General features: G+C 40.8%; 4 protein-coding genes and 2 long non-coding RNA genes across 11 annotated transcripts; 4 read left to right on the forward strand and 2 right to left on the reverse strand.

Annotated features, from left to right (window-relative positions):
• Window positions 1-9,996: 9,996 nt before the first annotated feature.
• On the reverse strand, window positions 9,997-25,263 carry LOC139595410 (uncharacterized). Its single transcript, XR_011681025.1, has 3 exons — window positions 23,884-25,263; window positions 14,404-14,463; window positions 9,997-11,306 (listed from the first exon to the last, which is right to left on the reverse strand). It is a non-coding gene; the product is annotated as an uncharacterized lncRNA (long non-coding RNA).
• A 165-nt stretch (window positions 25,264-25,428) lies between these two features.
• CDK19 (cyclin dependent kinase 19) lies at window positions 25,429-148,229 on the forward strand. The gene is made up of 13 exons (XM_071438513.1): window positions 25,429-25,702; window positions 44,499-44,574; window positions 72,248-72,358; window positions 82,519-82,659; window positions 111,218-111,275; window positions 112,491-112,622; window positions 128,964-129,107; window positions 129,367-129,436; window positions 130,620-130,692; window positions 134,324-134,421; window positions 135,867-135,945; window positions 140,925-141,191; window positions 143,997-148,229. The coding sequence occupies exons 1-13, from the start codon at window positions 25,575-25,577 to the stop codon at window positions 144,126-144,128; spliced, it is 1,509 nt and encodes a 502-aa protein (XP_071294614.1). The 5' UTR covers window positions 25,429-25,574; the 3' UTR covers window positions 144,129-148,229.
• A 29,700-nt stretch (window positions 148,230-177,929) lies between these two features.
• On the forward strand, window positions 177,930-213,552 carry SLC22A16 (solute carrier family 22 member 16). Its single transcript, XM_071438528.1, has 8 exons — window positions 177,930-178,065; window positions 195,314-195,790; window positions 198,317-198,434; window positions 200,381-200,930; window positions 202,814-202,941; window positions 203,335-203,444; window positions 203,948-204,047; window positions 209,055-213,552. Exons 1-8 carry the CDS (start codon window positions 178,016-178,018, stop codon window positions 209,265-209,267), a joined length of 1,746 nt encoding a protein of 581 aa, XP_071294629.1. The 5' UTR covers window positions 177,930-178,015; the 3' UTR covers window positions 209,268-213,552.
• Window positions 213,553-216,569: 3,017 nt separating this feature from the next.
• On the forward strand, window positions 216,570-226,993 carry DDO (D-aspartate oxidase). 5 transcript variants are annotated; one of them, XM_071438558.1, is made up of 6 exons: window positions 216,642-216,780; window positions 219,155-219,261; window positions 221,097-221,302; window positions 221,486-221,594; window positions 222,399-222,575; window positions 225,083-226,993. In XM_071438558.1, the coding sequence occupies exons 3-6, from the start codon at window positions 221,131-221,133 to the stop codon at window positions 225,648-225,650; spliced, it is 1,026 nt and encodes a 341-aa protein (XP_071294659.1). In that variant the 5' UTR covers window positions 216,642-216,780; window positions 219,155-219,261; window positions 221,097-221,130; the 3' UTR covers window positions 225,651-226,993. The 5 variants fall into 5 exon arrangements, with proteins under 5 accessions (XP_071294642.1, XP_071294677.1, XP_071294650.1 ...); XM_071438541.1 differs by lacking the exons at window positions 219,155-219,261; window positions 221,097-221,302 and adding an exon at window positions 221,853-221,917 and having other exon boundaries at window positions 216,570-216,780; XM_071438568.1 differs by lacking the exon at window positions 219,155-219,261 and having other exon boundaries at window positions 216,646-216,780.
• Window positions 226,994-227,438: 445 nt separating this feature from the next.
• LOC139595446 (uncharacterized) lies at window positions 227,439-238,440 on the reverse strand. Of its 2 annotated transcripts, XR_011681032.1 has the most exons (4): window positions 238,044-238,440; window positions 237,833-237,957; window positions 234,441-234,633; window positions 227,936-228,061 (listed from the first exon to the last, which is right to left on the reverse strand). It is a non-coding gene; the product is annotated as an uncharacterized lncRNA (long non-coding RNA). The 2 variants fall into 2 exon arrangements; XR_011681034.1 differs by lacking the exon at window positions 234,441-234,633 and having other exon boundaries at window positions 227,439-228,061; window positions 238,044-238,431.
• A 3,964-nt stretch (window positions 238,441-242,404) lies between these two features.
• METTL24 (methyltransferase like 24) lies at window positions 242,405-288,143 on the forward strand. Its single transcript, XM_071438671.1, has 5 exons — window positions 242,405-242,927; window positions 262,723-262,821; window positions 266,594-266,733; window positions 272,198-272,426; window positions 286,685-288,143. Exons 1-5 carry the CDS (start codon window positions 242,616-242,618, stop codon window positions 286,997-286,999), a joined length of 1,095 nt encoding a protein of 364 aa, XP_071294772.1. The 5' UTR covers window positions 242,405-242,615; the 3' UTR covers window positions 287,000-288,143.
• The last annotated feature ends 215 nt before the right edge of the window (window positions 288,144-288,358 follow it).

Consider the following 288,358-nt stretch of genomic DNA (forward strand, 5'->3'; position numbering starts at 1 on the left):
GTGGTTATTTATTCAACTCTCCTCAGTAAAACTTTTTCTGCTTTCTTGAGACAAAGTCCACATACTTTAATCCTTTTCAATTCAAATAATTGTATTATCCTCAATATTTGAATTCCTCAGTCCCTGACTTCACAAATAAGTTCTCTGGTTTCTCAAAGCTTGTCTTTGTGAAACTGAGAATATTGTTTGCTTTTGGATCTTCTGCCAAATCAATTTTTACCTTACCAAATTGTTGTATATCTGTCAAAGCCCCCTTCTGTCATTGGTCAATGGCAATGCAATTACTATCATGCCTATATAGGTTTTCATATGCATTTGATTAATGAATGTAATACACTGAATGCAATTGTGAATTTAATTCACAAATAAATATTTTAATTCACAACATAAATGTTTTATCTTTATCTATGAAGTTTGCTTAGGAATACCTTTAGATCAGTTGTAGCTACATTCAATTTTTATTTGTACCTAATTTACTAAAGATACTACATTATTCAAACAAAATCTAAACCAGTTACAGCTGATCTTCAAAGTGGGACTGAAGAAAGAGAATTGGGTAATCCTGTTTTTTTCTTATTGGTATTAGTTTTTCAGTGTTCTAAAAACTTGTGTCAGCCCTTACTTTTAGGCAATTAAAAAGAATATGGAAACTGTTGCTTGAGATGTCTTGTAGTTGTGTTCCTGAAAATGGAAAGGCTCACTTAAACTTCCCTGAGAAGATTGTGTTACTGAAAAAGAGAATTCACACATATGAGCAAAACTCACACTTTCTCCCCTTCCCCAGTCTCCAAAAGCCCCATGTCATACCAGTCATTTTAGTCCAGTCTAAAGGAAGTCAGTACACAAACTCAGGCCTTGCTCCTGCAAACATTTACACATTTACCTTTTAAACTAAAGTGGAGGTCAACAAAAGTACACAAATCTAAGAAGCAATTAATGCACAGAAGTATTAGCAGGCATGACAGAATGAGAGAGCCAGGCTTCTCTTAGCTCCTCTGGAAGGAAGGAATGGTAATTCACAATATTATCTACTGTTTTCTGTTACCAGGGTACAGAATAATCAGAACTGACCTTCAGAGAAGGGGTTCCAGGGAGGAAAATGAACTGTGCCCTTTCTCCTCATCTTTGATCTTGTCAAACCAGATTTTTTTTTTCTGCTTATTTTTGCAATAGGAATTATGCCTGCCATGTGCTTTACCTTCTTCCCTCCATCTGCCCATGGTGAGAGACCAGCAGAAACATCACAAAGAATAAGATGTATAAGTTTAATTAATTAATTGTGTTGGCACAATTAATACTAATTAATTAATACTAATTAATACTAATACAACCAATACTAATACTGTAGTTTAATACTGAATGAACATATAAGAGATCTTTATTAAAAGTTTATGTGTCTCGTTTCCTTGATGTAGATTGTTAACAGTTCATATCCAAGACCTTTTCATTATCTCCTGATAAGCGGCTCAACTGACAAAGGTGCAGTAGGCAAAGAGAAAACAAATAATCTGTTTAAAAAAACCCCAACTCCCAAAAGGTTATTATACTTTAAAGAAGAGATAAAGCTCCAGCCTTTCAAATACCCAACCTCGGCTGTATAGAAAACTTTGTTTGAAGGAACCAATCTGGGAAGGATGTGATGTAAACCACATGGAGGAGTTTTGCTTACACAGAGCTACAAAGATGCATCTCTTTTTTCATGATCCCATATACAAGGCCTATGGTTGAAGCTGAAAGAATTCTTCTTGTGGACACAACACTGAAATGCATGTTTCTCCCAAGAGGACCTAGGTGTATCTAAAGTTCAGTTTAAAGTTATGTTCCTTTTATGTTCCGTTCCTTTTGTTTTCGCTTGTTCTGTCTTTGAGGTAAAGCAAGTTCATTTCTTTTAGATTTGATTGAGGAAAGCCAGGCTGACTCCTCTTTATGCTGGTTGCTTCTGCAGAGATTGATTGTGAGTGATTTATAATCAGCCTTCCATAGGGAAAATTTAATATATTTATCAGAAAATTAATGAAAACATATTTATATAGCTTGTAATTGCTTACATTGTTTCTAATTGCTCATTTATATAAAGAAGGGATTTACATTGGTTTTATTATCATCAATTTTAATAAGCCTAAGCATAAAACATCAGCAGTTAGGTCTTAAACTAATGAGATTTATTCAAAAATAATGAGATTTCAGACATTAATAAATTGGGATTTGACCTCTGGGATATTTTTCAATGTGTACATTGAAAATTTCAAAACTCTAAAAATGAAGTGAAAAGAAAATTTGAGGCTATCACATGACTAGAAATACAAATCTTAAATTGAGACACTGAGTGATACTGATAGGATAAAAACAAAATGGCTCTTTATATGGCTTTGGGCACACCATTTAATCCAGAGCAAGAAAAAAGCTTTCTTATATAAAAGAGAAGTAGGTACCAGATTGAATATATAATTAGCTGATTTACAATTGAAATAATTTATTCTCCTCTGTGTGACAGCATCATTTAAGCATCTCTGTAGTAGCATTCTCTGTAGACAATGCTAGAGCTAAGCTGCTGTCAGCACTTCAAAAATAAAACCTTTAAAACAAAGGTTGTGACTAAGATTTCTCTAAGATAAATTGTTGCAGAGAGCATTTTACTGGATGATATAAAAGGTGATCTGGCTGTTTTGGAGACTGGCAGGCAAAGCTATTACACAGTGTTGTGCATAACTGGAGCTGATCATAAAGCTCAACAAGTGCTGTCCAAAAATATCAGTTTTCATAACTGCAGCCTTTTTTTTTCCTTTTTTTTCCCCCTGTGGATCAGTAGTTCCTAATTAAACAGGAATCTACTTTGTGTCCTTCCTTTTCATAAATATTTCTTCAGAGTTTAATACTGCCCCTCCCTCTGTGTTTTCAAAATACTAGCTAAGGTCTAACTTGCACAACTGCCTTTGATTGTAGCTTTGAATTTGTGCACCAGCTATGCCAACTGTGGTGGAAGACATACACTGAACTTTTATACTTACTGCTAACTGCAGGTGCAGGAGCCTTTTTGTCATTTGGTCAACAGGTTATCTCTCACCAGTGATTTCAGTCTCTGTGTGCAATTATATTATGGCATTTATGCTGCCTGGTTATGAAAAGACATACCTTTAGCAATACCATCAGTTTAATTATAAGAATTTGATTTTTTTTTAACTTAGCATTTGGAGCTTATAACACAGAATCATAGAATCATAGCATAGTTTGGGTTGGAAGGGATCTTAAAGATGATCTAGTTCCAATGCCCTGTCAGTGGCAGGGACACTTTCCACTAGAGCTGGTTACTCAAAGCCCCATCCACCCTTTGTTGCATGAGGCATCCACAACTTCTCTGGACAACCTGTTCCAGTGCCTAACCACTCTCACAATAAAGAATTTCTTCCTAATAACTAATCTAAACCCACCCTCTTTCAGTTTGAAGCCATTCCCCCTTGTCCTGTCACTACAGGCCCTTGTAAAAAGTGCCTCTCCAGCTCTCTTGCAGACTCCTTTAGGTACTGGAAGGTGCTGTGTCCTTGGAAACTTCTCTTTTCCAGGCTGAACAACCCCAAATCTCCCAGCCTTCCTTCTCCTTCTCCTTCTCCTTCTCCTTCTCCTTCTCCTTCTCCTTCTCCTTCTCCTTCTCCTTCTCCTTCTCCTTCTCCTTCTCCTTCTCCTTCTCCTTCTCCTTCTCCTTCTCTTTCATCTCCTTCTCTTCTTCATTTTCTTCTCCTCCTCCTTGTGGCCTCCTCTGGACTCCTGAAGGTGCACATCCCTCTCATATTGGGGGCCCCAGAAGTGGATGCAGTGTTCAAGGTGGGTCTTTGGAGAGCAGAGCAGAAGGACAGAATGACCTCTCTTTACTGGCCACACTGCTTTGGATGAGCCCAGGACAGAGCTGGCTCTCTGGGCTCTGAGCACACATTGCTGGGTCACGCTGAGCTTCTCATCCACCAACACCCCAAGTCCTTCTCCTCAGGGCTGCTCTCACCATTCTCCACCCAGCCTGTATTTGTTTTTGGGATCACCCCAATCCAGGTGCAGGACCTTGCACTTGGTCTTGTTAAATTTAATGAGGTTTGCACAGTCCCACCTCTCGAGCCTGCCAAGGTCCCTCTGGATGACATCCCTTCCCTCCAGTGTGTCCACTGCACCACACAGCCTGGTGTCATTGGCAAACTGCTGAGGGTGCCCTTGATCCCAATGTCTGTCACTGACAAGGACGTTGAACAAAGCGCTGCCCAATACTGAGCCCTGAGGACACCACTGTCACTGGTCTCCCCTTGGACATGGAGCCATCGACTGCAGCTCTGAGTGTGGCCATCCAGCCAATTCCTTATCCACCCAGTGGTCTGTCTGTCAAATCCATGTCTCTCCAGTTCAGAGACAAGGATATCATGTGGGACAGTGTCAAAACATAACCTGATTGTACGTATTAAAAAACTTTTTTTTTTTCTTCTCCTACCTACCATCTCTTTGGTCTCTTCAATTCATGGGCCAACAAAGGCATCAAGGCTTTTCATCTGAAGAACTGTGCTGATTTAGATACTCTATAAACAAATTGTGGTCCACATAAACAATGGTAGGATATTGTACCAATTTTCTTAACTCATAGTTACCTGACATTGCTGGGGTGCAAGAGGTTGATAACTTCAAATTAGTTCTTCAAATTGTAAACATCATATATGTAAATATATATACTTCAGATTTCTGTGATCTAAAACAAAGCCTTAATTCAGACATACTCTTCAATGTCTAGTTTTATAAGGAAAATGGCAATATTTAGACAGATAATTTAAAATTTATTTCTCTTTCTTGGTATCTATGTCTGTTTTTGTCAGGAAAATAATGTAATTCAGCATGCTAACACTGTTCATTTGACAGGATAACTGAAGTGATGAACTTTTTCTGTTTCTCAGTTTAATTTTCTAGCATAGTTGGGATACTAAACTTTCCATATAGGGCTTTACTTGGGAAACTATAAAGTATTATTTATATGGAACATCAGTAAGTTCTGCCCAGGTTCTCTCTGTTTCCTCTGCCTCAGTTCATTTGATCCAGATTTCTGCTTGTTTGCCTGTTGGTGTGTTCTTCTCATCTGTGTTTGAGTGCATTTATTTTGTGGACAGTTTTAAGACATTGATCGCACTGTGGCAAAAAGATTTGTGGAAAGGCTGATCAGTGTTTTCCTTTGGTCAAATGACTTTCAAGTGCTTTCTTGGCTTTCAGAACAAAACATGTATTTGAGCTCTTTGAAAAATGACAGTTTTGCTAGGAACTGTCTGAAGCAATTGCAGATACCACCAGAAAAATGAATCTCATTTAACTTCTACATATGCAATGCAGATGTTTATAACCAAGATGAGTCAGCCAGGGCTTCCCTTGGTGGTCAGTGTAGCAGAACAGGTAGGCTTAGGGCATGAATCACCCAACATATTTTAGACAAGGATTCATTAAATTTTCTAGGTACACCAAAGGATCTACTTGTTCTACTGGAAAAGTAAGTGGAAGTGTGGCAGTGAAACTATATGTCCAGTCTGGGAAGAGCGAGCAGAGAAATGAACCATCTGTGCAGGCATAGCAACAGTTTTATTACTTATTTTCAGGAACCCTATAAACTATGTTATAATAAATCATAGTCTATGGAATAATTTATTTTATTAATATGATTTATTTACACTGCTAAGAATTTTGCACATAGACTGGATGAAAAACTGTCTGCATAAAAGTCATGACTTGCTGTTTCAGGGATTGAAAGACTGATGCATCTTTACTGGAGAGAAAATATAAAAAAGTTTCTTAGAAAAAATTTTTTAAATGGTAAGAAAGACCCCTGCTGAACACTGACCTGAGACTATTGGTCTTCCATCTTTACAGCACCAGCACTGGAATTTGCATTATCTAAGTTAGGATGTCTGCAGTTCTGATGTCTGCATCTGACTTGGAGTCAAAGCGGAGGTGGTAACTGACAAGCCCAGGGTTTATAGATGTGGCTCCATGAAAAACTGCTGTCAGCCTGCAACAGCTGACACTGCAACACCAGAGTACACTCATTCTCAGCCTGACACAACCCAGCCTCACCAAGTGTGATTGTACAGGGTGGAGTCACACCAAAAGGTGATGTCACCCTGTGCTAACTTGCACTGCACTGCTCTGTGCAGAATTTTTCCATTAGAGGTATTAGGATCAGTTTCACACATTTCTCTGTTGCACAGTTTTTATTTTCTCTTTCTATTTAACAAAAATCCGTACTTTTCAACTTGCTGTCATCAGCACAAGATCTGTAAAAGGTAATGTACCTTGCATTTCTCATCTGCATATCTTTCATATACATGGAACTTAACCAAGTCCTTCTAAAATAATGACTCATGATAGGAAAAGAATGATTTAATTTTGAGGAGCTGGAAATAATAACACTATGGAATAATGTTTCTGGGCTTAAAAACCACTGCACCAGGAGGTGAAACTGTTTTGCAGGTCTTGTGTGACTAGCACTGGATGAAGAAATTCAGAGTGAAGAAAGCCACATAAATGAAATTGCATGCTGAAGAGGTGCTGGCCCTGGCCTTCTTCAAAGAGACACCAAAGTGAGAGCCACTCTGATGACAGATAAGCAAATAGCATTCATGCTCTAGAAGTTAGCAAGCCAGACAGTAGGCCATCAATTGGGCTGGAAAATCCACAGTGAACACAGTTGTTGTGCAGGTCTGCAAGATTATCAAGCATCTCCTACTTTCTTGAGATTATGAATCAGGGTGGTGCCTGGGGAACAGAGGAATCTGAAGCGGGGGATGATGAAGTTGTGGTAGGGAAATAGGTTGGGCGCATCCTGAGTCTGCATCCTCTGAATACAAATGGGCATATTTGTCCATGATGTAAACCTTGGCTGATCAAGGAAGATCTACAACACTCACAGGAAACATTTTTCTTTGACTGTTTTTTTATTGAAGGGTGGATAGTAAAACTTGGCCTTTTCTTCCCAAACACAGAAACCAAAAAGAAGAGATCCAACTTTTGGTTTAGCAAATGCAATATGAATGTCATTGATTTTCTTAAAATTCAGAAGCCACACACTCTATTAATCCTGGTCTGAGTGAAATAAGCATGCCATTGTGACTGCTGTGTACTTTTAGTTCAGGTTTTGTGAGGCCTGCTTTAAGCAATAGGAAAAGCATGGTAGTAGATTGGTAAATTGAGTAGGCAAACATCTGGTCAGTTTCTATGGCATTGTTTGGTTAAGGGAAACACAGGATCCCTTCAGAATTGTGTTCTCAGGAGGGTTATTTGCTGATAGTCAGTTTTCCCATTATTGACCTTGGAAACAATAATTGGTTTCAAATTAACTACATTCATTACTGAATTCTCCTTGGTTTGAGGTCAGAGTCCAGAGGCTAGAGAAGGGTTTGGAAATATCCAGGAGTACAGAACACACTTTGGAAGCAAAAAGAACATGCAGCACCGATGCAGGGTACTTCTGGGGAATGCTCCTTTTGCTGCCACCTACACGATCTCAGTGTACACATCTAGGAAGGGATCTGCAGAACAAAAGACCTTCCAAACCAAAATACGAATGTGTATCCACTCGCTGCTCGGCCAGAACACTCTCTCTGAACTCCCTCCCCCTCTCTTCCAGCCCTTAGAAATTCATCACTCCGGGCCTTGCTCTTTTCGAGCCGCCAGGGAGCTCGGCGCCTTTGCCAGGGAGCGCAGTGCCAGAGGAGGAGCGGCAGGAACCCCCCTGCCTGCGCTCAGCCAGGGAGGACGAGCTTGGGCTCGATCATCTCAGAGGCCTTTTCCAATCGAATTGATGCTTTGTGTCATTCCGTGACAAGTAAAGGACAAGGCAGACGGGGCTGCCCGGAGTTAGAGAGGGAGCACATGGCTGGTAAGGGCAGCTAGGATTGAGGAGGGGACTGCGAACTGAGGACCAGGTGTGTGACGTGTGGTCAAGCTCGTGTTGTACAAGGACGTGTGGCCAAGCTTTAAATGAAAGTGTTTGTACAGAAAGGTCTGTTTTTCAGTCCGCATTGTCATTACACAGCAAAGCTATTCTTATGCTAAACGAAACGGCCGGGGTTTGGTTGCTGCTAACATTAGCGTATGGGCACTCTGCACACCGGTAATGCACTCCGCAGTTTTCCATGCTCAGGGAGAAAAGCTGAACTGGTATGGTAGAACAACTTCAGAGGAAGTTCATTTTGCAATTTAAATATCCTCATTGAAAGCAGGCAAATAAAGAAGCAATGAGCGAGTATGTATGTGCTCGAGAATTCCTCAACGCTTTTTGGCTTGATAGATGAATGGGCCAAACCTGCCTTTTCCCAGGGAGGTTTGTGTGCAGGTACTCAGAGTTTCGCTGGTTTCCCTGGCTGCGTAACCAGGCTGGTAAGGAACGTGGCGAGAGCTGCTGTTCTCAGGGCAGACGGGGAATTACAGCTCTGCAGCCATGGACATTTGAGAAATTCCAAGGAGGAATTTGAGCCTGAGGGAAAGCTTGTTTCTTTTGCTCCACGACTCCTCAACTTGTCTAAAGAGCTGATTGATAACAGATGCACCTATCTGCCTTTCTGGTTTTATTGAAGCATGTTGTTTTTCTGCACCAGGATTTTCTCCTGTGATCTCCCCAGGATATTTCTCCCTTTACTGTGTATACTCATGGTCAGCATTCTTTGTGGAATAAAGAGGCTCTGGAAGTCTATTATCTCTTGTTTAACCCGTTTTCTCCCTTAATCTGCATCCATCCTTCAGCAATTATGGAGAATGCAGTTTTCTAGGAGCTTCCATCAAAGGAGAGATTGTTAGATTTTCTTAGTAACAGGAAAGAGAAGGAATTTGGAAATTCCTGAAACTTCTTTCCCTGCAGGAATTCCCTTTGCAAACAGCTTGCTGGGGTAAAGGCATTGCTGCAGGGAAGCTAAATTGCTGGGGATTGCCTGTGAGTCCTATGAAAGGGGGAACTGATGTAGTGGATCTTAAAGCAGGAGGACTGGAACAGCATAGTCAGTGTCAAACTCAGGACAGGAAGCAGTGGTTATGTCCCCAGGTTTGTAATGTCCCCAGCAGTGACAAAGGCCCAGGTACACACAGCTGCAGGTTCCCAACCATATGCACCAGGATGACCCAAGGGCATATCCTCATGGAGTGAAAAAAGCTTAGGAACCTAAGGAAATTATGTGGAGGGATTAAAAACGATCCAGAAGGATGAAAGGGCCATTTTTCTATAGGTAGAATATATATTCTGAGGAAATCAGATTTTTTCCCCTTGTCTGCAAGCTGAAAAAAAATCCAGCTACCACTAAAAGCCTTCCTTTCTTATGCTAAGAGACAGAAGAAAAGAAAAGGCTGTTCCTTTCAAGTGAAAAAAAAGTCAAGTTCAAGCATCCCCACAAAGGAAAAATCATACATTTTAAAGTAATATGCAGTAGGACATCCTTGAGCTCCTATCCCCTTTCCTTGATGTACTTGACTCTTTGTAAAGCTGTCTCTAATCCCACCCTGTTTCAAAAAAACCCATGTCTCTCCACACTGAAGCCTGCTCTGCCTTAACCCTCTGCACTCTGCTTGCTCTTCAGAGCTGGGAGTTTTGATCCATTTCAAATGTGAGCTGTTTGGGGGGATTACATCATTCAGGCAACACAAAAGCTGAATTTCCACATCAGTTTTGTGGTGGAAATATGGATGGAGATGACAAAAGTTAACACTTTGATTGCTATAGAGGATGTATTCATTATAGGTTCAAGACTGTAAATAAAAAGCCACTCAGAACTATGGAATCACTATGGAGGTTCACCAGCAGAGCTTACTCTCTGCAGTGTCCTCTCATAACCTTGTCATGATGATACACCAATCAAAAGCAAATAGATTAAGGATCAGTAATCAATCTATAGGTCATAGAAAAGTAAATTATAAACCCTTCTGAGAGGCCTTGTTGTACCAGAGAAACTAGATACAAAGAGCTTTGGTTTCTTAGAATTACATTCAACTTTAATAGAAACTGCAGTTATTAATGGGCTGTCACATAATTGTACAGAATGACTTGAGCAGGACACTACCAAAAGCTCTGGGTGAGCCCAGTTCAGTCAGGTGTTAAATATGATTAACTGCAGTGGCTTTGGGTGGCTTAACATTTTATTTCCAACACTCAGTTTCTTACAGTGCCATAATACACGAGGCAATCTGAAGATAACATGGCTATAGATTTTTTTAAATGACACAAGAGCATTTAATGGAAAACATTAGTATTAAAAATAAAGCAAGAGTAGGTGTAATTATTAACAATATATAAGATAATGTAATAAGCATAATACAAAAGTAGCATTCTTAGTATGAGAGTAGGGTGGTTAATTTTGCCAGATGATAATATGGGGACTATGCAAAGGTGGAAAACATTCTGAATACATGCCACACACAGCTCAGGAGCTACATTGGTTCAAAAAACTATAGAGACAACAAACTCCTTATTCTCTGTATTGTGTGGTAAATTTCTCAGTCACAACGGGATTTGAGAGAAACCTGAAGTCCGTCAGTGAAACTCCAGAGTGCCTTCCTGTCAAACCCTACCTCCAATGCAACTTCTTTCAAGCCACAAACTTGGCTTCTGAGCACTGGGTTTGTTCAGCTCTTCCGGGGCTCGTGCTCCCTCCTGTACTGATTGTCTCACGGTATGTGAGACTTTATGCAAATGACTTCAAGGTATTTGTGTCTGTGCGGGACACACCTAGGACTGGTTGCTGAGTATTTCTGCATTTTCTGCATAAATGCAGTAGCAGTAGCAGACAGGCATCTCACTGAGGTAGTGTGAAGGCAGGGTCTGCAGTCCCTGTACAGCACTGCCACACATTTATCTGCTTGAACTCAGGGCAGTGAGTTCATATGAACAGAACATGTGAAATGCTCTGGATCAGGAGTTGACATGGTGTGTTTTGGGAAAAAAAAAAAAAAAAGGGATATACCATTCCCCTATTTTTTATCAACAAGGGTGATGGTGCAAGGTGGCCTCTACCAAACAAGAGAGGGCAAGGATAAGGGTTAGGGTTAGGGTTAGGGTTAGGCTTCAGCCTTTCTGCCCACAGTACCAAATGGTCCCATTGTTTTGAGCTGCTGAGCAGCTGGGAGTCATGTTTTGTCACATATTTTCTGAGACAGGGTGTACTTCAAGTTTGCTTTGTGTCTTGACTTTCAGTAGGAAGTGCTGGCTTTTTGCTTCAGGGATAGTTTGTCTTCACGGTTCTTCTCAGAGGTTTCTTATTCCTGAGCTGGGAAACACACATCTTCCATCAAACTCTCTCTTACACAAGGTTATTCTAAAGGAAAAGAAGGGAAGGGTAGCCACAATCCCATTAACTCCAGCCAGATTGCATAATTATTATGGCCGTCAATGGCTGTCCCAGAATTTGCCTCTACTCTGGGATACACTTATACAATTCATTACTGGGAGATCAGCTCCTGCCACTTTTTGGTACTTGCCTATCCAAATGTTTTTATTCCAGTAATTGGAATCTTGGCTAGAAATAGTAGGTGGATTGAGGTCTTAATGTGCAATCTTAAGTCTCATCTCAAGTTTTTTAATGCTGCATCTAAGTTATTTAAATAAAGAAATTAAATGTCTCACTTTCATATGCTGGTACTGCTATTTTTATATTAGCAGGCTATTTCTTTATATATATATACCTACACACACACACACACACACACACACATATATATATATATTTTAATTACAGTGGAGCTTTCAGAACGACTTCAGCTTCAAATCCTATGACTAAAAAAGATATCTGAATTTGCTATTCTCATGCAGAAATTGGTCCTGGTCCCACAGGATCAAATTATGTGATTTGGATTTGTTATAAGATTACAAAGAAGAAACCTCCTGCCAGGATCAGAGTGCTGCAAAATATTTGCATTCCTAAGACATTGTGGATTGCCTAGGTGGAGCTTCTAGCAAGTATTAAGCCACTTCTGAACTCTCTAACTCTGATGCTGCCTTTGGGGAGACTGTCATTCAATTCTTAACTCTGTTAGAAATTCGGGTGGCTGACAGGCACAGCGTGAGATTGCTTGCCCACCATGGGCACTGGCAAGTGCTCAAATATGCATTATTGCCTGCAGGTTTTGGTTCTCCAGATCTACTGTGCTTGTCCACAGCTTCATAACTCAGCAGGACAGTAAGTTCTGAGGACTGTGTAATTCAGGCAAAGGAGAGAGCAGACCTTTACAGTGGCATGTAAATATGCAGAAGGCATGGTACTAAACTGCACCTGAAGGTTACACCCACAAACTGAATGCACTGATAGAAGCATCCAAGCAGGTAAGCAGCCTTGTTACCCATGTTAATGTAATCTCATTATTAGAAAAAGGTAATAATTTTATGTGTTATGTATTGATGCATTCTATATATATTTGCATATAGCAATGAATTCTGGCTAGGTTTCTTAAGGAAGATACTTTTTAAATAAGGCATATAATTTTGAAACATATTGTGTAATAAATAAAATGTTGTGATTGAAGGAAGTTAATATCAGAAACTATCAATTTATTCTGCTGTTTTACTTGGTTTCAAGTTGTATCCTTTCAAATTGCCACCAAAGGGCATTCAGGAGACCTGGCTACAGCTGGGGGCTATAAGCACCCTTCAGTGTGGCACATTCCATGTCACACAGCATGGGAACAACAAAATAACTTACAGCCCAACCCTCCCAGCTATCCTGCAGCTTCACTTGGCCCTGCTCAGTAGTTTTTGTTTTCCTTTTGTTTTATTTGGCTAATAAAGACATCCTAAAACTACTTAAAAATTGTACTATTTTACATTGCAGTGCAATTAGATAATATTAAATTAAAATGGCCTTATGAGATGATAGATAAAGATGCTAATTTTGTATGTTTATATATTTGGCCAGGATGCAACACTACTTCATGCTGTAGATTATGATAAAATTGTTCTTTGTATTAGAGAGAAATTTATAGGAATATCCCATCGGTGAAAAAACCGCTTTAGAATGCTATAAATATGCTTGCACAGGGGGGTTACCTGCTTAGCATTATTGATTTTTCCAATCAATAGAGCAAGTATATTACACAAGGCTGTGTGCAGTCAAGGCTTTAGCATGGTTTAGATCTGTTTACACTGGTTTAGCTGTCAGCAGGGCTGCAGATGGATGTTTCCTTCCCAACACAGCTGGAACTGATGAAGATCCAGCACCTGGCTGCTTGTCGCCATCCTGCAGCAGGTTACTGCACCCACACCTGTTGTGTAGGTGCTCCTTGGCTCATCCCCTTGGATACTTCACTGGAGGTTGCCTGCCAGCCTTGCTGGCAGCAGGGACTTGTTTGGGGTCAGTCTGGCAGAACTGTGGTGGTAAGTGGCCTTTTGCAAATGGTCAGTGATAAAGGGCTGGGGAGAAATAATGACTGTGAATGGAGCAAGTGTTTGCAAACTTAATTTGTGCTTCTGGTGTAAATGTATAGTCATAAAGCAAACGGATAAAAATAGCTCTAAGTCGATGTGAGAGAAACCACACACAAAAACTGAACTTGTTTGGTTAATAGTGCATGAAATAAGTCCATGTAGCTTCTGTATGTAGGAAAGAGGTCCTGAAAGGATTTTACGTGACTTGCCTGCTGAAAGCTCTGCAGTGGTCAGGGCACAACAGCACTTAGATCTGCATTTTACACATGACCAGTTTGAGCTGGGAAATCAAATTTCCCATATTCTGAGGCTTTCTTCCATATTTTATCTTTATTTCCAGTATTGTTTCTCATATATGTGTCCAGAACTTCTCTATTAGCCCCTTTCTCTATGAAAGTGTATGTATATGCTCTGCTGCCTGAACAACAGGAGCTACAGTCACTGTATATTATTTCCTCATCAGTAATTTACCAAATTTACTCCTCTATTTTCAGTTTACCCATAATTTGTATGACCATCAGAATGCTTTCAGACATTAAGTTCTTCTGAAACATATTTTTGACACTAGATGGATTTTTCTACTATTTCAGGGACCTGACACATTTTCAATGCAATCCAAATTATTGCCAGTCATAAAAAAATTCATTAGGAATGCCACTGAGTTCAGCACATGTCTTTGTCTTTCTTCCATCTAGGTCATGTCAAGGTGAATTTGCATCTGGCTTTTTTTTTCTTTCCCCCCCTCAGTTTTAGTGTGTTTTGGAAGGGATAAGCATGACATGTGGAATCAATATTCAAATAATATCAAGGAAAAGAGATTATACAGAAAAGAAAGCATGCAATTTTATCAGGTTTTAGAACAGGTATCATGTTACTTGCACTGTGCCAAAACCAGTTCTTTTTGCATCTGAATTCAGATCAGGTACAGCCTAGGATGCTCAAAATGTGAAAAAAATAATGCACTTAATAAAAGCAGAAAGTATAGTTATACATACACTGCCAATGATTCTCGTCTGTGGATGTTCAAGTAGAAGATCTTTTGTACGCAGAAAGTCCTAAAGTAAGTGAAAATCTTTCATTCAGTAGAATTGTATAGTATGGACCTATGAATACTTTTTTTCTTTTTCCTTTTTACTTTATATATAAACCTGTCTAGAATTAAATATAATTCTGACAATAAACTGCAATTATATTTGTTTGGTAAATGATGCCTAACTGCTAGAGCAGAGACATTTAACAAGGACACGTATTCTGACTCCTGAAACGTGCTCCCAGTGTCTACTAATTTCTGTATGAATCCAAATAAATTAAACCCACTGTGCTTTTTCTGCTTAATGGCTTTGGAGATTTCCCTTGAATACTGTAAATGGTATGGAAACTCCTGAGATCAATATTTTGCATATTGCCCATACCTTCTGTCATTAAACCTTATTTATAAACTTCTGGGAACTGTATCTATTACATTGGCAAAGGATACTTCTCTGGGAGTGTAAGCCTCAGGAAACAGGGCTTAGGTAACATGTTATTTGCCTACCCATCTTGTCAGACCCTCTCTAATAACTAGAATCTGTAAGTTCATTTCAGTTACATTTGGCTCAGAAACAGAAAACTTCAGGCCATGAAGTTCCTCCAAGTTTTAAGAAACATAACAGCTCAGTAAAGGAAAGACTACTTCCTTCGTATTACTGCTGTGACTGAAAGGCTGCTGCCTGAGCTCAAAGGTTATTTATTATGTTGGGTTTGCTGGCAGCCAGCACATGCTCAGCTCAAAAGCAGCCCCTTGGTTCTCACCCAGCTGGTAGCTGGGAGGAAGGAGGAAGGAGCTGTGGGCACTGGGGGAAGGGAAGATTGATGATGGGCAGTGAACCTGAGGTGTGGACATGGGGAAAGCATAAGGAATGGGGCACAGATCCAAAGAAGCCAGGGCTTTCCATTTCTTAAGAGCGGAACTTGATCTCTACTTGGGAGTGACTAGAGTCAAAAGCAACACATCAAAATTAAGCAGACTGAAGTGAGCTTGGCACCAAAATGGATTTTTAGTGTAACCAGCACAACAGCCACCATTTCAACAATTTTTCTTTATCCTAGTTTATCTTCTTTCCCTTAAGCATCCAATTCATTACATACAAAGGTCAGGATTTCACTACTGAGAACAGCTCGGTAATCTGATGTCAGTCTACTGTTATTGTTTCTGTTGCCATTGATAGCACAAATATTTCTATTTCAAGCATGCTTACTTCTACAACAAGCATGATAAAATTACAGCTCCCAGTGTTTTGTCTTATGCCAGAGAATCCATTGCAAGTGATGGATTCAATGGGTTATGTGAAGAAAACTTTGTTTGCACTAGCAGCTATAATTTTGCGATAATAAAGTACTACTAATAAAGGAATGGTTAGTACTCAGAGTGCCCACAGTTACCATTTAGATTTGAGACAGCCCTATTAAGGATGTCTAAAGATGATTGTTCCTGCTTTATGGCCAGAAGAACTGAAACACATGTGATGCATTTTTTCCACTTTCCTAACAAAGTGGTTTGAAACAGACTCTGAGTTAAACATGTCTCTGTTAACTTACTATTGAAGCTCTATTTAAAGAGTGTACTAAATGCATTTCCTAAAATTTGAGTCTCCTTACTCTGAGATGACAAACAAACAAAAAAATCCCTTTCCATGTTTTATTTTTTTGCTTTCCAACAGTCCTGAAAAGCTCATGCATGTGTAGCATTCAAATTCCTGCAATTCCTCAGAAGTCTCAGGGTTACTGGAGGAGCTTGTTTTACCACAGGTTTACCCATCAATAGAAAAACTTCAGTCATGAGAAAACGTTGGTTTGGACTGGGTCTGTGCAGAATCAAACACAACAGTTTCAGATGATGGAAGATAAGAGATGAAAGCTCAAGTTCATGTGACACCCTATCACACTAAGGAGAGGTGAAACTTTAGAATGACATTATAGGCTGTTGGTAAGGACTCTGCTGGAGAGTAGAGCTGTGCCCAAGGTGGCAGGGTAATTTTGGCTTTACTGACCTCAATTTGTTTGCTTTTTCTGACAGCTGGACATACAGAAGGTGCAGGAACTTCCACAGCTGCACTGCCTGCTATCTGTCTGTCATTTGGTGTAGCTCTCACAGAAGCCACATATGAGCTATAGGTTGCCTATGCCTGCATTAAAGGTTGGAAGAAGTAGCACTTTTTTTTTGATTACTGGTTTGTTAATCCCTTTGAGATCCATAGTGCCTTCTTACTGGCACCAGCAGATGGGAAAGAGAAAATGAACTGTAACTTCTTCTACCAAGTCCCTAACAATAAGAATTTGGTTATTTCCACCTACAGCATTGAAGAAGAGAGCCATGGCAAAGCAATTAGTCCAGTAAGATGCATCCCATTTCCTCCTCATTTTTTTCTCAGAGTTTTTCTGTGGGTGGTGGGTTGAGCCTGGCCAGCCACTAAACACCCACCCAGCTTCTCCCTTACTCCCCCTGAGGTGGGATGCGGGAGACAATTGGGGCAAAAGCAAGAAAAAGGCATGGGTCAAGATAAAGAGAGTTTCATAAGGCAATGAAAGAAAAAAAGTACGAAGAAAAAGAAGTAAGTGATGGAAAGGCACACACCACCTCCCACGAGCAGACTGATACCCAGCCAGTCTGCAAGCAATGGGAACTTTGCAAAACCTCCCCCCCAGTTGCAGAAGTGGGCATGGTGTTACACAGTGTGCAGGACCTCTTTGGTCAGCTCGTGTCAGCCTACGTGCTGTGGGGGCAGAGTGAGAAACAGAGAAGGCCTTGATGCTGTGAGAGCACGGCTCAGCAGTAGCTTAAACACGGGGGTGTTATCAACACTGCTTTGGCCACAAATCTAAAACACAACACCACACAGGCTGCTGTGAGGAAAATTAACCCCCTCCCAACCAGACACAATATACTACCAGAGGCTACAGGAAAGCAAGGGCACTTTCTCCTTCAAGGAAATATTAACGTGCAAGTTAAACGTATTTCAGCTTGGGTGCATTGATTTAACACTTTTGATTCTTCTAATTTTACTGACTGGAAAATTGGAGAGAAGGTAAGACAGATAAGAAGTTAGCAGCAAGGGCATTTATGTTCTGTAGTAAGACTGATTGTGAATGCATCATCTCCATGCTTCCAGTCTTGTTTCTGCATCTTCTGTGAGGCCACAGTCACCTTCTCCTTGATACTTCATCCAGCCAAAAGCACTGTAGGGGTTTGACAGCAAAATTTTTGAGGTCTGGTAGCAAGGGCTTAAAAAATATTTTTTCTTCAGCAGTCAGAGCTTAAGTCTTTTCTATATATGGCATTAACAATAGGAATTTGACTCAGGAAATTTTTTTTCCTGATTTGTATTGGCAATTATGTAGCCTGAAGTATAAAAAGATTTTGGTCAGTTCTTTTTTTAGGGTGGCTGAAATTTGACTAAGTGCAAATTTTTTACTGGTTGATGGACAGAGCTAGTAAAGCTAAGTGATATTTTAGTAATACTTTAATATATAAGTTCTCCTAAAGATGGGGAAATATTTTACCTTGCATTACAGGTAGAAAACCTGCTTCCTGAAGAAATATAACCATGCAGGACAATGGAACTCCTGGTTTCTACTCTCATTAGACCATCTGGCTTTCTTTTAAAATTCAGAGTTGCTCAACTTCTTCAGCATTGTGAGCCAGCAGCCAATGCTGTCATTTCCTATTTGGCTGTAAATACAGTTCTGGAATCTAGATAATTTAGGATTTTGCCACTGAGGCACAGATGGAGTTAGGAAATAATAAAATTAGGGTGGAAATAAGAAAACCAGAACTTCAGCAACATATTGAGGCTCTCAACATAGAAGTTCTTAGGTTTGTCTAAATCTAATTCCACCATAGTTACACAAAATCATTCACAGGCAGGAGGGATTTAGCTCTTGGATCACTTGTTTCTTTTGTTAGCATAGCTCCTCATATTCTAACAAACTGTGTTCCAGTGAATTCCTGGGCTGGAAGTTTCCCCTGGACCATAGTACACAATAGTTGTAAATGACACAATATTAATCAAATATGCCTTTTGTCTCAATTTAATTTTACCATTTATCACCTCCCCTCCCCCAAATCCTCCCAGCTAATAAATCCAAATGTATTTAGCCTCTCCCCACAAGATCATAAGAATGGCTGTAGTAGACAAAACCAGAGGCCAATGAGCACATGATTAAAAAAGTATCTGAAAAGGACAATAATCCCTTCTGTATGCCTTCACATCTTCCAGTAATCTAAGTACTGCAGACTTGCTAAGACAGTGCCAGTATTTTGTATTTAAAAGCTATAAATGTATTTTTATTTTGCCATTTTGATTTTCTGGGTTTTGGTTGTTCAATCCTAAATGTTACTGTAATCCTTACTACATGGACTTTGAGATGGGGTAACTAGATCTGAAAGCAACATGCAAGTAGTGCACTGCACGATAAATGTGTTTTACATTATGTTTTCTTATCATTTTCCTAAAGAAGTTCATCTTTCTCATGTTATTAATCACTTCTGAGCACTGAACTTTGTTCAGAGAACTACTCACAGTGACTGCAAGGCCTTTCCTGGTTGACAATATCTTTTAGAATTTGTCATGTCTGTATCTTTTCATCCCCTTGTGCATTATGCTGCTTTATGCTCTGGAATACTGCTTTTCAACTACTACTGCTCACACTGTTGTGGAAGCCTCTCCCAGTACCTTTCAATCAGCTTTAGATCTGAATTACTAAATATGTTCTTCAAATGTAGTCACGTCATCATTAGTGCCTTTTCCCAGGTCATTGATGAACTGTGAACAGCTCAGTGTTAGGTATGAATCCTTGTGGGATAACCTTTCTGTCACGAAAACTCCCAGTTTACTTTTGTCTTTTAACTGGTTAGTCCATGAATTGAGGGTCCTTCTTATGCCATACAGAATAACAAAGACATGGGAAAATAGGTCTGGAAAGAAAAACAAGAAATCTCATTTATCATCATGTTAATGCTACCTTACCTACAAAATTTCTGACAGAGGTTTATCTGATCTTTTCTTAAAAAATCTAATGATTTAAATTTTATTCTAATGATTACACAGTATCTTCAGATAATTGATTATGTAATTGTCTTTATTCACTCAAAGGTTTTCCCATCTATACATCTCACTTGATACAACTGGTGTTTGTTATTCCTTGTCCTATATCTCCTACCCTAAGATGATTTATTGATGCCCTTATGAACATTTGCTGTTGAAAACATTTGTAATAGGGCATCAGAATCTGATCAGCTAGGAGCAACACTAAAGAATAATATATCTTCTCTCTATATAAACGATGTACATTGTATAGACCCGTCATCAAATGTTTTTTTATGTAGCTGTAGCTTGCATTTAGGATGGATTCTGCCAAAACTTATTATATCCAAAGAAAAAGTTGAAAACCTAAGACTACAACTCAAGGTGGTTCAGGTTATCCTTTTAGCACAATTCTATTTCTTCTGTGGGAATGAATTTAACAGCAGAAAGCCATCAGAGCAGTTTAGCTGTATTCTCCTTTATATGCTTCAAGAGTGAGCAAAGAAACATCTTTCCTTTTTCATCACATGGTACTGTCTTTTCCAGAGGATTCTAATGCAAAGTTCAGAATTACTTAACTTCCAAAAACTTTAATGACTGGCAAGGAAATACAGTGGATGGAATATGTTAGTGCTAGAATGAGAATGCCAACAATGCAGGAAGACTGAAACTATGTATACCAATGAAGACAAGGAAATTCAGTTACACTGACTGTGCAGCTCCAAAGGATAAAAATTTAGGCTGCTATATTTGGAATTAGATTTTATGCTTTCTCCATAATTATGGGCAACTTCTACATTTTTGGAATTCAAGGCTTTCTCTAAATCTCTGCTTTGGAGGTATTGGCTTGCCTTCTAAACCAGCTGTTGTACTGATTCTCAAATGTGAACACAAAGGCATTAGTTAGTTAGTAGTATCCTCTGGCTTTTTTGTTTTTTGGTTTTTTTTTTTTTTTTTTTTCTGTCAAACTGAAGCCAGCTCACAATACTGCATGCTGCTCCCCAAATGAAATAAGCTTGTGCATCTTGTTTCACAACTCACAGGGAGTAAGTGGATATCCTAAGAAAGATATACATGTGGTTACACTGCTTGAGCAATAAGGTTGAGGTGAAGAGGCATAATGATGAACTCTAGCACAGTGAGCAATGCAGAATTATTTCATTTTAATTCATTCACTTTAACCACTTTATTTCACATAGAAAACTATTTTACTTTTCTGTCTCCCACTGTTTTTTGCTGAATTCTGAATTATTTTGATTTTGTCAAGTAAGTGTTCATACTTGCTAGTCTGTAAAGAGAAGTTAGGGAATAGCTTTTGCAAGCGTTCTCTTAACATGGAGTAAAGCACTACAGACTATTCTGGGACCAGGTTCTTGGATTATGCTCAAGAAAAGCAGCACAAGGTTTCTCATTTAGTACTATTTGGATTATGGTACTATAAAAATGAATTAGAAAACCCCCAACAAAACAGAGCTAGCCAAATAGTTATATCATGAGTGCAGAAGTCAGTGCTCCCTTCTTTCATTCCTAGCATGCTCTCTAGATTTAATGTAAAATCATGATAGAGCCCCTTTGTTATCTACTTTGTTTTTTTTTAAACCAATATAATAAGGTTAATACTTTTACTATAGGGGTTTAGAAGTTAATTGACATAAAAGATTCCAAAATTCATAGTTTTACTGGGAATCATAACATATGAACTTGAATTGATATGAATCAATTTGAGACTTTCTAATCTATCCCTATTAGAAATCTTCTGGTATTCTGTCCCACTTTCATTAGGCTCTTCACACTGACACTAATATGTTCAAAAATCCCAAGTACATCTCTACACATTCTGAAACAGGTCTGTTAGTTTTTCTCTGCTTATGAAGAGATGGTAATACAGTACATATGAGACTTCTATTCATCCTAAGGTTTCTCTGCTTGCATCCCTTGGAATTCTGAGAGTCATCCTTCCACTCTGAAGTGAAGCAACATTGGCTTTAAATGTGACAGACAGAAGTCAACACTGAGTGCATGTGTTTATTAATATCTCGCTCAAGATCTACTGGAAAAAATGCTATCTTGATCCCTAAGAATCAAAAATTTCCTATTAGATTAACAAGTAAAAGCTTACAAAGAGAGTGAGTTAAGAAAAGGTGCTGCTACTTCCAAATTTGGCCAAGAAAAATAAAAAAATCCCACCACCTATCTTTTGGTCTCACTTACAAATGAAGAGAGAATTCTAAGAGATTGCCCAAGGAATGAAACATGCTGGAAAGGAAATAGGAGTGTATCTTAAGTGCAAGGCAATCTACAAAGAAGAACAAAGTTCTGCATGTATCACTTTCTTGACATTGAAGTGTTAAAAACCAAATTTTTAATTTTTACATAAGAAATTCGTGTCTTATCTGTGTTGAAAAATTGTTTAGAGATCTGGTGAGGATAGTTAATTACTCAGCTTTCAGTCTTGCTTGATATATCTTTCACCTCTAGTGAAATTTAACCACAGTGACTTGAGATTTGGAAGAAATGTTGATTCTAATGAGTGACAATGTGGCATCTTCATTCAGGCTGGCAGGCAGAAAAAAGTCCTGCCTGCAATCTGCAACTCCATAATTTTCTGTTTTCTTTGCTAGGGCTACTCAAACTTTCTGCATCAGCACAATTAACAAACGATACGGCACTGCATATTAAAAATGTTACAGTCATTTCTCTTCTGACCAGATGAGTACAACCAGTAAACCACTTTAAAAGAAAATGTGAATGCTATTAAATATGTGTCACTGGTATCACAACTGTTCCACTAACTTGGAAGAGCAATGGAAATGTCACAGTATTTTTCTGTCTCTTTCTCTCAAACAATTTACTGTCACTGCTCTGTAAATGGCTGCTTGCTGCTGCTTCTCCTCTGGGAACCATTTGGAGAGGAGATTCCAGGGAGCTGTTTTCCAGCAGGTCTGACAGCCTGTGCCCACACAAACAGTTTTTTCCACCTTTATGAATTTGAAACGGAATCCTGCTGTAATACTCCAATCTCAAAAAGAAACAAAAGTGCCCATTTCCATCTTTCAACCATAATAAAACTTCTGCTCAAATGAGACAGCAACCTCATTCTTACCAGCCTCCAAGCTGGCCTGTGCTTGAAGCTGTTCAATTGGTTCTACACTTTTAGTGGCTTTTGTGTGGCCAACATAGGGATTCAGAAAGTAGAAGTAGGGCTGAGTCAGGAGAGAAGGAATCAGGGCACAGATCACATTCTGTGCTTTTCACTACCTGATTTGTACCAGCCCAGCCTTCACTGGCAGGGCTCATGAGGGGAATGAGAAGAGCATGGCTTGATTAATCCAGCAAAATCAAGGCTGTGTGGGGATGAGACTGCTGTCTATAAATACTTTTGGCAGGGGCACACACAGGAGAGCGGGAAAGGCTACTCCAGGACAGTATTTGCACAGGAAGAAAAGATGGACATGGTACTGGTCACAAGGAAAAGCAGGTTTGACACTTTTAAAAGGCTTCCAGCTGTTAGAGAGGTTTCTCACGGACAGCCTCCCAGTAGCAGCAGTGAGGGCCAAAAAATTTACTGGCAAAGCACAATTAATTTACGGAAGAAAGGATAAAATGGCTGGTTGCAACACTAGAGAGCTGTGTACAGTATAGGGTGGAGGGGAAATTATGCTGCCTTGGCTTACAAGTGCCAGGTTACCATAATGAGGGTGCTCTTAGCCCTCTCCCATCAGCACTGTGGACTTAAAACAAATTATAATAAAAGACAGTCTTGTCAGTACACTGTAAAATTGAAAGAGTAAAAACAAACGCCTTAGTGGTGGAAAGGGGCAATAATGGCTATTTTCCTTGGTCAAAGAGGACAATGGGAACTACTTGAAGGGTTTATTATTACCAACAGCAAGGTAGTCTGTATTTCTATTGATGTTAAAACTGCCGGAATAAATTTGGGTGAAATAACCTTCTACAGATAAGTTTTCTTTTTTATGTCTGTGTCCCTTTCTTCTCAGTGTTGGTTTTGATTACTAGGTGACCAAAGATGTGAACACTTTGCAAAATTTAAATAGTTAGCTCTAATTTTAGTAAATGTCTTTAATGTTGACACTGAAGGATCGATGGTGTTCTTTCTCCTGTTCAGGAAAATTGCCAGCTCACGATCAGGCCTTGCTCAGAAGGATCCACATCTGCAACTGCAAAGCACTTGCAGTTCTCTGGAAAATATTACTTTGGTATAGGAGTGATGAAGTTTCCTGAGAATTTCAGTTGCTAGCTACCTGTCCCAAGGGAAATTCTGAATCATCTACTGCCTTCTGGAAGAAATAATCACCTCAAAATGGTTACACTCCTGCCTTTCCTTGAGAAACAAACTTCTGGCTATGACCTCATGACTTAGCTACGCACTAGTAATCATATATAGCACCTTACCTTATCGTGCAGTTGACACCTCCCTGTGCTTTGTCAGCAACGACAGCTTCTCATCAGCTCCTCTACCCCTCCCAGCCAGCATGTGGAAAAACTTTCCATTGTGGTAAGTAATGCTGGCAGAGCAGGTGATGAACTGAGATAGTTTCTGTGTAAGGAGAGATGCCGTTTTTACTCTCCCCTCCTCTAATTTAATTCTGCTTCATTCACTTGCTGCTGGCAGGAGTAATCTCAGGTTCAACACACAAGGTGGGGATTGTCCTTTGCTTCTAGAGGGGGATGTAACCTGCAGGCCAGGTCAAGGTTGGCCTTACACTCCTTAGAACTCGCTGAAAGGAAGCTGTAGGTGCGGGCCAGCCTCTTCTCCCAGAAAACAGGTGAGAGGATGAGAGATCATCTCAAGCTGCTCCACCAGAGGTTTATGTTGGACATTAGGAAGAATTTCTTTACAGACAGTCATTAGACATTGGAATGGGCTGCCTGGAGAGGTGGTGGAATCACAATTTCTAGATATCTAGGGAAAGAACGGACATGGCACTTAATGCCATGGTCTGTAGTTGACATGGTGGTGTTTGGTCATATACTGGATTTGACCTCAGAGGCCTTTTCCAGCCCGACTGATTCTGTGATTCTGTGTGACTCTTCATACAGTTACCTCTGCCTGGCACTTCCATAACACAAGGAACCTTGCAGAGTAACGCTTCTCACAAACAGAATCTTCGAGAGACCGAGACATAGCATGAAAAGGCCAGAATGTTTCTGTGATCTCAAAGTACTTTGATGAAATCTGAACCCCAAAGCAGCGCCGCGTTTGTCTAAAAATCTCTCTGCTCGGGGCTGAAGGGGCACAGCCTTGCTACAGCATCGGATCCTAAAGACGCAGCAATCCGCCTGGTTTGTATGTGAGCGCAAACACAGCATGTGCCCCCGTGTTTCTGTAAGCGATCGGTTTATTTAGCAGCACCCGACTGCACGAATCCTAACATACCTCCCGCTTCCAACATGGACCCGCAGCGCCACAGCGCCAAGGCCGGCCTGGCCCCGCCCTGCCCCGCCCGACCAATCACGGGGCAGCATCCCGCAGGGGGGCGGGGCCGGACCGTGAATGGCAGCTGGTGAGATAAACAAGTCGCTGCACTGTTCGCCGCCCCGCAGCATGGGGTGCGTGTCCCCCGTTTATTCCTCTGGTCCTCCCTCCCTCGCTCCCTGCCAGCCAGAGGCGCCGCGTCCGGCCGCGCTCGCCGCTCCCGCCTGTGCGCGCAATGTGAAGAGTCAGCAAGTTCCCAGCGGCCGCTGAAACGCTCCGGTGTCTCCGGAGAGGGCAGTGCGCCGACGCCGCCCGGCCGGGGCGACCCGGGGCATGCCGGGAGTTGTAGTTCTGCCGCTACGGCGTCCCGCCTGCGGTGGCGGGGCCGGCTCCCGCAGCCGCACTACGACTCCCGGCACCTCGCGCGCCGCGCCGCGAGGAGCCCAGTTGAAGCGGGTGGCGGCGGCGGAGCGCGCCCCCTCCCCCCCACCGAAAAGCCCCAAACCAAAACAAAAACAAACCGCCCCCCCCGCCCCGTTCCCCTCGCCCGCCGCCCCCGCCGAGCCCCGGACATGGCGGCGCCGGGAGGGGGCTCCGCTAGCTGCGGGTGCTGATCCGGCCGCCGCGTCCCCCTGCCCGCCCGTCCCTCCCCGCCCATGGGCGAGACATGGACTACGAGTTCAAGTCGAAGCTGGCGGCCGAGCGCGAGCGGGTGGAGGACCTGTTCGAGTACGAGGGATGCAAGGTGGGCAGAGGCACCTACGGGCACGTCTACAAGGCCCGCCGCAAGGACGGGTAAGGGCCGCGCCGAGAACCCCCTTCCAACCCCCCCCACCCCCCGCACCAGCGCCCTCCCCTCCTTCCCTCCCCTCCTTCCTTCCCCTCCCTCCTCGGAAAGTTTCTGGCAGCGCGGGGGCCGGAGCGCGGAGCCCGCCCGGGGATCCCCCCGCCCTGCGCCGGGAGCGGGCCCCGGTGCCCCGGCCCCACGCATCGGTGCCCGGCTGCTCGGAGCGACGGAATCAGTTAGGGTGGAAAAAACCTCTGAGATCATCGAGTCCACCCTGTGACCGAACATCACCGTGTTCAACTAGACCGTGGCGCTAAGTGCCACATCCAGTCTTTCCTTAAACACCTCCAGGGACGGGGACTCCACCACCTCCCTGAGCAGCCCTTTCCAATGTCTAATCGCCCTTTATGCAAGCAGTCCTACCTAATGTTCAGCCTAAAGCTCGTCCCGCTCTGCCCCGCTCCCCCCCCCCGCCATCCCTAGTGGTGCGGTGTCAGCAGGCTGTGCCCTGGGGTCGCTTTTGCTTTGCACGCCGTGTTCCAGGTCGTCGCTTTCGTCTTTTGTGTGACCGCGTTCGTAATTTGACATTCTGTTCCGATTACTTGCAGGGGACTGAGAAGGGAGGAGCGCCTGGCTCCCGACGGCCCCTCCCCAGCTGCTCCCTCCCGAGCAGCTCCCGGGGTGTGTGGGGGTCTCTGGTGTGTCCCCAGCCTGGGGCACCCCGCTGATGCCAGTGCCGGGCACGCTTGGCTTGATGGCCTGTCCGGGATACTCCTTGTAGGCAGAGCTGGTGGTTTCTGTCAGTACCTATGCACAGGTGTGTCTCCATCAGTTTCCCGTGAGAGAGCAGGATACAAGTCCCTGTCCCCAAACACTTGGCTGGCGGCTTGATCCAGAGAGGTCCTTCAGGCATTAAGCTCATGTATGTCGGCTAAGCAAGGTTTCTTCTCTTCTCTGGCGAAATCCAGTACCATGGGATAGGTATTCCGTGGACGCCATTTTCACAGTATTGTGGTTAAGAGAGCAGTGGGGAGCTAGGATTGCAGTTTGGGATTGTTTGGCTGGCATGCAGTTGTTGAAGGGGAGCAGTCCTGAGGCCTGAGCAAGGCTCTCGTGCAGGTGGGGTTCCAAATAGAATCCTTTGCTTTCAGAAGGGCCATATTGAGCACTTTTTCACTGTGGTGTGTGCCTGGTGCACAAACACAGGCTGTGTTTGCAGAGTGTTCTAAACATACTGTAAGGCTGGCTAAAATATGCCTGCAAATTGGAGGTGATTCCTTTCTATCAGAATGCTAAAGGGAATAGCCTTCCATTATAGCCAGCTGAAACTTTGGAAAAGAAGAGACTGAATGTGGAAAAAGGACAACTCTTAAATAAATTGTTGGAAGTGGTTAATGACATGCTGCTGCTTTAGATTAGTAGAGAAGTCTAGGGATTTTTCTGTAGGAATAAATGGCATTCATGTGTGTCTTGAAAACTTAAACTCTGAATTAGGAGGCTGTAGTATAAAAGTGATTAATAACTGAAAAGTAGACACTAATTCCAGTGAAGGATTAAATACCGGGAAATGAGCTCTGATTCTGACTACACTCTGCAGCCTTAGGAATACTAGAGCATAGCTAACATGAAATATCAAAGCTTTTCCAAGTATTACAGCTGCCCCTGAGCTCTTCCAATATTTTTGAGTTAAGTTTTCATGGTTGCTTCTTTTATTATTAATAAGTATTAATTTTTTTATATATATAGTAAAACATACATGGGATAGGAAGAAAGCAGTAATAAGGAAAGGAAGTGGTAATAAAACCATCAAAATGCTAGTTAAATGTTTGTTGCTGTTCTTTGATACAGTAAACCTAAAATTGCTGATTGTAAGCATAAAAAAGGCAAAGCTTTGGATTTACTGTTTTACAGAAGAAAGAAAGAAATTTGATGTAAGTTAAAACCAGACATTTTTCATTTCCATCATCTGCAAAGGAAAGCCATCACAGGAATTACATTGCTGCTACAAAGCACCATAAAGAACATGTCTTCAAGATCCCTACAATAATATGACAAATGCAAATGGGTAGTAAAGCAAAAGTAAATATGATAAAAAGATAGTTAATGTGTCAGAGCTGGGAATAATCAAAGGGAGACCTTGAGCCGTAAGACAAGTAACTGGTAAAAGGAAGTGCAAAGTTTCAGTGCTCTCAGATAGATTGACATGTAATATAACATGGCACAAATTCAACTGTACTATATACTCAGAGACTTTACTTCATGAAGCTTAGAAAGTGGCCTATTTTTTTTCTTTTTTCTTGGTCTGCATTTTATGGCATTGGTGAGTTCACTCTTGGTTGCTTTTGTGTAACTTTAGATCCTTGGGTGAAAGGAAGATGTGAACAATTTAGGAAAAAAATAGAAAGCAACTAAAACCATTAATATGAGATTATTTCCTTATGTAAGCACCTAGCTAAAGTGTATCTGCAGGTTGGAGGATATTTAGCATTAGTTATGAACTTTAAGGGGTCCCTAATAAAAGAAATTAGCAAAAGAAATCTAGAAGTGGTGCATATTTATTGTGTGCTGATCACTGGGGGCTTTTGAGCCTTGTGTAAAGGAATTCTTCTTTAGCTGATTGCAGAGACTGTTTCAGTATTTTGCAAGGCATTCCTGTGTAAAAGAGAAAGTTTCTGGCTTCTTGCTTCATATAGTTAATTTACAGTCTCAGGAGGCTGAGGGCAATAAGAACCTTGTAGCTCTCCAGAAATTCCACTGAGAACTTGTCACTTCATGTTTCAAAAAGTTGGCATATGAATTTTATGAAATAGTAAAATGTGTTTATATGGAGCTTGGCAAGCTGTTCGATAAAATGCTTGTAGAAAAAGTGGTTTTGTTGCTTAGATCTCTGTCAATGGCTTGTGCCTAAAAGCAGTTTCTTGACAAAGTAACAGCTTAGTTTGGCTTTTTCAGCCTAGAGTAGAAGATCATTTGGGCATGTTTCTAGTGAGCTGACTGGTTTCTATGAAAGTTAAAAGAATATTTTCTTTTTTAAACAGTCAGATTTGAACAATGTTGGTGTTACATTTGAATGCACTGCATCATTATGTTTTTAGAGATTTTGAGCAGCTGCACCTTCTATTTAGTTCAGTAGTGTTTGTTTGGTCTGATGAGGTCTGGAGGTACTCCTTGTGTTATACATTTAGCTAAATTAGGCACCTGGGTTTACAGAACTTTCATTAATACCTCTGTAGTCCAGAAGGTGTAGAAAACAAGTGTTTATATAAGCTGTCCAGTCCTTTATTTCATGTACAGTAAAACTGGACCAGTGACTTTGATGGAGGAAACCATGATATAAGCATCATGATTGCAATTCAGTCATCAATATTAGGTTTTTAGCTCTTTATGTAGCTGGAAAATCTGTTACAGGTTTCAAAGCATCATGTTGACTTTTTCTAAGTGGTTTTTTTTGGGACACATTCACATCTGTCTAGTAAAGTAAAGAATGCAATTTTTCTAGTCATGGTTAGGAAAATATAGTTTTGTTTCATGCCTTACCTCTCCTCATTACATTCCTTACGTTCTCTTTGATGGTATTTTAAGCTACGATGTTGTGCTTAGTTGTTTCACTTCTTGTGTCTCCTCCTCATATGAGAGGCAAGTTTTAGGATGAGTGAGGTTTGGAAATTCTGTTTGTTGTGTATGCCTGAGTTATTTTCCTTTACTTTTTCAAAATAATCTTTGAATCCAGGCCACTACAGAGTATTTCTTCACCAGGATGTCAGTCCACCTGCAGGTGGAGGTTTGCATGAGTCAGCAAGCTGAAAAGGCACCACTGCTGGTTAGTCAGGAGCGCAAGGAATAGTGGGATACTTGAGTCAAGTAGAAAATAGGCCACTCTGTTCTTCACTCTGTAGCAGCAACAGCAGATGCAACACTTGCAAAAGCTATATCTTCATGTAAATACAACCTTTCTATTTATTGCTGCTTCTGCTTACCTGTAAACAAACAATCGAGGTGGCTGCTTTTTCTCAAACTGGGGCTATTTTATTTTTCATTTGACTCACTCTCTGCATTTGGGAAACAAAGGTTCTTATTTTTTCTTTCAAAGTAGCTATATAGGTAATATTTATAAGTTTGTAATTTTAGTTTAATCTGTATGTTTTAGAACACCTTTCAAAAAGCAAGTATGCGCTTTTTAATCTTGTTACTGAAGGAATGGCAGAAATACGACGTGATCAGCTTTCAAATGGATGTCAGTGAAGGGCCAGGATTTGTACCCTGGGCAGCTCCCAGGCTCACTGCCAGCTCGGGAGCTGGCGCTGCCCTGGCGGACCCTCCTGCCATAAAAGGTTTGGCTCTGCCCTGTACTTACAGTGTAGCAGCTAAACCAAGGATATAGATTTATATGCTGCTGAAGTAGTGTACTTTTGTAGCTTGTCAGATTACTATATTGTTACTGTACCTGTACCTTTTCAAAAGAGAGTTGGTATAAACCAGGTTTCATCTTAGTTGCCAAATACGGAATTCCCTTTTGAAAACTGGACAACAGTGATGCAAGTCCAGAAACATCATTGTGGAACACAGGCATAGGAAGGGGAAGACAAATGAAATATTCTTTCCTTCTTCTTACCCCTATTTTTCAGTACTGTAAGTTTGTAACTGAAGAGGAGTCTGTTTTCCTCCTTGGACTGACGCTGGTGTGCAGAATCATTAATGTAAGGTTCTCAACTCACAGCTTCCAAGTCCACATAAGAGTTGAGTGCCTCCTTCCTGGCAGTGTTCAAGGCCAGGTTGGATGGTGCTCTGAGCAGCCTGCTCTAATGAAAGGTGTCCCTGCACGGGGCAGGAGGGTGGAAATAGATATTTAAAATTCCTTCCAACCCAGACCATTGTATAGTTCTATGAAAAGTAGGATATGGGGAGAGAAAGAAGGATGAAGTATCTAGCCAAGGCAAGTATATAACCTTAACATAGGAATGCTGCTTGTGATTGTGGCCATGTCAGCTTGCCTTTGTTTTAGTTTTTTTATTTGATGAATATTTTTTGTGTGAAGCAGAAGTAGCAAAATTCTGATTAAGAGAGAGAAAAAAATAATGTGCTACAAAGCATGGCTCCATTGGAAAAACAAAATTTCTGCTGGAGCAACTTAGTGTATTTGGTATTTCTGCTAATATTACATTTTCAGAGGTTGCATCTGGTCAAGGTGGTGGCTCAGGTCACTCTGGTAGTAGAAAACTGAAAGTGTAGAAGAGGTAAAGGTAGTCTGCATGATCTCTTAAATGCATATTTGTATAGCAATTAATTAGTGTATTGTTCTCCCCATATTCTTATTTTGTAAAACATAAATTAAGTTATATAGCAGGAGTTTGTCAGGAGAGGAAACTTGCACTCAAGTTTGCTAAATGCTGCAGATGAGCAGCATTGGTGGCAAAATGTCTGGGGAATGAGTAAATGTGTACTGCAGTTGCATTTACTCTTAAAAGGGAGGCAACTCACTGATGTGGCAAGGATTATACTCTCTTGAATGTGAAACTGGAATATTATTTACCAATGCAAGTTGATACTTGTAAGACATTTGAGAGTCTATAATAATTTATATATTTACATTTTCTTACTTCCTCTATTTGATATTGCCTTGAACATAAGTAATTTGGGTGTTGTGCTGTAGTTGCTTTTTACTAATATAAACCCGTGACAGGCTAAATCACAAAATTATTGACTGAAGTCAGAATGCAATGTATTAAATCTTAAACAATTACTTCTCTCTGCAGGAAAATCTCTTTTCAGTATCTGAAAACCTGTGGTTTGCTTTCTATTATCATAGTTTTTCCTTTCCTGATGAAACTTCTTATCTTGAGGAAGGTAGAATAGTTGAAGGTGTTTATGCCTTTTTAAAATCTCTCAAAAGAAAACCTTAACACTAGATTTACCTGCAAATCCTGAAAATACCACTTAACCACTGAATGCTCTCAATATGTGTGAGAAGGAGCAGCAGAACTAAACCAAACCTGTCTAACTAGTTGCCTGCCATGCATTCTAGCAGAAAAGTCCCCATCTAGGAAGAGATAATGAGTACTTCATATCTGTGCCTTAATGAGAGCTGCTGTTGCAACGATACCATGGCTTTGCTTCCTGCTCAAGAGGATAGTGCAAGTGGTGATGAGTAATTTTTAGCGCTTCCCACAGACTCTTACATATGGTTTCTCTCATGGCTATTTTGTCCTTTCTTCTGTTACTCTCCCTGAAACTAGGTACAGAAATGAGCTGTAAAGTGCATCATCACCTTTCAGTGGTGTGGTGGTGGTAGGAGCTTGAGGAAGAAAGGGGGTCAGTAAGATGTAGAAGGGGTTGTGCTTGAGAGAAACAGATGAGTTTTTTCCAAGCTTGTAAAGAAAGAAATGTACATAAATTAGCCCATAAGATGTGAAGGAGAAGCTTTCAAAGTTTAGTGGTAGTTTTTGTGTTTGGTTTTTTTTTTTTTTTTTAAAGAAGTGAAGAGGGCAAGAAGGTTCCTGTTTCTGAGTGAGGGGGTTTAGAGTTTTCCAGCAGAGCTGCAGGAAAAGGAAGTGAGAGGTTCAAGGGGAAGAAGAGTTTCATTTCTGCCCACCATCTGGTAATAGGATGCAAAGCAAGACAGACCGTGGACTAGGTCAGAAACTAAATGCTTCTTTGTGTGAACTACTTGATGTAACAGTTTAATATGTTTTATTTCTGGGTCGTCCAATCTAACACGTTATATTGTGAGTAGATGTGTAGATGTGTTTTTCGTAAATTTATTTTCAACATGAGTATTTTCACATCATGTATGCTTTGAAAAGAAACCAAAAAATCAGCAAAAACCCCAAAGCCCCAGAAATTGCTGTGGTTCATAATGCTGCAGATGTGTTTGTACAAGTAACCGAAGTTTCTGTGGAATGTCCTAACCAAATTGCACTAGATTTACCAGTAACATTAAATTTTCACCTGTGTTTTGAAAATACCTTCTGAAATGCTGTTTGCCTCTTCTGCAGCCCTAATCAGGTCATGGTTTGCATAGACTTGGGTCAGAAGGTGCTTTTGTCCTGTGGTTGTAGCAGCAGAGTTCTGTGTTGAGAAGTGACTCTGTTTGCATGTGCTTGCTGCTGCTCTATGTTGGGTCCAGGAGGAGCTGAGGTCTACGTGTGTCATTGGGAAGGGATTGTTAACAGCAGGGATAGGCAGCTCTTACATTCTGCTTCCAAAGATGTGTCATTCTTTGAGCTCCTTTGCTGGTATTTGAGAACTGACATACACTGCAGTTTTATTTTATTTATTTTTTTTTTACTGCAACAAAGTGTTAGAACTTAAAAAGATTTATTTGTTGCAATAACAGCGCATTTGCTTGAAGGAATGCTGAAACTGGTCCAGGACAACTGAATTTAGAATAAATTGGCTAACTTAGTATGCAACTTCAGGAAATGAAGAACAGTTTCTACTTGTGTAGCAAACACAAGAAGTTTATTGTTTTAACTTGACTTGAGTTTCATGTTTTCTAAATAATATAGGTTTGAAAAGACCTCCCAGCTCTGGGAGCTTGATTTACATGGTTTGACAATGAGTTAGATGACTGACAGATAACAATGCTACTTGTGAGCATATTAGAAATCATTACACTTCTTGTGAAGTTCATTATCTCAACAGATTCAAGAAGAAAAAAGTGCAGAAATATTTTAAACTAAAATTTGTTGTTGATAAAGTCCAGGGAAAGTCTTTAACTCAACTGAAACTTAACTTTTATATCTGAATTTTTTATTAACATTTTTTAGACTTTTCTGTGTGAGTACAAGCCTTTCATTTATTGGTGGGAGTTTGTTTCAGAGAGTTTATGGAATATTAGTGTGTCTAATAAGACCGGAGGGAAGCACTATTGTGGAGATAGTGTCAACTGACCTTTACAAAATGGTTATCTGTGTGGGTTGGGTTTTTTGGTTGGTGTGTTGTGATTGGGTTTTTTTTATCCTTTATTATTTAATTATTTTATTTTACCTCATTGGAAAGCACAACTGATTTTTCTGGTTGTGAGAAAGATTGAAGAAGCTGAGATTACTGAAAGAGTGGATCCCTGAAGGGCATTATTCATGTCCATGTTTGCTTCTGTCTTTTCTGGGCTTAGCAATCTTTAAAACAATATTTTCAAATGAGGCCACTGTATAACTGCTAGTTTCTCCTCAGTTGTCTTCTCTTTTCTACAAAATTCAGGATCCTGAAATATTTTGCAGTTGTGTATTTTGTAGGTGAAACCACACTGAAGATAGGCTTTCCAGTAGGCAGAGCAATGGCCATAGCTTTTGTGTGTGCTGGGAATGTCAGGTTGCTCAGTTAAGTATCAGGATTCTGGGCTAAATAAAAGCACAGATACAACATAGGGGCAGGCTGGGACAGTGTGACTATAAACATGTGTTCCCATAAAGTGAGCCTTGTGTGCAGTATGATTATTTTTTTTTGTTCACTCTGTGCTGACTTAAGTAGAAAATGCTATTGATTTCTTTTTGCAGTCAAGTGCAAATAAGAGTTATAGGCAATTGACTTAGAGGCAGAAGCTAAATCTGCTGGAATGGAAACTGCATCTGGAGGTATGCTTCACTATTTTGAAGCAGTGTATCTGCTTTCCTCATGCATTAGTTGAAGGCAGAATCAATCCTTTTTGTGCGGCCAGAAGGTTTTCTTCTTTTTTTGTCCCTCCTTTGTTTTGCTGTCTTTATTAGAGCACTTGGAAGCATTCAGACAGGGTATGCTGGGATTCAGCTCTGCCTCTGATTGTCCTTGACTTTCCCACCCCATTGGTGATGTTGTGGGGCCACTCAGGTGTGACATTTCTAGCAGCATGTTTGGCTCTGAAGCTGGTTGTTTTGAGAGAGATACTTCTTATAAATAATGAATTCTGCAAATTCAGGGGTGTTTAGAGGAAATTCTCACCTGTGTTAATAATGAATTACCATGGATTCATGCTAAGATTTAACACCTTGCACATTCAAAAATGCTGTGTTTGTTGCTTGCGTTAATTATCATCAGTGCAGCTGAGAGTGGGTGTCAGCTCATGTCTTTGAATGTGTCTATTCCTAAAACAGACTTTCTGTATCAGTTGTTGCCTTGTTCTCAAGGGTGTTGTAGATTTCAAAGTTAGCTTATGTTCATATCTTTTGATTAAAACCAGCTATTGTACTGGATAACCATTTGTTCCTTTGCCCAGTTCTGTCATGCTTCAAATGAGAAACAGAGGTAGACAAATTGCCAAATTTGACTTGACCTTCGGAACAACCAAAAGACTTGTTATGAGTAGAAGGTAATTTATTCTACTTCTAGTGTCACTTCAGTGATGGGGAAAAACCAGCATAAAACTTCATCAAGTGATGTTCTTAAACCTCAGATTGTGACAGAAGCCTGTTCTGACTAAGGGACATGGAGTTCTAAAATTCAGAGGAAGCAGAATGCTCCTCCCTTTCCCCAGGAACAGATATGATAGCTGACTAAAGACTTTGTTTGTTTTTGAGATGTAGCAAAGTTGTCTTAGTGGCTGGAATTAAGACCTCTATCTTTGAGAAATCCTCATGTCCTGACACTGAAGTGAGGAAAAAAAGATTTTTTACGTTTCAGACTGAATTAAATTAGACCTTGGGGTGACTTTACAGAGTTTCATTCCAGTCCTACTTTATTGTGAGGGAGTTGTTTCAACTTTGCAACTTTTCAGCTGTAATAAATGTGCTCTGTCTCACTCTGCCCTACTCTGCCCATATGGAATTTGGGCTTCTTATTCATGATCTGGGTGCAGCTTTAGTACCTGAAGGCTAATTTACCACCCAAGAATTACACCCACATTGTGTTAGCAAGCTTTTGTGTAGGTCTGGCTTGGAGAATTGATAATTTCACTGTAGATGGTTTGAGTTAGGGAGTCTGAAGGAAAAGAACAGAAAATTTATGATAGATCTCTGATAAATCTAGGCTTTCATGTGCTTTAGGGGAAGCATTTTATTATGACATGAGTCAGAAAAGAAAAACTGAGTAACTGCAGTTTTTAGGCCATTGCCTTCCCCCTTTTACATTGAGTCAATAATTCTGCTTATTTTGCTATAGGCAAACCTAATGCATTATAGGGATTTAGAAAAAAAATCTGCACCTGGTATTTGAAACATGTTCTTGCTAAAAAAGACCCCAAAGTACAGGCTTCCTACTATTTGGTGATTTGATAGTAATTTCCCACCTATCAAAGTTGCAGTATTTAGCCAGATTTAGCACTACATAGGAAGAATTTCTTCTACATAGGAAGAACTGTGATGCACGTTAAGCTGGACAGTGTAGTTACAGTATGGCTTTAGGACTTAAAAAATTCCAAAACCAGACAGCTCATTTCTTTACATTTATAGTTAGTTGCAAGCATTTTTCTTAAGTGAGTTTATGAAGGAAATGGCAGATTCTTTTTTTTGGCATAGTCTTAGGACTGACTCTGTTTCTATGATCTTGGTACGTAATTTGCTGACAAATAAAAATTTCTTTCCTCTTTATTTCAGAGTTATTTTTCTCCTTGCTGCTGCTGTTCCTTGTTTTAAGGTAGTAAATCCTCACATGTGTGTCTTTTCAGGCAGGGAGATATTTCCTAAATCTATTCATTCTCTGTAATCAAGCCTGTCTGTAAAGAAATAAAATCAGGTGCAGCTCTCTCTTCTGCTTAAATATAGCAAATTCTGGAAGGAGCTACCTGGAGCAGCAGAATAATTTTACAGCTTTCAGGGTTTAATGCGAACACTTTAGTTTTTACCCTTACAAACAGGCTGTCAAGTCTGCTTACACCAATCTGCTACGAATGTACTTGTATGAAATTCACAGTTCTCAGTCACTCCAGATACTTAGGAATCAGTCTAATTTTAGCAATGGCAACAACACTGTAGCTGGTTGAGGTCTCTGAATTTTCATGAGTAAATTTGGAGTGAGGGTGGCAATGACTGAAGTTGTGCTCTCTTTCCTTGCAAATACAAAATTTTATTATTAGAGCGTAAAGGATAAATTTTAATAGATTAGGTTAGTAAGATTTCCAGTGGTCTAGTATTACACAGATCTTAGACTGACTATGATGTGAATTAATCTTAAATTGTTGTTAACAATTAGAAGCTATCTATGCTACAAAGATTTGCTTTTAAATTTCTGAATTAGAAACTACTGGAAGAAAGAGAAGAGCATATGGTTAAGCTATGTGTAAAGGTGCTAGTGGATTACTTTTTGTCCTCGTATTGATACTGAGAGACCTCTACTCCCCACTCCAAGTCTAGTGAAATCACAGCTGGGAAAAGGCATTTTTTTTTTAATGACAGAAAACCTTATCAGTGCTCAGATTTACTTTTTATCCTTTTAATCAGCTGTCTCCTCATGCATGAAGAATGCATAATTTACGTTTGGTGAAGTTTGTGGGGGATTTATAGGTATTCAGCATCTTTTGTGAGGCTCTGTGGAAGCAGGCAATGTCAAGGGCATCGTGTTTAATGACAAGTAGTGTAGTATCACTTTAAGAACTTTGTTCTTTAACATGCACATTTCCCCCTGAGTTCATAAACTGGTTTACAGAGGAGTAAAGAAGGGGAAGGATAGCCATATCACTAGTGTGATTTAGAGATACATTTGGGGCTGTTCTACAGATTATAAAGCAAAATCTGGTTCAATTTCTCAGGGGGTGCTGTGATAACACAGAGTGTCTATTAATAATATGATGCAGTTTGTACTTTTAATATGAGCTCTTTTAGTCTGACTGGAGCATGGCAGATTTTCCAGCAGGTGAAGCTGCATGTAATGGTTCTTCTGCCTATTTCTTGTAGTGTATGTGATGAAAGTCAGGTATCTTTTAAAAAAGCCTAATTGTAGTAATCACTTGCTCCGTATTTGAATGTCTCTGCCAATTCATAGTAGACTTAAGCTTAGAATGCTAATTTCAACAAAAAAAAATTCTATTTTCTTGAAAGGTTTTTTTAACCAACCAACCAAGAAAAAAACCTAATTATTTAAAAAGTTCACAGACTGCATTATGATTCCCGAGTTAGCCTTCTTTTGGCATGCATTTATGCCTGACATTGGCAAGTCAATGACATTGGCAATTATTGAAAAATGGAGTAGTAAACCATACAGCATTCAGGAATTTGGTATTGCATTTTGAGAAGAGTAACATTTAAAACAACACACAGACTTCTGCCTTTTGGATATGTTCTTAGGTTGTTCTAAAGGGTTTAAGGTTTAAGGTACACTTTAGGTCTGGGAGGTAGCAGAAGGTAGAGAAAAGTGCTGCTGCTTGTGTCATTCTGTGTATATACTGAGCTATCTGGTGTCATCTGATGTTTGGAGTGAGGCCTAGAGGAGTTCAGTAGGGAGCATCAGGCAGTGACACCAGTGAAGCTGAGAAGCATTTAAGCCCCTTTTTGAAAATGCAGATTGTAAGGACTTGAGACAAAAAAAACCAAACCAAAACCCAGAAATGCACTATTTACTGTAGCATACTGTCTCCATTCCAAAAACCTTTTTCCTTTTGTTTACCTGGATCAGCCTTGGACATTCTATTTTCACTCTAGTTCTTTTTAATATTGTGTAGTAGAGACTGTCCTGTTTGATGTGAGTTTGTTGCATTGTTCCCACTCCTCAAGTTTACTTGTAGATGTTTCAGATAAGATACAAGCTCAGCTTTTAAAGAGAATGTTTACTGCCTGATGGGGAGGTTGGTTTACCACACTGCTGTTGTCCACAAGAATTGGTTTTTGTAACCTAGTGGGCAACAAGCCAACAAATACACACTTGAGAGAGACATTGTTTTTGTTTTTTTTTCACCAGAGTTCAGCAAGTCTGGGTGCCCAGTGGAATTCCACAAATCAAGCACAATAATTATCAAAACCTTTTTGCTATTTATACATGTCAGAAAACGAAGGAATTAGTGTTCATTGGCTACATAATACATAATCCTTGCATTAAGTAGTGTTCTATCTTCTATTGGTTAATGATTCTCTCTCTTCTCATGCTAATCAGTCCCATGATGTTTCTCTTCTCTTGGGCTGATGGGTTTTTGGGTCAATGATCTGTGAGTGGTGGTTGGGATCTCCCCCTGCAGAATTCCCTTTTACCCAGTCACAGCTGGTTCAGCACAGTTGCTGGGTAAGGTTTATTTGTTTCTTCCTTATCTTGGGGGTTCTGCCCAATGTCCTTGTGGCCCATAAATTCTGCATTCTTTGTGTCTGCTGTCAGTGGTACATCCTTCTCCCCAGCTTTGTTAACCTCCCTCTGGGTGTGAGATCACTGAAACCTGCCAGGCCCTAAAGCTTAGCAAGACAATTCTACCAACCAGTAATTTGTCTTTCTAACTCCTGCACATCACTTAGAGCTTGTGGGCTGCTCTCTGTTTCACAGACTAAATCTCCCATCTTGTTGATTAGGCTTGAAAGTATACAAAAATCAAACATTAAAGAGCATCCTGTCTTAAGAAAATTTTACATATTCCATATTTTGCAACATTGCCACTGAGAGGAAAGCCCAGGCCCAGGTGACATACATGTCTGCTCTTTCTGTATGAGAAGTCCTTTCTGGTGACTGACACATGTGATGTTCTGTTTGCAACACCAGGAAAGTTCCCATCAAACCTCTGGGGGATGCATCAGCACAGAGGCCAGCTATGCAGTCCACAGACATTACTGGAACTCTTCACAGCAGCAGGATGAGGTACACACCTGCTGGTTTCATCTATTCTTTTCATGGCCAAAACCAGCCAGTTGTAGTTCAGGTCGTAGTGAACTTGTCTGGGTCTGGGTTGTAGGAGCAGCATGTAGCTGCTATGAAGCGAAGGTGAAGAAAGACAAACCTTTTAAAGGGCTTTTCAAATTTCTGCTTACCATCCTTACCGTTTCACATTTCGAGTTTGTTATGTAGATCTCAAAATGAACTAATGGAAGTGCATTGAAATACAGTGTATACTGCTGGCCAGAAATAAATGAAGATCAGTCTGTAGATTCACAGCCTCTGTCATTTGTGACTGGTTGTCACATGAATGAAAATGAGCTGGCTGAGCGGCTGACCAGGCTTGATAGGTTTGGAGGATAGTAGTAAAAGAAAATTACTTTCCTAGTCTGGTGTAGAACATGCACCTTAGAGACACCATGTGTAGATTTTTTGATCTAGTAATTCTTTTGGCTTAGTGACTGCTTCTATATCCATAAAAACACTAAAGCACGAGAACTCACTACATTTTGGAAAGGATTATGTCCCTTTTTCCAGTCAGTCATAGACTTCTTTTCTGGTACTGTTATCTTTGTAAAGGGCTAGGGCCATGTGCTAAGTACAGAATTAAATCCATGAGAAACTTGCCTAGGGTAACCAGTGCTGAGCATGATCTATTTAGTGGCTTGGCTGCCGTGTTGCAGATGGGTTTTCAGTTAGCTTCTAGTTGCACTTCAGTGTCATGGTTTGCCTTTTCTCAGGGGGAAAAAGGTTTGCAACTCTTTGTGATCTCCTGCTGAGTGATTAACTTACTGCTGTCTGGCAGCAATTAAACAAAGTGATCAGAATGTAACCAGACACCCCTATGGACATTGTGTTCCCGGCTGTACTGTGAAGGACACTGAGCTCCATAGTGTTCCCTGGCTTTGTCCTACAAAGTGTCAAATACTTAAATTCCATTAGTGGTGTTACAGGGGTGAATTGTTGTTCTTTTCTATTGCCTTTTTTTCTAGCTAAGTCTTGAAATGGATTTATGGTACACTTTTTTTTCCCTTAAGAAAATGTGCACTTTAATTATTATTTATTTATGGTATTGTGCACTTAATTTAAGGCAGCTATTATTAGTATATACAGTAAGGATAATATCTGTATTAACTGATGTGATCACAGTTCTAGCTTCAGAGTTATTGCGGTCTTTCAAGCCAGTTCCTTGATGTGGATAATTAATTCTTAAGTTGGGATGTATGTTAAATTATCTGTGAATTCAAGAGAGACCCTCATTGAAAGCCTTCACATTTGAATAATTGGGATAAAACAATTGTTTGAACCATGCACTATTTTCAAATCGTCCTGGTTTTTTAATGGTCTTGGGCAAGTTGTTTCTAGTTTTCCATTCAAGTTGTTTCTAGTTTTCCATTCACTTGTTTGTAAAGTAGTTTCTCATATGATGGGAGGTCTCTGAAGTACAGTTGCAATAGTTAAGAGAGTTTAGCTCCTTTGAAATCTTGTAATTATTCTAAATCTTCTGAGCTACATTTTTTAAAAAGTGAATTTGGTACTTTGTTCTTTCCAAAGCATTTAGAAAATGGAAACTGAAAGTGTTACCCAGAAGAAGTAATCGCATTTTTGTCTTCTGTATTAAGTACTACAGCTGGACATCAACCACTGAGTACAATTTTTAGGGGCAAGAGGACAGAGTGTTCCTTTACATAGTGCCAATTAAAATATTGACAGTAACCTCAAGGATTGCAGAATGGGATATTTATTGTGAGGGAGAAAAACTTGAAGACCAGGTTTCTATAGCGGAGGAATGTTCTCAATACATGCTGGTATGCAAGTACTGATAACATGGGGACCTCTGGGTTTGAGTGCTGCCTATGGCAGTCTGAAATACCACTTGGAAAGTTTTCAGGAGGGCAGTATCTCATATTGGCAGTGTCATTTTGGTAAAAATTAATCCCTCTTAGAATAGCATAAATTGTAATACTTCTGAAACCAGAAGCAATGCTGATTTTAATCTTTAACCCCTAGTTTTGGATAAGGGAGCTTGAAGCATAGAGAAGCCTTGTAAGGTGTGTGATGTGGCACTTATTTTATCAGGCAAATTCTTCTGCATCAATTTTGAAAAGCATGAATAAAAATTGTTAACTCACACCTTCCTAAAGTATGGTTTCCCTTTGAGTTCTGCTTTGCTATGTCTTTTGCTCAGATTAGTGACCACACCACCACCATCAGCCTGGGGTGTCTGTTTGATACAACCTGCTTGATTAAACCTTGATCTGTGCCATTTGCTTCCTGCCCTCACACAAACTCCCTTACAGTTGCAGGTTAAGCCCTTCAAGTTAGTTGATCTGTTCCTGGGACAGTGTTTCTGCAGACCAGATAAAAATGGTTGTGGGCAGAGACCCTGCTTTCTGCTTGGCTATCCCTGGCATGGGTGTCTTTTGCCTCATAGCAGAGCTGTGTGGTTTGTGGTTGTTGTTTGGATTTGGTGTTAACCATGCTTGCTTCGCTCTAGTAAAAAATGTGCTGATGTAGGAACTGTCAGAAAAGGATTTATAAAACCTTTCCTGCTGTGTAATTCCATACAATTTACTGAAATCTGTTTAGAGTTCAGTAGAGTTTTTCTGAGATGAAATATAAGTACTTCCCCGTCTCAAGTGTTTTGTGAGAGCGTTGGTCCTTAGGGAGTTGTGCAGTGTACTCACCTATCACACACAACATTTGATATTATTTATTGAATTCTTACAAGTGGGGAAATAGCTAATAAAGTACCTATGTGTTCTTTTCTTTGGATACTTCACTGAATAACCAGAATTGTTTGTTTCATCAGATTGCACTGGCTGACTTGCTTTTGAAGTTTTGAATATACTTCTTTCTCTTTCAAATTATTTTGAAGGGAAAATATTATTAGCTAAAATACCACTTGGTGGACGTCTTTGAAAAGTGCTTTAATTAGCTATTGTATTTCCATAATAAGGACAGCTAACTTTGGAAAAGTATTTGTATAGACTTGCATTTCTGCCAAAGCAAGTAAATAGTATCTAAAGGAGGCTGTGTTTATAATTCCAAAGCTGTTGGTAAAAAAAAAAAAAAAATCAAAAAAATTGTCACGTCAAGAATACAATCTCTTTGGAGTTCTTTATCTTGCCACCCATTTATTATAAATAAGCATTTCATTATTCCTATTTTTGCTCATTTTTTACAAAACCTAGTGTTTTAGAACTATCTGAGTTGCAGCTCAGTAAGACTGCCTCCTTTTCCCACATGCTGTGGTACCTTAGGTTGTTGGATTGGTTGGTTTTTTTTTTTTAAACACCTTTCATAATTTCCCATTTGTGTCCTGAAGTCCTGCATGCAGTGTCTGACAAGTGCTGAGAGCCCCGCCGTGGCAGTGGCGCTCAGCAGTGCTGCTGGAGGCAGCGGGTGCCCAGTGTCACGCCTGGTCTCTGCAGTGACCTCCACTCTGTGACGGTCTGAGTAACTGCATGCAATGCTCTGCATGTAGAACTAGTTCAAGGACAGCCATATCAGTGTGGTCCTGTGCCTGGTTCAGTAGATGTGCCAAAAGAAGGATGTGATGCAGTGCTGTAGTGACTACATTGCTTTGGCATTCCAGCTGATAGTTGTGCACAGGATTGTTTGTGCTGCATAGTTTAAACATCACCATAGTTTGAATGCCTTGATCAATTTTGTATGTCCAGAGCTGGTTTTGGTTCTGCAGGCAATATAATTTTGTCTTCACAGTCTCTGTAAACAACCTGAGTTGATGGAGTTGATACTTTGCAGTGTATGGAAATGCTCTGCATAGATAGCAGAACCATGTATAAGAGGGGATGGGCATTTATTATTTACTGTGTAAAATTTGGACTAATTAATGAAATCAGAAACAATTCCTGAGAGATAAGGTGTGATCTTATTACCTGTGGCATTACACATTTTCATGTGTAGTTGAAAAGCATCTGGAATTTTTCTTGTTAAAATTTTATTTCAGAAAGTGTAGCTCAGTGTTAATTATAGACATGCATTGAGGGTTTAGCTGCTACTGAAAATTACTGAGAATAATACTTGCCTGTGTTAGTTATAATATGTGTAGAAAGCTATTATTCAAGTTATCTTGTTCCCACATTTTTCCACTCAATCACTTCTTATCCCATGAATTTTGGAGGGAGAGGGTCTGGTGGAAGGTGGGAAACAGGCTGAAGCTGGCAGGGCAGAGACTTGGAGTTCAAAGCCAGAGAGACTGAATCAAGTACACACAGAATCTTTCTGTGTGGCAAAACAAAATGGTTTGGGACTGGAAGAAGGGCTAACTGAGGTCTACCAGAAATGCCACAGGGAATTTGGATAGGGGTTTGTGGGTTGTTGAATTGTGACTGGTGAGTCTGTAAAGGGGCATCAACACTGTGGGCATTGGTGCCTACCAACAACTGTCACTGACAGCTGAATCCTGCAAGCCCATGTTGTAGGCTGCTTCTGTTATATCATGAAAGCTTCAAGATTCTACCTCTTGTTCTTTTGGTGGTCCCTCTAAATCACTTCAAGCTGTGATTATTTAAAAGGTTTGGGCTGAACTTTTTTTCATAATCTGGCTTTGTACATCAGAGCACAACATTTCATGTGTTTTTTAGGGATCTGTCTGTAGCCAGTGCTTATTATATAAATAGTTTAAAATAGTAGTATTTCAGAAATAAAAGTGGATTGGAAGTAGCCAATAAAATCAAGGAAAAAGCTTGCCATTCCCAGATATTTCTAGGAGAATTTTCCAGGCATGTGATATGACTGCAGTGCTTTCACAGTAGTAGACAGTATCTTGGAATTTCAGAGAAAGTGTCCTCTAAAATTCTGTGTTTGCACTTATCTACAGATATTATGTCTGTTTTCAGAGAGAAATGGATATTAACCAAGTTTTTTTATAAAGAAGTTTTTGTTTGGAAACTGTAAGGTTTTTGTTAAAAGAAAACTTGCTTTTTATATCAAAGTGTAATTTATGCATAAAAGCAGATTGGCTTTTCAGCTTCTTGATCCAGACCAAATTAAAGTGTTTCATCATTATACTGATATGGATGATAATGTAAGTCAGAGCTAAATATATTTTTCTTTCTCTCTTTTTTTTTTTTGTGTGTACAGAAAAGATGAAAAGGAGTATGCACTGAAGCAAATTGAAGGTACAGGGATATCCATGTCGGCCTGTAGAGAGATTGCAGTAAGTGTACATAAATGAAAGTAATTTTACTGACATTATTACTCAACAGGTATTTTATTTCCCTAGAATTAAGTAACGTGGAGATTATCCAAATGTTTTCTTTAAAGTATGCAAGCATGGAAGTTTATTCAAATCTGAGCCTTTTAAAGAAGCTTTTAAAATAATAATTTTCTTTTAGTTCTTTTCAGGTAATAGCAATGCCTCTTTCTGATAGAATTTTGTTTCATCTTCTTTTATGTGTTGAGAGGGAAATAAATACGAACTTCTAAATGAAGACTTACTTTAAAAAGGAATGTTTTTAAAATGACTTGAAAGAAAAAGGTTCTGAAGGATTACAACTACCATCTGAAGTCCACTTACTAATAATGTATTTTATTTTAGACTAATGGTGACTTGTTCTTTAGTATCTGAGAACAGTTTGTTCTCCTCATTTTTAATTTGTTTTGCCAAGTACAGGGAAGTTTCATAACAAAATGAAAAGCAGCTCTAATTATATTTTTTTACATGTGTCTTTTATTACATACCTATTATTCCTTCAAATTGGGTAAAAATTAAGTGTTAGTAAATAAAGGTAGAATTTGATCTTTAAATGTTTTTTATGTCTGAAAATGTGCATTACTGACAAAATGCTGGATACTGAGTAGAATTTTGTAATGCAAGTATTTCTTGCATTGCAAAAGGAGTGCACTTGCTTGATTAAATATTTACCTTGTCCTACTGCTGTCACTATGCAGTCAGCTATTGAATGTATCTTAGGATTGTGCCTAAAGCTTTTTAGGCACAATTAGAATTAGAATTTGTAATCTGGTAGTGTTGCATTGAAATACAGCATTCAGATGTGCAATGCAATGTGGGGCATTAAAAACTCATGGTGTCCATGAACTGAACAAACCACTGGGTTGTGTTTAGTGTAGTGTCCATGGTGATTCTGTATGAAGAGACTTAACAGATGAAACTGCTGTCCTTGTAAAGTGCTTATCACTATAAGGTCAAGGTCACTCATGGCTTTGAGAGGTGGCTGCATTGCTGTCAGTCACTTTACACAGGATTTACCCAGTGACCTTTTTTTGCTAGTATTTCTGCCTTTGGAGGAAATAGGAAATCCTTTTAACATCAGTACTAGGTTATATTCTTGGTACTACAAAGTGATTTTTGACAATATTGAGGGGTTTTTGTTTCTTGGATTCTTGTTCTTTGTTTTAAATTCTACTGCTGTGGAGATGTGTGGATTAGTCTGAAGGAGACTTTCTTGTGGGCATGATAGCACTGTGATATGGAGCTGGTTCTGTCTACCTGGACAAAACAATGTAAGGAAGGAGAGAGTGTCAAATTATGTTTTAACTCCCATGATACATCACTTTTTTTAATTAATAAAGCTTTATACAAAGGTCTGTACAGCTTATGAATTTTGGCATCTACTGTGTAAGTTACTTGGCTGCTTTCAGTGGTTCTTCTGGTAATTCTTCCATGAGTTAATTTCATTTTTCTTCTTCAAACCTTATTGTAAAACTCTGTAACCTGTGCTAATGCAGCACATCAGCATTTGCCTCAGTGAAATTTCAGGGGAAATATTAGAATTGTGAAATAGTTGAAAAAAATTACTAAGTTTTTGTCATATGGCCAGAATCAAGTGCATTTTCCATAAAAAGAACCAGACTTTAAATAATGCATCAATAGCTTATCTTGTATTTAAAGGCTTAGATAGGTGACAAGGAGGGTAATGTTTACTGATTAAATAAAGATTATCAGCCTGGACAGAGGCCATTTAAAAAATGTCATGAGTAGTTCTTTTGGCACTTAACCCTTCCCCTTTTTGCTCCAGCAGCAAAACAAACCCAAATCACGCTTTGGAAGATGAGAAAATGACAGGGACACCAGTGTACCTGATTCTATGTGTGTATGTTCAGAATATTTTAATAGTTCTGTAAACTTTAAGACACTTGACATTGTACTCAAGATTGAGTAATCTTATTTACAAATAATTACAAATATAGTTACAAATCTTACAAATATATTGCTGAACTGAAAGACATTCAGTTTTAGAGTCCAAGACCATTTTGTGTGTCTTATTGCATAGATACCTATAATAGGATCTGCTGGCTAGCTTTCCCTAAAGGAAAAGGCAGATGACTTCTCTTCTGACATTACAAATCAAGTTGGTCTGTCTTTGCTTAGGACTTCAAAACCCATAAAGTTTCTCTTACTGCTATTCAATTGTAGGAGCTTTTTCTGGAAGAAAGTTTATATCAGTAGAAACATCATATAGGCAGTGGTTCCTGTGGCAAGTGATTGTTGCTTTATTTTAGCTGTAGGGTGATCCCTGCTTAAAGAATCCTTATTTCAGCCAATTCTGCTGTATTGAGTACCAAAATATTAGAAAGGACTCTTTATACCTCAAAGAATTCTGTGAGCATATAAAAACCGAATTAGTTTCCTGTAACTCAAGTGTGGTCTGAAGATAACTGAAATGCTAACTATTTCTGTGTTCTTGTTATGAGGCAGATTATTGCTTGGCTTAAGCAACAGCATTTTCTGAAGAGCAGAGCTGTAAAATGTGAAGAGGAGTAATGAAATAGAGTGTTTCTATTTTTAGATGATTATTTAGTTAATGAATGTGACTCTTTCAGCTCCAGGCTTGCAGCTTATTTTGGAACCTGAGGTGGGTTGAAAGGAAAACTTTAATTTGCTGCTTTTGTGTTTTACATTTTTCCTTACCTTATCTAAGTAGGTTCTTTAAAACAAGAAGTGGCGACACAAGAAACAGACCAGAGGAGTATTATTTGTTAAGGCTGTGTTTTCCTGTTGAATGTTTTGGCCGTCATCTGTTAAGAACCACAAGCTAAGACTTTTAAAATCTGCAAACAGGTAGCAGTAATGGAATTTGGTGTTCCTGTATCAAAAAGCATGAGGGTAATACAGCTTTATCTCAGACTTCTTGTCCCAAAGGCTGCACTTCCTGTGAGAATACATTCAAGTTAATTCAAGGACTTCGTTTTTCACAGTAGAGACTATAAACTTCTAATTGTCAATTTTGGGAAAGCTTAATTCAGAAAAAAAGAATAGTAATAAGCCTTTTCTTAGTCAGTGCCACTCACCAATAATGTAAATTGTGAATATATGGATATGTATCCTGTCCCTGAGCATGGAAGAACTTCAGTGCAATTGTTATTGGCTTATTTAGCTGATATGATGAGGTTGAAGATGAATTGACTAAGTGAAAGGAGTATGTCAAAAAGCAGGATCATGACCCTGGAATTTAGGAGAGCAGACTTGAACCTCTTCAGGTATCTGCTTGGAAGTATTCTGTGAGTTACAGCCCTGGAGAGAAGAGGGGTTCAGAAAAACTTGTTGGTATTCAAGGATCAGCCCGTCCAAACTTAACAAAGTTCCACCCCAGCAAGGGGGAAAGCAAACAAGGGCAACAGGAGGCCTGTGTGGATGAGAAAGGAGCTCCTTATTGAACCTGGACATGAAATGGAATTATATATGAATTGGAAGCAAGGATAGGCAGAACAAGAGAAGTATAGAGTTGCTGTTTGATCTTGCAAGAATAGGGGTTAGAAAAGCCAAGGCTGACATGGAGTTGGGTCTTGCAAGGGACCGGAAGGGCAGCAAGAAAGGATTCTACAAGTACATAAATATCAAAAAGAAGACCAAAGGAAATATGAGCCTGCAGCTGTATGGGAATAAATGGCATGGAAAAGGCCAAGGTACTCAATATTTTCTTTGTCTCAGTGTTTAACAGTCAGTCCAGCTTTCAGGAGTCTCATGCTCTTGAGACCAGAGAGGAAGTTGAGGAAGGAAGCCTTACCTTGGTGGAGGTCCCCGTTAGGGAGCACTTAAACTGGACATACTCAAGTCTGTGGTACCTGATGGGTTGCACCCACGAGTGCTGGGAGCTGCTTGGATTTCATTATGAGACTACTCTCAGTTATCTTAGAATGATAATGGTGGATTATTTTTATTTCTTATTATGGAATAATTATTATGAATTATCTCCTCTTATGGAAGAGAACAAGTGTCACTCCTGTTTCCAAGAAGGATCAGGGGAGCTTCAAGTTGGTTAGCTCCACTTTAGTCTCTGGGAGGGTGATGAAGGAAATCCTCATGGAAACCATTTCCAAACACATGCAGGACAAGATGGTGATTGGAAGTAGTCAGCATGGATTTTCAAAGGGAAAATAATCCTTAACCAAACTGTTTGTTCTGTATGATAAGATGTCTGGCTTGGTGAATGGGGTGAACGCTGTAAATTCTGTTTATCTTGATTTTAGTAAGGTTTTTAATGGTATCTTCCATAATATTCTCACAGAGCAGCTAACAGTCTACAGACAAAAATGACTTTAGTAAAGGTTTCACATGAACCAGAGACTTGAGTCAAGACTTAGATGTTCTTTGTTCAACTTCTGGTCCTTTCTAGCTTTTTTTGCACCCTCACCAATAAGAACTTCCCTTCTTCCGAGGATAAAATATGAACTCTAGCCTTCGTCTCTGGAAATAGTGACCTTAATTCTAAACTTAATTCAATTTTTCTATATCAGGGTGGTTTTATAGCTCATTCTTTTTTTTCCTGTAGGGGAAAAAGAGACCAGGCTGTTGCAGATGATTTAAATGGGAGAAGCAGAGCTGCAAATCAGCATTGCTAGCTTAGTGTTTTTTGAGTGCCCTAAATTGGTGCTGCTTTGCCCTGTGTGAATGTTGGGTCTGGGTCCTGTAACCATTTTAGTTGCCACATCCTGTGCCTGTGTGTGCTGATTTTTAGGGGAGGCTACTCCTTCTGGGAGGCCTTGAAATGGTGCCAGTATGCCGTGGCACACTAGTGGGAGCATCAGTTGGCCTTTGTTGTTCAAACTTGCATTTATGGGTACAGGCTAAAATAAATTCAGACTATAATGTTAAATGAGTTACTGAAAGCTCAGTTGAACAATTTAGCATGCAAAAACCATTCTCAGTCCTTTCACCTACTTATGCAGTATATGTTCCAAAGTAGTACAGCACACAAATATTTTGGTTCCTGAGGGTGGGCAAAGTTTTAGAAGCCTTACAGGTTTAATAATATATCTTTGTAACCTTTTTGTGTTTGTCAGCTCTCTTGAAGGTGGCACTTTCTCACTATATTTACGTTCTTTTCTGCCTCCTTGCTGTCCATAGCCTTCCTTTCTGTGTGGGCAGTTCTTCTGGGGTTGTGTCCCCCTCTTCTTGGGTTTGGCTATGCTGTGATGTTGTGCTGCTGAAGCTGAGCCAAGGAAATCAGCCAGACTTACCATCTCCATGTTGAAGCACTTTGTGCCTTTGCCACACGTTTCCTCTGCTGCCCCTGGCAGCGTGGCACAGGACTCAGGGGGACATTTTATGCTTTGCTGGTAGAGCTGGTAAAACTTACTTGCTTTTACCTCTGTCAGATGCTGCACATCATTTACAAGCTGCTCTCACCTCCCTGGTTGGAAACTGCTTAGTCAAATGAGTTAAACATGAAGTTACTTAATTTGAGACTGTGGACCAGGCTGGCCTTAAACATCTTTGACCTGTCTCTGCATCTCTTAGTAACATGGAAAAGGTCAGCTGTACAGAAATAATGGTAACTTTCCAGTATTTATAAAACACTTAGAAGATAGTTGCATAACATTTAATAATAAGTACAAATTCTGTGCTTCAGCTCTATCGACCTTTTCTTTGTCCACGACAATCACAGCGGGTTGCAGTATTTATTTGCTGCTGTGTAGACTTATGTAGACTTTGGTCCCTGGCTTTGTTGGAGGCAAGGCTGAGTAAAAAAAGGCTTAAAAAAAGTCTGTGTACCTGAGTACTTTTGCTGTTGGAGATTCCTTTTGAATGTCAGGACTTCTTTTCCCATGCCAAGACAGAATAAATGAGTAGAAGGTTTGGCAATGTAAAATCTCCCCACAAAGTCTCTACTACCTAATTAGAAAAGATTGTTTGTGGAAACTTTGAAACTCCACTCCCTCTTTCAATAGCTGGAGGTAGTGAAATAAGTGAAAAAAACTTTTTTTGAAGGGATTTTTATTAGAGAGCTAAGGCATGTGTTGGCTAGAAGTGTCTATGCATTGTGAATCAGCTGGAAAATGCTGGAAAAAGGTTTTTTGGTTCAGCTACATGACAACTCGTGTTTTGCATGCCATAGGAAGAATAAGAGCTCTCTGTATTACATGGTCTAATCTTGTATAATCTGTGTAATTTAAATGCTTTTTTTGTAAGGGAGTACTTAAATTCCTGCTTTGGTTATTCTTCAAAAGGGTTCTTTTTTTGGACATTTTTTGTCTTCTTTATTTTATTGCATCTGAAAGAACAATTAACTTCATTAAATAAAAAAAGTATACAAGGAGTAAGTATGTGGAACAAAGCTATTTTTGTTTAATCAATTAAGCTGATGTTTCTATTAGCCCATAAATACACTGTAGTGTTTATGAAAATAAAGTTTCACAGCTTGAAGTACAATTTTAAATCAAGAGATTGGACAAAAGTAGAGCATCATCTGAAGCAGCTAGTCAGCTCCATTGTCTTAACTACAGATATGTCCTTCAGCAATTTAATAACAAAAAAGAGTATGCAGAGGAGAAAGGAAAAGGAAGATGCTGCTTTTAGATTTCTAAATGCAAAATTTGCAACTTCTTTTTATGCAGAGGTTCCTTTTCTTTTCTTGAAGTTGTGTTTCTGCTCAAAGCAGGAGAGCAATATCAGTATATCTATGGCAAGTATGTTAAAAAGAAGAAAAAGAAAGCTTTTACCCCATTCTAACATGAGCCGAGGAAACGTCTTTATGAGTTTGAAACTTGACATCAGTTAGGCTATAATCCAAATTCCCAGTGCAGCTGACTAGGGAGAATGACTGTTCAGTGCTATTTAGGCTCAGTTATTTTCACTTTGTATTTGCTGTTTTGTTCAGATTCTGAATATTCTCAGAACACACAAATGCAAAACCAACTGATGGTGCCTTCAGCAGAAATGAACAAAAACCCAAAGCCAAACAGCTTCAATGCACTGAAAGCAAATTACTACTTTATCACTCAGATAAAGAAAACCAGAGTTGCTGATAAAGCAAAGAAGAGATTTTTAAATACTTACTTGCCAAACTTAGATATCCCTGCAAGACTGTGTGTGTATGCACAAGTGAACATATATTCTTACACAACATATATACTTACACATTTTAAAGCTTCAGCTGGAATGTTTTGTAAATCATGTTCTTTTCTGAATTTGCCATAAACTTTGTTTCCTGTTTCTCATTCTTTCTTTTGCATTGCGTTCCTTATGTTCCTCCATTTGTGCTTTCCCAGTAAAGTAAAATTAGTTTTTACCTGTTTTCAGTTTATTCTGCGTTGAGTTGTAAAATTGTTTGAATTAATATATTGACTTTGCATAACTAGAATGTCTCTAATTTAACATTACATGTAGCTACTTTTATGCCTCAGGCTGAGAGGCGATGGCATGGGTTATCAGATTGTGAATCATATTTAAGTTGGAACTCCTATTATTGAATTCTCCACTTCATTTAGAACCAAGCTCACATTTTCCTATTCAGCCTTTCATAATCAATGTAGTAGCAGAAGCTCTTGTTGCACTTGATGTCCCTTGTAAGTGTCAAATCAAGGTGAACTTCAGCTCTCCTGACACCATCCCTACCTGCCTGGGCAAGGTCTGTAAACTCCTCCCATGTAGCCTGTCCCTGTTTGCACCTCTCTGTACACTGGCATTTGAGCTCTGACAGTCTGCTAAGCCAGACAGGTCTGCTTGTATTTCTTAACAGACCTGCCAGTTTGCCTGAGCAATTTTGCTGTTCAGAACTGCTTCCTGTGCCTACCTACTAGTTTCTTCAGTAAGCTGTAGTATGCTGTTCTGAAGCTCCAGGTCTGTGCTCTGCCTTCTTCACTCAGGGTCTTAGAATCATAAGATAATGGAATGGCTTGGGTTGGAGGGGGCCTTAAAGATCACCTAGTTCCATCCTTCCTGCCTTGGGCCAGGGGTGCCACCACTAGATCATTTTGTTCATGGCCCCATCCAACCTGACCATGAACACTGGGAGAGATGGGGCATCCACAGCTTCTCTGGGCAACCTGTTCTCGTTCCTCACCGCCCTCTGAGTAAAGAATTTCTTCCTAACTTCTAAAAAAATCTTTCCTCTCTTTTTTAATTTAAAATTCTTCTCCCTTGTCCTATCACTGTCTGTCCATGTAAAAAGTCCCTCTCCTTTTTATAATCCCCCTTGTACTAAGTATTAGAAAGATACAGATGATGTCCCTGCAGCCTTCTCTTCTCTGTGCTGAATAACCTCAGGTGTAGTTGATAGTTGCAACAGCCAAAGCTACCTTGTCAAATCTCCAACCAGTTCTTCCTTGTTGGAGAACAACTGTGTGCCTTTATTGGCCCTTCCAGTATGTGTATCAAGAAGCTGTTCCTGATAGCCTCCCAAATTTAACTGAGTTAATTCCAGCAGATGTCAAGGAGGTAAATACCTTCTCATAAGAATGATGGCTTGTGGATCAGAGACTTCTCTGAGTTTAGAGGAGACTTCACCCTATACCCCATCCTTATCAGATGGTTCTGTAATGTACTCCCAACACAATGTCCTCCTTACTGGTCTCTCTGGTGTCCCAGATCCATAAACTGCCTGAGACTTGTTGCTTCCCATGGAGTCTGTGAGGCAGAAATGAAATACTATTGGTAGTGCTTAAACTGGATAAATTTAATACAGAACCAAGATGGCTGGATTGCAAATGGATCATCAGTGGAAGAAAAAAAAAAATCTAGGAATTTGATCAAATGTTGCTTTTCCCCCCATTTTTACCTGGCATTGTCTTAGCCCTCTGTGTGGCTAAGTGGATAGTGGTTTTAGTTCGCAGTCGTGTTTTACTCTGCAAGTTTTTGTGTGCAAATTGTAGTCAGCTTTCTTATTGAAACCAAAATGTCACCTTCTACTAAAACTTTATTGACTTAATTGAATTCCATTATGTGAACAGTTTCAGTGTGGTGTTTGTTTTCTTGTGTACCTCTGTGTCTATTTCTGTGGTAAACTGAACAGTAGCTCTTTTTAAATACAGCTTCTACTGTATCCTACTGAGAATTTCTTGTCTTTATGATGACTTGAGATGTAAATGTAGGGGGCTTTTAAGATACAGGAAGCCTTTCCTGTCTTGACACTTTAGTTAAGAGTACAGCACAAAGTGGATAACCTGGTGTCTTTAGTTCTGTGATGCATTTTACAGTGTTTGCATTTTGATAAATGCAATTTGATAAAGACTATGTGAGCATCATAGTCTTGCTCTCTGCTTCATTTGGCCATCAAATTGGCAAAATGCTTCTGGCTTGTAGAAAGAGCATCACACTCATGCTTCCTCTGTCACTGCAGTGTCAGGATGCTTCCTGGAGCCTGCCTGTTGCCTGCACATTGTGGATGTACCAAGCTGTGGGTATGTGAATATGCCACAAGTGTACTTGGCCTTGAGCTTTTTCATATGCCAGCACTTGAGCATACTGAAGTTAATGTAGTCCAGGCAGGCTATACTTCTGGAAAAAATTATTAGTTTTTTGAATATGTGGAATATTGAAAAAAACTATCAGTAGAATGATTTTGATTGGTGGCAGTTATGAAATGGGAGACCTACTGCCAGTTCTTGAAGACATTGAGTCCCTGCCTTTTCTTTCTGTGCTAATGAACTTACTCCATCCCATGGCCCCTGCAAAGTTTATTTCTCAACTGTCATTGTCTTTCCATATTTTCACTTCCTTATTAGATTACTTCAGTTTCATTTTTACCTCAGTTGCCTTTTGTACTATTTCCCTCGCTTTCCTTTATCTCCAGATGTCTTTAATATTTACAGGCAATATAGTGGTTTTCTGTCTGCTAGTTCTATATTGGATCCATTTTGGTTTGATTTCTCTAAGCTCCTACTCTAAAAAAGCTTCTTATTACTGTGATTAATGATCTCTCTCTCTGACCAAACACCAAGGTTTGTTCAGTATCCTCATTTGCCTTAATATCTTTGCACTTCAGACTTATAATTGTTTCTTCTTTTTTGACATGTTATATTTGTTATGTATTAGTGATTTTCTGCTTGCCTAGGTTTCACTTAGTCTGTTTAATTTTTCTCAGGATGGGTGATCCTTGTAGCTTTACATTCTGTCTCTAAATATTATACTTGTGGCCTAAAAAATACTTTACTGTTGCAAAATTGTCTTTTGTACTGTTTTACGTTTGAAATTCTCTGAACTTTGCTCAAAGCTATCAAAATAAGGAATTCTACTGTGATTTTATGTTTGATAATTTTCAGCTATCTCCATTGCTCAGATTTTCAGTCTAAGGCCAGATGGATGATTTAATTTTTGCTTCTTCTGGTCATCTCAAATCCAGACCATTTTCAAGCTTTTATTTTTTGTCCTCAGTACTTTTAGAGCTCACGTGGGTTGTGTTTTGGTTTTTTTTCTTTGGTGGGTTGTTTTTTTTTTTTGTTTTTTTTTTTGGTTTGTTTGTTTTTTTCCCCAACTGAGGTGAGCCTGGAAAATGGATCTATAGTGCTTTCTCACGGGGATTATTTTCATAAAATTATAGAATGGTTTGGGTTGGGAGGGACCTTAAGGATCATCTAGTTCCAATGCCCCTGCCATGGACTGGGGCACCTTCCACTAGATCAGGTTGCTTCACGTCCCATCCAGCCTGGCCTTGAACACTGCCAGGGATGGGGCATCCACAGATTCTCTGGGCAGCTTGTGCCAGGGTCTCACCTCCCTCACAATGGAGAATATCTTCCTAATATCTAATCTAACCCCAGCCTTTTTCAGTATAAAGCCATTGACCCTTGTCCTGTCACTACATGCTCTTGTGAAAAGCCCCTCTCTGACCTTAATAATTCTACAATTTCAATTTCTGTGTTTGTTGGTCTTCCATCACATGCAGATGGGAAAAAATAAATCCATCCATCTTGCTAAAGCATGCAAAGGAATTTGGTCATCCAGTGCACTTCATTGTTGTTGTTAACATTTTATCAATATTTGTAGAATTGTGGTGAGTTTAAGGCAACAAAAGGCATCTTCAAAGTTTAGTCTGCTGCTTCTCTCCTGAATTTGGCTAGAGGACGCTAGTGAGTACCTGTGAGGGATGACTCCCTTTAGTGCTAGAGTAGCTCCAGTAACCCAGAGGGATAGCAGTGAAAGTGACTGTTTCTACACCACAATCGGGGGACTGAGCTGACAGTTCTAGATTTGATAAGACTTGCTCTCAGACTACTCATAAGCTGCAGCATTTGCAGCTTGACAGCTTGGCAGTCATGATGGTGGAAACTGGCTGAATACAGAGCCTCAAAGTGACTGTTGCTTGGCCAAAGGACAGTGACACAGCTGTTGCTTTTAGCGCGTGTGAAAGTGGGCTTGAGTGTATGCAGTCTAATAAATATGGGCTTAATGTTAAAAAGTCACAGCATTTGGCTGCATTAGTGGTGATGAGGGAGCAGTGGGGAGAGCGAGTGTGCAGAGTGACTTAGGCTGATATTGCCCTTTTACAGTGCATGATGCTCAGAAGGATTCTGTTGTCTAGGTAACAGGGTCTGTACTTCATTTCTTAAGAAAGATGGAACAGATGTTCCTACAAGAAGCAACCAATTATCACCAGTGAGAGCACTGGCAGTATTTAAACTAATTGCTTTGTTGTTACATACAGTTCAATTCATAGGCTGTGAATAGTGAAGAAAATTTAAAGGAAAGAGTCTTCCTTGCATGGATTTTCCTGAATGAGGGTTTTAAAAAATTTTTGCAGTTTATAAAATTGCACTCATCCATGTGCCTTTTGAGACTTCGATTTATCACTCCCTTTTTCTCTATATCATCCAGTCTTTTCTATTTGATATTTATAGTGTCTCTCATGATCCACTGAATCCCATTGCTCCATCACATCTGTGTCAGATCACATTAATTTATTTTGTTTATTTAGAATACCTAAAAATCTGAAGGCAGTGGGGTAAAAGGATGCTTGCAGTGGAGTTAGAGATGGAAGGGCTTTTCTAAGAGATGTGTTTTCTTAGATTTAAGTTTGGTTTTTTTTTTTTTTTTGGTGGCAAAATCCAAGCACAGCAAGTCAGCTAGGGACTGTGCTATTAAAAGCTGGGGCAAAAGGAAGCCATAGAGAATGGTGTATATATGAAACCCCACCATGGGCTCCTTAAATGGGGACACAGATTGTGTGTGCTGAGATGAGCAGGTGGTGACAGTGGCAAGAAAGAGAAGACCTGAAGGTGACAGTGAGGAGCAAAGAGTGCCCAAGCTCTTTCACTTCAGCAGTTCCCAGCAGTGTGGCTTGTTTGTGTGAAAAGTTGCGCTAAAGAAACTTCTTGTATGGATTCAAGTGTTTGTTTTCTTTATGGATATGGCTTTTGTAGTCCTCACAGCATAAGATATGCTCCTGTCTTTTATAAGAGATTTAGGGTGAGGTATGTGTGTAAATCTACTTTTATACCTTTGGGATAAAAATCTGATGTTGGTTATTAAAAAAGGAGAAGAGGGCATTGGGACCAGATTCTCAGGGCACTGTTTGTGAGTCCTTAGCAAAGCTAAGCTGTAATGTTATGCATTTTAGACAAAAGATCTGGCCCATTGCCTGAACTTTTCCATGCTTCTTGCCAAATAAAAGGGCAAATATTCTATTTTTTAGGTAGGGCATTGCAAAAACATGTTTTTTGTCTTGGCAATAATAGGATAAAGGAAGAATCCTTGTCTTGCTCTCACTTTTTTTTTTTCCTCTGATAAAGGACTTGCTGTTTTGATTTTTATCTAACGGTGGAAAATGTCATAATGGGTGGAAACAAAGTGCATGTTGCTCTTCTTAGATTATTTGGCTGAGTTATCCCATTGTATAGTAGTGACATGTTGGTTGGGACAAAATGTCTTACTACATTCAGTTATTTCAATAACCATTGTAAAATATTTGCAGTCTGAGTAGGAAAAAATATTAATTCTAGGGTTTTTTAATCCTTTTTACCAGACTCCTTGCATGTAACTTGTAATCTTTTACTTGTCCTTCCTCCAACTCTGGCTCCTGGCTTTTCAAATGTTATCTCTAATTTCTATTCCAAGCCTTTTCTTTATTGTACGGTTTATTCTTTCTATAGTATCCTTCATAGTCTGTTGCTTAGACCTCTTTATGCTATCTGGTGTGTAAGTATTCACAGCTTCTCATTTGAGACTTCATTCCTGCTTGCTTTTCTTCTGTTGATACAGTTTTTGATTCTCTTTGCATTTCCTTATTGTTATATTCCTATCCTGCTGACAGGACTGTCAGCAGCAATATTTACTACTTTTGCTGCTTCTTTTGTATTCTAGACTACTTATAATAAAATCTTAATCACCTTCTCCATATTTTTCACCTGCTTTTATGAGAATTTCCTCCATTTTTGCAGCTTAATTATATCACATATTGCCAGCGCCAGGTTCTTCTCATCACCCTTGACATAAACTTTGAGCCCTTCTCTTCTTCTGCCACCCCTTTCCATACAAATTATTTCAACTGGTTTTATTCCTGAAGGTCGTGCTCAAAGAATAAAAGAATTTGACAAGGACTATTTATTTTTCCATTTTCTGTCCTTGGAAATAGAAGTTTCTTCCTTATGCTCCTTCTTTTCTCAGCACTGGTTCATTTCCCTTATGCCTCATTTTTTGTTTTTTCTGACCTTCTGCTCACAGCACAGCCTGCCATCATAAGTAACCTCACTGTCATGGGATCTAATGCTTAAAAGAGGAGAGCAAGAGGACAGTTTTGCCAGAGGACTGGTGTGTCTCTGGACTTTGTGCTGGGGTTAGGAGGAGCATTTGCTATGTTGGACACATTTCTGTGCATCTCTCCTCCCTTGATATTTTTGTATTTGCCCTTTGCTTTCCCCTCCACTACTCTTTCTCTATATTCCTCCCACACAGTTCATTCCTTTTTACACTTCCATATCCCACTCCTCACCTCACTAACATAATTTTTTCTGTCTTCAGCTTTGCTAGTGTCCCCTGCTTTTTTTCTCTCCTCCCCGCCTTCCCTTCTGTTTCCACAGCCAGTTGGATTCCTCGTCACTGATATACCATTGTAGTCCATGAATCCTTTTCACATGGTCTAGCATCTTTCTCCAAGGTCTTGCAGTGAGGATAACTCACTGAGGATAACTCACTCTCATTCCAGCTCTGCCATTTCTCCTGCTCAGTGTTGCTGAGCAGAGCAGCTGGTAAGATGCACCTGTGTTCCTCTCCTCCTTTGGCTGCCATGCTGATTTCCTTCTCCCTGGGATGGTTCTCCTGACAAGCTTTTCCTTCACCTTCTTCCTACCTCTCTTTCTGGAGTGAGTTTCATGTCCATTGCCCCATAAGAAGTCAGCCTTCTTCTCAGGGACTGAATTAAGCAGGGAAAAAATGAGGGATGCTTTCTCCTTTGCTTTAGTGCCAGAGCTGTCTCTGACCTGCATCATTTAATAGCTCTAAAGGTTTTTCTACAGAGTGTGCTCAAATAGCTTTTTTTTCCCCAAGGGAAAAAGAAGCACCAGGTGGCAGTTTGACGATCAAAATTTGCTTAGCCTGATTTTATTTCTTTGCTAACCTGTGCAGAAGTGGAAAAGATCTCATAATACTGTGCAGCTTGTGTAATAAAATTACATTTATGTCTGTCATCTTTGAATTTTAATGTAGTGGAAATGGGAGAGAAACTATCCTATCTATTTACAGAGAGCAGTGGCTTCTTGAATGACCATTACTTCAGTGCAAGTTGAGGGTAGGGGGAGAATCTTTGTCACTCATCTTCTGTAAAGAGCTCCAAGATAAGGAGCAGTCAAAAAAGCAAATTCAAAGTCACTAAAATGATTTTCTAGTGAGTTTCTTAAGTCAAGACCTGAGAGCAAATCACACTTGGTCAGCTCCATAAATCCCTATGTTCAGAGGATGAGTGTCTTTGTGCTATCTTGGTCTCTTTCAGCTTTAGAAAGGATACAGTAGCCCTAGTAAAGGTAGAGAAAGGGAATCAAAAAAGTTGGTGATAGAAAACTGTGGGGAGGGGGGAGATAGAATGTGAGAAAATAAACATAGCACAGAAGGGAATCTCACCCCTGAGGAGTTGCAGCTGTGCTAATTACCAGAGATTAGGAGCAGGCCTGCCCTTAACAGGCCACAGCTGTGTCCAGTGAGGATGATTGCTATAAAGGAGGGGGTGAGCTGGATGAGGAGGGAGTTGGAGTTTTTTGGCTGTGCTGTGAAGAAGAAGGAGGAGTCAGTGCTGTGAGGAGCTGCCCATGAGAAATCACCAAGAAGGTATGGAACTTTTGCAATAAGATGATAACAGAAAACTACTTCTGTATGAGCAGAAACAAAGCAGACTGGGAGGCTGTGGGGTAGAAGGGAGGGAAGCTGAAGGAAGATGTGGGAAGTCTAAATTCACAGACTTAGATGGGAAAGTTAATTATGGGATTGTTATTCAATGTTTATCAGAACGGAAGAACTAAGGCAACTGAAGGAAGATAGCAGTCTCTGGTTCTTAAATCCCTGATCTGGTGGGTTGCTGGAAGCTGACTACTCATATCATAAAAGGCTTGTACTGTCTGTGTACTGCTCAACCTGTTCTTTTCCTTGGTGTTTGCCTCAGCTATGTTGGGGTAGGATAGTAAGCAGACTTAGTAAATGAGTCTTGAGTCTGAATCACATACAGCAGCTCTTACTTCTTTGACTAGGGACACACGTATTTTGTGTTTTTATTGCAGCAGTGTTCTTATAAAATGGCTAAATGGTTTATGTGAATAATCAGGTGTTCACTAGTGTCCAGACTAGAAAATTAGAAGCAATAAACATGCAGGAGGCTTGCTGTATTCTTAGTGGGTCATGGTGTCATTGTGTAAGAAATTTACTTAACTTCTGAAAGATGAAGTTCTTTTTCTTCAAGCAGTCCAAAGTTGTTGTTTCAGAAGGAAGATGCACATAAATGAGTGCTGTAGTTTTTGCAGGGATAAGGAAAACGTTATTTGCTGCCACTAATTGCATGCTTAATGAGATACTGGAAGAGTTCTGTTGGAGGTCTTGAGAGACTTCAAATTAGTCCTTCCTTCATAACATCTGGGGCAGTGTCTGCAGTCAGTTCTCGGGAAGAAAGTCTAATGTGAGTGTTTGTAGTAGGTTGTTTTCAGAGCCACATGGCTTTTGCTGCCTTGGGCAAAACGTCAGCTCACTACCCATTTGCTTCGAGTCAAAGTCTGTTTAGAGAAGGATTATATTCATTGGAAGATAAATGCATAGTGCCACATGCTTAACTTCTTATGTTGGTAAATATTAACGAGTTACTAATTTCTTCATCTGATAACAACCTAATGTTGTTTCCAAAGCTTTCTTACAAAATTCATCTGATTTCTTATGGGTTGCTGTAAGAGCATATTTACCATACCTTGTTTATATTTCTATCCCTCTTACCAAATTCTGTATCTTGCTTTAAGTCACCCTTTTGAGCCTTTCTGACCTGTATTGGTCCTTATTGAGGGAAATGTGATTTTGCTGCATTCGTTGTCTCATTAAAGGATTTTTCATATTTAATAGAAGAATGAGGAAATAGCAGGCTATAGATTACAGAACTGAATTTTTTATCCAGTTGCAGTCTGATCCTGAGAGTATGAGAAGAATCTTGTAGTAGGCGTTTAATGACTTGGGAGACTGCCAGTGAACATCTTGTTTTAGCTTGCTTCACACATTAGATTTATCTAATGTGTGGCTGAAGATTGCAGAAGATTTGGGTAAAAAGTAGAAACCTATGAGCAAAAGCAGAACAAATTTAACGGGTAATTGTGTTAATGAACTCTAAGAATGTTCTAGTGTTGTGCTTCCAGAGTGAAATGCTGAATTTATTGTAAACAGCTGTCAACAGAGTAACTATAGAAAGAGTTCTTGAGTAAAAACTCTGAAAGAGTAATATTTCTAAATTAATCTTATTTGGAAACAATATATAAGAAACCTGATCTATGTGCACAACTTTTACCATTTTAAACAAACCCAAGTTAATAAAAGGAAGTTAAAACCCCTAAATAATACATTATCTCTTGCTGTCTGCAGGCATGTTTCTCATTTGGAGTGTGGTATTAGACTCAATTTACACTTGCAACTGCAGGCTTGCGTATTAGCTTGTTTAAGTAGAGGTAAGACATCTAAGACATTAAAGCACGTAGTTGTATACATCAAAGTTTAATGGATGCTGTCATTCAGAACTAAAGCAGTTTTAACTTGATTCCCATAAGGAGCAGAGATTTATGCTTAATATGTTTTGAATTCATACCTCTGTTTGATTTAATTTTCTTTTTAAAGAGGACCAAGAAGACCTTAAGTATAAATTATGTATCTAAAAGCCTGTATCCCAGTCTTGAGTAAGTAGAATGAAGCATATGAAGGATATGAGCATAACCATTAGGGTTGTGTTTAGTTGGTTACTTGCCTGGGTTTTTTCCCTGTTTTTTCTTTTTTCTTTTCCCACATTAATTATAAAAAAGTACTATTTTCTTTTAAACTCTAAATGCTAAAATACATACAAGTTATCACATAAGTGTAATGGAAAACTTAATGGGATTTACAAGACTGTGTTATTCCTCCATGAAAAATCTTTCTGTGATTCAACATCATGGAAATGGTATATAATAGAATTGTATCCCAGCTGGAGGCTGCTGTTTTGTTGGTGGATCAACCTTCTTTGGTCCAGATTAGGGCATAGGCACTTAATTGAGTTTCTTCTGGGTATCTCAGAGCATGGGCTTTATGCTGGCTTTAGGCAGACAGGTGTCCTCATTCTGGCTGTGACGGGGTTGATTTTTGCACAAGAACCACCTCATGCCATTTTCCAGGAATGGGGGAAGGGCTCCCTTTTGGGTCTGTGTTATCAGATCCCCTATGATGTGGTGGTGAGCATTTGCATATGAATAATTCACCTCTCTTGCACACGCTCTTGTTATTAATATTGTTGGTGTTTTCAGTAAATTGTTCTTGTCTCAAGCCTGAATTTTGCCTTTTGTGCCATCAATTCTCTCCAGCCCTCCAGAGGGGTTGGGCAAGAGGGCGGAATGAGCAACTGCCACGTGGTTTGAAGTGGTTTTGGTGGGAACACTAAATTGGAGAATACCATTCCTAAACCATGACACAAGATAGCTGATACCTGATCTGGCAAACAGCCCCTGGATACAAAATTAAGCTAAGTTAGTTATTTTTTTCCAAACAGTTTTTGAATTACAAAAGAGTGTTTTGTTAGTACTTTGTATTATCAGAAGAGTGCCTTCTTAAAATGCTATTGGACATAATGATAAATTATTTTTAGATTGTTGTCTCATTATAACTGTTGATTTATATTCCTGTAGATTTCTGTATTGGAGAAATAATTGTCTGCAAGTTGAGAACATGGATGTGAGAGTACTGAGTAGCAGCACACCTGACCTTGAATAATACACCAAGTCCTTTTACAAAGCAGGGGTAGATTTAAATTCTAAAGTTGGATTTGTAACTTGCAGCTTGCACACTTGAGAAGCTGCATTTTTTGGCCCTTTCCTGGGAAGGGGCTGGGCTGCCTTCCTTCAGGTTGTAGGGAGTCACCTCTTTTTACCTGGAATACTGTCTTGAGGTGCTCAAGCTGTGTCTCTCCAGGTGCTGAGCCCCTTGTGTTCAGCGGGGCAGAGCAGTGGAGAGGACTGAAGCCATGTTTGCTACTTGGTGGGAGTGCTCTGGTTCTTGAGAGGGGAGATGCTGGCAGTCTCACAACCAATTTATTATGGAGCCAAATCTGTTATGCATCATCTGAGAAAGCCCCTCCCATTGAATTTTACAGGTGGTTTTGGCAGAAACTTTGGATCTTGGGTATAGGTGTTGGATCAACTCAGCATTGTCACACTTGATGCACTCTGGTTCTAGCAAATGTGGGCAATTTTCATACCATAGGATAGAGAACTTCAGGATAAGAAGTAGAGGCTCAGAATTGCACTTTTCTCTGAGCCAAACAAACACATTCACTAAGTTGGGAGGCTGGTTATTGTAACTGTTCAGATGGAAGAAGTTGTTAGGTGGAAGTGGAGCTATGATATTTTCTGAAAAATCCATTTGCTAGGATTTTTCTCCTGAGAAGCCTCAGAGGAGAAGAAAAACAATAATCATCTGCTGCTGTGGAATGCAACAGGTGCATCTTTGATTGGTCCATGTTGGTTGTTTCTAATTAATGGCCAATCACAGTCAGCTGGCTCGGACTCTCTGAGAGTCACGAGCTTTTGTTATCATTCCACTTCTTTCAAGCCTTCTGATGAAATCCTTTTTTTTTATTATTTTAGTGTAGTTTTAATATATATATATATCTCATAAAATAATAAATCAGCCTTCTGAAACATAGAGTCAAGATTGTCATCTCTTCCCTCATCCTAGGATCCCTGTGAACACCACCACATGGAAGTTTTTTCAAGATCTGTGGTTTTTGGTTTTTTTTATTGGTAATTTCAAATAACTTGTTTCACAATTTGTGTTTATACTGTATAAAATGTGGAAAATGGCAAATAATCACAATAATGAAAAAATTGCTTTAATAATGGAAGCAGTCAATCAAGTCAATTAATCAAAGAGTCAGTTAAGTAGAGGAGATAAGTAAACTTTGGGGGAAAAATAGACTGTAAAAATATTATCTTTGCAGGATAGTATTGCAATCCCTGCCCAATATTTTGTATAAATTAGAAATTTATTACCTTTTGAGAGATGCGTCACTATGGTGCCATAGTTAATTGAGGTTGGAAAAACATGCTTTTTGGCTGTTCTTTGCTAAAGAATTGTTTGTCTTGCTCTGGTTCATATACCATTTATCTTTCTGAAATCAGCTTGAGTGGAAAATCTTTGAAAAATGGACTATCAGCATTGATGTCTACTCATCCTATTTGCCCTTCTGCAAGAGTTTTAGAGCACCTCAGTTGCCATCACTGTTTATTCACTATGAGATACAGTGCTAGAGCAAGATGATAACTGGGTTGTCAGGAATTCAGAAGTGTGGAAATGTTAGAATAGGACCTGCAAGAGAAAACTGGTTACAGTTTAAAACTCCGGAGTGAATGTGTGGGTTTGGGAATGATGTGATGCTACTTGTGATGTGTTGTATTCCCTCTCTCCCATTTTAATATAGCTTTAGGTTTAAGAGTCTTTGTTAGTTTGATGGGAAACTCCTTTATCCTTTCAGTAACAGAAGAAATTTCTAGTCAGCCTAAAAGCAAATTCAGGGTGTCTTAAAATCTTCAGAAAGGACAAACATTCACTGTTACTTTTTCAGCAAGTTACTTTCAGTTTAGTTGTTGGTGTTATCTGAGTGGTTGGATGTTCTTTTATTGTAGGCCAAATAAGGAGAAAAATCTCTGTAGAGAGAGATAGAGCTTTAACTTATCTATACCTTTCAGTTGGGAGGAAAATGGTTATTGCTAAATCTGAGCCAGACTGACCCAAATGAAATACACAGCTACCTTTTAAAAGAAGAGAGTGTAGAATTCAATTGTCCTAAAGGAAATGAAGTTTCCTTTACAAAGATGTGCAAATTCAATAATAATTCAGATTTATTTTGTTGAAAAATATGAAAATAAATTATATATCTAATATGTGCATTGGAGCAAATTGTGTGTTCTTAATGTCAGCATTTCCTTATATAGTTGTATGAAAAATTGAGAAATTTCTTGCATTGGAAGTAATTTTACAGTTGTCCTTTATCTCTATTATTAAGAAATCTGTGCTCTGGTCTATGATATTGGTAAGAAATGGAAAGGATTTTTATACTTGTAGTTCTGCTTGTGTGCTTCAAGATAAATGCCAAAGTTTTTTTTTGGTTTTTTTTTCTTTTTTTTTTTTTTTCTGGAGACCTTAAGAATTAAAAATGCAGCTATCCTAGTTTCTCTTCCTTTAGCTGAGTTAAAATGTAATACTTCCAAGATGTCTTTTGCCAAGCTTTTGTTTCAGAATAATAATGTTATTTAGCAATGCCAGATCATTTTCAGCTCCTGAAATGAAAATATTTATAGAATAAATACTTTCTTAATCCTTCTCATAGGAGGAGGGTGGGGCACATTTTTGCCTTCTTCCTGTCCTAACATTTGGCAGTTTACTGGTTTCTATTTTTTTTTTTTTTAAACATACTTGATCTTTCTCTTCTGGTAGTCTGAAGCCCTCACAGCCTGGGGACTGTATGCTTTGAAGAGATGCAAGTGTGAAAAAAGGTTGAAGAATGTCTAAGGCATGTTTGAAGGGATCTTTTAATTTGAAGGACTGCTCGGGATCAAACTGGTCAAAATCAGATACATGTATAGGAAGAATTAGAGGGAAGAAGAGAACCTGCATGGGCTCTGCTTAGAGTCTGTTTTGAATTACTTTAACTTGTTAATTTTAATTTGCAGTGTTCCTTGGAGTAAACTCAGGCAGCCCTCCTAGCAGTTTGTGTAAGAATGGCAGTTGTTAATTTTTTGGCATTTTACTCTACCTCCCCTACTTGGTTTTGCATGCCAAAGGCGGACCAAGGACTTACCAGACCAAAGTATGAAGAATATATCCTTTCTAAAGTAGAGCTTAAGCTAATGCTTAAACTTTTACCTTTCTTTTTAGATTCTTTGGATGTATCTTTTTTAGTGTTTTTTGGGGGTTTTTTTGTGGGTTTTTTTTTTGTATGGCGTTTTTTTGTTTGGTTGGTTGGTTTTTTGTGTGTGTATGTCTCTATATTTCTCCATGTCTGTTTTTATGTTGCCTGCATCTTCCTGAGACCTCTTATATAAGGGTCAGCCATGGAGAACTTAAAGCTGGAAGCAAACCCTCTATACCTGTTCAGTTTGAAGGTATTAATACAAAGTCTTTTGGTACTTCAGTTGTGCAGTAACTCTGTAATTTCTCCAAGTAGAAATGGGAGTCCAAACTGGAAAATCCCTAACTTTAGAATCAACTGCACTGCTAGAAAAAGCTGAATTTTGAGTAGTTTTCTAATGTGGTACCCTGTTTGAATTTGAATTCCCTTCTCTTTTCTTGATAACTTCAAGATCTGTAGCACAGTTAGCAAAGGATTGTTCTTACATGTTAGATAAAATAAATAGCTGCCTATTTATTTTTGTGGGTTTTTTTGTTTGTTCTGTTTTGTTTTGGGGGTTTTTTTGGGTTTTTTTTTTTTTTTTTTTTTTTTTTTGAGAGAGAGAGGCCCATATATATTCCTCCCTGAGGGAGAAGCTGCAGCATGAGCTTGATATGATAATAGGCAGTAGAGGGTCTATAGAAAGGATAATGTTAACAACACTGAGGGAGAGGATCTAGTATTGATCAATAGCCTCAAAACCAGGTGGAATTTTAAAAGAAGTAAAATTATGATCTTTATGTTCCTTCAAAAAGCCCAGCTTCAATTAAAAAAACCTTCAGTGACCCTAGGGCCTTCAAATAGATTCATCACAGAGGAGGCAGCTTTAAAATTCTGTAATGCGCAACTGCTTTTATGAGCAATCAGCCTCATGCTTTGGCCTTTCTTGTGATTTCTTATGATCCACATTTCTGCCTCTTGGAGGTTTTTGTTCTAACCTTGAAAATGGTTCAGTGTAGTACAGTGTGCATTTCCATCACAGAAACTACCAGTGCTGTTCCAGATCAGTTGAAGTACGTAGATCAAAAGACTGAAGTAAACTATGTGAAAGGTGGGTACACCTCTTAGATGAGACTGCCCCCTGAATAATTTTTTTTAAGGTGGTTATGGGTTTTGTCATCACTGACACAGAAATACATGTGTGCTGCAAGATTTACTAGTGTCAGTCGTGACAGCACTGGTTTGTCTTTGTGTTTTCTCTAATTTTTCTTGGGTTTCCTTCACAGCAAAATGGAAGTGTCTGTCCTCACCCTGCTTTTTTCAAATGGTAGCTAGAAAGCATTATTCATCCAGTGGCATAAAAGTATTTCTGGGCAAGATTTATTTCCTTGAGGAATATACTTTTTGACTTGTGTTTAAATGTGCTAAGTGCTCTCAAAATTGATCACGTTGTTTATATTGGAAATACTGCAACTCTTCTCCCATTCACAGAAGTTGTCTCTCTCTTTGGGAGAAAAAAGGGAGAATTTTACCTAGCTCAAAAGATCAAGAGACTTCCTAGTTGCTTGTCTGCTTCTTGTAAAAGGAACTTGCATTTTATGGTGCTAGATGATTTTCAGGCACAGTTCAAGTGTTTAAACGAAATTGCTGTAGGGCTTGCTGTCAATCATCTTTTCCATGTGCTGGAGATGAGTAAAAGCTCACTAAACCCATTTTTCATGAAGGCTTCTACAAGAGCACACACTGTCTAGGGAATCTTAGTGGTGAGTTATATCAAATTCATCAACTAAATTTGTTGTCCAATGTTGCTAAAGAAGTAAATGAAATATGGTTTTCCCTACTATTGAGAAGCTATTCCTGAACCTTCCTGTTCATGAGATGCTAACTTGCAGGGTGATTTTAGCTCTTATTAGCTGTCTTTCTGTTCTTCAGCCATGTTTATTATCTAGTGTAATGATTTCTTTCACCATTGATGCTCATATCTTTGTGTTTTAGTGGGTATCCATCCTATTTCTTTCAATATTTGATCAGTTACAGTAGTTGAGAAGTTACAGTAATTGAGAATTCCCCATTGAGAGATGGATTGTGTTGCTCCTTTGGTCACCCTTTACCTCTTTCTGGGAGAGTTCATCTTTTGTGTGGGTGTGGAGGGGGAGGTGTTTGAGCAGAGAAAACCACATAGAGTATTTAAAAAAAAATCACGGAAGCCTTTTATGTATTGTTATAAATACATTCCATTTTCTCCTGTAAGGACCTCAACTAGGATATCTAATATCAGATTTACCATCTCAATTTTCTTCATTGTTTTATGGCAATCCAGTTCTATGATTTGTCACTTGCACCTGATGACTTTTCAGTCTATAGTAGAAATTCTTGGCTTTTAAGTGTGTGAATTCAGATTATGTGCTTTTGATTTAATCTTGTTTCTGTTACTCTTTGTTTACTCAGTCACAGAATAAAGTGGCATAAAAGATGATGCGTTATCACATTCCTTTTCTTCCTTGGAAATGCTGCCTTTATTCATATAATTTCATTCACACACATGATGTTGATACTGAGATGGGTTTTATTAATAAACCACTTGTTCTTTGGTAACTCTTCAAATAGTTAATACATAGAGCTACTTTACCTTGAAATGTGTCCCATTGTCAGCTGCCCCTTTAGGGTATTTTTTTTCTCACCTTGGATGTATTCCAGTTGTCATTTTTCCCATCTGATGAAGTACTTGAAACTATTATAAGGTTGAAATTTGAACTCGGATCTTCTGCTTGAGTAGAAAATCAATTATCAGAGAAGAAAGGATAGTTCATTTTCCACACATTTTTGTTTATGTTCATTGTTTCAAAATTGTTTTTTTGGCATGCTTTGGATTCACAAGTCTCCAAATGTCTCCTTTGTGCCCCTTTTTTGGATGTGTGTGATCTATTTGCTAATCATCTGATACCACCTCTGAGTTTTGCTTGTAAATGACTTGTGCTAGTTTTTACTTTCTTAAGGGTGAGGCATTTCTTTTATCAGTGTGTTCATTCCATGGTCAGTTATCGTAACTATTACTGAAAACTGAGGTAAAAATAACAGATTTTTTTTCTTTGTTTTATGATATCCCACTTTGACTTGCTTAATCTTGTATACTCTCTTGTGCTCCTCCTCTGACTAGACAACCTTTACTCTTTACTTGGATTTTTTATGCAAAGTCTACCTCAGCATGACTACTGACATTTTACATTTCCAAGGCTTCAAGCTTCTATACCAATACTGTTGCCAACTTAACTTTTTTTCAGGCATCAGAGATTTTCACATTATCACCTTCTGCTGCTATAAGAGACATTGACTTGTGAGGGAAATTCTCACAGTGTGCATTGTGGAGAACTTATTATTCATCGGACAGTTGAAGAAATTACTAGCAATTCTGTATATAGCAGATACCATTTGGAAATCCTAGAGCTGTTCCATGCTATTTGGGCTATCCAAAAGCATAATTTTAAACTTTAGGCTGTGGCATCAGCTAAGAATGGTGATAAACAAAGATGCTTGTACAATTCTCTTGTTAATACTTTTAATAATAATCATTATAATCTGTTTTGATGAAAGCCATTGTACAGGTCAGTCAAAGTTGCACAGATATTCATAATTCACTATGAAGTCCTTCCCAGTGTCTTTCTGTCTAAACTGCATTGTGTGGTGTTACAAGAAGGGAATGTATCGTAACTGAGACACAGATTTTTAGTAGCATTTTACCTCAAATTAGGTACGATGGATTTTAAATTTTAGAGGAACATTAGGTTAAAGTACTATTCAAATATGATGCTGTGTTCATTTACTAATAAATTGTAGTAGTTGCAGACCCTTTTTATGTTCCAGCTGCTATCTTGTAATAGAAGATGTCAAGTACACTGGAGTCTTTCAATTACTAGGACAATATAGTAATTTCTTCCTTCTAAATTCAAACTTAAGTCAGCCAAATCTTCAAACTGATTTACTTCTGCAGAAGACCTAAAAAAGTAATATTGGTATTATGTTTCATTTACCTGTTCTGTTTAAAGTTTATAAAGCAGGAAAACCATAGACAGTGATTTACCACATCCCTGGGGCTGTCCATGTAGTTCTAGGTAGGGCTGAAATGCACATTTGTCAAAGGTGTTTATGGTGATGCATGGACATAACAATCATATCACATAAAGGTGCATCACTAATAGACGTTGTTAGGGTAGGTGGTAGATTCAATCATGATGCAAATAAGTAGCTTCACTGTGTCACCCAAATTTTCACATTGTTGGCTTCCACCTGTCTGCTGTAATGAAAATACAGTTTCTCAAGTTCCTCGTTTCTTTTTGTCTCAGGCTTAGATTGATGCTTGTCTTTGCAACACTTGTCTCAAACTTGCTGTCTTTTGATTTCCACAGCTGTGGATTTGGTTCTGCCCAATATTCCTTTCTGATTACATCTTTCCAGTGCTTTTAGAATGACTTCCCTTAGCTCCACTCTTTATGTCCATAAGAGTTACATCTCTTCAGTCCTTGTGGTCACCCTCTCTCCTGCAGTAGCATGTTTCTAGATGAGATGGTTTTTAACATAAATCTGACCAAGAGTTTGTGTTTGTGGCTCCTGCTTATCCCTTGTACCTTATATTATCATTTTTGACCTCCTGTAGTTGTAGTGGAGCACCACTGCAAGTCTAGCATAGCTAGAAGAGAGCTCTCATTCTTGATGTGGTGTGTTGGACTCCTAGAGCCAACATTTCCTTGGTCTCTCTCGTGCTGCTGAAGCACTGGCTGCTGTGGCATGCAGCCTTGACAGCCAGAATGTAACAAAGAGCAAGTCTCACAAGGAGCTGCTGAGGGAACTGGGCTTGTTTGGCATGCAGAAAAGGAGGGTCAGGGTTAGGGAAAGAAAGAAAAATAAGAAAACACTTCCTGCATGATAAAAAAAAAAGCATCTAAATTATTTCATTTGCTGGAAAAGTGGAATACATTTAAGCGCTATGATATTCTTTAGATTTCTTGTCTTGACAGATATCTGTATAGTCAAAAGATAATATAATTTTTAATCAGTATTTTATTTCCCCTAAAACATTGATTTTAGGGAAAATAAAATCATCTTGAGAATCATCTTGAGACTTTTTCTGTAGGGTGAAATAATAGAAGACTCATTTCTCCCAAATGTGCCTTGGAATGTACTCTATTTGCAATTTACCATTAGAAATTGATTCTTGGCAATGTATATACTAGTGCTGCAGATGTAAGCAATTTCCAGATAAAACAGAAATCATTCTGGTGACTACAGTGGGGGGGCGGGGGGGAAGTGATTCCATAGAAATTATGTTTTTGGGAGTACTGCTTCGCAACTCCTCCTGAACCTGGTTTAATCTGGCAGAAGGATGACTTCAGCAGCAGTGCCTGCTTTAATATGTTAATTAGTGATGAGACCTAGTTTTCTTTCAATAAGAAAACTATTAATAATTTCTTTCAAGCAATAACTATCAATAAGTTCAATAACTATCAATAATGTCTTTCAAGCAATTGATAAATATGGGATTATTTTCAGATTACAGAATAATAGTTGAAACAACCAGTAGTAAACCCATTTTGGCAAACTTTTCTTTGAAAATGCCCTGTTTTCTGAGAACAACAACCTGTGAACTTTAGGGCAAGTGAGGTAGGGATCCAAAGCAAAAGAAAACTATTGATAATAAAATAACTATGTGGTGATCAAGAACTGTGTTGTCCAGACAAAGAACTGGACCAAGCTTCATTCTGGCATCCTCAAATCCTGATGTTCACCTTTGATAAGAAAACAGTTATACTTGTGTGTAATTACTTTTTTTAAGAAACATACTGATGGCAAGCAGGATGAATAGGTGGGATGGGCAGCTCTGTGCTGAGTGTGGGACAGAGAAGGGTAGGTAGTGATGGGCAGCTGTGCTGTTAGAACAGCAGCCTGTGCCACAGAGGCTGTGTGTATCCTGATGTTGATGCTTGGAAGATAATGTGGTGAATCTGTGGTGTCTTTTCTTCTAGGGCCTGTTTTAGGATTACTTGTTTGCTATTTGACCTGTTTGGTGGTTTTGTTGCTGTGTTTGCTTTTCTTAACCAGCACAGAAGTAACAAGAGCTTCTCTGTTTCTCTCCAGCTTTTACGAGAGTTGAAGCACCCAAATGTGATTGCATTGCAGAAGGTTTTCCTTTCTCACAGTGACAGAAAGGTTTGGCTGCTGTTTGATTATGCTGAGCATGATTTGTGGGTAAGTACAGATTTCCCTGAGTATTTGAGATTGTGCAATAAGAATTTGTTCAAACTGATGTGTGTGTGATGTGCCTTCATATAGGCAGAGATGCATTAATTTCTTACTCTGTAATTAAGGGTCTAACTGATAATCCTGTTACTTTTACACTTTAAAGCCTGCCAAAGACTACATAGATTTTTTTTTTTGGAGTCAGATTGGGTTTTGAAGTGAAAAGGATTCTTCTGCAAGCTTTAATTGGAGTTAAAGAAAGCATTCCTAAATTGAGATCTTCTAAAACTGTGTTTGGAAATGTATTTAATACTTTTTTCCCTGACATTTTGCACATACACACGCAAGAAACAAAGGAGAGTGACTGCTTTGATGAGTCCTCTCACTGAGAGTGACTGCAAGGGACTGACATTCAATCATCTATATTTTAAACAGACAATTTGTGACAGTATGAGTGGAAATAAAATAACAAGTAAGCCAATTGGGCCTATTGATGGACACTCATTATATGGAAGAGGAGTAGAGACTTAGATGTTTGTTTTTAAGTTTCTAGCAAAATATGATAGGATTTGGTTTAGTCTGTTGTAGAGGTGGACATCAATGACATTGGGACTTGAACTGGAAAATATTCAAGCTCCACATCTGTTGATAAGATGTGAGTTACTTGAACCTGGATTTGTATTTAAATCTGAAAAATATCAAACACCAAGTGTAACCAATATGTTTATGATTCCTTTGAAATACTGGCAAGGAGAGGAAGTGGTAATATGAATTCCAGTATTACTTTTGAAGGCTTCAGTAATACAGGTGTTGCTATTACAAATGTTAGTGAGACATTGCTCAATTTCTTCATTCTTCACTCTTGAGCTTGTAAATGACCCAAGATTTTAATTGGACAGAAAGTAAACTTAGGCCATTCAAAAAGACACTTCTGTCTCAGAGAATGTAAAATCATGGTAATTTGTTCCCCTTCAAATGTTTGAACTATTTAATTTATTTCTCTTATGGGCTAGCAGGTTTGTATTTTGCAAGTTTTGTTCATCAAAGTTCAGTGGACATTGTGAGTTTGTGTATTTCACATAACTGGTGGTAGTGATGATGAAGAGAAGTGCATCAGCTAAATCTCTGTATGACAGACTTTATTTCTGCATTAAATGAGTTTACTCATTTTATGGAACAGTTATAGCAAACACATTTTACTGCTGCATTTATTGCCACCTTTTTTCCTAACCTTTTCCTTTTGATTTTACTTTGGGCGTGTGGTTTTTGCACTACCTAGTAATTTTTCACATCATTTAACAGCTTTAGAAGAAGAATCATTGCAGTTTGATGTTCTTGCCACCCCTCCCATATGGCTGGGTATTGGATATAATCTCAGTGAAGTTAATTATTTTCTATTATTGAAGACTGAAATGTTTGTTACAATGAGGTACTTGATATGAACTGGTCTCCCACTTCCTAACTCGTTTGTTTTTATTTTTCTTCTATGGGACATGCTACACAAGTCATTTCTCCTTTCCTGTATAATTGCCCATGTTTCCTTGCTTCTTAAGCCTTTGCCAGGAATTTTTTCCTCCCTTGCATAAAGTTTGCCATGTTCAAGGCACTCTTGGTTCTGGCTTAACCTTGGTCCTCATTTCCTTTACTGTCAGCACTTCCCAAGCATCGCTCTTAATTCCCCTTTTGTCTGTTTTGCTCACTCCCAACTTTGTGTCTTTTTCCACGCTGCCTCCTACACATGGAACAGCCTCCCAATTAACGTACGTAAAGATCCTTCACTATCCTCCTTCAAAAACCTCCTGAAAATCCACTTATTTTGTAACGCATTTCAGTAATACCAACCACTTGTCATTCTGTCTGTGTTGTGTTGTGTTTTGCATTTCCTGTGCTTTACAGCTTGTGCCCTTTCAACTCTCTGGGGTAGAAATTTTAGTAGGGATTTAGCACTGTTTTTTAAAATTGCTTAGCACCATGTGCTTTGCCAGCACTACATAAAGACAAAATAAGTCTATTTATCACAGATATATCAGTTTATGAAGATTTAAGTTTTGGAATGGAAGGTGTGCTGTCACTAGAGACATGTAGTTTTCCAGAGACAAATGTTTTCAAATGTAGGTAGCTTAGAGTTACTTAACAAAATAAGTATGGAAACTGTTTCTGTTCAAAGCTGTCCAGCTTTTAGTAACACCTATTGGCTTCAGTGAGAAGAATAAATGCTCATCACATTCAATCACTAGATTAATTAAAATCATTATATTTTTCAGCTTCTGTACTGGAAACATTTGGCAAGAGATGAATCAACTATATCAGATGCTATGCTATTCTGTTAATTTTCTAGTACTGAAAAAAAATGTCCTGTTCTAAAGGGTTGGTGCTAATTAAACTTATTAAAAAGTTCTTCCATGGTGAGCAAGAACTTTTTTTTTTACTTCTCATTTAATTCCCAAGGATGAAACTGCTCAGATATGAAATTTTATATTAATAATGGTCTGTAACTTCTACTGATACCATTACCAAGGAATGTAGAAACTTTGCTAGTTTGAACTGCTTTAGGCAAGTATTGGGGAACACTGATTATGCTGTTCTTAACTATAAAGATAGTAATCAGTTTTAATAACTAATCCTATCAAAGATACTTTCTCTTCTTATCTCTCAAGTTACATTATACAAAACAGCACAAAACCATGAGATTACCATGCAGACTATCTAAGACTATAGGAATTCTTTTGACAAATTGATTTATAACTAGTTTCCTTTGATTACCAGAATTCTTAGTGTAATACACAACGCTATGATTTTTCTTCGCTATTTGTCTCTGCCAAAGAAAACTGGTAAAGTTCTCAGGCTGTAGGATGTTAACTTTTTATTTTTAAAGGTCAGAATTTGTTTTCAATGCCAGAATTCCTGTTGTCTTATCAGCAAAAGAATAACTTCTTTTTTTATTGAACTTTGATGAATATTCTTTATCACTCTAGTCTTATACTTCTAGACAGTATACCGCTGTCCAGAACTTCCTGCATAAAGCTAGTGCATTTAAAGACATTATTCAAATTTATATCAAATGTTTTAAATGCATGATGATTACTAAAATGGGCTTCAGGAAAAGTTTGATACAAATGTCCTGGAGATGAAGTTTTTTTGTCAACCTAGTTACTTTTAGCCACTGTAGAGGTTACAATATTTAGAACTTTTTTTTTGGTTCCCTTTAAAAGCAGATTTCTAATATTGAAAGTATTTGCTAAAGCACATGTTTTTAGTAGCACAGATGAACACACATTTGATGACTTCAATTTCATAGTCTCTATACTTTAAGCAGGATTTTTTTATTCTAACCAACATTTTTATTATAATTAAAAAAAACTTTTTGCATTGACAGGTTATCTATATACCTTTTCCTAGTTATGGTACCGAGTTAATTCCCAGACTCGTTTAGTATGTCTATATAAAGTCAAATTTTTACAATCCCCTTTTCTGGAAATATATGTTGTAATTTAAATAAGAAGCTTCTGGATGGGTTTGATCTCATTCTGAAAAAGGGTGACATTTTTATCATAGTAAAAATGTGTTAAATGTGTTTTATAGCAACAAAAACCACTTCTGGTTCTTAATAAGTAAGTACATAAATAATTAACTATGATTTGGTAATATTGAATGTGATGATACATTCAGTATCCCAGACCAGTTAAACCATGATCTGTGCATTTTTTATGTTTGGTTGAATGTTTCTCTCTTACTATTATGTTCCAGTGATCTCTAACAACTAAATCCTTGCCAACAAATGCTACTGAGAAATGGAGTAAAATTAATCTTGGAATTATTGTTGATAATAATAAAAATATATGGGCAAGACTTGCTTTGTTTTATACGAATTACTTGTTATGTACATGTTCTGCTTTTAAAAAATGTAGGGTAGAGATTTTTAGCCCAGTCATGAGTACCTAAAAATAATCATCAAATAATGGAAAGGAGAAACTCTTCTTCCTACATGTGAATTTCATAGCACTACTTGATGCTCTGTCTACCAATAAATGTACTTTATTTCAGCTAACAACATTTTGAATAATCTTTTATGATAAATTGGGAGAGTGTTGCATACTGATGTGTACAATAAACCTGTACATTTGTTCAATTCCATGAACGTTGTCTAACAGCTGAGTTTTAACATATTCCTTAAATATGGTATAATCAGTTAGAATTCTTTCTTCAACAGGCTTCAGTTTAGCTCTAAATCATACACATAATTCAGATGCTAGTTGATGACAAATATCTTTATATACATAAAAATACTTTTCTCAATGTAACGTGTTTTTTAATATTTTGATTTTCTAAGCCATGTATACACTTCTGGTGTAATTCAGGTGATTTTGCCAGGTGGTTTTTCATGCAGTTTTTCCTGCAGTCTTCTCTCTTATATACATATGTATGAGTATAGGCTGGAAGAAGAATATAAGGTTTGTGGAGACACAAGGGAATGGGCTGGCATAGGTCTTTATGTCATGATTGATTCCTTCCAAGTGAAATGGATGGGGTTTTTTGACCATCAAAGTCATGGTTGAATTTCTTGCAGAGCAGTGCCATTCCTTGACCATAGCTCTTTGTCATATTCTCAAAACATACACTTGCTTTTTCTGCAAGTGTATGTTTTGAGAATATGACAAAGACTTTTATGAATTTGAGGGTAGTTTATATGGACTCATTTTCTGCACCACAAAGCATGAGAAGTGGAGGAAACAACAGGTAGGAGCAGGCCTCAAAACAAAGGCAAGGTTCAAAAGCATAAGTGTGTGAAAAACTCAAGTGAACAGAGTGGTGTATTTCACTTTTATGTGTACTGAAAGGGTAGCTGAATTCTGATGATTTTTCTTAACATTGTATGAAGTTATTTTGCAATATTTAGGGCTGAAAGATACTATAAGACGTAGAAAGATGCAGGCAAAACTTAGAAAAATTATATGGGATCTATTTGTTGGGATGTGTTTGATCTGTGTCTCAAAACTTAGATATTTAAAGCAAGCTGGCATAGGCAAAAGTTGATGTATTAAAGTTCCTTTCCTTGTTACTAAAAACGTTCACCCCTTGTCACTTGCAATAGGGCCTTTCATTAGGCAGTTTGGTTAATGTCATTTTAAAGAAGATACTGATGATAGCCATGCACTGGCAGCATTTAGAGGGAACAAGCATGCTTTTTTCCCCTTCTCTTTTGAAGGACAGTTAATGTTAATTGCTGTGATGTTTCCAAAATTGGAAACTAAAGTGGTTGCTCTAGAGGTACTTCTATCCACTTCTGTTTTGATTTTATTTTACTTGTGATAAGTACATTGACAGAATTTTGTTACTTTCTAAAAAACTCTGATGTCTGAAATGAATCGTAAGTGTAGGCATATCAAACTATGCTTTATTTTTGAAACATTGGGTGTTTTGCTCTCTCTTTTTGAAAATCATGGAAAAAATGCATGGTTAGTTTTTACGCCACCTTAAGATTTTGATTTGTTCTTTCATACCCTTTTTGAATGCTTTACATTTAAAGTAAATGTAGTATTTTGAGGTGGTTTTGTGTTAAAAATGAGACTGGAAGTCGTATAAAATAAATCCTCTTGGCCTTAGTACAGATTTTACATGTATCCATGCTTCCCTGTCCTCAATATTAAAACGTAACTTTACTTTTGATTGGCACATTGACATAATTCTGTTTTGTTCTCAAAGGCTGGATTAGGGATTGGATAGAATGCAGAGTTTTTGCTGAAGCGTGGGAGCACAAGCAGTTTGCTTCAGCAGGGAGAGGCATCTGCATTGGCACGGTTGCATTTCAGTTTGAAGGAGATGCATGTAATTTTCAGCAAGCTTTGCCTTAAGCAGTAGAACTCAAGTAGTCAGGTTTCCTAGAGGCTTGTATCTATGGATTATCTCATGTATGTTGAGGTGGGAATTCACTGTAACTTCATTTAGTCAGACATGCATGACATCCCTCTGTTAGCTGGCTTCCTAGTTTTGTGAAGAGTTTCTAGGTCCAACTTGTTTGTTTGCTTGTTTTAACCTCTGTCACACTGAACAGCAGTTCTTGGAATTGGGAATGGGATGACACAAACATAGACAGACTTGGAAGCAGACTAAAATTAGGATCTTATTGAATGCTCACTTAACTGCTAGGTAAATCCTAGGGATTTGAATTTGCTCTGTGTTGTTATGCATTATGTTTGCCTTGTTTGTGGTGGAGAATTTAGAAAATGCACATAGTTCTTCACCAGCCAGCTTTCAAAGCAATTTCAATGCACTAGGTAACATAGAAGGCAGTCAAACTCCTAGATTGAATATTGTTTATTTCCAAATGTCTAGCTCTGTTTCTCCTCTTCATTTTTTATCATTTATATGGTCTTGCCTTTGCAAGAGCTAAAATCATCTTACTGAAATAATGTGGTTTGTCCAGTTTTTGTTGCAATTTTATTACATTTTTTAAAGTTGAAAATTGGGAATAGCAGTTAGTAAGTAAAACCAATAGTCCCAGATATTGCAAGCAGCAAATTAAACCTTCCTTGCTTTCTTAGGCTTCTGTTGAATGTGTACTTTAATGTTGGTCAGTGAAGTATTGATTTAATTTAGAATAAGGACTTAAAATCATTTCTACAAAGTTGCTGTCTTGTTTAAATTAAAACCAAAATTTGTACAAGCAATAGAAAAATTTTTACATTATATTTAATAGTGAATACCTAATTGGCTCACACCATTTTTGGACTCCAGTCAGTGGAAGCATGTTTTTAAGATTTAGGAATCAGAAATATGGATGCACAGAAAGGGAAAATGGCTGCTTCTGCTGAATAGATTTCAATATTGCTTGGAGTTACATTTACCTCTTATGTCATATGTTTTTCTTTTGTTTTGAAAGATTTTAAGTATATTAGAAGAGAGCTTGCAGTGTTCTAATGAAGTAATTAAAATGAATTTATGTCTGCATAACATTGTGGATGGGTTTCTGTTCTGTAGCATGCAACATGGTATAGTGTGGATTGACAATAACTTTCCTCATTAATTTTGCCCAATGTTGCTGGGTGCTTTCCAGCCTTTTTGGCCAAGTGATCTGTCAGGATATGTGAGTTATCTTTAAGGAGGTGCACTGAAAAAAAGACATGGGGAATACTGAAGCTTTTTGAAGCTCTGCTTATTGTTTTGTTACAAACATGTCTCTGACTTGCCTGGATTGTGGAAGTCCTCATGTTTTGTCCTTAATGGCTATTCATTAGTGGTAAGATTCAGCAGAGAACTTGAGTATACCTAAAGGTTACAAGCTGCAGTGTCCAAGTGCACTGCATGCTTCCTAGAGAGAGAGAGAGAGGCACAACATGCTTCATACCTGTCATGGTTCAGATTTATACTTAACTCACAGGACAGTCTTAATTTTGTGCTATTCAGCAAAAAGGTATATTGAATGAGAGAAGTGTAGTTTTGAAGTCTAGTAGTTAATTCAGTTTTCTGGGAAATGGGAAATGCAGGCTGTAGTTCCTGTAAATTATTCCATGCCTTTATTAGGTCTCAGGTTCTGGCTGTTATGTGCTGTAATTGAAGCAGGGTCTGTTTGCTCTTCTATTTCTTAGATGGATGCTGCCATTAAAATTGGTGTTTAGTGTTCGTTGGGTGCATTGTTCTTTCTTCATATGGCTAGTTGCTTACAAGAAACTGGATGAACTATTTTTTAGGCATTTTTTCAGTGTAGGGCTTGGTCACAAACACTGTAGACTCATTCCAATGTCATGGGGCAGATCTAGCTTTTCAGTTCCCTACACTACTTGGCCCTGCAGTATATTTTTAGCTTTTGTTCAGTTCTAAACTGTGATGATTGTGATCTTTTGGATATAAACTTCCATAGAGTAAGCTGGCAACAACAGGTTTTATTTGCTTTTGCAGGAAATTGGATTTTACCTAGTGGTGATATTGCTTGCTTCTAGCAAAACTATCCATTTTTATTCACTTCTGCAATTCAATAACCCTTTCAAGAAAGGACCTTGTTTCCTTAACCTTTCTAACTGGGAGCCACATGGGGGGGGCAGGGACAGAAATCCAATGGCATCAACCTGGTGCTGTCTCACTCCCCACTTCCAGAGGTACCAGAGCAGCTGAGGCAGAGCCAGAGGCAGATGTGTTGTTCCTCTGCAACACATCTGGGGTTAATTGTGTCCTCTTCTGTCTCATGAGACTCCTTCATTTTCTCTGTGCCTAAGGACTAATGTTTTGTGTGGGTAGTAGATGATTTTTAGATGGGTGTAGCAATCCCTTCTAGTGATTATGTGCACCTTGAAATAGGGCAGGACTGGATTTATAGGCCTCTGAGTATGACCTTTGCCTGTTGGTTCCTCTGTATTTTTCCTTTGTCATTTTCTGCATTAATAAATATACTAATTTGTGAGTTTATGGTATCATTCCTGCTTTATAAATCATATTGTAATTACACATGAAGGTTGCTATCTGGTGAGCATTGTGTAGTACTAGGGACTCCTAGTTGAGGTAGAGACTGAATCTTCTTGTGACATCACAAGAAAAAATTTTCTAAGGAAATAAAGAAAGCATTAAAGCATTTCAATATAGTTTCCAGAGTGATTGCACAACTAAGGATCAGGTACTAAGAGCTTGTCTTGTTTATTGATCCTCATGAATATATTAAAAACTGACAATCCTGTAAATTTCTACTGCTTTTTAGTACACAGCCATGAATACTTTACATTTACTGGTGGAAGGCTCTGTGGGAACATTGTTGGTAGGGAGTAAGCAGGCTATTTGGATTAATTTGGTGTTTTCTGCCTTTCTTACTTCTCTTTAAACACTACTGTTTACACTTTTGCTAAGTACAGTTTGACAGTGGCTAAAATACTGGTGACAGCCAGAGGTAGCATTTACCATGAGTAAACATTAACTCATTACCATTGTCATTGGGAGCAGTAGTGACAAACTGGGTGGGGAGTGGGATTGGTGGAGGAGAGAGCAGTGGTCTAATTAAAACACAGCCTTTGGTTACCTCTTTAACTTGGGAAGGGAGAAGATCTTCAGCTAGACAAATCCTATTTTAAAAATTGGGTAATTAATAGTCCTGCTCTTGCATTTTGTATTGTTTTCAGTAAAAATGCAAACTGCCTTTATCATTTCCACCTTTCAAAAGACACATAATTGAAAACTATTTTGTTATTTGAGGTGTTTCATTGAATTGCCTTCAAAAAGGAGATTTCCCCCCCCCCATCTGAATGAACATATTTAGTCATTTGCTGAATGACCATATATTAAGATTGGATTTGTGCCCTGCATAGCCCCATCTTTCTGAGGATTGAAAAGGTAGAATGGCCTGACTCTAGTTTATTTCTTGTACTTTGTAGCAAAACCAGACCTAACCCATCATCTCCACATTGATCTTAGAATTAATTAGTTTGTGACTATTTAATGATCTCTAAGCAATCTTTCAATTTTTTTTTTTTTTATTCCTTCAACTAATACTGGGGTTCTTTACTGCATTCTCTGTTTTCAAGTGGTGTTTGTCCTCTAGTGGGCAGACTGACTTCTGTAATCAAAGAGCCACCAGCTTGTTATCATCAGTGAAGTATGCAGCCATAAATTGGGAGCAAGAAGATAACCATTTTTAGATGTTTGAACATGATCTCACTCAAATGCTGTGGTGTGGGGTTTTAGGAGTTATACTTTCCCCCTTCAAATATTTATTAAAATATTTATTTAATCTGTCTACTGGGATCCTGATTTTGGGAGGAATAGTAGTTGCAACTATGCTAGCCTGGGTGTTTTTGAAGAGGAGGAGGGAAAGTCTCTATGAAAGCAAAGAGTGTGGTCCTCCTACTGGTAGATACTCCTGGTTTGAAAGGTTCTGGTCTAGCTGCCAAGGGTAAGAGGATGCCATATAGGGAGAAGGGAGGAAGGAGAATGTCTAAGACCCTTTACTGGAGGTAAGTAGCCAGTATTTAGATATTCACAAAAACTTCAAGGCTGTTCTTTGAAGCAATTCAGAGAATAAAAACAATTTTAAGCGAATTGTGAGTGCATCACTATTACTTTAATTCCAAAGTTCAACTTTGTATCTCATTCCATTATTTAGTGTTAGTAGTTAAAATATCCCAAAACACCCAACCTTCTCACCTATCTATCACCTAACTTTCTTCGTGTTCTACTTGTTTTATTTCTAGCATATTATCAAGTTTCACCGTGCCTCAAAAGCAAATAAAAAGCCCATGCAGTTGCCAAGATCTATGGTTAAATCCCTCCTCTACCAGATCCTCGATGGAATCCATTACCTCCATGCAAACTGGGTGCTTCACAGAGACCTGGTAAGTGTGGCATGTGATACCTGCCCCAGAGCGTTGCACGTGCGTGTTCTTGGGGAGGACAAGAAAAGCCCCTGTTTGTAATCTGGCGTATCGATCCCTACAGCTCTTCCTGTTATTGTTGCAGGAGCCCAGTTGTGACTTTAAACATGAAAACAAACTATGCTTTCACATTGTTTTTATCTGAGTCATCTGAGCTCGGACAATGATGCCAGATCCGGTAAAGGGATTGCAGATATCAATATCCAGAAACAGTACGTGAGACAGCTGATACATGTTGGGTGAACATTCTTACAACTTTTCACATGACTTTGAAAAGGCATCTAAATAGAGTGATTGATACCCTTTTACATTGTTTGGCTTACGTGCAACTTAGCATAAAAGCTAGTGAAAGAGTAGTTTTTTCATGGAGTATTTCTTTTCCATGTGGTATTTTTTCTGACCGTGGGAAGAGAACTATAAAAGAGTTATCATCTTGAAATTTCTCATGACCTGGAGTAGCTCTTGAAGTTGATTACAGATTACAAGGGCAGCCAGTTGCCTTGTTTTAGTTCTCTTTTAAAGTTTTCCATCGCTCCTCATAATTACTTGAAGTGCTACTGTGGTTTATGAAAAGAATTCTAATACAGGTGTTCTTCCTCTTGCATTCTAACTAGAATGTTTGGCATGAAGCAATGCGATGGTTAATATGCCAAACAATGCTCTTAGGTATGGTAATCTGTGTATAAAGTCACTGCTTTTATTTTGGTTATTTTTGGTTTTTCATAATTGCCCCAGCATGTCAAAATAGGGCTGTCTGTCCAGAAACTTAATCACTAATTGTTCTTGAGTTTTTAATAGTAAGTAGGGACCTTGATTAATCTTCGGTTGTGGACCAAATTTTTTTTTTTAATAATAAGTAAAAAGTAAGGCAGGCCTGCAATACAAGTCACAAACATTTTCTGAACTGAATTTTATTTAAATTTTTTGTAATAACTAACAACAGTGGCCAGAGCGGGTTTCAGTTTTCATTATGGAACTTTTTTTTTTTTTAAACTCTGTTCCTTGGTTGTTTATCATTGTTTTTTCTGTGAAATTCCAGATGTTAGTATATTTGGGGAGGGATAGGGGGTGTGGTTTGCCTTTGGAATAGTAGCCAGGACCAAAAACAGGAAGCATGTACAACTCTGATTTTCATGTTACAATTACTACTTTCCTAAAGAGTCAGGTGCTGCTTTGGCAGAGTGCTCAGCTGTGATTAGGTCCAGCTTGAGAAGTAACACCTGGAAAGTCTATATCCAGCTCTAAGGGAGACACACCTCTTCATGGAACTGTTAAGTACATAGACACTTAAATGCCATCCATACACTCATTATTTTGATAGGAAATACGAGATGGTATCTAAGATAATAACAACAAATAGCCTTGAGAACTTTCTTGCTGGTGTTGTTGTTTTCAGCCTGCAGCACCAGGTGTTTTGCGTGACTGGTGCTGCTGCTTTGCAGTTCTTACCTGTTGCTGATGACTTGCAGCAAAGCTGTTGTCTAATGTCTTTGTCTTTTCTTTTGGAATGTTGGGAGATGATGGTTTCTATTGTGAAAAAGACTGTATTATTTGGTTCTGAAATGATAGTGCTTGAATCATGTTAGCATTATTGAGAAGGGAGAAGAATAGTAATTTGTGAAGTCTTAGTGTGTTCTTGGTCTGCAGATAAATGTAAACTGATGGGTTCTAGGATGCCTCAGTAAGACAAAGGAAACCATTTCAAAAATTGCTTTGACACGCTAATGATTTAAAAGTATAATCAGAATCCTTTGCCTTTAAATTTTTTTCCTGGATTTCTGAAGAATTCAGGTATGTCAAATAGTTATATCTTGACCATGGTAAGAAAAAGAATGTTATTCTGGATGTGTCTTTGTGTCTGTACTTGAAATTAGAGGTTAATATAACTAGCAACCAGTTTAAATCCTGGATTAACCAAGATTTTTATTTATCTGTAATTTTTATTTGTATGCTCGTGCTTGTAATTTTTTGCTACTAAGAATGATACTCAGATACAGTTTCACTGGCATCAGTTTCTTGCATAATACACAAATACCAGCTCCTCAGTGTCTTCTTAAGATGTGGAACAGTTTTTCTGGTGGTTTTGTCTTAACTGTTTGAATTTACAGCTGCTGGAAAAAATATTTTTCTATTTTTTTGTAAACCAAGTTTTGCATCAAAACACCTTGTACTTTCTTGGTTTAATATAACTCTGTTCTTACTATTTTTAACCTGTATTTGGATGAAGACCAAAAATGGTGACATCCATAAAAGTCATGTTATGTTTATTTCATTGCTCAATAAAATTAGATTCTCTGAGAATATTTATCATAATATTAGTCAAATTCTCCTGACCCATGGAGATGACCTCTGTAATTTATTTAACAAATGTTGTTGTGAAAAACCAGAAACCTGGGAGGTTAAGTATTTCCTTAGAGGTATTTGAAGAATATTGTTTAAATCTTAATTTACTACTGCCTTAAATCAAAGAGGTTTTTAAAGAAGCTGGAATACCAAATTCATTGCTTAAAAACCTTAGAATTACTAAGATACTTTTAGTTAAATAATTTTTAAGGTCAGCTGTAGTCAGCAAGTGCATGACAAGGTGATAAAAGTGGTGAACAATGTGAACCTGCCATGTCCTTTCCTTGGGCTGAGTTCATGGATGGCTGTTACCACAAGGACGCAATCTCCTTTCCCTCTTCACTGCCTGGCAGGGGACACTCACCTGGCTCCTGGTGAGCTCATTCAGGGAATTAAACCCACACCAAGTGTCACAGAAAGCTTTTCACCTGCAGAGCTTGTTTTCTGCTGGGTTAGGTCCCAGAGGGACCTCACTGGCGGCTTAGCTGGGTGTGCAGGAGCTGGCGCAGAGGCAGCGTGAGGCAGGAGGTGGTGGCAGAAAGCTCAACAGAGGCCATTCAGCATCACCTGCCATTAGATCTGGTTATTTTATTGTTAAAATGCACTATTTTGATTCTTAGGAGGGAATGCAAGTGTTCTTATAAGATTAAATTGGTGAGACTTTGTAATGCAAGACTTAGAGCAGTTTAAGATGGCCAATGCAAGTTCAGTTTAAGGAAAGTGCTCAAATTGAGGCAAACATCAAATAGACTTGTCCTCATGCTTCAAGAAATTGGAAACTAATTTAGTGTTGTGTATCTTTCAATTGTTTGTAGTATTTGGGTTATTTTGAGTCTGGCTTTTGTATTCTGAGAGTATCTGTAAGGTGCTAAATTACTTTCTAGGTATTTTTTTAAGCTAAGCTCTTAATTTCTCTCAGTTAAAAACCATTCAGCCTTTATGGCAAGATTCAAACAAGTATAGACTATGGGACAGAAACACTGGGTTACTGATTTCTTTCAATAGCCTTGTGTCGGTTTATACACCTTGGAGTTGACTTAAGTCTGTGAAAATCCATACATTGGTTTTCCTGTGAGCCCCTTTTGAGTGGGATTTTGCTGTTGAATTGCATGCCATTGGGCAATGATAATTTTACCTTTTCAGCATAGCAACGCTCCTGAAAGCTGTGTATGAGAGGAGGGAGGATTTGCTGGCTTTGCTAGCTGCTGGAGTGTTTCATTATGAACAAGAGGTTAATAGAGATAGATATTGGAGAAAAAAACCTTTGAGTACTACACTTTTGGCTTTTTAAAATACTCTATATACACTGTGGGCTGTCTGCTTAAACGGGGTCTAACCAGTGCTCCATACCTTGAGGTAAGAGCAAGCACTTGAAGTACACTATTTCAGGTGTTCTGAGGTCTTTGTCCCCTCCTTTCCTAGAAGGGAAATATTTAGATTATACAGGATTTTCAGCAAAGGTCTTAGCTTGCCAAGATGTCAAAAAATGGAGATCTTCCATATAGTGTTTGCAATGTCTGTTCATGTTAGCAACCGAAAGGATTTGAGCACTTTGTTGTTCTAACAATCCTTCTGTGGATTAGTTGCTTAAGGTCAAAAGCAGGTAGAGAACATATCCTCTATGACCTGATAAAAGCAATTTCTATATGTAACAGCATGTACTTTCCTGAAGGGAGGTGTTATCTATGGGATGTTTGAAGTGCACAGAATCCATATGGAGAAATTAAAGATTCCACTTATGTGCCTTGGGCATTTCTTTAGAATACTGCTTAATATTAAAATGACTGGTTGAAAAATGAGTGCTGGAAATCAAACTCACCACAGAAATGCAGATTTCTTCTTCCCCTCCCCAGGGAGTTTAATGGTTCAGAATCTAAGGATTCTGAAATAGAAAACTTGCTTGTGATGGTCATATAAAGTAACTTTGTAAAATGAGCAAAGTTGCTTAAGTGTTTTTATTATATAAACATTAATCTGGAAACATCTGTGTCCATGTGGGGTTTTCTCAGTGTACCATGTTCTCTCCAAATTAACTTTTCACTCTAATTTCACTAATTCACTAAGGAGAGGGAGGAGGAATCCAGTTGTGGTAAAGACTTTGGTACTGGTTCCCTATATTCAGTTTTTTTATTACCATCTCCTTGTCTCTTAAAGAAGGATAAAATAATATCTGTATTCTGTAGTTTGTTTCACTATGTCATCTGTATTGGGAGAAGCTATTTTCATTATGTACTTAAGCTAAGCAGTTTGTTTCTTTGTGGAGTGGATTAGGGAGGATCTCTGTGCTTCTCCCGCCTTCAGAATTTATGGAGAGCTAATCTGGGCATTTTTGGTGAAAGGACATAGCAGACAACTGAGGCTGAGATAATTTTGACTCCGCATGTCTGCCTGTTTAGTAAATATCTATATGCAGCCTTTAGGGTGATCAGATACGCTCTTCAATTCTGTCATCTTAACAAGTACCCTGGATACCCAGCTGGTGTAGGAACAGGAAGCCAAGGGTATTTTTCCAAGGGTGAATTTTGAGCAGAGCCAAGAGATGCTGGTGTGGTGTGTGGCTCCAGCTGGCTGTGATTGCACTCAGGGCAGGCTGTCTTCTCCAGTGGTCCTGCTCCACATCTCTTGTGGAACTGTGCAGAGTGGACAGTGCAGTATTGCTGTCTCTCTGGCTTTTCTGGAAACTGCAGCCATCTGGAACCTGGGTTTTCTCTGTCAGAAGTAAAGCACAAAGGTAAAGCCCAAACTGAAGTGGTCAAACAAATAATTTTCTGTGGGAATCTGCAACTTCTGTCTCCATACAAGCACAGACTATTCAGAAATGCTTGAGCTAAATGGGTTTTCATAATCTAACTCTGATAATTTATGGGGTTTTAAAAAAAATTTTTTGTTTATTCAAAATAAGTATTTTAAATGACCCATCACAATGTTACTATAGAATAGCAACATTTTAGTACATTTTCAGTAATTCAATTATATTAAGTTCAATAAAGCTCTAACACTTTTCAGGTTTTTAGTTGATTGACTTTTAGTTTAAGAAAAAACCCATGTCATTTTCTCATAGTAATCCTTTTCTAGCCAGTATGTACATATGGAGTCTCTTACCATGAACCTATACCTGGACTCTGCTCTAAAACTTTGCTCCCACATTACACAACTCACTTAACCTGTCTTTGCCTCTGTTTCCCAATCTGTTACCTATTTATGGGTCTATTTCGTAGCTCACTGCTTAATGTGTTATGAAATTGGTTTAGTATGGTATGGCTTATATAGGTGACTTTTTTTGCTGTTTGATGCTCTTCTTCTAAAAATAATTGCATGTTGTTTGAAGACACCATAAGACTTAAAACTATGTTATATAGATATTCACTTTTTGCTTCTGCTTTTATGCTTTCATTTCAAAGTCTTTGATAAATAAATGTTTTTTATTACTAGTTTATATCCCTTAAATACTTCCCCCACTTCCTCCCTGTGCCCTCCCAAGATTTTCCAGTAAATGATTAGAAAAGTTATGCAAAAGCAGCACTGAAGTGGCTTTTAAATTTCTCACTTGCATTTTGCTATGCAAGCAAGCTGTGGGTTTGAAAAATAAAATGTAAATAGATGAGTGTGGGAAACTCCCCTTTTACTAGCAATTCTAAAATGGGATTTTTATGTGCTGATATTAAAAGTAAATTTAGGTGCAGGTTCATGCATCCCTCTCTTGACAGGCAGCTGCTGTGTAGGAATGTAGAACTGTTGGGTCCTGACTTCTGCCAGTAACTTTGTACTGGCTTGAAAAGCTTCTTGGCCCTGTTGCACCCATTTGAGCATGCACGTGACTCCTATAAATAAATATCGAGTCAACCTGTCTACCAGTTTGTTTCAACTTTTAAAACCCACTGTAATTGTAATCCCACCATTCTGTGTCATCATGTGTGTGCATGCAGGGGAAGGGTGCAGGAATATGTCCGGACGTGCACTCCTGACTCGTATTCTTCTCGAGCTGTGTATGGGTTCAGGACTCCTAATCATTTATTTTCCCATCTGCATTATCTCTTTGGGATGGAGGACACTTTCCACAGTGTCAGAGAACCATATGAATGATCATACTCAGCTTGCAGATTTCCCAAAAGAAAGAAAATGCAGGTTAAACCCACATATTTCAAGAAATAAGATTCCACTGATGACTTTAGAAAGTGACTTGAATTTACTAACTGAAAGGTCAACACATTTTTCTTCTTTTATAGATGGTTAGAGAGAAGATAAATTCTTTTATTTATTAGTGAGGAAGGGCAGTATGTAGGTGCCTATACATGTATCTCTACATGCTTCTAGATAGGTAAATCAACCAGAAATTTTAAATGCTGATTAACAAACTGAGTTTTATCAGCATATACTTTTATCTGTTTTTTAATCTTAAGCGTATATTGAGGGCACCTCTTAAAAATGGTGCATTTCTCATTACTTGGAACTTTGCTTTTGTCCTTCAGTCATAAAAACTAATCTTTACATGATTTAAAAAATATGTGAAGATGTGCAGATCGTTACCTGTGTTGTGTACATGGAAACAGCAATTTTTCCATGGCTGACTAATGCATACCTTTTGGTTTGTGGCAAGAGTATTAAGATGTTTGTAGATTAATTTTTACTAATAAAAATAATTATGGTTGAAGAGAAATGCTTTACCTCAGGTTCTGAAACAAGCTTATGCTCATAAAACTCTGACTGGATATAAATTCAGATGAGTCAGAAGAAACAAAGGGACTGATTTAATGTTCTTTTTGCTGCGTTTTGCTGTTAAGTTCACAGGCCATATGTCATCTGTTGACTTTATCTCTTTTCCTGAGATGGAAAAAGGGTGACAAGGAAGTGAAAGTATTAAAATAATTTTAGAATTTATTTGGTTTTCTTTTCCTGATACAGAACAAACAGATTGCAAACATCATCTTTTCTAATAGTCCCAGTTTAGCTTACCATCTGCCATAAGGCGGTTTCTAGTAAATACGTGATATATGTTAGCTTACTGTTGCAGCAGACTGTTTAGAGTGAGCAAACTGAGTTTTGCCTTCTAAATAAAAATGCAAGTGTTAGAAGCTGCTTTTAGAAGTTTTTCTTTTATAAAAGTATTACTAGTTTTGGTTTTTTTTCTCTGTTGGAGAAAGTACCCTTGGGATAATGGAATTGGCTGCAAGTGCATTTATGGAATTAATTCTGTTTGGACTCATTATCTCTTCTGAATAAGGCTACAGAGGTTGGCATCGTGTTGTTTTATGGTAATAGAAATCAGTGACGCTTAAGAAAAGTATGTTGCAATCAGTGAATACAACTTATGTAACAACTTATAATCAAGAAAAAAAAGAAAAAAGGCATTTTGTTCTCCATGTTGCTTGCCATCTTGTGCTTTCTCATGTGCATTACTCTTCATTTGCAAATATGCTGTAGTTATTGCTACTCTACTAAGCAGTTGCAGTAACATTGCAGATTGTCTTGCATTTAAATTAAGCATCTTTGTTTAGTGATCCAGGAAGCTGCAGTGACTAGTAAAGGATGTTAGTTTATTTCTTATATTACTACGTGTGAACTTTGTCAAAGAAGCTGGCTCTGCTGCAGAAAATGACTGATCAGCTGGTGTTTCCCAGATGGCTTCTCTCAGGACCTCTGTCTTCTCCAACCTCCATGCTGCCTGGAAATGTTTCAGAAACCACTGGCCTTATGGTAGCTCTTAAGGCCAGTTAACCGCAGTTATGTCACTTAAAACAAAGGAAATTCTTTGCATAATCTATCAAGTGACCCTACTGTGTGAACAGGTCCTCTCAGAAACTGGGCATTAGGTCTTCAGATTCATCTTTAGGGCAGATTCTGAATTTCACGTAAAACCATCTCAGAATTAAAATTTCAAGACATTTTATTTAATACAGGAACAGTTCCTTCAAGATATCTGGACCACTGGTAAACTACTTATATTATTCTGTCACTTCTTTTAACAGCGAAGCAGCAAAGCTTTCAAGACAAAAAAGGCTTCTCATAGTGCAAGTAGTCAAACACACACAATTTTCTGAATACCAAACCTCAGTACTAACAGAATTTTTTAAACTGCTGATCTCTGTTGCTTTTCTTCCCTCTGGAAGCTGAAGCCCATGTGAATATGACAGTTGTTTTGACAGACCCCATTCCACTTTGTTCAGCACCTCAGTAGTGTTAGAGCACAGTTCACCTTCTGGTTTCCTCTGAGTGCTTGTAGAAACACTTCCAAGCAGTTCAGTAACCTTTCTGTGCTACTATGTAAAGTAGTTGAAAACCGTGTGGAAATTATTTTATTCTATATAAGTTAGCTGGTGGCATCTGAAAAATGTTCTTTATAATGGACTTAATTGTGTTTTCCTGCAACCCCTACCTCCCACCCCTAAGCTAGCCCTCCATCTGTGACATTTGGGCTCCTACTGCTGTAATAATCTCTGAACATAAGTTGAGGTTATTTTTCTATTAGTTTATTTCTACTTGACCAATTCTGGTGCGTTGGGGATATTGTTTGTGGGGTTTTTTTGGTTGAAGTATTTTACCTAACAAAAAAAAAAATAGTCATAAAAATGAAGTCAGATTGTACTAGGATTTTATACCTGCTTGTTTTGCTATTTTAAATATTGAGCCCAAATCTCAAAATTTAGCATGGTAATGTTCTGTGTAGCTGGTGTTCTCAAACATAACTAATGAAAAATAAAATTCCATAGCCAATATTTTGTATTCCTGAAAATCCTCTTGGAATGGGGGATTTCAGCTACTCAAGCCATTTTGTCTTATACTGTAGTTGTTGCCAAAGAGAAGATTTTTCAGAAGTGTGTTTTCTGTTCTGCATTCTTCTCTAATCCATGAAGTGCACTTGTACATTTTTACTTTGATTTGCCTTTCAAGTAGTTACTTTTGATGTAACAGTTGTGGATGATGACTGTTAGAATTATTAAATAAATGCGAACTCCAGTAGGACACATTTTAATGAACTGATGCTGATTTTTAATGCTATAAAAATGTTTTTTTTGGCTGTTTAACTGTGAGTTAATGATCAGCTATTTGCCAGCTCAGATGAAATACAATTTCTTAAATAAGATGTTTAAAGTTTGGTTTGTTTCTTGACATTGAGCGTGAATCCTAGTCTCAGCCCTAAAACTGTTTATCAAGTAAATATTAATTTGAATTCTTGATAGCTAAACCAAATAGAATTGCAGACCCGTTTAGGTTTTGGGTAAGGCATGTGCTTGAAATTCTGGTTATAGCTGGATAATATAACACATTTTCAGTAGCTTCTTAGTAATTTTGCTGTCAGCAAATATATTTGCTGGCTGGCTGCTGCTCTTTTCTAGGATGCAGGATTTACTTGAAGTTTCTCTGTGCACATCTCCTTGCTCTGGTGGAGAGCTCTTCTTTGGTGTCAGTTTCCATAGTGCATTGGGAAGAGCTTGCAGTCACAGTAAACCTTTTAGGGGACCTAAAAGTAATCTTTTCTATCTACCAGAAGAGTGCCTAAGTGCATATTGCAAGGGGTTTGATATGTTTGAAAAAATGTGAGGTCAAGCTGTTTTCTTGTTTATCTCATTTCAAGATCTTTTTTTCCTTCTGCAATGTGAAGTTTTGATTCTTATTTTTCCCCTCTCTATAGGGATATGCATTCCTATTCCTTTACACTACTTTTTATATTCCTTTTTAACTTGTAGCTTACTGAAGTGCTGTTCCCCACAGTCCCACAGTTCTGCTCACTTCAGGACTTTTCTTTTTGTTTCATTGGAAAAATACTAGATGCTAATCTCACTTCTTCACTCTCATGGGTGGTATACATGGGGACACTCAAGAAAGTCTGCATAAAGTCTTGAACTAGATTAGCTAAACTGCATTAAACTTGTCCTCTAAACTGCATTAAACTTGTGCTCTAAATTGCATTAAACTTGTCCTGTGGCTCTTCTGAGGGGTGTGAAAAGTACCTGTTTGCCTGTTCTGAAAGGGGTCTGTGCCCAGTCCAGCTGTACCCGCGCATGGCAGCGGTGTCCCTGCCCATCCCTCTGTGGCACTGGGGGCAATGCTAGGTGCTTGGTGATGTGAGGGTGCTTCTCCACTGTGTCTGACCCAGCCCATGGTCCCAGTGCTGCCTTTGAGGTACCAAAAGTGGACTGGAGTGCTGCAACAGAGGAGCTCATCCACTCCAGCCATCTGCTGCCTGAGTGATTATTTCCAGCAAGACAGCATGGGCTGTTAGAGGCAGCAACATTTTAAACTATACAGCTGTTTTTCTTGGTGCACTTGATGTGGAACCCTTTTTTAGTCTTTTTTGTAGTTTTAATGTTGTTGAAAACCTTAAACTAATGCAGAGGGTATGATTACATGAACAAGTTACAGCAAGGTGTAGTCTAGGGTGTGGATTTACTCTGCATTAGGTACTCTGTAGTGTCTGCTCACCTGCATGTTTTTATTCTGCAGAAAGCTCATAGTTCTTTGGTATTTCACTCCTTAATAGGGTGAGATAGAATTGTCCTATTTACTATCATTAAAACTGGACAGCTATTTCCTGAATTTCCAAGTGCTTTACATTGTTTCTGAGAGTGATTTTATTAAAATGCAAGTGACTAAAATGTCAGTGTAGCAATAATGACAATATGGGATTGGGTTTTTCTGACTGGTACCCATATGCTGAGCTTGTAGAACAATGCAGCCTTTTGTGTACAGTTCTTCTACAGTGTATGTCTAGTTTAGGCTTCAATGTGCAAGAAGCACTTCAGTCTTAGAAAAAAATTTGTTCAGAATTGAAGGTGTGTCTCTTTTCATCTTATTAATGTTAGATTTCAAGTTGTTAAATGTATTGATAGCTTTGGGATTTTTAATAGTAGGAACATTGCAGCCATTAAATCTTTATCAAAATTATTATTGCCTCCAATAAAGCTTCCCTAAACTTTAATCATGGTCCTAAGTTTGTGACTATTCTCAGAATTGATGTTGCAATTTATAGAGAAGAATTTCAGTTGATGAACATAGACAATATGAAACATGGGACAGAGTAACAGGAAGTATGAAGTGCTCTGATGATGTGTTCTGAAAGCCAGGGATTTTCTCAAAGGCATTTTGTTACACAGTAAACTTTTCGAAAGTCATAATCTGGCTTTGAGTAACAGGACTTGAGTGTCTAGCCTGCTTATGCAGTTTGAAAAAAGAAAATAATTTCCACAGGGAGCTTGTTTGCATTTTAAGCACTTGATTTTTGTGAGAATACCTAAAGACTTATTTGCAACATCAACAGTGAGGTAAATCTTAAGACTTGAGCACTGAAAACATAGATATTTTATCTAGTAAGGTGAGGCAGATTTGCTGTAGCAAGTACAGTTGTGTCTTACTTTTAAAGTGTGCTATGTGTTTGGAGTTGTTTTATTTTAAAAAAATTAAAATTAAAAAAATTAGGGCAGCTTGACCTGCCACTCTTTAACATGCTCGTGTTTTTGACATGAATCACAATGTTTCTCAGAAATCTCACAGCCATTGCATGTTTATGCAGGTTGTTTTTCATTTTTTAAAAGAGCATAATTATTGAATGGAAAAATATTATAATTAGTTCTGAACTACTTCAGGTTTTTTTTTGGCACGTAGAACCTTCTTCACAACTATTCTTCTGGTTTTTTTTTTCTTGACACAAATCTTTCATTTGCTTCCAACTTCCTTCTCCTCTGCCCACGTTCCATATCTGTTGATCTGCCTTTTGCCACTTCTTTAACATTACTCATATAACCTTGACTCAGCTTTGACTTTCCTGAAATACTCCTCTATCTCATCTTCACAATCTTAATTATCGCTCCTCCCTTTGGCCTCTGTAACTTTGAGTCCTGTGGCTGGTACAGGTAGAATGCTGTGTTTCATAACTTGACCCCCATGCAGGAAAAGCTCACACATTCCAGGTGGAGTGACTCTCCTTTGTTTTAGGTTCTCATTAAAAGTACCATGCTCATACAAAAACTTTACCCACTCATTAAAACTTAGTCTCTAGATTCTGAATTCAGTGACACTCCTTACTGTGGTGGTTCTGCCTCAGAAAAGATGTTGAGACTGACTTTTCTTAGGCTTTTGTTTTCCAAAACAGCTTTCTGTGTTTCCCTGCTCAAAATTGTATGTACTAAATATTCTTTCCCTATCTCTTCTAACTTTTAGCTTCCATTAGTAGCTTTATGTGCTGAAATGGTCATGTATGTTTAAACTGCTACAATCTATAGTTCTGATATGTCTTAGTTTTTATGCAATTCTTCTAAAACATTTGGAGATCATTGGGAAAATAGTTTATAAAATAAAAGGGGTTTTATCCATTTTGGGCTTGGCAGACTTTTTTTTTTTTTTAAACAGCAAATAACTTTTTTGTCAGTACACTTAAAAAAAAATAGAACCTCCCAGAAGCATTTGTGATATTAATATTATCAAAAGTATATGTATTACTGACTGCAGGGTTTTTGCATGAAAGTTGAGGATCTTCAACCACAGACTTCAGTCTAGAATCAGCCTTGATTGACAATTGATTGAAAAAACTTTTAGTAGTTGGTGCAGTAAACTTGTCTGCAGGCATTCCAAGCCAATAATTAATCAGCCATTCCACGTGGTATTAGATACAGCACAGCTACTTCAGTGTGTAAGAGGCGTCTTGTAAAACTGCTGCAAATAACTCCAGAGACATTAACAAGGCTTTATTTAAATGCTAATGTGTTAGGTTAAATTTTTCTGAGGTGACTTAATGATTTCTTTGTTTTGTGCTATATATGTCATTTGGAAAGAGCCTAATCTTCAAAAGTAGTTAACAGACTCTCACATCTTATCCTAAGCTGGTTCATCTAAAATATTTAAGCATCGTGCATTAATATCCTGCCAAGAAATGCTTTTTGGTTTGCATTAATGAGGACAAGTAATACTAATACCTGATGTATTTGTTCATGAAAGCATCTCTTAACATAATTGTCTTCTGATGCATTTTTTAATTAGGTAGTAAAATAAAAAATGAAGATTCTGGCAATGTACTACAGAAACAAAATTTTAAGAATCTAAAATGCCATGTTGTAGCATTTATATGTTACACTATATAAATATATTTATTGTACTTTCTTTCCGCCAAAAAAGCTCTTCTACACTTCTGAAGAAAGGAAATAAAGAAACAAGTTGCTTCTTGTGTAAATTATTCCAGCCTAGTTGCCATCACTGCTTCCTCAAATATGTTTTTTTCTTCTGTTTACATTCATAAATCAAGATGTTTTTAGGACAGAAGATTAGCATTTTGCTTTAGATACTGTGCAGCTTTTAATAAACTGTAGTAATTTCCATTAACACTTCAAGTCACTGTATCAAGTCTGTTCAATACAAACACTCTTTATCTACCTAGGTTATTTTAAATTTAAGGGCTGAAAAGCTTCCATATGTATTATGGAAGCCTAACTGGAATACTCATGCATCTGATAGTGTCATCACCTCAATCTTGTGTTGACTTTGTAAACACAGTAAGATACTGGGTCAGGTGGCTAAACTCCTTATTCATCCAGAGAGATTTCACCTCAGTTTTCATTTCAGCTATCAGTGTAGTCTCTAACCTGAGGAACCTCTTGCTCTGAGACTTGCAGGTCAGAGTATAAGCATGTTTTCTTGAAGGAGATGTTATTGTGTGAGATGGGAAATATGAACTCAAAGCCCTTCAGCTGCTCTACTTGCCTGTGAGCACACTTTTTTACCAATGGTCTTGTGTGGTAAACACAAGATATGTTTATGCCTCCATGAAAAGGAGTAGGTTGCTTGGTGCTTACTGCAAGATAGCACATGATAAGAGCATGCCCATGGCAGTTACCTGCATATTGGTGGAGGTGCTGACAGCTCCTGCTTTAATTAGCCTGATTTGTTCATCCAGCTGCGTGGATATATAAGGCTACTCCAAATGTGTTACTCTGCATGTGAAAATGCCCATTACAAATATGAAGAATGTAACACAACTGTTAAATGTATTGTATTTATATGTTTAATAAATGTGTTTAGGAACAATTTTTAAGTGGGATCTCACTCATTTATGCTATGGAGAAGTTTGCCATTGAAAACCTACTGCTTTTCGTTATTCACGCAAATATATGAGGGGTCCTGGCAGCTTTCCACTAGCACAGAAGTGTAGTGTGAGCTCTTTGTGGCCAGAGTTTTTAGGTTTAAAAAATAGGTTGTCTAAGCTCTTGTGAAGTTTTTTGGCCCTCAAACACAATCTCATTGCTAGTAAGAGATGCATAGACTGAAAGGAGGGAGCAGTGATACCAGCTCTGAAGTGATGGTGGTGTGGAGTTAGGAACCTTCCTTGCATGTGTCCACCATACTTTGCTTCAGCATCTGCAGCATCTTTATTTTGAAATTTTGGAGGTGCTGGTTTGAAATGAATGGCTTCAAGTATTTGTGGAGAGACTCTTCTGAATAAGTGATGTTTTTCTGTGTGAAAACCTGGAAACTGGATTAACAGGCAAAAATACTCATGCCCAAGGTGGCAGGGTACATAACTACTTAAAGCCTACTTCTAGCTTGTCTTAGGCTGTGACTGTTTACTTGATACTAAAATACAAATTACAAATGTCATTCTTTAAAGTGAAATGGTTTGATTTTCAATAATAGTTTTTAAAATAAAAATATTTATCAAGCTGTGTAAATAATATGGTATCTGGGAAAGGAATATATTTTTCTTTTCCAAGGCAAGAAAACTTAGCCATCTTGGAGTACACCTACAGTAGCTGAGTAACTGGGATAAGTGCTCAAGAGTCTTAAAAGATAATTTGCGGTCTCCATAATTTTTTAATTGGCATATTAAATCTTAACTTTAAATAGTTTTTCTTTTCTTCAACCAATATCTGGTTTTCTCTGTATTCAGAGCCTTTTTTTCCCTCTTGTTCTTACACATCTTTCACAGCCTTCACCAGCTATGCCCGTGACTGGAGAAGCCTTCCTTGGTCTCTGTCCCTTGCTCCTCTCAGTTTCAGTGTTTTATGTGTCAGTCTTTGCTTGAAAGAACCTCTCTGGTTACTGTTCTCCAAGTTCTGTCCCTCCCTGAAGCCAAAGCCCTGAGCTGTGCAGGTGCAGTGGCTGTGTCTTCCTTACACAGCGTGCGCTGCTCTCTGTTTGCTCCCATGTTTTGTTGCTGTACTGGCCTTTCCCAGCCTTGAGCTTTCCAAAGCAGGAGCTGTTTTTCAGTACTTTAGATATTGTGCCCTTTGTGCAAGAAAGGCTCCATAAACAAACAATAAAATACTTGAATTGGGTTCTTGTGTAGGCAGTGTTCACTCATGTTTGGAATAGCAGTATTCCAGATCTATGCCTCTCAGTTTGTTTATGGTAATTTTGGGAAGTACATTCTGTATTGAAAGGGTTCGTGCTTGTTCCTGCCTGGCCTGTTAGAAAATTATTTTAATCGGTGGAAAACCTTCTTAAATACAGATGACCTTTAATTTATGTAAATAATTGTTGTGATGAGATGCTTTTAAATTGTTTTGAGATGCTGATAGTTCTGAATTACTCCTGATTTAAGGGTTAGGTCTTCAGTTCTTCACATCTAGACCATCTAGACCTTTATTGTTACACTGGATTTATAATGATTGAAGTTTATGCTACAAAAGGAACACCATAAAAATTTGAATCCCAGCTGAACATTAAGCTCCTTTCCCTAGCATTTCCTGATAAAATGAGAAAAAAGGGAATGCAGTATTATAGAGTGCATTTATATTGAGAAACATTACCAAGATATCGTGAATGTAAACATATGCAGATGTGCTACTTAGTATCTCTTGATCTCGTCTGTGTGTGGGAGTAATGGCTGGTAATGAATCCATCTCAGACTTCAGAAAACAAGTAGAAATACTAGAACTTATGAATCTATCTGCAAACATAGCTTCTGTTACCTCTTTCTGACTTTTTCTTCTACAAGGAAAGAACCTAAAAAGATTTCAGAGAATCATCCTATCTTGTTGGTTCTTTACTAACTTTGTAATATTGAAGTCTAATACTGAATGCTGCCAAAGCAGTCTCTCTAGAGATGTTTTCCTGTGTCTCCTATAAGGTTCAGTGCCTCATAAAATCTCATCAGTGCCGTTTCATCCAAGGGAATTGTTGCAGCCCCATCCATGACAGAGCACCTTGAGCAGGTTGTTGGCTCAGGGGTGAGCACTGCAGCTACCCAGGCACCCTGCTTTAAGGAGTACAGTAATGGAGATGTGGGTGTTCTGCAGAGACAGAACAACTCTTGAGATGGTGTGGGGGTTCTGCTCTCCTGTAATCTGGTTAATGTTGTGAAACAAGTGCTCTTCTGAAGAACAGTGGAAATGAGTATCTGTGACCTTGTTTTAGCACGCCATTGGCTGGCTGCATTTGCTGGTTACTTAAAAGACTTCATAGCTGCTTGTTCATGTGGAGACACTTTTGGAAAACCTCCAAGAGAAAGCTAGGAGCACAAGGCTTCTCTAACTTAATGTTACAAGACTGGGTCTGAAATATAACTTATGCTGAAGAAGCTGGCCATTGATGCTTGTTTTCTTAAAAATCAGGGTCTTCATGAGCCTGAAGATCTCCCAGAAGTCAGGAAGCTGAGAACTGGCTGAGAGATAAAGAGAGATTTAATCTGAGTCCTGAGGTGACCAGGCTGATGGTGATAAACTAGGAAAAAAAGTTTCTGTTAGGATGGGTTTCAAAGGTTGTGTTTTATTTAGCTTTCTTTGTAATGTATGTATCAGCTGAACAGTGGTACTATCTGCTTGCTTTGGGGTCTGCATTTGCTTTTATTCCACTGCAAGACACCTGAGGCTGTGGTGTCTCAAGTGATACATGACTTAATTGCCTAAACATGGTAACTGGATGGTGAGTTTGAGACCTTAAGGTCCAGAGGGCTGTTAAGTCCCAGTCAGTATTGCTGGAGGCACAAGGCTTGTATTAAGGTGATAAAATTCCTTCTTGAAACCTGAAAACTGATCTGCTGGACAAATCATGAGAAAAAAGGGACACTTAACCTAGCCCTGCAAATAGTAGAATGTGGGAGTTTGCTTTAAGAAGATGCTCCAAGAAAGACTATGTATAAGGATTTAGCTTAAATTATAAATCACTGATCTGGATTGTTTCCACACAGAGAAAAAGGTTGATGCTATAGTATAACAGGCATTTGAATTGCTCATATAAGTAAGGGTTAGTTTTAGTCTTTAGACTCAACATCAAGGAAGAAGGGGAGAAGAGATGGGATTTCACTTTTTTTATTCTTGAGATAACGAGCATAGAAAAACAACACATGTGAAAATGGATTAAAAAAGTAGCTTGATGCTACAAAATTTTATATGTAATAAACTGATGATAGCTAATAAAAATATATTAAATATTATTAGACATAAACCTTTGATTGTTAAAGTCCTGTAAAATGTTTTTATTGCTTTTCTAAATCTTGCCACATTTACACTCCAATAACAAAAAAAAATGCATTCCGTGGTTCTGAGTCCCTTCAGCTAAATTCCCATGTCCATATGCAGACAAAAGGGGGCTTGTTAAGACCTACTCACCATGGAAGTAACCACTTCAGGTAATCATGCTACCCTATTCTTTTCCTACTTTGAAATTTCCATTAAAGGGCTTTTAATATTTCAACCTAATTCAGTCAATCTAAGCTATCCAAGCGGAAGCTTGTTTGTAATGAAAATGGGTTACATTTATATCTATTCATTTGGTACTATATTATTTTTTGCAGTCAGAAAGGCTTTGTTAATTATTTGACTCTACCAGACTCTTCGGAGAATGGAGGTATTGGAGTTTTACTGCCAAAAATACTTTGTGAAAGGCAATTAAGAAAATGTTTTATGATGGTGTCACCAGTCTCACTTTCAGTCATTTATTGTTTGATTGGATAGAGGCTTCGTGCTCCTGTCTTAATAACCTTACTAAATTAAGAGGAGTTGTCAGAATATAAAACAAATACGAGATTTTGGCTGTGGTAGAATTTAGTGCTGCAACTGAAAGAATTAGCAGGTATGGTATCTAATTTTCATGCTACTGTAACAGAAACAAAGTAATGCAAGGAACAGGTGAGAATTGCATCATATCATTTCCCCCGTCTCTTAAATTCTAGTCCTAAACTCAATACAGGCATAGGCTTTCTTATGTTAGTGTTCTGTCAGACTTACTGTCTCCTGGTTTTTGCCTTTAAAAAGGTGAAGAAAATAGTAGTGTTGGTAATGTTTCACGTGTGCACGTATCTTCTCAGTTCATTTGCCTTTGGGTTATTATTCTGAGTAAAGATTATGTGTGAAGAATGTGTAATGAGAACTTGATAGCAGAGATGCAGAGACTTGGCTTGACCACAGTATCTTGGGGCATTTAGGATGTATTTTAAAGGCCCAGCAGAGGAAGAGTTTGACTGTGCTTTTATAGAATAAAATTTATCCCCTCTGGGTTTTGGGGTTTTTTTGTTGTTGTTGTTGTTTTGGGTTTTTTTTTTTTTTTTTGGTAATACATTAAAAGCAGAACATTCTTCCAAAGTATTCCTGAAGTGAGTCTTCTGAGGCTGGAAGACTGAGAACATCTGCACGTCTCACTGTTCAGAAATGGGGTAGCAGAGGTTGGACAATCTGCCTTGTCCTGTGCTATGCTGGTGCTCCCAAAGAGCCCAGGCAAGGTCTAAAAACAAGGCCCTAGATGGTTGCTGGGTATCTTCATGGGAATTTTGCTGGAGTGTGTACTGCAATGTGCTGAAAATCCCAGGGACAATGTGAATTCAGCATATTATTTGAACATTTGCTTTATGACCTTTTATTTTTCATTGAAAATTTATGATCATATTTGTCTCTTTGTTTCTGACTTCCCCCTTCTTTGTCCTTCTCAAGGTTGCATGTAACATTTTAAGTTCAAGTATGCTATTGCAGCACTGGTAACAGCAGAATGCTTTGGATAATGTTGCATAGCAACATAAAATTTAATTTGTGTCAAATGTTTTGGCATTCTCCAAATGTGACTTTTTTCATCCTTTTCTTTTTCACTTAAACTGCATTGCCATCGATTGGGGTGAAACTTGGTATACTGGAACATTGTGAAGATTGTTTTAATCAAAGCAATGCCCAGCATCCAAAATTGTCTGGAGTTTTCATTTTTGTCTCGCATTAGTTTAACGCCCTGTCAGCCATAAGAAACCTGAAATGGTGTGTGAAAGGAAGATTGTTTCATTTCTGAACTTTTATGCAGCCCAAAATTATATTCTCTTCTTGTGATTACTCTTATTTCATATTCCCCTTGTGTGTACAGTCAATTTTCCAATGACATAAGTGCAACTATATTATCCATTGGTTAACCAGGGAATAGAGTTGGTGAATAGTCTTTTCCTGCTTCAGCAAAGCACGTTGAGTTTAAAAATCAAACATTTTTTCTAGAAATTGCCTAAGAAACCATTGTTCCAAATGGATTTTGAACCAGAGTATTCTTATAAGGAGCATGGACATTTTGGCCATTTCTGGGGAAGGCCTAGATAGAAGTGAGGGGAGTGAATTTAAAGAATTAATGTCTCTTGAGGTATATGCTTAATTATACTCAAGAGAACATCTGACCCATGAAAAATTAAGTCAAACAGAGACATGAATATTCTACCTGACCACTGATTTAATTGTATATATATGAGGGTAACTGAAGAAGCAGCAACTTAATTAGAATGTATATCTGTGTGTGATATGTGTGATTTGGTTAAAGGCAGAGTGGAAAAGTCTGTCTTTCCCTTTGGTGAAGTACTTTAGTAGTGAGTGTGTTCTAGAGACTGGACTTCCAGGCTGACACTCTCATCTCAGATATGTTTTTCTATGGCTAAACATGTGGTTCTGGAACTGTTCAGCCAAAGGTGCAATAGGCTTGGTTACAGCAGGGTGACAGAGATGGCTCTCTGAGCCTCAGCTGTCCTACCATGCAGCTCAGCAGCATGAGTGGTTTGAGGGGGCTTGAGCTGCGAGGTCTGTAGAAATGGTGAAGCTCTCTTAAGGGGAATGCAGAAGGAGGAGGGGGAACAGATCCATGTTTTAACAAGAGACATTTTGATTAGGTGATAGGAAAGAATTTTTTTTGTCAGACAGTGCCAGGTGTTGCCCACCAGAAGGGCTTGGTAACCTCCACTATTGGAGACTTGTAGCTCCCTTGGTCATGATACTGAGCAATCTGATGCAGCTTCAAATTTGGATTTGTTTTGGACTGCAAAATGTCCAGTGACCTCTAGAGGTCCTATCCAGCTCAAAGCATTCTATGATTTTGGCTGATTCTCCAGATGAATATCCAGATTCTTGGGCTGTTGAAATCAGTCTGTAATGAAGCCTGTGTAGTGACATCTTCGCTTTTGTTGAAGGATAGATCACCTTAAGCTTAATTCATGGACTTATAAAAAAAAAAAAAATGCAGATCTATGGTTGCAGTGTGGCCAAAGTTTGCTTTTTTCTGCTTTCCTTTACCTTTGTTTTTTATGCCAAGTTTTATAAGAGTATATAAACATGAAAAGGTTTCTTTGATAACTAGCTTCTATGTGAAAACAGCATATTTCCCCTTTCAACACATAATGACTACAAGCAAGGAATGTGTTTAACCAAAATCTTTACCTAAGGCATTCCAAAGAAATATTTCAGGTCTCTTCTGTACATTTTGTTCCTACTCCTAGTTAGTAATATGTTTTGCCATCAGTCTCAGGTAAATTCTGCAAATGTAGTTGCTATAGAATTCAGGGTAGCTGGAGTTAAATGACTATTTTGACCACATCTCTTCAGCTGCTATGAAATACATAAGTCACTACCATAATCTGACAGCATGATTTGTGTCTGAATATGCAGTTTCATATCTCAGAATCCCGCAACAGCATTTTTTCTTTATCAGTTCTGAACACATTTCATTTTAAAATTCGTTTAGAAGGACTAAGAGTGGAGATAAAAAGTTACCATGCATTTTTAAATGTTTCTGTTGTCACTAATAGTCCTCTAATGGCAATAAAATGAATTTTGGGAACTTTTTAAAGACACAGTCTGGTGACATGTAGCTGTAGAAGTTTGTGTACCATTTTATGGTGGTTGGACCTGGGTTGGATGCCTGGTGCCCACCAAAGCCCCTTCAACTGGACAGGGGAGAGAAGATAGGGAAAAAAAGGCTGTTGGGGTGAGGGAAGGACATGGAGATATCACTCACCAGTTGCCATCATGGGCAAGCCAGACTTAAGGAAATTAGTTTAAATCATTCCCAATCAAAAGCAAAGCTGGATAATGAGAAAGAAAACAAATCCTAAAACCACATACCCCACTCTCCTGCCTGGGATTAGCTTTGTTCCCGATTCCCTACCTCCTCCCCACACTCAGTGGCACAGGGAGCTAGGGAATGGGGTTAGCAGCAAGTTAATCCCATGCTGGTTGTGCCACTGCTTCCACTCAAGAAGGAAGTCCTTCCCCTGCTCCACCGCCATGTCCCTCCCACAGGAGGCACTCTTCCATGAACTTCTCAGAGGAGTCTTTCCCACAGATTTCAGTTCTTCACAGGCTGCTCCAGCATGGGTCCTTTTTTTTTTCTTTCCATGAAGTGCAGCCTCCAGGAACAGGTTGCTCCAGCATGGGTCACCCATGGGATCACAAGTCCCGGGTCACAATTGTCTTTGGGCATCCACCTGCTCCAGCATGGGCTTCTCCACAGGCTACGGATGGATCTCATGGTCTGCGCCACCAGCTGCAGGAGAATTTTGGCTCCAGAGACTGGATCACCTCCTGCTCCTCTGTCTTCACTGACCTTGGGGTCTGCAGAATTTCTCTTATATATTCCCACTCTTCTCTAGTCTGACCTCAGTTACTTCTGTGCAATAACATTTTTTTTCCTTTTAAAATCTGTTATCCCAGAGGCACAAGCACTCTGCTTGATGGGATAAAAGCATTCTGTGGTACTCTTTGTTTCCTGTGTTCTATTTATTTACTTAATGTATTTACCTCTTACTTTTTTTCCTCCTTTTCAGATTTAAATAAGTTTTGAGTTCAGTTGAATGATCTACCATTTCAAAGCATTTTGTATGCCTTGAGATTTTGCTTACTCTTTAGATCATGTGCTGTTGTAATCAGCTTTCTGTTTGGCCTTTTGATAATTTGATGATATCTGTGTTATTACATTATTGATTCAAATGAAATTATAATTATCTTGATGTTAAAGATATTATTTTGTTAAAGTAATTTGTTAAAGATATTACTTTGCAAGGTCAATCATTTCAACAGAATAGAGAAATATGGGAAGAAAATAGTACAGATTACAAATCTAGGCCAAAAATGTAATGAAATATGGTTGGGTTTTTGTAACATTAAGGACAACAACTGATAAAAAACAAACTGAAAGTGATGTTATGTAATCAGAGTAGTGACTCTCATATGAGTTTGCAGTGTGTAAGGCTAAAGAGAAGCAGATGTGAAGATATTTTACTCTATATGGTATACTTCTGTCTAGTACTTCAGTATCAGAAAAATGTTGACCAAACAGTTTTCTAAAAAAAGAGAAGTGGGGATAACAATTTTCCTACATGCATTTCAATATATGGAAATATTTTAAATGGAAGTGGTAATGATTTGGAGGTTTGCAGTGCATAATAAAATATTTTAAGAACCTTTAATTTTTAAAATTAAATTTAATTAGCTCAACTGTTGGCAGCAGTGTTAGTGCCTGTGTGCCAATTTATTGATCTGAGCACAAAGTCTGGGTTTGAACAGTGTTGATTTAAGGCAGGGAAATGCCTTCATTTCCTTACAGATGAGAAGAACAAAAGCTTTGTTTGCCAATTTCTGTGAACAATCAGCATCTCCCTCTTACCCTTGAACTGAGAGGCTCAGTGGTCTTTGGAGTAGTGCCTGCAGAGTGGAACACTGCTATCTCACTCAGGACCTTTGTCATTTGGGGAGCAGCATGCTGAAAGCTGAGACAAAAATACTATTGCTCTCCTCTTGCTTGTGAAATGAAAGTGTCTCTATGTATCAACACTGGGCTGTTTACAATTGTTTTTTTAAATAATGGAGACTTGAAAAGACCTCATCACAAAGGCAGTGTCAGTAACTGTGGGGAGAGCCTTTATCTGTAAGGCTTGCAATCTCTTTTACAATAGAAGCCTCCTAATTTGAGATTATTCTTTTTCCAGTGGCACATTCCAAAAGGGAAACACATTTGTTTGGATATAAACAATAAAGAATTGTTTATAGAAAGTGGTATATCCCTATGGACATTTTTTCATAGGACTTTTGCACCAAATCTCTTATGAATCGTGTCACTGCTGTACTTAAGGAGATCACAACAACCATTAAAACTGAAGTATTGCCATCTATTGTTAGGTTGTTGTTCCTGTTTTGAACTATTATAATCTTTTAATACCATAGATGGTTTCTTTTCTTTCAACCTTTCTTCTGTTTTACTGTCTAAATATTAAAATTAGAAGTGTATCTTCACATGAATGCCTGTATGAGTCCCAGTTGTGACACTTCTTGTATTTGTGAAAACACACTTGTTAATCCAACATTTTAATTTCTCTCCCATCATGATTTTTAAAATTTCTTTATTCCCTCTCCCCCACTAATGTAGAAAAGTAAATGTTATTATCAGTGCTTACTGAGCCTATTGTAAAGACTCATAAAGAACCTATTGTAAAGACTTGTAAAGAATCGTCATCTTCATCCCTTTTTGCAAATATTTCAGATTTTTCTTCAGTTATTTGTTACTGTTAACCTTGCTCTTTTTGCAAATGTCTTTTTAGACAGTCAAACCTCAACTGAATTTCTCAGCAGGGATTTGCCTGTTCATTTTTATAGCTTATATTAAATGTGAGATGCCTAATTCTTACTGTTTCTGTTGTTCCTATAGCAACTAGATAGGGGGAGATGCAGTAGCATCACTTTGCTTCCCAGCTGGTGTTTGTGTTCTCAGCAAGGGGGGAGAGCATGAGGAAAATAGAGGATTAGTTAGAATGTAACTGCTTGAAAAGTATACTCCTTGTTGGGTTGTCTCACCCAACTACTACTCTAGAGTTAGATAATGACTTTAAGCAGGGTTTCTCAGACTTTCTTTATTAAAATTTTGTCCTCTTGTATAGAGACACAATTTACTCTAAGTATGTGCCAGCTTTTGGTCTTTTAGCTGCTGCTTGGTTCTTGATGGTTCCTTCCAGCTAAAATGCTGTTTTCTTCATCGAATGGCTGGCAGTAGGATTTGTGTCAGGAACTAGACTGGTGCTTATGACTTACATATAGCCTGAACATAAATAAAGTGGGGGGCTTTTTAATTCCTGCTTTTTAATCTGATTTTTGCAGCTGTCCAGTAACTATAGTATACTAGGCTGTAGTTTTATTGCTGACTAACTGACAATCTTGGAGTAAAATGTTTTGATATTTAAATGCTACATTTTCCATTTTCAGAGATTACTAAGAACTAAGGCAGAGGTAGAACTAACACGTTCTACCTTCTCCAAGAAGCAGAGATTGTTTGAATTCTCCTTCAGTAGTCCTTTCTCTTACCTCATGATAGAAACCTTTCTAAACATAGTTTCCTGAGGATCTCTGATGCCAAATTACTCCCTCTGAAGTAAACGAAAATCTTTCCTCCATACCTGAGCACCTGAAATCCTGCTGCTCTGCCTTGGTGGCTCTTGTTTAGCCAAAGGGTTGTGTTTCTCTCACCATGGTATGTGCAATGTGAAGACTCTGGGAAGAGTTTTAGAATATTCAAGCCATTACTGTATAAAACAACTGCAAAATATTTGACCTATAATTTAAGCTCCTCTGAAGCTGTTTATTTTTATTAAATAAAAATTCATGGTCACAGGAACTGGATATTATACATTACATCTCAAGAAGATGGGTCCCATCTGGTTTAGCATATGTACATTGAAAAGCCTTTCCTAGCCAGAACAGCTCTGATTAGCAAGAGGAACTTAGAAAGTGCTGATTAGTAGATAATCAAGTGGTTAATTTGCTCATGTGGGAAATAAGAGGTTGAGATGTAGGCTTCTTGTTACTCAAAAAACAGGTTGGAACCAAGACTTGTCACCTCTCAGGAAGGTGCCATGATGCAAGGTGTTGCTGACACAGTGGGGATCCTGTAGGCATCAGGTTACTATCCATGAAATCCCTGCTGTCTGCACGTTGGTTGGTGGTGCCTCAGGAGAAGTGCTTGCTCTTTTGCTCAATTAAAGTTTTAATTGTTTCCCATTTTATTCTTTCCCTGTTTCCCCTGCCCCTGACTCTCTCAGAGGGGTTCATAAGAGCTAATGAATGTGACATCTGCTAAGTTCATAAATCAGTTTGTTTCTCTGCTGGCTGCCTAAGCAGGGTTCCGATCCTCAGTGGATTATGTGTTAGAACAGATTTAAATTTTAATAAGAACAGCATCTCTTCTAAACATTCTGGCTTTAAAAATATATAAGTGGACAAGTCTCTAGCTTCCATAGACTCTCTCCTAGTGTATCTCCTGTATTCATGGGACCACTAAGTCTCCTAGGGCTTTGGAGAGTCTTTCTGAGGCTGAGGATGCTAGGGCTATTCTATCTCTGAAGAGAAGGCTCATGTGGGATCTTATCAATGTGTATATGTGCCTGATAAGTGTGAATAAAGAAAGCTGAGCCAGACTCCTTGCAGCGCTATCCAGTGGTAGAACAGGAGGCAGTAGATGTAAATATACTATATTGATAAACCTTTTTTACTGTGAGGGGTCAAACACTGGAAGTTTCAGAGAGAGTCTCCATCTGTGGAGAAGTTTAAAACCAAACTTGGCTCAGGCCTGAGCAATCTGCTGTAATTTGTAACCCTGCTTTAGGCTTGTTATCTCCAGAGGCCCTTTCCAACCTGAAATATTCTGTGAATATTGTGGATAAGGTCAGCAGATGAAAGAGTTGGGAGCTTTTTTTTTCTGTGAATAAATTGCTATTTGGAGAATATTATATTGCCAGAGATAAAATACGGCTCTTGTGAGTTGTTCTGAAAGTCCTTTCTGCTTAGATTTTAATTTTTGTCTTACAAAATCTTCTGAAGTTACAATGTTTATTTCTTACAACCTAATTCTTTTGTTAGAAACAACCTCACCTATAAATCAGTGCAGTAACAGCATTTTTATCAGCTTGCTTCACTTGACAAGTAAATGCATTTTTATAGTACTTAAAATCCAATCCTGAATGTAAAGGTCTGTTGAAGTAATTTTGATTCATAGAATCATTAAGATTGGAAAATCCCACTGAGATTGAGTCCAACATTAACCTCACACCACCACCATGTGTAAAGCTAAACCATGCTGCAAGTACAAATCCTCATTTTTTTGAACACTTCTGGGGTTGGTGATTCTACCAGTTTCTTGGGCAGCCTGTTCCAATGCCTGCATCTGCAGCTTCCCAGCCACTTTTCCCCAGCCTGCAGCACTGCATGGGATTGTTGTGACCCACAGGTAGGAATCTGCACTTGGTGTTGTTGAACCTCATACATTTAGCTTTGGCACATCAATCCAGCAAACTCATCATACTCAACTCTGAATCAGTTGCTAGGCAGAAGTTTAGGAAGAAGTTCATCAAGAAAACTGGAGTTTTGTTCTCTTGGTTAAGACAATTGTATCCATATGATTTCTAACAGAGGTAAAATGTAGTGTGAACTTGCGTGCATCTCTTGCTGCCTGGTTACTGAATATGCAGAAAGTGATTATTCTGTTCTCTGGAATATTCAATTCAGGGTAATACATAAATGTACAACCAGAGTTCAACAATTGCCTTGAGGTGTTGATTTTATTGTCATTAAATATCAGCGAAGAGCAAGCATCATCTTTCTCTTTCCTAGATTTGCTGGTGAGTGTTTGCTCAAGGTCAATTGAAATCAGTTGTGTTTTCCAAGAAGGGAGTGCATATTGCCTCTTGAATGGTTCCAGTATATGTTGGGGAATTAAAAGTCAGTGATGGTGTTGAGAATTACAGATTAAAAAAGGAAGAATAAAAGAGGCGTCTGGAAAGAGAGGCAGTGGTTGGCGCCAGGGAAGAAACAAAGTAAGCACTGGGTGTGGGATGGGAAGAACAGCTTCCTAGGGGAAGGAGAAAGAATAGGTGAAGTAGAGTGCTTTTTCTGTTTGTTTCCTTTCTGAAAAAAGCTAAAGGTGTGTAATTTTGAGTCAAATTAGAAACCCTAGTTTGAGTGTCTCATTTCAGGTAAATAGTGGCAAGGAACTGAGAATTTAAGTGAGATTCAGACATTGGTTTTCTGGACATCTCTTTCAGATTCTTGAACAAATCCTGCTTGAGCAGACCCCTCTGCCGGCATTAAGGATTTAAATATAATTATTGTTTGAATAACATTCCAAAAATTCTGCTTTGAAGCTTTGTTATGCATCTCTTCATTCAAATCACTTAATGTTTTCAATCTTGTTTACTTTCTACAGCTGTTAACACAATAGGACAAAAGCTTCCAAGGAATGACTATTGATGTTTGAGGGAACCTAGATCCTAATTGCAGAACAATTGCTGTGATGTCATGTGCAGATTTTATGTGGTGTTCACAAACAGCTGGTTGCAAACAAATAGATTGCAAAAAATGCCTGTAAAGGTTTTGTTCTACTTGTAAAGCTGCTGTCTGCACTCTCAAAAGCTTTTGGGATGTAGCTGTGTGTGAATACTCCTGTTTCAAGAGAATTCTCATAGCATGAAATCAACTTTGTGGGAAAAAAAGTGCTTTTGCCCATGTGATTTTTATCATTTGAGCACAGCTCTAAAAATGTAGTTATATAGGATGAAAACAGAAGTGGCTCTCAACTATGCATTTGTATACCAAGATTTGGCATCACTTTAAATAAGCTATACCAGCAAAAGCGGTTCTTGCCAGATTATTGATGTGTAGCATAAAAGTTAAGCTAATATAAAACTTTCCTCTAAAAGAAAATGTCTCCAGTGAATAGAATTATTCTAGTAACAATAGAAATGCACATTTACTTAAAGATGGCATTTCTTACTGTGAAATGTCAAAGTATATTTCTGTTTTCTAATTGTGAAATTGGTAACCAGAGATAAAAACTAAATGTCAGCAAGATAAAGGCATGGTACTTTTAGACTTCTAAGGGTGTTTCTAGATATGTTTTTTTAAATAAAATAAATGTATGTAATTATATTATTCTCAAAAATAATCATCAAAGGCTGATGATTAAAAATTCTGCTTTTGTTTTCCAGAAACCAGCAAACATTCTGGTAATGGGTGAAGGTCCTGAAAGAGGAAGAGTCAAAATAGGTAAACTTTTTGAGAAAATTTTAATTGTGTAGCTAAGAGATTACTATAATAAAAAAATGCATCTCCTGTGTAAGATAGAAACAGATCTTTAGTATTCTTTGAGTGTATGTATCTACCACCTCTAGTTCAATTTTAAATCTCATTTACTGACTTTACAGACATAAGAAATTCCAAATATATTATTAGGCTTTTCTAAACTTGCCAAGGGTATTAGATGAGATGTAAAAGCATCTGTGTGAAACAAAAAAGTAATAAGCACAGAGAACAGTGGTGATGACCAGGGTTCTTTTGACTTCTGCTATGATTAGTTAGCATTGTTACTTATAAACTGTTTGTTTTCTTATTTTTATTTTTATATAAACAAAATTACTGCATATGTTTGTAGAGATCCAAAGGTTTGCTATGCAAAAGTTATTTGGTGAGTAACATATGTAGCTGTGGTGGTCTTTATCCAAAATCTAATTCCCTTCTCAGTTTTAGTGATGTGGATATTATGGATATTACATGTGGCAATATTGAAGTTTGTGTGAAAGAGAAGTTTCAGATTTGAATTTGGTTTAAAATGTGTGGGCTTGACAATACAGCAAATTTTGTGCTTTTGCATCCAGTATTTCTTACTGTTACTTACCAGGCTCGTTCTAAGGAGAATTTTTGAGTTCCAAAGGATGAATGCTTAGTTTTAAAATACACCTCTGTAACAGTGCATGCTCACTGACTCTGGAGCTCATTCCTCCAAATCATATAGGAGACATGCCTTGAAAAATAGTGCAAAAACAATCTACACTGCAGTCATTTTAATTTTGCACTTTGGGTAAATATATAGCAGTCACAAGGACTCACAGTTTTGTAAGCATGTATAAAAATAAAGGAGAGAATGTACATTAGAGACCTACTACTGTTGACTTCAGTTAACCAAGTTTCTATTACAGTTTAAAAAAATGAACAGGCGTCTGTGTTATGTAAAGTTTTACAATACCATGATCAAAACACATCAGATGTTATCCTTTCTAGTTTTAGGAATGAAGTAAAGGGAATTTAGCCTTAGAAAAATTTGGTCCAGTATTGTTGTAAGTAGTTTTTGTTTTGTTAGAAACTTTGATTTGTAATTTTTAATGTTTTTGAGCTGTTGTTGTAATTGTTTTTTACAATACTCTTGAATTTTGATTTATTTGTATTAGAATTTAAATAATCTCATTTTTTCTCCCCATTCCCCAGCTGATATGGGTTTTGCAAGACTGTTTAACTCACCTTTGAAGCCATTGGCAGACTTGGATCCTGTTGTGGTGACATTCTGGTACAGAGCTCCAGAGCTGTTACTTGGGGCCAGACATTACACAAAGGCCATTGGTGAGTTGTCCTGTAAGAAAGATGTTTACCTGCAAGTTCTGTAAGGACAGTAGCCCTATAATAGAGACAATGGTCAGCTGGCTAGCTAGTTTTAAGGTTTTGTCACTGAAGTAGTTGTAGATGATCCCATCCATAAAGAATTAATCAAGATTAAAACTTTTTGAGGACTGTGCTTTTATATTTCAATATAACCTAGAAATTTTAAATATCTAGTTTGTTTTTAAAGCAAGAATATCCTTTGACTTGGTTTATATGTTTTCTTAATATTGACTTAGAAATCTTGTAATGTTGTAAAACTTTGAAAGGGAAAGAGCTGTGGCATTCTTGAAGGGTGTTACATGTCCAGATGCTTCTATGAAATGTGTCTTGATAAGCAGAAGGCTGGACTCCTGTGCTGTGCATAATCTGCAAATCATTTCCTCCTGGTGACTTACAAAGCTCCATGTTCAGGAAATGCTGGTAGCCAGGTTCTTTTCTGCCCTAGTAAGTTCCAGGAGCACAATCAGCCACGGTGCCCAGATGTTTGGAGAATTAAAGCACTGAGGTGCATGGGAGGCAAGGTTGGCTTATATATTGAACTGCAAAGGAAACAGTGACCCTTTGTTAATAGTGTTAAATCATTCCTGTGAGTACACAGGTGGCTTTCTTGGCAGGCATTTTTCTTTTGCAGAAGTTTCTGGAGATGCTCTGTGGGCCTTTGTTCAGAGAGTTACAAAATACTGTGTTGTACTGGCATCTCAGTTTGAGTGTTCTCTTGGGTGGACCAGCACTTTTAAAGCTCACAATCTGTTTTTTTAAAAATAACTCCTGTTTATTCAGCTACCATATACAGCAAATGGTTTGGAGAATGAATGAACTGACACCTGACTTTTTGATGTAGACTTGCACTTCCCATTTCTTTGTTGCTTTCCATTTCCATTTGGAATTCTCCAGTGCAGGAATTTATTTGTGTACTCTAGGAGAACTCTGCAGAAAAAGCTGAAGTATCAGAAGTGAGGAAAATTGGATCCATTTCAAAACAAAAAACCTGGTCCAAAGAAAAGTAATAACTGAAGACAGATTCAGTCAGGTCAGAAGGGACCCTGGGAAGATTCTTGTTCATTCTCCTGTTCAAAGCAATGCCCTATGGATTCTGCCTGGTCTGTTGACAGGTTTGTCCAGCTACATCTTGAAAACCTCTAAGAACAAAGATTTAATACCCTCTCTGGTTAACCTGTTCCACTGCAAAATCATCCTCATAGCAAAGAAATTTTTTTTTATACTTAGTTACAACTTTTTGTTTTGGTTTATGCTAATAATCTCTCACTCTCCTGTTGTATGCCATTGTCAGAGCCTAGCTCCATCATCATGGTCATCTCTGTGTAGGTTCTGGTGGGGCTGCTCTTAGATTCCTCTTCAATCTGAACAAGCCCATGTCCCTCATCATCCTCTCCTGGAGAAGGTTCTCCAGCTTCTAACCATGCTGGGTACCTCTGCTTCTTGCCTTTGTTACTCCACTGTTTCATGGTTTTTACAGCCAAGGCTGCCATTGATTATCACATTCCCAATCAGGTTCTTCTTCTTCCTCAGCAGCAGATCTGAGGGATGAAACATACGTTTACCCCCAAGTCCACCAGAAATCTTTTCAGCATCCTTGAAGTGACCCTGTTTATGTACTGTTTGTTCTCCATGATGCCCCATGGTCTGTTTACCTCCTCCCTCAGCTCCTTTTGCTGGTGTCTCAGTGCCCCAACCAGAGTGTCTCTCCCAGTGTGAGGCCAGTGTCACCTTGCAGACTGACTCCTGCATGACAGCACACTCCCTCTGGAGCTCTACCTCACCTGAGACAGAGGAATCCAAGGGCATCTGCTCCAGTGGGAGCTGGGGATGGAGCCTTGTAACGCCCCTGTTTCCTGCGTGCCTCTGGCACAATGTCGGTACCCAGGACATCCCTCTGGCTGTCCTGAGCAGCCAAGACCCCTGCCAGGGGGCTCAGAGACCCTGGCACAGAGCCCAAAATGACTGTGGTTTTGATTATAACCCATGGAGCAAGTTACCAACCTTGGATGAAGATCTGCAGGCCACGACAGTTAAGTAGAATAATACTGAATTTATCATGGGGTGAAAAAGTAGATTTTGGGGTTTTTTAGAATGGGGCTTCAGGGGGCAAGATGGAGGGATCTGGGCATGTCCAGCCTTTCTCCTTCTTCTTCTTGGCCTCCATCTTCTGCTGTAATGTTGGCACTTTTAGATTGGTTTAGAGTAGAAGCTCACTAACATAGGTGATAGGTATTGGAAAGTAATTGTAAACATTGTATATGTACTTTTTAGTATAAAGACATAACACCACCCCAGGGGCAGGCAGAATGCCTGGACTGCCTTGATGAGCGGACCTCAGCTGGACAGGAGAATATATTTTATAGATAACATACAATAAACAACCTTGAGACTGAGAACTGAAGAGCTCTGATTCCTTCTTCAAGCGCCGGGCTGGGAAAAGAGACTTTCTAACATTTCTCGGGGTCACTGTGACCAGCGAGAGAGCCTGAGACAGCACAGTCCCATGGTGACAGGAGCAGACTCTTAGGGCCTGCTTGGCATCTCCCACTATGCAGACTGGGCTGCTAACTACTAAGTCTGTGTTTGCTGGAGTGTTTTAAAGAAAATACCAAGAGGATTGCCTCCAACACCTGCAAATTAGGTGCTTAAATTGCCCTATGTTCATAGTGGAAAACACTGATGTGAATGGACCAGATTACTGAGTGACCTGTGTGTGTGGTACAGGGAAGTTACCTCTGCTGACAGCTACCTGCCTTTGATAGATGGCATATTGTTTGGAGATTTGGGTGAGTGATATGTAGCACTATCTCAGGGTATCTCTTTGAAGGGTGAATTAGTATAATGCTGTTGTTTGTTTAATTATGTCATAAATAATTTGGTTCTTGCCCCGAGGGATCTCTAGTCTAAAACACAGGCAAGAAGTTCCTACGAAACTTCAGGGGATGATGGTACTTTGGAGAGATCTGGTTTTGCTAGTAGTTTATTATTTCTGAGGCTTTTATTTCTTGTATCACACCAGTGAGTCACCCAGGAGGGGTGGGAATGGTTACATAGTACCTGGCATGCAGCGTGAGTGCTGAGGGGACTCAAAACTGTTTGGGCAGCAAAATAAAAAAATAAGGAAATGAAAACAAGGAGAGCTGCAAGTTGAGATTTATAGGCTGACTGAAGGATTAGAGGAGTGTGTGATTGAAGAGAAGAGAAAAGCAAAAAGGTACATGGAGCTGATCTATGTGCAGCTTTAAGGCAAAGAAGTGAGTAAGGAAATGACAGTAGTGATGATGTTCATGCAGTTCATTGAGTCCAGACCTGTGTTTTGCTTCCAGCACTATGTGTACTTAAAAAAAGGCCATTTTCATGAGCTAAGCATGCTAGTGAGAGTTTAATTCAAATGCTAATGTTTTTGGCAAAAGATGCAACTCTTAAAACTTTCTCTTAAATCTCTGTGCAAGAAATACAATTTTTATATCTCTTAATATTATGCAATTCTCAGGAAGTCTAATGTGTTGCTTTTAGTAATAACTCAGAAATTAAGTAAGATTTAATTGCTCTGGAGTTGGAAACGACAATTTAGAAGAAAGATGATTAGATATAGCAAATTATGGGAAAAAAAGATTATTTAGTATAGCTACTTGTTTTCCATAGCTATTCTCCCGTGTCTAATACATAACTTTTATTGATTAGTAAATACAAATAAGATAAGGCTGAAAGCAGAATTTTCTCTTTCAGTTTTGTCATAGTGAGAAATATTTTTGTTTGAATTTACTAGGAAATCATTGTCATCAGTTCTCTTCTGCAAGATTGTCCAAGAGTGATTCAGATGTTTGCTTAGGTTTTTACTGACTTTGTCTTGATTTTACTTTATTTTAAATGTATTTTTTGTATTCTACATGTAATACTCTCTTCCTTATTTTGGTTTCACATATATTTAATTATTAGCAGTGTATTCAAGATATCCTGGACACTGAATACTATAGTGTCCAGTTTGATTTTATTCTTGTAATAAAGTCTTTAGGTGTGCTTGTTTGCATGTGAATAATTCTCATGCAAGATCAAAGACTGAAATTGGAATTTGACTTTTGACTTGTTCAGGATTTTTGTCTTTGATTTCTGGACCTGATCTTAGTTACATTGTATGGGTTTAACTTTGAGGGAAAATTAAAGTAAATACTTTAACTTAGAGGGAAAATTAAATAAATCTGTTTAGAAAGTGCTATATATTACACAAAACCATACATAAGCATATTTTATTATTTTAGGGGTGACTTGTAGTGATATTTGTCCTTTATTTAGTTTGTCTCTTCCTACCAATTAAATATTCTATTTTTAATTAATTTCCTTGCAGAACAGATAGTTGTTCATCCTATGTATAACATCATGTTTTAAAGAGATATAGGAATCAGGAAAATACTGTTGTTGAACAACAGAAATAGCTTTTGCTTTCTGCATGTTAAAAAGATAATAAAAAGCCCATGTTAGGGTTTCATGGAGAGGAATATTTCATTTCCTGAATTGTGAATGTTTGTAATGTAAGCCCTACTTGTTAATAAAAGCAATATTAATATTAAAAAGTAAATTTATTGAAATATTAAAAGTAAATTTATTAAAATTAATATTAATAAGTAATATCACACATGTAATACCTGGTACCATCGTTACAAGTAAGTAACTTACCAGATGAATGCAAATTGGGAAAATGGTGTTGTAGAAGCCAAAGTTCATTCTTTATTCCATTACTGCAATATGAATTTGTACTAAATTCACTATAGCCTGTGAAGGTTTTCTGCATCAAAATTCAAAACCAGAATATGTTTCTCTGTGTTCATCAGGTCTTTGTACTTTAGCAAAAATGTAAAACCTGCAAATAAAAGTAACTCGAACAAGCTTCAAGTGAAACCAAGTAGCTGCAAAAATGTAAATTGCTTGCGATCATGGAAACTTTAGTAAAATTACTGAACAACTAGAAAGTCCAGCACAACAGAAAATAGTTAAAAATACTCAAAATACTTAAAAAACAAGATTGAAGTAAGTGGCAAGGTGCAGTGCTCCTTTCATGTATGGGCAAAGACTTCTGCAGTTTAATTTTAAGGAAACTAAAGGAAATGACTGTGGTAAAATGAAGGAAAAGTTAAGCTGACTTTGAGCTTGAAAGGAGACATTAATCAGAGTGGATTTTTTCACTCTGGGAACATCAGATTAGAAAAGAATGTTTTAGTAGGTAAAGCAAATAGTAAGAACTCTTTCATCATACGTTTTAGGAAAACATGTGGCAGTCTCCAATATGATTCATTCTGGGGCATCTTGTAGCATATCAAGGTAATAACATAATTATGACTTGTTTTTATCAAGCTGCAGCTTGTATAGTTATCAGTGCTATCAAACAAGCCTGTTATCTTAGCTCTCTTTACCACTTGCCTTAATTAAAGCAATAGCATGTTTGATAAATGTCATCAGATGACTTATAGTATTTTAGATGGTTTGGATTTTGTTGACAAAAGAATTCTTTAAAGTGATCATTCAGCCACCCATTAAGCAAGGCTAAAACACTGTCTTGAACAAAAAAAAAAGGACGGGCTTGTTTATAGTGAAAAAAATAAATCTGGAAACCTGAGAAATCCCCATTTCTTAAGTACCTTTTTGCCCTTGTCTAAATTATAGGTCATCAGAAATGTCAGTAATGGCCCTGTGGTAAGTGCATTTACCAGCCCAAATGAGATTTATGTGTAGAGAAACTGTAATTCAAAGCCTGGGTAATGCACTGTCACCTCATTCTATTTCCAGAGTACCATGCAGTTATGGAAGCTGGAAATGTGTGAAAGGTATAAGCGGATACCAAAATGCCTTTGGAAGCAAATGTCACAGGAAAATATTTGGTGTATCAGAAGGAATGAATTTATAATGTATGCTGGGATCCATCAGTTTCAACAATACCATTTGACCTCATGCAGGAATAAAAGAGAGGGAAATATCTGGGGTGTATTATGTAGGATTTAGGATGGAAATATGTGCATATGTGTTCCATATTGCCTATACAGTGAGTCCCACACATTCCGAGTGCATCAGATGTCCCTACTGTGCATGCACAGATTGTTGGCATGCTGGCCAGCCTGTGGGGCCTCTGGAAATCTTGGACTGATGCCTGAAGCTCTTTTGGTCTCATGTTCTGGGAGGGTTCGAAGGGAAAAAAAAAAAAAAGACCTATCTGGAAAATCTGGTAAACCAGAAATTACTGGTGGGATCAGCCAGAAGACTGAAAACTCTTCAGAAAAAAGGAAGGGGAAAGTTCCCCCCACCTGTCATCTGTGGAGCCATAGGAGCAGGGGACTGCTTTTAAGCATCCCTGAGAAATAATTAAGAAGAACAAATCCAGAGTCAATCAGCATTTGATTGCTCCATAGGAATCCACATTCTTGTTTGTGAGAGCTTGTGTTTTGAGGAAGGGGTTGTGGAAAAACTAGAAAAGTAAAGTAAATTAGAGAGATTTAGAAAATATTCGTTTATGCGTGCTGAAAAGAAAATCTCGGGCTGCACCAAGAAGGAAGCCTTGTTCATGCCCTGGGAAATGTTATACAACATGAGGGGTAATTGGATTCAGATGATATTTTGTGGTAAACTTGTTTTGGCATGTGATAAACTTTCTTAATTTTGATTATCAAGGTTGTTCTTATGCTTTTTCTGAGAGGCAAAATATTTTATTATCAAGGATTAATTGTTGCTCTCTTATCTAGTTATTACGGGTACTGGATGATTTCCTGCTGTTTTTTCTCCTTGCTCTCCAAAAAAACAAAAATATGTCTAAAACACTATACAAGCTTCTTCTTTTATTAAAAAATAGAAAGCATTTTCTACTACAATAATCTAAGAAATGTAAAGTTATATAAAGGATTATTAGATCACCTAATTAGAACATTTTAAAGCTATATTAGTATTTTGGGAAGCTTGGGATGAATGAATATCGTCTGCTGGACTGTTGCACACTTTAACACATTAACTGTTTTGGGCTCTAGTTCCTTCCTTCTTCTAACTCCTCTATTAATCTTACTTCTCAAATGTGTTAAGTCTGGAAATTAGCTGGTGGTCATTGTCAACTCTGAAGAGTCTGAGAGGTGTGTAGTAGTTTAACAGTCAAAAGAATGAGAACGGTGCTGTGGCTCTGACCCGTCTCTGCTGGTATAAAACCAATGGATGTACTGTAATGTGGGCCAGACTAAGTTTCATTTCTTAGGACAGTAAGCTGGGTCTCAAAAGACTTGGCTTTAAATACTGATTCAGTCCCAAGGGTTGTATGTAGTTGGCCACATTTAATTCATTCCATCCCTAGTGTTGTTTCATTATCTATAAAATGAGGACACTGCTTAATGGTATTGTATTGTCCTGAAGATAAAGTAAGGATAATAGGGAACTCCAGTACAAGTATGCTGTAAATTGTTTTTGTTGACTCAATGAATGGATTATTTGTCTAAGAACCTGGAATGTCACCTAGCATCTGCAATTAACTTAAGAAATTTACACATTCTGGACATTAAAAACAAAAAGGAAAGAAAAGGAAAACAAAACCACTAAATCTTCAACACAACTACAACCTGCTAATTGTCCTGATTTGGATTGCTAGGTAAAGTAACCTGTAAACTTCCACATGTTTACTACTTTTTCTATTCTCATTACTCTCTCCCCTACTTTTCTATTCTCATTACTCTCTCCCCTTGCAACACTTATGAAGGGACATACTGGATGGTTTTGCCATTTTGTTTAGTATTTTGACAGATCTGCTGCTGCATGATTATTACTGTGACTTTTGTGATAATTTGTATATGGCTTTTTTTAGAGCAGGAAAAATAATATAAAAATTCTCAGAAGGCAGAATATCCTCTATAACAGTAGCTTTAGTTAATAGCTTTAGCAATAGCTTTAGTCCTCTATAGCTTTGAGTTAAAACCCCACTTTTGAGCAAGAGGTGCCTTTAAAAATCTATCTACACTTAGTCCCATGTACATCAAGAGTCATCAATGATTTGTGGGCCAAAATTATTTGGGGGCCAAAAATCCTCCATACTGGTCATAGTTTTAGTTCCAGGTCTTTTTTCCTTCTAAGTGTTTTTCCCTGCAAGTATCAACTTTGTGTTCTTCCAGACTATTAATAACCATGGGGACTCACATGGGCAAGCTTTTTCTTCCCTAGGATCTCACTGACTTTGCCCTTTACCAGACAGATGAGCTTTGCCAGCTGCATGTTGATTCTCTAATCTTCCTGAGCAACATATGCCATTAACTCAGTTAAAAAAAAAATTAGCTTTTTTTTTTTTAAAGAAAGATTACTTAGGGAAGTAAGACAGTTTTTCTCATGAAAGTTGGTTCCATAAACATGTTACCCTCACTACACTGTGCAATAATGAGTAGCTTTTAATGTGCACTTTTTGCTACCAAATCTGAAGAGCTGGCTCCTAAAAGTTGATTTTGGCTGAAAACCAAGTACCTCCTATCCTAACAAGATGCATACTTCTGGTGCAGAGGAGTTGTTTTAGCTGATCCTTCAGTTTGATCATCAAGCATAATTACTTCAGCAATATCAACTGAAACTTTCAACATTACAGCACTGATTGAGTAGAATGACTGGTTTTCAGGACAGGTGTGATTGCTTCACAAGTTGACTTCTTGTCAATAACTGTGATTGACAGCAGAATAACCCTTCACACCACTTTATTTCATGTATTATCCAATGGAGTTGCTTGTAATTACATTGGAGTTATTGTCAGTGCCTTACTAGAAATAGCTGTAAGGCTGAAAACCTTAGTAACAGACATGTTAAGATATTGTGAAGTAAAACATTCTGTTTGGAAGGACAGAGAAGCTTCTCCAGTGGTCTGGGAAGCAAGGTTTCTTCCTGTGCATTCCTCTCTGTTGACTGAAATAAAGTAGGCATCGAAAGCTTTGATAGCTTCTAGAAAAGACTGTCATGGCTTGTGAATTGAAACAGTCCAAGAAAGTATTCTTCAGAGATGTTCCTTGTTATAACTCCATCTACCAGACAGCACGGGTTTTGCTCACCTTATGTTAGCTCTGAAGGTGCTGACACATTGGATCTATTAAAAAGTTGAAGTAGTTAAAGACACAAGCCATGTGAGAGCATACAACAGATAACAAACTCGCTGCTCCTCTTTAGTTAGTGTGGAGTTAACCTGCCAAGAGTTCCAGTCTATGAAAAAGCTGGTTTATTAAAAACATTTTGCATTTAATTAGAAAAAAGTGTATTTCCCTTGCAAAGCATATGTACTACTTTTGTATTTGCTATTGTCAGTAATTTTTTCACATGATTTTATGAAATGCAGAGCTGTGCATATTTCCTGAAAAGTTTTGCAAATACTGTTTTACCTAACAGTGGCTAATCTTGCCTATTCTTTATTCTGTCATCATTATAGGAGGAAATAGTAACAATTTCTGTATTAAACCTGCCTAATACTTTGCAGTATAAGAGAGATTCATGACCTTTGCAATAAGTTTTCATACTTCCTTTACTTGCTGCAGTTTGATACTTGGTAGTGGGAAGTAGACCTGAAGCTACAAAGCTGCCTTTTGTCACCCATTGCATTCCTCAGGCTTTTGAAGAGTTGTCACTGAAAGGCCATTTTTCTTTTTCCCTTGTTTCCACAAAGAGCTTGACAGCTTGCCAGGGTGTCTCTTGGACCCTCAGAGGTATATAAGCATGGCTGTTACTGAAACAAGAGTAGCAGTGTGTTCTTTACTAAATCTTGGAGGTGCTGGAGTTGTCATAATGTTCCTCTGCCATCTCCATCTAAAGATTTAGGATTAGGGAAAAAAGCAAGACTGTAACACCCTTTCCGTGCCAGTACTAAGGGCTTGTCCCACTGACCCAATTCCTTGCCCTGAAATGACACCACCTGAAGCTGGAGCGACCCCAGGTTCTGGAGGAACTGAGAGGAGAAAGAAGATGGAACTGTCATTCTATTCTGCATTCATGCAGCCATCACTCTGTGCTCCTGAGGAAGTTAGCTGCTCTGCTGCTAGCTAATGTGGGAGCTCATCATGCAGCAGTAGTCTTGGAGACACGAGTGAGGAATTAAAGAGTTGCTGATGACAATGTGGTGTAGAGGATTCAGGGGTTGGGGGGAGAGAGGAGTCTTTGAGGAGACAGCCACTGAAAATCCTTGCAAAAGCAATATAATATTGGGATTTTTCTCAAGGTACTGATGCTGGCAAAAGTCAAATTCTTAGGCTCTGGAGTTACAGTTGTTGGTAAGATTTCAGCCTTGATGATTCCTGTCTTCAGGAATCTACACATTTTAAATACAAGGTTTCATATAGAACCATAAACCTGGAATTTCCAAATTATTGGATGTGAAGTTCTGTAAACTAGGGATTAAGTTCTTTTACAGGATTTTGCTGTTTGAAATAATATTTTTCTGTGTGAAAGGACTACTTAGGGCCTCTGGATTTGTTGCCACTCCCTGCATTAAATCTATTGTACCTGTGTTGTCAAGCTTAGCACAGTAATTTTAGTGTAATGTTGCAAGCTAGATAATGTATCTAATGCATAGCAGAAGGCTGAAATAATATAATTCAGGATCTTCATTTAATGATATACTGAGGAGTAGAAATTTAAATGGGAAAATAAAGTATTTTGATAACCTTGAATACTTTTGTCAAGAGAGAACGTTGAAAGCCTGGCCCATTAAAGCACTGCAGAAAATAACAATTGATTTAAGTGAACTCAGAATTTCAGTCAAGATGCTTTAAAATTTTTAGAGTTTTGTTAATTGAAATTAATTAAATTGTTAGTGCAAGCATGAGAAGAAGGCAGCTTAGTTTAAAATGCTAGGATGGAGGCATAGAGGTAAAAAGAAAAGTAAGGATGGTGCATTTCATTATTAATTCAAGTTAGTATGGTTTTGCAGTAAAAAGTTTTAAATTATCTTGACATTACATCATGGCACAGATGATGCACTTTTGAAATAAAACATTGTTCTAAGATACATGGTTGGCTGGTTGTGAACATCCTCAGATTAGTGGGAGGTGTTTCTTCTGTCTGCAGCACAGTCATCTTTGTGGCTTTACAGTGTAAGTTATTCTTCAGTCAGGGTCTGTTGAGATGCTGTTTGTTAAAAATTGGTCAACATTTCCTGACATCATTGAGTGAAAGCAAATTTCTGACCCTTAACCCACTGACACCATTTTTTGCTTCCCTTGAAAAGCCTGTAACATGAAAATGTTTGACCCCATTTTCAGTTCTTCATAGAAGGTGTCAAATTTAAAAGGCTAGTAATCACTTCCTCAACCTTCTGTTTCGCTGAATAAAGTTTAAATGAAGCACATCCAAATTGGGACCTTAATGTATGAATGTCTTTCCCTTGTCTATATGTATGCTAACAGAACTTATGTAACAGGCATGTTCTGTACACCTTACCAGACCAAAGAAATCCCTGTTTAAGGGTGTATTATTTCCTTAAATCTAATTTCTAATACTAAAACCAGCATAAAAATTGATAAACTATTTTTCTATCTAATTTCTAATATTAAAACCAGCATAAAAATTGATAAACTATCTCTGTGCTCCTAGACTCTTGTGTATAAAGATTCCAGGTAAGTCTAGAATGTGCTGTTGTGCTCAGCATGAGATAGAATTTTTTTTTTTAATTAGGAGTTTTATCTTTTCACTAGACCAACTGATGGCTATTTGAAAAACTTAGACACGTTTGCCTGTACAGCCCCATTTTAGGTTTCCAGTCCTTTGGTGTGTTTGATGTCCTTGCCTTGACTGGAAAGTTTTAGAGGATCTTAAATAAATGCTGTAGCTCTTACAGATGTCCCGAAAAGCCCTGTTTGGGCTAAGGTCTTGCTAACTAGCTCCTGGGTAGCCTCATTGTTGCATTAGCCCTTGGCAGGTGCAGGGAAGCTGTATTCTGCTGTCTGTCCTTCTGCTCTTCACTCCCTTTACCAGCATTCACATGTGTCCAAGGGTGTAGACTTTGTGTTCAAATGTACAAAACAACAACAGGAAAAAAGCACTTTGGTTGAGTACTGATGCTGTTATGCTGAACCTCACTAATGATGAATTCCTCAGATTGATTGCACCTAAATAGATGTTTTCCAAGTCTTTACTTGCTTTTTTAAAGAAAATTTTATTAATTCTATGAGACTAAGAGACCATTTATTTATTTCTTTTCTTGAATATAGTTAAGAACTATGATGTATTTAGTCTTGGATTCTGCCCTATGTTCACTGAAGTTTTGCTTGATATGCATGGGAAAAGATGTTTCCTTTTATGAGTCAAGGCTATTGCTTAATAAATTGTCTTATTGTCTTAAGTGGTCATCCTATTCTTAAAGAACGTTTCCAAGATACTGGAACAAATACAGAAATGAGATTATTGTTTCATAGAAATTAAAGAATACATGAGCATTTGTCTGCTTAATCAGCCCTATCATTGAAACAGCATCCCTTTGTTCTTGCTTCTTGGCTACAGTGCTAAAGTAGAGCAGGACATGCAGGATTTTCTCAGCTGACCTATAAAGCTATCAGAGTCCCAGATTTAAAAGTGGGACATAGACAGCCATACAAATATTTTTATAATCTTTGCACACAGGCATTTATATAGGAAATCTGTTTACCAATCACAAGTGTCCATCTATAAAAGGCTGGGATTTATTTCTTTTCATAAAATTATATAGTACTTTAGAAGTATTGTCATAGTGGAAGGATATTTCAGTGGAGAATAGGTTTGAATGGAACCTGAGGAAGTTGTGTGGTTAAGAGTCACTCCTACCCCTCTTTCCAGAGCCAGGGAGCAAAACTGGCTTGCACTGGGATCCTGTGTAAACCTGAAGAAAGTGAGGACTTTGTAAGTCCTGGGGGTGGAGGAGAACATCAGCAAAACAGCACAGCCCAAGAGACAGTAAAAACCTGCTACCATGGATCAGTCCTGAAGCCTAATGACAGTGGAAGAGACTGTAGGAAACAGAACCATCTTTACAGGAATGCTTGTGTTACTCTGGTAAACTTATTAACATCCCCCCAAGACATCAGGATGGGAAAACATTTTCCATTTCCCAAGATGGGAAAACATTTAGTACCCAGTCAACTCTGTAGGACTTTTGTGTCCCAGTTTTCAATGGGTTTGGGACATAACAAATGGATACCTTCAGTAGTTTCAGCTTTGCCTCAGGAGCAGTGAGGCCACTCACTGTCTTGATCATTAGTAGAGGGGGGAGGAGAGAATTCATTGTTGGATAATTTTTTGCCACTTATTTTGGTGCTTCGTTTAAAAAAAAAAGTTTTCTTTATAAGGAAATTTTCACTTTAGTGCTAGAGGCAGATGATGTGCATTAGAATAAATAATACACTGTACTTGAAAAATATTACTTGTGTGTTTTAAGGTTTGCTCTGTCAGTGCCCACTACTGAGGAGTAGTAGATGTTACTTGGAATATATTTGAAATAGATCTAATAATCATTAATTTTTAAGGGTCATAAATGGAAAACCTTAAATGATTAAAAGACCTAAACAAGGACTTTTTTCCCATAGTTAGACCTAAAATTTGTATTTGGTTGACTACTGTGAACAGTGTAGGAGACAAATACCTGTTAAGATTGCTTGTATCTGTGAAGTGTTTAAACTTAGCAGAATTAATGAAGCATTCCTGTTAGAAAAAGTGCTACATGTGGTACATTATTATTACAAATTATGAACGTTTTCCAGAAGAAACAAACAAAAGGACTGGCTAATCTTGGCAGAAAATCATTAACTATGAATGGTATCAATATATGCCAAGGATGTGTTCCAGACCAGGTTACATAAAAGTTCATGAAGAGAAGACCCTGACCTGCTTGAGCTACATGGCTGCAAGACCTTTTTCATATATTTAATGTTTTCTTGCATAAATTAAAGCTTCAGGTTTTCTGTACCAAGTCTTTTGGGTTACTTTATATTAGTTCTTCAGAGATTAAGAGTATCTGGCAGGAAATATAAAGGGTTGAACCCCAGCATATGAACTGCTAGAGAATATAACAATTGATCAAAGTTAAAGTAGTCTCATGTTTGACTGGCCCAATAATGCCATCCCACAGAAAACTATAACACCATCTTAGGAGTTTCCAGTGTTTATACAGATGTAACATTTAGTTGGTACAGTGTTTGTCTTTCTGAATTCTCAGAGGGTTTAAAATGCACTCTCTGTACACTCTATAGTGGCTCTTCTCTCACACACTGCAGGTGATGAAGGAAAAACAGTTTTGAAGTTTGCTGTGTCACATCAGGGAGATTTCCCAGTTCAGTTTTGCTGTCAGGGAGAATACTAGATTACTAGATTTTACCTTTATTTTCATTAAAAGGAAAAGGTCAGTCTAGATAGAGCAGTTAATAATGTCATAATGAGCGGTGGCCCAGCCTCTCCCTCACAATGTGATGGACAGTGAGCACTGTAGAAAGCCATGAAAACTAAGAGAGCTGCAATTCTTTTGGCCTCTAGATAAGCCGTCTCCAAAAGGATTTGCTATCATATGAAAATGAGTGAAGAGATACTGTTAAATGAAGATTTCATTCTTCAATTAATAAGTAATTTCCATTCTGGAGTAGATAATTTATGCCTACTACCCAGGCAGCAATTGTGATTAATATGCTGCATTAGTTGCCTGAGTAGATAAAATCTCAACAGCTAAAGATCTTGTTTTCATGCAGATAAGGCTAATAGGGAAATCAAAGGAAGATAAAACCTTGAGAATGTGATGTAATGCACAGAGCAAGTTATACCCTGTCAAAACTGTAAAGCCTAAATGAAATGTTATCAGATTTTCCTGTAAGGGAGCTTGCAAGAAAGGGTTATATATTGGGAGACCTCAAGCTCCACACCTGTAACAGGATGGAAATGGAGTTGACCAATTTTGGAAAATGGAGTGTGATGGCTCATTTCTTTATTTCCTACATAAGGAGAGCAGTTGTTTCTTAAGGACACCCTGTGTCTCATAGGCACCATGGGCCAAACACCACCATTGACAGCAAGTGGGGTTTGGAGTCTCAGATTAATTGCAACAACCAAGAGGCTTTTCTTAGTGTTTTCTTTAGTCCGAATCCAGTAAACTAAACTCTGTTTAAAGAATTTTGTATCTCTTAGACTTATATATTAAAATTAAGTTGCTTTTTGCATTTGTTCTGTTAAATTATAAAAAATAAAGAAAGTTTTCCTAGGGTCATCTAATTTAACTTCACTTACTACATAAGTCTCCACACTCTTGTATTCAGCAAACTATGCTTATTATTAATCTGTTCTCAACACCTTTTCCAAAGTTGTATCCCCCAGTATCCCAGACACATATTTATCAGTGTTGCAAATCCTTAAATCCTTTTTTACTTTTTTCTTTTTTTTTTTTTTTGTTTTGTTTTGTTTGCTTGTTTGTTTTGGTTTGTTATTTTGACAAAAAAGCTTCTTCTCACTGGCAAATTCACACTTTCATTTTAAGATGCATAGTAAATCCATATTTGGGTCATACAGAACACTAGGATGGATGGTAATGAGCAGTAACTAGAATGCATGCATGTAATCTGAAAAACTATTCTCTCATAAATTAATGTTTTGGTCCACAATAGATTTAATCTAAAAAAGTATATTAATGAGAGTTTTATGAAATAGAAATTTTGGGTTTTTTCTTTCAGTATATAGAATCATTAAGGTAGAAAAGATCTCTAAGATCATCAAGTCCAACTGTCAAATATCATGCTGTTGTTTTCTTTTTGTACATGAGATGTAGATGATACAAAGTATTGTTGCTGTGGGACTCAGTTGTCAAGTAGGATTTTAATTTTTTCAAAGTTTTGTACTCACTCTTCTACACTTGATTAAAATTAGGATCTTTTTTCCCTCATTTTAACTAGCTTGCACCATTTGGTTAAACATATGAGCCATTAGTCTTCTCCTTAGTATTTATTTGGTTCTCAATTATCTGTCTGGAATTGTTCTGAAATATGTGGTAGCAGTATTATTGCAATGTATCTTTGATCAGCTGAATGCCCTTTAAGCTATGTTGTAAGCAAATATTGTGTAGGTTTCTGACATAACTGTGAATATTTTAAATGCTGGGCTGCCAGGGTGCGAATTGGATTTTGAGAGTTTAATTTTGGTTTATAGAAAGCATATCTCCAGATTTTACCCTTTTAAATGTATTATGTTAATGCATTGTTTTTAAATGTGAAGCATTTTGTCTTAATGTGGTTATACAGGTTGAGAAATCATGCAGAAACAAAAAACAGAGCAATTGAATACAGCAAATTTTCATTAGTTATCCTCCTTCTTTTGTAGATATTTGGGCTATTGGCTGCATATTTGCTGAACTGTTGACTTCAGAACCTATATTTCACTGTCGCCAGGAGGACATCAAAACAAGTAATCCTTTTCATCACGATCAGCTAGACCGCATTTTCAGTGTAATGGGATTCCCTGCAGGTAATTTATTTTCATTAAAGCAGCAGACATAAGGCTAGTGAGTTGTTTGTTGGTTTTTTTTCCTAAAGGAAATTACTAGTTGTTTGTATAGGTATGAAGAAACTGTCAGTCTGATGGATTTGGAAATGCTGGCAATTAAGGAACAGTAGCACTGGCCAACAAACAGGAAGTCAACTCCTGTAGTTATTTCTTCCTGAGTATTACTTAACCAACACATTCAGAATTGTAAATGATTTTTCTTTTTTCCACACTACCGAAGATAAAGACTGGGAAGACATAAGAAAGATGCCAGAATATCCAACTCTTCAGAAAGATTTTAGAAGAACAACGTAAGTAATGATCATGTAACAACAGCTCACTGAGTGTGGGGGAGGCAGAGATCAGCTCCTGTGCTCTGACTTCTTGGGGAGGGGATTTTGAAGTATTTGGGCTCTAACCTCTAACACTGTGGCAGCTGTCCTGTTTGAATTAGCTGGTTTACATGAATGGTGTTCTCTCCCTCAGCTGCTTGTTAAGAACATGAACTGAGTGGCCTCCTCATTTCTCTAGAAGGGGTTGCCATAAGTGTAATTTAATCTATGGCAGGCACAGACAAATGAGCTTCCTTAACCCATTTCTATTACATATTCAAGATAATGTTGTTCATTTTGTGTGAGGAAGAATAGGGAAGCACTGGTATTTTTGACAAGTGGATATGTGGAGGCAGCAATGTATTGGACAGAAATTTCTATTGAAGGTAACATGTTCAATAGATTGCGATTCAAAGCCTGTCCAGCATCTGAGAATTTTCCACTTTTACTGTTTCCTTGTGCTTTGGCTAAGTTAGTCGACTGGTGATAATAGATTAGAGCTGGTAAGGAGTCACAGGGACTCCTTAAAGTAAGATAGAGGATATAGATTTGGGAGTTTTGGATTCTGTTTCCAGCTCTGACATGGATTCATTACACTGGCTTTACACAAAATATGAAGCTTCTTTTTTTTTGAAAATGGCTGTAGATAACCTCTGGAGCTGTAAATTAAAGGCAAGGCACGTCATAGGTATTTAGGGCAGTTTTGAGCTTGGGAGCTGTAAGGACTATGTGGTTTTCTGGAGGCTGGGGAGACAGAATGGTAATCTAACTGCTCTGCCAAGTACTAACCAGAAACAATAGCTTAAATATTGAGCTGTGATGAGCTGCTGAATGCTTTCTGTGGCAGAGTTGCTTTGGAAAAATATAGTATCAGCTTTAAGTTGTGTCTCTGTCATTGTCCTTATCAACAGCTTATCCATATAGCATAAAAGTTGCATGTTTCATGGAGATAATCTTTACACAGTTGATAGCACTCTTGCTGGTGAAAAGCACACTTTATGTGTGCAACTGCTAGATGAATATCTGACATGTCTTCTGATAGCAGTTCTTCTTACAGTTTACTTCCTGAGGGTTGGGAGATGTTTCTGTGGTCACTTGATAGAATTCCATGGTTTTAATGCACTATTATTTCAGACATATTTTTCTTTAACATATTTTTCAGATATGCCAATAGTAGCCTCATAAAATACATGGAGAAACACAAAGTCAAGCCTGACAGCAAAGTTTTTCTTTTGGTAGGTGCAACTTGAAAATTGCTGTGATGACAGGAATGAAATTGCATTTCTGAGGGTAATATCTGTGTCTGTTTTCCTATCTTATTCTAATGAACACCAATGTTAAATAAAGCTATTTATCACTAACTGGCCATTTTTGAAATGTGTTTTCTTCATACACCAATTGCTTAAACTGCTGGAATTGAAGATCTGAGAATCTTCTCTTGTTAAGATCTGCAAGACACTTGTATACCCAGCCTTACCTTTAGGTCTGCTGTGCAAATAAGAGAGTGAGTATAATATGTGTCTTGATTCTGTGTGGCTTCAGAGACCTAAAGAGCCCCCAAAAGCTAAAGAGTTTTGTGAAGAAAGGGAAGAGGAAAGGAGAAATTTATTTCCTGTAGTAATTTGGTTTTCTTTTTCTTCCTTCTAACAGTAGTCCACCACTGTTCTGGGGATGATTCCAAACAAAATCCCTAAACATATATTTGCTGGTTGCCTAGTTGAGTCATGCATTGTAGGCCAACACAGGGTTGCTCTGTCTAATACAGCACAATTTCTGGATGTCTCTGTGATGACTTAGTGCTGTCTAAATTTAGGAATGAAGTTCAAAGTGACTTTGCTAATGCTGTGTACAGGGAGCTCTGTAATGAGGCTCTTGGTGCAGCTTGACTTTCAGTGGTCTGTTTTCAGTTACAAATTCAGCATAGCAGTCATCTCTCTATGTCCTGGAAAAGATTTGCTCTTTGACTCATTAGTTGCTGCTGGATGATGACACAAATAGCTGTGGAAACAGAGTAGGTTGGTCCCAAGTGGGTGGAAGGGAAGAATTTCCATAAGAAGAGTGAGACTTGAAGAAAAATGAATTCAAATTTCTTAAACTCAACTTACTGGGCACACACTGGAATCACCTGGAGGGTAAGTCTAACTGAAAAGATGACAATTGTAGGAGACATCATTAGTTAGCACATGAATTTCCATGTTTTCCTACCAAAAGTGGAGTCCACCAGAAAACCTGCTTGCTGTCAGCTTATATTACTAATTCTCTAAGGCTGAACACTGAGTTCAGAATCATCTTGGGTGGGTTGGCTGCTTTTCCCAGGGGAAATATTAACCAGATCTCTGAAGAACCACAAAACAACCATACTTTGCCCTTCTTTCTGAACATCGTGGCAAAGGCTTAGTTCTCTAAGTAAGGTAGTTTGTTAGATTTTTCTCACAGCTCAAGGAGTGAGTAAGGGTGGCTTAATGATCAGCTACAGAGGCAGAGGCTGATCTCAAATAGGTCAGTCTCCCAAAGCTCTGAATAGGAATGCCCACTAGTATGAGATACCTTCCTGATATATCATTGCTGTACATTGGAGGTACATATATTGTGAAGCAGACTCCTTAAAACTCCTTGTTCATATCCAAGGTAGTTATTTTTGTGAGATGATCTCCATCTTGCAGGGTGACCTCTGAAGATGTTTGCTTTGTAGCAGTCATTGATTGTGACTGTGCTAATGAGTACAGGAAGTGTGGTTCATGGGGAACAGATGGCATCAAGTAGATCAGTGCAGGATAGCAAGTGACTCTTGACAAAGAGAATGATATTATGCCATTCTGCTGATTGACATTGAATGATAATGTCTACATGAAGGGCAGAATGTTTTCCATTCAAGAAGAGGCATCTGTTCTTGCTGTCCTGGAAAAGTTGCAAGCATAGTATTCATAGCTGTCATGTCAGGCCAGTAGAGCCTAAGAGCTTGAGACCTGCTGGGAAGTATGAGATTTTGATGAAATCGAGTCTCATTGGCTTTGTTTCCTATGTTGTCTTAGCAGCTGCTGCCCTAAAAACAAGTTGTCTCCAGACTTTTTTTTAAATTCATTTTCCCAGAAGCTACAGATAATCAGAGTTTCTCAAAGTTGGTTCACAGTAGCATCACCAATAGGCAGATTATCTTGCTGGGAGTGATATTGTGTGTGGTATTACTTGGAATGGGCTAGCTGATTGTATCCTCAGGAGTGAAGCAGGAATGCTAAAGGAAGGAGTCCAGGGGACAGAAGTTGATGCCCTGTGCTCTTCTGTCAACGATGACATCTGGTACCAGGAGTGGCCTTGTACAGATTATGCATTTTTGTCTCTACAAGTCACTGTGGAGGAACTGGGAAATTTGTATAACCTGTAATGGAGCCAGAAGCTGCTCTAGCTGACAAAAAATTTTCATGTAGGGAAAGGTGATTTGAAGTAAAGATACTGAGTACCAAACTGTTGTCTGTATTGTATTGTGTGAGGTCACTATGTAGAGAGCCAACATTTCATTAGATGCACAGAAAATGTAGTGTTAAGAGTTATCTCACCACACAAAAATACCGTAAATAAGTGCCCATTCAAACCCTCCAGGTGTACACAATGCAGGAATAGTTTGAGTTGTATCTCTAGGCAAGCAGCAGAAACCCATTTAGGAACTAGTTGCAAATGAACTGATGGGTGGACAGACAGCCCAAATGGCTGTTTTGCTGTGAGTCTTTAGAGGTTTGTGGCCCATAAAGTATGTGAATAAGTGTTGGGAAGGAAATGGCAAAAGTACAGAGAGTTTTGAGACCTAATCTATCAAGTAAGGTTAACTGCAACTATTGAAAAATTCCTTGTATTTCCTTTCTTGAGGAGGGTGAGTGCTTTTACTGAGGCTGTTTGCTGTAGCATATATATATATAGAATATAGAATTGTATGTCAGGTTTTTAATTCATTGGAATAAAAAGCCCCAAATACCCATGCCAAAATCACATTCTTTTGTTGAATATCCAGGCAGTTTTTGTTGGAGACCTGAAAGAGAGTTTGAGCTGAGATGTCCTTTACAGAAGGAAATTTATTTTCACTACTGGCTTGAATTGAAAGAGTATTGTGTGAGAGCAGGATGCTGTATAATGTGAGCACCCAAATTTCCTGCTGTAAGTTTATCAGAATGTGATAAATAAGTAACTATTTTAAATGATGTGATATGTCTGGAATTCCTATTTTATACTACTAATATATTGTAATCCTCTTTCATAGCCTGCGGCAGTCAAAAGAATTCTAGCTAATAAATTTGTGCTTGTTTTCCTCCTAGCAAGGAAGAAAGGTTACTAGGAAGGGTCTGTTCCTTCTCATTTTTGTACCAATTGGAGTGGGTTTGGGAGCTGCATGAGTAGCAGAGTGCTCTGATTCTGGAATGTTGCCAGTGCAAAAAATGAAGATTTATGGTTTCCATCCCTAAAGCTATCAGTCGTGTTCAGTCCATTCTAACACTTTTTTTCCTTTTGTGTCAGCAGTGTAGAACAGTATAAAAGCTATACATGTACCACAACAAAAAGCTATTATTTAGAAATAATGTTTTATGAACTTGTAATAGCTGAATTTAGCATTGCTTTAGTGCAGGGGTTCAGCCTGAGCAATTAATACTGCCTGATACACTTAACTGTTTAATACGTGAGAAGTACTTCACAACCACAGTACTTTGATGGATGTGCATTGTAGTTCTCGGGAACTTCACTGAGCAAGCAATGCTAACTTAGGCTTGTCTGGACAAGCCAGAAATAGTTTAGCAATCCACAATCCAAGACATACAAGTCATAGTTTGAAAAATGATAGTTTGATAAGCTTTTTGCTATTTTTATTGTTATGCTTTGCAGCTTCAGAAGCTTCTTACTATGGACCCTACAAAGAGAATTACCTCAGAGCAGGCTTTGCAGGACCCCTACTTTCAAGAGGATCCTCTGCCTACATCAGAGTATGTATTCCCTCTTCTGTGAACATCTGGGGTGATTTCTTTCTGCTATATGCTAGTCCCTGGAATGATATGACAGCTGAAAAATTCACAGATACCTACCTATGTATACAAGAAGTAGCAGCTCAGCCATGCTCAGTAAAAACTACAAGTGTCTGTATGTACTGGTGTCAGAACTGAGTGGTCATGAAAAATAACCCAGTACCACAGTAGTGTTGTAATTCTGAACACACTACCAAAGGCAGAGTTACAACGTTACTGCAGCACTGAGTGAATCAATCTCTGCCTCACACAGCCTCACAGAGCACTGGTCTCCATTGCCTGGTTGACTGTGCCTTTCCCTAGGAGTGGGACAGTTCTCTGACCTACAGTCCATTCCCATGCCCTCTTTTCACAGGGTAACAGTATGAGAAAAGTGATGAGATAAATGACTGCCTAAAATCCCACAAATCCCTTGTTCAGAAGGCTTGAGAGAATATTTGAAAAGTTCAGATCACATACTCAGTTCCAGCTGGCGGACTTTGTCAGTTTCTCTTCCCGGTTTTCAGAAGCATGGTGGTGCATGGCATTATGATCTGTATGAACTTGATGCAGGTAGACTTCTACCTTTGCTTTCACTGTTTCCCCAACTAGCAGGCAACACCAAAAGGAAGGAACAGTCACTGGAACAAAAAGGAGTCTAGTTGATACTAGTTGGGGTTTTAAAATTAATTTTTCTACACTACATAGCAACAAGATTAAGAACTGTTTACACCCTTTTAAAAACCACATCATGTTAATTGCATTCTGAATGTTGGCACAGAAATGTAAGAAATTGATACTGGTCAAGATCTACCAGTAATTTTCTGCTTAATGTTTATCTGATGCTATCCTGTGGAGAACTGTAGCTCCCCTTGGATTACAGGATAACATTATGGTAAGGTTTCTGCCATAAACATTAAGGAATGTTCCAAATTCCATTGGTCAGATAAATTTTAAAGTGATCTTTTTTTCCCAAACAAGACCTGAGAAGCTTAGGGAAAGTAACTCTGCAGTTGTGATTGGCAAATAGATTGAAGCCTGTTGTAAGCCAAGACAGGCTCATAAGACATTAATACTCTTTGGATCAGTCCCTTTATTCAGTGAGCCATGCATGTTCCAACTGGGTGTTGTGGAACCTCTGACACTGTGTTTGTTCATTTTACCATCTGGATCAACAAGTGGTCGTTCTGGCATTTGGGCATGTTCAACCATGCCATGATTTCTAAATGACAGCCCTGTGCCAACAGCAAAGAGATCTGACATTACAATCAGCACCTATCTTGGGTATTCACACTGCCACTCACTTGTGGAAACAGGATTTGTCAAATACAAGAAATGTAGTTGTGTTATACACACTTGTTTTTAACACAGTATTAAGTAAATGTATGCCATGTGTACATATTTGTGGACTGTTTACTGTGTTTCAGTGTGTTTGCTGGCTGTCAGATTCCATATCCGAAAAGAGAATTCCTCAATGAAGATGAACCTGAAGAGAAAGGGGATAAGGTATGGTAAACTTCTTGTTTGGTTGGGGCTTTTTTACTTTCAAGTATGCAATAAGAAAGCATCATGGTTCCAAATGAAAACTAATGAAACATGAAGAGTTAACCAAAAATGAAACATGAAGAATTAACAAAAATGTGTTTCCAAGGCAAAGCTCTGTTAAAACTGCTTCTCAGACAGTTGAAGAGTATCAGACGCCTTGGGGTGTCTCAGGTAGTATCACCAGCACAGTTTGCCCTGACCTGTGGGGAATGAGCTGGATGGGCTGTTGGTCAGCTGCAGCCTGCTCTCAGCTGCTGTGTTCCAAGAAGACCTTGCTACCTCCTGCAGCATCACATGAAGAAAATACGTTGTGAGCACACGAAAAGAATGGCATTTTCATTGTATGACTGGCATCCATTCAGCCATTTGAATGTAGATGGCTGTCGGGGTCTCAAATAAATAGTGGCAGCCTGCTTCTGGCACTACATCAGAACATTTCATCCATCTGCATGCAGTTTCCTGATCATGTTGTAAGGGCCCTCAGACAAAGGAGTTATAAGGATTCTGAACTGTTCTGGTAGCAACAATCTGCTCCGAGTATTCTCTCTTTCATAGCCCCATAGACATGAGTGAGAACTTGTTTGTGTGCATAATAAATTCTGGGGTGTTTGCAACATAATCTGCTCTGCTTGGTGCGTGTAGCTCAGCTGTGCTGTGTGACCGCAGCCATTGTCCCATGGTGCTGTGAAGGCTGGACAATGGTGCCACAGTGTAGGAAACAGCGTGTTATTTTCATGGAACAGGGTACAGTGAGGCACCAACAGTGATGTATAGCTAACCAAATGTGAAGAGAACAGTCTTGAACTGTAGTTATCTGAGCATTATGTGAGAAGGGCTGTTGTCTTTCAGAGAAACCATTTGAGGACATGAATATTCTGTTTTCAATTTTCTGCAAAATTTTCTGACAAACTAGGTGAGTTTAAACCTATATTTTAGAGAGCAAATTTTGTTTTCAGAACTGATATTGCAGATTCTTCTTTACTGGGAACAAGTGTTAGTTATCCATGATTTTTGTGTCCAGATGGATTTTTCCAGAGGAGGAAACAGATCCCTGAGCAAAAATAAAATTAAATTCATGATACTAATTTGATTGTAATTTAGTTACTAGTTTTGCTTCAACTCTCACAGCCTCAAAAAACAAAAAGAAACCTTATGAATTAAAATTACTCTGGCTTTTTTATATTTAAGTCAGTGTACTTGAAAGGAAATATCTGTCCTTTCCCTGGGAATGTGGCAGGGGTGATGACAATGGCCTGTTTATATTTAAAACAGCCAATATATAAATGATCTTTGAGATTGTTGAGGACAGTCAGGTATTTATATGCACTCCAAATTAAACTTTTTCTTAGACCATTTAGGTAATACAAGTCCCACATTACTCATTGAATGTAGAAAATGTAGATTACTCAGTGTAGAAAATGTGGAGGTAAAGGCTATTCTGAAAGTTGAATCTGTTCCATGTTTTGTTGCTTTATGATGTTATTGTAAATGAAAGGTTTTATTTTTTTAGACTGGTTTGTTACTGGTTTGTTTTTAAAACCAAAAATATCTGTACAATCATTTGGAAACCTGGAGAAGTTGTCTCTGTTTATTTGGAACTTACATCTGAATTAAATAACATTTAGCATAAGCATCCATTCTTCAAAATGGTTAATTGTTAGTTAGCAAGACTAAAATAAGTGTTTGTTAAACAAAGTGAAAATGTAATTTTATCATTTAAATTCTGGTAGGCAAGTTTCTGCTAGGTTTATTTCTAGGTAGGACTGAAATTTCATTTTGGTAATTTGTGCCTGAGTGGTGATATATGGCAGTGGGTTGCTAAGTGTGGACCTTTCCTGAGTTTAGTCATTTAGGAACTGCCATGAACCAGACTGGCCTGAGGACAAGGTTGTTGCTTCTCAAAAATGCCATTTTTGTGCAGTTAGGTAGTGCAGCCAGGCCCCAGCTGGAGACTGACAGGGCAGTCTCTAGCCAGGCAATAGCAGTAGTAGTTCCACACAAGAGCAAACTTCAGCTAGTCAACTAAATTTTGTGCTAAAATCTGAAGCACAAAACCTGGGACCTACAACAAGTTCTTGCCTTTAATTGTGAGAGTCCCTTCAGTATTTGTTTACACATTAAAAAATTAAAGTTTTTCAGCTCACACAATTATGAAAAAACAGGGGGCCCCCAACTGAGGGAATTATTAGCATCTACTCCATTGATTCAGAAGGCTGAACAATTGCTTTATTAAACTATATTATATTACATTCTACTACACTGTAACTATACTACAAAGAATGCTAAAGAAAACTCATGACTTTCTCATGACAGCCAGGATGCAGCTTTGAGCCAATTGGCCAAGGAAACAAAACAATCCTCAGCAGAATCCAATTGACAAATCACTTCAGGTAAACAATTTTCCCAACACATTCCACATGTGCAAAACAACAGGAGCAGCAAGTAGAGATAAGAATATTTTTTATCTTCTTGTCTCTCTGCTTCTCCAGGAAAAAACCCTGAGAGAGAAAATTGTCCCTCTCTGTTCAGAAAATGTGAATGCCACACACAATAGTAACTACCTTACTTGCACCCAAACACTCCTATGAAAACACAAATTTCAGAATTGTAACACAAATGTACCTTAGTTCTTGGTGTTTTGTTTGTGTAAGTGAAGCTCAAACCATTATTAAAAATAAATTGCTTCTTGATAATTTTTTTTTTACAAGCTAGTTTGATTAACTTTTTAGATTACTGAGGTCTAAATCTCCCAGGAAGTAGAATTTGACTGAGATGGGATTTGAGGACTACGTGCAGGAGGATACATTATGGGTTTTGCTAAATGTGAAATGGAATTTCAGGCCATCTCTTAACTCCTTGAAGATGCAAGTCTTCTTTGTAGTCTTAAATGAACACATCACTGCAAATTTTGTTGGAATGTATCTTGGGAGACTATTATGATGAATGGCATAGATGCAGATCTTTTATGTCATTTATCTGAGGTAACTAAAAGCCTCAAGGTGAAGGGGACATCAAGGATTTTCTGCTAGTGGCAACTGGTTGTCATAATTTCTGAGAAACTAATAAAGTAAGGTTTTAATTAAAAGGCTGCCACACTAAAGTTTTGATCATTATATAAGCAGATATTCTACAAAAAAAAACCCAAACCTATCCTGGAATGTTCCTTACAGTATGTTAGGGGAAAGATAGTAAGGCTTTTTAATTCAATCCATATCAGTTGAAGGGTTTTTTTCATGATGAGCAAGTGATATCTTTCCCAGAGCTGCAACCATGGAGGACAGAGTTGCACTCAGTTCATTTTCTGACCTTCCCTCCACTTCCTCAAATACTCCTTTTAGTCTGAAGCCAGAATAGCTCTCAATATCTTTTGTTCTTGTGTTCTTCTTCTTAACCTTTTTTTCCCTTCTGTGACACTTTTCTCTGTTTATTTTCCTTCTAGGAACCAATGTAGTCTTAATTATCTGGCTTCTCTTCCTTTGCTAGTCTCCTCCTTCCCTTGCCAGATTCTTCTTTCAGCAGTTTCCTCCTCTTTTGTCTTCAACATTTCTGGTTTATTTTCACTTTTCTGTTATTTCAGTAAGATTTTCTGACCCTGTACATTGTGCACTGTGCTGGGCCCTATTCCCTGTACAGCACTCTTTACAAGGTGCTTAAAAGCATGGGATACCAAAATAGTAATGAAACCTGTTTCTGGTTTTGCCAGAATTTCCTCGCAACTAGGAAGACATGATAAAATTCCTTTGGTCTCAATGTGCTTACCTTTCTGGCAGTAATGCTGTCAGCCTTCTTCAGGTGAAAAGTGAAAGTTTGAAATGTGGTTTTGATTCTGTGTGAACAAGGCCATTGAACCACTTAGAACAACTTACTGTGGGTTCCCCATGTCTGCCATTGAGCACTACTGAAATTCTGGGTGCTTTGATTTACTTCATTGGGTGATTACTACTTTATAAAGGGTTCCTTTTATCCTCTCTGAACACCTGGTGTCTTGGTTTGAAAAAGACAGGTGTCCATTAAGGGAGGCAGGAGCCTTCCTTAAAATGGAAAATGTAAACCCCCTCCCTCCGAATTATTATAATTTTTGAAATTAAGAGGCTCTCGGGCAGAGATATGGGAATAGGAGTAACAGTTCTTTACTAGGAAAATTAAAAATACGAATGCAATAGGACAAGCAAAAAAAGCCCAACAGTGACAGAATTAGAATATGACCTGACACACTGTGGGTCAGGGTGTTGGTAGCAGTCTAAATGGTGGCTGCAGTCCTCCTGCAGTGACAGGTGTGGTTCTGCTGAAACAGTGATCCTGTAAAAGGGTGTAGTTTTCTTCTGAATATTCAGTGGTAGTGTAGATGGGCCTGATCTTCCCCTGGGAATCCAGTGGAGAAAAAAGCTGCTTCTCTTGGAATCCAGTGGAAAAGGCTGCCTGTGGTATTCCAAATTCCCGATTATATCCAGGTAGGAATGCTTGGCTCCTCCCCCTGGGTGGAGCATCTCACAGTGGGATGATGTAATTTTATCAGTGAGGCTCAATGGCCCATTAACAGAAGATATCTCCCCAGAGAGGGGATTGGTTGTGAAAGAGATAAAGAAAAACTGCACAATTAACAGAAGATAACTGCCCCACCTCTAGCAGATGATAACAGAATATACAACCCCACCCACATCTTGCAACCCAGGACACCTGGGTAGCTGTAGGAGGCACTCGACTGTCTTTCCAGTTTAAGTCCAGCTTGTTTCATTAAAAAAAGCAAAATGATCACAGGTGGATACCCCCCAGGTGTGCAGGTCTGTACTGGGGGTGAACTTCTCCCAGCACTTAGCCTTGCTGTGTGTTCCATCACACAAGGGCCTGCCTCCCCCTCGGTGACAGGGGCTTGGCAGCTCCATGAAGCTCACAAACCCAGCTCACAGCAAGTGACCGTGTTGTGTGGCTTCTTCCCTCAGAATCAGCAGCAGCAGAATCAGCATCAGCAGCAAGCAGCACCTCAGCAGCAGGCGCAGGCGGCGCCGCAGCAGCCGCAGCCGCAGCAGCAGAGCAGCAGCCAGACCAACGGGACGGCGGCGGGCACCGGCGCGGCCGCGGGGGGCGCGGGCGCGGGGCTCCAGCACAGCCAGGACTCCGGCCTCAGCCAGGTGCCTCCCAACAAGAAACCACGCATAGGGCCTTCAGGCGCTAACTCAGGCGGGCCTGTCATGCCTTCAGATTATCAGGTACCTCTGGAAATTTTGCTGCTTCTGATGCTATAGGGCTGAGGGCCAAAATGTCATTTTTCCTCCTTCCCAGCTGCAAGAACAGATCGTGTTTTAATGAATTTTTGATGTAACCTGAGGCATGCTGAGGTTTTGTTCTGTGATTAGTAATTTTCAATAGAATACCAGTTTGAGTTGTACTGTACCCTGTAATGTGTTGAGGACTAGTCCACTCCAGGAATCACTTAAATATTTGCTTAACTTTATATTTTAGAGTAATCTTGCTGAAACCAGTGGTTGTAAATGCTGCACTGCATCAAGTTCAGTATACTTGAGTCTTGGCAATATTAAATCCCATGTGAGGCACAGATGTGAGACAATCCTGAGAAGAAGGAACAAAGTTTGAACCAGGCTCTCCCATTTCATTCCTCCTATTGTCACATGTATGAAGTGGTTCTGTAGTTTATTCTGGTATCTTTCTAAGACTGCTTCTAATGTTAAAGAAAAAAAAATGCATGTAAGAATAGGAATGACAATTTGGTTCAGTTCATCCATTTGATTCATGCCAGACTGGGGCACAAAGACATGCACTGTTTCTGATGTGACCAAAGTAGAACAGATTTCATGTTTTCTGGTACAATAGCATTAATTAGGAAAAGCACTATCACTGAATATTTTTTGAATTAGCATACCTGTCTTTGATTACTAGAATTATATTTTCCACTGAAAAAGTTACTTACATTAAATATAGAAAGCATTGAACTTTCCAGGATCTTCAGTATTTCAGAGTTTATACTCGCTGGAGCAGTAATTAGTTGAAAGAAAAAAAAGGTTAGATATTAAGAGTAAATTTTAAATTATGCTAGGGATTCTGTTGGCTCCTAGCCTCCAAGAGGGTCCTGCTTTGGAGAATGGTCTTTTCAGGCTGCTTTTAAGTTAAAATAAATAGGGTTTAAGACACCAGCTCTACAGTTGTCTTGACTTAGCCCTCCAGACCTTCTCCACAGACAATTCATTACTCAGTGCCAGACATATTTCTCCCATTTTTGTTTAACTCCTTTAGTTACAAATTGTCATGAAGGCATTGAGGGCAATTTAAGGAGAAAGACAACTAGGTTTCTTTTTTGAAAAGTTCCAGACAGCCTTGAGGCCTGGATGGATCAGTACATCTGTCTGACTGCACAGTATTTATGGCTGGTCTGGTTTGGTCTATACTTTGAGGACTGGTGTGCTGCATTTGATGATATCCATCATAGAATTCTTATCCAGTTCTCTGAATTGTTGGCAAACTTCCCCCTTGCAAGTTGCTGGTAGTCTAAATATTCTTTTTTCCAGATTTTTTTTGCCCTCTGTGACGCTTTCCTTCTAAACTTTAACAGCACAGGCATCAAAATCATGATCTGTATGTTTCTTTTACGTCATGCACTAAATTGTATGGGCTGATTATCCATTTTTGCACTTGTGTTTGGCTATCTGCCTTTAACTTCTAGCTGACTATCTTCTGTTCCAGAAAGGAATGTCTGCAATTTGTCCAAGTCTGACTTTATTAAAAACAAATTCTCCTATGTGAAACAAAAATAAGCATGGGCAAGTTAAAGCATTCTTCTAGTCTTAAGGCAGTAATTTTACTCCATTTTATCTTATTTGGAAGATTCTCTTTGCTTTGAGTTTCATTTAGCTTGTGGTCTGAAGTCTCTGTTGAAGTTTTTTTTGTCATTCACCAACCTCAGTATCTGTTGCTTCCACAAATGACAGTGCAAAGCTCTTCGTTGAGTTTTGCTGAGTCTTCCTTATGTGACCTTGAGTATTTTGCTTACCATGGTGAGCTGGTGCTTTTCATCCAGAAAGAGCACCTATAAAATCATAGAATTTATCACAATTCTTTTTCTTTTCCATTAGAAATTGAAAAACTTCCTAGAATTTTGAGAAAATTTTCAGGTTTCAGACACTGTGTAACACAACCAGCCTTATCATGGGATTGTGGTGGGGTTTACCTTGCTGGACAGTCTCCTGTCCATTGAGCATTACTTCTCATGCCAAGTGATTTTGCATCTTGCATTATTGGGCAGCTCACAATTAATTCTGGATGGGAAATGGTTATGATAATGAAAGGGCAAATTCAGCAGTCTGGAGGCTGCAAGATCCACAAATTTGTCTTGCTGAGGTTGGAGTCCACTAAACTGACAGTCCCAAACTGTGGAGGGGGGAAAAAAAAAATATTCAGGAAAATGAATGTTAGGTTATGTACATACCCATACCCATTTTTAAGCAGTTGTCCTTGTTTGCAGTAGTTAAGGTATCAGGTTAAAAGACTCACTTAATATTATATTATTTAATCTTAATGGACAATTTTTCATTTAGATAAATTGAGTAGTAGTCATGGTTGTCTTTTTCTCAGAAAAGAATAAAATGTTTACAACGTTTAATATTGCCTATCTTGAGAAGGGTGTTTGTAGCCTTAGCATTAATAGCATTTGCATTAATAGCATTTAGAATAATGATAGATAAAAGTTTAAGAAACAGATGAATTTTGAAAGGGAGTCTGCTCTCTTTGTCTGTTGTGTATTTTTTCTTCAGAAAATGGGTGTGTACATGCTGTACTTTTAGGTGCCTTCAAGGGTTCTTGTGTATTTTGTGTGCTGTGTTAAAGCTGATTGTAGATCAGAATGACGACTTGTTTTATGGGACCCTAAAAAGTAGCGCTATTTAGTCAGTTTCCCCAACAATCATGTTTTAACCAGAGGTTAAAAATTTCCTGAGCTGTATGGTCCTAGCAGGCTGGACCTGTGATGATCATTCCTTTGATCCCTCTCTTTTTTCCTGCAGCACTCCAGCTCGCGCCTGAGTTACCAAAGCAACATTCAGGGATCTTCTCAGTCCCAGAGTACAATGGGCTATTCCACATCGTCTCAGCAGAGCTCTCAGTATCACCAATCTCATCAGTCTCATAGGTACTGAGGGGCCTGCCAGGCTGCACTCAGAAAGGAATGGACTAGAAGCCAGAAGACTCCAGCAATATGAAGTTCATAACGATGAGAAGACCAAAAATACAAACTATGATGCAGAATTAAAATTCATGATGATAAAAGGAAAACTTCACTCACTGAAGACTTCCCCCATCCCTGCCCTATCCCCATCCCTTTATTGCCATAAAGGAGATTCTTGTGAAGTTTTCCTTCCTTCCTGCCCTTGCATGTGCTCCATTGTGGTTACTCTAATGAACCCTTCTGATCTGAACCCAGCACTTAACTTCTTTAACCTTTTGGAATTTTGAAGGATTCCTGGTGCACCTTCCTTATGCTGTAGTGATTGCCATAAATCTGTCTTTTCAATCTCTTTGATGGGATTTTAAAGTTTTAAAATCTTGAACTCCCAGGCTTTCAAGCTTGTATATAGTTAGTTTTATACTAGGCGAACCAGTTTAGCTATACAGGTATATTGCACCTTTTTAAAGCACTATGTTATTTTCACAGGATATTACTGTTTTGCTCATGGATGTCAAGAACAGCAAAATTTTACTGTTCCAGAGTATTTTACTATTCTGTTTTTATTAGTCTAGTTTTCAGGCAAAGTATTAAAAATAAAAAATTTTAAAAATTAATAAAATGAAAAAAGAAAAATGAAAAAAGAAAAAAAACCCACCCAAGTCTCTGCAGCAACAGATATGCATCATGCTACTGGACTGAATGCCAAACAGAAGATGGCTGATATTTCTTAACTCATTCACATTGAATTCTTGAAATCACAGTGATCATGCTCTGACTAGTTTTAAATTAAGCATTACTTTAAATGAAACCAGGACAGTCACATGAAAAGGAGATGCTTTCAGGATCTGTTGGAACAGAAGAAAGGAATGTCTTCCCAGGCTGGACACCAAAATAGTCAGGAAAATGTATTTACTGCCCTCAAGCCTCAGTAGGAATGTGGATGATGGGCTTTTTCTGTATTTCTGCAAAGTAGCTTATTAATGTGTGTGAGAGTTCTATAAATTTAGCTTTCTTTTACATTCCTGAGTCAGTTCTCAAAATTTAAAGGTGACAGAAATACTAAGACTTGCAAAAACAAATGCATTTAATCATTTTATGTTAGAATTTATAATTAAGAGAAATTATTGTGCAGTTTGAAAAGCATGTTGAAAATGGTTCCTTTTTCTTGTTTATAATGCATATTCTGTGTCCCTCACATTGCTGTGATTAACCAGATTAGTTACACCAGATGCGCTTGATTGCACTGAAATGTTTCTTTTTCCCTAGAGCAAACATGTTTTGATTGTGCCTAAGGGATTGTAAGTGGATGGGTAGCTTGCAGAAAATCCCTAGTAATTAAGCAAGAGTTCAGAAGCATAATCAGAGCATTATTGTCCAACTTCTGGAACCACAGTTATTCAGAGAGACACAACACGTAATTTGGGACAGCTTCGTTTTTGCTTCAGCCTTCAGAAATAAGGCTGGATCTTGTGGCAGAAAACCTGGAGGAATGCATTTAGAGAGCTACTGGCAGTGTTACATCAGAGAGCTTCTGCAGCTGGTATCCAGAGAAGAGGTGACAGGAGTTCAGGTGTAAATGGTCAGTGGTAACAGGTTTTTGTACTGCAGGGTGTTCTCTTTGTCCTGTGCCACACAAAACAAATGGTGTACCCGTGCACATTCACACTGAAGTTGTGACCAGATGCAGCAAGATGAGTAGGTCTGTTTGCTCTGAGGAGAATGCTTTTCATCACATATTATATGGTTCTACTGGTTTGATCTCCCAGTCATCTTTAATGTCCCCTTCCTCCTCAAACTCATGCTGTTTTTCTGCTTTGTGTGAGCAGTTGGCTTGCTTTGGCCATTCCTACCATCACGTGGTTTTGACAACACCAAGCTGCTCCAGAAAAGCTAATACCTGCTTTTGTCATCAAATGGATAAGAAGGTGGTGAAAAACTAAATGAAGCAATTGAAGGGAAAAATTCTTTCTGGGGAAAAATAATCTCCCAAAGAATACTTTCAATGTATAACCCTTGAAATGCTACATTTTATACATACTGTAGTACTCTGAAAGGACAGGTTTTAATTGTTCCTTCATTTCAGTGACTATGGGGTGACATTCTTTCTGTCTCCCCCCTTACTGATGTTAGGATGAGGTACTTTTGATCAAATGGGTGTTTGGCCAATGCTATTAAGTAACACTTCTTTTATACTTCTGCAATTTGAATGTCACATTTCTGGAAATTGACTTATGACAGAGTGATTTTTGTCCCCTCGTGTTCTTTTCATCCTTCTGTTCTCTCAAAATTATTTTGTCTTTTCTACTACGGTTATCTAACATTTCTTTTCCTTGCTGTGACTTGCAGCTGGTCATCAAAATTCATATGAGATCAGGAGGTGGCAGGGGACCATTGGTTAATTAAGGTGGGCTCTTGTGCCAATAAGGCAAAATCATGGTGTAGATTAATCTGTATGTAGAGTGTGAACTTCACAGCAATGTAAGGTGCTTTAATTGAGCGAACTTCCAGCTTCTAGAGTGACTGCCACAACCTCTCTCAGCTGCACTTGCATTTCTTGTCTTGGTTGGGTTGGTAGATGACCACATGCCACTCCTCTCTCTAGCTTTTATGCGCACAGGTGAAGCCAAGCTGTCTTCCTCCAAAATTCCCAGCCAAGAGGAGAGGGAATAAAAGCAACAGCCCTGGCTACAAATTGTAGGCTCTGCACACTCTTGTAGTTTCTTCACTGGGGTGAAATAATTTGCCTTTTCTTGGGAGCTTGATGCATGCTGCCAGGGTTGGTAGCAGTCATAGTGGAAGAAGCCTTGCTGCCTAGGGGTTATCCCGTGAGGTAAAAACTCTCCGCTTTCAGAAGTGAATTGTGCAGTTTGTCATGGGAAACCAGGACCACGTAATTTTTATGGTGTTTTTTTTTGCCTGTGCAGTTTCTTTATTACTCAGCTCTGTCTCTGCCCATAACCTATAGACCCTCAGCAAAGTGTTTCACACCTGTACTGAGAGGCACAGAGCTGTCTTCTCCATCCTGGTGGGAGAACAGGCTGCTGAGCACAGCTTTTCACGTCGTGGCTCAGAGGAAACAAACCCATGGGGAATTAATGGGATGAGCAGCCTGGTCCTCGTTGGTGAAGTTTATGTAGCACAAACTGCACAATGAAGGAAAAATATAGGGAAAGCTGCGACTCCTGCACTGTATCTGTGACACTGTATCTGGGGAGGGGGAGGGAAGCGCATTCGTAGTGGGAGGGGTGGCGGGAAGCTAGAAGTGTTCAAATATGTATGATATTTTATATAAACATAATAAGCTTAGTTCCCCTTCATAATCTTCAGGAATGGTACTTTAACACCATTAAGTAAAGAATTGTTTTAGGATTAAATAAATGTATTGTACATAAGGCCATACGTAATCTTCTAAAAAATGTCGCCAGACAGGAGCGATGTGTATTACGATATGAAAAAAAGTCCTTAATGCACTGTTATCTCCTAAATATTTAGTAGTAAATTAATGCTATTTAATTTTTTTAAAAATTTGTCTTGTGTAGACACTAAAAAGTATTACACAAAATCTGGACAGAACGTGTCCTTTTTAACAGCAATTTAAAGAACTTTTTATATATGTAAGGTAGTAACTTTTCAAATTGTTCTAGTTGTATATTCCCATGTTTACTATTTGTGGAAGTGTGCCTGTCTCAGTTATTTTTTTTCCTAATAATTTCATGCACGCATCTTTCATTTTTGTAGTTTCCATTAGAAATTACTGTGTATGCGCCTGGTGCTACCACAAAACTTTCCCGCTCTAGATCTGTGGTGGCCGCATTCAGTAGTGCCCGTGCCAATGGGCTACCAAAACCACGAAGCAAAATACTTGTTTCTCATTCTAGAGTTGAGAGTTTACTGCTTTTAAGTTGTCCTGATGTCACTCTTGAAATGACTGTGTTCATTTCAAGCTATGAGTTCATTGCATTTATTTTATATTCTTGGTTGTAATGAAATGGAATTGACTTTGCTTCAGTGTGAATTTTTTTAATAAAATAATATACATTTGTAATAATAATAAAAAGTTCAAATCAAATAAGTGTGCAGAAAAGTTTTTGTAAACGTCAACTTTGGGCTACCAGTAGGGAAAATACAGCCCACAAAATTGCAGTTGTAATTATATTCAGGATGTTTATGATATCATGCACCACAGAAAACAAAGCTTGCAAAACCTCAGAGTTGAAATTGCAGTTTTTAAAATGCCCACGAGGATCTTCACAGGTATGTGTCTCTCAAAATAGAATGAAGCCTTATGGAAAGCAGGATGGATGGAGTGTTCTCTTAGGTTTTGCTCTCTGCTCGTAAGTGTACGGGTATGCCACACTGATGGCACTCGTTGAGATTCATTATTACTTACATGACAATCCTGTAGATGCATCTTCTGAAAAAGAAAGCTGGTTTACTCTGTTCTGGAAATAAAGGCTTTCCTGCTTTCTCTTTCTGCTGGATCTTGGAGCATTTCAAGTATTTCAGGTGTTAACATGGAAAGTATGATCTAGAGCATTATTGGTGGGTTTTCACGGTGAGATTTTGTGTGCTTTGCTAGTCTGCATGTTTCTGTTCCATCTGACGATGGATGGATGGATGGATAACTTCTTCCAAAAATTCTACTTGTCTTTTCCATAACAGTTGTATGGGTAAGAACGGTTGAGATTTACTTGCACTGCCCATTGCATTAAGAAAGAGGCTTTGTTTTTTGATGTACCTTTTACACAAGGGTGGGAATAGGAGTGGCCTTTTGACAAAAAGCTCAGTCTGCATCTCTGACACCTCAAGACAGCCTCACTGCAACTGAATATTCCCAACTCTGTAACCTTCAGGGTTTCTGCTTCTGTTGTCCTTTTGTTGATATGATTGTGCTTAGTAAACGGCTTTGACTTGCATGTTTCTAAAACTTCCTATGCCAGCTCTGTCTCAGTCTCCATTCTTTTACAGCACATCTCTCCCTGGTTTTCCTACCTGGTCATTCGGTTTACAGTCTAATCCAGCCTGATCATACTGATCTGAATTAATGGTGCCCTTTTTTCTCCTTGACAGCTAAACAACTTTGATTTCACAGCCACTGAGAAAGTTGCAGAATGGATTGTTTATTAGTCTTTTGTTTTGACTTGTTGCTTCTTGTTTTGTGTTATTGCCTTGGCTCTGGCATCTCTGTTGCATTAGCTGTAAAGCTTCTCTCTTCACTTGCTCATGACTGCCAAAGCCTGCTGTTACACCATCCCTCTTACTCAAATCAAGATGTTATGTAAGTTATCTCTTGGTCTCATTGTCCCACCAGGTCAGCCTCTGCACCCTTCATTTTCAGACTTCTAAATAAGCATTTTAAGCCTCTGTTTCCAATTGCCGGTTGTTTCTGAAGAGATGTTGCATAAAATTCTGAAAAATTCCCTCCTTGGTGTCTTCTGCATCCCTCATTAAAGCCCCCTGGTGTTGATGTATACAGAAGTTTAGTATTTTACACACTACTGGTGTGCAAGGAGTCATATCTATTGTGTAAATGAAAACTGTTCCAGTGTTCATTCTGCCTTCCAGTCTGCATCCATCACCTCCCTGCATGCCCTTTGCAAACTCCCTGTGACAAGAACAGTCATTTTGTTCTGATACAGTAGTTTTATGACTGGGGCTTGCAGGACTCTGGAATATAAATAATAATCACTGTAATATCATGGTGGTTTACTGCTGGACAATACACAGTAGTAGTGTTGCCACTTTCCATGTGCTATTTCAACACAAGAAGCATCATGTTAGTGCCAAACACCAATTTAATTTGGCTAATCACAGAACCCGAGCAAGCAGTGTTCCAATAGCTAGCAAAAGTTAATGATGGTGTTCTTGTAACGTTGTTTTAATAAGTAGGTTCTGCTTTTTTACTTTCCAGGGAGCTTCATATCCTTGATTATGATCACAGAAAAAACCAGAAGCTTTGGCTTATTTTGGTGGGTTTATAGTAATTTAGAAAATTATTATGGCATAATTACTACAATGATTTTTTTCATTTGCAAGAAATATTTTATTAGAACAGCAGTTGTTGAGGTAGATTAGAATCACCAACAAGGTTATGAAAGATGTGTGTACAGTCATAACTGAGCTGCTGAAATTGCTGGGGGAGTACCACAACTGTTATGTAACAGATGGCCAAGTTAATCCAAAGTAGGTGTTTAAAAATTATTATTGTCAGTATTACTATCATTATCATTGCAAGTCTGAAAGTAGTACTAACCTACCTAATATTTTTTTATATAATGTACTTGCCTTGGAATAGGATCAGTTTTTCCAGCTTGGTGTATTGGCACACTGCTGTGTGTATTGTAGGGTCTGTAACAAGCCATTTCTATGATTATTTTGTGTTCTTTGAAGCCTTATGAAGAGGACAGCCTGAGAGTATTTAACTTCTACATGTGCATTGCATGCACAGAAAATGTGGCTGGATGAAGTATTCAGCAATACATTCTCTTAGCTAAAATGTCTTATGATGTTGTTCAGTAAGAAGTTGTTTGAAAAAGCTGGTATATGAAATCATTACAGAAAGGACACCTTTGCCCCAGTGCATTCCCAGAATGGATTTTTACTTTTGCTTGCACTGTCAGTAAACACAGTAAATAAATTAGTAAATGAAAATATTTAAATTTCTTTAATATTACTTTAATAATTCTTTAAATATTACTTTAGAAAAAATAGTTATTTGCTACTGAATCTTGGATATGATGTGATAGCCAGCAATAATATATTTTATGCCATCTCCATCCCACAAAATATAATGTCTCAAATACCAAAAAGCCTGATATGTGAAGCACTGAAGAAAGGAATTCTTCATACCTATCAGCAGCAGACAAAGTTTTAATTATGAACCAAATATGCCAAGTGATGTACGGCCCAGACATCCTTTCTGTGTCCTGCATGTAAGCCTACATTGGAAGATTCTTCCCTGTACCCACAAATAGGAATTCCCTGGGATGTTGTGGAGGGAAAAGGAGTGGGAAGCATGCAGCCTTTAGATTTTGTAAAAAAGTTTTAATGCTATCAAATTTAGGTATCTGAAGTTCTCCAGTTCATAATGAAATTCTAAATACTTTTAAGTATAACATTTGTTAAAAATGTTTTCTGCCTTTGTCTTGGCAATGTGGCACAGCCCTGCTCTGAAAAGATAACCTCAGCTCTGCATGCATGACCTGGTCAGGGGCACGGTTTTCAATTCAGTCTTGCAGATAATTTACCCAGGTGGACACTGAACTTTAACCTGTAAGTTCAGGTCACACAGGTCTGTGGAAAAGCAATCAGCTTTTACAGAAAACACACTTCCTTGGCTGAAAGGTGAGCCAGAGCACTGCAAAATTAAAGGCTTAAAGTCTTATGCAAAAGGCTCCTGTGGCCCCCCAGTTTGACAGACAGCATTATGAGATGATTGTAAATTATCAGATCATATAATTGCTGCAAGGCTGTGCAGTTCTAAAACATCTATTGTTCTAAAACATCTTACCATTATCTAGTATGATGTGGAATGAGTAATTTGTGAAAGTGTAATGATGATTTTCAGTTTTCAACCTTTTGTAATTGTATTACTTGTTTTTGCAGTGGTACAGAAGAAAGAAGGACAGTTTCCAGTAGTTTGGTTTTGGCAGTAAAACTCAGAACATTAATTTGCTATGGAAGAGGACCCAAAGGAGATCAGGCATCTCCCTTGCTGGTGTCAATCCTTCCACTGCAGCAGAGGAGATTCAAGGAGAGGCAGATCATACCACGACATTGTGTAGGAACTGCAACACTTGCTTTTGAAATAAATATTTATGTGTGCAGCATCACAACTGTAGAAAGTATGCTCAACAAAGTTGATGTGAGTCACCTTTACAAAATTCCCTGCACATAGCAAGCAGACTGACTTGATCATGTCAAGAATTTTATAGACTTTGGTCTTACCTACCCATAAATGCATGAAAATCTGCATAGTTTGTGGTTTCAGAGTAATGGTAATAATGGAGCTTTTCTTTAAGCATCCAAAAGTTTTCTTGTAGCTTGCAGTATCCCACAAGCATAGAAATAAATCCCTACTCATTTAGGAAAAAATGGGGACATCTACTACCACACCCTGGTGGTATGTCTCAGTGGGGATTATCAAGAGTTGCTTCTACATCATGCTGCTGCTAGATGAAAGCTGGAAGTCCCCTGTGGCTTTGAAACAGTTGGTTCTGGAAAGTAGGAAGAAAGCAGCTTCTCTTATCATCCAGAGCAATAGTAGAGGTATTTTAAGTGCATTTGAGTCATCTGAGATTGTGACATATATCATTTGAACAATGGCCATACACTTCCAACTCCAAGAGCTCAGTCTCACACGATAACATTTGCATATATTGACTGTGGAGACATGCTCAGCTGTGACTTGCTAACTTAAATCTTATGAAATACTTGTCAGTGGATCGTGTGTGCTGGAGGATGTAAGGAACAACCTGCCAGCTCTATCAGAACCAGGCATATTCTCTTCCCACCTAACGTGCCAAGCTCATAAATCAGTTGCAGTGCGTCATGCTTTTATAAATACACAGTGGTTGTACCATTCCAGGAGTGCATTATCACTGCTGCTTCTCGTGCATCAGAGATGTGGTAATCTGTCTGTGTTCTGCCTAGCTCCTTCAGTATGTTTCGTATGTGCTGTGGAGAGATCAGCAATGCACTGGCCCTGACTCTGGATAGCCTATCCATTACCTTGAAAATGAACTCAAGGGAGCACCACAGCAGCATTCATGCTTGTCCTTGTGTGGGCTGAAATTCCAGTACAGCAACATGGCATGCTTACAGAGGGGACACAGGAAGAGAGTGGGAATTACGCCTGTTTCTGTGAGATTAGGGATGGTTTCTGGACGTGCTATGTGTGAATATGAAAACAAAACACACTTTTGCTTTGGAATTTCAGGATCTTACCCTACAGGTGAATTACAAGAGTATGCAGGTTTAAATTATTGGGATATGTCCTAAGTTTGTTTAGACCAGTGTGACTAATGAAACTGTGTTGACATTGATAGTTGCTATCACTTCTTAAACCAAAAAGCCTAAGGAAGTTTCCTATGCCTCACTGTTCTCACGCACATATCCAAATGTGGAACTAAGGAATAACTGGTTTCCCAAAAATGCCCTGAGAAAACAGGATACCCTGTGTAGCCAGCACAGCTATGCATCCTAAATATAACAGTGCTGAGCATTCACAGAGCAGGGTTCAGATTTACCCCACGTATGGCAGCCTGGGATGTTCAGGGCCAGACGTCCCCACCGTGTAACGTGAGCACTTCCTTGGGTTCCAGGCCAGCTCCCAGCCTGGCAGCTGCTGGCTGGGAGTGCAGTTCCCTGAGCCAGACCCACCTCCTCCCAGCTGGAACCATCCCTTTTGCAAGGGGAGGTGGTGTGTGGCACGGGCAGGTCCCTCAGCCCGTGCACAGACCTGATGTGGAGGTTTGCTGCTGTTGATGGATGTGAGCTGTTGGGTTGGTGCGCTGGGCTCTGGCGTGGGCGCAGAGGTCCCCTGTTGGTGGTGCATGCAAGGGGTGGTGAATGCAATGTGCCACCATGGAGCGGCTCCAGAGCAGGGCCCACGTGCAGAGATGGGAAGGAAGGTTGCCCAGCCCCCAGGAGCCCGAGTCCCCACCTTGTGCAAGCTGTCCGCACATGTTGCAGCAGTGGGCGTCCTGGGACGGTGCCGGCAGCGCCTGGGGCGGCCTGGAAGCGGGTGGTGCTGCTGGTGTGCCACTCTTGTCTGGGACAGAGGGGCTCTGGCACCGGGCTCCTCTCTTATGGACACTTTACAAAGACCATGGCGCCTCACAGAAACTCTCTGGGCCTCCTGAAGGCCCATGGCAAATGCCAGCCTTGCAAAGTGGGGCACGAACAGCTGGAAGCGTGGAGGAGGCCGGTGCCAGCAGCAAGGTGCCAGCACAGCACAGCAGCCATGGGCATGTTGTGCATCGCTTCCCCCCACGCAGGCCGCTCCCCAGGGCCTCGGGGGGAGAGCAGAGGGGAAGGTGCCACGTGCAGAGCAGCTCGCTCCTGGCTGGAAGGGTGACGCACTAGGTTGCCCAGCTCCGTGGTTGCGTGCCTCCATGGAGTGGGGCTGGGGTACCCATCTTCCAAGATGTTTTTGGCCCTGAGATTTTTTGGACAGTCTTATGAGTCCCATGTGTGGGTGAGGGGAGGATTTTGGGAAGTTTTGGGAAGTGTCTTCTGCTTCTCTGCAGAACCCCAGATACAGATCTTGTTTTGCTGTGCTGTCCCACAGGAGGGTCTCACAGTATAACTGACAGTTCACTGGATTTGGGTGGACTTGAGGAAGGTTTGGTCCCTTCCAATCCTTTGTTTCCCCTGCTCTGTTCTCATCTGCTAGGGCTGCTCTAAGCTTTGGCAAAAGTTCCCCTTTTCATATGGCTTAGCTTTTCTCAGTCCTACACAAAGCCTCTCTTCTCCAGAGACATGGCAATCTGCACCTGAGGTGACCATTTTATGGTTAATGGCAGATACATTTTAAAAAAAGGTGTATTCAGAGTGCCCTTGGGTGGTTTGTTTCACTTTACTGCCAGGGAGGATATCTGCTGTCAGTGCTGTCTGCTGTCCTGGGGAACTGTCTGACAGCTTGGATATTGTCTGTCAGGATATCTAACATGACAGCATGTATTTCAGAGAACAGTCTGAGCCCTCTTGGGATTATAGTCTTCAAATTTTCTTACATATGATATACCATTGTGGATTAAAGCATGGTGTGTCTCACTGGAGACGACTGAGGAAGCTGTGAAGAAAATAATAGTCCTACTTGGACAGAGTTAGGCAGTTCAGCAGTATGGCAGGCATCATCTGCCATGAAGCTGGATCCTCTACTTAGGGAGCACAGGTCTTGCTGAGGAAATCCATCTCATTGATCTGCAAGTTAAACAGTAAGGGCTGATGGAAACTTGGATTCCTTGGCCATGGCAGGCAAGAGGAAGTCTCCATATACTATGCTTGTGTGGGGCTCCAGATGGCCCATCTGGACTAGGCAAGGTGTGGTTCGTGCAAGCCCTCTGCAAGCAGGAAGCTGCTGCTTCCTTAAATCATCTGATGGGCAGGCAGCCTCAGCCTCTTCAGAGAAGGGAGGTAGCAGAGGGTCTGAAGCAAGAAGCTTCAGCATCTTGTTGAAGGGCTGCAAGATGATCACTTCCTCAGACATCAAGGAGGGGGCTGGCTGCCCCTCGTGCCCTGCAGAGTGGGACTCTGAGCACCCACCGGCATCATCATCCTGCTCTCTTCTCTCCATAGCCTGACCTGTAGCAGCTGCTTTGGAGGAAGATTCCCAGCTAAAGACTACACTGACTCAAATTACTTTCCCATTTGGGGAGAAGAGGGTGAGAGCTAGACCCTCTTCCAGAAAACCCTTGAAAATGTCCATTTTTCTTCCCTTTGAGATGCTGGCAGGGAACGAGGACAGGGTCATTTAGGGAGGATCTGAACAAACCCTGACAGAATCCATCAGATTCCAATAGGGGGAGAGAGGTGGGGCAGGCTGCTAGGCCTCAGGGGGTGCTCTTTTCTATTTCATTTATGAACCCTTGATTTGTATCTGGCTGGGGTTTGAGCCCACGTGAGTCACACTCACACGGGAGGGTGGGAGTGGCTTCATTATTTTCTCTTGAATCACCCCACATTTCTCTGTCACCAGAACTTGCTTTAACAGCAACATGCGTGTGGATATTTGTGGTGTGTGCCAGACCCAGGCAGCCTGCTGGGAACGGGCTCAGCTGACTTTGCCTCAGCTTGGTGGACTTGGCTGTGTTTGCCTTACAGTTGGACTTGCTGACCTTGAAGGTCTCTTTCAACCTAAATGAATCTAAGATTTTATGATATGCGAACTGTGGTACTGTGAACTGTGAGCAAATGCCATTCCACAGGAGTTTCTCACTGCTTGTTTTTTACACAAAAACAGTGAGGGGTCAGGACCCTTGTTTTGACTCCTCCACTGGATTCTTGGAACACCAGTGTGCTTTTTCTCTTTGCTTTGTAGCTGGGCAACATGAGCCTGTAGCAGTCACTGCTGTTGGACCTCAGTAGTGCTAATGTCACCACAGACCTGCAGAATCGTAGAATGGTTTGTTTTGGAAGGGACCTTAAAGATCATCCAGGGCAGGGACACCTTCCACTAGATCAGGTTGCTCAGGTACCTGTCCAACCTGACCTTGAACACTTTCAGGGATGGGATAGCCACAGCTCTCTGGGCAACATGTTTCAATGCCTCACCACCCTCACACTGAAGAGTTTCTTCCTTATATCTAGACCTGCCCTCTTTCAGTTTAAAACTATTGGCCCTTGTCCTGTCACTATCTGCCCATATAAAGTCTTTCTGCCTTCTTTTTGTAAGCCTTCTTAAGCTACTGGAAGGCCACAAGGAGGTCTCCCTGTAGCCTTCTTTTCTCCAGGCTGAGCAATCCCAGCTCACTCAGCCTGTCTGAGCAGGAGAGGTGCTCCATCCCTCTGATCATCTTCATGGCCTCCTCTGGGCTCCCTCTAACAGGTTCACATCTTGTGCTGGGAACCCGAGCTGGATGCAGCACTCCAGGTGGGGACTGAGAGCAGAGCAGAGGGACAGAATCACCTCCCTTGACCTGCTGACAACACCTTGTGATGCAACCCAGGATGTGTTTGGCTATCTGGGTTGCAAGTGCTCATCTGGCTTATGTCCAGCTTTTCATCCATGAGAACCCCAAATCCTTCTCCAAGGGCTGATCTCTGTTCTTCTTCCACTCTGTACTTACCTCTGGGTGGGATTGTCCTGACCCTACAGTGCCTTGCACTTGGCCTTGTTAAACCTGATGAGGTTCTCATGCTCCCACTTCTCCAGTTTATCCAGGTTCCTCTGGATGGCATCCCTTCCCTCTGTTGTGCCAACTGCAGTGCTCAACTTTGTGTCATCTGCCACCTTACTGAGGGTGCATTCGACCCCATTCTCTATGTTCTTGATGAAGATTTTGAGGAGCATTGGTCCCAAAATAAGAGCCTTGAAAGGGCCTGAAATCTCTCAGAGCCACTGCTAGCCTGAGGGCACAGGACCATCACAGGCAGACAAGGTGTAGGGCTGCAGCAGGACCAAGGATCTGGGCAGTAGAGCTGTCACTGTCTCAAACCCCAAACCCAGCTTTGCTCATTGCAGTGCCTGGCAGGGATCTCTGCAGGGGTGATGGCTGTCCTGGCTTGGAGCTGCTGGTGCAGCTCCCAGGACAATATGTATGGAAGTTGAGAGCTATGGGGTAGCACATGCCCTGCATGGGCAGAGCTGGCCCTGTGAGGGCTGTGCCATAGCTCCTGATGTGCTTGCAGAGGAGAGCAGCCTTTCAACCATGCTGGGAGCACACCAGCCTGTAAACTGTGTGTGTGTGAACAGGGCAGAGGCAGCCAGGCCAGTGGATGCTGTGCTCAGCAGTCCCCTCACACTCCAGCTGCCTCCTGGTGATGCCAATGGGAGGGCAAAAATCCAGCAGTCTGCTTGTCCACTGAGAGATGTGACCTCTGAGCTGCTGCATGTGCACCTGCAAATGGAGACCTGCAGTGAGCACCACCTCAGGATGTGCCCAGGCCTTGCACATCCCGGCTGCCAGAGCAGGAATAAGGCACAGGGAATGTGTGACAGCCTTTGGCAGCTGGTCAGAGTGTGTGGTGCAAGCTGGAGGAGGGAGAAGAGCCATGATGCCCTGCTGCCCAGCCCAGCAGCCCACAGAGCAGGGGCTGCTCCACTGAGCTGGAATGGCCACAGCTCTGTCTCACCAGAGGCACAGCTCCTGATAAGCCTGGGAGAGCAGGGGCTTGCAGGCCTGCCAGTGGAGGGGTGGCTCTTCAGGAAGAGGGTGCTGTGTATTTGTTAGGGGTTTTTTTGTGGATTTTCCCCTCTTAAGACACCTACAGTAAAATGTGAAATTCACATTTCTCTACAAGACTTTGGCTAAATACTCTCTAACACATAAACCACAAAAAAAATTGAGCACAGTTCTGAGCCAGCTCCTTTCCTAGAACCTTTCACAGCAGGCTTGTCACTTGTTTCACTGGGAGGTTTCAGAGCAAAACTCTTGCATCCTTGCTTTGATTTTGCAAACAACTTCTTGAGGCTTGAAAAAGAAATACCTGTCCCTAGCCGTTGCCATTTTCTGCTTGGCAAGAGTCTGTGCCAGCAGAGAGCCTCCCTGGTATTATGATGGGGTTTGTGAAAGTGGTTTGTGTTGGCCCTTGTCCTGGGCAGTGACCAGGGTGGGCAGGTGCAGGGCCCTGAGTCTGAAGTCTGTGGTGAAGTACCTGTTTGCTCTTTGGTGTAGGCATGGAGTGTTTGACAATGGGCCTCTTCTTCCTCAAATATAGGACTGGGGAAGGGGCCAGAGAGCTGGGAACCTTTCTGCTGTTCACGTGGGACTGAGGAGTTCAGTGACCAAGAGCAGTTGGCCAAGACTTCTGTGGCTGGCTGCTGAGGACCTCTGCCAGGGGTTGCCTGCCATCTGCTGGCAAATCCCATGGGATGGACAGAGCCTAGGAGAGCGCTGCAAAGGGAAAGCTGCTGTGTTTGATAGTATTGCTCTGGCCAGAGACAATATTTCTGACAGGATCAAGGGCCAAGGCTTCATCACTCTGTTGTTCCAGCTGGTGAGACTGAAGACTGCATTATTGTCCAATACAGTTCCACAACCCCATTGCTCTGGACAGGTTGCAGAGGTGTATGACCTTCAGAGGAGCCCTGAAATTCCTGATCTGCTACTGCCTGGCATTCACATACATCCTGATGCCAGCACCTTGTCTCTGTGTGATGCCACCTTCTGCCCACCACCACCACCAGGGCATGCAGTGACCCCCATCTCAGACTCAGCCTGTTCTCTGCAGTTTTGTAGCCCTGAGCCATGCTGGATTCAGGGCTGTGGCACTCTCTTGCCAAAGCAGGCATCACCAGTGCCTTTCCTTTGGGCCCACAGGAGGATGAAATGAGGGTGATGCCACAGTGGAGTGCTGGCTGTGGGGTCAGCAGGGCAAGACCACAAGAGGAAGCAGGCCCTGCCCAGGCTGGGACCAGCACCACAGCCAAGGGTGATCTCTGGAGGCCGAGGAGGAGCTGCTGAAGTGCCCAGCTGGGGCAGGCAGGGCAGCGAGGTCTGTGTGGGCAAGGGGGGAGCAGCTGGGCACTGCAGTGACACAGCAGGGCAGATGCTGGTGAGTTCAGAGTGGCCAGCTGGGAGTTCTGTGCCTCTGAGTAGCAGTGCCTGGATCTATTTACATACCAGAATGCTCCTGTGGTCTGGGGCCCAGGCAAGCAGGCAAAGAGGATGTGTCCATGCTCCTGGTGCAGAAAGGGCAGTGCTGTGATTTACAGTGAGTGCCTCCCTTCCCCTATCTCTGCCATGGAGATAAGCAGTGTTTTGCCTGAGTCTTGCTGTTTGCACAGAGAACCTGTTTTCCAGATTACTCTACATGTATTTTGCCTTCTTCATGTCTGAGCTGTTAGAGGATGCTGGAGGCTGAGTTAATGTGCAGAGCAGGGGCACGGTGAGGGCCCACCCTGCTGGGTCAAGCACCATTGGCACCACCAGCAGGAGCAGCAGATCGACCCTCTTGCCAAGGGCTGCTGCAGCTGATCCTCTGCTCTGAGCTCTCCACAGCTCTCCTCCTCTGCTCCCTGCCCCTTGGCTGCAGAGAGTGAATGCCACCGGCAGTGAGGACACTGGGCAGCCCAGGCAGCATGTGATGGGCTACTGCAGGAGAGCAGGAACCTGCCCAGGGGGTGCTCTTTGTGCTGATGGCTCAGCCTGCCTTCTCTCTGCCCTTCTTTCCCCTCTGTAAACTGCTCTGCATTGCCCATCGTGGGCATGGTTCTTTTTTTTTTAATTTCCCTACTCATTTTCCTTTTGTATCTATTAGGAGTAGATTAGGCTGAGTTTTGTGTGGCTGGCCAAGCTGGAGTAGTGTCAGACTCTGGCTGTGAGCAGTGGCAGTTGTGTGAGAAGAGACTTTGGGCAGGTTTTTTTCTGGGAAATCGTGGCATTCCAGAACATCCATCTGTCCAAAACCAGGCAGTAAGTCTGCTCAGACCCTTTTGTACATTCCTGAGTTAAAGCTATGTGTGGGCAGTTCAGAAATGAAGCTGGGAGCAGTTCTGGTGCCAGCAGACAGGCATCCTCAGGAATCACCTCTGGCTCCTGTGATAGTGACTTCTTTTAGCCTTGAGAGTTACAGGAGCCAATACCTGCAATGATTTTTGCTACATCTTAGCTTTGATTTTTTTTACCCACAAAATTTTCCCACTCTGTTTCACTCTCTTGTCTCACTCAGGTGTCCTAGCGATGCCTTTTTTGTAATAAACTTTTAAACACTTGCAAAGATGATTGCATCCCTAACCTGGGGAAGGGATTATTACTGGTTATGTAGAAATCCTGTCTAGAAGCAGCAAGCCCCACTGCAATCACTTTGCATCAGCACCTGAAGGCTGACACATGGCCCTAAATATAAGGCAGCTATTTGTCAATGGGATGGGTACCATGATTATAAAAAGAAGTTTAATGAGATGGCAGGTGCTGTGCATGTGTGTGACTTTCACTGCAAAGCTATAAAAACTGTCCATCTTTCTCTCTAAGCTGCTTTCTGGCTGTGTGTCTGTATCCCCCCCAACATGGAGCTGTTGAAAGAGATCTAAATCTTCAGGGTATTGCACAACTTGAGATAAGGCTGCCAGTCTTGCTCAATGGCAGAGGGATAATAATGGTAGGCTCTCACAAAAAATACCTGCAGGGAGAGATCCTGGTTTCATTGGTTTGTTTGTTTTAAGCTGAGCTGTACTCAGTGGTACTTGCATTTGGTGTTGCCAAATTCTTTAGCTCCCTCTGCCATATAACTGAATGCTTGGCTTAGTTACCTTAAAATGTAGCATGAATGCCCATGCTGCACCAACTGCTGGAAAACATACAGCTGAGGAGAAAGGAATTCAGGTGCTTTCAAGAGATACTTCCTCAGTGAGAATGGAAGGTGATGCTCAGGAGATTGGCCCCTCACATGCAGCTCTCTGAGGAAACTCAGTGCAGGGGGGGAAGGAGTAGCAGCATTTCTTGCTTCACTCGCAGAGCTGCAGCCTTGTACTCTGCTTTTCCCGAGGCCCCTCACCACCAAGCTGTTCTTAGTGTTTTAACCATACCCTACTAATCCAGAATAGGGGGGTTTCTGTGCTGTGCCAGGGGAGAGGGTGTCAGCCTGAGCCCTTTGGCAGCGGGGCAGGGGCTCCCGAGAGCTCGGTGGGTGCTGGCACCTGGCCCGGGACAGCCAGCGCTGCCAAGAGCCAGCGCTGCCACCCGCTCCTCAAGGAGAACCTGACACCAGGGCAAAGCCAGGACAGCTGCAGCAGTCACACACCAGCACACCATGTGGGGGCTCACACAGGGGCACAGAAACGAGCTGTGCCTTAATAGAACCCCTTACAGCCAGCTAAACCGTGCTCTGCGGGAGGAAATCGCATCTCCCACAATATATCCTCATGCCGCTGCTGCACGGAGGCACTCTGAAGGAACCATCAAATCCTTAAAAGGCATCAGACAAAATGAAACGTTTTTCTTATGGTGTCACAGTAATCCCGATTAGGGCTATAACGCAGGAATGTGTGAGATACAAGGTTTCTTAAACAGGGGCTGTTTATGCAAGCATTTCCTTGCCATGCCTGCTGGGAATACAGCCTCGACAGGAAAACGGCATTTGCAAACAAATGAGCAGAGAGACACCAGCAAGTTCCCATCTCGGAGGGAAATTAGCATTTTAATATTCAGTGCAGGGTTTTGCTAGGCAGCCAGGGCTCGTAGGTGCTGTGTAATAATGACACCAATAATTAATAATAAATCTGATGCTGAAATGCCAAGGAGTTAGGGCTGTCTGCATCCCTGGAATGTGGCAGGGGCTCAGAATGGAAGCTGTTCTTGTGGCAGATAGCTCCTGAGAATATTTTACAAATGGGGACAGGAGACTCATGGCTAAAATGGAGGGATAAGAGGGGTGGCTGGTAAGAGAGCTGAGTGGCATGGAAGTAAGGAAAAACTTTAGTGCTGAGAGAGAGAAAGACAAAGGATTCATAGGCCTGGTGCTACTTCTGATGTTGCATTGGGACAGAGCATCCTCGAGCAGTGCTGGCCCAGGCTTTCCACCCCTTGCACACTGCTGGTCCCATCTGGGCAGGGACAGTGAGGACATGGTGCCTGTTGGATGCAGAGTGGGATAAACAAGGATGGAGGCAGAGGGCAATGGAATCCCTGCAGTGGGATGGGAGGATGGAACCTGGCCTGGGGAATGGGAAAAAGGGTGGACAGAGCCACCACTGATGGCAGGCCGGGAGGCAGCATGAAGGGAAGGGAAGGCAGGAGCTGTTGGCTGGCAGGTGCAACCTCTCTGTGCCTCCAGGGAAGTGGATGCTGCTGGTCTGAGGGCCTGGTCTGGGGACTCACATTTCTCCTCCTCTCTTGCACAGAGCTGGGAGGAGATGCTGCCACAGCTCCTGACTGGCCCAGCTCTACCACCCATCACAAAATCTTGTAAAGGACGGGTGCAGAAAATGTGAAAACCTTGTGGAACCTTTACATGGAAAGCATCTCCTATGAGTAGCTCCTCCTGAGGCTGACTCAGGGCCACCAGCTCAAGATGCTGAAGGTTTGAAGACTCCTGAGCACAGGCTATTGAACCTCCACCTGTCCCAGAACTGCAGGATCCAAGCTAGCTGGGAATGTTTATCCCACCAGATGGCTTAAAGGGGTTTTGTTCCCCAGCAAGCTGCTTGGAGGGATGCTCTGAGGGGTGGCTGTTCACAGGCAAGGCCCATCTCACAACATGGCCCTGTGCCACAGCCACTGTGAGGCGTTTCTGGCTGCCTCTGATGCCCTGGAAATTAATTAACGGTGGGCACAGCAGATGCCTCTTTAGCCCAAAGCTGCAATTTCACCACAGGCATTTCCCCATAACCTGCTTCTGATGTGATTTTTCTGTCAAATGTATCTGTTGATCTCACTTTTTTCTTTTTTTTTTTTAATTTTAACAATGCCTTTTACTACTCTCTCCAGAGCCATTTGCCAGCTGCTGCAGTCAGCCATTCCCCACACATGCAGAAGAGGCTCAAACTAGGGCTTCATTTCACAGAAGGTGGGAAATGGGGTTGGTGACAGGCATTGTTCCTTCCCAGGGTACACTCAGAGCCCCAGCTGCTCTTTTCCCTCTTTCCTGGGCCTGGCCAGCACAAACTCATCCTTACTGCTCTGGCCAGGAGCCTCTGGGAGCTGGCTGCTCTTTGTTGTTTTATCTCCTATTTCTGTACATGTATTTTGGAGGTCTTTCTCTGAGGTCTGCCTGGGTGGCTTTTGCCTCTTTTATGGTATTCTAAAATTATTGGCTGGAGTTTATTCTCTTCATTGGGTGAAACGCTTACAGCCTCTTGCTAAATCTGAACAGTTCCTCTCTAATTTGTGTTTCTGTCTTCTCAAACCCTAAAGGGAGAGGGAGAGATATTTTGAGTCCAAATTAGCTGTTTGAAAATTGTGCTTTGAGGGGAGAAACATGCTGCTAACTGTGCAGCAGGGAAGTTGGAACCCAGCTGAGGAGGGGATTTTACTCAGGCCATTTTCCTCTCAGATGCCTGCCCATTTTGCTGGGCTACATGGACTGCTAGTGTAAAAGGGAGAACTGATTTTAGATCCCTGATTTCATAATAATGTTATGGCCTCATATCAGCAGTTGCCAACAATGTTGTTGGGTCATACTTTGGAGTTTGGAATTGGGTGAGGAGCAAGCAGGGTAGCAAGTAAGATTACAGCCATGGACTTGAGGAAAGCTGAAGTTGCTGAATGCCTTCTGTGCCTCAATTTTCACTGACAAGAGCATCCCTCAGGAATCTCTGACCCAGGAGACCAAGGTAAATGACTGTTGGAAGGAAGACTTTCAAGGTCAAGGAGGGTTGGGTTAAAGAATACCTAGGAAAACTTGGCATCCACAAGTCCATGGGCACTGATGGGAGGCATCCATGAGTGCTGAGAAAGCTGGTGGCTACCACAGTGAGGCCGTTTGTGATCATCTCTGAAAGGCTGTGGCAATCAAGAGTGGAGCCTGAGGACTGGGAGAAAGCAAAAGTCATCCTGGTCTTCAAAAATATCAGAAAAAGTACCCAGGGGACTACAGTCCTGTTATCCTCACCTCAATCCCCGGAAAGGTGATGGAGAGTCTCATTCTGGAATCCATATAGATGACATGAAGGTCATCACAAGTAGTCAGCATTGGTTCACTAAAGGTAAATCCTGCTTGAACAACCTGAATTCCTTGTGTGATGTGACAGCTACCTGGATGGATGAGGGCAGAGCAGTGAATATGGTCTACCTTGGCTTCAACAAGGATTTTTTGATACTGTCTCTCACAACATCCACATAGGCAAAGTCAGGAAGTGTGGCCTGGATGAGTGGACAGTGAGGAGGATTGAGAACTGGCTAAACAGCAGATCCCAGAGGGATGTGATCAGTGGCACGAGGTCTGTTTGGAAGCCTGTCACTGGTGGTGCCCACAAGGATCAATACTTATCCATCCACTGCTTGGATGAAGGGGCAGATGCCTCCTCAGAAGTTCACTGAAGACACAAATCTGGAGAGGCCGATACCCCAGGGTGCTGGCAGCCCTTCAGCAGGACATCAACAGGTTGGAGAGATGAGCAAAGAACTGTGCAGAGTCCAACAAAGACAAATGCAGGGTCCTGGACCTGGGGAGGAATAATCCTGGGCACCAGTACAGGCTGGGGGCTGACCTGCTGGAAAGCAGCTCTGAGGAGAAGGACCTGGGGATCCTGGTGGACAACAAGCTGCTCATGAGCCAGCAGTGTGTCCTTGTGGCCAAGAAGTCCAATGGCATCCTGGGGTACATTAGGAAAAGCATTGCCAACAGGTTGAGGGAGGAGATCCTGCCCCTCTGCTCAGCCCTATGGAGGCCACATCTGGAGTGCTGTGTCTGTTTCTGGGCTCCTCAGGACAAGAGAGGTATGGAGCTCCTGGAGTGGGTCCAGCTGAAGGTAACAAGAATGATATGGGCTCTGGAGTATCTCTGTTACAAGGAAAGGCTGAGGGAGCTGGGCCTGTTCAGCCTTGAGAAGAAATAACTGAGAGAGGACCTTATCAATGTCCACCAGTATCTGCAGGGAGGATGCCAAGAAGATGAAGCCAGGCTCATCTTGCCAAGAAACAGGACAAGAGGCAATGGACAGAAACTGATGCACTGGAAGTTCCACCTGAGCATGAGTCAGAACCTTTTTACTGTGCAGGTGACAGGCACTGGAGCAGGCTGCCCAGAGAGGTTGTGGAGTCTCCCTCATGGGACATATTCGAGAACTGCCTGGACACAATCCTGTGCCTTGTGCTCTAGGATGGCACTGCTTGGGCAGAGGGGTTGGACCCTCTGTAGTCCAGCCTGATCCATTCTGTGATCCTGTAGAATCTTAAAGCTTCATGCAAACTACCGAACCAAGCCCAGCCTCTTTAGTTTGAGTTGCACCCTGCCCTCTCTACTGCCAGGTGTCCAGAGGTTTGGTGTCTGCTGTTGCCCTTCATTGGCCATGAGCCAGACAATTCCCAAGCTGTGAAATTCTGTGCAGCCTGGTGCCACTGAAGCCACAACATGGAACACCTATGGAATGGATCCAGGCTGAACAAGGATGAGCTGATGAGACTGCAAAGTAATTTCTTCTGGCAATGGAGATGGAAACACCCAAAAAATGGCTCCCAGCTAAATGGGTGAGAGTGTTTTAGCAGTGGTTTTGGGACAGTCAAAATGATCACCTATGTAACCCACATAGCTTCTGAGAAGGAAGATCAGGCCTGTAATTGGAGCAATAAAAAGGAAAGATCAGCTGTGCTCCATATTTTGTCAGTTATTCCTAGCGTGCCTGTGAGGCGTCAGGCTGGCCATGCAGCTTAGTGCTAGGCAGGGCTTTCTTATCCTGCCACCCTTTGCCTGTGCTTAGGACCACATCCCTCACAACCACATCAGTCTTGCCCCAAAGTAGATGATATATGAATAAATCAGGAACGACAAAAAATATTGCCATTTCAATTTCAAGCAGCATTTAGCCAGATCTGTACTATTTTTTCTTTATGATCTGGTCAGTTCTTGCACAAATGTGTCTCTGAAGGCAATTTGTAAGAGGTGGAAGCACGAGAGCAGATTTTCCACAGAGGACTCTGCAGATCAGTGATTTACACTGTTTTTCATCACCAGTGGGAAGAGAGCTCTGTTAAATAAAGGGAGCTTTTTGAGAGAAAGTGATTGCTAAACACCTCCAGGATTTTGCTTTCTAAGAGATGAGGAGGATGTTATTTGCATTTTCAGAGATAAATACATTTTCTTCATCTCACTGGTGCCCAGACCGTGCAGATTCGATAAAGAGCTCTGCCTTCAGTGCTCCTCTCATGGCACACTCAGGTACATACAAAGGATCACACTAGGAAGTGAGTGATGTAGCTGAAGGTGCTGGTTTTTAGCTCTGTAAATCCAGCCAGGGTTCCCGAGTGAGGTTTGGGATGTTAGATGGACTGTAAAGATCAGCATCTGCACAAGCAGGAGGTTGTCTGTAGCCTAACATTCGCATTTATTTTTATTTTTTAATCTCTTCTCAAACCGGCTGTGGTGCTGCCTCCCTGACTGCAGTGCACGCATGTCGGATGGAGATAAAGTATCACCATCTACTGGCGGCTGGGAGGATCACGGCAGAAGATTTGAGAAGGCAATGGTGCTTTTGCCAGGTACTGCTGTGAGATGATGCAGAGATCCCTGCTCCAAGGACAGGGAAAGTGGTCACAGCCTCCTTGGTTGTGTTAGAGCAGCTGAAGCCTGGCAGGTAATCCCTCATTTCCCCTTGCTGTGGCCGTACCTGTATTGGTCCTGTGTGCAGGAAAGGTTGGTGCTCCTGGCACTGTTCTCCCTGTGTTTGTGTGACATGTGATGGGCTGAAGCAGCTGTGGCTTCAGGGCCTGGAAATGGGAACTGAGGGTGAGCCCATGAACCAGGATGCCCCAGGAGAGAGCCAGGCCCCCACAGGATGTGGGCTCAAGTCCCTGGGCTGTGAAGGGCTCCAGCCTGCTGGACATCTTCCAGGCTGGCATAGCCAGGTGTCAAGTGCAGAAAAGATCCTGGTTTTGCTATGCCCTTTGCAGCAAAGTAACCCATGAACCCATGTGAAGGTAGGAAGATGCAATTTGCTGCTCTGATTCAAATGTGTTGATAGGTTGTTGAGGTCATCCAGGCATGTTGCAAGCTGTGTTGACCCAGGAGACAGGGAGGAGGTGGGGGTCACCTCCTGCTGTCAGGGAGGGTATTCCACAGCTCACAACTTTGCTGCTGTCCTTGTCTAAATAGCAGGGAGAGCACAGCCATGGCTTGTTTTGTGCTCCTCAGCAGAGGCATGGGGGCCCACAGCCCATGCTCAGCCCTTGGCAGGTGAGCACAGAGGGAACACTGCTAGGAACAGGATCTTTGCTCATAGCCATGGAGCTCCATCCACTGCAGCCAGTGAGAGGCAGTGGTGTGCAGGCTGGGGCTCTGAGCTGCGCCTGTCAGAGAGTGGAGACCATGGAGCTGACCACCAGCAGCATGCTGGGGATCACCCACTTGGGATAGCTTCCCCTGAGAGCTGCTCACAAGTCCTAGCAGGTCTTTGGCCAGTGCTCACCAGCTCCTTCAGGATGTGAGGGAGATGGAGCAAAGGAGAAAGGTAGATGATGGGAGAAAACAGAGTGAAGGGGTATCAGCAGGCAACTGGGAAATTGAGAGGAGAACACCCAAGGATTTCATGGGGGATCTCCTTCAGCAACAGCAGCTCTTGCTCTGTTTCCTCAAGATCCTCGAGTGACTTGTTCTGCTGATAAAACCTTGCCTTTGGTCCACATGGGGAGCAAAGTGCTGAGGTGGCAACCACCCTGGAAGTCACAGTATGATGTACACAGCTTTATTCCCTGCATGGTCATTCATTCCCTGCTTTCTGGATGGGATTGGAAGCTGGGGCCAAGTTTTGTGTTGCTGCAGCTGACAGCATCCAGGGTTTAGCATGGATACAGTCTCTGCTGAGACAGTCTGCACATTCCTTTGAGTCTCTTGTCAGTAAAGGTGCACAGGAGATGTGTCTCTTCTTCCCAAGCCACTTGGACCTGTTGTGTTGAATATTCCTTAAAGGAATTCCTACTACCAGCAGCACCCAGCAGATGGATCATGTGGATTCCTTGGATAGATACCATCATTGTCCACTAAATCTTGACTTTGCTTCTGATTGCCAGTTAAAAGGCAGTCAGAGAGAAGAGGGATTTGTTGTTGAACATAAAACATCTTTAGTTGTTTTATGCTTTTTCTTGCTGAGGACATTATAAATTCTCTTTAAGCACCATCATCTCCCCTTCCCATTTGCAAAAGGCCACAGTAAAGCTGCGAGAAACACCTCCACATTTCAAGGAAACACTGTTCAGGGTGAGCCTCTCTGTCCATCCATCACTGCTGTTTCTCTCTCTTCAATCTACCATTCTTGGCACTTGCAATGTGCCACAGCAATCACAGCCCACATCCCTGCACAAGCAATGCCTGTTGCTCACTCCTGTGCCTGTTGCCAATGGAGCAACTGCTGGGTCAGGAGTTTGTCAGGCTGGGAGCCTCCTCTGACACTGTCACAAGGCATCTGAATATTCTGGTCTTGTTCCACCTAGCTGCAAAACTCCAGTATGTCAGATTTTCTGTGGAAGGGACTTGCAACCTTGGCAGTGGAGAAAGCAGCAAGTCTCACATCCTGGAAATGGTGGGCCAGTGGGCTCCTCAGAAGTTGAAAATAGAGCAACTCGTGTTGCTGGTTGATGAGTCCTGGGCAGCCAGGGAATGAGCATGAGAATGGGCAGCCAGTGCTGAGCAAATGCTTAGGACAAGTGTGGGCTCCTCTGAAACTTTACCAAAGTCATACCCTTTCCACAAGATATTTCAACACCACTGGATTGGCAAATTCTAATGAAAAAAAAATTTCAGCTCATTTTTCTTTGCCAAGGAAGAGACCCAGCTTGCTGGAACAAGAACTTTGGTAACACATCCAAAACCACAAATTTTCCATTTTTTTTGGTCCCCTCTATCTTCTTCATGTATGCTTCAAATCAATCATGGCTTGATGTTTCTCAAACAAATGGAAGAAAATGCAGAGCCTCACTATTTTACTTCTTTCATTTCACAACTCTTTGCCTGTTTTTTCCATCTGAATTGAAGTAGTGTGGTAGGATGGTGGACCCAATTTTTCCATCTAGCCAAGTTTACGTTAGGAGTAACTGTCCTGGGATGATTTTTGTTTGTATATTGGGGAATCTTAGAGAAGCAAATGATGTATAGTAAGCACACAAAATCACTCCTTTAGTTTCCTGAGTTGCTGAATTTTGAGCTGTCAAAACACTGAGTGGTTTGATTTGGTATTAAAATCAAGTGCATTTCAATAATGCCCTTTGGAAAACTCAGCTGAGTTTTCCAAAGGTCATTATTGTCACATCACAGTGTATCCTGTGTGATTTGTTTTGAACAGAAACAATATTTAGTACCTTAAAATAATTGTCTTGAGAGGACTGGAAGTCCTTGAGCTGGTGCAGTCTTGGTTCAGTCCCTCTCAAGGCAGCCAAACAAATTCAAAAGGAACAGGAGCAGCATCCTGAATAATCACTGCTTTCTGCCTGAAATCTCACCCAGCATGACAGGGTGTAGGAGGAATACTAAACAAACTGCTAATCCCAAAGGCTTGGCAGGAATTGCTGAGCATACCTGCCTCACTGTGGTTTTACAGCATATAGCAGGCATCAGAAACCCAGTAAAGGAATAAACTGGGTCAGCTGGGAGCAAAGTAACTGGAAAAAAAAATTTGGCGTAGTCCAGGTCATTTTCACAGTGAGATTGAAGAGCTGAGTGTATCAAAGAGAAAGCAAAGCAGCTGAAATGCCTTGGGTAGGATATTGGCTTCTCTAGCATGTCACCCAAGTTCATTTGTACTTTCATATTTGTCTAAAGAGCACAGGACCCTGCAAATCTGGAGCGGTCACACATGCCAGTTTCAGAATTGAAAAGGAAGGACAGCTTCAGCTGTATCAGGTTAAGCTAGCAGTGGTTGTTGATAGCTCCTTTAAGTGAGGGGAGGCACAGGAAATGCAAAGGCTTTTTGGAGCAGGGTGTGTGTGCTACAGAGTGTGAAATTACATCTGTTGTGGGATTCTCTACCCAGATATGAATTGCCTTGTACAGGAAATCAGTTACAGCTAAGTGCATAATAGCCAAAATTTGCTCAAATGAATCTACAAAAAATGTAATTTTTCTTGCCTCTGTTGTCTAGGAGTGGTGGTGTGCCTTCAAGGACAGACAAGACCATCTCTTGGTAGGGCTTCTCCTGGAAGGTCCTTGCTGCAGTGTTATCCATCTGTGCTGCTTGGCTTTGGCATTATCTTCACCTACTTCTCTTTCCCTTGTTCTACTTTTGCATGGAAAAACCCATCTGGAGTGTTGCTCCATGAGAGTGGCTTCTCCATCCCTCTTAAGAAAAAGTGGATATGGCCACAGGATATGGCACAAGGTTTTCTATGAGGCTGTGCTTCATCAAGGTTGTAAAATTAGAGTTTGGATTTGCTTTCTAGCCATTTGTGGACTTCACCTGGCTCAGCTTTGCAACAATATTCAAATCTTTAAAGTGTTTATGTAGCTAACATCAGCCTGAGATTGGGTTTTCTGAGTGAGGGATGCTTGCATGTGTCTTTGGAAAGTCAGCCTCCTTTTTCTTTGACTCTTCATAGCCTAAATGCAAGCAGCCCAGTGAATGCAAATTCACCCCATGGCATTTTGTGTCCCTAAATGATATGCAGAATAATTGTGCTTCTATAATTTTGTGTGTCAATAGATTTTAATCTGTTGACAAAGTTGTCTAAAATTTTTGACTTCAAAGTAGAATTTTTGGTGAGAGTCTCTGACAACATCTGGCTGCATATCCACATATAGCCTCCATCTGATTTTTGTGAGACACACACAAAATGTGTCTCTTGTTTTTGGTACTTTTCCTGCTCTAAGGAAATAATTTTTTCTCAAAAATTTCAGTTACTCTTCATTACTCTTTACCATATGTTAAAGTCACATTGCATTAGAAAACAAGTAGCTCCCATTGACACATGGTCTGCTTTATTAGCCAGGGTGTTATTTTGCAGTGTACAGTACACACAGGATGCATTCCAGATCCCTGAGGTGCTTGTTCTTGGCGTCCTCCCTGCTCTGAAATCTCTGCTGCCACTTCTTCCTTGCTGAGACCACCAGCAGACAGGATCTGGTAGTCCAAATGCAGGGGTTTAAGATACTGCTGCCACTCAGCTCCAGCCCCTGTTTCTGCCAACAGAGAGAGGGACAAATCATATGAAATCTGAACCTCATCCAGGCTGTTTCACAGACCATATATTTGCTGAGGCACCAAGCAGAGGGCATGGAGCAGACACCTGGTACTGGTATCATCCTCAGTCACTTCATCTAACTCTGTCAGATCTGTGTCCTTGGTTAATCATGCTAAAGAGCTTAAGCTAACATGGTGTGCTGCTGTTTTTTTCTGCACTGTTAAGCACTGTTAAGGAGCCACAATGCTTTTCTTTGAGGTCCCAAAGAAAGTCCAGTTTTCAAAAAGAGCTCTAAACATCAGCGTGGCAGCAGTGAAAGGAATTCAGTAATTGCCAGTGTGGTTTTACTAATCAGCTGCTACAAAAATTTCACCTCATCAGTTTTCTCACTGAATATATTTGTAAGTAGTTAGAAGGCACTTCTTGCATGTCTGATAATTTGCATAATGAAAGATACAGACTTTCAACTTGGTTTATTATATAACTCATTTGATAAATATTTATGTATATGAGAATCTCTCTATAGAGCAAACAGATGTCCATCCATAGAAGAGAAAAACATCTAATTTGATGATGTTTAGAAAATTTCAAGGAGTGGAGAATCCACCAGTTCCTTTGGTTGATGGTTTCAGTAATTATTTACACTATCTGCTATGGCCATGGACCTTGTTTTCTTGTTTAATGAATCTGGCTTAAACCTTCAGCTTCTAGTTTATATTAGCTCTGCTTCTGCTAGTGTATAGAGCCATTTGGTTATTGTATTTTTTCCTTATTTGGGTTCTAATGCAGCATAAATTCTAGTCACTTCTTTGTTTTCCTTCTAACAAGATTACAAAATTGAACTGTGAGTTCCCTTCACCCTCTTTGAAGCATTTTCTTATCTATATATTTTGGTAAGAAAGGTACTAAAGATCCAAATACAACCGGTATAAAATGCAGGATATTCTAAAGGATTCCTATTCTACAGAGGCCTTCTCGGTTCCCCAACTAAATACAGACTGGCAAAGAATGATTTGGTAGCCCTGCTAACACTGCTGTTGGAGTCAGTGCTGCTGTTTTAGGAGGTCTCTAGGGAGCTCACAAGGCCACATTGTCACTTCACTGGTCACATCAGTGTGCAGGAAGCTGTGGTGAAAACCTTGGAGCAGACAGAAGTGGGAGAATGTTTGCCACTGAGCCTGTGTGTGCTGGTGTGCTTTCTGGGGCTGTGTGGGATCACTGGTAATACAGGAATAATGATGGAATCATAGAATGGTTCGGGTTGGAAGGAAGCTTAAAGATCATCCAGTTCCAATCCCCCTGCTCTGGACAGCGCTTCCACCAGACCTTCCACTAGACCAGGGTGCTCAGAGCCCCATCCAACCTGTCCTTGGACACTGCCAGGGATGGGACATCCACAACTTCTCTGGGCAACCTGTGCCAGTGCCTCACCACCCTCACAGGAAAGGATTTCTTCCTAATTCCTAATCCAGATCTGCCCTCTTTCCTAATAATTAAATAAAAAGCACAGATGGGATTTTGAGAATGCTGTGTTTTGTTTAATTACAGCACTCTCTTCAGAATTTCTCTTTAAACTTTTGCTAAAATGTATTTTTATGATGCCTATTAGATTTCTCTGTCTTTCATACGACATTCCTGAAGAGCTCTGTTGTGAAGTTATCATGGAGTTTAGCTTCTACTTTCCCTAAAAGGCAAACTCCAAGTGTATATCCTGTAGATGTAGTCCAAAACTGAAACAATATTCAGATAAATTCTCATTGTGATCTTCCTTACAGACTAACAGGCTTCTGTTACCCCAGAGACTTGAGATGGAGTAAAGACCTGTAAAGAAGATTTCATTGTTTTCCTAAACATTCAACTTGCTTTTCTGAATTTCTGTATGATTTTAAGATTATTCAAGGGGGGTATTTATTCATATTGAACCAGTCAAGAAAGTTTCCATGATGAAACACTCTGTTCATATCCATTCAACATCTGTATGGCTGCAATAACTAAATACAAAAGCACGCTCTGGAGGGAGAGCTTCTGAAAATGTGAAGCTGAAGTGGCCCACACTGAAGGATCATGGTTGGATGTATCCTTGTGGGTGTCCACAGTATACAGCTAGGAGACACTCTCTGGGCTTTCAAAATCCTATCTGGGCCTTTACTGCACTGAATGCATATCCTGAGTGAGTTCTCTAGGGGAGCCTCTCATGATTATTCCAGAGTTCTGTCCAGGACACAGGGGAAGAAAAAATAAAGCCAAAGCCATAGTGAATGCCTTTGGACTGCTGCCACTGCCTCATGCCTGCCTGGCCTGCTCTGAGCAGCAGCAGGGAGGAAAACAAGGTATATTGAGCATATTTGCAGCAGCTGCCAACAAACCACTCTCCCATCAACTTTGCTACAGCTCTGGTTCTTCCAGACTGATGAGACAGTGCTTGGACTCCTGAGAAATCAGGGACTTGCACATTTCCTTCCTTGTAGCTCAGAAGAATCTCAAAAGTTTTTGCTTAGCTGGGTACCTGTGCTAATCTGCTTTATCAGCCTGCTTGCTACACTGCTGACCATGTTTGTAAGTCTGTTAAATGTAAAATTATGAACAAGCTACTGCAGTGTCATTGCAAGACTTCCAAACTGCCAAAGTAAATGCCTTATAGTGCCTTCGTTTACTTTCTAGCAGATAAAAATAACTTCTGCAGCACTGCCTAACCTTTTGTAAAGACAAGATTTCTGCAAGTGTTTTTCAACACCAGCAATTCAATGGCTGACACACATTTATGCAAGTAAAGCTTGTTTTTTGGGCTTACTCTCTAGAAGCTGTGTTTTCATTGATAAATACGTTTGCCATGGGTCCTGGGTTTTTTCCTGCAAGGGAACAGAAATTTCTAACTTCAAAACAGGAAGTGAGAGGTTGCATTCAAGATGTGTTGTGGTTGATTTCAGTGAGGGTTTTTTTCACTAGTGTGATAAAAGCAGATGTCAAGAGAGTGCTCATGGATGAGTCTACCTGAAGGCCTTGGGGAGAGTAGGCAGTGGGTAGATCAACTGTGTTTCTTGTTTCTTGCAGTTCCTGCACTGCTCCTCATCTCTGGTCTACAAACCTTGCCAATGGAAGTGGGGAAACGGGTCAGGAATTGGCTTTGTTTAAGAAGTCATTATCTGTGTCCATGGAACTGTGTTGGCAACACCACCAGTTATCTGCCATCCACACCACTTTGATGTTTTGGGTTCAGCTGCAATGTGAAACTCTGTGTACATACATGGGTGTGTTAGAACCACGTCAGGGGCACGCTCCTCTAACACCTCTCATGTATTGGTGACACTCTTACTTGACTTAAAAAAGGAGAGACCGTGAACAGCCCTTACCAGTAGATGCTGGATTTTTCCTAGTGGGAATGTCAGACTGAAGGAGATTATTTTGTAAGCTGTCTCATCTCCTGTTACACATTGTAAAGTTCACTCCTTCCTCAAGGACTGTGCAGTATCAGATGTCTCTGTTGAACAACAGCCTGCTTGTGAGTGCCAGAAATGAGGTTGACTCAAATTTTCTTGTGATGAACCATTGCACATTCCCCTTGCAGGATTAAAAAACCAGCATTTTAAACTTCTGAAATACCGTGAAGAGTGTTTGTCTGTGGTGAACACCCTTGGTGCTCCCATCTGAAGACGTTATAGGAAAGCGATCACAACCTTGCTTCAGTTTCTTCTGAATAAGTCCCTAACAAAATCCCCAAAATTCTTCAGTAAGTAGAGTTTAGATGTGGATGGCCTCACCTTGACACATTTTAATTACAGAACTCTATCATGCCTTCTTTGATGTTCCCTGTATTTTCTGTTGCACAAGAGTTTATCATGGAGCACAATCCTTTGGGAAGAGAGCCGTGTATTGTGTGAGGAGAGTGCTATGACTGTCTCCAGGTGCCTGGTGAAAAACATCTCAGTCAGGAATGATGGGGACTAAATGCACAGTTACTGCTTCATGTAGGATTGGTATAACAGGGTAGGAGAAAAGGCAAGCTTGAACCATGTTGTGCATCTTCACAGGCTTGAAAGAAACAAGACAAATCTCTGAGCACCACAAGTTTAAGAGAGCAGACATTAAAGACATTACTTTAATAACCCTTAGAAATGCAGGCACATGGGAGTTTGATATTAAATTTAACAGGAGTGCATGCAAATTTCTTTCTTTTACTCTGCTATGGGCAGTAAAGTCATGATATTATCAAGGAGACAATCACAGAAATGTGTACAAGAATGCCTACAAGTGGTTGCAAAGAAAAAAAAAAACTATTTATGGATTTTTTGGGGCTTAAAAATGGTGCTGAAAGGTATTAGATTTTCTCTCGTGCTTGACTTTTACATTAGATATTCTCTACCCACCATAAAGCTACTGAAAACTGATTAATTTACTTGTAGGAAGCAGGACACTAAAACCAGGCACATGACCAGCAATGTAATATTTAATCAGAATGTTTATTATTCATTGGTGTTTGTTTATGCAAATATTATTTGGCTAGTGTGGTTCTTTGAAGAAAGAAACTCCTTGTTAAAGTACCTGTGCTGCATTCAAGCACATACCATTTTAAACCTGAAAAACATTCTGCAGAAAAAAAAACAAACAACCAACCAAAAAAACCCCAAAGAACCCCCAAAACCCCAGGATGATTAAATTTAATGCTGGTATTTTTAAGGCAAAACTGAAGCAATTCAAAAACTCATATAGAAAGAAAACAGATCTATCCTTAGGCTTTCTGGCTTACGTATCCTAAGAAAGGAACTGCAACAAAGTCTAGATTCAGTGTTAAAAATGTCCTTTGCAGATGCACAGAGACATATGGGGAGCTTTGTCAGAAGCAGCAAAGCCTTCAGAGCTGGTGGATGAGGTGAGTGGTCTCACAACTCAGCAGCTGCAAGGAGCAATCCTCTGCTGGACTCATTATTCAGGTTCCTGGTTGTGTAACTTACTATTTGCTCATTTTGCTGGTGTGGTCAGGAGTCATTCAGAGCCAAAGAGCCTGACAAACATCTGCTTTTTCCAGGTCTATTGGAACAGATTGTCACCCTGAAGCCCCAACATCTGCTCTGTGCAGAGGAACAGTTGTGGTACTTGCTTGGTGCCAGAGCCTCTTAAAGGCACATTTCCCTGCAAAACAGCAGAGCCTCAGTGTGACAGCAGAAGGGTCAGGTTTTGGAGACAGAAGGCTGACTTCTTGGGATTTAACAGGGATTTACCTCTCAGCTTTTCCTGTGCTTCCTAAAAAATGAAGTGCACAAATAATAAGGTTGAATTTACTTGGGTTTTTTTGCCGATTTGTTTTGATTTGGTTTCAGTCTTCTGTGTTTTTTCAGTAGAGCAGCCCAGAAAGAGATCATGGAATCTGCTGGAAAATGTGTCTTTCATCACAGAATCATAAAACAGCTCAGGTTGGAAGGGGACTTTGGAGGGCATCTGGTCCACTGCCTTTCTCTGAGCAGGGAAATCTTGCAACTTCTATCTATCTGAGAAGGGAAATTAAGTTCTCTAGGGAAGAAAAACCTTAAATATGAGAGCTGCACCTGCAACAGTTTTGGGATTTTTTTCCCTGTATTTTGCCTGATTATCAGAGTCTAGAATGACTGTGCTGCTAAAATGTATCTGTTCCAACAAAACCCTCTGCTAAGCTAATTACAAAGGTCTTCTGTTGCAACTCACTTTGCTAATCCTCAAACAAATTCAAAGTGATTATCTTGGCCTACTACGGGCAAGGCAGAAAAGTAAGTCCAAATGTAATTGAGTCTTCATTACAAATTTGAGAACTAATGACAGTCAAGCAGATATGGGATATGTTATATATTTTACTTTTATTAAATGATAATTCTATTTTACATTGTGTGCTAAAACTTTGGGGGCAGGCGAGGAAGGTGATGCATCCAAATAGCAGTGCAGATTGTAAGGTTACTAAAAATGATTCAGATATTGCTCTGTGAAACAAAAATGGTTTTACCTTCCTTTAATTCAAAACGTCCACGTGAAATACACTACAGCCTAAACATATTGGATTATTGGATTGTAACAGGAGGATGTAAGCGCACAACTGCCTCCTTTAATTTCGCTTTACATTAAAAACAGGAGCGGGCTGAGGCGCTTGGTCAGTGCGGGAGGCTGAACCGGGAGCCCGGGATCCAAATCTCTGGGGGCTGTGACTGGCCCGGAGCCAGCCCGGGGCGCGCAGCTCCCGGCTCCGGGGTCCCGCTCCCAGCTCCGGCTCCCGGTTCCCGCGGGGAGCGGCGGCGGCCGTTGCGCGCGCCCGTTATTCCCGCCCATCATTCCCGCCCGCCCATTCTCCTCGCGGCGGGCGGGGCCCGGGGCCGGGGGCGGGCGGGACGGGACGGGACGGGACGGGACAGTGCCTGCTCCCCGCACGGCCGGGACAGCGACGCCGAGGCTCTCGGCTCGCAGCCGCCCCGCCATGGCTCTCAGCTCCGAGAGGCTCTTCGACTCGCTGGGACATTTCGGCAGGTACGGGGGTGCCCCTGGCTGTCACAGCCGCACATCCCGTGCGGGGAGTGATGCTGCCCGCGCTGGCCGGGTGTCACAGCTGCCCAAGGGACAAGCAGCGCCGTGTGTCCGTGCGCTCCCGGCATCGCGCAGCCTGCGGGGCGCTCGCTCGGACACAGCGACACAGGCGCGGGGACTGTCACAGGCACGCAGAGAGTGACACACGGCACCGCGCTGTGTGAACTCACGCGGACCTGACAGGCGCTGCTGCTTGTATGTGCAGCACTCGCCACCCCACCATGCACTTTTCCACCCAGACGCGGCGCTCCACGCGTGTGCCCACTCGCGCCGTGCAGCGCATCCATCCCCGTGTGTGCCGCACTCGCACAGCAGCGATCCCACACATCCCACATGGCCTCGCAGAGCCGCCGGCACCACGTGCGTGCAGCCGCCCAGTCAGGGCCGTGCACTCTTAGACACTTAAAACTCACACATTTCTGAGCACACACACACAGACACACAGACACACACGCAGACACACACACACGCAGCTTCCAGGGTGTGGAACAGCCTGCGCACTTCAGGGGTGACAGAAGGGCAAAGCAGTGTGCAGGGGAGCACTGTGTGACACTCAGGCTGTGTCTGCTTAGGGCCACAGGGTTGTTGAGTGCAGGAGATGATGTGTTTTTTATTGAGGCTGGGTTTGTTGTCCGTGTTACAGGCAATGGGAGTATGTGCATATATCCTTATCAGCAAGGGTTTACCTGTGTGGTAAATGATGTGTGCCTGGTGGCGAGTTTCCTTTGATGTGCCTTGTGGCTCTGGGGTGTGTCTGTGTGTACAGAGGCCTGGGTTTGTTGGATGGATACACAGACATGGCATGTCTGTGTCTGTTTATGCTTCTGTAGCTCTGGATGCAAGGCTGGCATCTGGGACTGCTTATAGCAGTAAGGGTAATGGAGAAGAAATGACTTAAAATTAAGTTTGAGAGGATATGAATATTAAGACTAATGGGTGCACATCCTCACAGTGAGCTCTCTCCTGCACGTCCGTGCTGTGCTGATCATTGTGGGGTTTGCAGGCACACGCTCCTCGGAGCAGATGGCTGGAATAGACCCACGTGTCACAATTTGGCCACAAGCTCAAGCTGTTGAAGTGCAGTGTTGTGCTTTCTAACTCGGTGACCAGTGAGCCAGCCTAACCCACAGTGCTGGTCTTCTCTCAGGGGCAGGCAGGAGCAGCATTTTGGACAAAGCCTGGGAGCTCCTTGTAATGGTTGAAGTGCCTGAACTGCAGCAGGAGAGGCTCTTAATATCATGTGCAAGCAGTAGTGGTGGGTATCAATAGCCTCTTCAGATGGTTAGGATGGAAAGACTTTTTCTTGCTTAAGTGGCACCTGGGCTTAAATTAGATAGTTGACTAGGCTGTGATTTACAGGCATGTGTATCTGAACAAATCTCATTTGTTATCAATGCTGGGTCAGCAACAAAAATGCCTTGTTCTGTGTGAACTAGGAGAGAAATCCTAGCAATCAGTTGATTTTGCTGCTGTTGTTTCTCTATTTTGTGCTCTTTGTGGAAAGCAGGCACTTGATGCTGAATACTGAAATAACACAAAAGTAGTTATTTTTAATTATGGGAGTAGTTTTCCTACTTGAGAACATTTATCAATACTTTGGATAAAGTTTTCAAAACTACTCCTTGCAATTAAAAGTAGACCAATTCTACAGCAATAACCTAGGGACCAGATTATTTGAGGTGCAGTTCAATAAGAGCTGCTTTAAGTTTAGGAGCTTTGAGATGAAATGCAGGCTACCAAAATTTGCATAGTCCTGTTAGATTTATGGCTGTTTGAGATTTCAAAGGCCACACCAGTGGTATAGTATAACAGTAGGTATAGTAGCAGCTTATGGTGGGTGGAGCTATTTAAAAATATTGTAAAAACTTTTTAAAATCCCTTGATAGTGCTAGATGAATGATCCTATTTCATATGAAAAAGTTGTTCATAACTGTAACCATAGAGTTAGTTCTGCTCAGTTTGCAGCATGCTGGCACTAAGAGATAATCAGTGGTTCATTTCTTCAGTTCAAGCAATTCCCATAAGGCCCATATAACCTATGCACTATATATAGATTCTATAGATTTGACACAGTCAGATTCTGAGCAATCCAAGCATGACTGTTAGTATTTTGAGACTGTTTTGATTTTCTTAAAATCTGACAGATGCAGTAGAGAATGAGCAGCTGTTCAGACATATATAAATACAGAGATAAAATGCATGCATTTTATATATATGTGATATATAATATATATCTATATAAAAGTTATTAATATACAGATAATATATAAGTTATTAGTATAAAGATTATATATATACACCTTTCCCATTGATTAAGTTTGTGAATTTTACAGAATTAACATTCACATGGATGCTGACAATATTTTGCTTTCTGTTTGGGCTCAGTTTCACAAGCCTCAGTGATGCCGTTGTTCTTAATAGGGTCTTGTGACATGCATGAACAACCATAAAAATGTAAAGTAGCCTATGCCATTAAAGGAAGACTTTAAGCCTCTGTTTGAATTTGGGCATGGGCAGCATCTGTGGCCTATAAATTCAAGAAGATTGTTTCAAACATTGTTCTTGAGTCTGTGGAGCATGAGATCACTGGTCACTATCGCAGAGATTGGGTGACAGACAAATAGTGCTTGCCTGACTCAGATGGCCTCATCACTGAAGGGTTGCCAAGCCTTAAAGAGTTGCCACTAAAGGGTTGCCAAGCCTCCCAATGCACCTGCAGTGAGCTGCACCCTTCTCCCATGCAGCAGATCCTGCCAGACTGCACCTATGGGGTCTCCCTCTCAGCCCCTCTCTGCCCACCCACTCCAGGTCCAAAAACCCTCTCAGGGGCCCATCAGGTCAAGTCAGGTGCAGTCAGACACTGGCTGTCCCTGGCAGGCCCCGTGCTGGGGAAGGGGAGACACGACCCGTGGGCATAAGGTTGGCAGCATGGTGGGTAGGTGAGCATTAGGAGATGGCTCACACTGCCTGCATGGCTGATTCCCGGGTAAACTAAAGGACTTTTAATAACTTCAGTGACTTTAATCTAGCAGCAGGACACAAAACATAGATGTGTGCTTGCTGGTGAGAAACAGGCCGCGTGTTCTGCTGCTCTCATGTGCACCATGGCAGTGTGCTGAGTGGAGACATGATCTAATCAGGAATGACTGTCTAGAGGGAGCTCAGGGAGGTGCCCTTCTGGGAAGTGTGGATGAGTGTAAGGATTTGATTTCCCAGCTGGAACGTCTGGTAGCTCTGAGATGCAGCTCACACAGTATGCAGCGTTTTCCTTGTGATTAACAGTTTTCAAATCTTGGCTTATACTTTAGCTAAAAGCAGGTGGTGAAAATTGTTAGAGAGAGAGAGGAAGGTTGGGTGTCACTGACACTATTTCCAGAGTTTGTAATGAAGTATTTTCAGAATCTTTTAAAAGATTGCCTTTTCTTCTGAAATATTCTGTCTTTTACAAAGTTGAGTACATCACCTAGATTTTCAGGTGTTGGTTTTATAAAGAATACATTTTACTAGCAGCTAGACCATCTAATAAATTAAAAATTACTGCTATTTATCACTACTGAGATATTTATGTATTTATTCAGCTTTTGACATCTTTACATTGTTGTCTTCTATGCCCTTTTTGCCTGGTCAGTGAAGTTCCTACTGTTTGGACTGTAGAGGCAAGCAAACCAAAGATTAACAATGGCTATTGTAGGAGGAGGGACAGTCTGCTTGTTTGGATAGAACTGTCACCTGTTCCAGCCAAACATGGGATTTAGTAGACATTAATACACTTGCCAACAGTTTTGACATCTCTTTATTACCTTGGAACTTTTCTAGTGTTTATAAAGGTATGAGAGAGTCTGCTTAGCTAAAAAACTTGCTTGACTTTTGTAGAAATTCTTTGTAGTGGACTTCTGACTGCTGCTCAGTGCCCTGGTAGCAATATTTGAGTGGCCTGTGCTAACAACTGTTTCTCCTCTCCCTACTTTGCAGAGCTTTGGTTCACTTCTAAAGCTCTACACCAAACAGTCTGTCTTCTTTTCACATCCTGGAACTTTTCCAGGCTCCTCTTTTCATGCTCTTGCCCTTATCCTCTCTCTTGTTCCACAGCTCACAGCTCTTGTGATCAGATTACATCTGCAAATTGTGCTGTGTACATTTTACTTCCAGAAAGTCATGGTTTGTATTCCAATTAACAAGGAGTCCCAAGTGTCTCAAAGATTATGCTCACTGCTTCTTTTCACAAAAAGAAAGAAAGAGACTTTCAAGCAATGATTTTTCACACTCACCTGTTTTACAGATACTTTGAAAGGTTCTTTCCCAGAAAAATACATTTTTCAAGTGGAGAAGGGTGCTTGTTAGATATGGAAAGAAATTGGTTTTCCTTTTTCAAGTTAGTATGGAGAAGCAGGCCATTGTACTCATATTCAGCATTTGAACAGTCAAGTTTAGTTTAAAAAGTGGAAACCTTACAAGATTTTTCTCAAATACTAATACCTTTAGTACTTAGTACATTCTACACAAAATTAATATTTTCAAACAATATAATGTGAATTTCTGCTGAACCTTTGAGTAGTTTGCTGAAGATGAACAAAGTGCCATGGTTTGGAGATTGTTTAAAAAAAAATCCTTTTTCCCCCATATGCTACCTTATACAGTGGAAAAGTTTATTGCAACATATCTGTCATTCAGTTTTCAAAATGTACCAGTGGACAGCTGTCAGACAGAGGAATCTCATATCTAAGTCCTCCTTTGGCTCCCAGTCAGGGGTGGTGTTTGACAGAAATGTTTGATAAGCATTCTTACAACCATGCTATATTCTAACATCTGAGTCAGCCGGCGCTCGTTTCAGATGTTCGTAGGATGAAACAGGGGGGCTTGAGCATTTCTTTTTTTCCCCTTTTTTCTGTGTGTGTGTGGGGATATTTTGCAAATAGTGCTTAACCTTGTTGGTTGAAGGGCGTGGTAATAGCTTTGGAGAACCGAGACAGCCCATGTGTTTTCAGAGAGCAAACTCCAGCAGCCCAAACAAAGGCCTTATTATCTATGCCTGACTAGGCAAAAGTGGAAATAGTCTCAAGACTCAGAACCGAAGCTGGATACTGGCAAGTGCTCTAGGATAATGGTGGCAATCTACCAGCAGCATGGTCTGCAGGAGGTTCTAATATAGCATTTGCTGGGATCCCGGTCATACTGGGGACAGTCTAAAGCAAGATCTGCATAGACAAAGGTGTTCTGCCACAGAACATCCTCACCCTGGAGGTGCTTGCCTGTTTCTGGCTTGAAAAAGTAGATTATAATAAGAGAAGCAGATTAAAAAGTAGATTGCCGTAATAGAAAGATGACTAAATAAAAAGTGGGATGAAATTGCACCTGTACTATCCATTTCTTCTCTAAGGCTAGAACCGGCAGTGCGAGCAACGCTGGAACCCAAAGCTGGTAAATCAATTATCATTTGTAAACCAGACGGCTGAGATTCACCTCTGAAATGTTGCCAACACCCCAGGGTGGCTTCTTAACCAAGTTGTAACACAGTCACAGTTATGGCAGCATAAGGCACTTATCACACATGTCAAGGAGCTGATGATCAACTCTTTAATCCTGAAATATTATGGTGTGAATGAATATGAAATACGTAGGGCACTGGACAGTGTGTTCCCTGTAATACAATGCCGAGGACAGGGATACCATTCTTATAAAAGCTGTGTCAGTAATTTTCTTATAATAGTAAAGATTTTCAGCAATACTCAGATATCTCTAAGGTGGAAGGAAATTTTTATTAAAGGCCTTACTCATGGAAAGTTTGAATTTATTGCAGGAAGCAAAGTCATGCAAGCAGAAAACACCTTTAAATTTAGGGAATTTTTGGAAGGCCCCAGTAGCCTTTAGCACATTTTGTGACAATTTCTGTGCCATATTTTGCTATACACAACAAGGACGGTATTGAGATACATACACTGCTGATGTTTTATTTAAGATAACTTGAGGCACAAAACTCGAGCAGCTGAACAAGAACATGAGATCCTCCACTTTTCCGAAATATGGAAAAAAAAAATTAGCAAGCCAGAGGAGATACCAGCTGAGGTAGCTATATCTTGGTTACAATTGCAAGACTGGAAAAAGTGTGATGAAAAATTGTAGAAGACAGAGATTTACAAGTCCTAATAATGATAGTTTGGCCATCAGTGTACCATATTAAGGTACACATTAGCAGATTAGCTAATCTATAGTAATATAGTACCACATTAAGGTACAGATTAGCAGATTAGCTCATGCAGAGCAGATGTTCTTTGAAAATCACATGTGGTGAAAATATGATTTGAGGAATCTAGAAACACCATCCACTGGATCATGTACCGAGCCCTTTCCTCAAGAAAATGTTTTGATCAAGAGGTGAAGATGGGTTTCCTCTCCCTCTTATCTGGAGGCATTGCCATTAGGTAGCTGCATCAGAGATGCAGCTGCAGCAGTGGTGCTGAGGCAAGAATACAGGACAAGCCATGAAGGATAGATGGAAAAGGCCAATAAGGCAGCAAAAAGTAGAAAATAAGTACTGAAAAGGTGCTTCAAAGAACTGGGAATAATTTGCTGCTCTATAAAGAGCAGTCAGCACCAGACTTCGGATGGAGTTCAGTGCTATTTAAATGTTATATCCATGATGGCCTGAACTTTTCCAGCTGTATTGTGACTTCATTCTCCTCTCTAAGTTGTGAAAGAGATATGGAAGCATCTAAGTTCCTACCTGATACACCTGTAAAAGTCTGTTCTAGCTGTGTGGGGAATCAGCTGCCCAAATAAGAGCACTGGAGAGCTCACCTCAGCATCTTTACAGGCCTGTAGTGCAAACTTCAGACACCTGCTAAATCACCTTGTCCAGAGGGAGAATTGGACTGTTAAGAGCATTACCCATCTGTCTTGTTTTCACTACGTGGTTTAGGACCAGGTAAATCCTGGTTTGTGTGTGGTTCCTCACCAAGTGGAAAAGGGATCTAGAGAAACAGATCCCTTTGGATCCCTATGGATTGCATACTTATATACATTATATTGCATCTAAGTGAACTGTAAGCATGGTAACATTATACGCATGATATCTCATTTCATTTAAACAATCTATATTCAGGTATCATATTCCAGAACAAATTGTTGTTTGATCTTTTTTCCTGTGTCTTTAGAACTGGTGTATGTCAGCAGAGCTGGGAATACCATAAGGTATTCCCTTATAACAGCTCCACCTTTCTGAGAGAGATAATGCATGTTAGTTCCAGGTTCAGAGAAACTGGAACCTCATCCCATTTACACCTGTATTTCAGGCTCCTCAAAGGACTGGCATCCTTTGTAGATCAGTGTAGCCAACCTTGGTTCTGTCTCACTCATTGAGAATAGAGGGAGCAGTTGGTAGAAAAGTACATTTAGGTAGAAGAACCCTGGTAGGTCTGAGCAGAATTCGGCTTCTTTATTTTTGTGGAGAATGGGACCTCTAAAATGCTTGTAAATATTAATGTGCAGTTAGGATATAGGATTATTCCAGACCATTCCCTTGGATGAGATACCACAAGGGAAAGACTCAAGGAAAGAACCTGACAGTACTGTGGAAGTAAATAATGGGTTGTGCATTTGCAGTGAAGAGGAACAGTTTGGAGGGAAGATGAGCCACGAACCTGCAAAAGAAGCTGAAAATCCTCTTGCTATCCATAGCCATCTTTTCTGTGGCTTTAGAAATAACTTCCCATGCCTTGGGGAAGATGTGCTGTCAGGGCTTCTAACCTGAGCCCTCCCAAGAGCTCCTGAAGGACTGGTGGGTCATCAGTGTGGACTCCTGAAGAGAGAGGAAGAAAGGACATACTTTTTACTCCTCTTCCATGTCCTAACTGGGTTTTAGCAAAGCCTGCAGAAGACTTTGTTAAAGATTCAAGTTACTCTTTTACAGAGAGGGAGCAGAGCTGTCGGTGTGGAGGCTGTTTTATTTCTCATGTAGTACATAGCCACTAAACATGGGTGTACTTAATTCCAGAAACTAAAGCATGCTTGACAGAAGAAAATCATTTGACCATACCAGACTCTGCATTAAATTGAATCTCTTTCTTCAAGCTATAGAGATATAGAATTGAAAAGGTAGGATTCCATATAAGCAGGATTGCAACTGGCAGTATTCTCTTCAACGGGAAAGAATCTGTGATTGACACTGAAATGCATTGATTTACATGTTGACTTTGTCCCAAATTTTAGAAGACAGAGTTATCTGACAATTAATTCCCTTAATGTAATGTCTTGTTAAGTGATTTTTTTTAAAATTAAATATTCAAAAAAGCTAATAAAGCAAAGGTATCTACTTCAGCTTTTGGGTTTTGCTTTTGATGAAGAGTCACTATGGTGAATGTCAGAATTAACAATGAACATTGTAAGAGTTGCAAATGGAGCCAGGGAGAGTAAAATGACACATTATCTAGTATAAACTGCTTTATGTAGCCCATAGAAATAGACTAAATTACCTTAACCACATTCAAGGCTGTGAAAGTAATGCTATGGATAAAATCACTGCTTATATTAAGGAGGATTTACAGAATAGAGCAACCCAAAATTCCATGACATTCCTCCCAAGTATTTACAGAAATGATTTAAGCATACTTTGATCCATGGAGATAATATTCCATATTATTTCTAACTGAAAACTCAGAAGATACTTGTAGGTACAGGAACAGCTACAAACATTCCCTAGGAAAGTGATGTCCACTGTTCTTAAATTAATTACACAGACTCCTCACTTGTTTTGCATTTTTCCATGAGAACTTTCAAAAACCTGTAAGAATGAGTAACTTTACAATCATTTTCTAGGTAGGAAGGAATTAAATTTCAAATGTAGAAATTTAAAACCTTGGGAAATATGCTTAACAATGTGTGGGAGGATGTGAAGAGAATTTATGTAGGATTGTTACTGAAAATGAACTGTCTATATCCAAATCTTCTTAGATGTGGATTATAAATAGGAAACAACACCAAAAAAAGAGTTCTTTAAAGGCATAATATAACTATGAGAACTGTAAGGCTTAATTACTTTGTGAATTAATCTTTAAAAAATAGATTGCTCATTGCTTCAGTATAGGCATTTTTCACCACTCTGAAGCAGATATTCAATTAATGTGTTTATACTGTCAGCTGCAACAGATGCAAGGTTTTGCAGAAGAAATATATAAATAGAATAACAGAGGTGTAAGAATGTTATTAACATGACAACCAGTTAGTTTTATTTCAGGATTATAGACAGAAAAAAAGGGCAAAATAAATATAAGCTAGTTTGAGCAAAGTTAGTCCATTGTGTCAGCAATGTAACCAGCAGAAAACATCCTATTTCCTAAATGGGAAAGGAAGGATGAAATATAACTGTCTATACATTAAGTATGCCTATGTCTATAGTTAGGTAGAACCTCAATAAAAACACTGAAATTCTATTAGACACTTTACAGAAAAGATTTGCTTACATAAACTGATGGAAGTGGTACAGTGTGGAAGGGAATTAAATACCTAATTTGGATTTGTCCACGAAGCAGAGGCTGACCAAAAGAAAACAGTGTTACCAGACAAACTGGAATTGAGCTTTCCCTGTGACAGTAATGCTAGTGATACATCATGAAGAGTACATGCTCATTTTCTAAATGGTAGATGTTTATAGAAATGCCATTCCTGGAACAGAAACTTCCAAGTATAGAGCCTGAAGTGTTACTACTGTTCAAGTGTAACCACTCTGCTGTGTGTAACACTAGTCCAAATTATTCCAAACCAAAGCTAAATCACTTACAAACTGCATGGTCATGCTCTTTCTTGATTAAATTACCTGGTATATGTATAGCAGAAAGGGCAAGTGGGTAGCTAGAATAAAAAAAAAAAACCTGACTCTGGTGTTGGAATTGCTGTTGCTCCCAGTGATGTGCTCCCCCTTAATCAGAGGTTGCTTTCCCAGGAAAGTCAAATGGAATGTTTATGTGTACCTTGGTTGCTTGAGTGCAAATCCAGGGCCTCTGTGTCTTTCCCAGTTTCCCTGCCATTTGCATGAGAAGGTTGGGCATTGGGGTGGAGTGGCTGAGCCATGGTCACACCATCCTCCTGCCTGGCTGTCCCCTGGGGCAGCCACCCTTGGCAGGGGGGCAGCAAGAAACCCCGGGCACCTTTAGCAGCAGCTCCCTTTTGGCTGTGTGTGGCTGTCCAGAGGTGAAAGCTCTGCCACCCAGCTGCTGAAACCCAGCAATATTTACTGGTTTGTCACGGGTGCTGACAGGAACCTCATGCACCTGATTTAAATAGTCAAAAAGGAAGAACTGCAGAACTGTTCGATGAAGTTTCAAAATATATATATATATTTAAGTATGGCTCTTAATTCTCTAGCACTGTTCCTTTATTTCCATGCTGATGTGACTGCCTTCATCTGAGCTGTCATACCAAATGCAGAGTAATGAGCAGCCAATGTATTTTTCTTCTTGACTCTGGTGAACAAATGCTGGACTTGTCTTAATCAAAGGCAAATGTGCATAAGTTTAATGGGATAGAAGTGAATTCTTCAGAGAATCAGTTTTAAGTATAAGAATGATTTGGTGTCTGATGTTTGGTGACTGCACATCGATGCACACATTGTTGTCAGTAGTTATAATATTTCATTCCTGAGATTTTCCTGATCTCCACAGTTTCCTTTATTCCTGTTTCATCTGTGCTGTTCATAGGTTTAAACTGGACATCCAACACAGCATCTTCTGTCTCTGAAAACAAATTTTGGCAATAACCATGTGGGCTGAGACTCTCAGCATAGTTCAAACTGATCTTAGGAGGGAAGGAAGTTTATTCTTGACACCATAAGTCAAATCAGGCTGTGCATGTTGTATATTTAAGGCTGTCTCCAAATTTGTATCTCTGCACCATGGCAAAAATACACTTGAGTCACATTCAGTTCCTTTCCTCTCAAAAGATAAATGTGGAAGTGCATCATCACTTTTTGGTTTAGAGTGGAAAGAATGCTGAATGGCTTTTCTCACATGAAAAAAAAAAAAAAACAAACCAAAAACCAATCAACCCAGGATGGAATACAGAGGTTAAAGTGGTTACTGAACACAAATTCTTTCAGAAATAGTAAATATCTGGACATTTCATTCCACTGAATCCATCCTGTTGAATGTACACTGCACAACAAAAACATACTGTGTTTTCTGACTTAAGCAACTTACAAATGAGGTTGTTGACAAGACAAGCAGTAAAAATAGTTCTTGTAAAGCCAGTGGAATAGTACAAATACTTTGCTAATCTCAGAACAGTTTTGTGAGTCTATTCTAAACCAAAATTATTTAAAATGTTTATATTAGATTTTGATGAGTATCAGGGTAATTCCCCCTCTTCTGTTTTTGATTGAGAGACAAGAAAATCAGAATCATATTTTATTTAACATAAAATTAGTGTCCAACAGCAAGTCTTGTCCCTGCTATACACTGCAATAACTGACAATGCTAAAAGTACTCTGAGGCTGGGGATTTATTCTCTAACATATACATGGCAGTGTGCAATTCAAGTATTTTTTGTGTGCAAGATGGACAACCTTCCAAATAGATTGGTGTGGATAGTTTACATGGATGTAATATAAATTAGAGTGGACAACTAGTCTAGCTTATTGGTTTTGTGTTCCATTTTTAAAAATTTAGTATCTATTTTGACTTTTTTATTCAAGTCAAATCAGTTTGCCAGGCAAAGTTCACAGATGGTCTACAAAAGAAATACCACCACAGCTGAGGCTAGAGTGCACTGTGTCTCAAGGGGGGAATAAACAGTGGCAAAAGAGAAGGGAGAAAATATCTTGCATTGACAGTGCCACAGAGATGTTGTGCCGTGAGACTACAGCCAGAGCAACAGTGGTCTGAGATCTAGTTCATTGTCTTTATGGAACAGTATTTCTCATATTCAGGTACTGACATGATATTACCAGTTGTTTTTCTTCCTGATCTTTGAACTTGTGCAGAGGAAATAGAAAATGCAAAAATCTTTTTTTACTATAAGCTGCAAAGTGAAAAAAAAAAATTACTGTGGAGAAATATCACAAATATTTTAAGAGGGACTGGAACGTTTTCATGTTGTGTCTTGCTTTTGTGAAGACAATTTTAGGCTCATTTGACTTCTGGCATTCATTAAGGATCTCTATACTGGAGCAGTAGCCTATAAAGTCTTCTTGACTTCTATATTTGACACTCCTGGCAAGAGTGACAAAATGTACTTGCCAAATAATAATCTCCCATGGCAAGTCACTGAAGAGATGGAAAAACACTGAGAGAAATTATCATACCTTTTAGGACAGTCATCATGTTCACAGAACTTTTTTTTAAATGGCAAAAAGTAGGGTTTTAAAAAGGAAAACATATATCTGTAAAATAGGTTAGACTATTTGCAACAATATATGTTCTATAATCTGTAGTGTGTATGTGAAGATGATTGGTACTAAAATCCTATTGCCAAAATCTGCCCTTTTTGAGATCAGTCCTGGAAAATAAATCACAGAATTTGCTTTTTTTTGGTGAATTTCAATAGTGTTTTTTGCTCCTGCAATGGTATTTTCTTACCATTTCCATGCACAAACAACAGTATTTCTTTACTCAGGGAAATTTAACTTCAAACATTGAGTTTGGTGTGGTTAATAAAGGGATTACAGTATATATTATAGTATATATATAGCATATAGTATATATTATATATAGTATATAGTACATATCCTATATATAGTGTATACATTATAGTGTATATATTATATACACTATATATATATAGTATATACTATATCTTATAGTGTATATATAGTATATATATGTGGTTAATACAGGGATTATAGTATATATATATTATATATATAGTAGCTATACTATATATACGGTATATAGTATATGTCTGCAGCAGAGAGCTTTAAGCTCAGTATTAAAGGACTTTCTTATCAGTTTGGTGTTCTTAAATTAAGAATGGGGTAAAAAGTTAATGATTTACAGTGGGGATCAAGGGCAGCCTAGACTTTACCCTGTGCCTCAGGGCCAGAGCAGTGCATGACCTGTGGATGTTGTGCTGTGACCTCCCAGCCCCGCACAGCGCCCGGGAGCTGCTCCGGGCTCCCGCAAGGGCCGGGGGCTGCTGGGCCATGGCATGAGCGTGGCCAGGGACCTGTCCCAGGGCTCTGACACTGGGCAGGACATCCTCATGCCACAGCACAGGGTCTGGGATGCAGCTCATGGACCAGGGGTTCAAAGGGAGGCATCCCAGGTGGCAACAGAGGAGGCAGCAGCTCTGTGCTCCTCCTCGCTCAGCACCCTCTGCCGCCCCCATCTCTGTTCCTCTGTCTGCACTGAGGCTGGACCTGTGCCCTTGTCCCTTTTCAGTCTCCAGCTGTTCTGGAAAGCAAAATTCCATTAACCTGTAGTACTCTCCCATCTCCTTCCATCCCTACATACTTATCTTCCTACATCCCTACACATCGACCTCCCTACACACTTTTCATTCTTTCCCTATGTTGTCCCTAATGGTTGGATTCATTCCTCTTTGGGAACTATACAGGTTAAGGAATTTCCTGACATTTACACCACTGGTCTTTCTGGAAGAAGAGCTCTTCCTACCCACAGGAGATTGGCAGAAGCTTGTAAGGTTGGGCTTTTCAATCTAGGACCAGTGGGAATGCTGTTAGAACACTGCTGTAGTCAGCAGTGGGTTTCCTTCAGCAAAACAGGACTTTCAGGGTAGTTTTTCTGTGTTTTGTATGTACAAAAATATGCACATACAGACTATATACAGACAGAGGCTTAGCCAGCCCAGTGTGGAATTTTACTGGAGAGAGCAGTAAATAGTTTTTGCAGGCAGGGAAGCAGCCTGTTAGTGTGGTGCAGAGTGCCTTCAGACCCTGGTGCTTCCAAATGCTTTTCTAACTTTAAATCAGGCCTTATTCCTCCCTATCTCAGCTCCCCCTGCCTGCTCCTTGGCTCTTTCATTGAGCAGGTAGTAGTTAAAAACTGCAGTGCAATCCCGCCTGCAAAGTTCTGATCAACATGGTAATTTTGCTGTAAAAACCCATTTTTCCATTCTTAAATGAAGTCATATTCAGCATAAATGTCAGCATAAATATTCAGCATTATGTCTGTTAATGTATATCTGGTATTCTGACTTCTTTTGTTTGCATTGATGCTGCAAATTAGGTAAGAAAAATAATGGTGCTGCAAAGTGGATTTCTTTGTTGAAACTGAGTAAGATTTTCATAACATTGGAAATGGAAGGATGTTTTTCACAAGAATAAGCTATATCTAATTGTAAGTTAAACCCTTGAAAGATGGGTGAAATATTGTATGACAGGTATTTCTTTAAAATGAATCCTTTATTGCTTTTTACAGAGTTGGAAAGAAAGAAGGGGCACAAAAAAGAGGAAAGAGTTCAGACTGTAGTTTGTATGGTTGTCAGCAGTAACAGGAGGAGGAGGAGGAGAAATGAGAATTCTGTACAATGAAGTGATAAAAGAAAAGGAAGATTTATTCAAGTTGTACCAGGGTGTTTTATAAGCTAATAATAGTCTTATATTTGAAAAGGGGACATAGATATTAGATTTAATGAGAAACTTTCCTGCTGAAAGATTTGACAGTGGAGCAGTCTGTCAAAATGGTCATTGAAGTATGATCACAAGAAATGTTCAGGAAGAGATAAGATAAAACTCTGAAGTGAGTAGTGAGAGCAGAGATTAACTAGACCTGCTCATAGCCCTAGTGATACTGTCGGGCTTTGAATTTGTAAAAATGTGTGTAGTGGATGGTTTCATGCCATCTTCTCAGACTCTATCCTTAAAAGTTGTTATCTCCCTTAAGCCTCTCCAACAAAAAAATGGCATAAATATATTTTTCCTACTCACTCTTATTGAGATGAAGATAAATGATGATCCTGGTATTTCTTGTATTGCAAGAACTGATTAGGAAACTCAAGAGCTGCGTATGAGAGTTTGAAATTATTTCATTCTCCCTCTCTCTCAGAAATACCAAGTGGATTATTTGACACTGCAATTTTCCAATGCATAATGACAGAAATTGCAAATACTGATTCCAAGTATGCCACTTTTTACTAGCTAGTAGAAGATGTAAGTGACAGCTTCTAGGGGTTTAATTTACTATTATCTCTTTCTAGCGTTCTGCATACTGCAACAGTAGCCCAGGTTGTTGAATTTGGTCGTGCTCTGCTATTTTTAAAATGAATTTGTGTCTTTTGATGGGAACAGTTTAAAATGAAACTGGAGAAGAGGAACTAAAAAACATTGTTGACCATATTTGTCTGCATCAATAGGGTCCCAAGGGTTACATTTCAAAATAACCTTTGCTTTTTTTATGGTCCAGGATAGCTCAAACACCTTTCAGAGCTGTTTCAGCCTTGCTTTCACCTATGGCTAGCTACTTAATCCCCAAGAAGCTGTTCTCTTGAGAGAGAATTGATAGACTTGCAGGGTTGCTGTGGTTATGTTCAGTTTCTCCTGACCATATCTTTCAGTTTTGTTTGGGAAGGAGCAGCATGGCACCTGTGTGAGGATTGCCTTGCAGCATCCTCCAGAGAGAAGTGGAGCCAGATTTTGAGCTGCCACAGTGGCTTTAGCAATTGAACTCACTCCTTAGACTGCTGTAGAAAAGTCAATAGAGCTGTTTGTCAAGAGAAAGGGGGATGAAAAGCACTGCAGCAGAACAACAGCAATGTCAAATGCCATTGGAAGGACAGGATAGGCTTTTACATTACCAAGGAAAGAAATAAGAATCAAGACAAAAGGCAGAGGAGAATGAGGATGGTGAATGGAGGTGTGCTTTACAAGAGAACTATTTTATTGGAAAATGTTAATTGGGTATTAAGACAATGTAGCCAGTAAATTCTTATAGATAGTTTCAAAATTATTTAGAAATTTTGATGATAGATTTAAAAGCCCTAGGGTATGACTGTTGAGATCTGTATTATGGGAATTCATGGCTAGATTAGATACATTTTGGAGAAGGCATATCTAGAATCTGCATTTTTACAGGGATTGGAATTGCTCTGAATTTTCCCAAAAGACATTTCAAAGCATTTGGTTTTGGACATTATTTCCTATAACTTCAGCAGAGGTAGCCTCTGATCATGTTAAAAAAAAATCTGCTTTTTGTTTCATGCTGCTGAGGCCTGCTGTGTCCTGCAAAAAGAATGTGTGTATAGAAGCTCATTGAACACTTCTTCAAATTATTGCAATTCATTGGCCTTCAGGAAATAAAAAAGGGAGGAGAACAAAAGCTTTTTTGTTTTTTCTGAACAGATGTTGTATTAATTAGATGCATAATTTAAACATTTAATTGAGAAAACGACTCCTTATTATCAGAAAATTATCAGAAAATGTCTAGAATTTGCATACAGCGACACTAGAGTTCAATGCAAGTCTTTTGAAAGTCTGAACACATATGCAATTTTTTTACTAAGATTTACATGCATCTCAAGCAAGCTTTAAAAGCTGTTAAAATGCCCAAATTCAGGCTAGGCATAAAACATTCTTTTACTAGGTTTGCTTCATGATACAATCTTTAATGGATAACTGCACACCCTGTTTAAGCCAAAACCCAACCCAGTTCAGAGCTCTGTTTTGCTACAAAACATTTCACATTGTTCAGATTCCATCTTCTACGTGTGTCTACATGTATTCTCTCTTTGTCTTTTGGCTGCAATAAAGAGACTTGGAAAATAGATGGAATTCAGCTGTAGAGATACAAGTAGGTGGAATGAGGGTCTTAATGTGTTTGGTTTGTTTTATTTGATGCACATATCTCTACTCCTAAGAACCTGAGGTTGCAACATTTTGGTTTTTCTAAGCATCCAAGTAATCTGAGGCCTTATTTTAAGGGGATATGCTGCAGAGATTTGGAGGGTGGAAGGCTCTTCAAACTAAGTGCTTAAGGTCCAAACTGTTTCATTTTAAATTGTCTTCTCCGTATGACTGAACACATGACTAAGAGCAGCACTCATTTCTTAACAATAGATTCCAAATTGTGGATCTTTTTCTCATCTTTGGTCTCTTGCAGAGCTTAGCTAATATTGAAGCAGCACCACACAACAAAACACTGGACACATTAATGATATCTCCATTTACTGATCTACCCAAACAATTACACTGAATATTTTTTTCATGTGTAGAGGGCTTTTCCTCAGTAAAATGTTTTCTTTCCCTTTACAGATTTCAAGCATGTGTTTATTTTGCATCTGTCTTTCAAGCTATGTCATGTGGTATCCATTACTTAGCATCTGTGTTCATGGCTGTTACTCCTAACTTTGTATGTGGGTTCCCTGGAAATGTGAGTGGTGTTCTTTTCCACAACTCCTCTGCATCAAGTATAGAGGACATCTGGACACTATGGACATCAACAGAAAACTACATTGTAGTCCAGCTGGAAAATGGAGAAATTTGGGAACTTGATCAATGCAGCAGGTCCAAACGAGAAGTCACTTTGGATCTGGCATACGAATACAAAGGCAACAAGTCTGTATTTCCTTGTTCTGATGGATTTCTCTATGATGATACAAAGTGGAAGAGCACTGTTGTTACACAGTGGGATCTGGTCTGTGACCGAGAATGGCTTGCAAAATTAATCCAACCTACATTCATGCTTGGAGTCTTGATTGGAGCAGTGATTTTTGGTGACATTGCTGACAGGTAAAGTGCCATCATCTGAAAACTGTAGCTTCAGACTACAGTAACTTTATGTGTATCTACCTGTTTTTGTTGTTTCTATTCATTGTATATTCATAACTACATATGCCACATCCAGGAGGTTTGGATATTGCTTTGTTCACAGATCTGTTTAACTTGGTTTCTTTTTCCTATTACAAGTCCTAATTTTAAAATATATTCTCAAATAATTTACTTTTAGAACTTTTTCAAACTTTCTCATCCATTGTTCTAGACCTTGATCCCTGAAACTGCCCTGTGCAGCTAGTATTTGTCTTTATATTTTTATTTATTTGTTTGGTTGGTTATTTATTTTGACAGGAATAGCAATAGCTCATTGTAATAGCAATGGTAAAACCTGGGAGTAGATTTTCACCTCATTTTTCATGAGAAGAGGTTCCTCATGGAAATGCAATTTTTTTTTTTTTTGTAGTATGACAGCTGGAGGGCTAGTAGAAGATTAAATATCAGGTATTTGAAAATCACTTTTCCTAACCTCTGTCATGAATACAGCTCAATGGAGCTGATGCAAAGGCTATGAGGGTTTAATCAAGCCCCACTTCATAAAATAAGCACCGAGATACTATTTTTCCTTGCTGTCGAGTTGTAGGTTTTTCCTGAAAAATTAGCTTAAACCTTAGTCTCTTGAAAGCTTGTGAACATAAGAGGAAAAATGGGTGTGGGTGAGCTGGGCTGTAGCTTCACTCATTTACCAGCATGAACAAAGTTCTGTTTGAGCACGAGGAGCATCAGTCCTGGAGGGACTCGACCCGAGCAGTCTCTTGCCCACAGTTCCAAGGCCCATTCCTGTCCAACAGTTCTTCCCTGGCTGTTATCTCAGCGCGTGCACTGAAATCCAGCATCAGAGCTGGACTCAGAAGCAACAGTGTACACATCTGTGGCCTCCTGCCTCAGCTGGTTTCCTCTCTCAACACAAACAGGCATATTCCTGCCTCAGAGAGCACCCAGCCACGCCTGTCTGTCCATATGAGAATCAAATATTCAAGTTATGTTGAACTTAGCTTTGTCTTGGGCACTTATTGTACCTGTGCTTTGCTTTGAAGGCTGGTTTAGAGTTATGTCTTTCTATAAAGGAGCTTGTTGACTGACAGTTCTGCTGGGTGGAGAGTGATGTTTCATCCCACATCTAAGACTGTAAGGAGATCAGAAGTGTTGCTTTCTGATTTTCCTTCATTAGCACAGCACTACAGTGTGACAGTCACAACATGGGAATGCAAAAACAATGATGAACTTTTTAATTTGGCTTTTAGAACACATGGAATCAATCTGCTTCCCAATCCCAGGCTTTGTAAAATTGTATTTAGTACAAAACCAGAATATAATACTAACATCTGTTTTGAGTCCCTTTAAATAAGTCATAACTTTATTAATTAATACTTGGACATGATTTATAAGGTTAGGATTGTATTGTTCTCATTTCCATTAATTCAACCCATGGACAACCAGTTAAGATAATACACACATTCTGAGTTGCAGATTTACAGCTGCAGAATTTACAGCTGCAAGTTATTATTTTCTGACACATCCTGGCTCATGGGAAATAAGCTCATGTATCCCTCCCATTACCAATTAACAGATTTCCCAATAGAAGAGCTCTGATATTTAAGACTTACTGGGATCTTTCCTGGCGGGGATCAAAGACCAAATCATGATTTCAGGTCAAGGCTGGGAAAAAACAGGAGGAATTTTACTGGAGTACGAAATACATAAAAAAAAACCAGTCCAAAACTCCTCAAACTGTCTAAAAGTAATATCCCCATTTGTAAAAAGCTGTTTGCAATGGAAGAGGTAATAAGAGACCAAGGAATTATTATCGGGGAAGAAAAATAATTCCATGCAGTTTGTGTTACAGAGCATTTGTAGATAGAATGTAGTGAATTCCCAATGGAGTCTTATCTACTGCTGCAGCTAGTGTTTGACATGATTTTTTTGCCATTAGTTTACTTTCTTCCTAGATTTCTGTGTTTTTATATGCATGCATATGTGCTGTCAGAAATCAGAAAATTATGGGGAGCTGTGTGATTGTCATTTATTAGAGAATTCAATTTTAAAGAACTGGACAAAGGTAGGTTACAGAAACCTTTCATTACTATCAAAATTGGTTGTTACTTTGACAAAAGATGGCATGGTATTCCAGCCAACTTTTGTCAGAAATTATTAACACAATGCTACTTAATATAAAATAGCTGAAAAACTGATTTATGTCCTCATAAATAGGAGTAAAATTACCAATCAGTTACGTACAAGTTAAAACTGGAGGTGCACATATGTAATGCTCACTGCTCATTGCTTCCAGCCAAGAATTGTAGAATGGAAGTTCAATTCATCCTTTTTCTTAGAAGCTGAAATTGCCGACAAATTAAGACAGGTATCTAAACCAGAATTTCTTTGGTGAGTTAGTAACTTCCATCTAGGCTCTCTGGAGCTGCAGGTGTATTTTAATAGAATGTTTGTGGCTATTGATGATTTTATTACTGCTGTGATTTGCAGACTGGGAAGACAGCGTGTTATGTGGTTCACAAGTGCTGGTCAGTTTGTATTTGGCATCGCGGTGGCCTTCACCTTTGACTACTACAGTTTTGTGATTGTGCGCTTTCTCCTCGCTATGGTAAGAAAGGACGTTCACCCTTGGCCCTTCTCCGTGCCATTTCTTACCCCTTCTCAGGAAAACCTCCCTTTTGTTATTATTTCCTCTCCAACTTCATTATTCTAAAGCCCCGTCTGTTGCACTTATTTCAGCAGAGCAGGGAGAGTCTGAATGTTCTTGGACCACAGCAGTTTTCCTCTTTGAATTAATAGAAAGCGTCTGTATGAAGCAGTGTTTGGTACTTCCTCCATCCCAACCTCTGCTGGACTGGTAATTAAATACCAAGTGTGAGCAGCAAACTCTGGATTCTGCATTGCAGCTGCTGTTGCATTTCTCCTTATTGTTAGAAATGGAATATATTTTTTTCTTAAACTAGCAAATCTATAATAAGTATTATTTTTATCTCTACCATTTTGAGTGATGGAGGAGAGGTGCACATTTTCTCTTCCTTGCATCTCTTTGGTCTTTTAAGCTCTATCTGGAATACTAAATACATAGGCAGATATGTTTAACACCTAGATGTTTAAAAGGTACTTAGTACTGGATGTACTTAAAGGTATTTCAGTATATGTGTTTATGCAGACCCACACACACAATTTTGTGTGTGTGTGTGGTATACATCCAATATCTAACACATATTCAATATTTATACATAATAACCACTTTTAAATAACTATTTTACAGCCCAAAGGACATTCTTGAGATTTTCACTACACAATGCATAAAGAAATTAGAATGCTATCACACAAAAAAAAATCATCTAACTTATTGAACATGGGTTAGATATTTAAAAATATTCCCATAATTTATTTTGTTCTGCTGACAGTGCATTAGTCAAGAAAGGACCTTGTACCTGGAGCTCCCTTTGCCTGAATTTCCTAGCAGGAAAAACTGTATCATGTCATCCTTAAACAGTGAGATCTACAGGATTCCCTCTGCTGACTCCCTTGGCTGTTGATGCCAGGTCCTGTGGTAGTTTAGAAAAGCAAAAGGCTCTGTCCAGGCTGATGCTGTAGGTTTTATCTGGCCACTGGGACTGATTTGCAAGGTGCAGTCCTAAACTCTAGCCCCATGCCACTGCAGTCAGTGCAGCTTTCCTATCAGTGGGTTCAGAATTGGAGACTATTAACTGGAATTTTGTTAATGGGAAAATCAATTAATCAAAACAATATACTGAAATATTTTCTAGTCTATATTGTCTAGCTGTGTTTTGCAATGTTTTAAGATACCAGGAATTTGATGTTGAGATATTTGAGAAATTGAAATATATATATATTCAATAATATATATATATATATATATATATATATATATATATTCAATGAAGAAATACTATTATGCAGAACATGCCAGTAATTGCATTCACTTGATACCATATGAGAACCTGTAATTGTGTATATATATGAGATTCTCTTCCAATATTGCAAAAACTTTGATTTAATGAGATATTTTACAAAAGTGTGGAAGGTAATTTTTTGTAAATGTGCAGTTTTCTGACATGCAGGGTATTAATGTTCTGCTTAAAAGCCGAGATCAAGATTTTCAGAAGTGACAACTACTTCAGGGAACCTCTCTTTCCCAAGCATCCAGTTTGTGATGTCATTAAGGGACCTGATTTTTGGAGGAGAAGGGCTTAATGACATCAGCAAATTAAGTTTCTTCACAGGTGTCTCTGGCTGGCTGTCCCTCACTACAGAGAAACACCCTAATTCACGTCACATTTTTAGTATCCACACAGTCGGAAGGTTTGAGTGCATTTTTTCTCCAGCTGACTCATTTTCATGGTTGCCTTTTTTCTGTCAGTGTGAGACAGCCCAGTGCGGTGACAATTTAGCATTCACAGATGTAGAACGTTGTTAGCTCGTTGGTTTTTTTTACTGCTGGTGCACAGGGAGAGGAGAAACAAACCTCACTCTGTTTTTTGTTTGTTTTTTTTTTTTTTTCTTTTCTCTCTCCCATCCTCCCAGGTTTCAAGTGGCTATCTGGTTGTGGCTTTTGTTTATGTGACTGAATTTGTTGGCATTAAAGCACGAACCTGGGCTTCTATGCATGTCCATGCTTTTTTTGCTATGGGAATTATGATTGTGGCACTCGTGGGATTTTTGGTTCGGACCTGGTGGGTCTATCAGATATTTCTATCCATAGCAACTCTTCCCTTTGTCTTGTGCTGCTGGATGCTCCCAGAAACACCTTTTTGGCTGCTGTCAGAGGAAAGATATGAAGATGCACAGAAAGTGATTGATACAATGGCAAGATGGAATAAAGTCAGCACTCCCTGCAAAGTTTCTGAACTGTGCTCTGTCCAACAAGATGATCTAGCCAGTGGCAGAATGGGAGACGATGATACATCCTCAGCAAAGAAGCACAACATCTTAGACCTGTTTTGTAACTGGCAAATTGCGAGAAGGACCATCACAGTCTGGCTGATCTGGTTCACTGGGAGCTTGGGGTACTACGTCTTCTCCCTCAGTTCTGTCAGTCTAGGAGGCAATGAATATTTAAATCTCTTTCTCATAGGTAAATATTCTTGTACCTTATTCTGTTAATGACAGAACTGGAACAAACATTTAAAAATGTCTATAGATTTGACGGCCAATTTTTTACTTTGTTCATTCAATTGTGAACCTTTTTTGAAAAGTTTCTTGCTAACTTTTCATAAAATTGACTAACACAGTATCATTCCAAATTTCACTGTATCTGAGAAAAAAAAAATAGAATTTGTTGGTGCACAGAATTCTTCTCTGTCTGTCTTTCTGATTGTAAAATCATATTCTGGCTTGTCTTCTCTTTGCCTTGGAAGTTTATAGCAGATCCGCACAAACACCAGGGGAAGCAGACAAGCAATACAGAATTCACACAGCTCTGTTAAAGGCACAAACTAGGAAAATGGGAGAAAAAATATTCCTTTTATCACTTACAGTCATGATATATTGAGTTTGTCTCTGTAGAAAACATAGTCATAATTGTCAGAAGGAAGAGTAATTTCCATTTTCTCAGAAGTGTATTTTTAATTAAGTGGTAATACTCTTTTAATTTTATCATTCTGGCTGTAATCTTTCTCTGGCATGTAAGTTGTTTATAAAGGCAGCTCAAGTGCATTCAAGGCCTGATCCAAAATTTGTTAACATCAGTAAAAATATTCCACTGACTTCAGAAGGCTCTAGATCAGACTTGCAGCTCTGAGCCAGTGAAGAATTAAATCATGTGCTTTGCTTTGTGCAGCTGAGTACTCTCAGTGAAGTGAATGTGACTGATGGTGTACACAGGCTCACAGAAGGACTGGGGCTCTCATTATTCCAGTTTGTTTTATCCTGTATTACAGTGTATTGTTAGACTGATGTGTTGAAGAATGGGTGCTGGTATTGCACAGATAACTCAACTGCTATTGTGGAGTTCACTGTACCCACCTCTTCTAAAAATATTTTAGCAGACTAACAGACACTGAATAATTACAACCTGCTTTTTCCAACACAACCCCAAAATACTGTTTCCTGATATTACAGGTGTATTGACATTCTATATGTACGTAATAAAGGAATCCAGGCTGTTCAGGGCTGCATCTTATGTTCTTCCTTGTTTTTCTATTGGACATAGTAGCATTCTTCCTGAGCAAATTGGCTTAGAACGTGTCCAAACTGGCTTTGGCTCAGTATTATTTGTCTACAGGCAAATCATGTTTACACAGTGCAGACAGGTCTAGCCAAATGCCAGGACCTTTAGAGCAGCAGCAGTTTTTCTCTGGAAAGGAACATTAGGACAGGATGATCTGTATTAAGAGTGAGATGTTGTAAGCCCTCTTTTTTTATGGAGAAGGGAGAAAGCTGGAACTGCACTCTGTATTAGTGGGGCTTACTCAGAAAACTGGATGTGGACAGACCTTTCTTGCCTTTTACTTTGAGATGATTTTGAACTGATTCTGGAGGAGGCACCTGTGGCTACCATTCCCTGTCCAGCTGGAAGCTGGCAAATCCTGAGAGTTGTGTCTGAGTGACACTAGCAATATTCCCTGTAGGCACACTTGAGCTGTTAATGTGAAAATACCTGAAGGAGAAGAGCAGCAAATGTAGAGCTTTCAGACAGAAGTGTCAGTGTCATAGAAACAGAACTGTGGCCTTGGTCTTTTCTGTAATTTTCCACCCCAAAGAGAACTGGAGCTGCTCTGTGCTGTGAAACCTGTTTCCCTTGTCCTTCTCCACTCCCACTTCTGTATTTTAGGCTGTTCTCTGCCTTCTGTCACACTTTCTGTAACCAAATGAACTAGCCCAACACACTGGTTATCTTTAGATTTTACTTGTTTACTAGCCCCTGGATCAGATAAATTCCCCCATAAAGAGGAAGTTACAGTTATGAGATGAATATGTGCAATCATGACTTAAACTGAGATAATTTCATACTGACAGGTGCTGTGGAGTTGCCTTGCTATATCATTGCTTGCCTTGCGATGGACAAACTGGGAAGGAGAAACACACTCATTCCGTTCCTTATTTTAAGTGCACTGATCTGTGTTTTAATTATGTTCATACCTCAGGTTAGTCACAAATGCTTGGAAGTGTTCCTATAGCAGAAATTGATTTTAAAGGCTCTTAAGTCAGTAGATGCAGCTGCTCTTTCTAAATCATAGAATAGTTAATTAAGGACTGGTTTTCAGTTGCAGCTGCCAGTCTAAGATAGATTTCTGTATTTTCAGTACAAGTTTCAATGTCATTGCTGGAGTCACACATAAAATGCTCCCAGCAATTCAGTGAACCAGGACTGGTAAAAAGTGATGTGGAAACTAGTAACTTATTGAGCAATTTTTAAAAAGCAAGCAATGAGTATTGCTTATTGTTTAAAGAAGGGTCACAACTTCTGAAGAATGTAAATTATGTTTGGAAGGGTGTAATTTTCTGGTGATATATTTATTTGTGCTCTCTTTCAATAGGATTTCAATACTTTAATTATCCTAGCAAACATGGCTGGAAAATTTTCCATAGGTGTGGCATTTGGCCTTATATATCTCTACACAGCAGAACTGTACCCAACAATAGTAAGGTAAGAATTTTTGCCGGTTAGGTATCTTTCATTAATTAATTATTTTTCATTCATTAATTTGTTTTTCTACACAAGGTCCTGCAGCTCTTGGCATCAGTGGTGGTGATCTGAAAGACTTGGGATGGGATGACTTCCTCAGCTGCCCTCAGAGCTGTCTGGACTTTGGCTGTACCATAGTTTTTTATTTATTTTGCATTCCATGTGCATTGATAGGTTCCACTGGGGAGCTAGAAGAATACTCAATACTTTCTTAAACTTGTTGTATGCCTTTCTTATAAGTCCTGGTTATTAATCCCATTATCTGTGCTGAATGATAATTATATTTTTAATCTTAATTACAGAAGCAGCTGAATTTCACCACAATATAAATTTACATTGGCATGGCAACAGCTTCTTAGTATAATTGCTTAAAGACACAAATCTTACTGATGTTTTAAGTGTCTGTGCATTTCAAATTGTTTCCTTTAACTGCCAGATTCTTACTCAAATTCTTTTCTGTGTAGATCACTTGCTGTTGGAAGTGGAAGCATGATGTGCCGTGTAGGAAGTGTGGTTGCTCCTTTCTGTGTATATCTGAGAAGTATCTGGATTTTCATGCCACTTGTAGGTATTTATTTCAATGGCGAATATTTTTTGAAAAGCGTTTTGAAAATGTGTCACTTTTTTTCTCTTTAGTATCTTACTACTAAGTATGTTTTTCACGTGACAAAGGAAGCAAAAGCTGAACATTTATTTCAAAAAGAAAATTGAGTAAACCATTCTAGTTTGAAATTTTCAAGTCCCAAATTCTAGTAGCCTCATATTGTTAAAAATATGCTGCTAAAGCAAAAGAGAGACTTTGAATCACTGAAATATTTCAAGACAAACAAAGAAAAGTTTTTATAATAGAAGACAGAAAAATATTTATGCTCTGAATCCTAGCATAAAATTGATAAAAATATTCTGCACTTACCCGGTAACATTTAGGAAGTGTTGTAGTCCAGACTTTTTTGCAGGCCCAGCAGCTTTTGACCATGCTCCTGATTTAGTTTCACTTTTTTTCAAAGGCATAATTCTTCCATTCCTGAAGTAACCACAGGTAGCTGGATTTTCTTACATCATGCCTTAACATTTTCCATGGCTTCTTTGGGATGTTGCATCTTTGGAACAGCCTCCCAAAAGATCAGGAAGGTGTTGTGCTTACTATATTTGTTCTCCACACCTGTCCCAAAGCTCCTATTCTGTGTTTTTCACCAGAACTGAACAAAACAATTCATGAGATAGAAAAAGATAAAGAAATGGTTACCATTAGGTTTTGTCTTTTACCACCAGTTGCCCCAGAAAAGAGAGGTGGGACCATTCCTTTGTGTACTTTGGGCATTTTGTAGTAGATCCACTACTACAAAATATTTTATGTGTTCCCTACTCACATATGAATCACATTTCTTCATTGCATTTCTGTTACAAAGCATTTTGTGCTTAGAAATCCTGCAGCAATTCAATCCATTTTTTCTTCTGAAGCATAAATTATGCTTATATATGTAAAACCAGATGGAATTCCAAAATTTGCATTAAATTTTTAAGTAAAGAAATGTTTATTAATGATTTAAAATAGTTTCAATTCTTTCAAAAACCCCTTAGAATTCACTGTGACTAGGGCACTGCTGTTATATGCAGATTATACATGTCAGAAAGTGAAAGTGTAATGGGATGTGTCTTTAACCTGGCATTCTTAGTCAAATTTTATCCACCATATTGGAGTTTCCTAAACAAGGGCATTGTGTCCCTTTGATTTGGCAACTAAAAAAATCTTTAATTATAGATTGTTGCAGAGAATTCTTGTGAGCTCATTTCATTACTTAAATTAATTACTTTTGGTTGTTTTCAATGAAAACTAAGAGGATGAAGGAGACCACAAATTAATTTATTTCTTCAAGTTCCTAAAAATGTTTTCTTTCTTAGCAATGTCTCCACCAATATATGATCCCAGAAAAGACAAAGAAACATTTGCACAGCAGAGTGGTCATGGGAGAACATTTATTTTTTTCTCTTGTCAGCATTTTGCCTTTACTGTCTGAAATAAGATTTATCTGTGCAGAAGTGCTGCAGTTAAACCACAGATGGGGGAGTGCTCAAATGTTTTGGAGAGCAGTGCAAATGGCAGTATAAACACAGAAATTATTTCAGCTATGAATAACTCTCAGGGTACACAAGTTATCCAGAGTTTTTGTAAAGTTGAGAAGTAGTTCACAGTGACAATGTTTCCATTATTAGCTCCTGTTATAGAGCATTTGTCAATTTATTAAATAGGCTTGTGTTGAGTTGGAGCATAGCGTGCCAAGTCTCAGGTCAAGTAAGTGTTTTGGAATGGAAGTGAAATCAAATGGATTACATTTGTAAGTAAACTGATACACATCACGCTGATCTATTGCAAACACCACACACTGTTGAACAGTTACTACTGCTGTTGGTTTAGCACTCTGCCTCATGCACACTTATGCCACCTGGGAGTACTGCAAGCATCTTGGGTGGCTATAAATCTTCGATAAGTCTATAAATTGAATAACTTGCCAAGTATGTTTTTCATGTGACAACTTTATAGAAAACATGCAGTAAAACAACTGCTCCTTATATAACCTATTTCTGTTTCTCAGCTGTTAAAGAGTTATGTTGCAATAGCTCTTTAACAGGGTTGATTTTTCTCTCAGAAAAAACATAAATTAGAAATTTAAAAAGCCCACAGTGGTGTTAATAAATGATTACAAACCCTCACTCAAATACTATTGGTTTTTCATGTTGAAATATAACCTTTTTTGTTGAAGTAGGAATTTTGTCAATAAGATCACGTTTTAGATTGATTTAGAGCCATCAGATGTAAATATAATTATAAATGTAAATATAAATATACCTATAAATATAAATAGCACACTTAATAATAATTTGTTCTCAGAAGTAAAGGTATTATTTTGTAGGGATATTTAATTAGAATTATCTTTTGTTCTGGAGTATATATATCAAGTCCCAGTCTTAGACCACTGCAGAATTATAAATGTTGCTGCAGAAAAGGAAGAGGACATAAGAAAAATTATGGTAAATATTTTCTGAAGATTTCTATGGTATCTGTTAGAAGCTGTTGGTTGTACTGAAGTGTTGGGAACACTCTAAGAGTTTGAGTAAGCAAAAATTCAGATTTCAAATTAACACCCTGAAAACACAATGCATTTAACCATGTATGCCTGTCAAATTAACTTCAACATACTTAAATACTACAATAACACAAATACACTTTTTTGTACACATAAGCATTTGACAATATCAAGGGAACATTTTCTGATACTGAATTGTGTATTTAAAATAGTAAATACACACATACAAAATGCATGCATTTGTAGTGAGGGTTAAATTATGTCAGATGCCTTATGAAGAAATGTGCCAAGACTGCAGAAGAGTTGCTTTTACTAAATGTGAGTCCCTTCATTGATAACTGTGGCTACTGCCCTTGAAAAGGTAGATGTCCTTGAATTAATACACTGTGACTTGATTGTTTCATACTCTGTCTGTTGTAGGAAATACTGGAAAAGGGTTTGAGGGTCAGGGAGAAGGGAAATGTACTGAATTACTCAGCATGCAGCAGCTTTCACATAAGAGGAAAAAAAAAAAAGGAAACTAACATGGGATGAAATAGAGTTATGAGAGCTGAGATGAAAAGGCAGGAAAGATGGTGGTGTGTACACTTACAGAATAGTGAGAGTTCTCAGGGGAATGAGAGGTAGGTTCATGAGGAGGGAAAACATGAGAAGAATGCCAAGTGTCTAAAAAGAATAATGAAAAAAGACACACATATTCAAAGCACATAGTGTTACTTTAAGCTTGTTCTTTTGAGTACCACTAGTGACCCAGTTCTCATACACTCCAAATTCATGGGTGTCCCTAAGATTCAATATCCTTTACAGATTCCAATATCCTCAGTTATAAACTTCTGACTGACTAAAGGGTGTACATAAAAGAGGATATTATGGAATAGCTGCCATGTGTCAATTTATCCTGTCTTTCCATGGCAGAAAATCATGTCTGAATAATAGAGAAGAAATTTGACACTCAGAGATGAGATTTTAATATTTTGGAATATATTTTTAAGTATCATCCCTGCCACATACATGTCTAAAAGAATCTCATTCAGTTTGTGCCATTTCCTCTAGTCCTATTACTGCTAGTTTTTTTTTTAAACTTTCATAGTAAGACCATGACTTTTATTTTCACTGTAGTTTGTAGTATTCAACAGTTTGGGGTTATTTTTTAATTTTGGTTTGTATTTTTTTTTGTCTGGCTCTATATTTATTGCAAAGCAAAAAGGAGGGTAAGCCAACAGTGCATTTTGCTTCCTTAAAGAATACACGAAACAAATTCCTCTTTTTTTTTTGGAAGGGAAGAGAAGCAAAACCAGCATAGTGCGTGGGCAGGCAAATAGCAAGGTTACTGTAGGGAATTCTGATTTTAAAGCACCTTTCTGACTTAAAGTCTGGCTTAGCTGCAGATGGTAGCTGGGCAGCTCTTGTCTCAAGCTCTGTATGAGATGTAGGCACAGTGATTCCAAATGTTCTCTCTCACCCTTGGAAAGAATGCATTAAGCAAAGGACAGACTTCAGAATCAGCACAGGGCAAGATAAGGATAGTACAGCATCAAAGTTCACAGTCACAGAATGGAAAAACACTGAGACCAGGCATGATGTTCTGTGTGAAAGCTTTTCTATCAGGAGAGAATTAGGTCATTTATAACCTGGTGTTGGAGGACTGTCAGGGGTTTAATGCTGTTCTGTACTCAGAGAAGCAAAGTGGGAATTGGTGTCATTGAACAAGAAATAGAAATGTCTGTGTGAAGGGAATGGGAATGGAAAGAGTAGATATTCCTGGAACAAGTGAGTGTTTCTCTATTGACCCCACATTATCCTGATCCTTGCACCACTTATGGTGCTGCTGTGGAATTGTGTACACCATGGACAAATCCAAAATGTGATCGCAGTGCCAATGTCAGTAGATGCCTGCACTCCTAACAGTTCTTCGAAAGTGAGTGTAGCAAAGTATTCCTGTTGAGAGCTAGCAGATGCTGAAGAGCTCTCCTGAGCACAGATGTGTACTTCTGTGGCTCTGGGCCAAAAAGCCGTATTGAGAAATTCCAATCTGGCTGTGTAGAGAAGGAACAAACACACAGGTACAGGTACACAGGAGCTGGAGTGTGAATTGAGATTACAGGTGGCAGGGAAATTGTAGCTCTGTGAACGTGCCTGTAAAAAAATGTATGCAATCCTAGAATCAGTTCTTAAATACACTCCTGATACTGAAATACTCAATGAAGGTAATATGTGTTGTTTACTCAAATTTACTCAGAATTATTCCTGCTTGCACTGTATCGATCCCTTGTGAACTTCACTTGCTCATTCATTAGTTCTGCTGCATAATCTTTTCATTTATGCAACAAAAAAGACAGATCTTTTATACAGGCAACATTTAAGACTTATGATCTTTGCTTTACAGTTTCTTGTACTTTATTATAGATTTACTCTCAAGCAAGATCAAAACTATGGTCAGATTGAAAGACTTATTTACCTTACAGCTACTGTTTATTTCTTCCAGTTGCTTGTTGGAATCATGGCTCTTCTGAGTGGAATCTTAACCATAATGCTTCCAGAAACACTGGGAAAACCATTGACTAATACTTTGGTGGAAGCTACAGAAATGGGAAGAAACAAGAAAAGCTGTTCAGAAAAGACTCCTCCAGCACATAGTGGTGCAGCATCAGAAAAGATAGAGATGTTTGGTCAAGAAAGAGTCAGCACTGACAAATAAAGCAGCAGCAAAATGGCCGTTCCCAATTTTAATCACTATATAATTTATATGATCTCTGTATTCAAGAAATGTGACCGTTCTGTAATATCTGTGCCTTTTACTTTGTATTCTGTCTTCCCCTTTTCAATAGAGGAATTGTTTGAAACCTTTTCAAAGTGACTGGGTTACTGCAGAAAATTGATAGGATTTCTAGATCCCTTATCAAACTTACCCAGACTTTAAACTGACTTGCTGTGACCAGTTGGAATGATTACTGTAAATGTTGGAACCTACCTGATTACATGTATGTAAAAAAAATATGCCAATTCTTTGCTTCACATTTTCTGCAGTTAGATTTGTGAACCTACAACAAAGTGCCCTGCCTGGTCTCTTCCTGTTGCAGCTGCCAGTTTACAGGCTTGAGACTTCAGAACACAGTAAACTCTATTACAATTCAAGAGAGAAGCCTTTTCATTGCATCAGGTCATATCAATAATTTTAAACTAATTTATTCTTTTTTTTTCAAGTTTTCTACTAGAAATGGTGCCATTGCTAACAAAAGGAAAGTATTCTATGGCACGGCTTCTGACTGAAAAAATAATACTAAGTTTGCAAAATGTGCAAATAGTTTGTATATTCATTCTGTTGAATGGCAAATGTATTTTTATTAGGGGTTTAGAAAAAAAATGTTCACTGGATCTACTACTGTTTTAGTTTAGGTAAAACTAAACTTGTCTGATCCCATTTAAAGTCATATTCATTCCAGACCATTATTTCAGTGCACCCTTTCTCACTTATTTCAGCTTAAATCTGGCATCAGATTTTTCTAACTTCTAAGAGCTAGACCAGCAACTTTGCCAAATGCCTCCAGGAAGGTCTTCATAGTCCTCAGTGGAAAAGAATAAATGGCATATGGCTCTTATTCAGGCTCTCTGCACAGAAGTGGATTTAGTTATTAATTTTTGGTAGAAACGGTTTCCACTCACCATTTTTCTCATAGATCAGCTGTCTGTAACTAATTTTTTCCTTATTATATCACACAAAACCAGTTAGAAAAATAGAATCTAAAAGATGGTAGCTGGAGGACACTGATCAATAGAAACTCAGAGTCAAAACATCCCACTGCTGCTACACCTCATGTGTGCATCAACACTTATTGTTGGTGCAGTGGTTCTGCCTTATGACTCTGGACCATAGAAAACTGATAAATAGGAATGCATCATTCTGGCTGCTTCTTTTATGGCTTTCTCCCACCTCCCCTTTTTCAGTCTATCTCTAGAGCTGAGGGTTTCTTCCTTGTCTGAAGATCTGCATCTCCTTTGCTTGCCCACCCTTGGTCTGAGGTGAGCAGCACAGGAACATCTGTGTGCTGACGTTCAGACAGCCCTCTCTTGCCTGGGTTGTGTGAATTCAGTCCTCCCTGGTTTGAAATCAGTGTTTTCCCCTCTTAGGCCCCTATTCTCATGGCATGGTCTCATCAAAACAAGTCTTCCTTCATCTTTGCCATGTACCCACCCCAAAGATATCTCTAATACTTTAGATAGTCTAATTGTAGAAATTAATGGCCACATTTTTCAATTATATCTGCACAGTTTTATTAGTTTCAATGACTTCTGAAACCAGAATAATGGTTTATATCCCCTTATAAAAGATTTTCTTCTTCACTGCACTGTCCCAGAATTTGGTCCTGGTATTAGGAGAAAATAATACCTATATGAGGACCAACATGCTTTAAAGCAAGTAAAAATCAGTAAATTTAAGTTTAGGGAGTTTCTCTGAGATAATAACATAGAAAGCAGAAAGGAGTCTTCATGCTTCTTACAATTCTGTGGGTGTTCCAGTGTTTGCAGGGAAAACCTCCAGAAAGACCTGCATAGAATACTGTGGCTTCTGTCCAGATATGAGTTCAGCAAAAGCACTTAACCTTCCCCCTGTGAGTAATCCCATCATTATTCTGAGAATGACTTGAATACATACTCTGATGACTGAAGATCAGATTACTCACATGCTGTGGTTTTCTATTTTGCTGAAGAGCAAACCCAGTATTCTTCCACTGCTTTCAGGTCTCCCTCCACTTCCCAGAGCAGAGCAGTTCTCTTTATCTGCAAGATCTACTGCCAAACTCTTCCTGCCCAGCCTTAAATAAGGGTTTAATCATGCTAAAAAAACACCATCATGCAATACACCTAACAAGGAATTACACTGGTACTGTCTTGCCTTACAACCACCCTCCCCACACACAGAGCTCCAAATTCTTTCCTTATTTTGGGGATCTTTCACACTGATACTCCCTCTTTTAATATCTCAAAACTCTATCTTAAAACTCACTACTCATAACTTTTAGGAATGTACAGTCTATTTCTAACAAGGTATTAAAAGAATATTTACAATTAAATTTTCTACTTCCTTATGTGCTGAGTAACTGATTTTGGTCTTACCCTGCCAAGAACACCCAAAGCATATTCTGTGTTCCTTTGGCTTGAGGGATTCAGGATCTGGTCATGTGTAATCAGTACACATAAGGTGAAGAAAAGAACAAGGAGAAAGTTAAATACACACAATGATACTGATACTGCTTACAACCAAAATTGAATTGAGTCTAGACCACAATGCAGCTTGATGGTTTAACCCCAAAAGCCATTTCCTCCTGTCACTGAAGTCAGTTGGTATTTGGTGTTTAATTCAAATGACCCCTGAATTTTCCTGAACTAATGATGTTACTGTTTTTCCTTGGAAATAAAATGTTTGTTGATTTACAGGTACATCTTTTGTCATTTTATGCATCAATAGCATAGAGATTGCCTTGGGGTATCCTATTCTTTAACCTGAGGAAGAGTATTACTTTTAAAAAAAGTAAATAGCATGTATCATCTCTATGTCTCTAGCATTTCTATTTGCTTATTTTTTCCATATGGGCAAAAATATGTTTAACACTAGTCATGCATTATAAATGTAGGAAAATCAGGGTGAGTTGATTTCTTTCTCTTAAATATTCATAGATTTTTTTAAATCCTCTTGCAAGAGAACATTGAGTTTGAGAACAAATGCTTCTGTTCCTATGGGGCATATTTTCATTTCAGTGCTCATAAGAAGAATTAATTTTCACAGTTTCTCACTTCAGTTCAGAAATCCTTTTATGTTTGTATTTGTCATCCTTATCTTAGTGCAAATTTTTTTGTGCTCATCAATGTCTCTGGAGTTACAAAGTGGTTCTATGAGATAATGAATTAGAGTCCTTATCTGTCTTAATTGCTGGTCACTACTGCATGATGGGCAAATATTTTTGTCTGAAATTTGATATCCAGTTTTATCAGACAGTCTTGCAATTTGTTAAGGACATACCTTTCTGGGTTAAATATAACAACAAGAGCAACTATTGTGAATTTAATGATAACTGAGGGAAAATAAGTACATGTGTTTGGTATTTCAAATTTGTATTTTTAAGCTATACGAAAAGATATATTTTCTACTTAACAGCTTCATTCAATTTCTCTGTGCAAAATTCTGTAATTTAACCAACTATGTAGAAAAAAAATGCTATGCAAATCATGTGTGGTTATGATATGCTTTGGGTGGTACCCTGAATGTCTGAACAAGGGGTGAAGCCTCCTGGAAGGCTGAGGGCTTTTGTGTAGTGGCTCTGTGGAAAGACAAATGGCCTGACATCCCAGCTCTGGGATGGAGTGAAGGACTTTTTGGCATTCTTCTGTGTCTTCCACAGGTTTATTTTATCAACCCCTTAGGTGCAGTCACTTAGGAAGCCTCTGTGGCATCGGGCTCAGCAGTGTTCATGGCCTGTGAGTGCCTTTTGGAAAGGCTTAGGAAAAGGTGAGCTCACTTGTGCCATGGGCTCTTGGTCCAAAAAGGCATTTGTGACTGCAGAAAGGAGGCTCTGGATTCATCCTGAGCCCTGTACAAACATCTGAAAAATGTTTGTCTGAGTCCAAGAACAGATTCCTGAGGGAGATATTAGATACACGGACTAAAAAGAAAATAGAGTGTTGACAAAAACTGAGTTTATTCTATCAGGGAAAATTCTAGTCAATGCTGACAATTAGTTACCTGTCACAGAAAGAAAGACTAAAACACATATATGTTCTGATAGCCCCATAATTTTGTACAAGGTTCTGTACTACATGGAGTGTGTCTTTTGGTTACATGGGGGAAGTATGTACTCATAGGAAAGTTTGTTTGCCCAGAATTTGTGGATTTAATACAATATATTTTAATGGGTTTTTTTTAATGTGTATTTATTATCTGCAATTATGTGCAAGAATAAAGTCAAACACACATTTTTTCATCTTTACACCTTTACCTGATTAAATGAACTTCTATCACCAACTGTTCATTTGGTTCACACTCCCTTAAAGAGGCCTGGCTGGTGTTTTGGCATTCCATGGAGATCCTACGGTTTAGGATGGCAAATATCATGTGTGTGTCTTTTCCCTGTTTGTCTTTGCAGGTGTAAACCAAGATTTGGGTAATGTGTTAAGTGGTGACTATGACAAAAGGTGCATTAAAAATGTGACATGTTTTGCATTTCAGTTGCAGGAAAAACATGATTCTTTCTTGCCTTTGTTTGTATAAGCTGACTGGAGCAGTAGTCCCTCAGACACATTCAGTAGTGACAAGAATAGCTGCAGATACTGTGGAATGGGTGTGAGTTACCAGAAGAGAGAGTAGGTGACCACAGGAATGACAGAACAATGTACTTGTAAGCACGTGGTGTTCAGGGCATGTGAAGACTAACTATAGCTTCCTCAGGCAGGAATTGGAGTGGGCTGACAGTGCAAGGAAAATAAGAATCGCAGCAATTCATAGCTCTATTGTTATTTGTCCCCTTAGAGTGTCTCAGGAACCTATTTATTTTTCCCTTAAATCTCTAATTAGTGCAAATGACTCAACTTTCCATGCATATTTTATTAATCTTGTGTTTTCTGATCAAGTTACACTCATTGCTTTGCTTCATCATTTGCGTTTTGAAGGCTTAATGCATTCCTTGCCAGGTGATTTACATTCCTCTCTGAAAGTAACTGGAGTGAATGGTCCAAATAGTTGCTGCTAAAGCTGAGAAACTTGAATCAAGGCTGATAAACTGATTTCAAGAGCACTGAGTTCAATCAAGCTGAGAAAAATCAAGCCTAAGAAGTATATACTTCATATGGGGAAATATCCTTTTTAGTATGACTGGTATATAAAAAGTGATTACAGATTCCAGTTTCTGGACAAAACAACACTTTCAAAAAAATTACTAACCTAGACTTATGAATAATCAGAAGTAATGGGGAATATCTCATTTAGTGACAAATCCACTCTCCTGTCCCTGCATTCCTGGCTAACATATAAGCCATGGATACTGCTTGGGTATTTGTTGCAGATAAGTAGGATCCAGCTATGGAATGCTCATAGGCATTCAGTTATTAACATTGCCTCATAATCTTCCACATGGAGATGAACAGACTTGCATAGGAATAAGAACAAAACAGCATCATGAGGTGATTCTTGTAAAGACTGTCTCCACAGCCTCACTGCCAGTGATGAGATTAAAAAGTGGTTTTGACTGAGGTAATCAGGAACATGGCAAAACAACCATCCTAAACGGTTGGGCTATCTCTCAGTAAATATTTTCACAAATCTTTTCAATAGGAATGTCATCACTGCTGGGTTCTTCCTCGTGGAGAGAGAATCCCCCCAGAAATAAGTAAATAACATGGGACAACAGCAAAATGAGGCACAGCGGAAACTCCTTGCTGAAAGAGTAACTTGCCATGGACACTGATGCTTGACTTGAACTGGTTAAAGAAGTGGCAGATAAATGGTGCATGCCATTCACAAGATCTGAAATAGGTCAGCACTGCTGTGTTCAGAGAAGTAATTTCTGCCCATCATTATGGCTCTGTTCAGGATAGCACACAAAACAAAGGGAGTGCTAAGGTAAAAGGAAACACTTCTTAAGCACTGCTCAAGCTGGGTTGGTGGTGTGTTGGGATGCCACTGCCAGTCATGGTTCAGGGAGAGCTCCAAGTACAATCAGGGCTGTGTTTGTTCTGGGCCAGAAGGCTGGCAGTCTCTTCCCAAACATACAAATCATGACTTGCACTTTACCAAACACAATGTGTTTGTTCACCTTTGCAAAGTACTTTAGCCCATAGAAGATTCTTTATTAGATTAGGTATCCCAAACCAGCTTGAATTTCCTGCACCTTTTTCTCAGGAAAAAGCAGACTGAAAATTCCCTGAAACATTCAGACTTTCACAAACATCTGTCACAGAATGTTTTGATCCAAATCATTCAAATTTGGCAAAGTTCTAAGCAATACGCAGTAGAATTTCAGGAGGAGAAGTAGCAGGCAGTTTTTATCTTAGCTGGAACTGCAACCTCTGTTTATATTTGTAGATTTCCATATGTGAAAGGATCCTTTCCAAACCTATTGTAGATACCCTGAAATGACTTAGACCCGTGTTTATTTTACTATACAACAGGCCCACCAAAAATTTAACTTCTAAACAAGCAAACCTCTGTTCCTCTGCTGCCTTCCCTGTCTTAATCCCCTATTTTCAGAACACTCAGAAAAATCAAGCCATACTATAATTTGGGAGAATTATGCCTTATTCCTGTCACTGTTGAAGGGAAAATCCTTTAAAAAATTATGTATCTCAGAGACCAGTGAAGTGTAATGTATCATGGCTTTAGTTTTCAGAGCACAGCTAGATTGGGAGGCAAGAACAATCCACCGTGTGTGGCGCACGCTGTTGCTGTTCGTACAGATACTCTTTGGATAGCTGCTGGTCTGAATTCAAATGGCAACAGAGAAGAGGCACCTGCTTGGAAGATCCTTTGCAAATGCTGTTCGACAGGGCTGGAAGGGAGTGGTCGGCAAACATCGTTCTGCTGAGAGTGTTCAGGGACGAATGCTCAGGCTGTCAAATATTAGCCAAAATATCCTGCCAACGGCTAATGCCCCTGAGGCAATAAACCGGGGTGTACGGCATGCAATTTCATCCAAGAGCTCCTGCAGAGAGGTTTGTTTTTGACAAACTCGTGTTTTTGTGCTGAAAACAGCCCTGCCTGGCTGCGCTCATTGGGGATTTGCGGTCTGGCAGGAGCCCGCTCGTTCCGCACCGACCTGTGGTGCCTGGAGTTCCCCACCTCGCCGCTCAAGCCATTGCTCCAGCGCTGTGGCAATCCTCAGGCAGCTCCAAAGCACTCAGAACATGACTGCCTGTGAGGGACGGAAAAGGACAATGTATTCCCTGCAGCACAGCGGGTCCCGTTGCGCCACCCCCAGAAGGAATATCAGGGGCGAAAGTTCTGGCAGGTGGCAGAGAGCCCGGCCCTGGCAGAGGCCGCCGGGCGCTCCGGGAGCGCTGCCAGCGCCGGAGGCGGCCCGAGCCTGGGCCTGGGCACAAACAGCTCCTTCATCCAGCGGGGCGGGAGCAGGGCCCCGGAGCGCCCCGGGACAGGGTGCGGCGGCCCCCGCGCTGCCCGGGACGCCGGCTCTTCCAGGAGGGACCGGGGGCCTCCTCCTCACCAGGTATCGCCTGCTCTCCCCGCTTGGGTTGTTTCCAGACCGTACTTCTAGGTGAAGAAGTAAATACTGGATGCCGGAGCCCTTTTGCTGCCGAGGGCCGGGAAGCGCCCGCAGTAGCTGCGTGGGGAATTCCCGCGGGCAGATCCCATCTCCCGGAGCCGGGCAGGGAGGGCTCGGCCCACACACCGAGGCGGGAGGGGTGAACCGCAGGGCTTAGCTGGGGGGGAAGGCCCGGGATCGCAGCTGCTCCCTGTGGCCCTCCTCCCCGGCCTGAGCGGCGACATGCCGGCCCTGCGGAGAGAGGATCGCAGAGAGGGTTGATTTCCTTTCCCGTTTGGGAGGAAAGCAAGAGCGTCGCTCGGTGTGGAGGTGCTCTTGGTGAAGGCAGCTCTTGCAGGTGGCTGATGGAGGGGTATCCCAACCATCCCTTCGGAGTTGTGTCCCATGCTTGCAAACAAACCGCCTGAAGGAGGAGCTGAGGCCTCCGGGGTCCCCTGTGACAGTGGCTCTCTGTGATCACCTGTGAGTCCTGCTTTCTGGAAGCAGTGCTGTGTGTGCAGAAAGGATGAGGGGATCCCGAGGAGCCTTTAGAGTTCTTTGTTCGGTGAGGAAAGATCATCCTCGCCTTTCTCCTGCAGCACTTCCTAAATGTACATCTCACAGGGCAGCCCAAAGAGCAGAAAGGGGACCTGGCCAGAGTCAAAAGGCCAAAATCAGGAGCTCCTCCACAGCAAACACTCAAAAATGAATCAGTCTTTGCCCAGAAAAAAACCCTCTCTAGGGTCATGTGAAGGGAAGTAACACCAAGGGTGCTTGTAAACTGAGGAAGTGATAAAACAAAAGTGATCAACAAAAAAAAAGAAGGGAAAAAGTATTCCATGGCATGCACTGACAGGGACAGTGGGTACAGCTGCCCTGGTGGATGAGGAGCCTCTCCAGAAGCTCAGAAAAGCTTGAAAAGCTTTAGCCTTTACTCCCCAGTACCAGAGGCTTCACATGATTCAAAACAGTGTTTCAGCACTTATGATGAGAGTCAGTTAAAAAAAAAACCCACACAAACTAAGCCCTTCAAATATAACAGGTTTTGGTTTTCTTTACTTACTTCCTGTTCTAAATTTTCTGGTCAACAGTTCAGCTGGGCTTTTTCCACTGTTTATTTGGGTGTGTAAATATGCTTATTTTGGTAGGGCAGCCAGATTGCGACACCAGCTAAGAGCGTCCAGCCTGCTGTGACCGTGGGCTGCAGCTGCAGCTGGCAGTGGATGTGCACATTCCTCTGTGTGTGTGTGTGTGTGTGTGTGTGTGTGCTGGGGATCAGTGTATTTATCCATACCAGCCATGTTACCCCCTGCCAGAATGATGTTAGAGCTGGCACCACTATGTCTTAGTGGTAACATACAGCTATTTGAGGCAAGAAAGAATAAAGACCCCCTTGTGTCACATGAGGCTGACATTCTCTTCAGCTATGGGAGTTGGGAGGTGAAGTCACGTCACAAAGTATCTTGGTATTTTTAAAACGAATTCGTTCTGGCCTGGGAGAAGCAGGAGGGTGGCAGGGACATGAAACCCACATCAGGCAAACTGGTGTCCTTGCTGGGGAGTACAGCTCCAGGTAACTCTCTCTGGCTTCTGTCCTGTTCTTTGTACACTATGAAGGGACAGAGAGCTAAACAATACCTGTCACCATGCACGTCCCTCCCCAAGAGCTACTGCAACTGATCTGCTTTTAAAATGCTGATTTTTGCAAAACACTCAGGCCTGTCTGAGGGGATGGGAAGTGTCAGCCCTGCTGGGACTAAGCTGGGCTGCCACATCAGCTAAAAATAGTTTATCCTTCTCTGCCCTCCACCCAGCAAGATGCAGGCCATGCCGCCAGGGCAGAGCCATAGGTGGGCCTTGCACTCAAAGCAGGATCAGTAGTTCTGCAAAGCCCGAGCTGTTCTCAGTCATACAAGCTGTGTGTAGCCTCTGCTTTGCACCCATTTAGTTTTTGGCATGAAGGCTTGTGCTCCTGGACTGCAGCAGTAGGTGCAGGAAAAGTGGTGCATTGAACAGGTGCTTGTCATGGTCTTCTGAGCTGTTCTCACAGGCTCCATCACTGTCAGCAACCCCTTCCTGCCCTCACTGGATTTTGCAGCACAGGGATCAGTTGATACCAAACTGGCTCATCTGCAAAAATCCCATCTGAACTGGGTAGACTTGTGAAACCTGAATCTCCACCAAGCCACAGCTCCCCTTTCTTCCCCAGGGACAGGGAGGTCAGTCAGGAAATTCAATCTCCACCATGGTCCAAGGGCTTCAGCAAAGGAGAGTTGTGAGGGACAACTGAAAGCACATCTCTGGCAGGTGGATAATGTACCCATTGCATATGTTCCAGGGCGGCTGAAAAAGCAGGGCTATGCTTGTCCATGGACTGCTGGGAGGCTCACTGGGCACTGTGAGAGCCACATACCATTTCCACAGCTGCCAGTTCTGAGTGAGAAGGTTTGTTCACAAAGATGTGTTTAGATACCTTTCTCAGAACTAGTTTTCCTCAGTAATTACAGAATTATTACCCAGCCCCCCAATTTCTCGTTGCTGACATTCTTCCTTACTTTCCCACTTCCCTTCCCACAGCATTTTTCCAGACTGGGTTTCTGGGTGTCAGCCATGCAGGCCAGCAGTTCTGGTCCAGGGTCCATTTCCCCCCCATACTGTGTCCTCTTCCTCTGCTGTGCAGGCACTTCTGTAGTCAGCTTGTAAAAGAAGATGTGCTAATTAACAGAAAGAAACTTAAGCGTTGCCCAGAGAGGAAGGAGATGGGTTGTAACAACCCTTGGCTGTGATGCAGAAGGAATGCAGTGACAGGCAACAGTTCCTGCTGCTCTTTCCCTTCTTACATAGCAGAGACATCAAATTTTAAGTAGTAAAACCTCAGGGGTAAGTGAGAAGCTGTGTGAACAGTTATGAACAAGGATCTCATAAATAAACCTGACCTATCATAATTCCATGTTGTCTGTCTTGCCTAAATTTACATCAAAGATGCCAAAAGCCACAGGAAGATGGTAAATCAGCCTGTCATTGTAAATGCAGGCACTGGTTTCCAGTAAAAGTTCTCAGAGAACAATTAGTGAGGCTGGATTTCTAGTCACTGATAAGCAAGCCCCATAGGAGAAACCAGAACCATCAGGGCACACAACTGAAGGTCTGTCTCACTCAGCATCCTCTCCAAGAGTGAATATTGTAGCTATTCCAGGAAAAAATTAGTCATAGACAGAAGGGATCCTCCCCCGACAGCCTTGGTCAGATTTTGGCAGTAACCTACTGAAGGGGTGCCTGACCCAGCAGGAGCACCCCTACTCAACCTGTTCAAAGCTGCTAAAGGATTTATCACTTCTGAAGTTGCCCAGTCTCTCTCTCCTGGGCCCATTTAGTCCTGGCTTTGGGGAGTTTGCAGGGTGCATGGAGCTGCATGGTTCAGTTCTGCTTGGTGCCTTCACCAGTGTGAGACCTGAGCTGGCCGTGGCCAGGAACACAGGCTGGCACTTCAGTGGGATGGGCAGCCAGGTGACTGTCTGCTGAGAGCTGTGTGCCACTCCTCAGGACAGGTGCCAGCTCCAAGACTTGCCCAGGATGGGGGAAAACAGGGGGAAATAGAGACACTGCACTTCCTGGAGAAGCAATCAGCAGATGAGGAGTGGAGTGGAGCCCAGGACATAAAGCAAGTTATAAAGTAATGCAGAGAGAGGCAAAAATACAGGCCCTTGGAGCAGCAATACTGGCTGGCACCTGGGGACTGCCACGTGCTGCTGAGAGAGCATGGCAGCCATGGATGCCCATAAATCTGTCCAAGGTAGTGAGTCATGCTGGAAGTACAAGGACCAGGAATGGATTGGAGACCTCCAGTGTGATTTGATTCTGCTGCCCAGGCAGTGATAGCCCTCACTGCTGGAGATCCCAATATTCAAGTAACCTTTTGGCCTAACAAGCTTAAAAAAAGCCAATTTCTCCAGAGCTCTGTGCCTTTTGCACCTGACACAATAGAAAACGATGAGTGCCTCACTCCCTCAGATTTTATTGAGGAAACCTTCCCCAAACCAGCCCAAGCCCTAGTGGTGCATGAGCAGATCTGCTGAGGATGAGGTAGTGGCTGCTTAAAGACTTTTCAAAACTTTTTTGTCATATCAAAAGCTGATTTTTTTAAACCTAACCACAGTCCTGGTTGTGTGCAGCAGTTAATTAGTTGAATTAGTTGTTGGGGAGGGATTATGTTACATCTCATGTGGGTATTTCGTAGCCCTGGATGATAGTGATGTGTGATATGCTGTTTCCAAATGCAGGTAGGAACCTCTCTCCTCTCTCTGCATCCTGGAGATGGCCTCACCCAAGGTTGCAGTGGTGGGTGCAGGAGTCATCGGCCTGTCCACAGCGCTGTGCATCACAGAGACTTGTCCCAGCTGCTCTGTGGCAGTCCTTTCAGATCAGTTCAGCCCCAACACAACAAGTGATGTGGCAGCTGGGATGCTCATCCCTCATATCTACCCAGGTTTGTTTAATTCAGGGCAGCACTGCCCATGGCACCTCATGCAGCTGTGTGCAGTGGTGCATAGAGGCTCAGGAAAAAAGGTGCCCTCACCTGTGTTTTCTGTCCCATATCCTTGATACTCATTTGAATGCTTCTCTTCTTTGCATTATTCCTCTCTGCACGTTTGGTTTTGTTCACACGCAGACACACCGATCCACAGGCAGAAGCAGTGGTTCCAAGAGACCTTCACTTACCTTTTTGCCATCAGCAACTCAGCCGAGGCATCAGAGGCTGGCATTCACCTGGTCTCTGGGTAAGAACAGCCCCTGGGGCAGCCTTTGGTACATTTATGCTGTGTTCTGGAGCAGGTTTTTTTTTGCTAGATTCAGGGGTATTCCCTTTAAGGAATAGCTTTTATGTCTATATTCCCAAGAAACTGCATTGTAGCTGCTCACATATGATGTATTTTTAGGCAAAATTCAGGAACAGGTGTGCACAGAAAACCCACTCAATTCTGACCAGCACCAAATATCTTTTAATAACCAATGTTTTTCACACTGTTACCTACTAGCTGTTTGCAGCAGGGATCATCTCCATAGGAATGGGACTGCAGGATCCTCCAGCTTCAGCAAATAGGTACAGGGATTCTGCTGGGGTGTGTGTGTGTTGGGGGTGTTTTATGCTGCCTATTATGTACTGAGAAATTTGCCTCTTAGGAGTATTGAGACTGAGCACTCTGTAGCTTTATGGATACCCAAGGAATGGTGAACAGGTGTGCAAGTGGCCCCACCAGGTCCAGCCAGGTGTCTGCAGTTGTGGTGGGGACATTGTATGAGGGCATTCTGTACGTACACCATCACTGGAAGGGCTCTCTGCAGTTTATTTACCCTGGTGTGCCACCCTCACACTCAGCTGTGCTGACTTCTGCCTGTTTGCCCAGACAGAAGGTATTGCAGGAGCAGGCAGCAATTTTTCCCCATTGCTGTTAGCCTTGCCGAGTGGCACTGATGGAGAGAAAGAGGTTCTGAGCTCCTGGGCTTGTTCTAAGATTGCCATGACACATAACATGGCAGAGCAATAGCAGTGAAGTTTTCCAGATTTTTCTCTGTCTTTTTAGTTGGCAGATCTTTAAAAGCCCTCCCAAGGAAGAGTTACCTTTCTGGTCAGATATTGTGCTGGGATTTCGACCAATGTCCGAAGCAGAACTCCAGAAGTTCCCGCAGCACCGATTTGGTCAGGCCTTTACAACCCTGAAATGTGACTGCCCACCTTACCTGCTGTGGCTGGAGAAAAGGTAGGATTTGCTGCACCCTGGGCATGCAGGGGGAAACCCTGGCAGAGGGACTGGAGACAAGACAGGGTTTCCTTGAGAGCCTTAGATTTGAACAAAACTGGGAAAAGGCTGTTTCTCATTGCGGAACATGCAACAAGCTCTTGCTTGGGGAGAAGCACAGGAAATAAATACAGAACTTTTCTGAAATGTGGAAGGCCCTATTTATGCAATGTCCACTTTCTCCCAGTGTGTCTGTACAGTGGGGCTTGGAGTGTGAGTGACCCTGGGCATAGGGCCAAGATAGCCACAGGGGCCATGCTTGGTCAGCCAGACCTTGAAGGTACATCAGGAGCCTGCCATGTCCTGAGAAAACATTTGGCCGCTCCACATTTTCCAAACTTCCCAAATAGTGTCCCTCTAGTGTTCCTCTGTTTTTGAAGATACCTCCAGTGCCTGTGAGAATAAGCACGTCTAGGAAGGTGTCTTATTGTGAAGATTTTGCTCTTATGAAGTAGCTGGACCAATTCTTCTCAAATTTGTTCAACAACTGGAGTAACTTCTTAATCCATTTAGACCAAAAAAACCCCAAGTGTTAAATATCATCATCTTGTAACAAATTTCTTGAAAAAGTTTGCCGGCATAAGATGGGTGATGCACTCACTCTGAGGAGTTGTGGCTTCAGAGTTCATGCCTGGATTGACATCAAAGTTAGAAAATCTGCTGATTTCCAAATTTTTAAGTTTCCCCCCAATACCTCAATTTTGGAGAACCATAGGAGAGACGGGATGCAGATCTAAAAGGGCTTTGACATGCTGGGACATACTGAGGTAAGTATTTAATCCAAATAAGGACCTCTAAAGTGAGCAAATGGCTGTATCCGCTTGAGAGAAAGAGACAGGCTGCAAGCTGATTTGGGGTTAAGTAAAGAGATGTGTACTGACACCAAGGTACAAATTGCCAGCTCAGCTGGTTACTTGGATGCCTTTCATCACACTGCAAAATGTGAAAAAGCATTTCTTGTTGTAGCAGCCAAACAGGCTGGGAGTTCTCCTGTGGCATCAGTGCCATGTGAGGTCTGTGCACATGATCTGTCATGTTTCATTGCCTAACTGAAGCAAATTTCTGCTGCAGGACAGCTAAGTTGTACAACCCATTTGGTATCTGCCATGTGATTTCTGCTCCCTCCTTATTCCTGCTGTAGTCATCTTATTTCTCAAAGGATGTAGTCTAATGAGATGATCAAGCTCTTTTTTTTTTTCTCTTCTCCCTGGTGATGAGAAGTGAGAGAATATTAAACATGTAGCTAATTCTCAAACCCCTAGTGACCATTCTCCTGGCAATCCACAAGGAAAATTTTTGTTGTGCCTACCTTGCTTGGCCAAAAATAGACTTCAGGAATTTTTTCCTGCTTACTTGCCCAAATTCAGGAGTTTTCAGGAGGTTTTTTCATTGGTGTATTTTTTATGGCGTGGTGACAGAGTCCCAGTTACAACTCTTAGGAGCTTGTCCTGCAAGCTGCCCAGCCACAGCTGCTGCATGAGATCTCCCCTCTGTTCTTCACAGACAGCTTCAGTGTCCTGCTACATCAGGTTCCAGATCATCAACTATGCCCTGGATTTTTGGCTCACTCACTGCTTTGTGGGAAACCACTGCCTTCATAGTAGAGTTGATGACTTTGCCAGCTGCTAGAAGGTTGCAGAGGATGGGATTTTCCACTTAGTGCATCACAGACCTGTCTCCTGACTTGCTTATGCTAAAACCCCCAGCAAAAACCCCCTGCAATGGGATCCAGCTGACAGCATCCAGGGACTCCAATTCATACCAGTGATTTTCCACAGGGAAGGGCAGCTTTAAAATTCAGGCGAGTTCAGGGGAGGATTTGGCTTGAAATTGAACTCAAAAATTAATCTCAAGAAGAGGTGACTTCACTGAAGAACAGACATGTATGTGTAGTGCTCTGAGCTGTCCTGGAGGACTGCTGGCTGCTGCTCCAGAAGATTATGGGCACCTGAGGGTCCTGTGCCACATCTGCCCAGCCTTAGTGCAGATATTAGGGCTTGGCACATGGCATTAGATGGCTTTGTAGCTCGGGAGGTGAGTTGGGAATGAATGAGACAGCATATAACAGGCACACTAAAAGGGGTGTAGGACAATAGCTCTGCCACTAGCATGAGCAAGTTGGTAAATCTGTTGTTTCCCAGCTTGCTTGGGCTGTTAAATATTGATACTGTTACAGAAATGAATCAGACCACGAAGACCTGACTATTTGCCTAGGGTCTGATGCCAGACCCTTCTCTAAAATTGCTCAACTTGCTGTACTTTTTCCAGCCCCACCAGGCTAGATACCTCTGATCAAATCAGATAAATCACAAACAGAACCCCCATGGCATTTTCTTTGCTTTTTGTTCTATCTATTGTTTGGTTTTGATCAGTATGTAAAGGCAAAGGCAATCTATATCATTTACTTAATGTTCATCATAATTACATATGGGTTTCTTTTCTGCCTCACTTTTGGAGTCTTTTTGCAGGTTGAAAGCAACTGGCACCCAGATGTACACCAGGAAAGTGGCAGACTTGTGGGAGCTGCACAGAGAATATGACATCGTTGTCAACTGCACAGGCATGGGAGCCCACCAGCTGGTGGGGGACAAGCAGCTCTTCCCTGTCAGGGGACAAGTACTCAAGGTTCGCGCTCCTTGGGTGACACAGTTCATCCGGGATGGAGATGGCTTAACTTACATCTACCCAGGAATACACAGGGTGACCCTGGGGGGAACCAGGGAAAAAGGGAGCTGGAGTCTCTCTCCTGATGCTGGCACTACGAGAGACATCTTTGACAGATGCTGCTTCCTTGAGCCCTCACTGCAGGGAGCTCAGGATATCGAGGTGAGGGTGGGCCTGAGGCCATCCAGGCAGTGTGTGAGAGTGCAGAGAGAGGTTTTGAGCCAAGGAGGAATTAAGCTCCCAGTGGTTCACAACTATGGGCATGGGGCAGGTGGCTTTTCAGTGCACAGGGGCACAGCCAAAGAAGCTGCTCACCTGGTGGAAGAGTGCATTTCTGCTCTGCGAGGCTCCTCATCGAGAGCCAAGCTTTGAATCCCAGAGGCTCCTTTTCCATTTACAGCTAGTGCTGCATCTCCTAGCAGCAGCTTGGACTTCAGGTCCATTACTGTATAGAAGGGAACTAAGTCAACATCTTGTTCCAATGCAGATACTCAGTGGTATCTGTAACCACCTTGGAAAGGCATGATATGTTGATCCATGTATTAGCCCAGCTGATCACCTCCTCCATCTGCCCTGGGCATTTGTCTTAGTCTCATGTGAAGAGGACAAGATACATAAATACTCTTCACATAACAGATTGCTGCAGTATAATTCAAATAACATCAATTAAGCATTTCTGCACCTGCATCTAAAGGGTCTCAGATGCAGTAGGCTCAGATTCAGTAAAAATAGGTTGTATCCTCTTGTACCAAATCTAATCTAGAATTGCCCTTGTTTCTGCCACCTTGCTAATAAATTTTATCATTGTCTATAGGATTTAAAAAGAATAGAAAACCCCATGCAGTGCTGCATTACAGTGCTGCATTACAGTGCTGCAGGTCAGCTCTTATAGAAAGCAGTTTTAGGTCACTGTCACACACAGTGACCAGGCAAGTGTGATTTTAAGAGCAGGTCTGTAATACCCATCACTGCATTTGCTCATATTGCACCTCAGGGAACTTAATGTTTCTGCTAATATTGCCCCACATGAGCTACAGTTTTGTGTGTCTTTTCTCATGCTAGTTTGCAAATCTGTTTTTTCCCTTCAAGGCCCTCAGATTTTGCTCTTAGACACCAATGATTTCCCCCCAGGCCCTCCCCTCCTCCCCCACACAACAACATTGATATGGCCTTTGTTCTTCTGAAGAGGATTTTTCAGAGTGGGCTGGGGAATGCAGCATCCCTTTTCTACTTCACAACAACACTGACTGCTTTCCTTGCAACAGCTGATAGGAATAAATTGGAGACAAACCAACAAGGATTCTAACACCACCATCAGTTTTATAGAAGAGCCATTTAAGACTAGATAAACACTCTAAGGAAAAATTTGTCTGTAACTGGACATGAGCAAGTTCCTCTGCTGTAAGAAAGCCGAGTCCTCTGCTCACTCCATGGCAGAGGCTCTGTTGGGCTTTACACTCTCCTCAGCAATTTAAACCCTCTGATGTGTCTGAAGATAATCACTCCCCAAAACTGGATCTTACCATCAAAGTACAGGTCTGACTCTTAGTGATTAAATGACTCATTACATCTTTAATGGCTCACTTGAGAGTGTTGCCATCCATTTTTGTCTAGCTTTTTTGTCCACAGAATTACAAAACCATTCAAAGTCCTTCAATAATTCCAGTGATTAAAATTAACTGAAAAATAAAGTTCTAATAGTGGAGCAAAGGTCACTTCTGTAGTGTTTTCTTTCATAAGCAAGGGATTTTCTTTCATTTGGGATGGCCTGACAGGGCCAAGAAAGGCCACGTTCAGCTACCAACTCCTGCTGTTCTCGGGGGGGATGGGGACAGTTATCATTTGCAAGGGACAGCTGTCAGAAGAAACATCACCAAATTAAATTATGGGTCAATAAGTGCCTGGGACGAGCCTAAGCCAGCCCTGCCTTCAGCAGGGCAGAAGAAGAATGAAAAAGAGAATCCTCATTTTCTCAGCTCTGAAAGCTAATTTTGCACTCCCCCCTTTGCCCCCCCCCCCCATTTGTCCTTTCCAGTGGTATGAGAGGGCAGAGCTGCTGCTTTTGGCAGCAGTGTTGGTGCAGGGCTTGTCAAACTGCAGCTTTGTCCTCAGCTAACACAGAACATAAAAATACTTGGAAAAAAGAATATAAAAATGGACTCTTAATCTTTATTTAAAGTTTTAAAATAGCAAACAGTGTAAGTTATCCTGGAGCAAGAAATGCTACTAACGCTAATAAGAAAGCAAAGCTGTGCTTGTCTCTTCTTCTCTGCAGGGTGTTGGGGTTTCTTCTAATCTACTTGTAAAAATTGTCTGGTTGATACAGTGTCAAAACAGGTTTGGCTGCAAAGCTTATCCATCTGGTGTCCTAGCTCTGCTTGTGGCCAGCATGGAGGACAGCCACTTCTGGTCTAGGGTCTTCCTCCTCTGAGGGGTAGCTTAGTGCTTCAGATGATTTATCTTCCACACAGTTGTTGCCTTGCTTCTAAAACCATTTATGGTGCTTCTATACTCCCCAACATCCTGTGAAAACAGGTTCTTTAAAGGGAGAAACTTTGTCCAGGAGCAGTGCTTGTTGCCTTCATCTTTGTCTTGAACATAAAAACATCATCTGATACCCCTTTCTTGCATGTTATGAGAGGTAATGACTCCATGGCCCATTTGAGTTTATAGAGCTCCACCATACTCTATCTCAGACTCTTCTTCCCCACGTTGAAGAATCTTGGTTTATGTAATACGTAATTGCCTCACTTTCACAAGCCCTGATCCTCATGGGGACATACCTGTTGGAGAAGACAGCACAGTAAAGCATAGGCAATCCAGAAGGTTCCTTCTCCAAGTGATAGAGCAGCCAACAAGGTGAGGTGCTATGCTGGATCCTGTTCTTGTCAACGAGGAGGGGCTGGTGTCCCAAGTGAAGATATTTCTCAGGGGTCAGTACTGGGGCTGGTGCTGTTAAAAATCTTTGTCAGTGTCACAGACAGTGGGACTGAGTGCACCCTCAGCAGTTTGCCAATGACACCAGGCTGTGTGGTGCAGTGGACACACTGGAGGGAAGGGATGTCATCCAGAGGGACCTTGGCAGGTTTGAGAGGTGGGACTGTACAAACCTTGTCATGTTCAACAAGGCCAAGTATTAGGTCCTGCATCTGGACTAGGGCAATCCCAAACACAAATACAGGATGGGTGGAGAATGGACTGAGGGCAGCCCTGAAGAGAAGGACCTGGAGGTGTTGGTTGAGGAGAAGCTCAGCATGACCTGGCGATGTGTGCTTGCAGCCCAGGAAGCCAACTGTATCCTTGTCTACATTGAAGCAGAGTGACCAGCAGGTTGAGGAGGGTGATTCTGCCCCTCTGCTCTGCTCTTGTGAGACCCCACCTCAAGTCCTGCATCCAGCTCTGGGGACCCCAACATAGAAGAATATGCACCTGCTGGAGGGAGTCCAGAGAAGATAATGAAGATGATCAAAGGGCTGGAGAATATCTCCTGTGTGCATAGGCTGAGAGAGCTGGGGTTGTTCAGCCTGGAGAGGAGACAGCTCTGGAGAGACCTTACAGCACCTCCCAGTACCTAAAGGGGGCTTACAAGAGAGTTGGAGAGAGACTTTTTGGAAGGGCATGTAGTAACAGAAATGGCTTTAAAATGAAAAAGAGTGGATTCAGATTAGCAAAAAATTCTTCACTGTGAGGGTGGTGAGGCCCTGGTACAGGTTGTCTAGAGATGTGGGTGTCTTATACCTGGAAGCATCCAAGGCCAAATTAAATGGGGCTTTAAGCAACCTGGTCTAATAGAAGGTGCACCTGCCCATGCCAAGGGGTGGAACTAGATGATCTTTAATATCCCTTCCAACCCAAACCATTCCATAACTCTATGACCCTTCTTCCATTCATAATATATTAAAATGCTTTCTAGTAATTAATAAGCATTTGAGTGGCAACCAGATACCTGGCCTGAGTAGTACTAGGTGTTTCACAGGCCACGGCTGTGGCTGGGTAGTGAGGCAGTCTTCCTCCCAGCTCAGCCAGGTGTTTTTCTCTGCTGTTAGCTATACTGATTTTCACCTGCCGTTACTTTGTGCAAACTCATGAGATCGTTTTTGCAACTCCTTTAGGCAGTTTGCATTTTACTGCCTTGAACAAACTGGTACCACCAGCAGATCAGTCATTTGCCTGACTGATGGGTCTGTGGATGAACACTGGCCCTACCACGATCCCTCTAGGATGCAATTGGCAGCTTCTCTCCACTGTGAAGAATGGATGATTTATCCTTACCTTGTCTCTCTATCCTGTATGCAGTTGCTGACTCATGAGAGGATCTCCCCTCTTACCCTGTGCCAGATTAGCTTCTTAATGGGACCTTGGTGACAGATGTTGTTAAAGGCTTTCCAGCAGCTGAGCAGATCATAGCAAGCGGGTTGCTCTCATCTGCAGCTTCACAGTTTCCTCTGAAGCTGTCAGAGGGTGGTGGAGCACAGCTTCATAGGCTCTCACTGCAAAGCTCTGCCAATTCTCCCCTCTTAGTCTCTATCTCTCCTTGCAACTATTCTGTTACTATGGCTTTTGCTGTTTGCCTGCCACAGGTGTCAGATTTAATGGCTTGCATTTCTCTAGATCCCTTTCAGCACTTAAAAGAAAACAGTATCAATTGCCATCCTTTTTCTTTGGCTGTTTTAAGTAAAAGCTTATACACTGGCTCTTAAAGTGCAATAATTTCCATTAGCATTCCTTTAAAACCCACAAGCAAGTAACATCTGCTTTTCAGGAATTTGCTACTATCCTTTGCATTTATTTGTTCTAAAGCCTCATCTAATGACCCTTCAATCTGAGGCAGCTTCCCTGCATTATCCCTTTAACAAATGGTTCTGCCATGGGAATTTCACTAAGCTTTTCTGTGCTGAACACAGACACAAGTAATCTGTTTAGCTGTTGTGTTAGGATGTGTTTCCTCTCAAACCCTTTGCCACGTTGATCATCTGCTGACTGCACACCCTGGTCACCTGCAGAACCCTCCAGCAGGCTTCCTGCTCCTGCTGGGATAGAGGAGGCTTTTTGTCTCAAAATATTTTTTTAGTATTCCTTTCTGTTCCTGCTTTTAATTTGACAGAGTTCATGTCCTTTTCTTAATTTGGAGGGGATGTATTTTGGTTCTTTCCCATGTAATTTTTATCATGCTATTACAATGACCCAGTAATTATCTTCCTTCTGGAATATGTCTGATATTTCTGACTTGTGATCATAAAGAGGTCAAAATGGCACCTTTAAACGAATGTCATCATGATTCTCTGCTCCTCTCTTCCTCCTCACTTCTCCAGTTTCCAGCTTGAAATTCTTTTTAAAATCTTACTCCTTCTCACAGAGGCTTTCTCCCTGGTTAAAGTCATGCCACAAAAGGATTGGGCATTCTATTCAGAAACCTCATGTTTTTGTTCCAAAATCTTTCAATTTGCCAAGAATATGCCCTAATATTTTGGAAATAACTGAACATCCTTCTGTTATGTTTCCCTGGGCATGGAAAATTTAAATAATCTAAAATATAGCCTAGATCCATAGTGATGCTGCCCTGTGCCAGCTGTGCACCTGCCCACAAAGGGGAGTCACACTATTTCAGAGCCTTCAGGCCAGCTCACTGACACTGACTGCTTTCAGGCAGTTGAAGTTTGTTGAGATGAGTCCTGGCTGGCTTCAGCTGCCCAGCCCCAGGTGTTGGTCTCCAGCAATATCTCATCAGCCATCCCTGAGTTTTTGCTCCTCACCCAAGACTCGTGCCAGGAGCTGAAGCAAAGCTGTGGCCTCTGTTGCCTCTCCAGCTCCAGCTGAAGCTGAGCCAGCAGCTGAGGAATTTTCAAAACTCTGTTTTGATCTTAAATCTGTCTGTGCTGCCGCATCAGCTCTGTAGAGTTCATCTGGAATCACAGAACAAGTGTCAGAGAAACACTCACACGTGGGAGAGGATTGACAGTGGAAGGTTCATGAAACCTCCCTGACTTCCTCGTGCTGATGAAAGGTGTCCTGAAAGAAAGACTTTGCTGTCACCTGGGCAAAGCTTTTTATCCCTGTGCTGTTCCTTAAGCCCATGCGTGTCTGGACATAAGCTATCCAAACTGTGCTTGAGGATTTCCTTCTTATCCACACTTTCTGATCTACACTGAAGAGGCACCCCTGGCAGATGGCAACCAATCTGGCACACTCACATGGAACTTCAAAGGTGTAATTGTGGTATAGAAAAAGAACGATTATATTTTGAGATATTTTTATCAATCCTTGCAATTACAGACAGCAGATGGGATGTGTGATGTATTTTAGAGCTTGAGCACAAAATGATAGTTTTCTGCAACAGGGAATTTTGTTGATTTTCCTCACAGAAACAATGCCATAAAGTCATATTTCTTGATAGAGGCTTTTGCTTCTGTTTAAAACAAATTTCTGGAAAAATACAGGAAAATTGGCATTCACCATTCATTACCATTCTCTTCCAGTCAAGGACTATTTGAGCTAAACTTCAAATTCATTAGGAATAAATGTAGCAATTAGAGATAACATCATGGCGTGGACCGAGATTTTTGTTGTTTTCACAGCAATCAAGTGACTATTGTTACATTGTCCGCTGCTCTAGCCTATCCTGCTCTATTCCCTATTTTCCACCAGAGGGAGATATTGGATCAAGCAGTTGCTGAAAAAAAACTCGCACCATCTCAAAGAGCAAATGCAGTGATGCTTAATTCAGTGGAAATCTGGGTGCCTGTCGGGCTCCTACATACCTACAGGGCTTGAGGGATTTGGGTGCTTCAACAGAGCTTTGAAAAAGGATCCTTTATGGATTTATGGAGAACATTTAAAAGAAGTACAATAAATGTGAAGGTAGCAGCATACCAGAAGTGGTTGTTAATAAAAAACCCCAAGGAAAAAAAAAACAACAAAAAAACAACCAAAAAACCCAAAAAACAAACAAACAAAAAAACCCCAACCAAATAATCATAATACTAATATACTTATCCTAGGTAAAGCTGCTGCTATAGCAGCATGTCCCAGAGTTTTTCCCCCACCAGAAGGCTGGAGAGAAAACCATTGTCTTGGATAGCCAAGTGTCCTCAGTTCCTCATGTTATGGGTTCTTGGGGTCCCCCAGCCCCTCAAGTAATGCCTGGGTTGGACATTGTGTGGGGCAGTCCCTCTGGGGCTGCATCCTGGTCCATGCGCCCACTGGCTCCTGACCAGGCTCCTGGTGAGCCCAGACACCATTCTGGGTGCTCAGGTATTAGAAATTACTGCTTCAAGATCTGAAATAGACTGGTTTCTTTCTGGGAATTTCCCCCTCATGTCTATTTTTCTCAATGAAGAAGTAAAAATTACATATTTTGGAGAAGGAGAAGCAGACATGAGTCAAAACCCAGGCTTACTAAGAAAGGGAGGTGCTGGTGAGAAAAGAAGGGGGGAAGAAATTTTCTGAAAGTGAGCAAATTCATACAAATGGTATTTCCAAAAGTAAAAGTACTTTCAAGGGAATATTTTTCCTGTGTTTTCCTTTCATCCTTTGAGCCTGTCTTACACCACTGACAGCAGCCAGCACTAGGGGAGCACTGCCCCACATCCCTTTCCTCTGCTCCTGTTAATGTCCACTACCCACCATAAGGCCACTATACTTCTCACACAGTAAGAGGCATGTACCATGAGCATCATGTGCTCTGCTCCCATCATTGTCACATCTCCTGCTTTTTGATTCAACTTCTTTAAAGTCCCAGTCATCCAGTGGATATCTAAGCCTGACATTAGTGTTTCCTTTAATTTGCAAGCCAAACAGAGGAGGGGAGGTTTGTTTATTTTCTGTGTCATCAGACAATTAAGCAGCTGAGCCAGCTGTCAGTGTTTCAGAAGCACCTGTGTGTGAGCCTTCAGTCAGCATTTTGGCTAAAACAAGGTTCTGAAAAACAACCCTTCCCTCAGGGAACACAGTAGAACCATAGAGGGAGCTCCTCTGTTGCACAAATGAGTGGTTTAGATTGCTTAAAGGATCACCATCAAATATATCAGTGAAAACAAACTTTAATACAAATGCAAAAGTCAGGCAAAGCCTGATATATAATACATATATATCCTTTATATGTATTCCCCATGCAGTATTAAAGGCTTACTCTAATACTGCATGGATAATACATATAAAGGATAACCAATTAGAATCAATTTAGAGTGATTTATATGGAGGCCAAGGATGTAAAAAAGGGGTAAGGAAGGAAAGGTTAGGGAAGACTCTCTGGTGAGATTCATGAGATTCAGAGTGAACTCCCTTGCTTGCTAGACTGCTTCTCAGAGAGGTGCCCACACATGGCTGGATCCTATCTCAGACTCACACAGGGTCAATTGCTTGTCTAAAAGATCTAGAAGCACTTAAATGTTAGATTAAACAAGGATCAACTACAAATAGTAATAGCAGTTAAGGATTCAAGATAATAACATGTATACTATATTTGCTAGAGGGTGTCCAAGTGAATACACACCCCCAGATGCAAATATACAAAGGTAATACACACACAGGAACAGATATGTAATGTGTATGTACAAAGGTATATGTACTAAAACATTTCCCTTGAGAATCAGTGAAACACTCATATCTAATACCTTTTTGGCATTTCTTAATGGGGGTGAGGTGGGGTGATGAGGCTCAAGTATTGGGATATCAGTCCAGGTTCTGTTGCCAGGTGACACTTCTCTGAATTTCACAAACTTGAGGGTTCGGGCACTCTGACAGGTGTCCCACACAGAGGGAAATACTGATGCAGCCCACTGCAGTCCAGAAGAGCTCAAAGAGTCTGTCTTAGGACCACTGGCTTTAGGGCCATGAGATAGTTGGCTTAAGCCATTGATATATTTTCATCCTGGCTGCAATCTGGATTATTACTGGAATTTATGAAATTCCAGTGAGGATGGTACTGTTCCACTTGAGCTACTTTTCAGATAAGGAACATTCCAGGGCTGTCAGGGGTGACTGATTATTCCTGCTGTTATTTCCCACCTTGATAAGGCAGCAGGAGTTCCTGGTACGGTCAGTACCACCCCCCACCTTAGCTTTCCAAGAGTTCCCAGTATGATCAAGAGATGCTTCACCACCAATCTCTTGTGGAAAGGCCCGAGCAGGCCAGAGGAGAAGGGGGGAGGGCAATGCACTCACCAATGCACTCACACTTGCTTCCCTCCTTTCCTCCCAACAAGAACATTGTTGGGCTTCAAGGAGATGAAGCCTCTCCTCTGCACAGACCTTGCAGCCTGGTGAGTCAAATGATTTCTTGGTCGGTGGGGCAGCTGGTCTCCTTTGAGCATTTGAAGAACTGGATTTGGGCTTCTCACATCCCATGTTGCTGTGACTACAAGAAGAGCAATCCCACTTTAATGTGTGCTTCCAATAAACAATGCTCAAAGGGTATTTTTGAAATAAAGAAGAGGCAGCTGAACTCCAGGGAAAGACTTCAAGAAATAACCCAATTCTCTACAGAGGTAAAGCCCCTGAGAAACACTGGCTACCCTGCTTCTGAAAATCCCTCCATAATCCTGGGTGGGCACCTTTTTTCTGTGTGATGAGTGTATCTGCACAGTGTCAGCACTCCAGGAATAATCACAGGACGAATTGACACAGAGATTTGCAGCAGGATAATTGCCTCAAACAGAAGGATAAATAGCTTTTTCTGGCATTTAATGGGCCTCTTAAGTGAACGGCAATAAACTCTATGCGAACAGCTGTTTTCCCTCTTTTTCGTCCTTTTGCATCTCATCCATAATTATGCACTAAAATGTTCTTGTCTGGGTTGCTGAGAGCAATCTTGTTGCTGTTTGTCTTTGCAGTGTAAGGCTGAGCACTTCAGCACAAAGATTGAGTAAAAAACCCTGGATTCCTAAAGGCTCCTGCCACTATTTATCAGTGATCATCTTCTTTGCTTCGCGTTAAGTCTGAGGGAGAAGTGAGAAGTTAAGGGGAAAATTTTTCTCTTCTAGTTGCTGCTCTGCATGTTCCAGTATTGGGGTGTCCCCCTGCAGGTCTTGGTGTCCTGGGCTCCAGCTAGGAGGTTCCTTTGCTTGCCTGGCTTCTGGCACTGACCCAGCTACAGCTCAGGAGAAGCTACGGCTTCACTTTTGCCTTGCAGGGGAGGTAAGTGTCCTGTGAGACACTCCTCCCCACTCTGTGCTGCCTGGACCATGGGGAGATAGCAGAGCAGCATTTCCTCTGTAGCTGGTGGATCTGCCTCCAGCCTTGCCGACAGGAGAGTAGGAGGCACAAAGCGAGCCCTGCAAAAAAGCCTTTATGCCTTCAGAAACATGTACTTTATCTGCTGATAGAGTACAGAGAAACGACCTTGTTCCTGAGGAAATTCGATTCATTCTGGCAAAGGGATCTCCTCCTAACAAGGAGCCCGTGAGCAGGCCAGGAGCTAGGGCACAGCCACAAGCATTAGCCCTGCTGAGTGTTCCTCACTGGAAGCAATGCCAGTAAAGGTGCCTGCATTGTCACAAAGCCACTCTGTCCTTCCCAGTTCATCTTTGAAATCTCCGACTGGCCTTTGCTTCCCACATCCAGAGCTGAGGAGGGAGGCAGACACGCTGCAAGGAGGCACATGCTGGAAGGATGAGCCCTGTGGTAGCACCTAACCTACATACAAACTCTTGGCTGAGGAGGTTATTCCACTTTGGATCAATAGCAGTGTCTCTGCATCATTGATGCTGCTCCACATGACATTGAGGGCAAACTGCTTGGAAAAGAGCCTGCGGGAAGAACACTGAGTTTTATCCTCACCGTCTGCTCCTAGACAGGCTGCTCAGCTGCAGGGGAGCTGTGGGATCTTTTCTGCTGAGGGCAGACCATTTCTCTCCTCCTTGTTAGGATTGTATCTAAGACTTCGAAATGCAACCAGATGGAGGAGAGGACTGGCTGACCACATGGTAATAGCTCAGAAAAACAACCTTTTTGTTACAGATAAAGACTGAATTTAAAAATGTCCTGAAAAAATGAGATACTTTCCAGACACGTGGATGAGACCTTTATTATAGGTGGATGCATATTATTAAATTGGCATGCATACTGGTCCTGAACATTTTGGAAAGCCTCCTATCCTAGGAAAGCTTCTTTTCATCCATCAGGTCTCAAAGATGCTGCCAGCCACTCCCAGCTTTTATTGTTTCCTATCACCTTTAATGATGCATAAATTGTAGGGACACATGCCTGTGTATCAAACAACATTAAAAGACAGACCATGGAAAAAGTAAATAGTACATTAATTATGGGTCTTAATTTGTTTGTGAATCTTCTACTGTAACATTTTGCTACTGTTCTTCTCCCTGTCAGCCCCAGTGCTTTGGCTTGCACCTCATGCCCTCTTGGACACCCCTTTTCCCTGAGTGCTTGCAGATGAAGGAAGGTTTCTCTCAGTGACATCTGCTCCATTGTTCCAGTTCTTTTGCCATCCCCTATATAAATACTTTGGCATTTGTACTGTTCTATATAAGCCCATTAAAAACATCTAATAAAATGGATTATATAACTTCTTAGAGCCATCATTACTACTCCAGCTGTGGTGTTTTGTCAAACTCTGACAATTGTAGATTAATCCCTATGCCAAATTACACTTTTTAATGAAAGATATTCATCCTTGAGCTTAGAAGTGTAAAAATATAAGTCAAATTTATTGCATCAAAAAAAAGGCAGAGAGCTGAAGCCAGAATAACACTAAGATAATCTTTAAAACATACAGAAAATAGGATTTTTAATAGAAATGCAGGGTAATTTCTAAGCAAAGCTGGACATCTGCCTAGGATTACAATACAGATACAGGGGAAATACAGATGATGAACTGATATCACAAAAATCTTTGTGCAACAGTATATGAACTGCATGTGAGCTATCACTACTTAATTCCTGTAAACTGGAATGTCTTTATTTTATAATGGCAATACACTTTCGATTTTTTTACTAATATCTCTTCAATAAAATTTCCAGCCCTTATTTTAAAAAGCAGGCAGAATTTTGCTTGTTCAGAATGACTGGACAATTTAATAAAAGGCAGGCTGCACAAGCACTGTTATTCCTATCCAGGACTGAAACACAGCTTCTGGAGACAACAGTTGTATTTTGTAGATACCCCAAGGATTAGGGTTAAATAAATAAAGTTGAGGCCCAGAAGTAGCAGAGAGCTGCAGAGCATCTCCTCCCAAAGGGCCGTCTCATTCCTATTCTTCTTCTCCTTCCTGCAGCGAATGTGTGTGCACAGGTACAGGTATGTATGAGTGCAACCACACAAGGGTGTGACTCACAGGTAAACCTTGAGCTATAATCCCCTCTCCAGGCCAATAATTATCAACCATCTCTTCCATCACATTTGGAGCACGCAGCAAGGCTGTGCTGTTCGATTCCCTCTGTAGCTGGAGGGAAAGACAGCTTCTGCCTGTGCCTCGTGCTGTGCTGCTGAGCAGCAAGATCAATCTTGTGTTAAGCTGCCTAAACGGCCCACAAGCTTGATGAGAGCTAATGGGAGACTGCATGAACATCTATTTTTTAGTTGTTATCCTCAAACTTACCAGTGGCGAGCTGAGAAGGCGTTTTAATGATTCACACAGCTTTGCCTTGACAGCTGTTCAGACACGTATATCTCAGCAGCAGTAAGTGGGTAATAGACCAATACAGCCAATTTACTTCGCTGTTGCTAGCATTTAAAAGATAAGACAAAGAGATTATTTCATAGTTTTCAGTGGGATTTAAGGCATGGGAAGGAGTAAGGGCTGTATCTACCTGGCAGAGCTGTGTGCAGGCTCCACAGAAGTCTGTCACTTGGTGCATAAAGAAATTCTTCCAGGATTTTTAGCTGCAATTTCAAGGAACAGAACTGAAACCAGGCTTGCACAAAAGCCATCACTGAGAAGCCACCAAGGGAACTGCAGACTTTTGATTCCATGTTCCTCAGGGCTATGGCAGAGCTTTCGCACATAAATGCACAAGGCAATAAACTGGGCCAGGACCAAAGCTCTGACTGCTACAGACTCAGGATCTGAGGCACACACATCTTCTGTGGGAAGGACTCATGGTGCTTGTGGAAGTTTCTACACAGAACATCTCTGTTTTCAAGTGCACGGAACAACGTCACTGATTTTTGAAGCATTAGTCAGGAGTGTAGGAGGAAGGAGAGGGAAAAACCCTTCCTTTGCTCTGTCCTGTAGATTTTGGCAAGTGGGTCATATCAAGTCCAGAGCCCAGAGTCAAAAAGAGTGTTTTTATTCATTTACTCATTTTATAGGAGGAAGGTTTGACTTGTATTAACAGCCCTTGGAGAATCTAAGGGGCTCCTAGTGGCATTTTTCCTGCCTGGGGTTTAATTTTGTGCAGGGATTGGGGCAGACATTTTAACTATCCAGAAGATAAACAAAAGCCCTGACAGTGGATGGAGGCAGAAGATGAATGGGGTAGGCAAGGTGTTTGAACTGAAAATGGCCATAAGAGAGAGAAACATTAAATAACTGCTGCAAAGGAGAGATTTCATTACCAACAATATACCAGGCAAGAGGTAATTTGTAAGCAGCAAAGATAGCCCTGAAGCAATGAAATTTCATTTGTGTTAAACTTTTTCCTTCTAGAGGTTTAGCTCTTACTACAGAGAAATTTGGAAATGAGAGAGAAATTTTAACAGTTTAAAGACTTTGCCAGGAGAAACTGAGGGAGCTGTAGCTCTGTGGTACCTACATAAAAAGTAGATACTGCAAGACCAATGTCTGATTTTGGTTATCAGGGCACGAAGCTCCCTGTTCTCAGCAGAAATTGCACGCTCACATTCAGAGTCGCTGTTCCAGTTACTCCTTGCGTTTCATGGCGGCAGTTTGTGCTCAGCTGGATCCAGCTTGATGAATGTCCCTCTAACACCATCCATCTTGCTTTAGGAGAGCAAGCAGGGGAGGTTATTTGCTGCCTGACTCAGTGAGAGAGCATGTTTTGCGAAAGATATGAAACTTTGCAGAAGCTGTATTTCCCAGCAATCACCTCAGAAAGGCCCATCCTCCAGCTGGACTGGAGTTTCATGCATTATGCTAAAATTCTAATTTGCTCTATTTCTCAACAGGCTTTGCTCATACACATATCTTTGCAGCCAATTCCTGGGGGAGGAATTGATTTATAATACACTTGTTAAATGAAGAAGTGAGACTGTTTATGGGACTTTCTTAATTCTCACTGATTCTCATGCTAACCCTGATAAGATTTCTCATTGTCCCTGAGATTTCCTGAGATCATTCTCCACCATTGTTCTTTTGTTCTCTATCTTTAGAAACCCTCTGTTGTGTTTTTAACAGGCAGACTCACCTTCATAAGAAATTGCAGGGAGTGGGGAGGAAGCACGAGAAATAAAACTGTTTGTTAAAACAGAAAAGGAAAATGAAAACACTGAGTTAAATTAGTGAACTGTTCTTTATCAGGACCCCTCCTAGCATACCCACAAACTTGGGCTTATCAGCTTTCTAAGGAAGGGAATATTTCGTACAAGGTCAGCACTTACAGTTACAGCTCAGTGATGACAGGAAGAGTGGCTGGATTCAAGTATTTGAGATTTTTGCTGAAACTACACGAAGAGAAGAACAACAAATGAAACTCTGATGCTAAAACCAAGAAAGACCTTGCAGTTTCTATTCTGCTCAGGTAGACCTCTTTTATCTGAGTATGCATTGTTAAAGCTTTTAGGAAAGGTTTGATTTCTCAAGGATTAAACTTCAAGAGAGAGTTTTAAGATATATTTCTGCACTTTATACTTCTGGAGTCAACCTGCCTTCAAGACTTCCTCCATAACCATACACACACAAACTTATATTTTAATAGGACCTTCACATACCCTTATTTATTGACTAGGTGCTGATAGCTTAAAATAACATTTGTGCTAAGAATTTTGTGAAATAATACCACTGCATTTAATGTTCCTGAGGTAGGTCTAAAATCCCTCTTCCCTGAACAGCAACGTTACTTTTGTCCTCCATGTTGAATGTTGCCATTTCACAGAGGAGCAAAGTGATGCACAGGCACCCCTATAACAGCCCAAGTGACCTTCTGCTGATGAACTCCAGGTGATGCTCACAAATGGAGCCAGGTACATGTCTCTTAAGTTGATGTCAGTCATGATGGTGCAGTTGCACTCTCCCTTTGCCCTCATGAATGTGTTGGTTCCTCACACAAGCACCAGGACTTGTCTGATCCATTCGTGAGCCACCTAAGGGAAGTGGAAATAGGAGAAGTGTGTGGTTGTCAGAAGGATCCACTTCCAGAGCCAACTGGCTTCCCTGTGGCAAACATCTGAGGTTGTGCCATGTTGGCTGAAAGCTGATCAAAAGATAGAATTATATCAACAAATGGGTCCAGGTCTATTAGGAAACTGCTTCAGATAGGGGTTTTTTGAGTTAGTTTTCATCTGTGCCAGGCCCTGTTTTGACTTAGTTGATGACAAAGGAGCCACCCTCCTGCTACAGGAAAGGTAGGTAGGAATGACACACCCTTCTGAGATGGGCCTACCTTTACAGTGTTTTAAAACAACCGTGGAATTGCTTTAACCTAATTCAGAAGGACAGTTTGCCTAAAAAATAGAGAACAGCAATATTTAAATGGCAGGAATCATGCACCTCACCTGCCAGTGCATCTGTGCTTGAAGCTGCACTGAAATCCCACTTCTCCAGACAGATCATTGCTCCCTCCTTTATCTTCCTAGGTGCAGCTCCTCCATCTTGCTGCCAGCAGGTCAGGTTGCTTGGCTGCTGGCACGCTCCACTTCTGCCAGCACTCCTCTCTGACCTGCTCTCCCAGCAGCAGCCAGCTCTGGCTCTGCTCCAGGCTGTGAGGAGACAGGAGAGGTCAGAGAGGAGCAGTGCAGCCTGCTGCTGAAGAGAGGACACCAGAAGGAGCTTGGGGCAGCAAACCTCTCCCTTGCCAGCACACAAGGCAGGGACACTGGAAGCACAGAACTGCTCACAGGAGACAAGAGTCACAGCCCCTCTTCCCTATTGTCAAAGAAACGGGGAGTAATCCAAGCCCTGCATATCCCACCTGGAAATATATTTATTACTCACTGAGCTGCAAATTGGTTGCCATTGCCCTGTCCCTGTTCCCGCAGAGTTTGCCTCCTGTCATTGACCCTGCTCCCCACCTGTGCTCCTGCTTCAGAAAATCCCACCAGCCATCCCTCCCTCCCTGCTCATGCCTTAGCCATGGATTAGTGTTGTACCTTAGGACCAAAGCCCTCCTGAGCACTTCACAGTTCTTCATAGTGTGTCCCCATTGCAGAACAGATGCAGGGCCTCCTGTGCTCCCACTGAGATGAGCAGGACCTGTCCCCTGCACTGCCTGCCAGCTCAGCTCATGCAGATCCATTCCTTCAATTGTGAAATCAAGGATGTGTCATGAAAATCATCAGGATGGTGTGACTACCCCGGAGAGAGGCTAGGAGGTGAAGTATAAACTTAAAAGAGTTACTCATAAGCACGAGGTGTTGCAGCCAAATCAGGGCACCACAACTGATGTTTCACGCAGGCTTCTCACACCCTTCAAAAGCTCAGGACCAACATGATTTAACAGGTCACGGAATCACAGGTCACTAGCAGCCACACCACTGGTTGCTAATCACAGTAAAACTTTCCAAAGCAGGTCTATTTTTGCAGCATTCTTGCTGCTTGTCTATTGATCCAGATGTCCCTGGAGTCAACCTTGCTAGAGTTAGTTATTTGTACCGCCAGAGATACTGGGGGGAGAAGGGGGCTTTCAAAGATGTGTCAGAGGAGCTAGGATTTTGGTGTTATCTTGGCTGTCCAAAATCCTTTATCCTTTACAGGCAGCTCTAACCTTACAAGAAGAAAAGTCCTTACTTCCAGGTCCGGGCTGTCCTTTTGTGTGAATTCAACATAAACAATCCCTAAGACTAGTAAAATTTCACTACCTCGTGACATTACAGTGTATAATCTGAACTAATAGGTACCTTAACAAGTCAGCACGAGACGATAGAGACGAGCTGATACAATAGTTAGGGCAGGGCTTTGTGTCCTCTCTCAGGCCGGCTGACACGCACCTGTGGCTGCGCAGCGGCGCGGCCCCACGTTCGTAGCGGGCACTGTCCCCGCCGAGGCGCGGAGCATCCCTCGGGCCGCCCGCGGGCGAGCACCGCTGCGTCCCGCAGCCCCCGCCGGGCCGGGACAGGGGCATCCCGGCCCCTCCCCGGCCGGCCCCGCTCGGGGCGGGGACTCCCGAGTTTCGGCGGCGGGGGCCGCGGGGCCCGGCCCGCCGGCGGCATGAGCCCTGCGGCGGGGCGGGGGGGCGGCAGCGCCGGGCCGGGCAGCCCCCGACGCCATGCCCAAGGAGCGGCCGCTCTGGCGGGGCGCCGCTTTCCGCCTGTGCCTGCTCTCCGCCGCGCTCTTCCTCTGCCTGCAGCTGGGCATGAGGCGATCCTGGTGTCCGGAGGAGAAGTCTCGGGACGCGGCGGCGGCGGCGGCGCGGGCGCCCGCCCCGTCCCGCGGCGCGGAGCAGCGGCCGGGCGCGGTGGCGGCGGCGGCGGCGGCGGGCGGTGGCCGTCGGAGGGTCACCTACGTGCGGAGCGGCCGGCGGGGCAGCGCCGCGCCCGCCTGCTGCGCCCCGCAGCCCCCGGACAGCCGCCGCAGGAAGGTAGGGCGGGCTCGGGGGGAGCGGCCGCCGTGTCGCGACAGGCGACCCCGGCTCCCTGCGAGGGGATGAGGGCGAGCGGGCACCCGGGGCGGAGATGGGGCTGGTACCTGAGAAAAGGCGGCCGGGAGGGCGGTGGTGAAGCGAGATGGTGTGGTGGGATGTCGACTTGGAAAGTGGGCAAGCGACTTTTTGAGCAGTGCTGCTCAGCTGCAGGGAAGGGCGAGTGTGCTGGTGCGGGGCTGGACAAGGAGAGAGCTCGGTCTGAGAAGGTGACAGTGACCCCGAGTCAAGGTGGGCTGGCAGACTGACGCATCCCCAACAGGATCAAACTTGGGCAAAGACCACGGCCCTTGGCGTTCTTGGCACCCGAGTGCCATTGCATTCGCAGAATCAAGAAATGGTTCTAAGACCTGGTCTGCGTGAGAATTGGTGAGTTAGTGAACGAGCTGGTAAATGAACCTGTGACAAGGTTCCTACCCTGCAAGGACTGTAAAGCCTTTTGAGGGAGTGAGGACCGTCATAAGGATCTGGAGATCAGCAAGAGTGAGGAGTGCCTGTGCTACCTCCACCCCCATTCAGCTGCGTGTGTGGCGGTAGAGGGATGTTGCCTTCTCCAATCATCTTCGTGTCGTCCTTGGTTTTGGCAGATTCCACGCTCTCAGGAACTGCTTAGAGAAATAGACGATGATTTTGTGGAGTTTTCTTTGCAGAGTTTTAGGGGGAGAAGAGCCAGCTTTGAGAGGGGTGAAAGAGTAGTTTGTTATGTACTTTGGGGTCCTGCTGTCAGGGTGCAGTAGTTATGGTCCATGCAGAGATGTGCAGGTTCTTAAAGAAACTGGAATATTCTTGAGGAGGAGCACACAGGATTTTGCTAAAGATGAGACCACCTTTGTGGTCAAAATAAAAAACTATTTCTGATCTTTGCCCCAACAAGAATAAACCAATTTTCTGTGGAATGGCTAAAGCTTGTCCTTACTGCCTTGATGAAAAGACTACTTGCTAACATCCAAACCACCACCTGACCAGTGGTCTCTCACAGGTCATGCATGTGGTGTCAACTGCAAATCTGCTTTCTTTTCTTTGCCTGTTCCACCCCAGTAATTATTTTTTTATTTCATGAGGAGATGGATGATGATCTCATATATAGATTGACTTCTAGGTTTGGCTCATCTTCTGTGGGAAACTGTGATGTAAAAAAATAAACTGCTACTTTCTGCCTCTGGTTTCCTGGAAGGCTTAGAAGAAATTAGATAATCCTTCACCATGCTTCCTTGACCACTGGCAGTGATGAGAACAACATTGCCACATATTTGTTCAAAATAATAACTATGTGGTGTTCTTTTGTGCTGTGGCATTGATACCACTTTGAGGTACCTAGGTCTTGCAGTGTCAGTTTTTGTGACTTTTGTTGTTGATGCTCTGTTACTTGACGTTATCCTAAAGCATAGCTTTTAAGTGATTCTAATGGTGGAAGAATTTCAGCATTAATGGAGGAAAAAGCCTGTAATCCTGTGGATTCAGAGAGTTTCTTGAAAATATCCTAAGAATGGCATCAAAAAACAAGGGGCAAAATTAAAACACATCCTAATTTAGTTAATGATTTTTGAGGAAATCCTAGTGGGAAAGTGGGGAAATAGAGGAGAGGCTGCTCATGTTACCTGAGAACTGGCAGGACCTTGCGGTGTTGGAGAGCTCGAGGCTCTGGAAAGCCCAAGTGTGTTTTGGTGCACCTCCAGGTGAAGTGTGTGAAAGAAATATCACTGCTGTTGTTTGTGGTGTTGGGCATGTTGCTGCTGAGGTCTCATTTGAATCCCTCTTGTTAAGTCAAAAGAAAAATATTAGTATATATAACAGAGGGTGGAGTTGTTGCCAGGCTAGGTTTGAGACCATCAAGTGTCTTCTGTGTTCAGCTATTTGACTTGAACATGTTGCTTCAGGCTAAGAAAAATCTACTTAAAGATAGGGTTTGGGGATAGCAGAACTGTACTTCGGAATAGAATTGTTAAATAAAAATATAGGGGAAAAAGCAATGGTAAAATAAAGCGGAAGTGTTCTGTGCTCTGAAATTTTTTCATGAGAAGAATCACAATAAAAATTTAATGGGTGATAAGTATTTTTTTTTTCTAAATCAGGAAACATGGTATTTCACATCAGACTATGATGTATGACAAGATGGGGGCATTTACCAAAAAAGGCTACTTAAATTGATGGTCCATGGCTTCTACCAGCAGCTCTGGAGAAAGCCCTCAGGGTGCCACGACTGCCAATGTGCTGTAAATGCTGCCTGGAGGAGAGGGACAGGCTCCTTGCACAGATCTGTGCTACATGGGATTGGCATTGCTTTTTGCTGTGGCTTTTATGTGTTTTCAGTGTCTTCTGTCTGTCCATAAATTATTAGCAGTCCATTCTTAAAGCCTGCAGAGGCTTACAGGAGTTTTTTCTCTCCTGCTGTTTATGGGGATGGTGTTGGAATATATTGGGATGTGTGAGCCAGCAGGATGGCAGCAAGGAAAAATCAGCGAGGCCAGACTTTGCTCTGTTTTCCTAGTGCCTCTAGGTTATAGCTCTGCTCACACTTACATCACTGAATTAATGCAGAAGACTGATTAACAGAGTGTTTCCATAGATGAAGCTGAATATCCTACTTTGTGGCTGTATAAAAAAAAATAAATTGCAAAAGCACACAAGGAAATTATTTGGTGCCTGCTTTGAATCACTTTAAAGTTTCCTGAGCAGGGCTGTGTTATTTCCCAAGCACAACTGCAGTCATCAACCAACACCAACACCACCAAAAGAGGAAAAAAAAAAAAAAAAGACACAGGATGGGAAAGATGGACTCTTGTCCATAAATGGTCCCAAAGTCTGCAGGAAACTGCCTGTGCTTTTCCTGACCACTGGTGAGGCTCTGTCAGTGGAGACCATAGCTGTGCAGCAGTGGGAGGGTTTGACCACCAAGGTTCCAAGCTCTGTTTGTGCCTTAAGATGCATACATAAAAAATGTTAACTGAAAGGGGCAGGGAATAAAGTAATTTAGCTATGTGGCATCTTTGGGAGCTGCTGGAGCTGCCTATTGTGGTGCTTAAGGGAGTTGTGCTGCTCCCAGCTGTTTTCCTCCCAGTTGAGCCTACCAAAGAGCAAATGCTGCTGCTCTTGCTGACAAATAACAAGCAATATTAGGCATTGACAGCATTTGATGGTAATCTGAAGAATCAGAAGATTTGTTGTGCTGCAAGAGTAAAGCAAATGGAAGTTCATAGTCCCGCTTATATTTGGGGGAAGTTCACAATCCCACTTAAAACTGCATTGTTGCTAATAAAGTTGTGTTTTTAAACTGTGATTCTGAGATCTGGTTGTGTTAAGCACTGAGCTGGTAACATATGCAGCAGGTAAAAACTCCAGCTACCTGGAAACACACAGATTCTTCCAGGTGTACCTGCTCCTGCAATAGTTATTAGCAGGGTGTGCACCCACACAGTGCTGTGGAAGACATGAGGTGTGTTTTAAAAGGTTATTCCAGGGTGCCATGGCAAAAGAAAAAAAAATATTGCATTTGGAATTTGAAGTAACAGCAAATTCCTGTCACAATAATTGCAATAATAAGGTTATGTTGGCTCTTGTGCACTGAATTTGGGAGGAGCCCTCTTCAAGAGTCTGGTTGAGAAAAGCTGGAATTCCTTGCCTTCTGGGCAGATTTATTTCCATGGAGGTGGGGAGCGTGGTATGCTGCCAAACTTAACCTGATGTTATTTTGGATGCTCTTTCATGTCATATCTAGGAATATAAAAGTATTTACCTTCAGTGATTAAAAGCAAAGAATAAGATTTTGCTGCTGGGCCCATGTATACTTTGCCTGGGATTATAATGTAATTTGAAACATGATGTGTTATTGCCTAAAACCAAAAACTCTTTTGAGATTATATTTTTTTAGGTGTTCCTTTTACTTGTATACATTTGTCTTTTGGTTCATTATAAATGCAGACTAATTATCTTTTGCTGTTTCTTGTTGGATTGAAGGTTGTGGTTGTCTTTAAAAGGTTACTGCTCCTCTGCAGTGATGACTGATAACAGTCTCATCTTTAATTGTTTGCAAATTATTTTGGAGTGATGTCTTTGAAATTACATGGAATAACACATGTTTGGCACTTAGTAATACAGCAGGCTCATAAAAACCTCATTTGATTTACGTTACACTATTGCTAAGATTTTACTTAAATTTACATTTGGGTTTTAACTTTAGAATGACAATGCCATTTACATTGGTGTCGGTGATGGATGTTATGCCAAGAGTCCTTTTTGGTTCTTCTAGAAATTTGGTTTAAAAAATGTAGTGGATGTTTTCATTACCTAATTGCATGCATAGTGTTTTCAAGCTGGCTTCACATCTTTAAAAGTACAGTAAGTTTTGGGTACTGCTTTTATAGGAAGTTACTCTGACTCTTCATGAGGAAGAGCCAAAATTCTTGGAGAAAACTTGGTTATTCTGAAGTTAAATTGATCCTTCTTTCTGAAGTTAAATTTATCCATCTGTCTTTCCACATCCCATGGTGTAATAGCTTGTCTGTTTTGGATTGGGATTTAACTTTTAGAAGTGTATTAATTCTGTGTGCCTGGAGCAACAATTTAACATTACAGCAGAGTTTGACAGGGCAGGGCTTTGAGAACTGTGCAGGGAGTGCTACCAGGCTGTGTCTGCAGCAGCAGATTTACCCTGGCTGAGCCAAACCAGAGGAGCCACAGGGGTTAAAGTGGCCTCTTGGATCTCCAAAGATTATTCCAGCCTCTCCACCTGTGTCCCAGCATGATGAGCTTCACAGAGTGCAGTGCTGTTCCCTAAGTGCTGTGTTGAGGAGTGAGTAACATCCTGCCTTTGATGGATGGGGGTGGCACTTGGGATGCTGCTGCAGAGGAGTGCAGAGCTGAAGAGCTGGATATTGGTTATTCCTTGGAGTGTGCTACTTCTGGGCACCTTCTTTAATAACAGGGTTTCATTCAGAGGAAAAAAGGTGTTAAGAGGTGCAGGAAGGCAAGCTTGCAGGGAAAACCTGAAGTACTGGTATTTGTTTTAAATAGGGAAAAGTAGGTTTTGAGGGAATGTGCCAAGACTCTTCAAACTAAAAAAAAAATAATTTTTTTGAAGGACATAATGACCGATTGTTCCCTAGGTCCACTGGAAGTAGGACAAGAAGTAACTGGCTTCATTTTCAGGCAAGATATCAGGAAAATCTTTTAACTCTGCAGCTCTCAATAAAAGTTTATTCTGTTTATTCCTCTGTAAGGAATGGAAATACTCCTTAGAAAAATATGAACTGTGGGTATCCACAAAGGGAACGTCTAGGAATGTTTTCCTTTATGCTTCAGGGCAACCTCCTGAGTCCCTCTGGCTACATTTACCTGCTCTGCAATTAGAGAAGCAATCTGGCAGATACAATGTGATTAACCAAAATGGAATTTAGCCTGAGCAATGATCTAACATCAGTGGAATAAAAAGAGGTAATGGGGTCTTTTAGGACTATAATAAGCAATCTTTGCCCTGGCTTAATACCTCTCACTAGAGAGACCAGACCCCCCCATGATTGTTCTGTGTTATGACTTAGTGGACCCCAGAGGAAGGGACACTAGTTGACAACTTTTTTCCCTGCAGCACTTGGAGGTCTCTTAGCAAATATAAACCAACCCGAAGTTGCTTATCTGGTAAGATAAGCACAAGATAGGAGCTTGTGGCTTCAATCTGTTAGTACCTGGGGAACAGCCTTTGTCTGTTTTTGCTCAAATATTTGGGCTAAGAGCAGAGACTGAGTGAGGTTATTGTCTTTGGAAGAAAAGAATAAACTTTTATTGAAAGCAGTTTTCATCATCTGATAACTAAATCTGGGAAACATCAGCCAGCTCTGCCCATAAACAAGGGCAGCTGAGGTACCAGAAGTACCCAAACACAGGAATCCTTCTCCAAGTAGTCAAGCAATGGCAATACTGGGCTTTTGTTGTATTTTAACTGCAGATGAAATGTGTTTATAGTATACCATAAAGAGGAAATGGCAATGTTTTTTCTGACAATGATGTCACTTGCAAGCTTGTGAGGTAAATGATTACTAAGAATATCCTTGATTCTTACACACTTTTTATTACCTGAAATAGTTCTTTCTTCATGAATTTTTGAGAAGCAGATGGGGAGTATTATTCTTCAGAAAGTCATTACAATGTTATGAGACTTTATATCCAATAGCATAGATTTCTTTCAAAATCTTTCCAATGCTAGCTTAAGGTTTTCTTTTGGCATATAAAGACACAAGAAGTTTTTCTAGGTAGCTGTGGCACAGAAGAAAATAAATCTAGGTCTTTAAGCCTTCTCTTCTAAGGGACCCAAGGACTGAGATGGTAATTTATTCTACAGATGCCTTGTTCTGTGGGGCCATTACAGTTGTGCCATCATTTCCTTGAACCCAGAGACATAGTTTACAGGCCTTGTACAAAATGTGAATCCTTTATAACTGCTGTGGCAGATCAGAAAAAAAAGCATTCCTGTTTGCTGTGTTCAGCTCAAACTGTCTCATGGGACTGCTCTGGGGGCCAAGTGACCTGAACTGCCCAGTAGCAGTGGCATGGTTAGTGCCAAAAATGATCTTTCATGTTTTTGAAATAAGAAGTGAGGACAGTTTTGAGGGCACACAGCTTTCCTTGCTCAAGCAGCTCTCAAGGTGGCCAATCTTTCTACATTCTTTTCTAAAATTTCCTTCTGTGGAGAGAGAAGAATCCAGAAAGAGAGATTTGGACAGGTAAAAATTCTGCTGGATAGCCCTAGGGTTTTTACTTTACATCCCCATCCTTTATCTGCCTTCTTAGGAGACAAGTGTTTAAGTTCATTTCTAGTAAGGTTTTCATGCCGGTTTTTTCAGTCAGTTCACATCAGCATTTACTCAGCCAGCCAGGCTGTTAACAGAGATGTGCCTGCTCAGGGCTGCATGCTAGGTGCCAGAATGCCAGATTTCTCTCTCATGCCACTTTCACTGAGCTGTGGCCACAGTTCACACCAAGGTGCAGCTGGGGATCTTTGGTGTGGGCAAAACTCCAGCAGCCCCTGACAAGGGGTGCAGCACTGAAATCCTCTGGTGAAGAACAAAACCTCTCCCAGCTGCTTTGCAGACTCGTGCAGACAGTGTGATGAGTGCATCATCACTTCCTACAAAACAGATGTGGAATTTGGAGATTTAGGTAGCATTAGGGAGGGACCTCCAGCCTTTGCTCAAGCAGTCTGGTTTTGTTGTGGTAAATCAGGCTGTCCTGCAGCCTGCAAGTGGGGGCTGCCACTCGTGGCACAGATTAGATAAAAGATTTGACATGTAACTGTGAGAGAGTTTGTGTGAACCACCATTAGTCTTTGATGGCATCTGCCACACAGCCCACTCTTATCTCTTGTTCTAATATTAACTTAGAGCTGAGTTTGTCTTGGATGGCTGCTCAGTGCTCCAGAGCTGTGTGCAGTGGATGTGAGTCATTTAATCAACTGGAGTGTTTTTGTAGCTAGAAGATATACACCAAGATACTTTTGTGCATGATGAAATGTTGTCCAGAGCCCTTCCATGTTTGTAAGTCTGAGATCAAATGACCTGCAGTTCAGTGGAACAATTAAAAGAGGGAAAAAGAGGTGCGATTCAATTTTTCTTTCAGTTGTGGTAAATAGCATATGTATCATGCAATCTGTATGCATACATTCACCCTAATGCTGGTTTTTTTTAGTGTTTTTGCCTACAAAAGTGACAGGATGATGTGCTGCCCTATTTTGAGTTAGCCAGTCCCTCAGGGTAATAGAAACCATGTGCACAAATGGACTGATGCCTAGGGTAACAGATGAAAGCCATGATTTTGAACTTGCTCTCGTGGCAACAACTGGGTCAATTTCAGCAGGAGATGGTGGAAATGTTCCCAGATGTTTATGCTAAGTGGAAGGGCTTGGATTTTTAATGACATGTTGTTTCCCCATCTGATCTTCTCTTCCATCTTCAGTAGTGTTGCTTTTGAATGTGCCATCAAGCTCAGGTGCCCCCAGGAAAGGCTCTGGCTGCAAATGCTCATGAACTGCACTGTCAGAGAATGGGTGGATGGGTTCCTTGCTGACCCCTTGAAAAGCACAACTCCTAAGTGTGGTTCTGGGGTAACACCTTGGTGATTATTTTGCTCTCTTATTGATTTTTTGCAACATTTAAAAGCTAGTGTTGTAATTTATGTCCATCCTGACACATGTGTAAATAAAATAAAAAATCCTTTCCTTGTGTCTTTGTGTAATGATAAATGTAGTAGTTCTAGCAGCTGTTAGAAGACAAAAATCTTGCTTCTCACCAAAGTCTTCTCCATTTTCTTTGCAGAAAACGGCTTCGCAGAGTTCTTCAAAATTCAGAACAGAATTGTTGTGATTTTGTAAATCCCAAATCTGGGGTACTTGTGAGAAACATTATTCCTGCTGCCACGTCTCCCCATCATGCAATAGGGGCTTCTCTTGCCTCTGGCAGTGTAGGACCAGGAGGACTATGCAGTGGGCCATTGGCTTTGGAGTCTCCTGGGACTGTCAGGTCAAGCCAACTGCTTCAGATTTTGTGTAGAGAACCTCTGGGTTTACCTGCCTGTGGAGGAAAGAGCTGACCAGCAGCTCATTTAACAAGTGACCCACTGAAGTTTGCTTTGGGTTACACTTTCTGATAGGTTTCAGATGCAGCTTCAGGCGCAGTGCTGTGAGTTCTTCTGGAAGAGACAGGGGTCTGGGTTCTTTCCAGGACTGACCTTGTGGCTTCCGCAAACTGAAGGAATTGAAACCTCTGCCCTTCTTGCCCTGTGGAAGACAAACCTCTGGGCCTTGAGAGTTTAGCAAGGAAACACCTACAAGACCCTGATAGGCAACTTGTTTGTCTTAGGGATATTGCTGAAAATCCATTCTTGCTATTAGTTTTGATGAGGTAGGGTCACTTTTTGAGTGTGTGTTTCTGTGGCACGTTGGTCTGCTGGCCAAAATTACTGCAGAGAAGCAAATATCAGTGATGTGCCAGGGGCTGGACCTGATTGGGAAAGGTGTGCATTTGAAAATGATGTTAGAACCAGCAGACATTAACATCACAGAGTTGCTGTTGCTGCTTTGGCCTCCCCCTCTTGGCCTCATCCATCCCCAGCCCTCTTCCTCATTCCTCTCCCAGCAGCTAGCTAAGTCAAATAATCAACTGGGAGCTTCAAAGTCAGTGCCCTTTTTTTAGTATCCTCTTTCATATTTTACAAAGAGACATTGTTTGAAATGTTTGGGGGAACAGATGGTAATGTCTATTGATATGGCACGTAATGTTAGAAAATATCTGCCTCTTAGAAGCCTAAAAATGATAGGGATCAGTTCCAAATCTTTCCTGCTCCCTGCAGAGTGGACAGCAGTAGTGGAGGAGTGAGATTTATCCAATAGGTAAACACCACAGGGTAAGCTGTTTGAAAAACACCAAAATTTTTAATACTGGTGCCCTGTCTCTTTTTGGGCTTTCCTCATGGTTGTTCTGCAGTACTGAAACTTTCAAAGAAATGAACTTTGTTTCATCTTGAATAGGGTGAAGCAACAACATTGTGTTCCTTTTCCCTCCCTCTTTTGAGAAAAATTAAACAAGAAGCAATTATGTGTCAATTGGTTGCTGCTGAGCCGATGTGTTTTTTCTTCATTAGATGTCTTGATTAATGGTTTGATCTTGCAATTATTATTCATTATAAAATCCGTGGGAATTCTGGGTGCATCATGAGTTCAGGGTCAAACCATGTAGTTTTTCAGTACTTCATCTGTATAATGCTCAGAATTAGTGATAAAACATTGGAAAATATCCTTGATTAAAGAGGATGGTACATGTTTGCCCAAGCCCATCCTCCATGGGATTGTGATGCTTGCTTCTATACTTGTCTTGAACAAAAAATATTTCAAATTTGTGTGCTTTGAAATGAGCTTGATTTTCTTCTCTATAGACTGGAAAATAAATGTATCATTTTGTACTTAAAATCCTAACAACTTGTAAGCCAGCTGTTGTTTCCTTTCTAGACAGAGGGAACTCCTTGCCCAACACAGTTTTATTTTATTTGGAAGACTTTTCCATAGCTCTAGACCAAGGGCACTAATCCATAACTATATTAAAAAAAGAAAGGAATATGTTTAAAGCTAGGATACGTTTCATTCTGTGGAATTCCATTATCTAATGCCTTTATGAAATAAGGAATTAAAGAAGAAAAAAGTGAACTTTGGCTTTTTGAATCTTCCCTGGCTATCCAGTAAAACCCTGTTCAACCAAGTGAACTGATGGTGGGTTGAAGGAACAGTTCCCTCAGTACCTGTTGTAAATATTGTCTATCTTGCCTTAGGGTTACACACTCTGAAATCCAAATGCCTGTAGCAGTTACTCAGCCTTTTGGTTTACCCATGGAAAAGAGCTCATATTTACTTGTTTTATGAGATTATAGAGGTATAGTGACAAATACTGCCCTCTCCTGCTCCCTGGGCACAGAGGGTTGTCCTGGTACTTACCCAGGAGGGGAAGGTGAAGAGGAAGGGGTTTTCTGAAGCTTCATATCTCCCTTCAGTCTAGAAGGTGTGGTGGATCATTTCTGTTTAGACATTTGCATTCCACTTGGATGAGAGAGAAGGCTGCACAAGTGTGAAATGCTCTTATTTGTGTGAAAGCATTGGTTTTACTCTAAAGCACCTTCTTTTTCCCCAGTTCTTAGCCTCAGGCAGAGGCTCTGAAGTAAGAGGATAGGCTGCCAGAGGCACCCTATATGTAAATCACAGTTAGAGTGCTGGAACATGCACAAAATAAACTCAGCTTATCTGGCTAGCTGACTATTTACTGATGAATTCTGTTTTTTGTACTCTATGGTTTAAATTTTGCAGTGAAGTCAACGTAGAGGAAAATAGCTTTTTTCCTTTATTGAATGGATTATGACATCTCCATATTTCTCGGCCAGTGCACTTCAGCTAAAGCAGTAATGAATACAGGCTGAAACCACGGCCTTGCCTCTGCTTAGAAGAAACTGAATTTGACAAGCAGTGACCGGTAGTTGCTGTATCTGTTTCTTGCTGTTAGCCTTATGTGTTGGCAAAGGCATTCGGGCACTGGAAGGAATTCAGCTGATTGAGCTGCTTAAGCAGTTTTGAGAATTTACTTCCATAAATTTCAATCTGTTTTGGCTCCTGGGTGTATCTCCATTAGATATATTATCATGCTGTCAGCCTCTGGATAGCGCAGGAATGCTGCTGCCCAATTTATTTATTTTATTTTAGAACCGTAGCAAAGAAATCTCACTTGGCTATTTTCAAAGCTGTATGTCTCTTAGAGTAAAATCAATCTCCCTTTTAATAAATGTGCATTTCTCCCATATGTTGCTGGGATTTCCAGTGGCAGAGCTGTTAGTCTCTGGTGACCTGTGAATGCCTGAGGAGAGGTTCCCCAGTGCAACATTGCCCTTTCCTACCCCTGCAGCCCCCAGATCCTTTGGCTGCAGTGTATTTATTCCTCAGAGGTAGTGAGGAGCGGTAGTTATGCTGTGTAAATTATGAATTAGATGCAATGCTTTCTGAATTCATAAGTACTTGCAAATTAATATTTTGGCAAGTCTTCTGAAACCCTGCTTCCTGTAAGTCCCAAACCTGCACTCTGGGTGATGGTGAATTTACAGGGGTGTCCACAGTGGCTAAAGTAAACCTGGCAAGTGAGTTCCCAATATCCCAATACCTTTCTGGGGAATTCAGGGTTACTATTTGAATTCATTGGAGCATTAGTCACCTAAATTCCTCTACAGATGTGGCTTCCTCCTGTTAATTTTGGAAGCTGCTCTTTATTTCACTAAATCCATTTCTTGATTCTTAAAGTGATGTAAATTCTGTCACTTGAAGTCAATGGCGGGCGTCTTTTTTTTCTGTGCATGCTTTTCTTTTGAGATCGTTGTTTAGGGGAAAAGACAAACCTGAAAATAGAGTTGGAGAGAGGTTGAGTGTGGGCTTTGTGTGTGTGAAACACAGAATCTCCCAGGGCATCGAAGTTGTTGGTGTTTTGCATGGAGGTCACTAGTGCAGCTCGCCTGCAGGTAAGGGCAGCTGTTGCCCCCAGAGCAGTAATTTGTATGGATGTGGCTCCATTTCACACCTTCAGATGGGAAATGAGAAGAAAAAGGAGCAGAAAATAAACATCAATATTAACAAAAGGAAAACAGAGGTGAAATGCTTGGTGATTGCTGCCTTTTCAGGGGTTGTTATGTATTCATGTTCAGGCTGATTTGCTCCACTAGAGTAAAGACTCTTGGTTTCAATTACCATGCAGTGACTGAAAGTTTTTCTAATAAGAATTGAAGTCAGAAAATAGGTTTCTTCATTTCAATGTAAAACTTTGCCTTTTTTTCCTTTTCCCTGCTCAGTCTAAGAGTTTTACTTACTGGTGCAAACTGGAGCCTTATGAAGCAAGTACTGATAAACTGCTTTTAAATGGAGCCCTCTGGGTGATGTTTGGAGCTTCCTAAATTGACTCTTGCAGCACTCACATCCTGCTTCCAGGCAGACATTTGTGTGCTGTGCTGCAGAGACTTGGAAAAGATGATGCACAGAGAGTGAGGAGCTAGGGGAGACTTAATTGCATCCTAGACATTCCCTTTTCCACAAAATTAAACACACATGTCCAGACATAGAATTCTCCACATACAGATCGTGTTGGAAACCCATCTGAATTTAAGACACACACTCATTAATGCAGAAAGCACTCTTATTACGGGACTGCTTTCCATAGGCAGGATTTTCTTTCCTGAGCAGCCTTCCTGCATGGGAAAGCTGGACTGCATGTGTGACACATTGCTGGCTATCTTGGCACAAAGCTATTGTTCCTCAGCCTATTGAACATCAGATCTTTGGATAAGATCATGGAGTGGATCCTCCTGGAAGACACGTTAAAACATGCTGAGGATGGGGAGTTGTTTAGGCACAGCCAGAATTGAAAGGTATTGATTTGAATTGGAAAGATATTGATTTGATGGATAGACTGGTGGATGGATAAGGAATTGGTTGTAGTCAGTGGCTCAATGTCTAAATGACAAACCAGTAAGGAGTGGTGCCCGTCAGTGTCTGTACTGGGGGCAATGCTGTTTATTTTGGGCAACCTGACCTAGTGGAGTGTGGGCCCCACGGAAGTGGATTGTACTGGGGGATACTTAAAAGCCTTTTCCAGCCCAGACTATTCTGTGGTTCTGTAACACACTGCAGATTTTTTAGCTCTGGAGTTTGCCTGTGGCAGGGGCTCCCTTTGTGGCCTGCTCATTTCACTGCTCCAATGTGGTGCCTGCAGAGGACAGAGCAATCCAGAGGTGACTGGGTATGGAGAAGGCTGTGTGCATGTGTGCAGTGGTGTCAGAGATGTTTCTGCCTTAGTTAAACTCAGAAAAGTAGAAATATGGAGAAAGGTTTTCTGTATATTAATTTTTTTCTTCCGTTCTTTATGGACTTTGTGCAATGTGTGGAAGTTTCACTGTTGGAGGGAAAACTCTCAGTTTAGCAGAACTAGATGTCAGCTGCTTTTCCCTGTGATTCCCTCTATGCAGGCACACACATGCAGAGGAGGTGTGTATTAGGAAGTTTTGCACTATGGTTTCTTCAGAGAAAACCTCATATGTTTAAGAAAGACAAACTGCAAAGAAAAAAAGAAAATAATAGTAATATGAAAGAGAAAAGAAAGGAAAGAAACAGTTCAGACATGTAGGGATGGAATATCTATGAAGCCAGTTGTGTCAGAAATTAGTTCACTCAAAGCTTTAAATATGAGTCAGTCACTTTGTAAGCCTGTGTTTTAAATTACAGCTGGCTGAGCCTGTGTGTGTCCCTGCTGCTCCCTACAGTAACCATGTGAGGAAGCAGGTTTTTACGAGTGTGTGTCTTGTGAGCCCTGGTGGTGCTGGTTCCATTTAGCTAAAGGGGACTGTATGAATTGACCTTTCTCAAGGAGGTCTGGGCCAAGGCTGAAGGCATACTTGTTCTTTCCTACTGATACCTCCGCTTTTAGGTGGAGTTTGTTTTACTTGTGCCACATACTGCAGCTCCAAACATAAAACAGGAATTACTCAACCCTGCTGAAGAATAAAGTGCAGCTAAATGTTGCTTTAGGCTATAGCTGAAGAACAGGCTCTGCCCTCTAAAATGCACATTTTTCTGCAGCATGAGCTGTGTGAATGTCTGGTCTGGGGTTTCTCTTCTGTGAGGTTGAGGGTCTGTGGTGTAAGTGTTCCTGAGCACATCCTTCAGGCTTCCTTTGCAGGTCATGGAGAGATATGGACTTTTCCAGAGCTTGACTCACCTTACATATTTTATATGTCTATTTGCTAGTGAGATGAATCATTCCCTTTAAGATCCTGTCTGCCTCATCTGTCCTGTCAAATAACTTGGCTCCCCAGCCCACTGTGGGAGCTGAGCTGACGGCTGTCTGCATGCACAAGTGTTTCTATCCCCCTGGCTCTCCCTGGGAGACACCCAGATAATTGCCTCTGAAACTAAACGTGGGTGTTCACGAGGGATTCTCTGCTGCTGGAGCTGCTCTGTGCTGTCAGCAAGAGGAGCAGTGTGCCAGGTTTGGCTGCCTCAACCCTCAGAGCCCTCCCACTGCCCTTAGCAGGCTTCGCGCCGGTTGTGTGTCCCTTGTGGGGCGTTGGCGTGTCCTGCAAAGCCAGGGCTCGTGGGGGCTGCAGCACGCAGCTTTCACTATTCAGGGTACTTTGGAATCGAGGGAAAAACCCCAAACAGTAACACCACAAACTAATATGCTTAAGGCCACAGGTGCTTGAGAGGGACCACAAATAAAATTGCGTCCAAGCTCTGTAAATCGTATCTGGGGACAATCTGTTCTCACAAGGGCAAGCCTTCTGTGGAGGGATAGAATGTAAGAAAATATAGTGCAGAAGGTAGTCTCACACCTGAGGAGTTGCAGCTGTACTAATCACCAAAGATTAGGAACAGGCCTGCCCTTAACAGGCCACAGCTGTGTCCAGTAAGGAGAAGAGTGCTACAAAAGAGTGGGTTAGCTGGGTGAGGAGGGAGATGGAGTTTGTTGGTTGTGCTGATAAGGAGTCAGTGCTGTGAGAAGCTTCCCATGAGAAATCACCAAGAGGGTATGGAAGATTTACAATAAGAGGACAACAGCCTTCAAGGAATGCAATCTAATAAATTTGCCATGTAGATGTCTGAAGTTTTGCAGCCTGAATCTGAATCCCATGCATTGCCTTTCAAACTGATAAAAGCCCTGCAAAATTTCACCCATGAGCAGTTTCTGTTCTGGTGAAGTACACAGGCAGAGTAATTGGAGATGAAGATATGTATGTTATTTGTTTCTATGGCTGGCAAATATTTATGGTTCTTGATGGAATTTATTGCCACAAATGATTTCCACTCACATTGGGTCCTGCCTCAGATGTAAAAAATTAAATTGTTGCATGAGTTAATAGGAGGATTTACTTAAGGCATCTGTGTATATATTGACAAGTCTTTTGCTTCTTCTTTGTAAGCAACAGGCTGCTTGGCAGGGTAATGGGATACCCGAATTTTTGTTTACAAAAATGGCTAATATGTTTCTGTATTTTAATTGGCTGCTAAAAAGGAAGGAGATTAAAAGGGGGAAGAAACAGCTACTGAGTTAAAAAAGATAGAAATATGAAAAACTTACTAGTTCCCTTTCAATGTAAGCAGAAGGGAAGGAAGGGGTTGGGCTTTTTGAATTAGCGCACTAAAACTAGGATTGGTCTGGAAAGAATTTAATTATTTGTGCGTAAGTTTAGGCTGGGAAAGCCAAACATTTGGCAGACCTACAATTTTAGAGCTGCTGGTTTGTGAGCCCTTTGCACATTTTGACTTAAATTCTATGTTATGAGTTCAGATTTTTAGGACAGATTTAAATGACAGTTTAAAAATATATCACATATATACTACAGGTTATTAAGGGATTATCAAATGACTATCACAGATGGCTATGAGGGGGAAAAAGATCTAGGAAAAAGTGGTCTCCAGAGAGAAGTCTCTGCAGATTATTGTGAGATTGGTCTGAAGGAAACCGCAGTCCTTATCCTTAAGTGTGAAGTACCTGGAAGAAAAATCAGACCTTCAAATGCATCCTAGTTTTCCTAACAAAGCAATGGCATTGCTTTAAGATTTTCTTTTTTCTGTGGTTATCTCACATGGTGAAAATTTAGACACCATTCTGAATAACAGTTTCTGGATATCCATTACCTTCAGGAGTAGCTGAAGTCAATGTCTGACCAGTGCTTGTGATAAAGTCTTGCTGAAGATTGATTTTCTTACAGTGTTAATTTCAATTGATGTGTCCATAAGTGAAGCTATGTACAGAGAGATACTTTAAGATACTCAGTATGATAGTTTTTTAAGTGGCATTGTAACTTTCCAGGTACTGGGAACTTAACTTTACTGTCATGTCTTTAATGTCATGTCTCTATATTGTGGAATATGGATATGTTGATGTTTGGGAAACACAGTCATGGTGTCTGGTTGGATGAGTCCATACCCTAGGGAGAGAGCACAGCCATGGTGATAGGCAAAAATGCAGATTGTCTGCACCTATTTTCTGGCTCCTCCTGGGTAGCCTGTCTGAGTTTCATATCCAGAGCTGTATAATCTGGGCTGTAGTAGCTCCTCTGCTCCTCTTGCTGTAAAGCCCTCTGTGAAAGGAGCTGCATCTCAGCCTGTTTGTTCAGCAGCCACAGGGACCTGTCCTCAGTCATTCTAGAGATTTCCATGATACAGGTGGGAAAACCCAAATCATGATGCCCTACTCTGGTTTGCTCTGAGTAAACAAAATTGCACAGTCAAGAGAGGGGAAAGTCCTCAAATAAGGATTTTTTATCAGGGATATACCTGATTTTCACAAAGCATCTGTAGAGTTTATTTGAGAAGGCTTACATGGAAACACTATGAGCCAGGCTGAAAATTACCTGGAAAGCTATAAACAAAGGCTATGAATGTACCTATGGAACAGCTCCTTCAGGAGGATATTTTGTATTCCTGAACATACCCAAAACTCATCACCAACATTTGTGAGTTACCCTCGGGGTGGGGGTGCACCCAGCCCCAGAGATGTGTTGGATTTTCACCCCCATCCATTGTCTGTGAATCTTATTGTGAGGCAGCTCTTGAGGCACCCTGTAGGGGTGTCAGGAGGTGTTAGGAGCAGGACTCTCCTGTGTGTTCGTTAGTGAATGGAAAATAGGCTGCTGCTTCCCAAGGAGCCAGGCACAAGTGTGAAGTGTGAGAAGCTATTCAAAAGCATTGCTGTCAAACAGGAGCCTCGGGTCTGATCCCTGTCACAAAAGTAGCATTTATGTACTGCTCTGAAATTTAAAGAACTATACAAAAGCTTGATGTCTTTCTGTTCTTTTTCCTTTCCCCCTTCCCCCCCCACCCCCCCCCCCTATTTTTTAGTGAAACTGCATTAGTAAGTCACTGGGGTTTTTATTTCATTTCCATGTGTTTATCAATAGTTTGCAGACAGTGGGAAGGCAGTTTATCATCTTGAAGATTTTAAGAACCCGAGTGTAAGCTGCAGTGGCCCTTGGACATTGCACTCTGCTGAAAAAGAATCTCATTCATGTGGTTCATTATAGAGATTTTTTTTTTCTTCTCTGTCAACTCTGTGCAGAAGGAATTCTTGCTGAATAGTCCACAATGGTCACCCTGCAATTCCTCTCCTTAATGAGCTACTTCAGCTACTTCTCACACAAATATATTTCAGAATAACTGGGCATAGATATGGTATCTGGGTATCTGGGTGGTTAGTGGTTTTATTTGGTTTGGGTTGTGGTTTTTTTTGTTGTTTGTTTGGTTTTTTGTTTAGTTGGTTGATTTTTTTTCTTTTTTTTTTCCTCTGAAAACGATTGTCAGTCTTCATTTTCATTTCAGCTTTCAAGCCTGTTGAAACAGCAGCATTCCTGTCATTGCAAACGTTATTCAGCCGTGTGAACTGTGACTCATTCTGAAAGATTACACAAATTTCCCTCCCTGGTGTGCACCTATCCTCCTGCTGTTCTCTGTTTGCAGGCTGCCTGCTGCAAGCAGAGGTCAGGGGGACATGCAGCTGCAGAGCTGGCTTGCTTGCTTGCCTCCAGGCTCATGCTGTGCAGAGTATAGGAGTCCAAGTTTGCTGCAGGCAGGAAGTTTCAGGGTGAGAAATGCTACTTTTGTCGGCTTTTGGGGTAGAAAAAACCACCAAAACTCAATATCCTTTTCAGCATCTCTTCAATAAAAAAAAAAGCAAAACCACCCCCCCCCAAAAAAAAAAAAAAACCAAAAGAAACAACCCAACACCCACAACAAATCTGAAAAATAACCCCCTAAAGGAACAGACCTCATGCAGACCCCCTGGCTTACACTCTCACAATCACTGTAGACTATGTTTACTTTGGCTGCAAAAATACCAATTCATGATACCAGCTCAAGGCAAATGCCATCTGGTTTGGTGGTCCTCTTTAATAATATTTTCGAATTTTACCTTCTCTTTCCTGCATTTCTCTCTGGCATCAGAGGATCCCTGCTGTCACTGTGCTGGCTCTTGTCCTGGTGCCACAGACCAGTCCTGTCTGGGGGCTCACCCCTCTGCCTCCATCCTCTCCAGCTAATTGCTCTCTCCTGCCCCTTTTTCCAGGGCTTCATCTGAAGTACAGTCCTATGGGAATCCCGAGTGGGGCTTCTGATTGTATTTTATTGAATGCCAACATGAGCCTTTGAGGGAGAAACCCCATCCTGTCCATTATGGAAGCTCAGTTAATTGAGGATGATTAAAGGGAAGCTTGATAGTACCTGCCCGAGCGTAGAAGTGAGTTATGGCGCCTGGGGATGAAAGGCCACGAGGAATCAATCTTGATTTAGTACAACTTAACACCCTGCTTGTATTTTTATCTACTTGAGGGCAAGAGATGACAAGTCTAAACTTCCCAGCATGACAGCGGGCAGAATTTGGAGAAGGAGGTGCAGGTGGGAGCACAGAGCCCTGTTGCTCTGCAAGCATGTGTCTGAAAGGCCTTCTCTGTCCCACTCTGTCTACATGGGAAGCATTGCTGGAAAAGCTGGCAGGATCCCCAAGGTTCAGAGCTGAGGGAGTGCAGAAAGCACCCACCAAAGCTACTTCCTTGGGGCTATGTAAATGAGGAGTGGTAGGGCTACAGGCTGCCACACTTTTATTTTTTCAGGGAAGTAAAGAATTCTGGTATATCTGTCAGGCAAGCGTGGGAGAGGAAGAGGGCTTTTCTCAAAGCCCACAGGGAGCTTGTTTTCTCAATAGAATCTAGATCTTGAAAAAGAAAATAGGTTGCTTGTAGGGGTTTCCTTTGGTGATTTGGGTTTGCAATCCAAGTTCTTCTTCAGTGGACATTCATACCTGATAGATATGAAATTAAAATAATATCACTATTTTTGAGATGTTTTGATGTAGGATTTGGTTATTTAGATCTTGGTTTTCATCATGCATTTCTCACAGCTTACTTGGGTGTCCTAGAATAATTGGGTTAACACATGTATCCTGGAAGAGGAGCACTTTCTTTCTGAGTTACCTGCATCTGCTTTCAAAGCTGATCAATTTTGAATCATAGTTAGGTGCTTTTTCACTGTAGTTGAAGCCCTGCTTTGTTCTGAAATGTTTTTCATGTGTAGACAAGCCCCCAGGAAACGATTTTAGTTTGAAATTAAATCTCCTTAGCTTATTAGCCCATGTAATTTATGCTTGCGTTGCCTTTAAGGTGTTTTTTGTTTTGCTTTGTTTTACAGACTGTAAGGTGGCACATTGAACTACAACCATGGGCAAGTCCAACCCCTTCCCTCAACTATGAGGCCTCAAGGTTCCTAAAGTACATTAGCACTTCTCAGGTAGGTTTTTTGTTTCAGTCTCCATTTAGAAAACACTTTGTCTGATGCAGATCATTCCCTCATATCTAAGGCATTAACATCACACCAAAACTTTTTGAAGCTGATTTATTTCTAAAGTTGCTTAACCTAGCACTGATGGTCAACATGAATATAAAGGTCAAAACACAGGTTTGAAAGAATGCATTATTTCCATGTTATTTATTTCCAAATGGGTTTGTGTCCTGACAGGAGTATGGTATGACTGAAATTCTAGATGTGGTGTTTCTCTCTCTCTCCCCTCTCTCCCTCTCAGATGGAAAAATACAGAGCACTCTGTATCAAGAGAGTGTATTCAACCTCTCCACCTCTCAATAATAGTATGATAAGCAGGCTCATTTTACTCCAAAAGGAGGCAGTTGAGGTTCCCAGTAAAATGAGAAGAAGGCATCAGACCCTAAGTTGGACAAGTTGTTTCAATGATGCCAATAGAATATTGATATTTTCAGGACAAAAGTAACAGCCATGGAAATCGGTGGGTGTATGTGCTTTTTAAAATATGGCATTTCCGAATCCAGATTGTGCTGATGGATACTTCCAGCCTTCAGCATATATGGAAATTCGTGGGCCATCATGTTTTAACAGAGCCATCACTTATGCACAACAGCATCTGTGTGTGAATTTCCTGTAAGAAAAAAATGGAAAAGGGGCTGGATGCTCACAATTCCAACAGGGCAGATGCTCTTGGTACCCAGGTCTATCAGCAACTGACCCTTGAATAGAGAGTTGACAGCATCATTACTTACTCTGAAGAACAGCAAAAAGCCCCAGGTGCCAACATCACAGAAATGTCATTCACGTATGAAATTCTTTGCTAATGCAGCGCTTTTGAGGCTGAGATAATTTGAAAAACCTCTAAAAAAGAAGATAGCAGGGTGTTCATGTATTCTCCAGCTTGTAGAGAATTTGCTAAATTCTCAATAAAATGACATCTCTGCTGCTATTCATGCCAGCACTGAGAGGGCACAAGGCAAGATCACGCATGTGGGACAGCAAGAGATATGTGTAGAATTGCTTGTTTTGTTGTTCAGAAGTTTGCACTGTGGCAGACATATTAAATTTGAAAACATCCTTCATCTCAGCAACTTAATAAACAGTGGCAGATGCTGCTAAACTCCACTAGTTGGGTCAAAGCCTACAAGTACATCAATTAACAGAGGGTTTATTGCTTTTGACACACTCAGCGAGAAGTTTCATTCCCAGAGTAACTGACACTGGTTGGGGGAATAAGCATAAGTGAAAACAAAAAATGGGAGGAATCCCTGTTCCTGACCTGGCAGATATTACAAGATGAGTAACTGATGGGATAACACCATGACTGGTATGAGCACTTCTGAAAATGGCATCCTGCTTATGTAGATAAGCATGGGATGTCACTTTCCTTGTTTGCTGAGCAAGTGTCTACTAATTACTGTGCCAAAGTTCAGCCCCATGCCATTAGTGTAGAATGGCTCAAACTGCTGGAGCAGGAAGGTGCCATGTCAGCAGGGTCAAGGTGTGGCCAGAAAAAGCATTTTCAGTGCTGGTATTTTATCATCAAGAGAAGCATCTTTCTTGTGCTGCTCTTTGTACAGCAGCAGTGAGCAGAAGCCCGGAAGACGATGTGAGCTCAGTGCATCAATTAATCATGCAACAGACTGATGATGGTGCTAAAGGCAGGTTCAGGGTTTGATTTCTGTTTGGTTTTTTAAAAAATTTTTGTTGGTGTTGTTGTTTGGTTTTGGTTTTTTTATTTTTAATAGCAAGAGCTATTCAGTAGCAAGAGCTATTCAGTAGCAAGAGCTGTTAAAATTGCTTCAAACTCTAACTGTTGTAATTGCTCATAATGCCATGAGTCAATTAAGTGGCAGCATTGCAGAATCTTAGTTTTCTGTCGAGAGTACATTATTCTTCTGTGTCTTAAATTAGTGCTTATTATTGCAGTGCCATTTATTCCTTGATTGTTATGTGACTGAAGGGAAATGGGTAGTGGGGTGCAGTGCAAATCATTGCTTAAACTTTGTGAATCCTGGGAACAGCATGAAGAGATGCTGTATTTGCTTTTATGAATTTTCCATGGGAATTATGAGCCAAGGAGGAGCAGGGAGATGATGATGCAGTGTGCAGCTCTTTGAATGTGAAGCTCCAGGTAATGATCTTTCAGAGCATGCACTTCTTAAAGAATGAGAATTTTATTTACTTATTATAAAGTATGTAGTGAAGAGTGCCACATTAAAGGCTGGGTTCCAGGTTTTGCTCTCACCTCTGTGTAAAATTGTTTCATTTCTGTTGTTCCAAGTGGGACCAGAGCAGTGCTTTTTAATTTGGCTAGGAACGAGAACTGAGCCTCTGCAGTCTGCTGTAGAAGAAGGAAAGGAGCAAGATGAGAACATTCTGTTTAGGACTGATATTTAACCCAGTTTTGTGCTTTCCACCATTTTAGTTGTTGCCTTTTTAACAGTGCCAGCTCCCATTCTGTAGCCAGGGCTGGTACTGAGCCCAAAGAACAACTTTTCATCACGGTGTCCCAGCTAAGTTCCTGCAGCTCTTCTCAGCCTTTGCTTTCTTCTCTGCATGGTAGCAACCTGTGCCCTGCAACCCCTGACTGATGGCTGGGCTGTGTGGGTTGAGAAGCCCTTCAAGAACAAACTGTGGCTGCTGATGGTGGTGCAGAGCAGTTCAGCCTTTCCTGGGCAGAATTAGCCACAGCTTTGGTGCTTCCTTCTGCTTCCCCTTGCCTCCTTGCCACTGCTATGGTGGGAGCCATACGAATTGTACCAGCTCTCCATCCACTCCTGCGCTCTGCAAAGGGTGCAGCAGCTCTGTGCCTGCCTCTTCCAGAGTGGATTTGGAGGAAAAGGCTGGAGTGCAAGTGGTGGCCTGGGGGTGAAATTCTGGAAATTCTGGATGGATGGGCAGAGCTGGTGCTGCAGGCAGGGGCTCCTCTGTAGGGTGTCACTCACAGGGCCATGGCTTTGCTGGCTCGGTCACTGTGGGTTTGGCTGTTCCAGGCTGCTGCTCAGCTGCTGGCAAAGGTGACTTCACCCCTCAGTGATTTTTGTCACTCTGATGAACCAGTGCATTTTCAGTCTTTGCTTTCTCGGTCTGTACAAGGGCTTTGACTTATGGTGTCCCTCCCTGCAGGGTCTCTATCTCTTCTTTAGCAGCGCTTTTATCCTGGCTTTAGACTCCAGATGTCCAAGCCAGCTCAGCATGGACACACATGCTATGATTCCTCTATTTAGTTATGCACTTGCTTAAATCCCTTTGTTGTTGGAGAGAGCATGTGTTGGGGTAAAGATTAAATCCCTTCTGGAGCTGAGATCCAGAGCACTGTGGGTAAGGTACTCATTGCAGAGATGCTGCAACTTTGTAATTAGAGTCTTGATTTTAACATTATTCAGGATGCAGAATCCACTCCAAGGATTGAAAAGAAAAAAAAATTAAACATTTCAATGCTGATACATCTTTTCCTCATGGAAAAAAAAAAAGAATTTGGGTATAGTACTAATGCTTAATTATTTGCTTTTCAAACTGCATTGCTCTCTGGGGAATTATGTAAGCCTTAAATTTCACCAAGCGGAACAGACAAACAAGGAAAAAAATCATCAGATCTTTGTAGCCGTGTATCAGATTGACAATAAGACTTAAATTTAACCAATGAACATTTTTCTTTTTTCCACTACTCCCCCAGAAGGCAAATTAAAAACAAGTTAAAAGTCTTGTCTTAAAAAGAAATATACTTTGATTTCAACAGATTTCGTGTGAGCACATGAACCTGAGCAGCTTGAAAGGGTACTCTGAAACCACAAAAAAGCCCTGGTCAGTCTGTCTTGATGAGAGGTTTAGCCTCATCCATCGAATCAGAAGCAAGAAATGCCGTCTCTATTCACTTGGGTAAGTGCTCTCTTTAAAAGAAAGGAAATTGTTTCATGGCAAGTAGCTTCAAAAGCCCTATAAATACAACACCAGCCACAGTAAGGTTGTCTTCTAAAATACAAACTTTGTTCAGGTGTGTTTATCATGTGTTGATGTGCTTCTTAAGCTTCATTTTTAGGGAAAAATCCTTTCTCCATGAGGGTCTTTATTTTCCTTTGCCTTTCTAATATTGGTATGAAAACAAATTGCTTGATGGTGAGTTGTGAGTAGTAGCTCATGTGGAGGAAGATGGAAATCAAAGAGGTAAGCTGAGAAGCCTACAGCATCTGCCTTGAGCAGAGGTGACTTACAAGCTGCCAGGGATTTCAACAGCATTGCTTGCAAAACTTCATTAACCAGCTCTGGGACAAATCAGTACGTTTCCATATGAGAGTGTGTTTGCTTGACACCTCAGGGATGACACGTGCCAAAGTGATAGTGGCAAAGGCAGCTGTGCTTTACTTTGAAATGTTTGCAGTGTTTATGATATTTACAGCACTTGAGAGTGAAGTTTTCACTCTTCTCAGAAGGAGTGCTTTTACAGGTAGAAAATCCACACATGCAGCCTGTTTCCCTGCTAGTAAAACATTCTGTTCTCCCAGAGGATGAGGGAGGTCAGTCCTCAGAGTGCCTCAGGCCATCAGCACACAGATGCATTCGGAGAATGGTCACTGGGATCTGGGGCTCATTTCACACAGATCACCACGTAGAGCTGCCTGATAAAATTGTACTTGCTGTCCTGAGAGGCAGCTTTAGGTTAGGGGTGTATTGAAAGGCTTCATCTCCCTTGAACCAGTGGAGTTTATTTCTGTGATTTTGCTGCTGAGGATTTACAAAGGGAGGATAGCAAAGAACCGTGCTGGGTGGCACTTCTCATGGCAGGTAATACCTGCAGTGAGCATGGTGGGGAGGCAGGGTGCCCTCTAGTCAAAGGGAGTAGTTTTGGTTAATTTGGCTGGGTTCATACTTTGAGTTTATTTGAGCTGTAAAGACCCAGATCCTCTGAGAGGGAGGTGCTCTCAGGTTTTGTTCAGCAGCACTGCTCTGTGGCAGAATAAGAATATGCCCCTTAGAGACAAATCACATATACAGAGAGAAGATTTCTCTTGACTACTGTTGCTTCTTATTTTCTGAGTGTTCTTTGCAATATATTTCAAATTATACTTACCTGGCATTAATGCAAGATAGAGGTTTACATGATTCTTTTCCTTCTCAGCTTTTCACGTTCCTATAAAACTTAGGAGAGATGCTGTGCATGCTCAGTTCCAGACTTTACTGTCTGACTGTGGTACTGAGTTATTGCCTCAGGGCCCTTCTAGTAGTCAGTAGGGAGAGGCAAGCACATTCAGGTGGAAAATCAGCAAAGCTAAATAGCATTCTGGAGGCAGGTACAGCTTTCTTTGGTTATAGTGGAAGTCTGGGATAAGGTAGGTGGCTGCTGATTTTTGGATGTCTTGGCAAAGTACTCAAAGTTCAGTGGAATTAACCTAGACCTTGCCCTTCAAGCTGCATAATCATTAATATTAGACCTCAGCTCCTGTGTTGATGTCCATTTTCCCTGTTGTTAAGGATCAAATGTGGATTGAGAATGGTGTTTTTGTTGAATTGTCCAGTAGGCTCAACACAGAATTGATTTAATCTGTGCTAGGAAGTGCAGATTAAGCACAAAGCTGACCAGCACTGAGTTATTTTGCTAATGGTTTAAAAAAAAACAAAACTAAAAAAACCTAGCCAAAACTGAGCTAGTGTGTGCATGCCAGTGCTTTATATGTGGTGCTATTCTGTGTATGGTCCAGGGAGCATGAGTGCCAGATTTTCTGTAGTGATGGAACACTAGGGTTTAGCAAAGATCAAAACTGATGTTGGCTCTCCCATCAATCATCAGATACACACATGCAGTAAGTAACCAACCAGGATGCATCACATGAAACACCTGAAAAATTAAAGAGAATACTTGAGGTTATGGAGGAACTTTGGAGCTTGTTACTGCATTATTTTTCCCCTAAGACTCACTTCCTTAAGTTTATGACAGACAGAAAAGTAATTTTGTTCTAAGGCAAAAATCCACTTTAAACATTTTTGTTATCTCTTATGTTTCATAAGGAGCAAATGGGGAGCAGCTGCTTCTAATGAAGAGCATTCACTCTGGAGAAAATGGATGTGGAACAAATGTGAAAGTTCAGTGGGAGTGTTACCAGGAATCCTGAATTAAATCCATATATCATTAAAAGTGGAATAAAACATGCTGCTTAAGCTTTGCCTCCTTGAATGCCGTAGAAGAGGTTCCTTGTGAATGGGACTGTGCAGTGTCTGGAACATCTGGGGATCTTTTTAGATTAGTATTAGTTGCTTCCACTACTGGGAGGCAGCAATTTTTGCTGTTTTTGCTTGTGGGACAGGATTTCCCAGTGTGATACATAATTGCAATATGCATTAGTGAGCTCTAGTTATTAGTGCCAAATCTGCTTAGATTAAACTAAGTCAGTTACAAACACCACAGGCAGGCACTCAAGCTGGGATAACAAAAATGAATGGGATTTCAGAAACTTACCAGCAGAGGTTTAAAGAGTCTTCCTGTAATACAGCATAAATGCCATTTCAGGTGCATCCTAAAGTGTATGTAGGAGCTTTAGGATTCAGGCAGGGGGTCCATCGCTTTTTCCTGAGCTGGTGAGCTCAGTTACCTTCCTTTGAAAGAGAAGAGGAGAAGGGGGAGCAGAGAGAGGGAAAGCTGGACCTTAACTTGCATGTGCTTACAGCTGTGTCCTGTGGTCGCTGTGGGAGCTGGAGTACCTGCAGTTTTCAGGCTGGATCAGCTACAGGTGTCCGCTAGAGCCGTGCAGAGGGGACAAAGCAGCTTTTGTGCCGCTCGGCGCTCGCTGTGCCCCCGTGCGATGCAGGGGCCCGTGTGATGCTTCTGCAGCCCAGTGCCTCCTATTGTGAGTGCAAGGCTCTGTGCCCCGTGCCCCTCTGCGAGCCCTGGGAGCGGGGAACAGCCCAGGGACAGCGCTGCCCGCAGTCTCCGGGTCAGCGTGGCTGCCCTGCCTGGCGGGGAGCGGAGCCTTCCCTGCGCAGCCGGGAGAGCCGGGCGGGTGCGTGGGGCTGCTGCTGCTGCTGGGCATGGCCCCTCGGCCCCTCCGCAGGGCTCTCTGCCACCGGGCTCCTTCTCCCTCCCGGGAAAGCAGGGCACTTCCTTCGGCAGCTTCTGTTTTGCTGCTGATGGAGGCAGCAGCTGCTCTCTCCCGATGGCGAGGCAAGGCCTCGCCCGTCTTCTATGACCTCCACACCGTCCTGCTAAAATCATGATCCCTTTTTAAGTAACACATCTTTCTTTAAGTAACTACATCTTTGCTGGGAGACCTAATTTTTTTATCTTTCTCATGCTGCATTATCCCTTTGCATGATCACGTGTGAACCAGTTCCTTTGGAGAAGACCTGATTTTCTCTCCTATATATTTTTTTTTTTCTGGATCTCTCTTCAGGCATAAATTTGAGCTGTTAACTAGAGTGCCAGAAGACACATCATGCCCGTCTTTACCCTCATCTGTATTTTTTTCCTTTATTCCCACCGCTGTGAAGCTCCCTTTGCAGTCCACATGAGCAGCAATCTGTTTGGAGGCAGCCTGAGGTTTGTCTGCACCAAAAGCATCTGGCTTGTACCAGCTGGTATGGGTGGAAGTGTGTCATGGGCACACGTGGCCATCAGTCGCTGGTGGGCTCATCACTAGTGCTGTGACTGTCCCCAACAATTCCCATGCTGTCCATTTTTAGCCTGTGTCTCATTCCTGAGGGATTACACTGCTCTTTGTCCCTCGCTGTCCCTTCTGTAGAAAGCCACATGCAAACAAACATGTCGATTCACTTGGTTAACTTCTGAACTTTTTTCCTAATGTGTGTTGAATGTATTAAAAGAAAACTCCTCTCTTTTCCTCCCACACAGCTGTATGGGTTGGAATCCTGTGAATTAGGGTTGTTCTTAAAAGCATGCTGGGCTATTTTTGCACACCCTGTCTCTTCCTGTTTTCCCAAAGGGAAGATGGTTGAGGAGAAGACAGAGTCCTAGGGTATTGTTAAAGTGTGCTTGGCCAGTATTACAGCAAGTGTCATACTGTGTTGGTAACTTCCAAAGCAAATGCTCTTTCACACATTGTTTCATGAGTTGAATTAATTTTATCTTACCTATCTGTCATCTGTGTAGATCATTTAGTGCTGGCCTAATGTTGTACCACAGTGTGTGACGTGATTTAGAATGTGCCACGTTTCACATATTGATGCAAATAGCCAAAACTATTTCAGACCCACATCTTTGCTTAGGGTAACTGTGGTGTAGTGTAGCAGGTGCTCTGCTAGTACATCTAAGAGTGCTGCCCTGTCATGGTCTGTGCACAACAAATAAATGCTCTGCTGTTAGTACAGAGTGAATAATCTCAGTTGTACAATTTGCAGTACAACTGATTTGAAAAAATCTTAATTCTCCTCTCAGTGCTACACGTGTGTATATCAAACAGCTTAATTTTGTTTAAGTTTAATGTTTAGTGTATGATTTGAATCACATTTGGAATAAGCTTGGAGGAGTAGGAATTAAGAGAACATCCTGTTTTACAGAGTAGGGAAGGCCTGTGGTTCAGATGTGTGACTGCAATGGTAAATACCAGATTTTTTTTCATTTTAGTGCATCCTGTGTGAGCCACTGGGCTGTAGGAGGTGGGAATATGGCACAGCCTTTTAAAACATGTCTTCTCACAGAGGCAGGGACTGAGACAATACTGCTGTACAAGGGGGCTATTAATTTCTCTTCTACTTTGGGGTCTTCACCAAATTAGCAGCAATCTTTCTCTCAGGTTTATGTAACAACTCTGCTACTGTTGTAAAGTGCTTATTTTTAAATATGCTATTTTAAATCTGTGTCTTCCTGTCCACAGAGAAAGAGAGGCATTTGGTTCTTGTGTCTTGTCCATACTGGTGGTGACTGTGGGTCACGTTTGTAACAGGTGACAGATGTGGTGTGAAATACGCCAGATTTTTACAAAGTAGTATTGCATCCATTTTAAATGTATTTTCTCATCTGCTTATGGCTTGGTTATTGGAAGTTTGTGCAGCAGGGACTAAGGAAAGTATTGTAAACTTTTCAAGAAAAAAAGCAAATTGAAAATGCAGACATATATATAAACATAAAATATTAATGTAAGTAATGACAGCGCAAAGATTCCAATGTTTAATTTACTTTTGTACAAATTCTTCCAGCTTCTGAATTAAGGAAAAACTCTTTGGGAAAGTTATCAGCCTGGCTAAAAGTGGTTTAGTTCTTGCCTAGAAAGTTATAATATTGCATTGAGCTTGAATTTTCTTCAAGTTAATTCATCCTCAGAATATCCTACTCACTAATAGTTCCTTTAGCTGCATTAATAGTTACTTTTTTTTATATTTTTATTTTTTAACATAGTTTAGGCAATGATGACAACCAGTTTGAGCTGAGCATGGCCAACAGTGGGTGTGAGGTGCATCGCTTTGACCCCAGCATCAAGTCAGCTCACATTCAGCAGGGCCGGCACCTCTGGCACCATCGCCTCTCCATCGACTGGAGGGATCCCAACCCAGCCATCGCAGCTCACAAACTTCACAGCAACACAAAGAAGCTGGGCACAGTGCTGAATGAATTTGGGCATCAGAAGGTAAGGAAGGGCTTGTGTGTCAGGTTTCTGACTGCAGGGTTAGGTGTTGGGAAAGCTCCAGATCTCCCTTCTTGCTGCCTGAGGAGAACAAGCACTTTCCAAGCTCTTCTCCTGATAGTGGATTTTTCTTCAGCAGTACTTGTAATGCATTTCTTTTAGGTGTGCCTTTTCTCTCTTGCTTTCTCTGTGTGCTGATAACAGCCACAATGATTTTAAATCCCTAGCTGTATAGCAAACACTTTCTTTCTCCTCCTCACTTCCTTTTCCCTTGAAGCATCTGGTGACATTGGGTGCTAGCACATTTAGTCCTATGGAAGTTCTGGTCTTTGCCTGAGTAAAACTACTCACAAAGGCAAGTTTATAAAGGGAAAGCAATATTTGCAACAGTAATTAGAAGAGAAGAGGTAATGGATGGTTTGTTGACATTTTCAAGGTCACTGTTCCTAATTACAGTCCTCAAAAACAAAAACATCCTGTTTTGAAATTGGCAGCAATCGGTGGGGTGTTTTTTAACATTTCCCAGTTTGTTTTTAAGGAACTATAAAGACATTAAGAATCTTCAAATCTCAAATAAATATTGCCATAATACATTTCGGGAAGTTCTTAGGTTGCTTTTAAGAGAGTTTTTCCTTCAGAGGATGTACAAACATGAATTCAAATGCTAATATACTTCATTGCCTGCAGCTAGTTCTGCTTGTCTTTGTTTTTCAAGAAATAGGCAGCCTGGGCTAAAGGAGGTGCTCTTCTGTAAGATTTACAAAGCAAGCAGGGAAACGTTTGTTTGGCTTGTTATTTAAAAATGCAAGATGCCCTTTTCGGTTCACTTTTTACCTTTTTGAAATGTTTTCTTTTGGTTCAGCTCTACTGATTGGAACATTTTGAAGATAAGACCAGAGAAAAGGAGCCTTTTCCTTCTTCTTCCTAGTCATACTGTAACTGTGCTAGGCTGTGCATTAGTGAAACATCTGGGGAGACAGAGATGCCTTTTCTTTGATGTGTGCCTTGCATTGTTTTGATTTTAGAAGGATTAGTCACACAGCAAAAAACTAATGACCCCATCCAGAAAAAGTGTACAAGTGACATACCAGACCTGCTGAGGCCAGTGTCAGGTTATCATGATAGGACAGAGTGGTTGTAACACCTTCTGTGGAAGAGAAGGGTGTAGGGGTGAATTCTGTGTGTAACTTTCTGAAAACTGTGGGCTGGATGGCAGCCAAGGAACATGATGCACACATAACACATGCAACCAAGCTTTCCTCTAGCTGTGTACTTAAACATGGGATTTGGTTAAGTGTTTAGGTGCATTATGAACAGTGTATAAAGCCTCTTGCTCTGGTAGCATTTGAGGAGCTCCCCTGTGCAAAACTATGGCTTAGTGAAGTCAGGAGCTGACTTTCTCCCAGTAGGGATAAAGGTGTTACACACTCTGAGACTTTCTGGTGTTTTATACTTGTGAAATACCTGACTGGGCTGACTGTCCTCACATTTTTCTGTTTAGGTTTTCTTTAACTTAGAAGGAAAGCAGCCTGAGAAGTTGTATGTTGTGTAGAGACACCATTCTTCTGGTGAATGTGAGTGGAATGTTCCCTTGACATGAATAAATAAGTTAATTCAAAACAGTTTCACAGAATATTTTCCGAAGCACTGCTTTTCAATTAGAAAATTCAAACATGGTCTTCATCCCATTTTTAATTTAAAAAACCCTTCTGCCTACCCTCAACATTGTTCCGTTCCCACTTCAAGGCAGGAATTCCAGGCAGCTGCATTTAAAGTTTATGCCTCATTTTATCCATGCTTTTATTCTTTGAGATTTGGGACTTGATCCAAGACCCTACAAGTGACTGAATCTACTTCCACTGATGTTAGAAAATCAGGCTGATGAAGACTGCACAGACAAGATCTCCTGAAGATCTTCCTGTTGTAGTCTTGAGAAGAAAACTGGCAATTTGGGGGTTTTGTGTGCAAGAGAATCAAAGAACTTGGATGGGCTCATTTGCACCCTGACTCAGATGAGAGCACACCTGCTATTCTGCAGGCAATACTGGGACCTCATCCACCACCAGGGAAACCCACCCTGATATTTTGGCAAGAAATACAAACACTTTTTGGAGTCAGAGTGGATGTGAGAAAAGATTAGAAGAACTTGATCTTTCTAACTGGCTATGTGGCAAAACAGTCCTCAGTTCTCTGAGGATTGTAAATAGCCTGGAGGCAGAGGACTTATCTAGTAATATATTAGGATGTGGCTGACAAAGGAAACATGTAATCAGAGTATTTTTGGGAACCATTAGAGTGTGAAATCTCTTAAGCCCTGGAATAATCTCCAAAGGATGTAATGGGAGCCTTATTTCCTGATATACAGATCTAAACTGAAAATTTACTGGTGTATCTTCTGAGAAGAGCAATATTTTATCAGCCACAGGAAAGCATAAAGATGTAAAAATTGATCTTGCTCATCCTCCCTTCCCATCCCCCCTGCTCTCAGCTTTTTTGCTGAACATGCACACTCTGTAGTGCACTCTTGATGAACAGCGGGGAAAAAAGGAGAAAGCCACTGAGGGCCCATGATTCTTATGACAGTGGAGTTCAACTTTATGGAAGCATTCACTTTCTCTAACTACCTACAGGGGTGAGCATGCTACAATGCTGGTGTTTCCCATGGATTAGTGATAGGTGCATGGAGAGCTTCCTTTCTAGAGAGTTGTTGGAGAATTCAAGTCAGAAGGGAGCTTGAATGGCTTGTGGTTCAGCCCTCTGCTCAAAGCAAGGCCAGCTGTGAAGTCAGACGAGGTTGTTCAAGGCTTTATCCACTCTTGTCTTGAAAAACACTGAGTTTTCTCCAGAGCAGAGACTTTCCAGCTTCTCTGGGTCAGCTGTTGTCCTGCTGGACTGTTCTCTTCATGAAAATGCTTCTCCTCATATCCAGTCTGAACATCCCTGATTTCCTTTCATGTCTGTTGGCTCTTGTCCTGCTTCTATGCACTGCTAACCCTTAACAAGAAATTCAAACCAAGCTATTAAGTGTATTCTGTATTCCAAAGATTGTGCTGTGAAGCACAATTAAAAACCTTCACAGAAAGGCCCTGAAGAGCAGAAAATGGACAGTGGTCATACATGCAAATTTTTATTTCAGTAGAAGTTTTCCTCCCTCTGGAGCTCTGCAGGATAAGTCTCTTGTCATGCCCTCAGTAAGTGCCATGAGTTTGCATTCCTTGGCAGTATGGCTTACCAGTGGATGAAATTGTTTCTTGTAAAACAAATTCATCTGCAAAGGAGGATCTGAGAATGCTGGGTAAAACCCTAATTTAATCAGGAAGTGCTCATAGCTGTAACTTTGAGGGGACAGCAGAGCTGTGTTCAACTCCTGACATTCAAGTTATCTCAGACAAATTTTGTAAGAGACCATACTGTGTCATTGTTTGTTATGAAAAGATATGTAAATCAATCTTTACATCCTGATTTTGATGTGAAGGCTTTAATTTACACTCTCTCTTCATGAAGATTTTTTTCTGTAACAACTTGGATAATTTTGCTTCATTTTATTGAATAGGCTTCAATTTAGGATTTCAAAAGGAAAAAACTCTTCACCTGTTATTTAATACTCAACACAACTTCAAAACACTATACCCTGAAGTAATTTTGATTAATAACATCATCTCCTCCTAGGCAAGTAATTTATCACTTGCTCTTCTCCTCAAGTAGATACTATAGAATTTATTTTGTGCTGCTTTCAGCTTTGTGAAGGCCGATGTGAAAGGACAAGTATTAAAGAAAGGATTAACCATTTTTACTGAAAATCAGCTCTGTTGGTAGTACACAAATAGATATAAAAGTCCAGAGAAAATGTGTAACAGCTTAGATGTGCATGATGATTTTTATTAACAAAAAAAAACCAAAAAAAACAACTCTTCAGATTGGGAAATGTCCATGTTCAAGTTTTGTAGCACTGAAATCCATGTAATTACTCTTTACTATGCATATCTTAGGGCTGTAGGGGCCAGAACAGGCTTTTGAATTTTTGACCCTGCCTGGACAAAATCATTTCACTTTGGTTATCCTTTGCAAGGCTAGACTTAGGTATTGCCCAGGGAGCCTGGGGGTTGCTTAGTGTCAGTTGCATTCATTGAGGTTCACTGTGTCCTACCTCGGTGTGTGGGTGCCACCAGTGTTTGCACACTCAGCTCGTCTCAGTTCCCAGCAGGACCTCAGCACCAGCTGATGAGCTCCTGCAGACTGGTCCTGGTGTGGAATCCTGAGCTCAAGATGAGAAGCCAGGAGCTCAGAAGCCCAGGAGCTCTTGCAGGGACATGAGTCCTTGTCTCTGGTGCTGTTCTAGCTGGGGAACAGCTCCCATCACCTTGCTGGAGTGGGGGGCACAAGCTCAGATCTGCTCTGCTTCGTGTGGCTCAGTGTCAGAAAGAACAAATGAGACCAGGTCTTTTGACTCGTTGCATCACAAATCCCAAAGTAAGTGTTTGGAATTCTGAATTCTTGAAAGGGTTTAATTTTTTTCTTTGCTTTTTATGCGTATCTGGGGCTTTTCCAGAATCTCAATTCTAGAAGGAAAAAACCCACCCTTCATCTGATTTTTAGCCTCATTATTTTTACATCCAATTTTTCTTGTGCAATCAATGGTCTCTAAGCTTAAGTGGCCCTTTTTCTGCAGCTGTTATTTACCATCTATATATAGCAGTGAAGAACAGCCTTTGCTTTTGCAGGGTTATCATTCTGGCCTTTCTAAGATTTCTCCAACATGAGAGATCCTCTATTTCCTATAACATCTTATTTGTGTTGTGCTGCCCCTCTTGCAGCTGGAGCATCAGCAATCAGTACTATTCAGAAGTCCCAATGGTGTCTCTGCTAAGGCTCAGGCTGTGACTGCCTTCTTCCTGGAAATGTCCTGACTGTCATTCCCTGGAAATGTCTGCAGTTACTTCTTATCATCTTGTTTGCTTTTTTGTGACTCAGACTGTCTCCTTGTTATATCAGTTTCTGAATGGCACAGTAGAAAGAGTTTTGTCCCAGAACACTGAATTGTTTCATAGTGTAAATGGCTGGTCATGACCTATTTGCAGAAGGAGTAACTCTGCTCAGCAGAGTCCCATTTTAGTACTGCACCCTTTTGCACCAGGCAGATGCAATACCATAGCACTTAGAGCTTATAGTCTAAATAAATGACCTGCCACAGAATGGAGGAGCACGAACCTCACCTCCATTAAACTCAAATTTCTACATTTGAGATAGCTGTTGATGTCCTTATAGACTCAAGCTAAACTGTTATGGTGCAGTTTGTCTCATTCAAGGGCAGACACTGCTGCAGTTTGAGCAGCAACTGGTGGGAACCCTTTGTTTGGGGGTCTCTCAGAGAGCCGGCAAACCTTACTCCCCTTGCTGAAAAGAGGCAGTCAAGCTGGTGCAGATGTTTCTACCTGCAGTTGGAAATGCTGCCTTCTGTAGCCTTGTAATAGTTGCCCCTGAGTAATCCACAAGCTCGTGGCACAGTGTTTCTTTCCTGCATGTATGTATTTTTTCATTTCAGGGATAATGAAATCAAGGTGGTGATAGGTCTGTATTTGCTTAATCAGCTGGGGCTGCTGCTGCCTGAAGTATTTTAATTGTAGGTAGATTGAAGAGTGTGGCTGCAACTAAAAATGGGCTTGACAACCTCATGTTTCTGGAAGCAAAGATCTTTGGATAGTGATTAACTGCTCACCACCTCTTGCTTTTGGTGTTGTGTGCACAAAGTGCCTCATGCACTTTCCTTTACAAGTTTTCTCTTGGTCTCTTACATCTCCTTTTGCCTCATTTAAATTGTCTCCACCAGGAGCACTTCTCAAGACATGGTTAAGAATATTGGTATTTCTACACAGCGACCTGAAGGTGCTGTTCAGTATGCAATTGTCAGGCATGGAGGAAAGATCTTTTTAATGATACCGTTGGCTGAATATGGTGCAATCCATAGCCTTTTCTTCCCCTAGGAAAAGGCCTAGTGCAACACCTGAATTGTAATGAAAGTGTTGAAGCAGAACTTATTCAGGTCATCTTTCAAAATAAGAAATAAAGGCACTTATAAAGGATATTATCATCTGCTAAAAATGAGAAGGGAAGGAAAATTCTTTTTAGGGTTTTATTTTCCTTTTTTTTCTTTTTTTTTTTTTTTGCTACCTTTGTTATGGTTGTTAAGACCCTTCAGAAAAAAATCAGGTAGTAAAAATCTGCTTTTCCCCAGCTTTGCAAGAGGGCTGTGCTGTGCAAGCTGTGCTCAATTCCACCTTCCTATTTGACTATTTCAGTGTCTAAGAGTTGCATTCAGAGGAGCGTGGCACTGGCTGCAGGCACTGTGGAGCAGTGCACAGAGCTGTGCTGCTGCTGTAGGAAACCAGGCAGTCCTGTTCCCTCCTCCTGACAAACCTGGAGCTCAGCAGGAGCTTGGGCAGCCTGCCCTGCTTCATAAGGTGGTACCAGATGCAGGTACCTGCTGAGCTCAGACCTGTATGCACACTCCCCAGCTGCTCCTGAAGCCACTAACCCTGACTTAAACACAGTAATGTGAATTTTATGATTTTATTTTGGCTGAGGTACTGGATATCTGATCAGGGTGGTGGTCCATGGTGTGGCATGGGTTTAATGAGAACTGAGAGCAACCCCTTTCTATGAGCATCCTGGTTTTCCTCCACTGCCCATCTTTCTTGCAATTTCCCAGTGGTGTTGACATTACCAAGCACTTCAGACAAATGCCCTACTCAGAGCCTCTAGGCGCTTTCTAAAAAAATGTACTTTTTCTTCTCCCCACATTTGTCCTTCCTCCAGTCATAGTTTACAAGTTCTTGTCATTGGAATTGGCCATATCTTGTTTCAATACTTTCATCTTAGTGTCTGGATCCTTTCTGGTCTCTCTTTTCATCTGACAGCAGTTTAAGGTTCTGTTCTCAAAAATTTGAAATCCAGAGGTCAATGGCTTAGCAGTTCTTCCTGCCCCTCCTTGAATGCCTGTCCCAGATGAAATCTGAGTTGTGCAAGCATTTTGTGATGGTTTTTATTCATGTTTTCAGGAATGTACATGCAGCTTTCTTCCTGTCATGGTTGCAAGCAAATAGAAGGGAGGCAGGTTGGCACCTTGGACAAGAAATGGAGTGAAACAAATGTGTCCCCATGGAGGGGTGCAGTCTCAAAGGACTTTGTTGCTCTGGCAAGTGCAGATGGGAACCAAGTCCTCCACCAGATTTAAGTGGAGCTACTTGGATATACCAGGGTTGCTGATTCTCATCCTGCAGGAGATGTTCTTTAAGGTGTGGTGGACATTTTTTGAAGATGGGACTCTGATTCCTTTCTTCAATCACCTACATTTTGAAGGCCCCCATGGGCACTGTGTTAATAAACCATAGAAGGCCAAAATGCTATTTAATCTGAGCAACTATTTTATGGTAGGCTAAGCCCTCTGTCCCATGCACTGCATGCACACACTTACAAATCTTGCCCCTCAGGGCTTTGGAATCAATTGTTGCTTTACCATTTGCCTTCTATTGCAAACCTCCTGCACTGACAGCTCCCTTATCCTGCTGCAATGTGGCTGACCTGCTGCTGCTGGCTTTCACTTTCAGCAAGACCAGGATAATGTGGCTTTATGCAGGCATGGAGCTGTGTCCCACCATCCGTGCTTGGTGCAGCACAAACAGACTGCAAATGTTTGTTCCCCTCTAATGAAGAGGCTTGAGGGTCTAGCATACCCCATTTATTCTTTTGAGTAAATATCCGTTCCCACAGGCACCCAGCAGTGTCTGGCAGAGAAGACCAAAAGAGCAGAAAGGAAAGGGTTTCCCCCTCTCTGTGGGGGGAGAGGGCAGCAGGACATTTCCTGCAGGATTGGATGGCTGAATGCACGTTTTGCAAAGCAACTCCTATGCCCAGCCAGGGCTGCACACAGAGCAGCTGCTGGAGGAGTGCATGCAGTGTTTAAAATGTCTGTTTGCAGCATGGGCATTGGCAAGCAGAGCTTTTGCAGCTGATAAGGCTGTTAATTTATTTAAAGTCAGGATTTCTGCAGACCCCTTGTGGGATTTTTCCTACTTGGGCAATCTAGACATTGGATTGAAGGACTTGGTGAGGGGTCTGGGTTGTTTTCATCTTTTAGTGTACAGCAGGAGAGCCATGTGAACTGGAAAAGGCAACAGGATGCAAATGGGAGCTGGAGCACAGTGTTTCTGAGCAGAGGTGCACACTTGTGAGCTGCTGCCATTCAGAGCAGATGAGAAGGTCACTGTTTGAAGGCTTATGTCCCCACAGTGACTTTTCACCCTTTCCTCTGAGGAAGCATCACTTTGAGTCTTCAGCTAGTGAGTGGTGAGGTTCCTGTTGCCTGCTCTGGAGACTACTCTCAGTTTGAAGAAATGGGGAACAAAGATCTTTGATGCTCAGTTTTTCTTGTGAGGGAAGGTCTTCTCCCTCAGCCACATCCATGTGCAGTGTGTGCCTGCTCCAGGCAGGGTTTGTAGAACCTATTCTCTGGGTCACTGTACAGGAACCTTGGTCTTGCTGGGTAGCAAGCTGGATAAGATGTCTGGCTTTAAGATCAGTATAGTGTAGAGCTAGCTAAACCCATCAAACCTGTCTGAAAATTAATTTAGCTTGGGGACCTGTATTTTTGTATGACCAGAAGATGATTAACAAGTGCCCTATGGTCTCTGACTAGTTCAGTGTCCAGCACAAAATAGGAAAGATGCTGAGAACTGGTCCCATGACAAAGAATGATGTATGTGGTGACAGAAGGCTACAGGTGAAAACCTGTGACTTCCTGACCAATTGCAGCCAGGGAGAAAGGATTTCAAGCCATGCTGATCTTGTGAATCATCTGGGGGTTGTTTGTCCAAAGATTATGTTGTCCATTGATAAAGTGTCATTAAAAGGAGCCTTTTGCCAGCTAAAAGGTCTCTTCTCTGCCTGTCCACTGGAGTAAGAGACATTGCTTAACTGGTCCAGTTAACTGGACTGGATGGGGTCTATGCATCTTTTATTCTGGAATGGGTCCTCAGAGATAAATTCTTCCCAGATGGAGAGAGTATATGGGAAATGTCTTGCCATCAGAGACCAAGGGAAGAGCTGGGGAGTTGAAGTGCCAGGTTACCCCCAGACCTGGGCTCTGAGGCTGTGTGAAGGAAACACTTGGGCTGCCAGCATGGATCTTTCCTAGGAACAGTCCCCCATGGGAGAGCAAAGTGCTCGTAGTGCTCCTGAGCATGCAGCTGAGACTGATGCCTCCTGCCTGTGCTGGGTGGGATTCCTGGATGGGTGCAGTTGTCTGGGGCTGTTACTGCATCTGGCAAGCTGTTGCTGACTGATAGTTGGCTGTGAGAAAGTTAAATAAGTTTTTAAAATATTATTTTGAAACATTTTCTCTGATTTAAGTGGTAAACATAGTATTACTAAATATCCTGCTCCTGCTGTGTAATGGGTTCATGGAAGTACATCACCAGAACTGGGAGAACAGACTGTCACTTGTGAGGCTGTGGAGAATCAGTGGTGAGAGCAGAGGTATGAAGCTTGCCTGCACTCACTGCAGGCTTTCTGTTTCAGTGATGTGGATATTGTATGAGTACTACAATATCCACTACAAAACTACAACTGGACAGTTGCCCTTTACTGTAAAAAAGGACCAAAGACCCTGTAAGCACCCAAGTGCACAAATCAGCTTTGTGACTGATGCCTTAAGCAGATTCTTGAAGACGTGCCCGATCTGTCACACTGGGAGTGTATAATCTCAAATGACACATTTGTTCCAGAGCCAATTTGAAACTGGCTGTACAGACCACCAAGAGAGGTGTAAATGTGGGCAGGAAGGAAGGGCAGTCATTTGAAAGAGAAGTGCTGCTGGTTGGAGCTGTACATCACCGCTCAGTGGTGATTGACTTTCCTCCTGATTTCAGCACCCATGCTGCTCTGGCCAGGCCCCCAGCAGTCCTGGTCTCCCCAGCAGATGGCTCAGAGAGAGGCAGGATGTTCCCCCTTCCCACTGCTCACAGGGAGCATGGGAAGAGACAGTCACAAGCTGCTGGGAGCATAATTTGCTATTAGGCTATGTGGCATCCTGGCTGCCATCAATTACAGCCTTCACTAAGAATAAAAGGGAATGAAAGGGACTTTACATCCAAGCCATCTCCTGCTGGTGAGGACAGGCTGTGGATGTATTTTGAGAGGAAAGAAAATGAGGGAAGTATCATGCTGGAAATCTGCATGTGGGAAAAGGATAAGAGGGAAGTTACAGTTAAACAAAACACACCCAAGCACCTGCTGTTACCTGCAAAGACATGCTATCAAAAAGTAAATGAAACAACTTTCTCTAGAGTTTTGTTTTCTGAGAACAGAGAATTGTATTTAGGGAAAGAGGGAGAAAACTGATGCACAAGCCAGCAGACTTTTTCTTGCTGTACAGCTGATGTCAGAATGGTAACCAGGTATCACAGGGAGAAGAGGAATATTTTTCTCTCGCACTGTGGGAGCAGCCCTGCAGTTCAGGAGGCTGAGGTGGTTCTGAGCTCTGTCCCCATGCCTGAAAGCTGTAGCCAGCTCTCCTCTCCCTCCTCCCAAGCTTACACTGCAGACCTGCTCCCACAGAACTGGAGGGATCCTCTGTACCTGACCTGCATTTGCTGGTTTTGCCTTTCCTGGCTTCCACTTTCACATGCTGAGCTCATGCTGGAAGTAATACAGCTAAATTGCTTCCTCCAGCTACTCACTCTCAATTGACTCTTCTCCATGGGGAGCTTTAAATGATGCCCACGGGGCAGCACAGCCTGAAATCCCTGTTAACCCTGGTGTTTCAAAAGCAGCCAAGGTGAACAGAGCTCAGATCTCTGCTTAAGGAAATGATGCACACTTGTAACAAGTCATTACCCTAAAAAGAAGAAATGAGCCTTCATACAGTGTATGTTGACCTTCACTAAGTAAAACACAATTTTTCAGCTGTTTTATATGCTTGGTTGTGCACGAGCATGGCCCCTTTTTTTTTTCTTTTTCCTCCAAGTGTAAGTGGTGCAAATGCTGCAGTGCTTTTTCAAGAGAGCTAAATTGAGAAAACGTTTTAAAATCCACATTTTTAACTTTTCTGTGATAACCTAGTTAGTTCATGGAGGATAAGAGGATTTGTGGAAGATAAGAGGAACCAGCCTTTGTGAGTGTTTGAAACGCACTGCCATACTTTACCTTCAGGCACTGTAGATCTTTGCCCTCCAGGATTTATTCACAGCAGCAGACTCCAGCTGTGCTCCCGGGTGAATGAGAGCTCTGAATTTATAGATTTGTCCACTAATCCTTTCACTGGCACTTTGGATCAAGGCAACTGGAAGGTGGTAGTGCATTTCTTATCGATAGTGTGCTGCTTATCACCAATGGTAAATATCTCCTGAGCTGTCTAATCATCACAAAACTTGCATTTGGTGTTAGCAGGATGCTTGTAATTTGCTCAGATATGCCTGAACAGAGCTGTTCTGCCATTCATTTTGCACTATCCATGGCATGCACTGGAGATTCTGGGCAGAAAGGGACCCTTTGCCTGGAAGGCAGTCATGAAATTTGGTGGGTTGAGACAGGTACCTCCCTCCCTCCAGGTTTCTGTGCAGTGCAGAGCACTAAGAGCAACAAAGAGCCTCTGGTTTGTGTATGCAGCACGTCTCCACTGGTCTCTAGTCTCGTGTTTCTTTCCTGGTCATTTCATTATGTGTTCAAGCTGTTATTGTGGTAACTCATTTTCTCCTACTGAAACACTGGTTACCAGCCACTTTCCAGATCAGTTTTGAAAATACAGCACAGTGTATTTTCACAGTGCAGAGTGCCTGCTGAGCAGCCAGAGCAGCAGTTAGCGTGACAAGAGAAAAACAAACAAACCTGAAGACTGGAAACATTACCATGGGAAAAAGATGTCCTACTGATGCCATAAAGTAAGATCATGGGAAAACAAAACCAAATGCCTAGAAACATTTTTTCCCCTATCCATCCACCCCCTCCCCCCCTGAAAAAAAAAAAGGGTTTGAATAATTTGTCTGCTTTCAAAGTTACATAAGTCTCCCAGAGATAAAAATCTGTGGTTTGTTAAGTGTGGCAGTGTGGTCCTGTGGTGATCACACCCATGTGGAACCAGCTGCCTGTGAAACTGCATTGCAGGTAGAGATGTGAGTTGGTATTTGCAAAATAAATAACCAATTTAAATGTATGAAGGAGAACAAGTGGGCTCACCCACCAGCTGAAATGTCATGAGCTGCATCATTTAAATTCAGCCTCCCCTTGAACCCAAAGGAGCGCTGCGTTCAACTGTTTCACTGACCCGCGGACAGACAGACTGACAGGCTCTTTGTTAGAGGGGCAAGTTAGGAAATACCAGAGCTAAGGTTGTCTGTGCAACCTTCCTTTCTGCTCCCCATGGGCACATACCACAATATGGGCTTTAATTCCACAGTCCCTCGGTCATTTTCCACTGGCCCCCTGCCTCCTACAGAGTGAAGGAGGCACAATGCCTCCTTAATGAGCACACAAGCGGTGGCTTGGCTTGTTAGGATTCACTGTGTGACCATAGACCTCATTCAAGTCCTGCTCTGAAAATGTGGTGTTTTGTTTCCAGCTGTTTTACAGCTTGTTCCATGCAAGTCTTGCAGCCCTTCATGCGCTCAACCCCTGTTCAGTGATTGCCACCCTTGTTTTAGGGATGGAGACCAGAATGGGCAAGTGTCCAGCACCTAGAGATTCCTGCCATGCCATGCCCATCCACAGTGCTGGGGCACAGCCCCTGAGGAGGGCAGATGTGGCTGTGAGCTCTGCACCCCAGCACCTCCAGTCAGCCACCCATGGAACAAGGGAAGGAGGATGTGGCCACCCCTTGCCATGGCCCTGTGGTTTCTTGGCCATGGCCCATGCAAAGCACAGCTCTGGTTGGACTGGAGATGTGCTCACAGCACAACCCCTGCCCTGTGCCCAGGGCAGAGGCGTCTTGAAGAACCCCACAGGTGGGACATGGCATGCATGACACCAGCCAGCTGCCCTGGCATGGGGCAGCTTAGGAGAACAGTTGCCTTGGAAGTGCTTTTCCATTACCTGCCCAAATTTCTCTCCTATGCACAGGTGCCTTTTTTTCATACTGCCACAAGTTGTTAAGGTAGACTGCCAGAGAGAATCTGGGGGTTTTGTTGATTTTTAAGCTTTTGTTGGTTTTGTTTTGGGTTTCTTTTTCTTGGTTTGATTTTTCTTTTTTCCCCTTTTTTTTTTTTTTAAAGAATTCTTGACTAAATAAAGTCTTCTGATTTTCACTTCAAACCCATCTTGAGTGTGAGCAGATGGGCAGAAGCATCAGCTCAGGTGGAACTGGCACAGGCAAACCCTACTCTCACGGTGTAGGACTTTCCCCTGCTGGGCTCTGGAAAACAAGCTGAGCTCTGCAGCTTGTGACCACTGCTGCACTGTGGTCATTGTGAAGGTGTGAAGTGGTGATGAAATGTTCTTTTAATGTTAAAGCATCAGCTTGCCTCCCCCAGCTAATCTCTAAACAAAGTCAACCCACAGCTGTGAGAAGCTGAATTGCTGAATATCTCACTACAAAATGAAATAATGGTCTAAAACTAGAATGCGGCACTTTTGTGTTAGATCGGTTATTCCTTTCAAACACTTTCATGTCTTCTTTTCTGCTATGCCTTTTCCTTTGGAGGAGCTGCCCTTAAAATCCTGAAGACTCTTTGCATAGTTATCCTTAGTTTTGATCCTCCTCTCTCAGCATCTTAGTGATGCCTGCAAAAGCTGCAGCCAGCAGCTTGGCCAAGGGCAGCTGATCACCTGAGCTGCTGACAGTGTTCATTTTTTGCTTTGCTCTACTCTTGCACTTGTGTGATGTATGTAGCATATGGCTCATGAGCACCCTACTCAGCTATGGTGCAGGTAATCCCTCTTAGTGGGTTTGGATCTGTCATTTGGTTCTGTTTCTTTTTTTCATAACTGTGATGCCACCCAAGAATTGTGAAGGAACCAGTTACATGCTTTGGTTATAGGAGGATTTTGGAATACACAGCTTTTTGAGCCTGAGCTGGAGACAGGAGGAAAAGGGCTGTGAACAGTCCAGCATGAAACTCTGTGTACTGCTGTGTTAGTCCTCTGAGACTTTTTGATTTATTTTTTTAATACAAAATGAAAATCTATGTGTATTGAAAAATGGCCAACCCTGGCCTCAGATGTTATATAACTGCAAAGTTTCTCATTTTCACAGAGAAATGGTGCTTTTGTTGCAGATTGATGTCCTCAAGGCAGACGTGGAGAGTGCTGAGTGGAAAATTTTGGAAAACCTGATCCTGGAAGATGTTGTTGAGCAGATAGGACAGCTGGTCTTTGAGGTGCACATCCACTGGCCTGGGTTTGAGGTCAGTGGCAATGACAGCACCGTGGTGCGGTACTGGTACAGCCTGCTCCGAGAACTGGAGCTGAAGGACTTCAGGCTTTTCCATACCTACAAAGACTTATCAAAACCACAGATGTTTCTGAAAAAGGAAGCCTTCAATGCCAGTAGCTGTTACACACTGAGCTGGGTAAATACAAGATGGAAATAGCAGAAAGGAATTTATGATGTGTGATTGCGAGCCATCTGGCCCCATAGCGTTATTGAAGAGGATTTTGGTGTCACTGGCTAAAGTTGCTAAATGTGCACACAGTGACTGCTAACAAAATAGCTTTTATATTTATATGTTGTCAAAAGAACTGGCAATAGGAGAAGATACATGGTGCAGATTTGCTATACAGAGGCTTCTGTAAAGGTTTGTCTGGGGGAGCTAAGAGAATGGCTGCCCTAAGCCTGAACATGCCAGCAAGGAGAGCATCCCTCTGGGGCTGCCCTGGGAAGCTCTGCTGACTGAGCTGGACCAGCTCTTGGGCAGGAGAGTGCTTGTGATGAGGTGTCTTTTTAAGAAAGTGTCAAGTGTTACTTCTCTATAAAGTGATCATCTTTGATTTGCACCTTTTTTACTGTGGCCTTGTTTCCTACGGAACAAACTTTAGGCAAGAACAGTATGTTCTTGAATCCACTGGCAAATTTCAGCTGAATTTGGCAGAGACAGAAACGACCACCAAACTAAGTTCCTACTTATTTCTTTGGGCAACTTCTGAATGCCCTGACTTAGGTTTTTTAAGCTAGTCTAGCTGCAGAAAGTGACTTCAACACTTCTGACATGGGAGACAATGGGACAGAGACACTCAGCTGCTGGATAAGCTGCTGCCAGAGCTCCCCTTCCTCATCTTCAAGAGCCTTCAGCCACAGAAGACAGGGCTTCCCTAGTTCATTTGCTCAAAGAAGAGCTTGATTGAAATTACTCCTGCAATGACTGCACCAAGTGTTTTTTGATCTAGTGAGATACATGTAAGAGACAAAAGTGAAACCTGGTCTTTTTGTTTGTTTTGGGGTTTAGTTGAACATTTCCTGGTGCCTTTTCCAGTGCTGTGCCTCACCACCTTGCTATCCCTGGCATAAGGAGGCCAGAACCTGGATCTGCACTGATGCTGGCAGAGGTGGTGCCCTGGACTGCAGCTGTGCTGGGGTTCTGCAGGCTGGAATTGTCTGCAGTGCCCCTGGGAGCCTTTGACATTCCCCAAAGAGCTAAGGAATGGGGGGAGCTAAAAAATACATAGCAGGTTGGATTTTTTCTTATCTTTAGATGAATTTTGATATTAAACTTTTCATTAAAATACAAGATGTCACCACTTTCATGTCTTTGGTATGTGGGCTTCTTAACTGCCTTTGGTTTCCAACTTCTCCAAGTCTACAGATTCCTCAAGGGAAGTGGTGGAGGGGGAGATGCTGATCTCCTCTCTTCAGTGACCTGTGTCAGGACATGAAAAAATGGAATGAAACTGTTTTAGTGGAAGTTCAGATGGGTTATGAGGAAAAGGTTCTTTACCCCAGAAGGTGGCCAGTC

Source organism: Agelaius tricolor, unplaced genomic scaffold (genome assembly GCF_023055355.1).
Source record: "Agelaius tricolor isolate 1412-34295 unplaced genomic scaffold, bAgeTri1.0.p SCAF_1, whole genome shotgun sequence".
NCBI classification, from domain to species: Eukaryota; Metazoa; Chordata; class Aves; order Passeriformes; family Icteridae; genus Agelaius; species Agelaius tricolor.

Coding starts and splice junctions, on each gene's coding strand:
- CDK19 (XM_071438513.1), top strand. CDS start 25,575: ATGGACTACGAGTTCAAGTCGAAGCTGGCGGCCGAGCGCGAGCGGGTG. Junction 72,359..82,518: donor ATGCTGAGCATGATTTGTGG/GTAAGTACAGAT, acceptor TTTTATTTCTAG/CATATTATCAAGTTTCACCG. Junction 82,660..111,217: donor GGGTGCTTCACAGAGACCTG/GTAAGTGTGGCA, acceptor TTTGTTTTCCAG/AAACCAGCAAACATTCTGGT.
- SLC22A16 (XM_071438528.1), top strand. CDS start 178,016: ATGGCTCTCAGCTCCGAGAGGCTCTTCGACTCGCTGGGACATTTCGGC. Junction 198,435..200,380: donor TGCGCTTTCTCCTCGCTATG/GTAAGAAAGGAC, acceptor CCATCCTCCCAG/GTTTCAAGTGGCTATCTGGT. Junction 203,445..203,947: donor CTGTACCCAACAATAGTAAG/GTAAGAATTTTT, acceptor TTTTCTGTGTAG/ATCACTTGCTGTTGGAAGTG.
- DDO (XM_071438558.1), top strand. CDS start 221,131: ATGGCCTCACCCAAGGTTGCAGTGGTGGGTGCAGGAGTCATCGGCCTG. Junction 221,595..222,398: donor GGCATTCACCTGGTCTCTGG/GTAAGAACAGCC, acceptor CTGTCTTTTTAG/TTGGCAGATCTTTAAAAGCC. Junction 222,576..225,082: donor CTGCTGTGGCTGGAGAAAAG/GTAGGATTTGCT, acceptor GTCTTTTTGCAG/GTTGAAAGCAACTGGCACCC.
- METTL24 (XM_071438671.1), top strand. CDS start 242,616: ATGCCCAAGGAGCGGCCGCTCTGGCGGGGCGCCGCTTTCCGCCTGTGC. Junction 242,928..262,722: donor CGGACAGCCGCCGCAGGAAG/GTAGGGCGGGCT, acceptor TTTGTTTTACAG/ACTGTAAGGTGGCACATTGA. Junction 262,822..266,593: donor AGTACATTAGCACTTCTCAG/GTAGGTTTTTTG, acceptor TGATTTCAACAG/ATTTCGTGTGAGCACATGAA.